The 243,793-nt window shown below is 37.2% G+C and overlaps 4 protein-coding genes across 7 annotated transcripts in view; 3 read left to right on the top strand and 1 right to left on the bottom strand.

The window, feature by feature from the left end:
* TRIM23 (tripartite motif containing 23) overlaps nucleotides 1–22,851 on the top strand; it is a 23,899-nt gene extending 1,048 nt beyond the window's left edge. The window contains exons 3-12 of the mRNA XM_029958975.1: nucleotides 1–165; nucleotides 7,467–7,588; nucleotides 8,438–8,716; nucleotides 9,372–9,554; nucleotides 10,075–10,290; nucleotides 11,340–11,474; nucleotides 17,544–17,673; nucleotides 17,791–17,901; nucleotides 19,332–19,456; nucleotides 19,794–22,851. The exon at nucleotides 1–165 is cut by the window's left edge and continues 32 nt beyond it. Of these exons, the coding sequence (XP_029814835.1) occupies nucleotides 1–165; nucleotides 7,467–7,588; nucleotides 8,438–8,716; nucleotides 9,372–9,554; nucleotides 10,075–10,290; nucleotides 11,340–11,474; nucleotides 17,544–17,673; nucleotides 17,791–17,901; nucleotides 19,332–19,456; nucleotides 19,794–19,973 (1,646 nt within the window). The 3' untranslated portion in view covers nucleotides 19,974–22,851. The remainder of the gene's footprint in view (nucleotides 166–7,466; nucleotides 7,589–8,437; nucleotides 8,717–9,371; nucleotides 9,555–10,074; nucleotides 10,291–11,339; nucleotides 11,475–17,543; nucleotides 17,674–17,790; nucleotides 17,902–19,331; nucleotides 19,457–19,793) is intronic.
* A 3,045-nt stretch (nucleotides 22,852–25,896) lies between these two features.
* Nucleotides 25,897–38,696, bottom strand: PPWD1 (peptidylprolyl isomerase domain and WD repeat containing 1). Its single transcript, XM_018070354.2, has 11 exons — nucleotides 38,531–38,696; nucleotides 37,105–37,207; nucleotides 36,399–36,499; nucleotides 35,056–35,176; nucleotides 32,813–33,260; nucleotides 32,114–32,304; nucleotides 31,429–31,618; nucleotides 30,197–30,378; nucleotides 28,013–28,094; nucleotides 27,277–27,459; nucleotides 25,897–26,265 (listed from the first exon to the last, which is right to left on the bottom strand). The coding sequence occupies exons 1-11, from the start codon at nucleotides 38,694–38,696 to the stop codon at nucleotides 26,122–26,124; spliced, it is 1,911 nt and encodes a 636-aa protein (XP_017925843.2). The 3' UTR covers nucleotides 25,897–26,121.
* Nucleotides 38,672–58,928, top strand: CENPK (centromere protein K). 4 transcript variants are annotated; one of them, XM_018070356.2, is made up of 10 exons: nucleotides 38,672–38,700; nucleotides 41,482–41,598; nucleotides 43,469–43,525; nucleotides 45,627–45,699; nucleotides 49,838–49,884; nucleotides 51,449–51,531; nucleotides 51,636–51,734; nucleotides 52,025–52,154; nucleotides 55,680–55,733; nucleotides 57,849–58,928. In XM_018070356.2, exons 1-10 carry the CDS (start codon nucleotides 38,698–38,700, stop codon nucleotides 58,005–58,007), a joined length of 822 nt encoding a protein of 273 aa, XP_017925845.1. In that variant the 5' UTR covers nucleotides 38,672–38,697; the 3' UTR covers nucleotides 58,008–58,928. The 4 variants fall into 4 exon arrangements, with proteins under 4 accessions (XP_017925845.1, XP_017925844.1, XP_017925847.1 ...); XM_018070355.2 differs by having other exon boundaries at nucleotides 38,691–38,776; XM_018070357.1 differs by lacking the exon at nucleotides 38,672–38,700 and adding an exon at nucleotides 39,003–39,769.
* A 21,455-nt stretch (nucleotides 58,929–80,383) lies between these two features.
* ADAMTS6 (ADAM metallopeptidase with thrombospondin type 1 motif 6) lies at nucleotides 80,384–228,380 on the top strand. The gene is made up of 25 exons (XM_008924697.2): nucleotides 80,384–80,718; nucleotides 85,399–85,767; nucleotides 86,481–86,845; nucleotides 93,527–93,695; nucleotides 100,558–100,772; nucleotides 101,308–101,391; nucleotides 101,880–102,025; nucleotides 139,027–139,070; nucleotides 142,646–142,751; nucleotides 158,717–158,863; nucleotides 168,041–168,182; nucleotides 178,092–178,199; nucleotides 184,830–184,975; nucleotides 187,030–187,093; nucleotides 190,275–190,377; nucleotides 191,311–191,444; nucleotides 192,896–193,019; nucleotides 194,253–194,333; nucleotides 197,322–197,485; nucleotides 199,078–199,216; nucleotides 208,531–208,660; nucleotides 212,134–212,338; nucleotides 217,506–217,682; nucleotides 218,843–218,999; nucleotides 224,962–228,380. Exons 2-25 carry the CDS (start codon nucleotides 85,671–85,673, stop codon nucleotides 225,069–225,071), a joined length of 3,357 nt encoding a protein of 1,118 aa, XP_008922945.1. The 5' UTR covers nucleotides 80,384–80,718; nucleotides 85,399–85,670; the 3' UTR covers nucleotides 225,072–228,380.
* The last annotated feature ends 15,413 nt before the right edge of the window (nucleotides 228,381–243,793 follow it).

Below are 243,793 nucleotides of genomic sequence, written 5' to 3' on the forward strand. Positions count from 1 at the left end.
AGGTTCTTGAGTGTGGAGTCTGTGAAGATGTATTTTCTTTGCAAGGTGACAAAGTTCCCCGGCTGCTTTTGTGTGGCCATACTGTCTGCCATGACTGTCTTACCCGGCTTCCCCTTCATGGCAGAGCAGTTCGTTGTCCTTTTGATCGACAAGTTACTGAGCTAGGTAAGAAAATGTAACTTTGAAGTTCCTGAAACCTGCCAACCGAGGATATCTAGAAGATAGTGCTAGATATAGGTTCTTAACGCTCCAGTTAGTGCTAATAATTTTGTGAATTATTTTCATTCAGAGAAGCTCATAGCACTATTAACCACTAGTAAAGTAGCTATCTTAGAAAGTATAGATTTTAACCTTTATTTTCTTGAATCTGGGCTTGCAAACTTTATACCTTGAAGTCTTTTTGTACACCTATATTGACAGAGAGCTATTCTTTTTTAAATTAGTGTGTAGGGGTTCCTGAACGAGTATTAGTTTCCTAAACACTAAAAATTAAGTGGGTAGCTTCTTTGACAAACTTTTGTATGGAGTTATGATGAAGTGATATAGAGGGAAGTATCAATGATAACAAACTTTTTTACAGTGTTAATTACCTCTACACATGCAATAAATGACACTGGCAGGATATCAATAGCAATTCCCCTACTGTCAGAGTGTCTGCAGTATTTGAAAGGGTAAGGTACACCTTTTTTCTAACAGTGGCAGTTTATTTGAAGGAAAAGATGACACATACTTATAATTTCTTGAGAATAAGAATTACCTGGTCAGCATAGGGTTACAGAGAAGACAAGTTATGGGAAGAACTTGTAATAAGAAGAACTCGTTAATAGAACTGGCTCCAGCAGTTTTGAATAGCACCAGGGGGAAAAAAACTGTTGGAAGGAGGAGAATCCTGAGAGGAGGACATCTCTAATCTGGTAATCCGTGAAAGAAATGTTTAAGAATCAAATTCGCTCAAATAAGACTTTACTGTGCAGTAGGAGAATCTGCTAGGTTGTAGACGAAACTGCAAAGAATATTAAGGCACTCTGCAGGATGTTTTCATGGAGATCAGAGTCAGGAGAAGTATCAGTCTCAAATGAAAGAGGGATTTGTTTTCTCGGCAGAGGGAGGTGGTAAGTATGGGCGTCATGAATGATTGCCAATCTAGTAGATGTGGCTAAAAGAGTAATAATTTGTTTAATTTCTTACGCGTGTCTGTACAGCTGCACAAGATTTCTTAACTATGCTTTTGAGAGAGAACGTTAGAGCACAGGACTCAGCTGTGCTGTTATGTAACATTTCTGACCAAGACCACTGTTTTTTATTGTAATGGGAAACTTGTCATTTCTTAGTTTTTATTGTGCAATTTTTCCCAGGAATCTGAAGGTGTCCTACCATAAATCTTTTGTGTGTTTCATGTTTGACGAAAATGAAGCTTTACAAAACCATCTACAGTTGGTTTTTTTCATCTTACTTTATACCAAGGAGTTTCTGATGAAAAACGATGAGATGTTATTAAACCTGTAAGTCCCCTACAGTTAGGAAGAGGGAAGAAAAGCTTCAGGATCTTTTTGCATCTGGGATAATAGACTTGCATCCTACTGGTTAATACTAGAAAGGATGATACACTGTGACCCACAGTTGCTCAAAAAATTATTAGGTAGAAAATCTTAGCAAAACAGCTTGAAAATAAAAATATTTTTGTGATTAAAAATGTTCTGCCTGGTGACCTGAGGCAGGAAGAGGTCATAGCCTTACCATGTCCATAAGAAGAGTCTTTCAGAAATATAACTGTGCCTCTAGGATGTAAAAATGGTTTTTTTTGTGGAGTGCAGCTCATCATGGCCCCTCTTTGAGGTGTACATGCATTTGTGACCTTGCTTGAATAATCACATAGTTACTGCTTAAACTGGTTAAATTTGCTGCACTTGTAGTTCTCTATTGCCCTGCGAGTTCAGGAGTGGAGCTGGGAGGAACAACTCTGGGACCAGGAGAACTCATCCTTCCCTCCCCTGTATTTGAGGGCATGTGAGAAAACACATGTTCACCCTGCTGCTATTCTACCATTTAATGAACTTAATGAAATAATGTTCTCTAGTCTCAGAGAGCTGTTTAGTATCTAAATTATGGGATCACTGCCAAGAGAAAGTTTTGTTGAAAGAAGAGCTGTAAAATCAGGATATAAGATTACCTGTGTTGAACACAGTTCCTTAATCAATGACTGTGGATTTTATGGGTACTTTTAGTTGGTCATTTACCTATGCTTGCTTTTTTTCCTTTACTCTTTTTACTAGAACACTTAATACTATAGTCATCCAAGTTTTCCCAAGGAATCTTGGGAACTTTTTGAAAGAAATACTCAGGGATCTGTATATGGATATATGTAGCTGTATTTTTTCTGAATTGGACTCTTGGTTTAAATTGACCTGTATATATAACTATATGGGAAGGCAAGGTTAGAAGTACTTTTTCAATCAGGATTTCTGGAAATATGTGATTTGCAGCTGAAAATTGACATGTTGTTTACATGCTTAGCAAAATACTCTAATAGTTCATAAAATCTTGTTATAAGATAAGACATTTAGTAATGTTTTCTCTCAGGTAGGACCAAAGCCTGCCTAAAGAATACTGCTTTGCAGAGTAGACTAAAGACTGAGCATTCTTTAATGAAGTTGCCTGTGATTAATCTTATAGTGGAGAATTTTAAATGAGGATGTACATGCTGAAGGTATGTGAACTGTCTAGTGGTTGTCTTCAGTTGAATTAACATTTTCTAACCAAAAAGATGCAATGGAAAAGCTTTTTCAATTTTTGAAATTTTGAAGCCATGTATTCTGGAGATTATATAGGGGAAAAATCCAATAAATGGTCTTTGTAGAGAAAGAGGCTCCTCTCAAAGCCTTTTTCTTAAAGCATGTTGATTTGGGACAGGAGGCAAATAATTTCTTGCAAGCTGCTTTTTCTCTTCCTGTGTTGGGTTAGTGGTTCTTTGGTTGGTATTTTGGGTTTTGGTTTTTTGTTGGTTTTTTGTTTGTTGGTTTGGTTTGGTTTGGTTTTTTGTGTTGGTTTTTTTTTAATTAATGCATGGACCAGGGAATTTTTAGGAAGGTTGTACTTCTATTACAGCTTTGGAGTCTTTATGCACCATTACTACAAAGCTGAAGCTATTTTCTGTCATTAAAACATGTTCAACAGAGATATGTAGATGATGACATCCTTCATGGAATCCATCTTATTGGTATTGTTTACATTTATACAGTCCTTTGCTAGTGTTTGAGTGCTAAGATAAAACTTCAACATACTGTGCAAGAAAATGCAGTTATAGCATTCTTTCAAATCTCTTCAGACATTTGGGCAAAAGTTGCTCCTTTATTCTGTGCCTTATTTGTAATCCTTTTGCAGACAGGCTTCATGCTTTTGAAATTGACATTTGTCTTGTTGGCTGAAGTCAGTGTTAATATTTTTGCTCTGTCACTGTCTCATTCCTGGCTGACACACTCCCTGCTATTCATGTCTTATTCTTCATCTGAGAAGGGACGGAGCGTGTAGTGACTTTGGTAATGGGCACAGACGTTCTTTGTAGGCACAGGGATGAGATCTCTAGACTCTTCTACGTTTCTGACCAAAGCTGAATTTGAGGTAAAGTCCAGGAGATTAAATAGATGTATTTACACTACTTTTTAGTGGGTTTATCTTTTAGTGGGTTTAAATATAAAATTAACATTTGATCAGATGTGTTGAAAATGTGTAGGTCAAGTACATAATAATTTTATAGCAGATGTGAAAGAAAATACTTCTTACGAAACTCTGTAATGACTGAACAGCTTCTTCCTCTCTTAGCCTTACCCAATGTTTGCTTAAAGCCTAAGACAATGTTTGCCTAAAGGCTAAGAGCTATAATCTATTCCTTAAGTGGATTTATTGTTTTGGTGTGTGTACATCCATTTATACAGGGCTATTAATGGCTATTTGGATTAGTGGCTAATGTGAAGATAAGAGGTCCATGTTAGCATCAGCAGTCATTATATTGATGTGTTGTTAATGTGAATATTTTATACGCAGTAGTAGCTGAAGGTTGTGCACAGTCAGTTTGCCGTGGTAAAGTGACGTTCTAAACACTCTAGAAGGGAACTCTCTAACCACTTGCAGGTGCTTTGTTTTTTGAGGGTTAGGATCCAGAAGTCTGTCTAGATACAGTGTCAGCAAATCCAGACTCTAGTTTATAACCTGGTTTGACATAATTTAGATTCTAAAACTGGATATACTGCTCTGTTTTTCTTCAACTTGTTATAGGAGGTGACTATTCCTTGCTCTGTGTTATGAGAAAAACACCATGATCTTGCAAGGAGTGCTACAGCTGAAAAATGACTAAGCTCTGAAGTCAGAAGATATCAAGGCAGATGGCTCTGCTGATGCTTAATGTAATTGTGGAGGACCAGATCATTCCTTCTGTAAACTCCTTCTAGATCTGTGGCAAACAAAAGTTGAAATATTTCTTTTTGTTTTGTTGGCAATTTATTTTGTGGAGTACACTGATCTTGGATTGGGTGTTAGTAATGCTATCTGTACCAGAGAAGGCTTCCACCGTGGAACTGATAACTGCAGAGTTGACTGACTTTGAAAGCACTGATTCTTTAGAGCATCTTGCTTTATAGCTAAGTTCAAAGCTACTAATCAGTGCTTTGATAGGCTCGTTTCTGGAAGCAACAGATTTGCTAAAATGGATGGTCTTTCCTGGTAAGCATATTTTTCTGAACAGGTAATCAGTATTGTTTTTCACCTTTTGAGGATGTTTGAGGGAGAATAGTTTATATGTGCTCCCATCTCTAGCTGTAGGAAAATGGTATCATCCATTTATCTATTCTCTGAACTTTGCCTTTAATATGTGAGGTACAAAACTTCTCAGTGGCCAAATTCAAAATAGTTTAAACTACAGACAATAACATTCTGAAAATTGACTAGAAAAGAAAGTTTCATGTAGTAAAACTGGAAGCTACATAAAGCATGAGGTGTACAGTGTGGGTGCCAATTGGATGCTGTTTCACATAACTGCTTGCAACTCATAGTTATCCATCTGTTCATTTGGAATTGGACTTTCACTCTAATGATACACCAAAATCTATGGAGTGTTTGATAAATCTCCATATTGAAGAAGGAAGACAAGACTTAATGTCTGTATAGCATCAGTGGAATGACAGTGAATTCCAGAAAGATGCAGGGGACATATTCCTGCCAGACTGCCACAGAGCAGCAGAGGAGTTAGGAAACAACATGGGACAACTGGACAATTCAAGTAGTCTGGGCTCTCTAGGAAAACGGAGAAACTGTGTGATGTAGTTTCTGTGAGTTCGTGTCAGATACCCAGTGTCTGAGAGACACTTGCATGTGAACTGAAAATGTCAAGAGTTTAGATGTTATTTGGAACCAGCCTCAGGCTCCAGCTGATATTCTATTAGTCTTTGCATCTGGATTATGAGACGCAACCAAACCTTTTTCCAGATCTGTCATTTATATTTTAAAATGTGTTTGTTTTCCAGATCATGCTTGAAGCAAAGTATGAATCTAATAAAGCAGTTACTTGCGTTTTAAAAAAGAACGGTAGTTTGTATTTTTTTTTTTGCAGTGAATGCCATAAGTTCACTAACAGTTCTTAGGTGGTTACCTGTGCATGAAGTATGAAACAAATACTTGTAATTCTGTAATTTCAGTTTTGTAATTCTACTTTATGCAGTTTTGTCCAGACAGTGGTGTCCCACACTCTAAAAAGTAATTGCAGTAACATTTTCTTGTCTTACAAACACAGTTCAAAAATTCCATCATAAAATAGAGTAGATGATTTCAGGTCCTACAGATTCTGTTTAAATATAAGGTGGCATTTTGAGGCACCTTCTTAGCTACAAAATGTTTATCTGTCAATACCCTGAGCACTACTGGTAATGTTGTCCCTTCTATGATTCTATTCAAGGCTAGCAAACCCCTGACTATTTCTTTTCCTGAATTTAGTAGGTTTTATACACTCAAGTAAACATCTGACAAAGAGTTGTGGGCAATGCTGTCTGCATGTTACCTTCCTTTCAGTGCACCAACATGCTCTGTTAGTATTCAGCAGTGATGTTGGATATAATTAAGTAACATCGTGAGCTTGTGTTTATTCTCAGATATGTTGTCCTCAGCACTGTTGAGGCCACATCTGCAGTACCATGTACAGTTTTGCACTCTCCAGTGCAAGCAGAGCTACTAAAGCAAAACATCAGTAAGATAATGAAGGGACTGGAGATCTCTGGTATGAGGAAAGGCTGAGAAATATTTTACAAATATCTGAAGAGAGGGTGTAAAGAAGAAAGTGCTAGGCTTTTTTCAGTGTGTCTGCTGACAGAACTAGAGGCAATGTGCACAAACGGCAACACAGAAGTTTGTGTGCACATAAGGAAACCCTTTTAAGTGTAAGAGTAACCAAGATCTGGCACAAGTTGGCCGGAGAGGTGGTAGAATCTCCCTTCTTGCAGATCTTCAAAAGCTACCTGTGTGTGGTCCTGGGCAACCAGCTGTGTGTGACCCTACTTGAGCATGGGGACTGGCAAGGTGGTGTCCAGAGGTCCCTTTCAACCTCAATAATTCTGTAACTCTCTTGTGGCTGAAAAGTAATGATCCAGTGCTCAAAGATGACACTTCATTTCTTGAGGGGCCTCAATCTTGCAACAGAGGAAATGTCATTAAATCTACAACAATTATGCTGAAAAAAGTCAAGGGATGATACTTCCTTGAAGAAGCAGTCACTAGGATTCATATGCTATGTGGCCTATGCAGGTAGCATTTAGGAGCAGTCATTGGGATGCAATTCTGGTTTTAGTTTTCATTGCATTGCTTCATATTACCTTCTACAAGATGAGGATGATACAGGAGTGGACATGGACTTCTGCTTTGCTGTAGGGAGTATGAGATATCTTCCTTTTTGTTAAATCAAATAGCAAAAAATGTGTTTTTTTCTTTCTGAATGTTGTTTTAACTCTTACTCAGGTTTTTACTGGATTGAGATCTGCAATAGGTGATGCATTTTGTGATTCAGGTAATATGAGGTTTGTCAGTAGGGAATTCGTCATACCTTCCATTAGTACAGTAGCAATGGACACTGTACTTATGAAAATAATAATTTTTATGGCACATGTATGTGCTTGTGTGTTCCTTGTATTCTTTAATTGTTAACTATTGTGGATTATATTAAGAGTGTTTTGACTTTTTAAAAAATTTTTAATAATCTTTTAGTTAGGGAAAATCTGTATGAATATTAAATAACTTCATGATTGAAGGAAGGAGGAGGATGGAGCGAGCTTACAGAAAAATTACTAGTTGTGTCTCACGTGGTTAATACACTGTAGTTAATATGCTCTTAATATTTGTCACAATCTCAACTAGTTTGTGCAATTTCTCAGAAAAACCTCAAGCAAATACCATTTTTTCTGCCCTTCATTTAAATCTTCCTCAAAAAGGAGATTCTGGAGTCTGGGGATTGAAAAAGAATTTTGCTTTGTTGGAACTCTTGGAACGGTTGCAGAATGGACCTGCTGGGCAGTGTGGGACAGCAGAAGAAGCCATTGGTCTATCTGGAGAGGTACTGAGTTATAAACAAAAAAGAAAAAAAAATTGTTACATTTGCTGAAGGTTATCTCTAGATAGAAAAAGATTGAAAATCAGTTCTTTGCCAAATGTAGTTTCACCAATGATATTGTTATTTTCTTCCAATATCTAGTATTAAGGCTTTAATTAATTGCCTCATAATTAAATGCAAATTTGTACTTGACCAATGCAGAAAATAAACAGGTATTAACAGGCATGCCTACTCTTTTCCCCTTTTTAATGATTTTAAGATGTTTAGATAAGTTTATTTATTTGGAAATTTTAGTTACAGTGGTATCAGTACAGTTTTTTAAAATTTCTGAGAAATTCTCCCAAAAGACTTCAACTCTTCTTCTTAGTAGTTACTTCTTATAGTCATTTGGTATCACTACATCATGTAGTAGTACTTCATTACCAAAACTAGCTGCTTTTATAATTTCAGTAATAAAAACTGGTGTGCAGGAAGTATCTTTGGTAGCATTCTAGAAATAGCTAACTTTCCTAAGTGCCTGTGAGTTCTTTGGTGTTTTGTTTGTCTGTAATTCCTTGTTCTGTAGTGATTGCTTTGGAGGAAATTACTGGAGCCAGATATATTTTCTCCTCCAAACCTTTACAATTTGCACTGAAGTTTATATTTATAAAATTGCTGAATGCTTCAGATTTTTATTTTTTAAAAGTTTATTGAAAACTTAAAGTCAAGTTTCAAAGTAGTCCAAATACCTATTAGTGTTTAACTTTTAGATAAACCCAATATTGTTGACAAGTTTTCTGATTTTTTTTTTTTCCTCCATTACTGGGGTTAAGTGCTAACAACTTTACTTTTGCTTTGTTTTGTTGTTGCCAGAGTATTATTCGTTGTGATGAAGATGAAGCCCACATTGCATCTGTGTATTGCACAGTCTGTGCCACTCACCTGTGTGCAGACTGTTCCCAGCTCACTCATTCTACTAAGACACTAGCGAAACACAGGCGTGTGCCTCTTGCTGATAAGCCTCATGAGAAGACAATGTGCTCCCAACACCAAGTGCATGCTATCGAGTTTGTTTGTTTGGAAGAGGGCTGTCAGGCGAGTCCTCTCATGTGTTGTGTCTGCAAAGAATATGGAAAGCATCAAGGTCATAAGGTACTTCTAGTAATTAATTTCTAGTCGTGCCATGGGGTGGCTTGCATGATTGCTTACCCAATTAAAGTACAAAAGGTTGTCAAGAAATGAGGGTGGACTCTTGGTATGTCTTCATACCGTTCTTTCATTTTCCCTTCATTTCAGATAGTTACCATTGTAAAATTAGAAGCAAAAAAAATTATTATTTCTAAGTCCTCAGTGAATTATTTTTTATATATATTATATATATATATATACATATATATATATATATGAAGAAGGATAGTCCCTTTATCTGCTGCTTTTCTGAACTTCTTACAACATTGAACCATCAGTTTTGAAAGCTGTTTTCATAATGTAAGCTCTACATACATATCACATCACTGGTGCAATCTAACCACCTTTATTTTTTAATAATTCATTATGATAAACAGGGAAATTTTTGTTTATTTGCATGATTGCTAGATGCCTGAATTTAGTTTGAGTGTAATCTATGACTCCTGATTGTGTTTTGAATTGCAAGATGATTTTAGATTCTTACTTGTCTTTCCTATATATATTTGTAAATATATGCCAACATACATACACATATATATTAAATATATGTGTAAAATAGGAAAGGTGATTAAGGAAGACATTTGTGATTGATTTATGATATTTTTCTTTTAATTAATAGCATTCTGTCTTGGAACCAGAAGCGAACCAGATTCGTGCATCCATTTTAGACATGGCTCACTGTATAAGAACTTTCACAGAAGAAATCTCAGATTATTCCAGAAAACTGGTTGGAATTGTTCAGCATATAGAAGGAGGAGAACAAATAGTTGAAGATGGAGTTGGAATGGCCCATACTGAACATGTATGCTTTTTTTTTGGTTTCCCTCACATGTACAGAATATTTGCTTTTTTGTTATAACCAAGATAAGGAATTTCTCTGAAAATTAAGTATAAGCTTTATAGGACAAGACAAGTTCTTATATCTTGCAAGTCAATATTGAGGCTTAAGTCAGCAGATAGAGGGGAACTTGTAGTCTCTTACAATGTTTTTACAATGTCTCTTTACAATGGGAAAAGTTGTGTGACTGCTAGTATTGACATACTGTGACAGATGTCCTCAGGTGCTGTGATACTCTTGAGGCTTTTTTCCCTGGTCATTTTTAGGAAGGTGCATATACATACAAATAAGCTACTTGATTGTAGGAGTAACTTCTTGGAGGATCTTGATATTATACAGAAAGTCTTGTCAGCCCTAACTGGGATTTGAACTGTGTGTAGCCAAGCAGATAGGAACATAAGTTAGAACCTGAAATAAAATAAAAAATATACTTCTGGAATCAACTGGTGTTAATCTTCTGGATCTCCTTACTGCAACACTGTAGGTACCAGGAACTGCAGAGAATGCTCGCTCATGTGTCCGAGCCTATTTTTCTGACCTTCATGAAACCCTGTGTCGTCAGGAGGAAATGGCTCTTAGTGTTGTTGATGCTCACGTGAGAGAGAAGTTGATTTGGCTTAGGCAACAGCAAGAAGACATGACCATCCTCTTGTCACAGGTTTCAACAGCTTGTCTTCACTGTGAAAAGACTTTACAACAGGTAGGTTGACAAGTGAGCTGTAGCATATGGCAAGATATATGGAACTACAAATTAAGTTTAAACCACAGAAAAAAAAGAGGTTAGATAGTACTCCACATTATTTCTTTACAAAGTTAAAATAATGGTGGTATAACATGAGATTTCAATATTCATTACAAGGGGCTGTTAGACAAGGGTAATCAGTATGAAAGCATAGAGTCCTCCAGTTGCTTTAAGACCTGTGGCATGACTCTTTTCTTGGATAATTTCTGGTATTTGTGAGGTTTGTAGGAATGCAAGATGAAACTGAAACAAAAAACCCTACAGGATTTATTGGAAGGATTTTACAGCTGCAGTTAGCAGTATAGGTGTTTGAAGGTAGTTGTCATACTGGCTGGTAGAAAAAAATGTTATAGGATTAAGTAACTTTTAGTAACATTTTTGACATAGGTAATTGAGCATCTTAAATGTGTGAAGAAAGTGACTGTATGAGAGTGTCTGATTGGTCTGTTATTCAGTTTAATTATAGCAAGAAGTAAATAGTATGTGTAGCAACAGTAAACCAAGTGTGAGAAACTACTTTAAGATATTATTTGTACTTTTTTTTCAGATAGGTTTAGAGGTAGTGTCTGGTTGCTTAGTCAGATTTATCTATGCAAATTTTCTGATCATTGATGGGTGGATATTAATATTTTCCTGTTAAGTGTGTTGATGTATGCTGCCAAGCAATTGCTCTATTCTAGCTGCTGGAGTGATTTATGAATTATATAAATATTCTTTATATATTAAATTATTGTCTCTTATAATTTATATTCTTATTCCTACATGGCTAAGAAAGGTTTAGGAAAAAGTACTTTTAAACTGCAGAACTATTCAGTGTCTATTAGTGTTAAGGTACTCATATTTGTATTACAATTTTAAAAAAATCTGTTTTGTAAATGTGGGTTTCTTTAACTACAGTATTTCTATTTAAAATGTTTTATTTCTTGCAAACATATCTATATTATACTTGGCTTTTTAAAGTAAATTACTAAAGAAAAGGCATGCTTTTGTTTTCTTTGTCTGTTTAGGATGACTGCAGAGTAGTGTTGGCCAAACAGGAAATTACAAGATTGCTAGAGACATTACAGAAACAGCAGCAGCAGTTTACAGAACTTGCAGATCATGTACAGTTGGACGCTAGCATACCTGTCACTTTCACAAAGGTATTCTTAATCTCATAGAAGTACAGCTATCCACTTTATAAAGTCCCAAATGTAGTTTAAAAAAAGGCAGGAGTAATATATGTTCATTATGATGCTGTATTTGTTGGAACAAATTTAGGCAGTTCAGTGTCAGTTAGAGCCATAGTGTGTTATCACACAATGAGTGTAATCTCATACTTGAGCAACATAATGACTGTGCTGCCATAATTGGAGTGAGAAATGTTCATTTGACATTGACCACATCAGTAGCTTTGTTTGAATGTTAGCTGTTTTCTTTTTAATATGTAGGATAGCATTTGTGAGTTCTAGGAACACCTTTCTTTGGAAAGAAATATCCTTGATTGTTCCCTGAAAACTGCACACCTATTTTATATACAATACTACTGGTATACCTCTCAGTTTATAATATTAAAAATAATGTGTTTCAGTTCATTAAATGATCATTTGTCTTATATTTGTGTTGTATTCACTGATAGCTTAGACAAGGTTATCTTCTAAATAGGTTTGGGTTTTATTACTTCAGTATAACTTCAGTACAATATTCTTTGAAAGGGATGAAATTATTTGGAGTTTGATAATGGTACTTTTATCTGGTGTGTGTATCTTTATTATCTATCATACTTTTCACATAGGAAAATTAATTGAATTTGAAACTCAAGGAACAAGAACTCATTTGATTTATGAGGTTTCTTGGTTCTGAATGGGTGAATGAGGAATAGGATCTATTGTTGCTGAGATGTAACTGAGGAAATGGATGCTTGCATGGGGATTCTGTGTCAGCCCTTGTTGATATCCGAAGTTAAATTTCTTCCAAATAATTTATTTTGTAACATTGGTATATTTGAATTTCCATTTAAATGCAACATTTTAGCTTTTGTCCATCCCTTAGCTATTCAGCAGAGACCAGAGTTGGTAGGGTCAGGACGATCTCCTCTGCAAACTCCCATTATGCCATGAATGGAGCAGCATTCACATTTCACAGAGGAACAGTTACTGAGTCAGAGGGTAATTTTGGGTGTCTTATTTTGCCTTTAGGAGCTGTCATCTGGCTCAGAAAATTTTCATTGTGAATCTCTGAGTATTTGGAAAAAGAATGGTAGGAGCCAGCTAAGCTGTTACAGGAGGTCTAAATAGGTCTTGGCTCAAGGGACTCGAGACTTGGTTTTCTCCTATAACAAATTGGTATTTTTACAAAGTCTTCTAAGGGTTAGTTTCTGAATTTCAAAGGTGCCAAAGCAAATGTCATTTTTCTCAGAAACAGCAGCAACCCTGAAAAAGTAAGGTGAAAATAATTACTTGCATTTCTTACTTTTTGTTTCCTCACTTCTGATAAAACTTAATGGTCTCTTTCTGCACAACATGTTTTTATAACACTGTTGTGCTGATGGCCACTGTTGTGACTTGCAGTGAGGCTTGTTGTACTTGAAAGATCTGTGCCTCACAATAGATATCAGACAGAAATAAAATCTTCAGATAAAAAACTGTAAACTGTTATTGCATCACTGGAAAGGTCTCTCTCAGGATCTGTCACTGTGCTGAAGGCTGCATCCATTATGAAATGAAAAAAGCATTTCAAACAGTACTAGATCAGAGGAACATTCCATATTCAATGAAGATAGTGAAAGTTTAAGGAGGGCAGAGAGAAGTCCTTTTCACTTTTAAAAGTGAATAGATCTCATCCTTATTCTTTTGTTTCACTGATGACACAAAAAAAGCGAGAACAGTGCCATTACCTCTTCTAAACCATCCAGGGAAATGCCACATATAAAGAGCTTTTGGTACCAAGATTTAAGAAAAGAAGTTTTACTTGAAGAGAAGTCGCAGATTACCTGGTTTTAAGTATGCTACCAAGTTATGCAGCTGCCAGAAATACAGACAGAAAGGTGTTTTACTGGTCAGGCTTTTTTGAAATAACATTTTAAGTTAAAGGTGCTGGATACTGTTGACAAGGAAAGACTTTTAGTCATGTCGGTTTCTAGCTGTGATCATGAGTAGTCAATTACTACTGACTCATATTACAGGTCCATACTGCTATACATTGTTCTCTGGATAGCAGCTTTTCTTGCAAGGTTTTTCTTGAAGTGACAGAGCCACTCCTGCAAAAAGCAGAAATTTGGTGTCTTTCACAGATTGCATTTTGATTCCTTCTGACAGAGTACAAACATGCTGAGAGCAACCTATTTTCGCTCTGAGACTTACAGAAAGCAAACTGCAACAGGATGGCTAAAGTTCACAGCATCATTCACCTCCTTCACTTCCCTGGTGATTTAAGTTGTACTCCTGCTCTCCAGCCATAGGAGCTGAAGAGGTGACTGGTGCTTCTGGTGGAGTTGTGGCAGGATTGCTGGGCTGAATCACTGTCAGCAAGCTCTGGACGTAACAGGGGGCTGCCTCCAGGAAGAAACTTGATAAACTCAACAGCTCCCTCCAGAGCTGCTGCTTTTCCTTCCTCTTTCCTTGCAGGTACAGAGAACTGGGAACATTCATTGACAAAAATTTTAGGCAAAATCAGAACAGATTTGAGTGTGAATAGCATGCTGGAGACATCACTTTTTAGACTCTTTAAAGCCTGTTGCATACTTGTTGCTTTTTCTCTTTCTCTGCACCTTTGCTGCTGATGTGCTGCTGTGCTTATCAAGAACCTGCCCGCAGGTTTTTCTTCTCCAGAAGGAGGTAATCCTTTCTGGTAACATGCTGTGTCACAGTGTTCTCACTGAATTTTACAAGTTCTGCGCTGACTCCAAATATGTAGAATTTAGAGGACATTTATTTACTTTTATTAAAAAGTAAATAAGTCTCAATGTTTTATTTTTCAAATCTTAAATATTCAGTTAGTCTTTGGGGTTTGGAGCATCTGCCATGTGTAATAGTAGCACTGAAAATGCTGAACTTTCACAGATTCATATGAAGTCACTTTTTTCACAATAAATAGGTAGCCTGTGGAGTTCTGTGTTAAGGATCATCTGGGCCTATTTAGGTTTCGAGCAACAAACAGACAAATCCATAGGTGAACAGTACACTGAGATCTGTTAGTTGCAGAAACTGCAGTACTGACTCAGTAAATCCCTGAGCTGCAAGCTGTTAAACACAGGGAAGGTATTTAGGAGAGTTATCACTATGATAACTTGTTTCTTACTTTTGTATCCATCTTCGCCCAGTTTTAGAGAGCATACTGGATGAGATGAACCTTTGATCTGACTCTTGCAGTCATGATGTTGCTGACTTTTGCATTCTGGTATTTGCATAATTTTTAGGTTTTTTTAGAAAGCAGTTTCTCAAGGTATTTTTACTCTCTTCAGAGGTTGTGAAAGTATAACATCATTGAGTTACTCTGTATTGATTATTTTGAAAGTGTGCTGCTTCATCATCTGTGACAGAAAAGAGGATGAAGTTGCTTGTCACAATGACAATATATCCAGCTGTATAATGGATCCTCTGTGTGTGTGTGTGCATATCTCAAGTCATGTGATGTAGATGCTTATACGTCCAGTCACACTGGTGACATGTTGGTCAGGAGAGGTTGTAGCATTTTTGCACTCAGCAGTATTTCTAATGTGAGAGGAAATAAAAGGCTGTCTAGAGTAGGCACAGGTTTGCCTAGCACAGTACCGTGTGGATTTTGCAAGAAAACAAATGTATTGCTGCATAGTTCTGATGATGGATAGTCTGGTGTTTCATCAGCAGTTCTTAGTCCCTCAAAATATGTTTCAGGGACACATAGTAATTTTATCCTATGTTACTTCTTTTACCATTTATGTTTTACCAGGTGATCACATTGCAAACAGCCTGTTCAATACTTACAATAGCTTGGTGTGAACTATGGAGAGGAAGTTGATTCTCATTCCTTGCATCCAAGCAAGACCCTGGGGAGTTGTTTGTTCTTCTTCACTGTTTGAGATTACTGCTTGTTGCTAATAACATTGCTGATTTAAAAGATTGGAAGAGGCTTGAGGTGAAGAGAGAGAGCTGTGGAGCCCCCAGTAGTTCTCTAGATGGAGGCATTAATACTGTGAAAAAATAGGGAGATCTCTGTTCAGAGAATTCCAACTAGTACCTACAAACAATTCCTCATGTGGTTTCAGCCAAGAATGATGAAAGACTTTAAAATTTTAAGAAGTTCAGACTTACTGTCATGAAATTGGCCGACTTTTTAAAAGACATGCAGTAACTCAGGTAGAAGTTAGAAGTTTGTTACAGAGATTATTGGATATTTTCATTTCTATTGCTGGAGGTGATTGGTCATTGTGCCATGTATTTTTGGAGTCAGTCCGTTTAATCATTTAACAAATGATTAAACAGTCTTCAACAGTAAGACAGGTTGTCCTGAGGACAGCTGGCTTCTGGAGCTTGTAGAAAGAGGTAAGAATCTGAACAGCCCCCCTGTAATCCAGAAGGAAACAGTTAGGGACCTGCTGAGCAGCTTGGACTCCTACAAGTCTATGGGACCAGATGGGATCCACCCAAGGGTGATGAGGGACCTGGCAGAAGAGCTTGTCAAGCTTCTCTCCATCATCTGCCAACAGTCCTGGCTCACTGGGGAGGTCCCAGATGATTGGAAGCTGGCGAATGTCACGCCAATCCACAAAAAGGGCCGGAAGGAGGAGCCAGGAAACTACAGACCTGTCAGCAGGCCTGACCTCAGTGCCTGGCAAGGTTATGGAGCAGATCATCCTCAGTGCAGTCACACAGCACCTACAGGATGGACAAGGGATCAGACCCAGCCAGCACGGGTTTAGGAGGGGCAGGTCCTGTCTGACCAACCTGATCTCCTTTTATGATCAGGTGATTGGCCTGGTGGATGAGGGGAAGGCTGTGTCAAAAGCCTTTTTTAAGACAGTGTCAAAAGCCTTTGACACAGTCTCCCACAGCATACTCCTAAAAAAGCTGTCAGCCCACGGCTTGGACAGGGGCACCCTGTGCTGGGTTAGGAACTGGCTGGAGGGCCAGGCCCAGAGAGTGGTGGTGAACGGTGCTGCATCCAGTTGGCAGCCGGTCACTAGTGGTGTCCCCCAGGGATCAGTGTTGGGCCTAGTTCTGTTTAATATCTTTATTGATGATTTAGATGAGGGGATTGAGTCCATCATCAGCAAATTTGCAGATGACACTAAGCTGGGGGGAGTGTCAATCAGCTGGAAGGCAGGAGGGCTCTGCAGAGGGACCTGGACAGGTTGGAGAGTTGGGCTGATTCCAACTGGGTGACGTTCAACAAGGCCAAGTGCCATGTCCTGCACTTTGGCCACAACAACCCCATGCAGCACTACAGGCTGAGGACAGAGTGGCTGGAGAGCAACCAGGCAGAGAGGGACCTGGGAATTTGGATTGACAGGAAGCTGAACATGAGCCAGCAGTGTGCCCAGGTGGCCAAGAAGGCCAGTGGCATCTTGGCCTCTATCAGGAACAGTGTGGCCAGCAGGACCAGGGAAGTTGATTCTTCCCCTGTACTCAGCACTGGTGAGGCCACACCTGGAGTACTGTGTCCAGTTCTGGGCCCCTCAGTTCAGGAAGGATATTGAGGTGCTGGAGCAGGTCCAGAGAAGAGCAACAAGGCTGGTGAAGGGACTCAAACACAAGTCCTGTGAGGAGAGGCTGAGGGAGCTGGGGTTGTTCAGCCTGGAGAAGAGGAGGCTCAGGGGAGACCTCATCACTCTCTACAACTCCCTGAAAGGAGGTGGTAGCCAGGTGGGGGTTGGTCTCTTTTCCCAGGCAACTATCAGCAAGACAAGAGGGCATGGTCTCAAGTTGTGCCAGGGGAGGTTTAGGTTAGATATTAGAAAGAAATTCTTTACAGAGAGGGTAATCAGGCATTGAAATGGGCTGCCCAGGGAAGTGGTGGATTCTCCATCCCTGGAGGTTTTTAAGAAGAGACTGGATGTGGCACTTAGTGCCATGGTCTAGCAACCTCAGTGGTAGTGGATCAAGGGTTGGACTTGATGATCTCGGAGGTCCCTTCCAACCCAACTGATTCTATGATTCTGTGAAATGGTGGGAGAATGTGTGTTTTAAACACAAGGGTTTTCTGTATTTAATTTCCTAAGTTTTCTGTCGTTTTGTGTATTCTGTTTCTTCTAGGACAACAGGGTACATATTGGACCAAAGATGGAAATTCGGGTTGTCACTTTAGGATTAGATGGAGCTGGCAAAACAACTATTTTGTTTAAGTTAAAGCAAGATGAATTCATGCAGCCAATTCCAACAATAGGTTAGTAGCTACACTTTAAATGTAATGACTTTTCCAAATGTTTGACTTGTCTGCAGGGTTTGGTTCTTTTATATTCATACAGAGCAGGACTGTAAAACTTTAATATTTTTATTCCAGGTTTTAATGTTGAAACAGTAGAATACAAGAATTTGAAGTTTACTATTTGGGATGTAGGAGGAAAACACAAATTGAGGCCCTTGTGGAAACATTATTATCTGAATACACAAGGTAATACTGCTACAAGTTTTATACTGCATTTGGTGTTCTAGCTTGTATTTCAGAGCCAAAAAGATTATTAATAGAAATAATTTATAACAGCAGAAAATTGTTCATCTAATGCAAAATACAGCTGCTGGACTCATGAGCAAAGAAATTTTAATCCAGTTGGTCATATTTTCTGCTGCATGATAAAGGTGCATTCTCCATAAATCCATCAGACAGTTCATGGAGCCAAACAAAATTAGAAGCTCTGTTAAATTGGTTTAGCTGACAACAGACAAGGTGCAGTGTTCCAGAGTTTGCATAGTGAGAAGCAGTACTTGCCAGGTGAAATTTTAATAGCACTTGAAAATACTCAGCTTTCAGGAGCTTTCATTTAGCAACTTAAAAAATTCTGTGACATTCTGTAACTTCTGACTTGGTATTGCACTGTAATATCTGGTTGTAGACTAGCTTATTGATTATGAAAACATTAATCTGTATGGTGCCAACTTAGAAATTCACGCTGTCCTTCTGTAAATCCTCCATAGGTTTTTTTCCAGTTCAGAAAGGGATTCCTCTTCATTGATTCATTCATAATTATCTGAAACACTTAAGAGTTACAAACACCAGTTTATGTGCTGCACCTTGTGTGTTGTTTCAGCCTTAAATGCAAGCTTCAACACTTCAAATTACTCATCTTTTCAAACTTCTAAAAATTATATTTTGGGGTTTCTGTTGTCCTCTTAGAACATATCATGTAAAGTAGCAGGGAATCATTCCCACCTTGAGAATTGTTTGTTGAAGAGAAAGCTAAGCAGTTAGCCTGCTACGTACCTGCAGTAGTTTTTATTTACTTTTGATGTTGGGGGTTTTTTTCGTTGCAAAACCACTGAGTTTAAATTCTGTCCTCTAGCTCTGCCTCCCTGACTCTTCAGTTTTTCTGGCATCTTAGTTACTCTCTCTAGTGAATAGTAAAATGTGCTACTATGTTGGGTCCATGGCAGTCTTCTCTGGCTTGTGTAGTCTGTAGCTGAGGGAAGCCATGCTGATTTGGCTGAACTGTGGATATTACAGGCTGCTAAGGGAAACTGAAACAGTCATGTGGGACTTGATGGCATATAAACGGTTCAAGATACGGTTTAAACTGAGGTACTTTATCCACGCAGAGTAAATCTGGTTTTAGACCTGAGTAGTTAAAATATCCCAGCCTATGTATTAGACCAGGAAAAAACTTAGGCTTTTTTTCCTTGTTTTAGGATGAATTCTAGGTTTTTGTTAAAAGTTTAGAGGTATGTAAGGAATTTCTTAGTCCTCCTGGATTTGAAATTACAGCTGTGCACCACTGAGAAACTTTACATATAGAGCTGCTAGAAAAAAAGGAATTGTGTAAGCTGAAAGGTAATTTTACAGAGTTTATTTTTTAACATGTGTAAAAGATTTCTCTCTTTCTTTCATAGCGGTGGTGTTTGTTGTTGATAGCAGTCACAGAGACAGGATCAGTGAAGCATACAGTGAACTTGCGAAATTATTAACAGAAAAGGAATTGCGGGATGCCTTGCTCTTGATCTTTGCTAATAAACAGGTACTTGTGATTTATTTTTACTCTTCTCCTCAGCTTGTGTATCAAATTCCGACCCTCTGCTGTGGGTAGGGAATGGTAACATCGAAAAAACATAAAATGTAGAAGTTTCCCTTACATGTAATGCTGGTTAAGTAAGTGTTGCTAGAGTGGTTGGTGGATTGAACAACTTTTTGTTTTATGGTAACAGGTGGTAAGTGCTTAACTGTTGCACTTGACTTTTGTGTTTGGAAAGCTTTTATATGATCTATAGCTCAATCTAAGTGATCAGTTTAAAATAAAATGCCTTCAAACATATTACGGAAGAATAATGGAGTGTTTGCATCCAATTCTATTGCAGGATGTAGCAGGTGCACTTTCGGTGGAAGAAATCACAGAACTGCTGAGTCTCCACAAACTCTGCTGTGGCCGTAGCTGGTATATTCAGGGTTGTGATGCCCGAAGCGGTACAGGACTTTATGAAGGATTGGACTGGCTTTCCAGGCAGTTGGTGGCTGCTGGTGTCCTGGATGTGGCTTAGTTTTACAGTAGCTGCAATTTAAGGTTGTACTTTATGGTCTTGTTCGCATGACCAGGATGTTGTCACCAGGTCTGCTCTCTGAAGAGGGGACTTCATTTAACTTGGTGATTACAGAAAAATAAGGCTTTATCCTAGATTGGATAACTGGTTCAGTAAACTTCTGCTGTTACAGTGTTTTTGAAATTTGATAGTAGTGGAATAGGCTTGTTACAAGGATGTTATGAAATTCTTTTTAGTGAAATTGTTACAATTTAAAATTCTTCCCTGATAAAATCTGCGTTGGAGTTCATACAATAATTGTAATGATGTTATAGTAGGTGATTAGTGTTAGAAAAATTCTGAGTGGTTTAGAAATACTTTCCCGTGAAAATATTCCAAAAATCCATCTCAAGTTATTAGAATAGCCATCTCTAATAGTCAGAAATAAATGGTGCTACTCTTTAATATCTAAAGAATCTATTAATGTAAAGGTGGCATTCAAGCTTAAATGTAAATACACCATATAAAGAGTTTCCCCTCTATTTATTAGCTTCCTTGTTTGTTATCAGAAGGCAGCATACCTGCATAAAGAAATCCCAGAATGGAGAACTGTGTTGCAGAGCGAGGAGGCTATGGCATAGTTTAGCTACTCCTTTTCTATCGGGGGGGCAGGGGTTAGTTGGGTTTTTCATGCTAAGTTATTTATGGACACACTGTAGTGATACTGAGGTGAAAGTGTTTTGTGCATACTTGAGGACATAATCGGCCTTTAAAGATTAAGTTTACTCCTCAAGAAGTCAAATTAAATTTTAAAAAAACTTCTTAAAGAAGTAGTGTGCTGTAATGTCAATCCAGCTATGTACTTTTATGTAGAAGTCATGCTTCCAGATTAAGGTAGTGGCCTTAAAATATTCAATGACATAATGGAAAACCAGTGTACACTAATTATAACTCTTATTTAGAAGAGTAGATAGTAAAATGTGATATAAACCTTCCATAATTAGATATTCAGTTCTTTCTGTATCTTCTACATGGAGTTGTTACCATTGCCTCTATTTTTGAAGATTATGCATTCACAAACTCACGAAATATGGGTGTAGTGCTGTTTAAATTTAGAGAAGGTTGCAGTGACTTACGGTGTCTGTTTTTCTGCTGGACGTGCAACTCTGCTAACAATTTTATCTGTCTGGTATGTGCACCAGAACCTTCTGCCCTTCTCTTTTAGTGCATGGCCACTGCCAGCTGAAGAAACCATGCCATCAATTCTCCTTCGTGTTAGTAGAGGAGCTACAAAGAGCATGACCAATAGATCAAAACTGTGTATCATCACTTTTCTTACTGGAGTAGAGATGAGTCAGGAGAACCGGACTGTGGAAGTGAACAGTGTTCCACAGATGTGGAGATATTTTTGCCACACTGGAAAGTGTGCTTACCTGTGAGAGCTCTGAACCTCACGGGGCAAAGAAAGTGTATCCCATTATCTGTGGCTATGGCTTTCATTGTCACTTTGGTTTCCTACTGCATACCTTAGGTAAAGCCAAGAATGTATGAACAAATAGTTTTAGTACACTTGCACTTTTCTTCAGGCGGAATTAGTTGAGGTAACTACTTCCTCATAATGTCACTTATTTGTATTTTTCTCTTGTTACTTAAATTTCAGGTAAATGGTGTTAAATGCAGCTTCAGATTCAGCAGGTATAATGACTTGAATAGTACCTGAAAGAACACTAAGCTTCAAAGTAGTATAATGTTTGCAAAATGAATTTCAATGCCTACATAGGTACTGAGACAGGGTATTTACTCTCTCTTCAGACAAGCTGATATATTTGGAAATAGCTTATAACAGAGTAAAAGGTGGGGTTTTTTGCACCTACCAAACTTTAAATTTGGCTGTCTTTCCCAGCCTGTAACTTCTTGAATGATATACAGTTGACTGCTCTGACTTGAGCATCTGCTTAGCCTGTACTGTGGAGCAACCCCTACCTAGTTAGGGCTTACTGTCCCTTCACAGCTCTTTTCACAACTCTTTTTGAAATACAGACAAGTTCTGCTAAGTATGGTCGATATCTTTTCCTGGAATATTTGTAACAGAAGACATGCATTCTTTAGAAAAATCCTGATTCTATAGTTTTATTTTAGCTGACTTAAGCTTCAGTTACACATGCTGCTCAGTTCTATTTCAAAATATTCAAGGTGACTAGTTTGGATTCGATGTGAGGGCAGAGGAAAAATTTTCACTCATGCATATTTTTGAGTACAAGTGGTTGCTTGTGACATATGGAATGCTACCGTAAGTGTTTTTAAACTGAGTTTATTTAAGATGACTTGAAGTAACTGTGAAGGTGTTACGTTTGTCTGTGAACTCTTTGGTGTAAACAGGTACACTAAGAGGTTTATTTGTATACTGCTTCAGTTATAAATTTAAGCTTGTTTCCTCAACTTTACTGAACTTTAGTTTTTGGTGTACTGACTTATGCAATATGTAATTGGAATATTTTCTCAACTAGAACTCACTCAAGCATTACTAACTGCGAGGATTGTCTGAAAAGACTGAATGACTTCTCAAATGATTTTGACTTAATTCTGAAATTGAGTAAATGCAACATCCAGTGACTGTGTTGTGGCTTTCTTTAAAGTATATCATCTCGAAAACAGTATGGTTAAGGTTAGGCTGACTGAAAAGTAATGTTTTATGACTTGGTATGATCTTTCTGTATTCTGCCTTCAAAGTTATTGTGGACTATGAGGGTTTGCTTCTGAGAATGTTGGAATAGATGTGGATGTTATGTAAATTTCTTGGAAGAAAGGGCTTTTTTTAGTGGAGCTGCTGCAATTTGAGTTGCCCAGAAAATTATTTCTTTTCAATAAAAGTATGTAAACCCTGGAGAGCTACCGTTAATAAACTTGCCTTTTTGGATTTTTTAAGGTCATCTCAAGTTAGAGGTATGCTACATTTAACTTACTGTAGAATTTTTCTTAATGATCCATGAAAATCCTTTATCTCACTAAAGGTAAACTTTCAGGTGGCAGCAGCAACTTTTGAGAGACTGAGTTTGATTATCATGCATCATATCTCAATTCATAAATTAAGTTACCAGAACTGTAAACTCTTGAGTCTTTTATGAGTGCAGTGGTATTATGTGAACATAAACAGCCAAGGTAAATATTACTGGTTTTAGAGTAGACTTAACTATGCAGCGTAGTAACAGGACTCTATCTAGACACAGATTGGCAACAGCTTGAGGAGTTGTCTGAGCTTTCACTGAGGACCTGCTGTTTGTGAGCAGAGGGCTGGTCAGAGGCTCTCTTGGGCAGAGAGATCACAAATAAGGTTTTGCTTCTTGAAGAAGGAGAGAAGGCAGCAGATCTTCCACCTTGGGCTTTCAGAGGGCAGACTATGGCCTGTTTAGCAAACTAGTTGAGAGAGTCCTTTTAGAGGTCAGTCCTGAAGACCAAAGGAGTCCAGGAAAGCAGAACATTGTTCAAGAAGGAAATCCTAAAAAGGTGCAGAAGCAGGGTGTCCCCATGTGCTGAAAGATGAGCCAATGGGTAAGAAGTCTGGCCTGCCTCAATGGAAAGCTTTAGCTGGAACTCAGGGAGAGAGAGTGTATGACGTCTGGAAGAAGGGGCAGGCAACTCACCAGGACTCCAAGGATGTTGTGAGGTTATGCAGGGAGAAAATCAGAAGGGCCAAAGCCCAGGTAGAACTTAATCTGACTACTGCTGGAAAAGACAACAAAAAATGTTTTTACAAGTACATCAGCAACAAGAGGAGGGCGAAGGAGGATCTTCATCCTTTACTGAATGCAGGGGAAAACAGTGATGACAGATGAGGAAAAGGCTGAGGTACTTAATGCCTTCTTTGTCTCAGTCTTTTAACAGTAAGACCAGTTGTCCTCAGGGTTTCCAGTCCCCTGAACTGGAAGACAGGGATGAGGAGCAAAATGAAGCCCCCGAAATCCAGGAAGAAATGGTTAGTGACCAGCTACATCAGTTAAGACACCTGCAAGTCTATGGGACCGGATGAGATCCATTAAGGGTACTGATGAAACTGGAGGAAGACATTTCACCAAGAGACTTAATCAAGACACTTTCAATCATTTACCAGCAGTCCTGGCTAACTGGGGAGGTGACTGAAATTTGGCAATTTTAACTCCCATCTGCAAGGGTCAGAAGAAGGGTCCAGGGAACTACAGATCTGTCTGTCTAACCTTAATGCCAGTGAAGGTTATGGAGCAGCTCATCCTGAGTCCATCACATGGTATGTGCAGGACAATCGAGATCAGCCAGCATAGCATGGGTTTATGAAATGCAGGCACTGCTTGACCAGGTGACCCGCCTAGTGGGTGGGGGAAAGGCTGTGGATGTTGTCTGCCTGGACTTTAGTAAAGCCTTTGACACTGTCTCCCACGTAGCTGTGGGGAAACTGACAGCTAATGGCTTGGACAGGTGCACTCTTCACTGGGTGAAAAACTAGCTGGATGGACAAACTCCGAAAGTGGTGGTGAATGGAGTTACATCCAGCTGGCAGCTGGTCACCCTGGGCTCAGCATTGGGGCCACTCCTGTTTAATATGGAGTGCACCCTCAGTAAGTTTGCACATTACTCCAAGTTGGGTGGGAGTCTTGATCTGCTGGAGGGCAGGAAGGCTCTGCAGAGGGATCTGGACAGGCTGGATCATGGGCTGAGGTCAATGGTATGAGGTAAAGGCTGGGGGCAGAATGGCTGGAAAGCTGCCCAACTAAAAGGACGTGGGGGTGATGGTGGACAGCAGCTGAACAAGAGCCAGCATGTGCCCAGGTGGCCAAGAAGGCCAATGACATCCTGGCCTGGATGAGCAAGTGTGGCCAGCAGGACCAGGGCAGTGATTGGCCCTTTTGTATGCAGCACTGGTAAGGCCACACCTTGAATCCTGTGTTCAGTTTCGGTCACTTACTACAAGAAGGACATTGAGGTGCTGGAGCATGTCCAGAGAAGAGCAACAGAGCTGGTGAAGGGTCTGGAGCACAAGTCTTACTAGGAGCGGCTGAGGAGAAAAGGAGGTTCAGGGGAGATGTTATTGCTTTCTAAACTTCCCTGAAAGGATGTGTGGACAGGTATGTGTTGGTGTCTTCTCCCAGCTAACAAGTGACATGACAAGAGGAAATGGCCTCAAAATATCATTGGATATTGGGAAAAATTTCTTCACTGACATGTGGTCAGGCATTGGAATAGAGTTCCCACAAAGTGGTGGAGACACCATCCCCAGAAGTGTTCAGAAAACATATGGCTGTGGCACCTGGAACATGGTTTAATGGTGAAGGTGGTGGTGGTGCTGGGTTAGCAGTTGGACCTATTGATCTTACAGGGTTTTTTCAACCTTAATGATTCTATGATTCTGTTCTCTAACTGCATCAGAATCACCTGACATAAAGCTTAGTTGAGATTATTACCATAATTTATTTTAAACTAAGCATTTCGGTAGAAGCAATCATGTTTGTAGGACTTCCAGTAAAAATGAAGCCAGGTAAGAGATTCCCTATGCTAAAATAATGAGAAAGAAAAAACTTAAAGAAAAAAATTCATTGGCAACACCAAACAAATTGCACAGGACTTTATACACTGGCATTCTAAGAGTTGATCATTGCTCTTGGACAGAGAAGACATGGACACAAGCAGTTTTAAAGAACGGAGGTAGATTACATTGTTTGCTTGTCATAGCAAACAGTATCATAACTTAATCTAATTTTTGATACATGGACAGAGGATTGAAGAGTTTATGCAGTTTAGGATTTCTGACCTTTTCCTCTGTCAAAGATTTCAATACTGTGAAAAGTATTAAAAAAAGAATTAATTAAAAATAAAAGATGCCATATAAACCTGACAAAGTTACAAACACCATCATGGAACACAGTGGGGGGTTTTATCTTTAGTTTTGCACGGAAGATGAAGAAAGACAGTAGAGTTCATAAGAAACATGCTTATGTTTTTACTTTAAAATACAAAGTTATCAGAAATACAGAATTAGGGCACTTTAGGTACATTAAAAATTGTAGAACTGGTGATTGCTCTGTCTTGGTACTCACTATATCTAGAAATTATTTAAAATGTTTCTGTTCTTTCTAGGTCCCTTTCTGGGTCCCATACGCTCATTTTTTTTCTGCTTAAGCAGGAACCTTCAACGCCTGCCTTACTTCACTGTGATATTAATGATGCTGATATCCTCATAGGGCTTGTCAGTTTTTGGATTGACTTTTACATTTGAGATTCTCTGAACAACTTCCATTCCTTTAGTCACCCGTCCAAACACAGTGTGCTTGTTGTCTAGCCATGGCTGTTAGAGAGCAGAGGAGAAGAAAAAGCATGTTAATACAGAAAGCATCACATAGGTTAGGTACCAAAACAGAAAGAGAGTAAGTACACATGGATACATTTTGTATGTCTAGACTATGGAATCTAATACTATGTAAATACCAGCATGCAAGTAAATACTGGGGTGCAGTTAATACACACTCATATGCATTTGAACTTACCTTTTCAATTGTTTTCTCTAAGTACTACAGAGGTCACATTCTACCAGTGCAGTAGCATTGTGTATTTTATTTTAAAGTGTATTCTCAGTTCACAGATGTGCTGTTCCAGTCTCTCTATTTTCACAGAGGAATTTGAAGTGCCAGTCCAGAATACTACTAAATTCAAAGTAATTTTCATAGAATATGCCTAATTTGAATATAGGCACTGACAGAACTTAACAAACCTTAAAACTATGGCAGATATGTGCTATTTTTTTTAAAAAAAAGACACTGGATTTTGAGTAAGTGTTTAAGAATACATGTTACCTTTAAGAAATTGTCTTGTATCTCTTAGACTCACATACCAAAATTTCTTTTTTGGGCTCTGAAATTATACACAGATCAAAGGAAACCTTCAAACCTGAACAATGGCATCTTTGTATAGCTACACTTAGCTACACTTAAGGAGACATCCTGGCACTATATCCAAACCCTAAACAACCTACACAATACCTAGATTTCTATCAAGTTTAAATCACTGTTACTGGGATACATAATTGCAAACATGCCTAAGAATGTTTTGTCACCCTTACTCCAATTAAAGGCAAAAGGCCTCTTGTTCACAACTCACAGAAATACTTTTCTATTTCTTCAGGGACGGTTTCAGTGAACCCCACACAGTATACATCATGGTGTGCAGCATTTATTTGCAAAATATTAAGGAAAGATTATTTAGAGAGTACTAGTGCGATCCTTTTTGCATCAGAAAAACTGTATTTTTTACTATCAAGTTAGCCTCTCATGCCTTAGATTCAGCTTTTAATACTACTTACAGTTGGCACTACTGTTATAAAGAACTGGGATCCATTGGTATTTGGTCCTGCATTAGCCATGCTGAGTGTATATGGTCTGTCGTGTCGTAAAGTTGAATGAAATTCATCTTCAAATTCTCCTCCCCAAATACTTTCACCTCCCATCCCTGTACCAGTTGGGTCACCAGTCTGAATCATGAAACCCTGCACAGAAATCATGTGTTATTACATCATTGCATAGAATAAATAACTAAAAGTGTTTTATGCCAGGTGACGTTTTTTCAAACCTACTTCAAACCTGACAACAAAATGTGTTAAAATGCATTTAAGGCTCTTTTGAGTGATAATCAAGTCAACTTGTGAAAAAGCAACTTCTGTTTTCTCACTCACTGTTCCTCCTAGTAAAGGACAGAAACCTGACTGTACCTTCTGCAAACACTTTGGCTGTATTTGGTGCAGCAGAAATAAGAAGCCGTACAAGAAATGCCCTCTGACATGAAACAAAGTCTTAATTCAAGCAGGATAACTGAACTTATCTTTCAGTTTTCTGCCACCTTTTAGTTGCAGTACAACTATTAAACAACTTTAGTAAGTGATTAAGCTGTTTAGAACATCAGAGTTGTTCAGACTTCATAGGGAATTCTAAAGCCACTCCAAAAATCCTCTTTGCAAAAAAGGAATGAAAGGGTTAGCAAAGAGGACTGACCACTAGGGTACATTATCTAAATCAACAAAAAATTAACTTGCTACAAGTTACCTTGATGATACGGTGAATTATGTGTCCATTGTAATAGCCATTCCTGCTGTGCACACAGAAGTTTTCCACTGTTTTGGGGCACCTAAAATCATATAATAGAAAACAAAGGCTACAATAAATATTTGTCTGGTGACAAGGCCATAAGGATTTCAGTTGAGACTAAGATCCTGCTGTGCTGAACAGTGTTTCAGCTCAGTGTAGAAAGGGCTTTCATCAAATAGGGAAAAACAGATCCTCCACCTTCTCAAACCCAGAGCTGAAAGCAAAAAGTTGAGGAGTACAAAGCTGAATGATTACACAGGAAGGCAGCAGCAGTGCTGACAACACAAGGATGTTTAAGCTGCTGCTGAGCAGCACAGTGTCGAGGCCTTTTCTGCTCCTCACCCCACCCCACCAGCAAGGAGGCTGGAGCTGCAGAAGGAGTTGGAAGGGGACAGAGCTAAGACAGCTGACCCCCAACTGACCATAGGGACACTCCATTCCATACAGCATCATGTTCAGCATATCAAAACTGAGGGAAGAAGTGGGGGACACTTGGAGTGATGGCGTTTTGCCTTCTAAAGTAATATATGATTGTTTTCTGGGAAATGGTGGAACACCTGTCCATGGGTAGTGGTGAATTAATTCCTTGTTTTGCTTGCGTGCATGGCTTTTGCTTTCCCAACTAAACTGTCTCTACCTGAGCTCATAAGTTTTCTTATTCCTACTCTCCCCATTCCATCCCTACAAGAGGGATGCAAGCAAGGAGTTGTGGGGGGGTTAGTTGCTGGCTGGGGGTTAAACAATGACAGTCAGAAAATGAATTATCTCCTCAAGGCCTAGTTCAAGGAACAATTGACTAGAGGTTCCCCAGCTTTCTACTTAGACTAATAATTTTGTAAATAAACTGTGTATGCTCCTAAGCAGAAAGCTGTTCACTCTTTTACCTCTACACTTCTTTTAAGATACACATGCAAGGTGTCCAGTGTTGCATACAAGTAAAACTGTAAAAATAAAATGTTTTAATATTATACAACTTGCAGTCAGCACAGTCAGTTTTCCTTCTCTGAAACTACTTGTTAACATTGTTTCGTGAAGAGGTGGAATCTTACTGTTCATGGAAAAAAAGGGACAACCCCTTCAACCTCTGTGACTTGATTTTTTATTTCTGAGAGATGCTACCAGAGTGAAAATTCTTTGTGGTAGCTCTTTTGCTATTTTTTTGAAATGCATTAGTAGCCAAGGTAGATTTACACTGACAAGTTTACAGTCACCCATTTTCCCAATAATGAGAAAATGGCCGAGTCCATAGCTGTAGAGTTACTCTAGCTGTGACAAGGAACATTATCTTGGGTTTTAATGACACTCCAGACTATCTTATGAAAAACAGCACCAGTGATATAACTAAAGGAACAGACAAGATTATAGCCCCAGTTCTTGCTGAGCAGCACTTAGTCATTCACAACTTCATTTCACAACAAAATGGCCAAAGACTTTAATGGCATACAAACCTATATCCTATATGCTCTTCTTTAGTTTTAATCACATTAAAGAGATTTTAAATTCAAAGCTCAGCTGGGAGAAAATACTAGAAAACAGGAAAGGACAAACTTAACCATAAGCAACTCTGGTAATATCGTATGCCTTGTTTTGGATATACAGAGCACTAATATTTTATGCTGATATAAATGTTATACTGCTCTTAAAGGACCTGAAATAACATAAAATGTAGTACTCTGGCCACATTTTGAAGTTGCAACTACTATTCCTATGGCTTGCACAGACCTCCTGCCAAATGTTCTGCTGCTGCCAACATCACTGTATTTCCAGATGGAACCAAACAGCTCTGCCTTACACTAATACGTAGCTTACACAGAAGAGTATGGTTACCTCTCCACATCTGCAGTTGGGGGAACAAACAAAAGTTAAGAAAGGAACAGTCCCCCTGAACCAATAACTAAATAAAACAAAATGGAATTTAAAAAAGTCCTGTGCCCCACACTGTTATTTAGACCTATTTTAACCCTACTTTCTGTTCATTGAGAGTCACATTCCTAGCTTGATGTATTAAGAAACCGTCAAGAAACAAGGACAGTCAAAAACGGGAAAGAAAATAACTATTCCTAACTTGAAATATAAGTCTTGGATATTGCAACCCCAGGGACAGAAGGAACAAAAACAAGAGAAAAACTACCAAATACGTACTCAACAGGAAAAAGCTTGATATGAATATCTCCCATGCTTGTGTGGATGATGGCACTGTCTGAGACTCTTTTGGGACCTTCTGCCTGAGTGGCTGCCATGACCTCTTCTTTAGAAGGTTTCTCATTAAATACATCTCTATCAGAATCTGCACTCTTTGTATCTTCTGGTTCACGTTTAGTAAACTGAAGAACAAAAGAACAGAACGTTAACTGCTTGCTTATCTCTTTTTTCCCCCTTACCTTACACAATGCTCTGTGCCCAAGAAATCAGTGTCATTATTCAACCTGCTAAACATCCAATTCAATTTGAAATGTAGGAAGACAATTCATAGACGTGTTCTTGCATTTCACTGCTGTGCGTCACCAACATTTCCACAGTCACAAATTCCAGTACAACTACATGCAAATCCCAAGTAACTTTTTATAATCTATTATCTTTAGACCTCCTCCCCTTTTGAACAGGAACTCCTCAGTAGTTCAGCACTTTTTCTTTAAAAAGGAGCAGAGAATGTCAGGTTGTTCTGTTATACTCAGACAAATTTGTCAGGTTTCATGCCAAAACTTTTAGGTGCACTAAAGAAATCAAACTAAATCCTCTTATTCCAATACTACATTAACACGAAACTGGTAGACAACCAGCAAATCTAAGTCATAACAGACAGACCAATCTCTAACCTCTATGGCTACCACCTATCAAATCAACTACTACCTTCTCTGGACTTGCTTGTCTGTTTGGCTTATTGATTGCATCTCACATAAAAATCAAATTGTGAACAGGAAAATGACTCCTATCTTTCTTGGTTGCCTGCTATGTCTGTATTGCTACCGAGTCCTGATGCTGGTCTGAATTTTTTTTCTATTACATTTTTTATACATACAGTTAATTATTGTTTCTATATAAAATCTGGTTAGTTTTTTTAAATGTTCTTAATTATTTTTCAACTAGAACAAAAGGATATCATCTTCTTGGAGAATAAAAATTTGGATAGCCGAAACGACCCCCGTTTATTTAACTGCTTGAGCAATGTGAAAAAATTAAAGTTATTTCTAGCCAATGTATAAACAGTTCAAGCTAAAAATTCCAGAATTTACTTGCAGTATAAAAGAGCTCCTCTAGGAAAGTTTTTTTAGCAAATACTCAAGACAAAAAGCACTAGAAAGGTACAAGGAGAAAAACAAAAAATAATGTAGAGAAAACACCAATACAAGAATTTAAATAGAAACTGCACACACCATGTAAAACCTATTTTTTTTAAAAGCTGTGCAGACTACTGTTGGATCTGCCTGGATATTCTGGAGAACAGGATTTTCAGAAGCTTTCATCTCTATAGTGATTGCAGCACGATGTTTCTTTGCCACTCCTTGGAATAAAGCTAGTTGCATCATTCTGATGTTCTCTTGTTTTCCCAAGATACGAATGCACCTGAAGTACAAGATGTAAAGAGGTGTAACTACTGTCAGCTGCTCACAGTCACAGAATGTCTCCTTTCTGACTGCAGGACTCAGAGCAAAATTCCCAAATCCTCTCCAAGTAATTATTTATTAATTAAGATGTTTCTCTACTCAAACTTGCTACCTAATTTACCAGTCAGCCTCTATACATAATAAAATCCCAACTAAATGATCCACATTTACTTTACATTATCCCATCCAGTTAGCCAGAGATTAATAGGTTACACATTTTTAATACACATATACCTGCCATGTTTTGTCCTTATTTTACTAAGCTTTAATCTGCAACAACTCATTATAAAGCATGGGGCTATCTTCTCTACAGTCTAATGTAAGGCTCCCAAATAACAGCACAAAAAGTCTGGAGACCTCCACAGCCATATCAAGTTTTAAATATGCTATAGATGTGACTGAATACAGACTTTGAAACAGAAATGTTATCTCAATGTGTGTCATTGGAACTTACCTGTTAGTCTCTACATTGATGACCTTAATGCCCAACATTGTTCCATAGAGAACGAAGTGTCCAGTTTCATCAAAAATTATATTAATTAATCTTACTGCATCCACTTTCTCCAGCTCACGCTCGACTGCCATTCGTCGGCCAAACTCCATGTCTGGAAGTTGCTGTCTCATCTGCTGAAGTTCGGTAAACATCTACAGAAAAAAACTCCACATCACTATTATATTAACGTATTTTAAACTTTTTATACAGCAAAACACTAATCCACATGATTAGAAAATACCAAATTCAACTGAGACTACTCCACTCAAATGAAGAATTTAAACAAATACAAGTAATGCTTTCTTTATTTTCATGATGCAATAGGCATGTTATAGGACTAGGCTTAAGCAAAGAAAGGTGTGCAATATTATTTGAAATTCTCTGTAATTGCTTTCTAGTAAAATGTAATCTAGCAGTATGAAAACAGATGAAAATCAACACCTGTTTCACTATGTAAGTAACATAAATCTGTAAGAATTCATTTGGGACAAAGCAATACAGAGGGCAACGAAGAGAACATGGAAGGCCTTTTCTGCAAGAAAAATATAGGAAGGAAGTTCGCTTTTAGAAACAAATGATAACTTAGGTGAATGTGCTGGCAAAGAAATTCAAATAAGTACAGAAAATGTCTTAAAGAAAGAGAAACAAGACAAAACTCACACTCAGAGATTCGTCAAAGACTCTCATAAGCTTCCCCGTCAGAAAACGAAAAATTCTAACTTTTCTGTCAGACCCAAGAGTGGCCATTTTCTTGCCATCAGGTGAAAAACTTATACTGGATGGGTAAGCCTTGCATTTAGCAAATTCATATAGATCAGTATCTGTTTTATACTCCCAGTTCACATTCTTGGGGAATTTATATTCGTGAGGTGTACCAGTCCAGTACTCGATCATCCCAGACTTGTCAGAAGACACAACTACTTTGTAGACAGGGTTCAGCCGTATCTGAGTAAGCGAGGATGTATGGAGCTTATCAAAAATATGAAGTGGCTGGTTATTTCCTCGGCCATCATATATGAATATTTTTCCTGTGCTCTTCTCGGATGTTGCAACAGAAGATATGGCATCTCCAGGGCAATATACCCATTCACATTGGCCAGGGTGGTAGCTGCAACAGAGAGTGGAAGGAGAAAAAAGCAAATAAAGAAATAAGGAATGGTGTTAGATAAGAGTTGAGTTATGCTGTACACTTGAAATCAAATATTCTCTTCCATCTGTTAATGCTTCATTAGAAATGAAGACAACTGCACCTCTGCCATACACTTATAGGAAAGGTCAACTACATCTTGCCAAAAAACTAACTCCCACAACAAAAAACCCGAGTGATATAAACAAAATTAAGACAATCCCCCTATATTCAATAAGAGTTGTGAATGCATCTAAGAAGGAACTCATTTGCTACTTGCAAAAACACATTCTACAAATAAAATAAGACAGAAACATGTTCAATAATATAAGTTACGTCTGTTTTACAGTCTGTAAGCAAAGATTGAGAACCAGAACTCAAACTAAATGGCAGACCTCAAAGCAATGATATGGTCTCCATAGGAAACTCATATTTAGTATCCTTTCACAAATCAAATTAACAGACACTGAAGGACAGTATTATGATAGACAGTAATAATTTGGATTTTCAATGCCTGTCTGGTAGAGAAAAACATAACCAGGACTTCGTCTCAGGTTCACCAGAAAGAACAGGATCAAATAAATAAGTATGAAGTCTCTGCAGAAATAGCCAGCCTTGTCCAGATCACTGATGGAAGCATAAAGCATGGGGATTTTGAATACCAAGGTTGGAAAAAATCTATTTAAAGATAAATCAGGGAATCTACTACAGAAAAATGTTATCAGTAGCATTCTCGCAGGATTCCTGAAGCAAAACTGATTTAAATTCTACCTCATTTTTCCCTGAAGTCTCAAGCAACAACAAAAAAGGGCATCTTCTATTGTAACAGCTTTGTGGTTTTTTTTTTTTTGCTTATGTATAATTCTACTGATTTTGTAGAGACAGTACAGGGCTGCTATGTAGAAAATACCAGCAAAATCAAAAGACAAAGGCTAACTGGAATTTTTCCACAGCAGACAGCCAAGAGAGAATCAATTCCTATAGGCTAAGTACATTATCTGGAGGATGATATTAAAACTGTAACTAGCAAAGCAGATAGCACAAGCTTTTTCCCTGAGTTTATACTTCTATTCAGTTTCACAATTAACCAGTAAGTAGTAGAGTAGGAGGAATAAGTTTTTCAATGCTAAAAGACTTGTGAAAAAAACCAGTATTTCCACCATTCTTGATGCAGCACTCACTGATCCTCCAAACCTTCAAACCCACCCTTGTAACAGTGTAGGGCTTGTTTTTCTCTGGTATTGTTAATAATTGTAGTAACATACATTCTTATTTCTACCAGATCTTTTAGCTACAAAATATGCAATTACAAAAATGCTACAAAAGCAAGAGGAAAGAAAGCAACATAGTTTCTAGCAGAAGAAGGAAATTTGTATCCCTATGACAACAAATAAGACAATATATACAGGCCAAATCCCTTCTCTAATGGAACCATTAGTGGACTGTAATTTCTAAATTCAGTGCCAAACAACAGAAAAAATTATGCCTTGTTAAACATTTGGAGAAACACCACGTCTTTGTGCATAACATTTGAGACTGAGAAAATGCCTTTCCTACTCCTCTCTTGTAGTGTTCCAGACAGTCAAAATTTTTCTATTCAGTCAGGCAGCCTCCAGCCACTGGATTCATTTCAGACAGTGAAATTTACTCAGCTTCATCTGATTTAGGGAGGGGGTGAGGGGAGAAACATCAAAAACTCCAAATTATTGACCTACCTCTTAGCAAAATGATCCCCATTTATAATCCCAAACAAACACTTCCAAACTAAGTAACTTACCCAAGTTTCAGCATGTTGATCATGTCAAAGTTGACAACATCAAACACCTTCATTGCTTTGTCATCTCCAACTGAACAGAACAATGCTCCCTCTGAACTAACAGCAATACTCTCAATAACACCTGTTAATAAGGTTAACACACTATTAAGAAACAGGAAAGGACATCCTTCATTTCAATATTATATAGGAAAAAAACCTACTGAAGTTTAAGCCTCCCAACTGTTTTGCTACCTTTTTTACTTAAAAGACTACCTGAATTCAGTAAATTACTATTAAAAAAAATGCCAAAACACCACTGGGTATCCTATCAGTGTTTTGACTTAAGTATGTGACAATGAACTACTTACCACCTACATAAGGGAAAGATTTTAATGGCAATTACTTCAATTTAAAATGTTGATTTTATAAAATTGAGAACATTATGATGTGGTAAAAATCAGGTGCTCTTCAGCTTGTATTTCTCAATAGGGAAAACGCAGCAGAACTCTGTAGACTATTACCACACAATACTCAAAATTACTCTGCAATTGAACCTTCCATAAATTTCTCATAATGCTTATTTTTGCCTGGTAGGTTTTGTTTTCACAGTTTGCTTCTGTATATAATGAGAATCTGATAGTTAAGCTCAAGAACCTCCTTTAATATTTCTTGCAACTCTAAAAGTAAACTATTTTTACTACCTATTATTAAATATTTTTCTTACTGTAACAGTCAGCATATCAAACTGAGGGGTTTTTCCCTTCAGGCATATGATAATTTCTAACACCATGGAGAGTGTCATTTTCTGTTCAGTCTATTTAACACTCAGCATAGTTTTGAAGAACTCTGTGTACTTATTAGCTTAGAAAATTGGGTTAAAATTACTCTTAATTGCAATTCAGCCAATAATCATAACAATGATGTAGAATTTACTCTACAGTTACAATAACTCCAGATGAAAAAAATGCACTTTTTTCCTTACTACAAGGGACAAAAAAATACAAATTCATTTAAAGTAACATATTTTTAAACTCCTCTGGATTTTATGAACCCTGTTATGTACCTTGTTAAGTTATGTCCCAGATATTCTCTCCACAGGCAGGGCACAAGGCAATGCAAAGGATGTAGGGGATCTGTGCAAGCAGAGCCCTACATGTTTTATTCTCACCCTATCCCTCATGCAGTCTGGGAGCAAAACATTACAGGACAGAGGAATGAAGGAAGATAGGTAAATATCAATTAATTCCTGACTGCACTAAATGAACCCCAGAATCTGTCTCTCTATTTGCACTCCCTCTTTAAACAACAAAATCAATGGGGAGGAAAAAGTGAGGCCCTTTAAAGAAGAAAAAGCAACTTCTCACCCAGGTGACTTCGGAAGTGTTTAACAAACTCAATCCCTTCTTCTATTTTTTTCCAGAATTTTACATGTCCATCATGACTGGCTGTTATGATAAAATCTGTCCTACAATTACAAAAGAAAATTAAAAACAAGAAAAGAGATAACACATTATGCACTTTCCCACTGGTCAGTAATCTGCACCATAATTAACACTCTGTAGGGGATGAACTTTTAATTACTGTGACAATCTGTCTGAATGGGTACTATCACTCCTGGAAAAGCAAACAGGTATTTTAATGCATTCTGGATTAATATATGAAAAGTCAACACCCTGAAAAATTATAACACTATCCTTTCTGAATATGTAAATGTAACTCCTATTTTAGTTCACAGTAGTTACTATTTACGTGTGCGCGCGCGAGTGTGTGTGATCTCTGCAGTCTGCTGAATGGTGCTTTTTCAGAGGCAGTCAGTCAATCTTATTCCTGTATATCCTGCACATTTTGATAAGCATTTTAAGACCCTCTAGTTTATGTAAACATTTTTTTAATCTTCCTTCTAAGTAAACCTTTCCTTTGCACTTAGTTTTCAAAAAAAAAAAACCCAAAACTTTTAAAAGTTACAGGACACTGTTAACTTTCCATTACTAAACATTTAAAATGAAAACTTCTTATCATATATAAAAATACACCCCTGACAAAGAAATAGCCTGGAAAAAAGATACTTACTTAGTACATGCTACGTGTGTAATGACATCTCTGTGCATGTAACTGCGTTCATACATTGAAGCAGATGGTAGATTTTCAAGGTAAACATGTTCAAATTCAAGAACTACACAGAATAAAAAGAAAAATCAGGAAGGTTTTTCTTCATAAAGGTACAGCTTCTGTTCTCCCTTACTTGAACTGCTTATTCATATTTCAGTCTAAAACAAGCTAGGATTTTGTGCAAACATAATAAAAGGGCTTTTAGGTCTGGCTTTGCACTCAAATTTTTAGTGGACTAAAACCACTCAAACTCTGCTTGAACTCATACTGCTTTTCCCTTTTAAAGCAACTATTACCTCAGCTGTCTCAATATATGAAAAAAATAAAAATCAACAATGTACTTCCAGAAAATGGAAGGTTCTCTGCACCTTATTGTATTCCAAAACAAAATGTATCCCTGTTGTTAAGATTCATGACCTCACCCAGGTCTTGTAGTTTAAAGTCCAAGTACTGACACCTATCTCTTTCATTGTTTAACTGGCCCACCCAAAATAACCTGATTTTGGCATTTGTCTCTTGATTTTTACACCCTGTTAACACCTGCAAATAGCATTTGTTACTGAACCTGCATGTGCTGATCATCGTTAGAGGCACATTTACTTTACAATGACACCTGGAAAGCTGAGAGTTGCTGCACTCATCAATACCATAACTCAAAATACAGCCTAGAGGCATCTCCATTTTAGGGCGATGATCCAGAAAACAGATGAACGCCACAGCCCTAAACTGAAGCAAGGCTTCAGTCTGCACAGCAGGGGCTCTGAGCCTGATAGTGTCCACGAGAGAAAGCAGAAATCATAAATCATAGAATGTTAAGGGGTTGGAAGGGACCTTCAAGATCATCTTGTCCCAACCTCCCCCACCATAGGCAGGGATACCTCCCAATAGACCAGGTTGCTCAAGGCCTTTTCCAACCTGGACCTGAACACTGTCAAGGTTGGGGCATCCACAACCTTCCTGGACAACCTGTTCCAGTATCTCACTACCCTCAGAACGAAGAATTTCTTCCTAATATCTAACCTAAACTTTCCCCTTTTCAATTTGAACCCATTACTCCCTGTCCTGTCACTACAGTTCCTGACGAAGAGTCCCTCTCGGTTTTCCCTGTAGCCCCGTTCAGACACTGAAAGGTTGCTGAGTTCTCCGCGGAACTTCCTCATCTCCAGGCTGAACAGCCCCAATTTTCTCAGCCCCTAATGCCCCTGGGCTGTTACTCGGCACCCGAAGGGTTCCCATACAGCGTGGCCATTTTGCACGGCAGACACCGCTACAGACCACACGGGCCCAGCCGCCCTCCCCCGGGGCCGCTCCCGCCGCTCCGAACGCGGCCCGGGGCAGCGCTCCCCAACGCAGAGTCCGGCCGGTGGACGTTCCGCTCCTCCGTTACCTCTCCTTTTCTTCGCCTGCGCGGCCTCCCCTGGGAGCGGCCCGACCCAGCGCTCCTCCTCCTCCTCCTCCTCCTCCTCGTACTCCGCCGGTTCCGCGGCTCCCCCGCTCCTCGCCCGCCGCCGCCTCCCGGAGCCTTTCGCTTGCGCTCGGCTCGGCGCCGCCATCATGGTACGTCACCGGCCGCGCGCCGGGCGCGCCGCCAGTGACTCAGTGGCTGAGGAACGGCGCGCGCGGAGACGCCATGGTAGTAACGGTTGGGAACGGGCGGCGGGGATTCCCGGCGGGATCCCGGGATAACGAGGGGGTCCTGCCGCTCAGGCACCGCGGGGCCGGGATGAGATCGCGGCCGCTGGGGCGTGGGGCGGCCGTGGAGGGGGCGCGCTGGCTTTTCCCGCCTGAGAAGGGGCGGTGTTCGCCCTTCGCCCGTGAGGGGAGACCGACCACCCTGTGCCTCCCCGGCGCTCGGGTGGTGCGGGGGCTCCCTGCCTCCCTTCTGCTTTTTTTTGTCATCGCTTTGGCGGTGTTATTTCTGTCCTTTATATGTTCTCCTTCCTAAAGCGAATTGCTGTCTTCCTGCCTTTGTCCAGCGGCCGCAGTTACTTTCCTCTCTGCTTCCTGAGTATCTTCCCGTAGTTGATCGCGTTGTGTTTGGGCATATGACTCATTTCGGCTCATCAGTGTCTATAAGTATCTGAAGAGAGGGTGCCAGGGGGATGGATCCGGGCTCTTTTCGGGAGTACCAAAATGAATATGAGGAACAACTGTGGGTGACCGAGCACTGGAACAGGTTGACCATAGAGGCTGTGGAGTCTCCCTCATTGGAGATAATGAGAAACCGTCTGGACGCAATCCTGTGCAACGTGTTCTACGATGACCCCGCTGGAACAGGGAGTTGGGACCAGATGACCCTCTGTGGTCCCTCCTAGTCTGACGGATTATGTGATTCTGTCGCTTTCCTAAAGCTTGCCTGTTTGCTTGGCTGGCATAGAGTCTACAATGCACACTTTTTGTCCCTGCATGTAGTTTTTACCTAATTATGTAGTCCTAAAACAAGGTCAGAAGGAATAACGTATTGAAATTGGAATGCATTAATAGTCATGACATGCCAAAAAAGCCTTCAGTTTTCAGGTATGGTGTAAAAATAGAAACCTAATTTAACCATACAGAAATAGGGAAAACTGCAAGCTACAAGGAAAAACCATCTGAATATGATACTCCAGTATATGCACTATGTGAGGTAATTAAGAGCACAGCATTAAGGATCACAAGTCAGTTTGGCTTGCCTCTCATATCTCACAATGTGTACATTCTGAAACGTTGTGTGAAATACGTCTAGAAATTTAAAGCCAAGAATAACAGAATCATTTGATCATTTTTGTATAGTGTTTTTTTTTCCTGGCTGTGTATTCAGAGTTTTATTTCATATAATACTTGTATGGTGATTAATTGTATTATTGCAGGGGACAGCAGGGGGAATATGGATTTTTTATTCCACCCCAAGATCCTTTTCAAACTTTCAAAATGTTGGGTACTTTTTCTTCCTCTCCTTTTTTCTTTTCTTTTTTTTCCCCCACTCAAACCCCCTTTGGTTGTCTCCTTGACAGTTTTTTATGTCTCAGAAAAAAGTACATTGCATCTCAAGGCTGTTTCGTTTATTTCTTAGTTTCTTCTAGGCAGTCTTTGCTTGAGGCATTTCAGAAGTCGTAATAAATTATGTGAACTACTTCTCTTTTATATGATGGAAACATTCCAAGGCTCTTAAGAAGATAATGATTTTCCTTTGCTAAAACTATGCTCTTTAGACTTTATCAGATCATGGCAAGCTAGGTATTCTAGGGTTCTGTTTTTAATTATTGGTGTAATAAATTAGCCTGGAAGATTAGTAGAAGTATTGCTACCTTTCAGTACTCTAGAATAGTTCCAGCATTCAGTGAGATGTTCTGATTTTTTTTTTTCTCATCCTTGACCTTTGGGAGTACTAGCTGAATATTTGACTCCTTTTAATTTACTTGGGATTTTGACATCATTTTCTCTGATTCTGTGTTTTTATTCTGAAAATGAACAAAAAGTTGAGTTAGGAATTTGTGCATTATTAAGAGATGTATATTAGATCTTTTTTTTATATCTCTTTAATCTGTGTGGTTTTGGTGGACTTAGTGATCCACTTAGTATTTTTAAAGGCTTTCTGCATCTGGTACATCTAGGAAGTTCCTATTGGTTGTTTTACCTTGGGGAGAAAAGTTTCCTTTGAGTGCCATTTTGGCCCTTCTTGTTAAGATGTTTCCCACCTTAGCTGCTGTTGTCATTTGGGTATCTCTTAATAGATTTAACTGGGAGTAAATTTCTGAATTTGTGTGTGTTTCTCTCTGACCCAATATTTCTCAAAGTTTTTATTTTAACTTGGATTAATTTTTCTCTTGGATGTCTTGGTGCCCTCTTTCCTTGGTTGCCTGTATGTTTTTCAGACTCTTTTGTTTGTTTTTCTAGTAATTTTGAGGATGCTTTAATTTGTTAATCAAAAATATTCTGAATTGTAGTGAAGGAGAAATAGATTAGGACATTTATTGGAAGACAGAGCAGAAGTAACTGCTTAAGAATTTTGCAGATATACGGAGGAAAAGCATAGCTTTGTAGATGTGAGATTCTCTTATTGTTTCTGTATTAAAGTTGTTGAAAAGAAAAGCCATTGCAGGCAATCAAAGCAGATTTGAAAATTTAGGATTTTGTGATTCAATTTTAAAAGTAAATTATTCGTGTCTTCTGATTTTACTATAGTCATATAGTTAGCTGATTTTACTTAATAATTGGGCGCTATCTGGAACTGCAGGGGCGTTAATTGAAAGCTTTGCATTCTGTTGCATATTTGACCTGAAGTGGCAGGTATGATTCTGTACCTGGTAACAATTATTGTAGATATACACGATAACTGTTCTGTTTGCTTGTTATTAGGCTGAACTCATCAATGCAGAACCCACCAAGGCAGAACCCACCAGTGAACTTTGTCCTGTAGATGCCAAGAAAGAACTCTTGATGGAATGTAACAATATTTGGGAGGAATTGGAAGAGGTATGGGAACCATAAGTGATAGACTAGATTTGTTGTAAACTTTTGTCAGAATTGTTTTATTCACTGCCTGCTTACCCCATCTCTTCCAAAGAAACCACCACAACAAAACAAAAAGAATAAAAAGGCCAAAGGTGGATGTACTGGCAGGGGTGAGGGATGCCTTGCATTCAAAGGTTGTTTACAATGTGCTGATTTAGTTAGCGTGGAGTATGTATTAAATTAGGGAAAATTAAACTATTTACTTATGGTAGTACCAGCACACTGAGACTTGAGATCCCTCTCTCTTTAGCCTCACACAAGATGGAATTCCAGTGCTGTTCACAAGTAGTTTGGAGCTTAAAGGAGAGAATAGGAGGAGAGGCATAAAAGGACAAAGATGTTTGCAAATGCTTATCCAAAGTGATGGTTATATCATCATGGTTAAAATTTATCTCTCTCTGATATATGGTACAATATGCTAATAATAACATTTTAGGGCAGATTAGTTTTATTTAAGGAATCCCAGGAAAGATAAATTTCTGTCAGTTCTGAGGGAATGCTGTGCATTCTATAAGATTTTGCCAAGTCTCATGAAAGGTCATCTTCTAAATTATATTTTCAGTCTTAATTGCTAGGCTCAATTTTAAATGCTATCTGCTTGAGTTCTGAGTTGTAGGTTCAAAGCAGTAAAATTTCAAAAATGGAAGTAAAGGTATTTCTGAACTTAAAGTAGAACAATGTACAGACAACTCACAGTGCAATAATTTTACGTAATTAGATTTAAAGATACTAATGTGGCAGGGAATTCTCTGTCTGGGTTTCTGAAGTTGTGTTTGGAGGACCTGAACTTTTCTTTGAAATTTTCAAATTAGAAGGGAAGTTAGAATGCTTACTATTTTGAATTTAATTGAAAGTCTTAGATATCTTGTATCCCATTCCCATCATCCCCAAAATAATACAGGAAGTAATAATGTCTGTTATTTTTGGAAGTTGATAAAAATAGTAGGATTTTCATTACTTTGATTTTTCATTCTGAATGTGCATGTTTCAGAAAGAAGTTTAAACAACTAATAGTCATTGAGTGGGATCCTGGGTATATGGTTACAATGTAATGTTCAAATGGTTGTGTGACATCATTAGCAGTTTTTGTAGGAGAAATCTTGTGTTGTGTTTTGGTTTCCAGACATTAACAACAAGGTTTCCAAAGTACTGCTTACTGTTGAGTAGAGTACATCTTACCCTGTCATGGGATAGGTTGAATTGCTGACAGCTATGAAACAAGAAAGCGTTCAGCAGATGTCTCCTGTTGAAGCCTTGGATATCTGTGGTGGCCTGAATTTCAGACTGCATATACTTCCCATTGCAATCATGGGAGCTGATGTAGTGCACTTCTGAAAGTCAGACCACTTCTGAAGGGTGTAGTATACTGCCCTAAATGACTTTAACCTAAAAATGTGTATTAAAATGGGATTAATCTCTTTGGAGAGCCAGAGGAGTAGCAGAAAGTGTGTTAACTTCTCAGCAGCTTCCCTGTTCAGCCTTGTGCATGACTCTATTCCCAGTTTCTCGTGTTCTTCACATGATCAGTGCCTTTCCCGATATGAACTTTTCCCTCATAATTTGCCTTCTTACTCAAATGATACATCTTTTTTTAGCTGCTACTTTTCTGCTCTCCAGTTAATTAAGTTCTGCTTTACTGTGGTGCGATTTCAAAATATTTCTTAATTTGCTGTTCTGGGTAAGGATCTAAGGGATGTGGTGGGATCCAAGTCACAACTCTTTTATTCCTATATTTAAAAAGTTATGTTCAACTTTCTAAGCATTGTGTTCTGTTGTTACAAAAGGGAAGAGTAAACAAACGTTGCTTGTGTTTTGTTTCTTTTCTACCCAGTGTCAAAGCAAGCTAATGCTTCTAGGAATAGAAACACTGCTACAATCAGATACCAAGGTAAGACAGTTGTTTGGGGTTTTTTATTTTCCACTGAATACTTTGTTTTATATAAAGACCTTAGAATCATAGAGTGGCTTACCTTGGAAGGGACCTTAAAGATCATCTATTTTCAGCACCCCTGGCATAGGCAGGGATACTTTCACTAGATCAGGTTGCTCAAAGCCCTGGTCTGGAACCCTTCTAGGATGAGGCATCCGCACTTTCTCTGGGCAACCTGCTCCAGTGTCTCTGCACTCTGACAGTAAAAAATTTCTTCCTAATATCTAATCTAAACCTGTCCTCTCTCGGCTTAAGGCCATTGCCCCTTGCCCTGTCACTACAGTGCTCATGTAAGTAGTCCCTCTCCAGCTTTCTTTTAGGCCTGCAAATACCATTCAGGTAGCGCAAGGCTGCCCTAAGGTCTTTCTGGAGCCTTCTCCAGGCTGAACAACATCAACTCTCCTAGCCTCTCTTCGGAGGAGGAGAGGTGTTGCAGCACTTCAGGTGGGGTCTCACCAGAGTGGAGTAGAGGGGCAGAATCCCCTGCCTCAACCTGCTGGCCACACTGCTTTTGGTGCAGCCCAGGACATGGTTGTCTTTCTGGGTTGCAAGAGCACATTGCTGGGTCATATCCAGCTTTCCATCCACCAGGATCCCCAGGTCTTTCTTGACAGGGCTACTTGCAATCCATTCATTGCCCAGCCTGTATTGATACCAGGGCTTGCCCTGACCCCAGGTACAGGACCTTGCGTGTGGTCTTGTTGAACTTCATGTTTTGCACAGGCCCAGCCATCCAGGTCCCTCTGGATGGCATCCCTTCCCTCCAGCATGTTGGCTGCATCACAGAGCTTGGTGTCAGCAAACTTGCTGAGGCAGCACTCGATCCCACTGTCCACATTGCCAACAAAGATGTTACACAGTGCTGGTCTCTAAAACAACCCCTGAGGATTGCCATTCATCACTGGTCTTTGCCTGGACATTGAACTGTTGACTGCCCCTCTGACAGTAACCATCCAGCCAGTTCTTACCCACTGAGTGACCTGTCTGTCAAATCTGCGTCTGTCCAGTTGAGTGACAAGGATGTCGTGCAGGACAGCGTCAAATGCCTTGCACAAATCCAGGTAGATTACATCAGTAGCTCTGCCCTTATCCACCAATGCTGTAATCCTGTTATAGGAGGCCACCAAATTTGTCAGGCACAATTTGCCCTTAGTGAAGTCACATTGCCTAACACCAATCACCTTCTCATCTTCCTCGTGCTTCAGCATATTTTACAGGAGGATCTGCTCCATGATCTTGCTCAGCACAGAGGTGAGACTGACAAATCTGTAGTTCCCTGGATCTTTCTTTTTCTGTTTCTAAAAATAAGGGTTGTGTGTACACTTTTACATTCAGAAACCTCAGCAGACTGCTGTGACTTTTCAAATATGATGGATGGTGGCTTTGCCACTTCATTTGCCAGTTCCCTTAGGACTCTCAGTGCATCTGTGGTGGGTTTGACCCTGTCTTGCCACCAGGTGCCCACTAAAGCTGCTTATCCCTCCTCACTTGGACATTGGAAAGGAAATATAACTGAAGCCTCATGGGTCAAGATAAGGACAGATTTACTAACTTTGAAGCACACAACTGATGAATGATTAACATAGGCAGCAAAATGGAGAGGTGTGTAACTTCAATACCTATTTGGACTATTTCCTAATTAGTGCCTATGTAATTTCTTCTTGAAAAGTGTCATTCTGATACTGTCCATCATAGTATCCTTCTGGACATGTTGTCCAACTATGGGATGAGCAAGTTCAGCCATGAAGGAGAAGTCAGGATGTGAAGTATTTGTCATTGCTTCTAGTAGCTCCTCTTTAGTTGTAGTCATTGCAAAGAAAATTAGGGGAAAAATGCCAACTCTGACTCCTCATTTCCCCATTTTGAAAAAATAATATAAATGTTTTTGATCTCTGCAAGTGATTTTAAAATATTTTGAAGGAATAAGTTTTCTGTTGTCGTAGTTGCTCTTCTGTTTTCTACTGTATGAACTTATTAATTTAACTTCTATCCTGTTCTACGTCATTTTACACCAGTGCAATTTAACACTTTAAGAGATGCTTCTTTTGTTGTTACACAGCTTGCCTTGTTAATGCTGCAATGGAAAGCTTTAACAGTAGATTATCAAGAGTGCCATGAGAGAAGTCCTGAAAGTAAGTAACTGTTTCCCTGTAAAGGATGCTGATTGTGTTTTCGTACTACTTAAAAATTAAATATTTCACACAGTAGCGTGTATGTTTCATTTCTTTATTCTTTTTGCACTTCAGCTCTAAGTTGACTTAAAAGTGATTTCCTCTATAACCTAATCTTATGATTCTGCACAAATAGATGCATGATTTATGCCACCATTCATCAGTCAGTTAAGTGGAAACATAACTGTTAGCAAATCTAACAAAATAACGAAAGTCCATTATGCTGTTACCCTCCTTCATGTTATTCTCTGTGTGATTGTTTCTTTTCCATCTTTCATTTGTGTTTCCTTTTTAGAACAGAACTACTTTGTCAAATAATATTGTCTTCATCTTGTCTTTTAAGAATCTATTACATTTTTTTAATCTTTGCAAGTATTGCTAATAAGCTAACAATAATTTTCCCAGGTATAGTTTTAACCATACCTCCTCTGATTATTTTTTTACTAATACTTCACAAAAGTATGTTGTATTATGATGTATTAGTTCAAACTTTGGAGTAGACCTTTAGTGTTAAGCCCATTACACCATAATAAAATACCTGTCTTGGATTTAACAGGGATTGGAGATTTCAGCTCAAGATAAGATGGTAAAAGACACTAGAGTTTTATTTTAACAAAACAGAAATCCAGGACACTTACTGATCCTGCGAAGCACAAACCACAAGTGATTTTTTTAAATTTGTTAAGCATTATCAGTTAAAAGGTATAAATTCTCAGTTCTTCAAAGTTTTCTTTTTACATAAGCATCAGTGCTGACTGATTTCACTCTCTCACAAGGCTGATGTGGTCAGAGACTGGAAATAAAACCATTCAAAACTGAAGTGCAAGTAAAGTAATCTGTGTTTTCAGATGTCCCATTTGGAGACTCTTAAAACAGTTCACACTACACTGTCATTAGTATACTGGTAGCACTCACTGTTACATCTCCTGTCAAGGACCTGTTAGCACCTGTCAACCCAGTAAAACTTACCAGTTAGTCTTTAAATTAATACATTGGCTCATTTGAATATTTTTAAGCCAGAAGAGGCTTGGTTTTTTAGTGTTTACAAAAGGAATGTGTTTTAGACAGCCCATGGTGAATTCCAGTGTTTTGTCATTTGGCCAAATGGAAATGCCTTTTCAGATCAACATTAGAGGCAGTTCTCCAGTCCATGTACTTGCTGCATATCATGAGAGAAACTGGGAAAAAATAGTTTTTCTTTCTTATAAAAAGATATTTTTGCCCTATTAGAATAAATTAGTAGTTCAGCTTTGTAAGCCTGTCTCCAAGAATTGTCAGCCTCAAATACTTCTGAGAGGTATGTAGACCAAAAGTGTATGGGGTTGAATGAATTTAGGATGTACTGGTTCCCTGCTGCTATTCATGAATAAGATGCTGGCTTAAAGCAGATTAATTGAAAGCACTTAGTTTTTATCTGGGTGAAATACCTGGGATTGTTAAATTTCCTTACTAAAATACGTATATTAAACTTTAAGCTATTGGCTTAAAAATATCCTTAGGGCTTGACCTATTTTTTTGGCTTGCTGGCTTGCTTTGTTGAACTATTCTTACTTGTTCCCAGACTATAATATTTATTATTAATTTTTTAATAGAGAAATTATCTATGCATATTGTAATGCAAATAATATTTTGCAGCCACAGCTTTGCCTCTTTGGCTACCTTTCCAAGGGAACTAAAAAGAAATTGGTGCTAAGAATTTGAATATATATAGTTATAATGCTTGTATGAAGATGAGTCTACTTTGCTTAGTTGTCTGTCCATCTTGGCTTTTTTCTATCTACTGTTTGTCTTGAATTACTTAATTGAAAGCATAATCTGAAATTATCTAAATGAAAATAGCAGAAATACTGATTTCATACAATTTACTAATAGAGCATGAATGTCAGGCTGTCTTGTTACTTTGGTTTCTGCTTTAAATAGTGGCCAGTTAATTTCCTGTAAATGAGGGCCTGTCAGCATTTCAATTTTAAACCTTATTTTCAGAGGTTATAACTTGGCAGTTCTACATTTTCTTGAGCACAATATTGGCAAACAGACTTGAGTTCACAATGCAAATTTTATTTTTGCGAAGCTTATACTTTAGTCTCTTGTTCTTTCTCCATTTCTGCTGCTATTTATGTAGCTCTAGATCTGCTAAATCAGCTGAATTTAAACTTTTTAAAAAGCATTTGGCTTATAAAAATAGAATTTAACTTTCACCTTTGCAAACTAAGGAAATGAAAGCAGTTCTGTTTTCAACCGTATAAAACAGTCATGGTCTCTGCATAATTTCTATTTTTCTTTGCAAAATAACAGTATTCTGCCAAATGCCTTTTTGTTTTGTTTTAATAGGAGTTTCTGTAAACATGTGCATGGTAGTGGCTTTTACTTTCCTAGCATCTGGTAGTATTTTGCTTAGTAATCACTAGACAGTTCTGTCTGACATTTGATTTTTGCAAGTGTAGTGATTCTACAACTGAAAAAGCTTTAACTGTTAGTAGATAAAACAACCAGTGACTTTACAACACAGCTGTAAATGCGTTGCCCCAGTGTCTCAGATCTACATTGTTCCTGCACTAAATTACAGTTAGTGGTTCTTTCCCAGGAAGATGTGGCCTTCTATTCTCATACTCACTCAATATGAATTGAACAGGAAGCACAAACTCAGGATTAGGTATCTAAAAATTAGGAAGTGTTAGAAGCCAGTAGTAGAGATTGATAATAATTGATAAGTGAGGGCTTATAATAATCATGTCAGCAGGAAGTTGCAGGAGGAAGAGTTGTATGGGTTTCTTCAAATACACCAGTTAATGGGAATAAAACTTTACCAATGAGTTTTATCATGGGTTGTAGGATATTCATGTAATTAAAGAAGTATTGTTCTAATAATAGCACAGACCACTACCTCCTGCAGCTCTTAAACTTAATTTGGCAGCGTACTAGTCAAATTTTGTGTCAATATTTAGAAACACTAATTACCTAAGTAAAAGGGATTTTACTGGGACATGTAATTTTGTGTATTTTTCTGATTTTCATCTCAGAACAAACACTGCTTTTAAAACTACTCATCTAAGGCTTCTCAAAATTTGTTGAGGTAAAAACTGTAACATGACAAAAAAAGTACTTTTCTAAATTTATGAAATCAAGAGTATGTATTTAGGAGATGTTTAGTGCTTTCAGGAAAGGGGTAAGGGTTTTCCTTTTTGTTAAAGGAAAAGCTTTTATATAAATAATTATTTTTAAGATTAAGAGATTTGAAGCCCAAACTTTCACCAAAAAATCCCTGTCATATTAAGATTCAAATCTGTTAGAGTAGCTTTCATGTCTCCTGTTAGTATGTTCAAATAGTTCACTTTAAAAAAAGTCATACTTGTATACAGATGGTCTAAGTTGACATGGAAGTGAGAATTGACTGGAGTGCACTGAAGGCTGTAAAATACAACAGTTCACTTTTTATTCTGAAAATCCATGATCCATAAATCACTGCATTTTGCAGAAGCATTCTGGGGAAACATTTCCATATTCTTAAATTGTACCATGCTTTCCCTTAAGTACTGTTGTTGCTCAGTGTTAGATTTAGAATATTGTTATTGCTAGGCCTTTCATCTCCCTACATGTAGCTGTTCTTGTGAACAGAAGGGATGGGGACATACTTTATAAGTTCTTAAAAATGGTAGGGTTTATAGTCCTGGTGAAGCATTTGGAGGCTGTTTAACATGGAATTGGAAGACTGGTGAAGTCTGATTGCCCACATTGGTAATGTTGATGGAATGCCTTCTGCTGAAAAAAATCAGGCTTGGTTATCTTGAAGTATACTGAAATGTGATATACAGTCATTATGTACCTATGCCTATACTACCTGGGGCTAGTTCAGAGGCATTATAACTGCACTGTATAACAGAGGCATTAACACTGGACTTTTTTCAGTCTAGTTTAAACTGCTGAATCATGATAGTAGGTTAGTTCAGCAGGACACCACAAAAAAAGGTTAAATTGGTGCTGACAGCCAAACTGGTTTTTTAGAGGCTACACAAGTTTCTCTCTAGCTGGGCTGCTTTTCAGTATAAATAAGTCTTTATCATTCAGTGAAAAAAATCCACCAATTCATTTTGTTTTTCAGCAATTTCTACCAATCCAGATGTATTGTTAGAATTAGGAAAAGAAGAGGTAAGTCTTTTTGTTTGTTAAGAGATAATAAACTTTTGCTGGGGAAAAAAAAGAAAAACCTATATAAAATTGCTGCATTTTCCTATGACTGTTCTTGGGATGGACTACTGCTAGGATACTGTGTATTTTCCTTCAGGCATTGTTGTTGTTCTAATTGTTTATTTCCCCTGTATTGTAACTACTAAAATTTTCTAGTTGTAATGAATGAGCTTTTAAACTGACTTACTGCACAAGTCAGTGAGTAAGTAACACACAATAAACGGTATTTTGCCCCTGTCCAACCATCCAAATCCACCACTAAACCCTGTCCCTAAGTGCCTCACAGGATTGTGTCCAGGTGGCTTTTGAATATCTGCAGACAAGGAGACTCCACAGCCTTTCTAGGCAACCTGTTACAGTGCTCACCCTCCATTAAAGTAATTTTTCCTCATTTTCAGATGGAACTTCCTGTGTTCCAAGTTTGTGCTTGTTGCCCCTTGTCTTATCATTGGGCACCACTCAAAAGAGCCTCACCCCATCCTCTGACACCTGCCCTTAAGATAGGTTTCCTTACTTATGCCTTCCTGAGTAAGAAATCCATACCTGAGGCTTGACCTCAGGTTTCCCACAAAAGTCTCAGACATCCAGAACCTTAACATAATTTAATAATGGTGCAATAATAACAAAATAACAGCTCAAAGGTTGCCTCTGAGGAGGGACCCAAAACTTTTATACCTTTTATACCTTTATACCCTGAGCTTTTACACCTTTTTGGTCTAAACCCTGGAAAGTCAGGGAGTCATTGGCTCCTGGGGAGACTCAGTGTCCAGGTCTCCTGGCAGGCCCACAGGTCCCGGGGGCCCTTTGTTATGCAAGGGGTCAGCAGTTCATGGCATGTTGGCTCAGGCTTTGACTCCAGCCCACCAGGCTGCTCAACCAGCAGCTCACACTGCAGCTGTACACCTGCACTGAATGTATTCCTGAACATGTATTCCTTACCTATTCTGTAATGAATGACCCAGCCCAGTGAGAGTCCACTGTTCCCTAGATTCAGCAGTGCCTATAGCTTCTGGCTGCAGTAGTTTTATTTCTCCTTCTTTCCTCTCCCAGATATGTCCATAGCATCAAGGACCATTTAAATCATGGAAGCCATTAGTCTCTTTTGCAGCATCTTTGTTTTCTATAGTTTTTATGTTAGTGCAGTTAGCATGGATTCATTCTTGCAAGCAGTTGCAGTGATTCAGACAATACAGCCCTGGTGCTGTAGACATTTTCTCCTCAGTCATTCATCATCTGAGCAGTTCATGTGTGTGCTCCATAATCTGCTTCAGGTAAAATTAACTATGTTGTTTTGCAAAGTTTCAATAAAACACTAATGAGCAACTGGTGACAGTAATGTTTTAAAGAGCCTCCTGCATTTTAAACTGGATTCTAAAATAGTGTGTCACACTATAGCCTTATTTCTTAAGAATTTGCAGATCATTTTGGCCTTCTGTATCAGATTTAGAGATGCAGCCTTACATAGAATGAATACTACAGACTGGGCTACCTGCAAACTGTAGTTTCATTTTTACTTTTTTTTTAGTTGCAGAAAGTAAAGAATGATCTTGAAAAGGTGCTATCAGCAGTTTGTTCAAAGAATAAACAACTAGAAGAAGATCTGGAAAGGTAATATAATAATTTGGAATTTAGAATACTGTTAAGCTTTTTTTTTTTTTTGACCACCCAGAAGAACTATTTTTGTGCCATTTACTGTTTTTCATGTTTCAAAGAGAACAGCAGTGGTATGAGGGACAGGAAGAGATGCTAAATACTCTTAACAGAATTGAAGAAGAGACAAAATCCCAAGTTGAACAACTTTACGAAACAAGGTATTTCTACACTGTTCAGTTTTTATATTGAAGAATTCAAATAGGATGCTCAACAAGAGCAAATGAACAAACAAACTCATAAAACATACTCTTTGTTTTGCTAAATAGTTCAAATAATTGCTCAGTAATCCAGATTTGAAACATGGAAAATATCACTACTATGTTCTGTCATTCAAGATGTTGCATTTATAAGAACTGAATATGAGGGTTTTTTTTACTTATGAGGAACTTTTAAATTATTTTATTTGATTTCATACTGTATTGCTATGTTTTTACTATTTGGAAATTAGAGGATTGGAGGAACTGCACAATAAAATGTTGCAATTAAAGACATATAAGAAAGAACTCTTGAGTGCACTGGGTGAATTCCTGGATGAACATTTTCCCCTTCCACAGGATAGTGGAAGTGCCATAAAAAGGGTAAGATTTTTCTATGACTATTAAATTTAAAATGTTCAATTTCTATTTAATTAGATGCAGTATCTGTTTAAAGTCACTAGCATAGAATCTACAGTTATATTTTGAAATAAGTATAGTTCTTGTGGATGATCCTTTAGGTTTAATTTATATATTTCAGGTTCATTTATATTATTTAAGGGTGTTTCTAGCTGGATATTTTCTTTTCTAAATGCATAATACTGTATTGTATTTCCTACTGAACTGCAAGCTGTGCCAAATTTGAAAATGGTGGGAGGTTTAATCCAAATTGACCCATTTTCTTTTTTACTCAGCTAGGCAAGTGGATTCCTGTTTTCCTTGGCAAAGTAAATTTTAATTGTCTAACAGTGGTTTTAGAACAATAAGGACAAGTGTTTATAATTACAGAGTAGTTTAGAATGTTAACCATCAGATTTTGTTCAGGCAAATTGGGCCAAAAATTATCTCAAAACTTTAGGGAAAATAGGCAGCCAGGGAGTATTTTGCATAATAAATTCAAAGTCTGCAGTAAAAATAGAACTATTACTCTAGTATTTGATAGATACAAAAAAGCTGAAAAGTAAAGGGAGGGGCTTGATTTTTATTTCAGACATACTTAAGATGACAGAAACAGAAAGGATTCTTTCATCCAGTTCCCTGTTATTTCAGACAACCACAAAATATAATTCCTTTAATATTATCATTGAGCTCCATTTTAAAACAGATAATTTTTATTACTACTGCTTCTACTGGGGGTTTTTTAGCACCTCAGTACTCTGGTTAGAAACTCTCATAGCTTCCACAGATCCATGTATTCTTACACCAGTATTTTTCTTAGAATAGTCTTTTTTTTTTCCTTGTCTTTATTCCTCCTGATGCATTTTTCGACAGCAATCTTATACCTTTTCTTTCTTTGTTTTGCTGTTTGAACTAGCAACACTTTTATGTTCTCACATAAGACTATTTTTCAATTCCCTGGCTTATCCTAATAATACCCATTTTCTATATTTGTTTTCACTTGGATTGATCTTTTTGGAACCTGGTAAAAAACAATATTATAAATAAAACTACTAGCTCACATCTATCACCAAAGCAACTAATTACACCCTTGTCTCTTTCTATCTGTTATTTGCAACTGAGGAAGCTTTTAGTTAAAAAAAATCTTGATTTTGCACATAGGTATTTTGTATCTTTTGCATATAAAAATACTAAGTGGAGATTTCAAGACACGATGATCTTTTTCAATGTATTATTCAAACATCTTATTTTGTTTAATCTTAGTTTTTCTGCATACCAATGCCTTCGTTTCCCACTATTAGTAAATATGACACATTTTGCTCTCAGTCTCTCCAGTTTGGAGACAAGGATGTCATGCTTTGGATGCAAGGATGTCAAATGCTTTGCACAAGTCCGGGTAGATGACATTAGTTGCTCTTCTGTTCTCCAGCAACACTATAACTCCGTCATAAAAGGCCACCAAATTTGTTGGGTGCAGTTGGTCTTCAGTGAAGGCATGTTGGCTGTCACCAATCACTTTTACTAAAACAAAAAATTTATTTTGAATAATTTCAGCACAAGGTTTTATCTTTCCTTAGTTTAACTTTTATTTATGCATTTCCTGAACTCTTAAACACAGTTTGCTTTCTGACATATCTTTTTCTTTCTTTTCACTCCTTGTGAATTCAGTTTCTTCTATATTGTTTGACTCCTTTGGGTCTCAGTGGCTTAACTACAGGTCCCCTGTTAACTGCACTTTGTGGAAACATCTTATGTTCGCAATAGTCCTGTATGAGAAAAATACGTGGGGCTGACATTTGTAGGACACAGTAGTGTGAACTGCTAGAAGCCTCGCTGGTCAAGTTCCACCCTTCTTTCAGCAGGCACATGCATCTGGGTTTGGGAGTGCGAGTGAAGACTGGGTCACAGCAGCCCAGGTTAGCTTCCCTTGCTATAGTCCAACACCTTTAATATAGGTAGTGACTGTGGTAAGAATTAGCTTGCATTTTAAATCTTAGATAAAAAAAGACTTTTTTTTTTTTCAAGAGAAGAATATGAAAAGTCATAAGTTGAGGAATATTCTTTATGCGAATCTATCTGACAAAAGGGAGAAGGTGCCTTTCAGGTTAAATAACTAAATGCTGCACATCTTGCTTAAATTGACTTTATAATCATTAATTAATTAAAGGTACTTATTGTATCAGTGACAAAATATATAAGTAAAATAATTTTACAAAGTATACAATGTGTATGATAAACCTAGCAAAATATGTTTGCTAGTTCTGTGAGAGTGCAAACCTCTTCACACTAATATCCTTAGGATATTATTCTTGGTATACAATAAATTTTAATAATTGCTGAAGTCATAATCTGATTTCAGCTTTGAAACATGAATATTGAACCACTACCTTAAGTTACAAAGTAGTATTTTTGACCAGGGAAATAAAACAGCCGAGGCTGTGAAGTATCCTTATGTTTGCTCTAAGGAACGTTTTTCACTTAGTGTAAGTTCTATTTCCTCAACCAAGTATCAAGATAAAGGCACAAAAATAGGCATTATTGAGCCTCCATGGTTTGCAACATTGCCATGGAGCAGGCAGTGTGTCCCCCTTCTGACTCTGAAGGTGATAATATTACAAAGTGTGACTGAAAAAAAGGTGCCAGAACTTGCTTTTTACAAGTTTTTCTTTCTTGCTCGTATTCTTCTGTTCCAGAAGTTCCTATAAGGTCCAGCACAGCTATTAATATCTTAGGACTTAATTGACATATTCAATAGCAATGCTGAGTAAGCAGGTGCCAGTGCTGCATTACCTCCTTAATTTTTTGAAAGTGAAGTGGAAGGGTAAAAAGGATAAAACTGAAAAATTAAACAATCAGGTTCACCATGCAACAGCACAAGCAGATCCAGTAGCATTGCTACCTAAGGAATCTCTATTGGTGTATAGACAAATGGCTTGATTTGCTTGCTACAAAGGAAAACAAGTAATTTTTTAATAATATTTTATCATCACCTTCCCCCCCCCCAGATTTTTGATTATTGTCAGAATTGAATTTAAAGTAAGAGTGAATAAATATTCATTGGCAAGTCATGAAAAAATATTAAGGCAGTATGAAATGAAGTTTTGTCAAATTTGTATTGTAAATATTTATCCAAAGCTCGTGAAAAACATTTTTTCCCTAACATATTCATATTCATATTCATAGAAGGTTCTGCACTATACTACATTATAAGTGTGATGTAGTTGGTTTTATTTAAACATAAACACAAACAGAAACATGATCACTTAAGATTAATCTCTTTTAATAATTAAAAAAATGTTACATTTGAAGTGTAGGATTTTGAACTGGTTTTAAAACTAGTTTTAAATACTACCTTGTATTTCTGTCATGACTAAATCTAAGTAAAAGTTTTCATCTGTTGTGCACTATGCAATCAAATAATTGTGTGATTATTTTCATTTGTCAATTAACATCTTTCCTTACTAGTTTGAGGTTTTATTAATTTGGCTGTGGGGATGTTTATCTTTCCAGAACTCTTCTTCAGAGCCAGCTGTAGAACTGCTAGCATTGCAAGACATTTTAGAGGTAAGATAGTTTTATTATGTAGAGATTTGGGGGATTTTTCAATACTCAGATCATATAATAGTAATAATAACAATAGCAATAAAGTGGTATGCATTTATTAATATTACTAAGATGAATGACAGTATCTGGCATTTGGTTAAGATAGTTAATGTAGAATATTTAAGAATTTTACATCTTTAAGAAGGCTTCAGGGAGACCTCATTGCAACCTTCCAGTACTAAAAGGGGGCCTGTAAAAAAGAGAGAGAGCAACTTTTTATACAGGTAGATAGTGATAGGACAAGGGGGAATGGTTTTAAACTGAAAGAAGAGATATTCAGATAAGTCAGTTTTCTATTTTAATTCCTATCAAAATAAAACCCCAATTTTTACAAGAGCTGTGGCAATAATCTTCAGTTTAAGCTGGAGTGTGGTTATCTCTTATTTCTTGATTTTATAATGTTTAGTTTAAAGAATTTTTTGCGCCTTAGTGGCTCATATTAGGAGAGAAAAATACAGGGCTTAACAAAAAAATTGGTCCATTTCACACTATATTTTGTACTGTTTCAATAAAAATTTTTCTGAACTTAATGCAATAACAGTTATAGAAGAATCAGTTCATGTGTAATCTCAGAAGGACCAACTAATATGTAGTCTCATGCATGATTATCTTCTCATATGAGGAAACTGGTCCAATTAATGCATTTCTAATTTATAAGTGCTTTGTGTGAGTTTTTAATTACAGTGCAATCTATGAATTTGAATTACAAAGCATAATTTTCTTTCTTGCCTTAAATGTAGCATTTGAAGTGAAGTTTCTTATTCCTCCTCTATCCTTTCTCTTCAAACAGTTCAAAGCATCTATGTATATAAAATGTCCCTGGGGGAAAAAGTTTTTTTCTCAGGCACAACGTGATGGATAAAAACTTTCTGGTACTAAGATGCTGTTATCTGATCACTATAACATTGTTGTACTTTAGTTTAAAACCCAGGCTTTGTGCTTGCATCATCAAAATAATTTTACATGCTTCAGATATCTGAGCATACCTATTAATGTCAGATTAGGCAGAGCTTGAAAACAGATGAGAATTTAGAATTGGCACAGTTTCTCGTGGAATTAGAATTTTAAAGTTCTTCTAATGCTTAAAAATTGCCCTTCATATTTGATGTTATTGTTAATCTCCTTAAAATGTGAACACATCCAAGTAATGCCTGATTTCCATTTGGAGGAACATACTACCTTGAAAAATTCAGATTTGTTTTTAATTTTAACTGTCTTGGCCTAAAGTGTCAGTGTCCCTTATCTTTGTTTTCTGGGAGGTTTTTATTTGTTGAGTGATGTGGTTCTAGCTTGAAGTCCCTGTTAAAATTGAAAAGTGTTTTCTTACGTACAGATATAAATGTTACAGCCTAAAGGCTATTTTGGAATATCAGATGACAGAAGAGACTAAGTAAAAATTCATCTCAAATAATGCATTTGGAGTAAATTCTCATAATTGGGTCAAATAAGTACAAAACTGGAACAATTCTTCTGAATGTTCTGAGGAGCAGTTGTGTATTTGGAGTTTGTTTTTTTTAAATAGCAACAAGTGAAAAAAGAATATAGTCTGGTAGCAAGGATTTTGAGTTTGTCTTTAGCAATAAGGGGCAGACAATATTTTGTACTTACTGAAATTGGGAAAGTATAACATTTAGAACCTCTGAGTGGAAAGATTAAATATCTGGGATCAATAGAGAGAGCACCATGGGATGGGTAAGATTACTTAATCTGTAATGTGTGCAATATTCCCGATGAGCAATATTATGAGGGCATAAACACTGTCTCCATGAACTGAAAATGTATGTCAAAACTGATTTTGTTTCTAACTCTATTAATGAATTCTCTATTTAGATAAGGAATTTAGTCTATATTTATTTTCAATAAAAGGAGAATTCTGGTTCTAATTTTTACATAAAAAATGATGCAATGAAGTTAATTGGAAGTTCTTTGCTTCTACTTTGAACAGGTCTTGTATTTCTCCTGTAGTCAGTATTTCTTATATTGCCTACATTACAGGAATTTGTATAGATTTGGTTAAAGGAGATAAAAATCTAGCTCTTTGTTTATTTCCTAAATCTTATCCTTTTGGTCTTCCAGATTCTGATAAATAAATTAATGGCCACACCACATGAACCTTATGTGACAATCAATGAGTCGTTTTGGCCACCTTACATTGAGCTGCTGCTGCGATTTGGAATGGCCCTGAGACATCCAGAAGATCCAAACAGAATGCGCCTAGAAGCTTTTCACAAATAGTGTGACCTACATATGTACTTAAAAACAAAACAACAGCAGTACTCTTAATCCGGAGATAGGATATACTTAGGCATCATAATAGATTTCTTTTATATCGTCAATCACTTCTTGTTGGATGATTTTTAATATGTTATTGAAGAGTGTGAAATATGGCAAAAGAAAAAAGTCTCTTGGAAAAAAAAATCTTTTTAACTGCTTAACTTCTCAATTTTACCTGCTTAAGTTGGTCTTCTGTTTTATAACAAGATTTGCATTGTGGAATTTTTATTTCAGCTGCTTTTATAAGACACAAATTCAGGTAATAGACAATGTAAAGATGTTTAACAGTCTTTTTTTACTTTAAAAATCATATTTTATATATGTTCTATATATTCTATGGTTTAGATTTTTTAGATTGCCTGAAGTCTTCTTAATTTCCTTTAGTATTTTGCTGTATGCTGAAGATGCAAAATTCAGAGTAATGCAGCTCCCCCTGTACATGGCCTTGAAGAAATTTGGAAATAACAGAGAAGTGTCTGCTCAAGAATGTGCCTTTGCAAACAAATGTATTGCCTTCGAGATAAACAGTTGGGAAAGCTGAAACATCTTTCTGTGCAAAGTGCTGCAGAGGTTGAGTGTGCAACTTTACCACTACGTGCTTCCCACATGACCCATATTTTGTTATGCTATGTTTCCTAGCAGTATCTGTCTTCGCTTTTTCAGACCTAGTTTATCAAGGCTTGTAACAGGTCTCTCTTCTGTGGATTGCTACAGCTTCTAAGTTCTGTCAGTTGAGGGCTTCCTTCTGACTCCATGCTGTCATTCTCTGTAATCCTGGTCTTCTCTGTAGCTATTGTTATTGTGGACTTTGAGTACAACAATTCTGCTTTTGCATATCTGTAGTGACTATACACTTGAAAATTAAAGTATGTCTTTTATTAACCAGACTGCCATTTATTGACATAGGAACTTTAATGATTTTTCAGTAGATAGAAAACTAAAGGGTTGTATACTATCACAGAATGGTTTTCATGTCATAGCTTTTATAGAATGGTTTTGATGTGATTTTGTGATGAGTTCTAAAGGTAATGTAAGGACACATGGGAGAGGAAGGGGGGACCAATTAATATAAGTTCCAGTGCAATTGCCTTTTTTAGCACAATTAAATGTTAAATAAAAAAATTATTACATCTTGTATGGTTTTAAGTGAAAATTGTTCATTTTACCCACACAACTGATAATAGGCATGAGTACAGAACCCATTGTGTGCTGTTATGCATGAACATTGACTACTTTTTGCTTCATACTGCTTGTATAGCTATCCTCCTGCTGTATTTTAACCTCCCTTATTAAAATACTAGCTCTGATGTCTTGACTAATCTATATACATTTACCTTACAGTATTTTTAATTAATTATACAAATACCTAAGTTTCTTGGCTTTGCTTTATAGCATTGGCTCATTAGGCTTTTTCCTTCATTTATTTTTAATTTCTTTGTAGTCTGCTATCCTTTCACCTTATTACTAATACTACAAGCTCAAATACTTCATTGCCTCCAGATGAGTGCTTCTGTGGTGACATTGATAAGTTGAAGAAAAAATGTTAAACCCTAAGTAGTTTCTCGTGTTTTAGAAAGGAGAAAAATAACAACCTACACCATCCACCTCCAAAAACCAAACCAAAACAAACCACTATGCAGGAGATAGGATAGTTACAAATGAGTGGTCTAGAGGAGATGCAATATTCATTATTTCTCATAACAAAATCAAATCTCATTCAAGTGAATCATCAAAATAGATTTAAATAAAAGTACTTCATATAAAGCTTTATATTTATTGACTTATGGAACTCACTACTACAAAATGTGTTGTGAAGATTACATACAAAAAAATGCAAGTTTATAGAATTCAGATTTTTGAGTAGTTATTAAAGAAAATTGGAGTCAGCTGTTTCAGAAATCTCTATCATACCAATGTTGGACCCTGCGAAGATACACACTCCCTGATATCCTCCTGCAGCTGCACATATCTTACTGCATTCCCTAAAGCCTTTCTACTTAGGCTCTGGACATGCTCAGAACCCAAAACTTCAATGTAGAGCTTTTTCCTTGGGCTCAACACAGTCAATTACTAAGCAGAAGAAAAGCTGTAGAAAGGGGTAATCCATTTTCTCTCAGTGCCCAAAACGCACTATCAGTTTTTAAGGGAAGCTAGTTCAGAGCGATACAGAGCCAGCTGAAAACTGTAGCTCTTTGAAAAATCCTGACAAGTACATTGAAGAAATTCAAGGCAATGATGAAGAACAGATCTTATGAGAAAAAATTGGAATAATATCTTTCATCAGTAGTATCAACCATCAGAAATCTTGGGGAGTACACTGAAAAACAGTAGGGTAACTTCTCTATTTTTTTCTCTGCGCATGCCTAAGTGTTTTGAGTTAAAGACAATGTTGTCAGGGAGGTGGGACCTCTGATGCAATAGAACCCTCCCTCCTGGACTTACTGTAAATTTGAAAATAGAGATGAGGCTTTTTGAGCAACGTGTAGAAACAAAAAAAAACAGTTTTTACTAAAAAGTAGAGAATGATACAGACAAAGCAGAAAAACACAGTAACCACAGAGGTACAGGGAGAAAATGGTCTGTTACTGTCCTTCAGCTAAAACTTTTAACAAGCTTTAACAGTCACCCTTACTTCAAAGTAAGACGTGCACTTCCAAGGGGAAGAAATACAAAAAAATGTGAGTATCAACACCATCATTTTTATAATTAGCTGCACCTTGGAGTCTGTGACTTTGACATTGATTTCATCAGCATTGGCTCTGTGACCAAGAGATTACATTCTCAGTTCCACATGCTTAATGCCATATATATCAATCAGTACAAGTGCATCCAACATATAATGAAAAGTCAAACAAAGCCAATTAATGAAAACGTTGTGGAACAATAACAAAAGGCAGGGATAATAACAAAAAAAAATTCACTGCTGAAACCCAGTAAATCAGCCCCAAAATATGCCTTTGAAAACACTGTCCATCTTGACATACCAGCTGCATCAGTAGTAATCACAAAACTAAAATCCAGAAAGCATCCTATACTGAGATCCAACATGAGTGATGGCAAACCTGTGGATTGCTGTAGCTCTTCACATCCTTGAGATTTTACTTTTTTAAGTCCTGAACTGAAGTTCTGACACATATTGGAAAAAACCCAAACAAACCAATGTGTTTCCCATCGGTGATGTTTATTCAGATAGTTTTTTATTCTGTATTAGAGGAATCTCTTGCTGGAATGAAGTGTTGCTCAGGAGACAATTCATTCCTTCCCATCTTTTTAGTCTGTCAGGAGCTGATAACTTACAGATCTTGAAAATGATTTAGAGCCTAAAATTAAGGCAGCAGTAATCCAAGAGAAGGTACACAGGTTATTCATATCTTTTTCATCAGCTCTTTAGTGTTTGTATGGAGTGGTTCACTAGAAAATCTTACTGCAAGGGAGCACTATTTGCTGTTCAGATTTGATGGGATCCAAACTGGCATTTACATAAAGAGGAAAAATATGACTCACTATATAGTAGCGATTCTTCTGAGTATGCATACAGTGCAGAGCCCCCAACAGTCTTGCTTGTCAGAATACTTCAGTACAGAAAACTTTGTTTTGCAAGGAAATTGACCTAGCAACAGGAACACCTTTTTGCAGGTAGTATTACAAGGTTACAAGGAAGAGCAGACTGCCTTCATAAACTCAATTCTGCAAAGGACTGTGATTGATACAGACTTATGTGATTTTCTAGTGAAATAACTAAATTGTTCTACAGGTAGCTTTTCAACTTTTGATGCTGTCATTACATTAAATTGTTATATTTTTCTGCATTTTGTTGCCTTAAAGAAAAATAAATTGTGATTGTGAAAGTTTGGCATAAAAGTTTGGATATAAAGTTTTGGCAGAAATACACAAGATCTGTTTATGTTTTTAAGAGAGTGCAGGTGATGCTAATGAAGACAGCTATAGCTTGTTATAGGCATATAACAGGATCTTGGAAATATAAGCCTATCTTGAAACCTTGAATGTTCTTTACTGTTTTGGTACAATACACTACATTTTCTGTATGTTATATTGTATTTGAAGCTTTTAAAAAAGCAGAAGTGCAATAAAAAGTGTATAATACAGTCTGGGAAGGTATTACCACTTTGCACCTGTTTACTTTAAGTCTTCAAATCACTCTTCCTGTTTATGTATTAACAAAAGATAGCTAGTCCATGTAGTTTCTGATACAGTTATTTTTTCAGTGTTTTGGTTTGCTTTACTGGATTTGGTTGGGGGGGTTGGCCTTTTTTTTATTTCTTGTTGCATTTTTACTTTATTTGCTTATTTATTTATTTTTCTTCAAACTGTTTTAGCATAAAAATTTTTGATCATAACACTTTTACTTATTTCTAAATGTGAAATTCTAGTGATTAAGCCAGTGAGACTCTTTGTTTTGTGCATATTCTCAGGTAATACTGACACCATGTTTTAGTAGACTTTCCAGGTTAAACAACGAGCATTCCAAAGTACCTTGACAGTGCTGAACCACTCATAATTATAATCAGCCTTGGTTACAAGAAGTTCTTTGTTCTACAAACATTTTTAATTCTCTACTTTAGAAAATTTATTGTGTCAAATGAAATATAATCTTGCCTGTTCTTATTTGGCAAAAAATGCTGCTTGCAGGTGCTTGCAAATGAGCTTTTGATGATAGTTAGCTGTCTTGGTTTGAGATAGTTCAGCGAGTTGGAGACCTTGGACAGAAGTCTTCCCCTCAGATTCAGTACCCCTGGTTTTTCCAGTACAGACAGAGTGACCAAATACTCCTGAATGTAAGTGGAAAAATAACTCTTTACCAAGAACAATGCCAATAACAATACTGATAAAACTCAGTTAAAACCAACCAGACCAAAACAAGATGGTGGCTGGCCTCCCCCACCTGCAAAACACACACACAGCAGAGATGGCTGCCCTTCCACATGGTTCGCCTCCTGAACCTGGGGCTTCCACCACCACCTTGACGGATCCAGACTGCGACCACCACTTTGACAGGACTACAGCCACCTCTTCAACCCACACTTTGACCATCGAAACTACAACAACAAAGTCTCATCACTGGATCCAACCAGAGTCTTGAGGTCCTTCCAGTCACCTGGGGGGGTCAACAGCCCTGCCCTGACTGCCTGGACTGGCACTGCAGCTGCACTTCATCACCACGCAAGCACCTGCCAGTATTGAATCCCTGCTATCCGCCGTTTCCTGCCAGCACTGGCTCTCCAACCATTCCTGCCAGGTTTTCTGGGTGTGGGGATGGCGAAACACATGGAGGGGTGGCCATCTGGTCTCTGTGCTGTGGCCACGTGTGTTTCTTCCAGGTTGAGGAGGCTGGCTGCCATCTTCATTTGGTCCAGTGGGCAGGGCTTGGGAAGTTTCTCCTCATCAGTTGGTTTAAGCCAGTTTTATCAGTATTAATATTAGCATTTCTTCTTGGTAAAGAATTGTTTTTTCACTTACATCCAGGTGTATTTGTTCTCTCTGTACCCCTGGAGAAACCAGGGGTATTGAATGTGAGGGAAGAGACTTCTGTCAGAGACTGAAATGGTTGACGATTTATGCAGGCTTTTGACTGTTGCACTATACCTCTGATGGGCAATTGAAGGTGTCAAGCCCTGAAAAGGCAGGACCTCTGATGGCCCATAAAAGCCCATCCCCCCCTCTGCTAATCTAAAAAAAGGCAGGAACCAGGCCAGACACAGAAACTCTGCGCAGGGCCCAGGGAGAGTTTGGAGGCTTGAGGCACGGCCGTGACACTAACCATGGATATAATAACTCAAAACTTCTTGGCGTGTGGGGGCTTCCCTCCTTCACCCCCAGCAGATCAAGGCCACCACTTCAACTGACAGACATGGAAGCTGCAACTACCAAGTGTCATCGCTGGACCTCGTGGGCAGTGACTATATACTTTTTTTTCCACTGTTATCTGGTCCCATAGACTTGTAGGGGTCCAAGTGGCTCAGCAGGTCCCTAACTGTTTCCTTCTGGATTACAGGGGGGCTGTTCGGATTCTTATCTCTTTCTACAAGCTCTAGAAGCCAGCTGTCCTCAGGACAACCTGTCTTACTGTTGAAAACCGAGGTAAAGTCATTGCATTGAAAGCTGTATTTTCATTAGATCCAGGAACATGTTGCTTCTAGTCCTGCAAATGTGAACTGCAACACTAGAAAACAAGATAATTAGTTTAAAGGAAGAATCCAGAGACTGAGGTCAATGTGAATGAAGCTGCTTAATAGAAAGGGAGAAGATCTGTGTTTCATAATGGAAAGGTGAAACTGTTCAACTGAGCTGAATTTAAAGTTAGTTAGTCTGCTCAGAATAGTTGTCCTACCTGTTCTGCAAGTTAAAAATTCAACCAGGCTTTATCCGGTAGTTGCCAGATGGCTCTAAATTAGCAAGACAACCCCTGATTGCAAACAAGAACTTAGTTTTAATGCTCTTTGTTTATGAAGGCTACGGCTGTGCAGTCAATACATTCTTTGACTGAGTGCAAGCTTGACAAAAATTCTGTAACTGGATCAAAGTCTTTTGTATAGGATTCTGGCAAAATTACTTGTAATCTATTATTTGGGAAGTTGAAATGTTGAAGAACGGGTGAGGGCATAAAAATAATACCATAACTACTTATGTGAGGGTGCTGAGACCAACACACAAATTCTAATGTACATTTCCCTCTGCAGCTAAGACTTATGTGGGCAGTAACAACGAAACTGAATTTGCAAGTCTCTGGACTACTAACTTAAGAGGTGATTAACTCAGAAAGAAAGCTCTCACAGACGGGTTACAGTTCAGGAACACTGAAGCTGAGAATAACAACTGTGCCTTGACTGTTAGTCAAACAGTGTCTGTTCTACATCAAGAAAAGTGTAGCTGCAACAGTGTTCAAATTTTATAATGTAACACAGATATTAGTTTTATGAAATATTACATTTCTACACCAACGGTGAGTTACTGCAAGAGAAGCAGCACTTTTCAGAAAGCCAAGTCACATAAACCAAAGTAAATTGGGAGAGGACAGAGAGAGCCCCAGTTGGATGTACGACAGGAATAGCACTTACAATGAAAAGTCTCATATACTGTGACAGAAATGTCCTAAACCAAATCAGCTAACTCTATGTAGAACTACCAGGAGTTAGACGTAAATCTTTACCTTAAATCAAGAGAGACTTATTTTACTCAGCCAAATTATTTCCTGCTGCAGTTCTTTTCCACTGGAGATAAGACTGTCCATGGGGCTTTACTGGGGATGAAACTGTCCAACTGGATTACTGCTTCATCAATGTTTACAAAGCAGCATTACCATGATTGCTGAACAAAGTTATCTTTGCATTTTTGAATAAAAGCAGCTTGAAAGCAACCTTGTTAAAATGTTGCAATCTGAGTGGCAGTCAATGTGCACATAATTCTGTGAGGGGACACAAACCCAGTGTGGGAAATAAATAAGGCAGTTTTATTACGAGCAAGGATTTCCATGGTTACCTCCTATTGAGATACCTAGAGGTCATTTTGTTTGAAGGACTGAGGAGCCAATTTGTGGTCAAGGACTGGTGGACTGTTTGTAGTTCTGCTTGAAGTTGCTTATTGCTGCTGCCTACCTGCTGCTACATACAGTTCTGCTCGAGGTTACCTATTGCTGCTCATTGTTGCCTATTGCTGCTTATAGTTCTGCCTCCTTACTGCTACTTATTGTTACTGACTGTTCTGCTTGCTTACTGCTACAGTGCGAAGGCGAGCTGGGAAGAATGTAAGGTGGGGAGACCAGCGTGCGCTCACTGCCAGGGAACCATGCGGCCAGGGGCAGGGAAACAACCTGATAGGTGGATGAGGACAACCAGCGGACTGCACCAGAAGGCAAAGATCGTCTTTTAAGGAAGAAAAGAGCGAGGGCTGGCATGGGGGGAGCAAGGGAGTGGTTATGCAAATCGAAGGGTCTTAAAGGGACTTGTCCCTCTCATTCGGGTGTGCTCGAACCGGGTGAGGACTTCGTTGCGTTCAGCGTGCTGTTAATAACGTTCTTTGTTTCACTTTATTTGGGCGTCTTCTAAATTTTAATTAGAGATATTTCTCACACCAGGGCCAATTTTAAAAAGCAGGAGTCTCTAGAAAAAGAATAGACACTAAATAATCAAATTCAAGTTGATGTGTTACCTTTTCAAACATCTGACTTGTGGTAGCAGTTCAGAACTCAATTTAAGAAGTAAAAAACACTGAAATAATATTAATATGTGGTTTTCCAATAAACATACATATGTATGGCAGGGATCAGGCTTATATGAAAACACATTATCAGATATGGGTGCTTAGCAAATTATTGGCGGACTACACAGTTGTCCATAAGATTAACATACGAAACTGACAGATCAGAAGATATTTACTATTACACAGAACATCTGCCTTGGATTTCTGTATCAAGACAGAAAAAAGGTGAGGGACAACTGACGCTGGTAATCATGTACCTGCACAGGGACAGGAATCTGGACCTTATGAGCGAAGTCTGGGAGTGTTGTTGGCGAACCTGCATGCCACGTCCAGATGGAAAATACTAAAATACTACCAAAAAATTGTTCACGTGGAAGAAAGAGGTGGACCTCTGTTATAGTTTTAAACTTTTCGGTGAATTTTCCATACTGACATACAGTCAAGGAGGTGGGGGGAATCAAGCTTTCCTGTTAGGGAGAGATAACCATCAAGATTAAAATGTGTTTCTAGCTCGGATCTTAATGGCTCTCCTATTGGAGGGCTGATGGCTTTCCCAGCAGAAGTGGAACTCTTCCGTTTTTTCTGCCTCTGCCCTACGGCAGTGGGGGAAGCCCCATTCCCTGGGTAACCGTGGCGGGGGCACAGCCCCAAAGGGAGGGCTCTGGGGAAGGAGCAGAGGCGAATAAAGGACTGGTAGTTTGGCTTGGGGGGGGTGCCTTTTTCACTGTGGGACCAGAGCTGCCTCGCTGCCTGGAGCTGTGCTGTCTCGCCTTGGACTGCTGTGCCCATCTCAGCTCTGTGGCCGAGTTCTACTCGCCCTCCCCGCTGTGCCCGCTGCTCGCGGGAGGGTCCCAGCGCCCCCCCTCCGCCGCTGACCCACACCAAGATCAGCCGCCGACAGCGTGAGTTCGCATGAACCCCCTGAAAGGGAGAGCACCCTCTGCTCCCTTCCCGCCCCACGCAGGGGAGCACCGAGCCCGGAGAGGCGCCTCGGCCGCCGCCCTCACGCCGGTTCCCCGCAGAGGCGGCGGAGCGGCCGCCACCGGAGCCCAACAGCGCCGCCCTGCCGGCTGTGGTTATTACTGCAACGAAAAGCAAAGGAGGATTTAGCTGGTTAAAGCTTGTTATGGTGTAGTTTGCTCTGGTTTGTTCTCTGTATTTTTAGTTAAGAACTGTTATTCCTTTTTCTGCATTTTTGCTTGAAAGCTTCTTAATTGCAAAGTTATAATAATTTGGAGGTAGGGGTCTTCTGTCCATTCGAGGAAGGTTTCCACCTTCCTTGACAGACATTTGTCTTTTTTTTTAAACCAAGACAATCTCTCTTGGAGGTGGCCTCAGATTCTGTTATCCTTTTTTTCCTACTAGCCTCCTCCTTGATGCCGTGCCACTGATAGTGAGAGTATTTTTTAAAAAGATTGTGCAAACAGGCCATAGAGACCCAGGTCACAGCTTTTATTGGGCCTTCCAGACCTTTGTTTCCAGAACACAAGAATTTATTTCCATCAGAAAAGGAGAGAATTTTCTCAACAACACATTTTCCTATGAGGCAAACTCTGCCACACACAAAACTGTGAAGGTGGAAAAAGAAATTGCAATTGCAAAATCAAATAACATTTTTTTGAAAGATGTTGACAAATAGCCTGTATAAGCTGGTGCTGCACACTTAACTCTGTATTTAGTCTCTAGCCTATTTTTAAGCATGTTGAATGTCTAGAGTCTCCATTGCCCTTTGTATACTAGGAAAATTATGGATTAAGGACCAAGCACATGCTAGGTACTATATTTCTATTTGATGTTTATTTATTACTGTTGTCTAGCCTTACTTTTTTAAAAAAACTCACCTATTACCAACTAGGAGTTTGAAAGATTTACAAAGACTTTGTACTTTGCTTGCTGATTACTAACATTCTTCAGTCCGACTTATCAATTTATAGGAGTTTAAATTATACTCCCTCTCTTAAACTTTATGAAATGTAAGAAAACTGTGGCAAAGAGCAACTTTTCAAAAAGTTGAATTTATAAAAAGTTTCTGTAAATGTAGCAGTGGAATATTTGAAAGTCTTTTAGTACTCCATTATAGGTGGAACCAATATCAACCTTTTTTCATTTTATTCAGTTTCATGGAAGTTGTAATCTGAGCCATAGATTATAACTCGTTGTATTCTTGTTATGAAAAGGTTTGTCAGCTCTACAAAGGCGAAAAAAAAAAGGAACCACACTCCCATAAGGGCTTTTAAATAGGAAGTGTAAAACCTTAGGGCAAAGGGGAGAACCTTGATTTGTGTGATTGAATGCTAGGACAACAAACCAATTTATCAGACAAACACAGATCTCGACCCAGTTTTATGTTATATCAATTCCAGTTACTCTAAATAATACTGACTTATTTGAAGCAGGATCATGAAACTGGGTCTTTCACATGTCAGCTAAGTGCTCTGGATGTACAGTTTAACAGAAGACTGTATTTTGCCTCACCGTTAGATAGGAAGACGTGTGATTTTTTTAATTGAATAGACCACTTCCTTTTCAACTTCACATCACTATTCCTAAACCCTTAAACCCAAAGAAAGAAGATGAAAACTGTGGGCATTGTAACAGACAGGTAGATATAAGCCTGGAGATTTGATCACAAATAGATCAGCCCAAGTCTGTGGAGTCTTTATGGCCCCAAACTCAAACAATGTATCGGAGAGGAATGAGACAGCATTAGAGGCAGTGCAACCTGAAAAGCATTCGAATTGGTTATAGACTCTTTTCTGCTTATTTTATTCAAGAAAAAATGTGAGCAATATTGACTCTGACTTATTATGGAGTAGACATTATGAATGTCACACAGAAAAAAACAATCCCAAAGTACTTGGTCTAAAAATTCAATAGAAAAATCCTGCATTAATTTCAGGGATATGCATAAGGACTCTGAACATCTGACAACAATTCTTTCTCTATCAAACTGTTATACGTTCACCTTAACATTAGTATATCTATTATGGTTGTTCATAAGATGTGTTAATGGATCCTTCCATCTTGCTTCAACATAGGAAGGGTTTGTAAGAAATGAAAACTCAAGGCAGTTACAAAGTCCTATATGTCAAAATTGGATTAGTAAAAAGAAAGAAGCCAATCGTATTTTATTGAAACCAAACAAAATTACCTTGACTTCACTGTTCACAGTATCAGAGAATTATGCTTCTGCTTCTCCTTCTATAACAGTTGTATTTTAGTATGAATATCTTAAGCCAAAGTTGTTGCTATTTATTAATCTCCTATACAGTTTCCATTAGGCTTTTCACACACATTTATAACATAATATAATTTGAGATAAAGACACTAATCCTGCAATTAAGTTTTCTCCAGAACAAATGGACATCAGAGAACTCATAAACTCATAATAACATTTAATGTTAACTCATAGATTAAATAAATGTCTGCTGAGTCACACAGCCAATATTTCTTCATTTTAGTGGCACATATTTTAAAGAGTCACAAGACAGGGATACAATGATTCTTCCATAAAATGTTGGATGAATCTTATGTAGTCTCAGGAATAGTTGAAAACCCTAATTGAAATTTGTTTTCATTTAGTGAAAGTGACTATTCAGACTAATTTTCTCTTCTATACATTTCTAGAAAATTTGCATTCAGCCCAGATTTGCTGATTAAACATGCACATTGCTACAGACAACTGTAATTCATAAGAGAAATGAAGCAGTGCAATTGGATGTGGACTGGTGCAGGTAATACAGCCAAAATTACTGTCGACGGCATGTTAAATTGGCTGTATCCGCCACTTTTTCTATCTCACTGGAACTTCCTTTTAGTACTGTGAAGGCAAGGAAAGCAAAGCATCATTTTTCAGTAAATTCACTGATGGCTAAGATCCGTTTCTGAATCAAAGTTGGCCAAATCATAGGAGTTCACTTTTGAATCAGATAGAAAGCTTAGTATATGGAGGCAGGAGGAATTTAAATTTAGTAGCTGCTGTGTGCCAAGTATATAGTCATTTTTCTTCAGGGAATTGGTTGAGTCCAGAAGCACTGGCAACGGGTAAGGGGAAACCTATTTTGCGTCCAGCTGGCCAGTCTATGACTTTATAGCTCAGAGATTTAAGTTATTATGCTGCCTGATGTGGGATGATTGCCTGATGACCAAGTGTGACGTTGGAAAATAAAAATTATCTGTTCTGATGAAGATGTAATATTTGTAGGGAGATTCTGATCTTGTTACTGGTATTATGAAAAACCAGTTAACTGTGTTTAAATTAGTAAAACACCAGGAGGAAAGATGGATAAGAAGTATATAAAACCCCCCTGGTATTTTAAAATGGCAATTCCTTTTAATTACTTTTTTTCCCCCCAAGGTGCAAAAAGCAGTGTTTGTTAATCATGCAAACTATCTTCCAACTATACAGTTAATTAGTCCAAATTATATTAGATTGCTTTTAAAAAAAATAATTTGGGTAGTCTAGACCACTTTTATTCAGCCTCAATAGCAGAACTACTTGCTGTGAAGGCCTGTGCACCTGTCAGAAAAGCTGAATCTAAACCATATGCTCAGTCAGCAAGAGGAGAGCCTTTCCCCATTGTCAGCTATAAGGACTTCTTAAATGTAAATCTGTGGTGCTTATAAGTTCACTACTATCAAACCATCTGAATGTTTCAGAAAAAGCTTGTTCAAAAACAAAGATGAGAAAAGCTAGGAATCTGAGTTTAAACACTGTACTCTAACCATAAGACAAGATCAGGTTTGTTTGGGTTTTTTTTTATATAGCAAAGCACTATTTTATAGAAAGTAAAATTAATAATTTAAATAGTAGCCCTGCCCCACCCTCCCACTACCAGCATATGCATAATTTACATTTATAATTATATATCGTTTTATGAAATGAATCTATGTTTAAATCTCTATAAATAGACCTGAATAAAATAGTTTATTTTTTTTTAATATGCATTGGAGTTACTAAGCCCATGAGATCTTGCCAACTCATCTACAGTAAACTCTGAAATATGTGAAAAGTTCTTCAATAAGCCAAAAGGTAATGACCACGGGATCGGACACACACACCACTAACAATGCAGATACTTACCAATAATATTCTTAATGTGTCTCAGAGGTCAGGGGAAGGATTCACTTTCTCTGTGAACAGGGTCAGAGAGTGAGACAGAATTACAACAGCCATGATCTATTGTTGATCTCAAGGGCAGTTCACTGTCAATGGACAAAACACAGCACTCATTATGGTTGATCCCAGTGCCAATGGCTCACGTGAAAATACTGCCAGATTCAATAAATACAATATTAAATACTTCATAGCCAAAAAAACACAAACAACAGTAATCTTTTTCTACAGCTTTTTCATATTGAGTCATACAAGATTAATTCCTGTGTTCCATGTAAAATACATGCATGAAAAAACTGAAGAAACTTCTGAGATGCTTAAAGGCTAGCGTTAGCAAGGGGCAGAAGACACTTTGGTAGCAATGCATCCATCCAGGCCCATTTACTAGGACATCTGTCATGTTTAATAGCACAAGCATAATGAGAGATTTTTTAGAGAAAAAATAAAACATTTAATCATACTTTATAGAGAGTGTGGGCATTTTGTCACCCAGGGTTTTGTTCTTAGGATGAAAAAATAATTTTCTGTACATCATAGCTCAGCAAATTCCCCAGATTCTTGAACCAAAATAAAAATAAAAATATTAAAAAACACCTAGTCTCTGTCCTTCTTAGTTAGGAAGCAGCAATTAAAGAAGCAGAAAACTACAGCTAGACTTCAGAAGAATTACATAATGCATTTTACATCTCATCTTTGGTAAGAAAGATGGTAAGAGATTTAGCTGTAAGAGATTTGTAGCTGGTAAGAGATTTGTGTGTAGGTTAACTGTAGTGTAGAGTGTGGGTAATGCCGGATTGCCTTGCTTGTTCTGAAAGTTTTGCACTGGGCATTTCAAGTTTCTGAATTTCTTTTTTACATGAGCCTCAGAGAAAACCTTTGCAAAGACGGTGCACACAGTGAATTCCCTCTATTCTTTTGCAGTTAATTTGTTTCATCCCCCAAAAGAAAGACCCCAAAAGAAGAGCATTCCTTCATTCATGTGCAAAGCTGAGATTCTGGGGCAGAACAAAAGCAAAGGTTACCCCCCCCCTCCCCCAAGCCTATTCAGAGAGAATCCCAATTCTGTTTCTCACCTCTGAAAGTTAGACATTCTATCTGGAGATAGAGAAAGAGAACTCCCCAGGGACAGCTTTCAGAAAATGAGAAATAGAAATGCCCTGTGTCTAGACTTTAAATAGAAAGGACAGGCTATACCCACAGGTGATGCATAAAAATAATACTTCTGAAGAGGTATAAGCCAAGAATGAGGGAATAAGCAGCCCTTTAGTGGTGGAAGTAGCTGTAAAATACCTCATTTTTATAAGATGTATTACATTTTTATAAATTTATTAAAATATACTCTGGCCTTAAAATTTGTACCAGCTGATTTGAAGGTGTGATGTTGCACAAATTTAAACTGAGTTAAGCAGATCCTTGAATTATGAAGTAATCAATACGTAATTACATGTCGGTCCCCTGCAGTCCCATTTGATCTGCTAGGAAACACCAATGATACCTGGTAAAGCACAAAACTAAACTTTCAACTTCTGCACTGCTCAGGATGAGCGCTAGCTGGCATTGGAAACAAGCAAACCTTTAAGATCTTTTTTTAAAGACAGCAGAAGAAATTCACCACAGATACACATCGCAGGTGGGATATCTCTGTGTTTGTCTTCCTTATGTGTTTATCTGATTGTTATTGTAAATACACTGTAAAATTAAGATGGCTGTAGGTACCTGCTGTTGGCCAAACTTTATACAGACTGGCAGCATGGGAAGAGTTGCGTGAAGTGTATAACAAAATCTATGCAGAAAATTGATTAATGAAACAATTGATATAGATGTTTGTTCTATTTATTGCCAGATAACCTAATCTATGGATGAAATTGTATAGATACAATTGTGCATACAATAATGCTCATACAATTTAGCTCAACAATTGAGCTAAAAAAAATGTCCAGAATTTTCTGTAAACTTGTAGATTTCTTTAGCTGTTACACCATTTGTTTTGAGTACTTTTATTTTGGCTATCAAATCTCTTGATATGCTAATAATTACAAGGTTTACACAAATATTACACAAAAGTTATTACCATTAAGTCAGTTTCAGGCATGGTGGAAGAGTGGTTTTTTTTCTTTTGTTTGTTTGTTTGTTTGTTTGTTTAAAAAAAGGCAAAAAAAGCTGAAGTTAAGAGAAGTTAGTCTTCCAAGAGCTCAGAAGTTTGCTCCAAGAATCAGCATGAATCTACATCAGAGTTTCCAGTGATGACCACATGGAAGACGAGGCCTCTTTTGATCTTGGCTCATCATGTAAGTACATGTAAGTACAAACACAGGATCAAGTTGCTCTTCCTTTGCCCTCAAACATCCATGAGCACTGCCACACCGTCATCTTCATATTGCTGGATGGTTTATGGTTATTTCGTGTTAGAATGGAAAACTGATAACATAGACCGTACAAGTCTGTTGAACCATAATATTAAGCATCCTGAAAGTTTTTGAGAAAAATTGAATTTTATCCTTTTGCAGTATACCTCATGTATTGATGTTAATAATCACTTAATGGCTATAGCAGGAACAGAAGTGTGCTAACTCCAGTTCATATTTCAATTCATAGATTGTGCCCAGAATATAGGCCCATAACTAAGAAAGGTAATCTTTTGACTCCTTAGAAACAAAAAGTTGTTCGTGATTTTAATGCAGAGATGAGTTTTCAGCAAATGTGAAAAAGACATTTTTTGATGCCGGAAAACTTATGTTGTGACTTTTGATCTTATATTGAAAGTCCTTTACTTTAGTTTTTGCTTTAGACTATAGCCATACCCTTTGAATAAATAATAAACAAAAATATATACAAGACTGATTGTATTTCAAGAATAATTAGTGGAATAACAAAAGATTCATAGGACTAAATACTACGAAAGTGTTATACAAATTTGAACCATCATGATATTTGCTCTTTCTCCCAGGTTTTGTATAAGTGGCAGAGGGCTTTGAGAGATTGATTTGACAAATAGCTGTAGTCATTACTAGAAGGCCAGTAACTGTTCTCTTCTTGGACTTCTTCTTATCACTGTTTTTTAATGGGAGATAACTGGCCTCACAGCAGAGCAGCTAAATACAATATATGTATGCTCCTGAGCTGCCTCAGTCTGAAAACCAACAGTGCAGTAGACTCTGGATGCCTGTGAATGCCAGTGGATTGCAGTGAAAATTAGTGGGAAGTAGTAAGTGCTTTTAAGCTATGCCACTTAAATGTACTGTAGAAGTTGAGGACTGCTTTTAACATAAAAACAACTGCTGGGTCACACGAAAAGATTCACCTGGCCCTGGATTTTGACTCCAAGAATGGCTACAAGGGTATAACTAAGGTTAACTGAGCAAAGAATGGGACAAGCATATACTGCAGTTACCCAGTCTACTCGCCAATCTGCAGTGTCTAACCAGTTCTAGGCTGGGGACATATAATGAGGGTCAGAGCCCTTACTGCTGCACAGACCAACTTCACACAAAACCAGCCAATTCTAAATAACTAATGCTGTGATAATCCTGTAAAAAAAAAAAAAAAAGAACAATGAAGTTACTTGTGAGATAAGAGGAAAGGAATACATCTATTAACCACATTAACATAACACCTTATTGTATTCACAATAAGTCTTTGCATTTTGGAGGAATACACTTAAAGTTACAAGGGGAGAGGTGAGCACTGGTCTTTTTTTCAATTCTTCCTCAAACCATTGGCTTTAACAGTATTTATTACAAATCCATTTATAAACTGTTGCAAGACACTGCAGTAGAAAGAATGCCAGAAAACCACCTAAATTAGACAAAGTTGTAATCTGTGTCCAAAGCAGTATGCACCATATGCTCCAGACTCTTTAATAAATCTTTTCTACCTACACAGTCCAGGAGTATGGAAAGTCCAATTCTTTCCATTCAAAATAAATCTGTGCTCCTTTCATGATTCAATTTTACAATCTCTGACATTGTGTATGTGTCCACATTTTTATATAAAGCATACCAAGAAAAGGGGAATTACCACATAGTCGAGCAGATGCTGAATGAGCAGTCTGTGATGCTCATCAGTATCACTACCTTATCACTAATTCTCCTTCAATTCAGAAACTAAACAAGTCACTCAGGCACCTGAGACCAAGATGCTTAATTCTGCACTAGGAGTGTCATACCTGGAACTGTGTGCCAGACTGCAAAATGCTGCAGTGTTCTGCATGGTAATAGCTAGCTTTTCCTGTGAGTTGATTCCAGATTTTTTGTTCTAAAATCAAAATAACTGAATTCTTATGCATTTGCTAAGATTTTCTGCACAGCTTTTATATGTTTCTGTGTACACTAATCCTTGAGGAATACCATTTGCCATTTTTTTAATAGAGATTTTCCATACACATTTTTCACATATTGTATAATTTGTCTCAGCTTTGTTCTCTCTAAGTCTTACAGATTGTTCAGATCTTATGAACAATTTTCTCTAGAAATAGGAAAATAATATAGTGACAATACACAGAAAAACTAGAATACATATAGCTGGGAAATGTTCCTTTTAAACAAAATGCTATGCCTACTGACCTAATCTTTCTGGTATCTATCTCTTGACTTGGAAAGCTGGAAATAGACAAAGCAGTAAAATCACTATCTTTGAAATAAAACAACTCCCTCATCTGATTTATCTCTTCTTTTCTGCTTACTATTGTTCCTCTTCTTGTGTGGAACTTTACTGGGTTTTTTCCTAAACTTTCTACTTTGATCTTAATGAGGATAGGATCAGTTTCATCTTATTTGCCCGCAAAATTTGAGGCCAACATCCATTCTGCTTTAGGGATTCCATAATGAGTTTGATTAGTCTAAGATTCTTCATCTCAGATTTAATAGAGAGATATTTAGTCTTATCCTTCTCACTGTCCATCCCCCTCATGTTCTGAGCAAGCTTTAAGTGTTACTTTCACCACATTCTTATTCTCTCCTCTCTCTGCCCTGTTTCATCTGTGTTCCACTGGTGAGGAAACTGGTCTGGACATGATGGAGGATGCCAAGCTTACATGATGTTTTCCAGTTTTATTTCCAAACCTTATACTAAAATAAGCAGGTTGGCCAGGTTCACAGGGTCTTGCAGAAACAAGGAGGCTTGGGTGAGGATTAATGCCGCATCAGCATAACACACACAGCTGCTTTCGGGGAGTGTCCTGGAAAAGGAAGGTCCACCATCCTGCCTTTGGCAAGGCTTTTCTTATTTAAATGAAGACATTCTTGGCAATATCCGCATTTCTAGGCAGAAGCAGCCTCAAAGCCATACCTGAATCCAAATGCATCGCTGTGAATTTTGTTTTAGAGGGCCATCAAGGACAGCTCAACTCAAAAGAGGTGCATTTTCCAACTAAGAGTACACCTGGATGTGCATTCTCCCTCTGAAATACGATGTGCCAGGCACAATGCAACACATGGCCCAGGGTTATTTCTAGAGATGTTTTTAGATCTCTTCCTGCAAGGGGAGATGAGATTTGTAAGCAATCTGAATTCAGGCTTTTTACAAGGAAGTGAAAGATACTGGATCTCAATAGCACCACTATCTTCAAGCACCCCTAGAGTCTTATTTCAGGGGACTAAAAATAAAGCCCTTATGCACATCCAGAGCTTTTCTCCATACAAGGACAGATAAAGCACAGAAACTATAGCACATATAAATGCAAGTTTATAATGTATTACTTTTTCAACTATATGGTCAACCAAAGTATTTTAACAAGTGTATTTATGTAATTATAACATCATTTTATATGTAATTTTTAAAAAGGGTTATTCTCTCCCCAAACACCTCTGGGATATTTCTAAATATGGTAGGTTACAGTCTTCACATCTTCACTGACCAGGCAAGAATACTACCTGGAAAAAAAATAAACACACTTTTAAGCATGTATATCCGAAAATACAGGTAACAAGAACCTTATCTTACAGAAATGCACTGTTCACCAAAGACAGTTAAAATTCCTGGAATTAACCCCAAATACCTCTCAATACACCTCACAATGCTAAATTCAAGTTGAATATGAGTATCTATTTAAATAAAAAGTGTGCTTGCTAATCTTACAAGTTGCTAACTGGCACACTAAAGGATTCAACGGCCTAAAGTCAAGACTGCTTTAGCTACCTACTTTCTTGGTCATACAGTAATATGCTCTGTGCTCAATAAATGTGTAATCCTGTCCAGAATTTCTGAGACACAGTTGCCCAAGTGGGCATTACCAGAATTCACAGGAGAATTACTATCCTTGTTAGAAAGACTTCTAATTGCAGCAAAGAAAAATTTATACAAAAAATCTGCAAAAAACTTCCTGTGCATTTTTTTCCTAAAAAGTAGCATTTCATAAAAATTACATACAAATGTATATAGATAATATTTGGGCTGAAGAAACAAAAATAATAGTCACCAAATAAGCTCACTATTTTTATCCGAATGAGGTTCACTCTGAAATATTGTTTTATGCAATAAAGCAAAACAGGTAAGTCTACTGGGAATTCTGTCAGGAATTCTAATCATAGACAGTCAGGAATTTTTTAAAGATGAGCCAAAGCTTTTCCTGGTAATAAACCAGTTTTGACTGGTATATATACACCAGTAGGCTTAGGAAAGAAAATGTAATTGTCTGGGACAGGGAATAAATAACTTGTTGGTCTGAGCAAGCAGCTAGGTTTTGCAGAGCCCATATATCTTTGCTTTGCTTTGCTGGATTTAGAGCAGGGAGTTGAATACATGGGAGGGCCCTAACCAGACAGCGATAAGCTGTCTTTCTTTTTAGCTTGATGAGTATTTATTCAGTTATACACAGCGGAGTCGGTCCAACCCAGAAGAGGCCAGCCTTTCACACCAGAATAGTCCCCAGCTCAGACAGCAACATGAACATTCCCCAGTCTGATTCAGGCAGGGTCTGATTTGAAGGCACGTCTCCCAAATCCTCAGAGGATACCATAACCATGAGGCAATTGGCTGTGATGTGTTTGGCTGTTTGAAAGGTTATTTGGTTCTGACACAGAATGTGAAAAAAGGGTCTCTTCGCGGTCTGTCCTCTCAAAAGGACAGAATGTCCCACTGTCTCTGCATGTACCACTGATTCTGCAGAAAAGGTTGAGCAGAACCTCTCTGCCTGTCCATGAAGACAGATAGTTTAACTCAGGTACACCTGGCTCCTCTGCTGCAGGGCTTGGTCGGTGAATGTGCCTTATCCGTGTAATCATCATATATAATGATTTGCTGCTCCAGCAGTAACTATGGAATATTAATAAAATATACTCTTCCCAGCATTAGAAATACCTTTTTTAATTAAGTACATGTATCCAGACTTACCACCGAAGCGGGAATTGCCCACGCACATAGAGGATGAAGAGGAAAAAGGGTGAAACTGTTTCCCCGCATGTCCCGGGACAGCCAAGCATCCCTGCACTCGAGCGCTCCCCCTGCTCGCCAACACAGGATGGCGCCCTCGGTATGAGCAATTAACCGGGGGGGGAGCAGGTTGGAGATGTATTTCCTGAATAAAGTGTTTCTCTTTCTGAATGTCCTTATTCCCAAGGAGCACTGGTTTTATACCTCCGGTTTTCAATGCAGTGATATACTCTGCTGCTCTCCGAACCATTGTTAAATTAATTTGCCCAGCAACTGTAAAAGGATCCCACAAGTGTTCACTGTGCTGTCAGAACGAATGGTGACAAATATGACCAGCTATTTAGAAGGCTGTGCTTATTTTGCTAGAACTACTGTTAAAAGAAATTTCACATACTTGTATACAGAATCTAATTCCACTATAGTAGTGCCTCATATTCGAAGGTAATTATGCAGTTTATTTGAAAGTATGAATGCCAGCCAGAGCTGATTCCTCCATGTCACAGGGCAGCCAGCCAGCCTTTGGTGACCATCAGAGTCCTGCGGGATGTTAGACTCTGCAGGCTGATACTGCTCTTTCGATACTCGGTAGCTGTGCCCTTGGACCTTTCCCTGCTATCATTCCCCAGCCCAGCCAGCTATTGTAGATTCACCAGAAGGTGATATTACACCTACTACCTCCGGCTGGGGAGGAAAACGCGTGCCCGCCCCATTTGGGAAATAGTTAGCAGAAGCTTGAAACCTTAGAACCCAGGTTCACGAATAATTCAGGGTTTTTTTTTTTTTATTTTTCTCTTTCCTCGGCTATCGCAAATTAACTTGGCGGTTAAGAGGGCAGGTCTCGGGTTCCAACCCACCGCCTCTGTGTGACCCTGTCCCCGGCACCGCTGGCCTGGTGAAGCAGAGGCGATCCTGCAGGCCGCCCCTGCCAAGCCCACCCTCCTGTCCCGCCGCACGGGGTAGCGATGCCCCGACCCCCGCTCGGTTCCCCGCCGTCGATGAAAGAGAAAGCGCGATGCGCGCACGGCGGGACCATCGGCCCCGGCTGCTGCTCGCGGCGCGGACTTCAGACACCGCCTCCGCTCCGCTGGACATGCTGTTTAGGAGTTTTCCTTCCATAATGCCCGTTGCGGCGCGCGGAACGGGCAGGGTATGGAGGGCAGCAGGGGGCCACCACATCCTGCCGCCCACCGCTAGCACCCTGGGCCGGCCGGCCGTACCGCGGCGGCGGCTGCCCTGGGAGGGCCGGTCTGTCCTCCCCACAGGCAGCCCTAGGCGGGGTCCCGCCGCCGCTCCCGCCGCTCCGCGCCCCGCCCTCGCCGGGTCCCGCTCCCCTCCCCGCCGCCACGTGACGGACGCGCATGCGCGGCACCCTGGCCCGGCACATCTGCAGGCTGACGTCAGCGGGCCCCGCGCCGTCCCCCGCGAGGCGGCCGAGGCGGCCAAGGCCCCGCCGCCGCCCGAGGCTCCCCCGCCGTCGCTTGGCCCGGCGCCGGCTGCGAAAGCGTTGCGGCTACTCCATCCAAACTCCGCTGAGTCGTTCCTGCTCTGCCTGCCTTCCCTCTTCTACCCCCTCCTCCTCTCTCTCCTCTCTCTGTCTCTCGCCCCCCCCTTCTCCCCCCAACTCAGATAATATTCACATGGTATTTTGCACAGAGGAGGCTGCTCAAGAGGAGGGCACCCACCCCCACCCCAATATAAGCCTGTTTTCCCCTCCTTCTTCCCCCCTCTTTTTGTTGGAAAGACAAAATGTGCAGAGTGATAGCTTGGGTGAATTGATGGCATCCTTGCTGCCAAGCCAGCCCGTTTTCTAAAAACCCCTTTTAGGAAGGCTAGAGAATTTTATTCTGTTGGAGAATATAACCCTGATGGTTGCTTGCACAGAGGGGAAAAGCAGAGAGGAATACGGGAATCGTCCTGTGCAATCTCTATTCTTTGAAACTTACTTTATATCAGAAATTGAAGATGAAAACGGTAAGGAAGATTTCACGCTATTCAATGAAACTTTTTGCTTTTCTTGTGTCCCGAATAATGGTTCGTCCAGGGCTTTGGGGAGCGGGGAGAGGTTTCTACTGCGTTAGGCGAAGTGCATTTGGAGTAATTTCGGAAAGGAACTTTAAGGATGGGGGAAGGGGATGCCAGGATTTTTCAACCGATAAGAGACGTGATTGATGAAGTACGATCTCGAGTAGTGCACTTTTTTTTAGATTTTTTTTAAAATACTTTTAGCTGTAAATCGTTGGTAGAGGGAGGAAAGGAAAAACTATGAAAACAAAACCAAACAACAGATGAAAACCAAAGCAGCCCCCAAACCCCAGCGACAACCCAGGGCTATTCCGGATTGCTGCGGAGCTGAGGAAGCCCCGCTCCCGGCCGTGCCGCGGTCAGACAAGTGCACACTTTGTGTCGGGGCTCGGAGGGTCGGCGCGGCCGCCGTCGCGCAGCCGATGCTGGCGGGGATGTCGGGCTTTCGCCGGTCTCATCAGGAAGATGGAAGCGTGTGGTTTTGATTTACTTCGAGCCGCCTGGGATTTGCCAGACTCTTAACCCTGCGCGCTCATGTTTGTTGGTGTGTGTCTGTCTCTGCAGTGGCCCGCGGTTCAAAGAGACTTTGTTTGGTGGGAGGAGGTAAGTGAGCTCTTGCTCCTCGGTGATGTGTGTGCGGATTTTGTCTTCGCTACTTTCTTTCATTGTTGTACAAGAGAGAAGGGAGAGGCAGAGAGAGAGAGAGAGAGTCAGACTCTTGTTTTTATTTGGGCTGCCGGTGCAACGTTTTTGGGCCAAACGCCAAGTGTCTGGGTCACACGCGTTTTATCCAAATAGATTCAGCGCTGCTGTCTGGAAGTGGACTGCTGAAAGTTAACTTTAGGATCAGCTCCACCACAGCAACCAGACTCTACCCTTCAGCCTCTCTAGGGAGGAAGGCTCTTCTTTTATTTCTTTCTGAATTTTCTTTGAGGGATGTGTGTCTGGTGATCTCCAACTTGCTTCAGTACTAGTTTTTTTAACTCTCTGTGCAGAAATGTACAGATAATGTGCGCATGTAACGGGCTGTTTGTGTAGCCATGTATTTTTCTAGCCTGTTGACTTTTTTTGGGTGGGGGGCGGGAGGTGGGTTTTTTTTGCAAGATGCATGACAGCTGCTCCTTGGCACTGGCCGGCGGGGGCCGTGGGGCAGCGGGGGCGGAGGGCTCAGAGGGCGACAGCCCCTGCGTACACCGGGGCCCGCACGGCAAGTAATTTCACCCTTCTACGCCTCGGCTTCTGGTCCATTTCCCCTGGGAGGACGAATCCGTCCTTTCCCTTTGTACAATGTCCCTCTCCCTGCCTGACACCGCCGCCCCCGTTCCTTTTCACCGAGCTTCGTCCCGGCGCAGTCTGGGCGCCGCAAGTTTTCGCCTCGGGAAACTCCCGGGGGCACGGCTAATCCCCGGCTCTTTGAAACCCTTCAACGCTGTTCACGGCCAGCCCCGATACCTGTAATTGAATTTGTGTGATTGATGCCCGTCCCCCGCCCCGTTCCCTCCCGCCGCCCTCCCCATTTCCTTAGCAACCACTCGTACAGCCGGCGCGGGCGGCCACCCCTGCCCGCGCCTCACCGCGGCGCTCCCGCCGGCCGCCTGGCCCGGCCGGGGAGGGCGGGAAGGTGGCGGGGGCCGAGCCGCCGGGAGAGGGGGCGTGAGGGACAACCCCCTGTCCTGCCCGCCTGAGCGGCGGTCTCTTTCTCTTCCACGCATTTATCGCTCTCGCCGACCCCGCCCTGAGACGTAACCCCCGTCTGGGCTCTGTGATCCGATGGTGCGGTGCCGTGTCTTTTCTGGCCGCCTCGGCGCTGCCGTCGCCAAAGCGCGCCGGAGCTTGGCGGGGGGGTGGTGGATTCACCCTGATGTGGGGTGCTCTTGGGACAGCGGTGTCGGATGCTTCCCTGCCCTAAAACTTGAGCTACCTTCAGGTTAAGAGGTGCCTTGGGCAACCAAGGCACCTTTGCTTAGATGGAAGCTCCCAAGGTGACTGTTCTGAGCAGTTTGATTAGTCACCTCCTCATAGTCTGCTTTATCACTTAATCAGTTAGGTTGCAAAATATCTCTCCGATCACGGACTGCAACCTATGACCAACACTACTATGTCCACTAGACCATGGCACCGAGTGTCACTTATATTTGTAAGCTTAGTGTTGACCAAATTTTGCATTTGACAACAATCTACAATGGAATGCTTAATATACTCTGCCAAGGAGAATGGAAAGAAAAAAGGGTATAGATATAGAGAATGGATGCTTTGAGGTTCCTACCAAATGTCATACTGAAAGTACTGTATCTTGGAGTTACCTGAGTGCTTTATCCTTCGCATCTATTACTACTCTATAGTTCAGAGCATTAATATGACTACGTGTGGTGTGCTTGTATCAATGGTTAAGTTGGCAATAAATACATTTGAAGAAGAAGTAAAAAAATTCTGCTGAAACTTCCAGAAAGCTTAATGTGTAAGGAGATTGGTCTTGCGTGAAGCTTGAAATGACGGAGACCTTTTCAGAGACCCCTGCAAGAACATTAGACATGAGTGACTATTGGACACTGTTGACCAACATGTGTTTATAGCCTATTGTATGGGCCTTTGGTGTCTAAATAATGGGCACTCTAATTTATGACCAGTATTCTGAGCTACCTTACTCCTTAGGTACTGCAGTTCCAGGAGACCTTAATGTTAGGATAACTTACTATAAGCCTAACTGATAGTAACATGAACTCTCTGAATGAGAGCTCTCTGAACATGAGCTCTCTGTTAGGATATTTTGGCTAAGTAAAAGTTGTAAGGCAACATTACCTCTATATATGGCAATACTGAGATGTTACTGGACTACAGTGTCCAGTTCTGGTGTCTATGGATGAAAAGGGATGTTGATTAATTGGAAAAGGTTCAGAGAAAAACTGCAGAAGTATTCAGACATCTGGAAACTGGATTATACAGGGTGAGATAAACCAAATAGGTTGAGTTGCTTATCAGAAAGTGTCAAGAGGTGCTTGTATCAGATTATAACTGTATATACAAGGAGAAGGAAAGCAGCTCATTAGCAGACAGGGATAAAGCAAGATTCAGTGACAGGAATTTGAAATTGTACATTCTCAGATTAGAAGTAAGGCACATTATTTACTGTACTAATGTAGCTGAAGAGTCTAGGGTTAATTATGTATCTTCAAAACTTGTAAAATCTAAAAACTAACTAAATATTAGCTAAGAAATAAATGTTCTACATGGCAATGTAAACAGAGATGTTTTTTATTAATATTCTTTGAAGTCTTGCCACATGTGAATGACATCACTAAATCCTTATGGTTCCCTAGAAAAGAAATACCAGAAAGCCCAAAGTATGTTTGCAAAGTGTATTTTATTCTCTTTATAAACCTGGTTTGAAAAGGTAGATATTGGTCAGATTAACCTCATTTATGTGTTAGTAATTAGGTGTCTTTCAAATTGGCTAAGAAGTTATCCAATATCCATTGTAATGTTGGTAAATAGGATTTGGGTGATGTTGATTTTTTTGGTGGAGTTAATATGCTACAGCTCTTTATAAAACCTTTGCAAATAATCCACTAGCTGTAGCTGTATTACCTGTCTGAATGAACGTTGTAAATCATTCCCAGAATTTTAGAAAGGCAAATTTATCTGGTGCATGTGTAAGTGGCTCTGTATGCTTTTGTAAAGTGGTTTTTAAACAGGCTTCCCTTCTTAGGTGTTCTGTTTCTCCATTGTCTGGCTCAGCAGAGTTGCTGTGTGCATAGGTGTGCTGCAAATGCTTAAGTGGACTGATGAGTACCAGCTGACACAACACATGGTTTGGTATCCTATGATACTAGACTGTTAGCTGAATGCATGGATCTTCTGTTTAATCCTTGGCCGCAGCTGGAGCTGTTTTTAACTATTGTTGCAATAGTGTTTTATATGCAAAAAAAAAAAAGGAAAAAAGAAAAAAAAGACAAAAGGCAGGTAATATGTTATTTGCTTAGTCTTGTGACTTGCAAAAGCAAGATAAAAATATATTCTACTTCATCAAACTGTACTTAAGATCTAGACAAAGCATTTTTGACAAATATTTGAAAAATTAGAATGTGTATAGTGAATACCTTCAGATACTGAAATTTTTTCTTTAGTATTCTAATATGCAGCATTCCCATTTAAGTGAATGAGAATCCTGCCTGCATAAGCAGAACCCTGGCCCAAATAATAAGAAAAGACATGCTGCAGAAAGATCAGATAACTGTATTCTGCATTCTTTCGTGGGTCTTCCTTTATCTACCAGTATATTGGGACCTGTTATTAGCCGCTGAAATCGATGAGTGCACAGCACTGATTATGGATGGAAGAAGTCTGAACAAAGTATATAAACAATAAGAAACATTAAATAGGTGTAAGAATTCATAAAAGTAACATGAAGTTGATAAGTGTATCATAGGCTATATGGATCTGCTGTTCAGTGAACTAATGGTACTTCATTTTTTTGGTAAGATTGTGGTATGGGACCATAAAATTGATACTGGATGAACATTATTTCAAAATGTTGCCTTGTGTAGTTCACTCTGGTGGTTTAGTGTCTTGCAGCATAGATCTGTTTTAGCAGAAAGAATTTGCCTTGACTCATTTTCTTTTGTTTTTCAGGAAAAGAAACGGAGCAAATTCAGTAACTATCCAGTCTAACATCTTACCCATATCTTAAGGAAACTTACAAATACTTTTTTTGACTTGAGAAAATGACTGCAGATATAGAACAAAATACCTATCAAAAGGTGGAACACCCTATAGTTAATTTGGAAGTAGTATAAAATATTTATACATGTTATGGTGCAATTCTGGAGTGGAGTTAACTCTATAGCACACAAGTAGCTCTCCAAAGAGAAAGAAAAAAGACAAGCTTTCTGTTTTTCTAAATTATGGAAATTTTTGGGAAGACGTGGACATGGATTTTGAGCCTAGTCATGGTTTCATCGGAATTTCACAGTGACAGCAGGCTTTCATACAGTTCTCAAGGTAGGGGTCCGATCTCTGTAGTCAGCAAGAAGCATCTGCTTTTGCATTGTATTTGTGTAGTATTTTCTAAACCATATTTATATAATTCATGAGATCATATGGGCTCTGCTCTCAGTATTTTCATGGTTTATTGTCATGCAGATTAAACTTCCTTCTAACTTCTTTCTATCTACTTTTCAGCATAGGAAAACCTTGCAAATTAAATCTAGTAAGATGTTGTACTTGATAACAGTTGAGAGACTTGCCATGATAACATTAACATGTTTTTAGACTAGGAAGTAAGAATCTAATTTTGTTTTTACAGTATAATACTTTTCCTTAATACTGTTTATATTCTTGCAAGTGGATTTAATAGCTTTTGTCTTCGAATGGTGTCACTGGGAAAAATATGTCCTTTTTAAGGTAGAATTTAGCCCCAAATGGTATGTATTTTTGATAAATAGAAAAAGATATGTATTGAAATAATTCCAGTGATGATCAAATTAATAGGAAATCAAACATGTTTTCTTGACTTGCAAAGAAAGAAAACAATGTTTTATTTTATTTAGTAAAATGCTACATTGTGCATTTACCTGAAAATTACTTTTGTTAATGAGAGTGATGAAGTTTACCCAAATATGGTTTATGTTTATGCTACTACTTGCTGTTTCCTGTTATATTTTTTCTTCTATGGCCACTCTCTGGACTGTCTTACCTTGTGATTGATTACAAAGAGGAATTCCTGTCTTACCTTGAACACTACCAACTAACAATCCCAATAAGGGTTGATCAAAATGGAGCCTTCCTCAGCTTTACTGTGAAAAATGCTAAACCTTCAAGAAGGAGGAGGAGCGCAGACCCTTATGTCCAAGAACTGGCAGCATCTAAATTATTTTTTAAACTTTCTGCCTATGGCAAGCACTTTCATTTAAACCTGACTCTCAACACAGATTTGGTGTCCAGACATTTTACAGTAGAGTACTGGGGGAAAGATGGACCGCAATGGAAGCATGATTTCTTAGACCACTGTCATTACACAGGATATTTGCAAGACCAGCTCAGTACAACTAAAGTGGCCCTAAGTAACTGCAATGGTCTGGTAAGTCTGTATTACTTGTTCTAGTATAATAGCGTGCTTGTCCCTTTTAAATTACAGAAGAAGAATTTAATTGGCGTATCTTTCAGTTTTTTGAGTCCCTGTAGGAAGCAATCAGACAGGAAGGTGCAGAAAACCCCTAAAACCTGATCTAAGTCCTGGGGAAAAGTAGTCATCAGTTTTTCAAGCTTAATGTAAGTACTAAGACCCAATTCTGCAGTCATTTAGAAGGCAGCCTGTTCAGTATTTACAGTATCTGCTCTAGGCTACAAGATTAGGTCTGTGCTGAGATCTTTACAGGTTATAAAAGCCTTGCAAGTTCAAGGGGTGGGGAGGAGGAAGCAGTGGATCCTCCAGGATGCTGAATCTCTACAGAGAGACATTGATGGAACTGAACACTCTCTTATCTTTGAGAATTTTGGTTTAGAAACTATGAGTATATAACAGAAGAGGAATTTAGTGATGTAGAAGTCATCATTGTTAAAAATTAAAATCGTGACGAGAAAAATTGATCTTTAGCAGACAGCAGCGTCAGAAAGTAATTATTTAAATTATTTTTTCCAGAAATATTTTGTTTACAAATTTTAAACTTTTGCATTTAACAATAGTTTTAGAAATTCTTATCTCATTTATTCTCATCTCTTCTTTTAGTGGTGACCTTTTGATCACATGACAATAGGACCTGCATGGGAAAAAAATCAGAAAACAAATGCAAAAAAAGTAAAAAAGCAGACTACTGAGTAACGATACTAAAATAGAAGAGCATGACTATGAAATACTAAATCAAGAGCCAGTGTTTTCTGTAGTAAAAATATACATATATATTATGGTTACTCATTGTGGTTTTTATTATAGTAGAATGCTGGTCAATCTTTTAGGAATAGGCAGATCTAACTAATTGCTAGGGGAAAAAAAAGATTGCACAGACTTGCTAAACTAATTCCTATTTGTCCTTGAAAGTGCTATTGAATAATGCCTCTTGGGATGTTATTTTCAAACAAAAGCTAACTGCTTCAGACCTAGATAGGTTGCATTACATGCAGGTACTTTTGGTATCACTCATGCAGTCTAGTTTAACATTTTGTAGAACTCTTGAAGAAAAATAATTTAATGGGGATTTCCAGGGCTAAGTGAACACTTTCAAAGAAATGTAGTTAAAATGATGTTCCATTGAGTGTGGTATCACAGTTTGGTTGGTGCAGACTTGTAGTGGATAGATCTGAATTTAGTACAGTTTTCACTTTGGTCGCAGTTGCCATGTAATAACTTCTTTTTCTGGTGGCAGTTATTTAAGCTCTTTGCCTAATATACTTGATCTTTGCTTTTGAGTTCTTTTCAGCTAAAAATACTATGGAGACCAAATCTCTTCTTTCAGGACTCATTTCTTTAACAGAGGCTGCATGCCTTTTTATCTCTAGAGTTTCTGCTACTTGATGCACAGACTAGTTGGCCCCCTTGGAGCCTGCAGTAAGTGTCATGGTGATCCCATTTCAGCTCCTCTTTGACCTTGGCTAAGGGAGTGAGCCAAGAATGCCTGCTCTTGGCTTAGCTGACTCTTATTCTCCTTTCATGTTAGGAAAACAGGAGTGGGATGAAGCAAAAAAAAAAAGTCCATGTTTTTCTGTCTTTGCCCATCTCTTGCTCCTCATGGCACTTCTTTTCTTCAAAGAAGCGTGGAAGATGTTATGGTGAAGAAGAATCTTTTTTTTGTTTCTTCTGTGCCCTACACCCTGAGGTGACATTTAGCATTCCCAATGCTGCGTGTTTTCCCTTTGCCCTCAGCCTAACTGTTCTGCTGGAGTGAAGCTGCCTATGGTTCTAGGTGCCAGTATGTTAACTCAGTATCTGTAAGGTAACTTTAGTGTAGAGTGTTTCCCAGTTAAATCATCGTCTTCAATGATTGTGGTTGTCATCAGCTCTTATGTGTGTCTTTTGGGCGTTAAGGCAGCCTTAATCCTATCTCTAGACACACCATTACTGGCACTCAAGTTCTCCGAGGTCATGCCTCTTTACCTGTGACTGCAAGTATCAGATGTCCATTGCATCTCCTGGGAAGGCCTGGTGGTCACAAGTGTGTGAGACTCCTGTCATAGTGCAGAAGCGGCAGCAGGGGTGGCGCATGGACCTTTCTCAGAGTGGCTGGAATCCTGCAGAGGGATGCAACAGTAGGCTCGACTTAGTATCGTCATCTACTGTACAGAAACTCATCCAGTGTTACCAGGGTCTTCCAGAGCACTGTCTATGGGAATTACCACTTCATTCAGAAAAATCCATCACAAAGTTATTTTTGAATGATGATTCCTACTGATGAATGTTTTGTTATGCAGCTGCTGGTAAGAACATGTTTCATAAAGCAATTGGCAATGAATATTGAAGACAATATTACTTGTTTTAGAATTATTGATAGTTCAGAATGTGTTGTGCTTAAGGCATTTGTCATATTTTCTAGTTTGATTTTTGTTCTCTAAGTCACTGCCAGTCATATTCTAATAGTCCTTGATTAACATCTGTATCAAAGCCAGTCATTTTAATTTTAAAGCAAGTAGTGATTTTTAACAGTGAGTGTTGCTCACAAGGAAAATTTATGCATTACGTTTACTCTAGTTCTCTTGAGCTTCACTGTTGACAAATAGGTTGTTTCTTCCCCTTATTGAATATTTCGAGTTCCTCTGTTTAGTTATGCAGAGTGGTCATGTGAGAACATGATTTAATTAACATATATTGTATGACTTTGAAGAATGCTTGCATTTGGTAAGTGTAAGGAGGGCTTTCAGTTTCATTATAATAAAAGTGACAAGCAATCAGTTCATTTTCCTCTCTTGTTTCTTGTTTCAACCTCTCTATATTTCTCATTACCAAGTGTCCAAGAATTACAGACTGCTACTTACTGAAGTTTCAGTCCAGTAGTTTCCATCTGCTGTTGCCTGATTATGCTATAAATGGTTCTGAAGTTGTGAGGAAAGCTCTGTAATCCAGTGAACAATCATATGAGAAAATTGAAGGTTTTGTCTGGCAGGCTTGCTGGCCTTCCAAACTCATATTTACTGTAGTGAATGCTACATTTGTGGATGGATTGCAGGTTTGGCCGTATCATAAAAGAGCCTGCAATGACCAGCATTTTAGGGCCTTCAAACGTTGGGTACAAGGCAAAAAGACTGAGGCATCGCCTAAGCTGAGTATGTCATACTGAAGAGAAGAAATGGTGGTAGACTGGCTAAACAGAGAAGAGCTTTACCTCAAGGGAATGAAGTTTGACTGATTCTGAGAGGAGCAAGGCTCGAAGAAGTTTTGGAGGCTATAGCAGTGGAATTAGGCAAACCCCCAACATTTTTGCACTCTGACCCACCTTTGTCATCTGCCAGATGTCAAAGCTCTTAACTGAGCGCTCAAACAAGTTTTGCACAGTAGAGAATTTTGTCATTTTGAACTGAAAGGATCAGTAGTAGGAAATATTTTGAGGCTACTGTGGTCCCAAGTAAATGTTAAATGTAAAAGGTCCAATATTTCCGTGGCATGTGAAGTTCCATGCACTGTGTAAAATTTGTGCTGTGAAGCACAGTTCTCTCCATCCAAACAGAAGTGATATGGAAAGCACAGGTAGGCGACTGTGACTTAAAAGCATGATCTTAGTAGGTTAAAGTAGGAACTGTTTTGCTGGAAGACTTAATGATTGTTTCATGTATTCTGAAATACATATATGTTTAAATTACTCATATTTTTCTTGAGTTAGCTCATTTGAAAGCTGTTTTTACTCTAAAGAAGGCATCTATTTATGTATATTATGAATTGTGTATACTATGGTATTTTTGAGTTTTATGTAAAATAATACGTAATTTATAAAATAATTTATAAATATCAAAAATTATATTAAAAAGGATTTAGTATTCTTGATCAGTGTCTCTAGGGCTATCTTTGGTACTCATATCTTTTTGCAGTATAGCCTTAGTATTCAGAAAATTAAATACAAGCTGTCCTTGTCCTGGTTTGTCTTGTTAGATTCTATGATGTGCTGTCTCAGGCCAGATCACTACTGTTTTCATCTTTGAGAAAACAGTAAGCAAATGCAATCTTTTTCCTTAGTCATAAAACCACACTGAAGTGTATAGCCAGCTGTTGACATGCTGAACAACACTGATACATTTTCAGCTGTTTCCATTACTGCTGCTTTATGTTAAAAATGGATATACTTTTAAAGTCTAGAAAGGTTCAAGGCATGGAAAAATTGTGAAACAGTAGTACTGTGTGGAGAAGGCATGTGCTTACTTGTCCTCCATAGTTTGGTTTCTTCTGCAACTGGTGGACCTCCCCCATCTGAAGGAGGTTAAGGCCCCTGCTGGACAGCCTGACAAAAAAAAGATTCTTTTTCACAAATTAAGGGAACTCCATGTGAATCCATGTGGATTCACAAATTTATCTGAGCATGTCAAACTGCTGGAACCAGACCTTATATATATTAGCAAGAGTTGGCACTCTGTAGTGGTATTGGATAACACAGGACCTCAAACAATCTGTTTTAGATAATAATCTTGGGAATGTTCCTTGTAGTAACCTACTTGATGCGTTCAACTTGTTTCTTAAATTCATGGTATTTTGTCAAAAACTCTTCTGGTCATTCTTATGTCTTAATGATATTTCCGATGCTTTGGAGCAGGAGTTTAATTTATGAACTGTTAAAATACAATAGCAAAACAAAAAAGAAAATTAAATTAATTCATTTTAATGCTTTAAAAGGGCATTATTTCAATCTCCTTTTTCAATGGAAATTTTGTTTTGCTGAAATAGTGGATTATAAGCCAAAACTGGTGTTTAGAATATTGTTTTGGATATATATGTATAATTACCACTATTTATTAATCAGGCTGGATGGTACCTCTGTCTCCTCCAGCTTGGCATGAAGTGGACAGCCTCATGGTGTTGGCCAGAACCACTCTGCAGGATTCTCTTCCTGTGGGAATATAATATCAGAGTTTATAATGGCTCAGAATTCACTTGAACTCAGATGTCTGACATCCAGACTGGATGCAGTCCAGACTGTCAAGGTTCTTTCTGCACATCTGGCAAACCCAGTTACAATTTGGTTTATATTTTCAATACTATTTAGGCAGCAGTATACCAGTAAATGATTGATTTTCTAATAAATTCTTAGACTCCAAGTAACAAGAAGACATTGTGAGAGGAATTTCATACTGGCATCTTCCAGGTGAATATAGAGCCTGATGTTACCTTTTTGAGTCAAAAATTGAGTTCATAATGAAAAATACCACTGAAGAGAACACTTATTGTTACAGTGGCAGTGTAAGGAATGTGTAATTGGAATCTGCAGTCTGTTCATACATATATTTTCACAATTTATAATACAACTCTATTTGGAAAACACTTCTTTCTGGTGTGTTACACAGGATTTTTCATTTTGTAAATTTTACGTTGTTACTTGTTTCAGGAGTGAAGAACAGCAGGCATTTGATGATGCACTCAACAGTAATAGGACGAGAGCTTTGACCAAGAGTACAAAGGCAAGCTCTGATCTTAGAAAACAGCTTTATGATGTATTTAGAGCAGATATGGAGCAAGTGGTCTTATGTCTGATCGTAGAGGTTTAAAAAAAGACTCATGAGAAGTACTTGCTTTACAGATCAAAGGTGTGGTAGAAATTTGTGATTCATCAGGTCAGGATATGAATGCAGAAGTTCCTGCTCCCTGGCTTCTATCAGAAGAATAGCTCTTTCTCCCTCTGTAGAAAGTTAATCCATTCAGAATTTTCTACATACGGGTATCAGAATTTTTTATTTAGCAGGTATGGGTGTAGAACTCTGTCAGGGCTTATTCCCCAATAATTCTATATCCAGAAGGATCCCAAACCTGGTTTTTCTGCTAAAGTTCAATTTTAATTGCTGAAGGTTCAGGAAATTGCATAGTTGGCCTGAAATCTCCCCTTTCTTTCATAAACCACTTCCTGTTTGGAAGAAGCTGAGTTCACAAATGTGAAAGTTATGGGAATAGAATATCTACTATTCTACACTACAGTATGAGGCAAAACTGTTCATTTGTTACGGGGAATGAGGTCTAGTGCACAGTCTGCAACAACTCTTATATGCTAGATTTGTGGCAAGACCTTTTAAGGAATAAATACTTTGTAGACAGTGTATAATAATATAAATAATTTGACTTTTATTAACTAGCTCAGTTTTTGGATTAAGCATCTAGATGTGAAATAGTGAATGGTTTCTTTGAATATGTGTTCTGAAATTAATCCTTCATGGCGTTTGTCTTTGATGGAATGTTTGGCTTTAAGCATCTAGCAGTGTGACATCATAGCAGGATATTGGTGTTGCCATTAGAGCAATGCAATTTTGGCTTGATGTGAATATGAATCTTGTAGTTTTGGAACATCTCTGTAAAAACATTATTTGTCATATGTTGAGAATGTTTCTTACTTTCTTACTACATCTTAAAAAAAAAGTGAAAGAACTCCAACAATATGACAGTGATAATTTTTTTTTTCTCATTGTGTTGTTTTTAGGCACCACACTAAAATAAGCGGAGAAGAGCTGGCTTATGCACTATTTTATGTGTTGGCTTCTAGCTGTGGATTTCTTAACAGAGAATGTTTTTTAAAGTTAAGCTTTTTATATGGCTTTTATATTGTCTTTTGTAAGTTTTTATTTTCTTATTTTCTTCTTTAAGCATGGAGTCATTGCTACAGAAGATGACGAGTATTTTATTGAGCCTTTAAGGAATATAACAGAAGATTCTAGTAACTACAGTTACGAGAACGGTCATCCTCATGTTATATACAAAAAATCTACTATGCACCAGCAACACTTCTATGATCACAGGCACTGTGGAGTCTCAGGTAAAGGAGTATGAGTGTCATTCCTTTTAAAATGTTATAACTTAAGATGTATTTTAGCATCTTGCATGGTTCATATTAAAGACATGGTGGAGAATGTAGCAGTGGGAGTCCTTCTTTTGGGTTATGTAATGTGTCTCATTGAAAAGTAGTTTTGGTTTGGTTTTTTTTTCAGATTCAGATTGAGAATATATTGTCTTTCAAAAACTGAGGCAGTGGGAGTAGGTCTTGTTTTATGCCTGTGTTGTGTAGTGGTAGTAATGAGCACAGGCTTTCTCAAAATGTGCTATAAATGTACTTGATTCCCCAACTGGAAAGCATTATTGAGTGACTGAGTATTACAGCTCAATGTTTAGTAAATGTTCCATCTTATTGGAAGAAACTTGGTGTGCAATAAATGTGTTAGTATTATGATTAGCAATACATTTGGAGCTGAGTCCACATCTTTCTTGTTTACAGTTGTTTATGGTGTTTTGGTACTGTTTTTTTGGTTCAGTGGGTCAATGGTCAAATATGTGATTTACATGCGCCTTATGGAAGGATTATATAGTTTTAATGGAGAGATATTTTCTTTGTAAAGTAGTTGTTACTTCTACAGATACACTTTTCAAGTACTCTGATGTGATTTTCATTTGCTTAAACTGAAGCTGAAAACTAACTTCTTGAAGACAGCATGGAGTAAATCTGACAAGTTATTTTAGAGCACAAAAGTAATGGGTTTTTAACATACTACAAAAATGTTCTAACCTTGCATTTGTTTATATTTCAGTAATAGCTTGTTCAGTCCTGAATGGTTGTATTCCATGAGAATCAATGCACAGGGCAGGCGGACAATTACTAGTCTTAAAATTATATCACTGTTCATTGATGTAACTTTTTCAGCTTCTTCTGGAGTTTAGAATGTTTACTGGCACCAGCTGACTAAGCTTGCAGTACAGATTGCCTGCAAACCCCCATTCTTGGGAGACAGTTTGTTCTGAGGGTTTCTGTTAAATGTGTTTATGGAATGTCAGACTTCATGTATGTAACTTCTGTTTTAGTTTGGAAGCATTATTCAATCTGCACGCTTCTCATACTACAAAACAAGTCTCTTAACTGTTACTGCCTGCTAACTGATTGTAAAATAAGGGCACTAATATATGTTCATTTTGTAGGGAGAACTATCACTTTAACCTCTTGAAGTAAGTGGATGGATTCCGAAATACAGGAAGATGCAATTTTTACCATTATTATATCCCCTGAAAAAGAAAGAATGTTAGCCTCTACCAGATCTTATCTTCTAGACTAATGCTTAGATGTCATTCTCCTTCAAGTCATGAAGCAGTAGCTGCTAGTTTTGTCAGGTTGTATTTAGATATTTCTGGTGTTATCTGTCACATGGATCATAGGTTGATCAGAACTCTGCGTCTTGCATGCATTTTTTATAAACCTTGGTGTAATATTCAGCCTTTATTCCTTTATATATTTGATGATGCTTTTGTTCTTGGACGCTCCTGTGCACTTCCTGATCCTTTGTGTCCCAAAGTCCTTAATTACTGGAATACTAAAGCACTGCTTTTTACAAGCCTAACATGATGCTCATTCATCTCAGTTTCTGCTGTTCCTGTTGTTCTGTATATTATTTCTGCTTCATGAAAATGTCTAAAAAAATTTGCTCTCCTCCAAGACTGCAAGGTCTTACTTTTCCAGATAACATGTTTTACCCTCATGGGTACTAAAACCTTTTAAACTTATTTTCTGAGCACTGCCAAAGCTCAGCTGAAGTTGAAGCTGACCAGAAATGTGGGGGACAATAAAAAGAGTTTTTTCAAATATATTAATGGCAGTCGGCAGTATAGAAATATCACCAGCCCTTTACAGGCTGAGGATGGTCATTTCACAAACAGGGACAGAGACAAGGCAGAGGTGTTTAATGCTTTATGTACCTATGTCTTCAACATGGATGATGGACCAAGGGGGTCTCAGTGTCCTGAGCTGGAGGACCATGACTGTGAGAATGACCAACTTGCAGTCAATCCTGAAATTGTGCGGGACCTGCTGCTCCAGCTGGATCCCTACAAATCTGTGTGGCCTCATGGGATGGTTGTTCCGATTTTCAAGAAGGACAAGAAGGGTGACCCTGGAAACTACAGGCCTGTCAGTCTCACTTTGCTGCCTGGTAAAGTTATGGAAGACATTATTCTGGGAGGTATCTAAAAACACCTGAAAGACAACACAGTTGTTGGTTACAGCCAGCACAGCTTCATGAGAGGAAAGTCCTGCTTATCAAACCTTTTTTGACAAGGTAACCCAGCTAGTTCATCAGGAGAAGCCAGTTGATACCGTCTTTTTGAATTTCAGTAAAACTTTTGATACTGTCTCTCACAGGATCCTTCTGGGCAAAATATCCAGCTCACAGCTGGATAAACACATCATATGGTAGGTGAGCAATTGGCTCATGGGTCAAGCACAGAGGGTAACAGTGAATGGGGTGACATCAGACTGGTGACCTGTCACTAGTGGGGTTCCACAGGGCTCCATCTTAGGCCCTTTGCTCTTCAACATCTTCATAAATGGCTTGGATGCAGGACTGGAAGGGATACTAAGCAAGTCTGCAGGTGGCTCAAAACTGGGAGGAGCTGTTGACTGCCTCGAATGCAGGGAGGCCCTGCAGAGAGACCACAACAAATCAGGGGACTGGCCAATCACCAACCCTATGAAGTTCAGCAAGGGAAAGTGCTGGATTTTGTACCTGGGATGGGGCAAGCCCAGATGTTCCTACACAAATTGGGGAACTAGATGCTGGAAAGCATTGCCACAGAAAGGGACCTGGGGGTCCTGGTTGACAGCAAGTTGAATATGAATTAGTAGTGCCCTGGCAGCCAGGAGGGCCAACTGTGTCCATGGGGGCATCAGGCAAAGTATCACCAGTGAGTCAAGGGAGGGGATTGTCCCACCCTGCTCTGCACTGGTGCAGTATCACCTTGAATATTGTGACAGTTTTGGGCTGCAGAAAATAGAAACATATGAAGCTGTTAGAGAGCGTCCAAAGGAGAGCAACAAAGATGGTGAAGGGCTTTGAGGGGCAACCTTATGAGGAGCAGCTGAGCTGAACTTGGTGTGTTCAGCCTGGAAAAGAGGAGACTGAGGGGAGACCTCATTGCAGTCTAGAGCTTCCTCATGAGGGGAAGAAGAGGGTCAGACGTTGATCTCTTCTCTCTGGTGACCAGTTACAAGACCCAAGGGAATGGCCTGAAGGTTTAGGTTGGATAGAAAGAGTCGTTCACCCAGAGGGTTGCTGGGCACTGGAACAGGCTCCCCAGGGAAGTGGTCACAGCACCAAGCCTGACAGAGTTCAAGAAGCGTTTGGATGATACTATGAGGCACCTGGTGTGACTCCTGAGGCCGTCCTGTGCAGGTCTTGATGATCCTTGTGGGTTCCTTCCAATTTTGTGATTCTGTTGCAGCTTTATCCTAGAGGGACATGCATCCCCAAATATCTAAAAACTAAAATAGCTAAAAACTAAAATCCAGTATTAATTTTCAGTTTTGCAGCTTTCACACCCCAGGTTTAAAACCAGTTATACAGTCATCTTCACTGAATTTGACTGGTTTTGGAACTTTTCAACAGTCCAGTTTTGTGTTTTAAAATGCAATCATAACAAAGCTTTAACTGCCTTTTTGCAGGATATCATTTATTTTGTCTGGAGACTGATTTTAACTTTACCTTTAGAACAATTTTCCCAGTACTGTATTCAGGGAGGAATCTGCTTGAGTAGCTGTGCCACTATTCACTCTGTCAAGTTTCCCCTACTGTAACCTAGACCTAAATTTATTGTGTACCTCTTCTCTTACCAGAGGAGTGATCAAGATTCTGAAATGTTGATAGAGACAAGGGGAATGTTACTTCTGACCTTCCTGAGAAAATTTACAGTAACTGATAGAAAGTGGGGTACAGAGTTTGGTGAAAGGACGTTTGGAATTGGTTGGGATGAATAAGTGATGGACTACTTCATAGTAGATGGTAGCATTACGGTAACTAATACAAGAGAAAAATTGGGGAGGCCAGGACATTCAGATAAGAACATGGAATAGATTGTATGTATTGTCACTAGATTAACTGTTTTATTTAAAACAGCTGAAATCATTAAGGCCTTGGTAAGAAGTTGTCCACTGCCAAATTCCAGTTGCTTCAATGGGTTTTGAGGCCACTGGATTATCTTGCAGAATGCTGTATTCGAATAGGATTGAAAAACAACAGGAGTTGACATATGAAAGCTGCAGAGTGGCAGATTATTTCCAGATAGCTCTGTTATATGCTGATTTATGTAGTGGTTACACTCATGCCAGACTCTACAATTAGTGTATTCTAAAATAAAGTAAAAACTTGTTAAATGCATGAAATAACAGTGCTAAAATATTTAGAAAAAAGCAGCATAATGTTTTACTTCAAAGTATTGTCATGGTTGCATGAGTAGTTCGCTATTGCATTTTGAGATCTTTTTCTGATTGTGCTTCTTTCTCTCCACCTTGAACCTCACCCGATGTCTTTAGAAGACTGACTTAGGAAAACTTGGGTTACCGTGGTTGTGAACTCCATGTGTATGTGGATTTGGATTTCTTTTAAGCTACAGTTTAAAACCTAATTCCATATTTTGCACTAATTACTTGGGGGTTAATTACAGTGGGTTTTTCTGGTTTATTTTTGCTTTGTCTGTCCTTTCTATTTTTGCTGTTTTTACTTCCCAGTAACTATGTTTGATATAAAAGAAGTTTAATTTTTTTTTCTTTTTTAACCTAAAAATATGGTGGAAAAATGATATCACTTGCCACGTAACTAGTTTTGTTAAATAAATTGTAGGCCTTTATTGTTACATTTTAAGTTTTTGAAGAATTTAGTCAGCATTATTTAGTGCTTTTAAAGTAAAGCAACATAAGCACTAATAAATCCTGAAGTGCAAGGATTGTTTCCAGCTTTCTTATTACTTTGAGACCAGCTGAAGCTTAAGCTTCTCCTCTGGATAAGCAAATGAGAATTGTTTATTTTTGTGAAGTCTTCTGAGACCTTTGTTTGAAAGATACTATCAAGATGAGTCCAGAATAATATTTTTTTTCTCTGAAAGTTTTCTGCATGAGGTCATTGGTTTTCAAGTGTTTAGAATAGATTTGCATCTTTGAGTGAGAAATTATGAAATAATGTGGAAGCAGTATTGCATTTCTAGAATACTCGCACTCCAAGGGCATCAGAAACATCAGCATGTGTTATTAAAAAATAGAGTGAATTTTTAAAAATTTTCATACAGAAGCTGTCAGAGAAAATTCCAGACATTTCTAAGTCACTGCTTAAGTGAGATGAAAATCTTTGATCAATTAAAGCAACTTTTATTTTTCTATGATAAAAGTGAAAAAACAGGAAAAATTTAGTAGTCATTCTAGAATCCACAACAAGCTTTAATACTTGGTAAAGTTTTTTTTTAGAATGGATTATACCCATTGCAGAATGAGGACAGTTTTGTTATTGACAATTTTTCAACTATCAGGTTTATTTTCATTTTTTGACTTTTCTGAAAAATGCACCTTTTAAAGCCAACACTGTGCCTTCAGAAGTTACGAAACACTTCAGCAGTGGGAACACTGAAGCTTTGTATTCCTGGTTTTGACCTGAACATACATTCTTTGCAGTGTACTTATTGCTCTTTGAAAATAGTGTGCTTAGTTGAATTGCATAATGAATTGCTTTTTTTGTGGGAGGTACTGGTTCTATCTCAACTCATCCTTAGCTGACCTTGTTTTAGTAGATATAAGGTTGCATCTCAGAATTTGCTCACTTGAGCAGTCCTGTTCAGACAATTTTTAATGTGTCTAACTGTTAATATTCTTGTGCTCCTCTGTAACTAGCAAAAAATTAGATATTTAGATATTAAGGATTTAGATATTTTGAAACCCTACTTAGATAAAACCAGCCCAATAATATGCTTTGCTATATTATTATCTCTAACTGGAGATTTGTATTGGCCCTTGTGGAAAAGTGATATTTATTACACGCCAATAAAGCCAGTTTATCAGGTAAGGATGGATTCAAGTTTGTACTGAGGACAGGAATTCAAATTCAAACAAGTTTGTAGAGTTTGTTTTGCTGTTAATTACAGCTCTTTGTATTTTTAGTAATCAATCTCTTGCATGCAAGAAATATTTTTTCTATATATTTACCTGAAGGAAAAGCATGAATCAATATATTTGAACTAAGATTAGTGTTAAAATAACTACATCAGTTATCCCATGCCAGCCCATTTAAAACTTCCCATTATAGTTAATTCACAAGGTAGATAAAACGTAATCTGATAATCCTCTGAATGGGAAGTTGATCTTTTTGGCCTGAAAACTGATAGGCGTGTAAGCATAAAGGCCTAAAAATGGCAGACTTTCACAGGAGGGAAAAAACCTGTTTTGGTACCTTATCAGCCTGTTTAATTCCTTAGTAAATTTGGTATCTTCTATGTCAATGTTTAATTTTTGGTTCGTAGTATTTTTTTTCCAAATGTTAGAGCTGTCTTGTTCTTATTTTTAAAATTCTGAAGTGTGCTTGTGGTTAATTATAACTGATCTTCAGTATTAAGGTAAATGTGCAGAATCAGACCTGTTAAGAGAAGATGGATAATTTTTCATCCTAGTTCAAGTTAAGGAGAGTCGAGAATATTGAAGCTCAAAGTTGGCTTTCTATTATATAAGTTATTTAAAAACAAAAATTAAAAAAATGTAATTTTTCTTTGCCTCAAGAAAGACTTCAGAACCCTGAGGATGGTAATCTCAACATAAAGCAGCTGCATTTGAATGAGTTTTTACTAGTGAAGCTTCTGAAGTGTTTAATTGTTTTGGTTCCTAGAAGACCTCACAAGAAGCAGCAAACCTTGGTGGATGAGTGATGCATCTGCTTTTCGAACTTCACTTCCAGTCAATGGCACACTGAGTAGTCATAGTCGACAGAAGAGATCTGTAAGCCTTGAACGGTTTGTGGAAACACTGGTAGTAGCAGACAAAATGATGGTGGGATACCATGGTCGCAAAGACATTGAACACTACATTTTGAGTGTAATGAATATTGTAAGTTTCATCCTTCTCTGTGCTCATATCAATATGCATGTACCGAAATGATAAAGGACCTGTCAAGTATTTATTTATTGCCATGAATAATACTTTAATATATGTATTAACTTGCAGGAATTAATAGTTAAAATATTGAAAAATCTTGGCATTATGGGAAAAATGCAGTACTTTTTCTGTCAAGAAGTATGTTGTGGTCACTTTTAAATTGTTGTCTTTAATTTTGAATTCAAATTACATTCAGATTATACAGTTCTATTCTTCTTATGTCAACACTCTTAATACTTATTGTGCTGGATGAATTATGGAACAGTTATAAGAAGTATAAACAGTTTTGATTGAAAAGTGCGACTCAAGAAGTTCTTTTAACTGAATGGTCATTTTTTGATAAAAAATTAACTTTTATTTGATGACGATGATAATTAGAATTATGGAATTGCATTAAGTGAGGAAATTGGGTTAACTTTTAACCCTTTAGGAAGCAAGTAGTGTTTCTTGTCTGACTTTGTGTCTTTTCTTATTTTCTGGAGGTCAGGTTGCCAAACTTTATCGTGATTCCAGTCTAGGAAACGTTGTGAATATTATAGTGACGCGTTTGATTGTCCTCACTGAAGATCAGGTAAGAGCTGTTGCACTGAGCTTTATACCTCTGAAGTACGGGTTACATTACTGTGTAATATAGTGTTCATTGAATTATTGCTTGAAGTGGCTGCCTCTGAGTACAAAACCTATCATGTAATTTTCACTGCTTTAATCAAGATGAAGCAGTTCAAAGGAATATTCCTCGTGTATCATCTCAAAGATATCTTTTTTTACTTCAGGTGAATATTATTACAACTTTGGGGATGTCAGTTTTATTTTTAGATCTGTATTTTGATTTTTTTTGTATTGACATAATGATTATTAAAGTTGGAGCGGAAAGAATGACAGTTCAGTAATACACAGCTGAACTTGGGGTCAGATTTTACAGAGATAAAATTTGGCAAGAAGAATTTATTCCTAGAAACCACTGCTTCTAATTATAGTCCCATTTTAGTTTTCAAAAGGCTTAACAACTGACCTTAGTAATTTGTTTGGAACATTTCTGGTATGCATGTTGTATTGCAGCCAAACTTGGAGATAAACCACCATGCAGACAAGTCCCTCGATAGCTTCTGTAAGTGGCAGAAATCCATTCTCTCCCACCAAAGTGATGGAAACACCATTCCAGAAAATGGGATTGCCCACCATGATAATGCGGTTCTTATTACTAGGTATGGTCATTATAAGTATTGTGTTTATTTTATTTCTGTAGTTTTCTTGTTCTTAGCATATGTATGTGTAGAGGCAAAGTAATATAATTGGTAGGTAACCTTAAAAGGAGGAAAATTAATAGATGGCTTGTCTTAAATGTGTCAGATTATTAAGTATAGATTAAGAATTTGGAAAAGTAAGATCTGCAAATCACTTGCTTCTGCTGTTATTTTCACTTCACAATTGCCAATGCAAAGTATTACAGTAGAAAAGATGGATCCTATTGACCATTTTATACTTTTATAATGGAAAATAATTCATAAGATTGCAGAGAACAAAACAGTTGGGAAAATGCTTTGTTGACCATATATAATGTGTTTGTAAGAATTTCAAGCCAGTGTAATAGTATTTCTCTGAAAACAGGTTCTTGCAGATTCTGGCAATATGAGACTCTGCTTTGTGGCTGGTTTTATTTATTATGCTTAATTAAGATGAGAACTGACAGTTTAAATAGGTAACTTCAAAGCCTGCATATGTGCCCACGTGTTTGCATCTGTTTCACTATTACTTTAATGAATTCAACAAAGCCTACACTGTCATCTTGCAATCCTGATAAACATATTCATGTCTGTCCTTTGCAGTTGGGAATAGGCAACTCTATTAGGAGATAAGTTTCACTGTTGTTCAAGGACACTATTTACTCTTTTCTGTTTTATTTAAGTAGCAGCAGGTGCAGCAGCACGAACTTGGATGAGGATCTTTTTATTATAATTTCTGCTTTCCAGGACAAGTTCTGTACTGCTTTGTATATAATCTGTTTGTGGAGTCATTGCATTCACTGCAGAGAAAACTTAAATAGTGATTTAAATAAATCACTAAAATTTGCATAAAAGTAGTAAAAGTTGCTTTTTTTTTGTAGGAAGGTGGTGATTTTTGTTGCTTTGTTTTGCTTAAGGAACAAATCTTTATTTTTGAGAGGAAATAAAAGCTAATGAATGTATGTATTAGCTTGTATGTATTTTTGTATTCATATTTTGAATATAATTTTTATGTGTGGTCTTTAATACTGCATAGTAAAAATCAGAATGGTAAAATGATAGATTCAGGTTGCTGCTAGAGTCCAAGAAGTTTAAAAAAATATTTAAGTCCAATAAAAGTAAATAGAATGAAATTAAAAATAAAATACAGTTACATCCCAAGGTCTTAATTTTTCCCCGAGGCCTTTGTTTATGCTGAGTTTTTTTGCATACAAGTAATTCCTTCGCTAGGACTGCTCACAGGTGAAATTAAATACACCTTTACAGCTGTGCTACACATCAAGCTTTTACTGGTATAATTTAAGTGAGTGAAAAACTGTAATCTGTAGGTGGTATGATTGTGTCAGTTGAAGACTCTCAATATACATGTGTAGAAGCTGCATTAGCAACACTATATTTGTACTGTTTTGGCTGAGTAACCTGACATTTCATTGGTGTTGTTCTGGCTCCGCAAATCACAGTTATTTTCTTTCACTGTCGTGCCTTAGCATGTTTTATTACTGTGTGGTCTGTACTGGCTTCCCTGTTCTGGTACAGTTTTCCCAGTGTGGTTATGAATGGTTCTGTGTTCCAGACAAAAAGCTTAAGTCAGTGCTAACTTGCAGGCCTTTATCTGCAAGAGGAGCAAGTTTTCAGAGAACATGAATAATACCTATTGAGAATTATGTTTTTTCATCAAAGAGCAGTAAATACTAAAGACCTTTTTTTTACTCTTCATTATGGAGGCTTAGTAATTGTATAAGTATGTAGCATGTGTATGATGTCTTTTAAAAAGCATGTAAGAATACTTCTGTAACTTTCCAATTTACTTCTAAGAAGTTTACACTTCTAAGTATATACCTATCTTTTAAATCAACAGAGTGCTTCAATGTTGTGTCTGCAGGCTAGTAATACCTGCCTTTATAAAGTTCAGTTATATATGCTTTCAAAATAAAATGCTTGTATTAATTCATTTATCACAAAGTCTGCACTAATCACTTTGACTGGATCAATCAGGCTTTTAGTGAAACTGACAGCTATTCTAGCTTATACTAATAAAATGAATCAGCATATTTGAGGAAAAGATACTTCTTTTTTAGATTGGAAGGAGTAAAGACAAATATATATTAATATGAAGATGTAAATCCATTAGCTTTAATATTTCTAAATGGATTACTGAAATGGTGATACACTTCTTTTCATTCTGTTTCCTATCTCTCACTTAAGGAACCACAGTTAAGGCATTGTATGTGAGAGAGAAGGATATAGCTATGGTGCTTTAAACTTGTACTGCGCCAGAAAGGTCTTCTACACAAAGGAACTTGAACCTCTACTACCAAATGTTAAGATACTTTTTAGCCACTCTAATAGTATTTTGAAAGCAATTTCCTGAATCTGTCCCACTGATGCTGCTCTGCTTTGTATGAAGTAATTACATTTTCATTGAATTTGACACTGGCACCAATTTTTGGTCACTGTGTACTTCTATTTTATGAAAAGTAGGAAAGTTTCAGTTTAACATTTTGTGTTGATTAAACCCAGATATTTCAGTAAGGAGTTTGATGTATTTGAAAGTATTACCTAGTCCTAGACAAGTATTTAAAGTTTGGAACTACACCAGTCTATCTGAAAAGTGAGGCAAAGGTTTTAAGAAAAGGAGTCACTGTCTTCAACTGTGCAAATGAAGGCAGTACCTCAGCTTTTGTTAGCAATTCCTTCACGTTGCTTTCAAAGGTGGCATGCTCTGATGTGGAAAAACAATATTAAGGGTGCTGATTCCCTAGGGCTGTCTGCCCCTAAACAAGCTGTATGCTAAAACCAGGTAGTCTCACTGTCATGGGGATATCCCAACTGATCTATTGATAAGTCCCATGGAGATGTTACCATGCCTACTAAGCCACCAGTCTTTGGACAAGAGCCTACCTGTGTTTGGTGTGCTTGGTGTATGGTCTTCTCTGTTGTGGTCCTGCAGCTACCCTGCAGTATGCAGGGTGCGTATGTTATTAAGTGGGTAGGGAATTCTGGAAAACTTCTTTGCTAATTAAACATAAGGCAGGTAAGACCTTATATTGTGTAGTGCTCAGTCTTTGAAATTTCACCTACCTTTTTTCTGTTGGAGAATATGTTTAAGTCTCAGACTTCAATGTTTTATCTTGTAACTGTCCAAATTGGGTTCTTGGGGACAAGTGAAAGTAGAATGCTAAGCAGACAGGTTTTATTATGAAGTTGATTAATGATGTAATGCTGGTAAGACACTGTTGTCTTTTTTTCTTGAAGACTTTAGGTAAATCTAGTGAATCTTTAAATTTATTTCATAGTACAAAATAATAAAAATAGGAGGAAAACTTTTATGATTCTCTAATCTCAAATTCTTTAAGAAAAAAAAGGGTCACACTGTCAGATTTTTCATATTAAGATTGCATGTAAATTTTGAGTCTTGTGCATCCCACCTCATTAGAGGTATCTCTTTGCCTTTTTGAAGTTAGTTATTATTTGGTGATTTGTTTTTTTTATCCTTCCTTGGTAGACTGCTTCCTCTTTTTCTTTCTTCAGAAACTCTAAAAAATAGAGTCTCCATAGATTACAAAAACACAAAACTTCAGAGGTACAGTGTACACTATTACTTTATTTTTACTTTTTTTTTTAAGAACACTTAAGCCGGTTTTCCTTCCGTTTCTGTAAGTTGCTTCCTTCTCTTAATCTTAAAGATTATAAAGTAGGAATTGTGGAATTCCTTACCAAGACCTTGACTAACTATATGTTATGAACAGAACTATTCCTTGTCCTGTGTACCTGCATGGAAAGGTAAGGGTCAGAGGGCTGGATTCTAGGTTACATTTTGTAATAGGGATGGAGAAGATAAAAAAAAATTTAAAATGCCTATTTTTTTTCTTTAACACATTGAGTTCTCTAGTACTACATTTCTGTATAGCTCAAGATAGTTAGTTTGATTTGTCCAGGTACTAAATGGTTGTTTTTCCAAATTATGTCTGACTGACTGAGTTAACTTTGCAGCAATAAAGTATTTTGCTGCTGAGAGGGAAGATCTAGAGTTATTATTCTGCCTCCTGGTGTGTTAGTAGATCAAATAAAAAAGGCATAACACACAGCCCAAAGAGAGGAAGGTTTCAGGGGAAAGTTGAAGTGTGTATCTGAAGGGACAGAATTTGATCTTAAAGGTACAGTTGTTTTAAACAGAGAAACATTTGAAACGTCACTTACTTAAGGAGACAGTACTTCTCAAAAATTGTTGAAATGTCATCTCTTGGTAACATCATATACCATGAGTTTGTTTTACATTTTAGAAGAAAAACAAATTCACTATGCTTGACAAAAGCATTATCTCTTTGCAGTTAGAGTGCTTTTATAGGAACATATATGAGTTCCTTGCAAAAAACTTACTAGAATTAATTTTCAGACTGTAAACCTGCATCCTTTTATGTAGATACACTTCATGAAATTAATGACCTAAAATACCTTAAAATATAAAATTCTTTTACTTGGATTGGAATCTACTTGAATTATGTTTATGAGCAGCTTACTGCTTTAGCAACAATTTATTCTACAGCTCCATTGAACTGATTCACTGTGTTGCAGGAATCTTTATTTGCTTGAATAAAGAATCAGAGCCATGTGATGATTTTATTAAATCATATACACCTTGATTTGCAGGTTAGACTGAGAGTAAAAATATTCAGTACCATAGATGTTCCAATTTTTCTATTTCTCAGGGTTTTAAATGGGCTAGTACATGTTAATATTCTGAGACGGTGAATGAGCTCTCTCATAATAGACTCTTATATTCTTTCCAGGTACAACTGTACTTGTAACTCAGTAAGTAAATGTATTGCTAAGTGGTGTGGTATGGCTTGTATTAGCATTAACATCAGTATTAGTGTGCAAAATGTCTTTAGCAACACTACTGAAGCCCATATGGGAGGCATTAGCATTGTTACACAATTGGTGGATTTTTCAAGTCTTTCAAGGAGAGAAATTTTATAGAATTAGTTTATTTTATTGTATATGTGCAAGATTAATTTCACAATTTCAGTCAAATGCCCTTACAGGCAAGATATACTCACTTTCATTTGTCTGTGAGGTATGCATTCAATGTGCAGGCTAGTGCTGCCAGTTTTTCTAAGAGGATGGAAGGAATATTTAAGATACATATAAGGTATATATGGTTGCAGTTCTAAACTGTAAATTCTGTGATTCATAATCTAAGAACTACAATGTTTCTGGCATTGCAGTAGATACTCGAGAGGGGCAAAAAGTTTCTAGTTTCATTTTGCATATCTGTGTAGAGCTGACCACAATTATGCCTTTCGTTTTTTAAATAACATTAGGAGATTTTAGGCAGCCAGGGATGATTTGGTATTTGCATTGTCCGTATAGCAGTTGTAAAAGGAAATCTGTGTAATGGACATAGTTGCCCTTTTGCATGTCAGTTTCCTATAGTTAGTAGTATACTTTTGTAATAATTAAGATTTCCCCATCAGATTCTGTACTAGTTAAGGCATTTGGTAGTGAAGTGGGGCCAGCCAGCCAGGACTTTGCACATTCCTTTCTTCCTGCAGGTCCAAAATTGTTATGCTCGTTTTCTGAGGCACTTTTTCACTTTTTTCTGGGCTTCTTAACTTGTTGCAAAGATTCCTCCTTTATAATACAAGTCATTCTCACATTGGTCAGTGAGCACAATTTCCTAGTCTTATCCAATAAATCTGTACATCCAAAGCATTTCTATTCCCATGAAGCCTTGTCTCCAATCCTTATCCTGTGGCTTCTTCCTCTGTTGGGGAGAAGAGCTCCTGTTTTAAGAAACAATTCTGTGTCTAATTTTTTTTACTTACTTGACTCTTGGTCTATTAAGCAGTTTTCACCCTTGTTTTTTATGTAGCCTTTCAGCTTGTTCTTCTAGAGTTCCTTGGTTTGAATTTAAGCTTCTACAGGAGACTGTTTCTCCTTATTTGATTTTTGTGCAAAAATTATAACAGTATTTCGTGACTTTGTTTCCTGGTGACCATGTTGGTCACCAAGATTACTTCTCTGAGGGAGAGGTTTGAAAAGCTAAGATGCATACATTGCCCTTAGTGTCTGCCTCTGCAGATATTTAAAATGCAAGGAGCCTGCTTTCCAAATAAGAGCACTAAATTATTTGTTTTCAGGGAATTGAAGGGATATATGAGAGAAAAAAAAATTTATCTGCATATTCAAAATTATATATTTGGGGGGAAAAAGCAAACAAAATTGAAACGTTCTAGGACTCTGCTCAACACATTTAGGAGAGTAAGGCATTTTATTTTGTTTCTACAGTGCTTCACAAAGTAGGAATATTTCTACCAGGTTTCTACACATGATATTATGTTCCTTATGTTCCTTGTTAGAGACGTGCTACTGACCACCTAAATTAGTATGTTGCTAGATATGGCACCAGTGTCCCAGTTCTTATATTTTTACTCTTGTGTCAAAAACATTTTGAGGGTCTTTGCTATCTTAAGGCATATTCTTTGGAATGGCTACCCCAAGACTGACAAAAAAGGAGTTGTGACTGAGACATACAGTGTAACAACTGTGAGCCTTTACAGCAGTGCATGGTCAGCTGTAGATGATTCGCTTTAGACACAAGATTGCAAGCCCTACATCCTGCCCCCTGTAGGGGGAGGAAACATACTCAGAGGTTTCAGTGGGGAATTATCCATATCCTGTATGTCTTTTGAGAAGTGAAAGGCTGTAGACTGTGAAATGATGTTAGAAAGTCAAGTTAGATGACACAGGCAATAGAGAAAAATCTGAAGTAATTGAGAATAAATAAAATCTGTTGGCATATTTTGTAATTCTCCTCTCTGTGAAGTTATAAACTTGTTGTGTGGGTTTTTTTATTTCTCTTCCCCACATTAACAGAATAAGGCCTGAAATGTTGTTCAGGTTTCTACTCTTGGCTGAGATTTTTTTTGTTTTGTTTTGTTTTTTGAGGGGGTAGATTAGGGTAAGTTATATCTTTAAAATTTATTCCTAGATTTTGTAGCTGAAAGGAACCAAGTAGGCTCTGTGGAATTTGAGGGAACTCAAGTGGAATAATAAAGTAGCTAGAATGTGAATCTGAAAAACTGCTTATTGCATGGCAAATATCAACCAGCACATTATTTGCAGCTAATTAACAAGCACAACATGTGAGTGGAATGTTTTCTAATCAATAAAAAGGCTGTTATTTTTAATTTCTGATGCCATTAATTGACTCTTAGTATACAGTTGGTTAGTTACAAGACGTGTATTCTGATTTAGTGTATAAAATTTGAGTCTGTGAGGGACGAAGGATGGAAAAGGTATAAGGTATACCCAGAGTTTGCCTAATCCATTCCAGATGGACAAAATGTGTTCAAAATGTGCTTTATTTAATATTGAATCCAGAAGAGTGACCAATGTCATGAAGTAAAGCTCAGACTTTCATGTTCTGAGTGCAGACTTAAAGTCTGAAAGCTCTTTTTTTTTGGGGGGGGGGGAGATTGATTGAAATACTTGATGCTAAATAAAAAGACAAGTAATATTCTCCTATCTCAATTGAAGACAGAAATTTTTGGTGTAGTCCCACAGACATATCTTAAGATGTGCTCTTTGAGTGGAACTGATTACATACTTGATAATTTTCTGAATTGGAAAACTTGAGAATATCTACCAGCACACAGCACGGGCAATGCAACTCATTAGTGCCCTCAGTTAAAGTCTTTCTCTAAATGAGGCAATGAAACTTTTGGTAATTAAAAATGCACTGGGATAAATCCATAAAATGCCAAACTACATACACTATTGATAGTAATGGAATGTTAGTGCCTTTATTTTACAAAAAAAACTTTTCCTTTTACACACTGGACTAGAGAAGAAAAAAACCAGTGAAAAATACTTTTATATGATCTATTTTTTCCCTTTTTTTTTTCCAGGCATTCACCTTCTGAGTTGCACAAAGGGTCATAAAACTATTCAAATTATAGTTTTTCCAGGAAATGTTTGGTGGTAATATTTCGGGATATCTGTTAGAACACTCAGTTGCTGCTTGGCCAGATATCTGAGGAAGGGCTTTCTAGCAGTTAGAAATGTCGTCTTTTGCCTTCTTTTTTTTATTAAGAACATATACTTGTTTAAAAATCTCTCATTTTTAATTTTTCTAAGTGGTCTGAGTAGAATTCTTGCATTCTTTGGTGTTTTTCCCTGCTCTTGCTTAAGTACAATATTGGGGCTCTTATTACTTTCATAACCTACAGTGACTGATAGAATAATACATACGCTAGTGAGCAGCTTTTGTTCCTCATTTTTAACAATCCAGAGAAGCATATTAGGCCAGTTTCTTCCCTGGATTTTCACCAATTTTGATATTTGTGATCTATTACATGAATTCTGTCTCTCACCACACGTGAATATATACTACCTTTTCATGTTTTCTTCTCATTTTAAACATCAGTCTGGACTATTTAGCTCAACTTTACAGCTACATTTTATTAGATTGGCTGAGTATAAGAGTACATAGGGCATGAAGGGCATGATTATTTATGCTTTGAGGTCAGTTGCAGCAGGCCCATTATTTCAGTAGGATCTGGATAAGATTTCAATTTGAGTTCATGGCTAGTTCATTTTAATTATGCAAATAGTCATGGAAAACCTAAACTGACACTGTCTGTTCAGTGCTACTTAATAACTTTTTGAAATATGTTGCAGCTTTAAGATGTGGAATAATGAAGTAAGATGCATGAGTGTCTTAACCTTTTTTAAGTAAGGATGATATTTTCTCTGAAGTTGTACCCATTTCAGAATTGAATTCATGGTTTTTAGAAATATTGATTATGTGTAGAGATGGATCATTTGCTAACTAATTTTTAAGTGTATTCAGTGTGTTAAATGTACTTTCCAAAGTGATTAACACTACTTACAGGTTATTTTTTTTGACAAGGGTTTTTTTTCACTTGATTGCTCTGTTAGTGAATTTACGGCAAAGAAGTGACACTTGAAAGGAAGTGTCTGAAAATTTTCCAGTCAAAGAGCAGATGTGAATAGGCAGGAGGAGAGGATATTGCAGAATCATCCCAGTAAAGAAATAAATTGTTGTTTATGTCTACAGTTGTATCTGTTCAGTTTCACTTTCATAATGTATAATGAAATGTAACTTAAAAGGGTATTAAAATTCTGACAGAACTGGATGACAGAAGTAAAATAAAAATTTGAAGTTAAAATTCCATACTTGAATGTTTTGTAATTGCCATAGTGGCCTGATCACTTGTACAGGGCTAATTGGTACTGATGTTGATTTCGAAATCAGATCTGCTAAACAGCATTAAACTCAAATGAAATCAAACTCTTTTGTTTTCAACTCAAATACAAGTATTTTAATTAATAAGAAATTTGATGGAGAAAATAAGAAACCAAATGTATTTATATGTGGTATATTCCAGATTCAGTTACGGCCTGTGTTGAATTCCTAGTTATTTTCTTAACTGAGACTTCTACTTTTCTAATGATACTGGTTTTACAGTCATTACTGTATGAAGTGTAAGACATATGTTTTACAGTCTTTATTATACAAAGTAAACACTGGAAAATAAGTTTTCTGGAATACAGACACTGAGATAATACTGAGAACTAACTGAAATTCTGGTGAAATTATGTATTTTGTCACAGCCTGTGATAGAGTAGTGGTCTGGCAAACTGTAAATATGAAATCATAAACACATTTAGTGACTAGCAAGTCTTGTGTAGATTTGTTCTTTCATACTCTGTATTCCAGTTCCTCTCCAGGAGGAAATGGGAGACCTGGTTGCCTGGGACATGGAGAAGGCTGAGGTACTCAGTGAGTTTTTTTCCGCAGTCTTTACCAGCAAGTACTTCATGTACTTTGCCTAAGTTGCAGAAGCTAAAGGCAGGTACTGGGAGAATGTGTGATCACCAGCTGTAGGAGAAGATCAGGTTCAAGACCATTTAAGGAATCTGAAGGTGCATAAGTCCATGGGACCTGGTGACATGTGTCCAATGGTCCTGAGGGAACTGATGGAGAAAGCAAGTAAGCCACTATTTATCATATTTGAGAAGTCGTGACAGTCTGGTGAAGTTCCCAGTGATTGGAAAAGGGGAAACACAACCCCCATTTTTAAAAAGGGTAAAGGGAAAGATTTAGAGAACTAGAGGCCAGTCAGTCTCATCTCTGGGCCCAGCAAAATCATGGAGAAAATGCTTCTGGAAACTATGTTAAGGCACATGGAAAATAAAGAGATCATTGATGACAGCCAGTATGACTTCACGAAGGGCAAATCATACCTGACCTGTATGGTGGCCTTGTATGACGGGGTTATAATTTTGATAGATAAGGAAAGAGCAACTGACGTAATTTATTGGATTTGTGCAAAGCATTTGGTACTGTCCTACATGACATCCTTGTCTCTAAATTGGAAAGACATGGATTTGATGGATGGACCAGCTGGTGGATAAGGAATTGACCAGTTAGTTGCACTCAAAGAATTGCAGTCAACAGTTAATCGTCCAGGAGGAGCACAGGGACAAGTGGCATTCCTCAGGGGTTGGTATCAGGACCGAGGCTGTTTAATATCTCTGTCAGGGAAATGGCCTGTGAGATTGAAACACCAAGCTGTATGGCGCTGGAGGGAAGGGATGCCATCCAGTGGGACTTGAGAGGTGGGCCTCTGGGAACCCCATGAAGTTCAGTAAGACCAAGTGCAAGGTCCTGCGCCTGGGTCAGGGCAATTCCAAACCTGGATACAGGCTGATTTTCCTCTATTCTTATCTATTTCTTCTCTTTTTGGGACCAGATTATCTTTGTAGGTCTCTTCAAACTGAAATATTTTATTCTCAATTGTTTATTGAAGGTTTCAGTTGAAATAATTTATTCAGGCAAGCACTGAATGTACCAAGTGTTTTAACATGGAAAGATGTAGTGATGAACTTGCATCCTTTCAGAGAGAGAAGAGGTATTTCTTTCCAGTGTGTATTTGCATGCCTTAAGATTAAGATTTCCTTTAATACCACAGTATGAAATCATGGATTTTTGTTGGTAGCACAGTGCAGTGAAATACATTGCATTCTAGTTGCAGCAAAATCATTATTTGTTACATGTAGCAGTTTTATTTTGGTAAATTAAATATATCTGTTTATGTGTAATGGAGAAATTACAATTGTTCTGACCATCAGAACAGTCAGAAACATATTAAAACATTTAGCTGTTAAGTATTAGACACATTATACACTGCAGCTGCTTTGGCTGTAAAAGAAGATTTTAATCTTCCTCTGCCGCATCCAAAAGGCTTTTCTGCCATCAGAATAATTTATAATTATAATACATAATTTTATCATCCTGTGACCTCTATACATTTAACTTCTCTTTAAGTGGTTCTGTTCAGTGAGTTATCAGGAAGAGTATTTACAATGGCTGCAGTCCTATATTTTGATCTATAAATCAAACTCTAATGCTTATGCCAAGTGCCTTAAATATTAACTTGGCTGTGCACACTTTTTTATATATATATATACACACACATATACGCAGATATATATATATACACACATATATATATAAACTAACCCTGCATGAGTATATCGTATTGAAGGATTTAGGCTATATAGAGGGCACTGTACTGTCTTTTTGCTTACAGGTGATAACAACTAGATTTAGTGTATGGGAGGGAGGGGAAGGAAGACATGAACATTTTGTGTGTGTGCATGCATGGGGAACAACACCGAAAACCTCTTTTTCCTTCCACACTTTAAAGCCAACAAAACTCTGCAGATTCCTCAGCCTGGATCACTCTTGAAACAAAATGTAGTACTTAAGACTTCTTTTACAATGTCATAATGTTACTTTTAAAATTATTTCTCCCAACTTTCCATGCTTTTTTCCCCCTGCCGTGCTCATGTTGTGACTCGAGCTCATGTTATATGATTTTTGTAGAACTAGGAAGGAAAATAAGAATGTTAGTGGTATTTTCTTTAAGCCTGTAAATTTATTTCTGCTACTTCAGTGATGTTATTTATAGCTGTGCTTTCTTCTGGTTGAGGTCACTATTACTGATCTACTTGTATCTTGCCAATAATGTATGCCATAAGCTTTTCCGTCATCCTTGAGATTCAGATGCATTCTTTGCTCACTTGCTGCTTGTTAAAGAGAGTCTTCTTCCATACAAATCTTGAATCACTTTTTCTCCGCGTGTCTGGTGCAGCTGTGTGGAAGTATTTTCTGTGAGGTAGTCTGGAGCAGTGTTTTGTGGGACTGGTGATACAGTTGTGTTTTAGTGTCCTGTTACTAAAATCACCTCATCTGTAGAAATAGAATTGCTCTATTGTTAAACAGCTTTTTGGAATCACAGACCCATAGCACTGTAAAATAAATGTGTACTTGGGAATTTTTTTTTAAGTCTAGAGACAATAGCTACATAATAAAAACAAACAAGACTGAAGGGTTCATCAAGGCCCTTTTGACTAAGAGTTTAGTTCCTGTGCTACTCTGTAGTCTTGTGGAAGATTTGGCAGTGAGAAATCATGCTCAAATGTGAAGGATTTTTCTAATTTAAAATTCTTTTAATCCCCATAGGGTATTTCATTAAGGAATTTCAGCTTTTCTGTTTGTAGACCATAGTCTTCAGCTTGGAAGTACTGGTGTCCTTGATTGCACATAGTTAGAAATTTGTAGTCTGTAAAGTATGTTCAGAGGCTCAGAGGGAAAACTTTTTTATACTTAGTAAGACAATGTACAGTCCTCATTGTATGAACCTCCTTCATGTAAGTACATGAATTTTGTATTTTACACAGTGGTAAATATATTTGATGTTTGTAAATGGCAAGGATATGTTGGAATTTATCTGTGTGTTTTCAGAGACAAGACACTTCGATAATTAGTTTGAGATAACCTGTATCTCCAGATTATCTTTTAGCATTGCTTTTTAAGTGTGTGTAGTTTCTTCTAGCTCACAATAAAATACTTTATTTCTGGAATTAACATTTCCATTGTACCAAATATGGTGATTTTTGTAGGTAAACTACTTTGTAAGATGTTAGATTAAAAACTGGATACAAATTAAAAGAGTATAATAAAAAAGATTTTGTGTCTGATAACACAGTATCAAAGGTACGAGTATACATTATGTGGCAATTTAATGTTTTTGGGAGAAGGGGATTATAAATACATAACAGAGCAAAGCGCATGACTATCTCATATAAATAAGGCAATGTCATACATTACCCCTTGTCCTATCACAATAAACCCTTGTAAAAAACCCTCTCCAGCTTTCTTCTTTCAGAGGGTTAAACCTCTCTTCTCTTAGCCTGCTAGCTATTTTCTTTTAACATCTCTTACGTAATTGGTATAAAGAGTTTCGCTTGTTTGTAACTAAACTTATTAAAAACAAACAAACTTCTTCACTGCTACTTGCCCTTATAGCTGAAAGATCTGAAAGAGCAGTAGTTTAGTCAAAATTACCAAATGGATAGCGGAATGCTAAGGAAGGCCTTGCCTTAATTTCTTGAGCCTGTTTTATCATGTGTACTGTGGTAGCTTTGCTTAAGAATATTTCCATGCCTGACACGGACCACAAGATGAGGATAGCAAAGTGCTTCCCACTGTAAGTGAAGTTCTGGTTTGTAACCACCTGAGGAATCTGAATATACATAAGTCTATGGGACCCAGATGAGAAGCATCCTAGAGTCCTGAGGAAGGTGGCCAGTCATACCAATCGGGTGAAGAACCTCGTGGGTGGAAAAAGGTCCCACCTGACCAACGTAGTATCCTTCTGTAAGGGAGTGACTACATCAGTGGATAAGGGAAGAGCTACAGCTGTTATTCACCTGGACTTCTGTAAAGCCTTTGACATGGTCCCCTACCATATCCTTCTTTCTGAATTGGAGAGTGATGGATTTGATGGGTGTACTGCTATGTGGATTAGGAATTGGTTGGATGGTTGCATCTAGAGGGTAGTGGTCAAGGGCTCATTGACAAGTGATGTCCCTCAGGAGTCCGTATTGGAATCAGTGTTATTTAATGTCTTCAACAAGGATACAGAGGAATCGAGTGTACCCTTAGCAAGTTTGCAGGTGACACTAAGCTGACTGGTGTGGTTGACACTCCTGAAGGATGGGATGCCATCCAGAGGGACCTGCACGAGCCTGAGAAGTGGACCCATTTGAACATCAGGAGATCCAACAAGGCCAACTGTGAAGTGCTGCACCTGAGTCAGGGCAACTCTGGTATCAACACAGGCTGGCAGATGAAGGGACTGAGAGCAGCTGTTGAGAAGGACTTGGGGGTGGATGAAAAGCTGGACATGACCTGTCAGTGTGCACTTGCAATGCAGAAAGCCAAACGTGTCCTGTGTTGCATCAAAAAGGTGTGGGCAGCAGGTTGAGGGAGATGGTTGTGCTGCTTTACTCCGCTCTTGTGAGATCCCACTGAGAGTACTGCATCCAGCTCTGAGCTTCTCAGCAGAGGAGGAGAGGAGCGAGTCCAGAGGAGGACCATGAAGAAAATTAGAGGAATGTAAAACCTCTCTGTAATGAAAGGCTGAGAGAGGTTGTTCATCCTGGTGAAGAGAACTGGTCAGTGAGTCTATATTGCATCCTCCAGTATCTAAAAGAAAGGCCTGTAGGCCTCTAGGGAGCTGTAGAGGAACTTTTACAAGAGCATGTAGTGACAGGACACAGGGGAATAATTTTAAACTGAAAGAGTAGATTTAAATTCGATACACAGAAGAAATTCTTTACTATGTGGTGAGCTCCCAGAACAGATTGCCTAGAGAAGTTGAAGGTGCTCCATCCATGGAGGTGTTCAAGGCCAGTTTACACTCTGAGAAAATTGATGTAGTGGTGGGCGTCCCTGCCCATGGTGGCAGAGTTGGAACTAGATGATCATTGAAGTCCCTTCCAACCCAAACAATTCTATATGGTCTTTGACCCAGGGATCAGTGTTCACTGTGAGCACTGGATGATTGCTTGGGATGCATGTGGCTCTGAGTAGAGATGGACAGTTGCTAGTGCCCTGGATCCTAGGAATAGTCTCCAGAAACAGTTGTAGTCCTCTATAGCAAAGATTGACAACACTATGAGAACAAAGCTGGTATCTACTGTGCTTCAGAACTTATACTGATGCACCGTGCTTTGCTATACTTCTTTCAGCTTCCTAAATTCTGACAGCCTTGGTTTTGAGAATGAGGGGAAAATGGTGTGTGTGAATGTTTGTGTGAAGCAGGGAAATCATGCAATGTCAGGACAGAGCAGAAGGAGAATGGTTGCTTGTCAACACTATGGCAAAAAAGAAGTCCATAATCATATTAGTAGTATTATTTTTATGCAAATGTGCATTTGGATAATGTACCTTGAAAAATTTGATCTGTTGGTAAGTAATTTATTTAATCCCCCAAAATCTCTTACTGTTTTCCAACTGCTGTTTTGCTCTTAGTATGTCACAGCATATATTGTTGTTAGGAATGATGTCAGTTTTATATGCTGAAATCAAGCTTGAGAAATTCTTGGTTTTCAGTAGTATAGACTCACTGAACACTATATGAGACATAATTTTATAGTTGCTCTCAAATCAAAATCTTGATGATCTCCTACTCCATGGATCTATTTTTCCCAAATAGTTACCAAGTAATTTCCTGTTACATGTGGTGAGGTTAAATCCCAGACTACCAGCTCACGATTGCTTCATATTTCCAACTACAGCTTTTTTGACAAAACTTTAGAAACAGACTCAGATATTTCTGAAGTTTTGCTTTCCACAGATCAATTTTTAAAATTTTTTTTAATAGCCATCACAAAACTGCAGTTGATTATACTTGAGTAGATTATCACATTTGTGTATTTGAATGTGTTTTCCCACTAAAATAATAAAACACAAGCAAGGCTGAGCTATTTGAAAAATGTAATGAGGGAGCTGAAAGACTTGAAATGGAACACTATGTAAGTACTATAATAGCCTTCACTCAGCTTTAAAGTTTTACAGGGGTCTCAGTAAGACAGTTTGCTGTTGTTTTACTATGCTATATTTCAGAATAAATTTTAAACAAAATTTAAGATATACCCATGCCTTTTAGACAGATATTGACAGTGCAGTTTTTACTCCATTTTTAGTACTTTTCACTGACAAGATTTCAGGTGTGTATTGTACATTTAGCAATATATGAAGGGCACAGCAGGAATTGGTTCACAAACATCCAGAACTAATCACTTGTGTTCTACAATTTAAGTTAAAAAATTTGCAATCTGTAGATAAATAATGTTCTCCTATATCTGACAAAGAGTGTGCTGGTTTAAGAGTTAACCAGCAAGGGGAATGAACTCAACTCAAAGGAGAGATTATAAGTCAGAATAACAGTTTATTAAAATAATACAGTAAGTACAGTAATACAAACAAACAATTGGTCTCAACCCACAAAAACCCAAATGTATAACCCAGTGCCCTGGGGCCTGAACAAAGTGGTGTTCCTTGGGCCCTGTTTGAGTCCAAAGTAAAGGGAGAGGGGAAGAACCTGCTGGTGGGAGAGCTGCTGCAGTCTGGCCAGAACTGGTGATCGCAGTCCAGTGGTGGTCTAAGTCTGGTTGAGAGCGATGAGATGCAGCCGTCCTCTGGATCCCACGAGTGGGTTGAAAAATGTTCCAAAACTCTAAGATTATATATCCTCCAGTTCAGGCAGGAATGTTCAGTGCTCCCCTCAGGGCAGGGAGTTCCACAAAGGGTGTGAGGACAAAAGCATCCTCCTATCTCTTAACACCTAGTTTATAGCCTGAGGAGTCAGGCTCTATGGGCAGAGGGTGTGAATAGTCTATTGACAACAATAGTCTAGTTTCTGGGAAATGACATGGAAGGCTATAGAATACAGTTTTGGGTTACACCCACCATGATGAACTGGTCTTCAGCTGTCCTAACTAGGACAAAGAGTAAGACACAGAACACACTTCGGGGTTACATACTTTCCTTTGACCATTGCACACATTTCTAGAAGTAGTTAATGTTGCTGCAAAAGTATGCTTTCATATGTTGCAGGTTGATTATCAACAAGTTTGTTAACCCAAGGGTCAAATAAATCAAGAGTGTCTTCTGTAACTGGTTCTTTATGTCTTTATTTTTTAATATTTTGTCCTTCAACGTAGTTATACCCAACACCAGAATCTTATCAAACAGAAAAAAAAAAAGGTATAATTTGATGTGTCATTTGAGCATCTTCATGTTTCTATGTCCAACTATGAGGGAGTTTAAAGAGGCAGAATATTCAGAAAGTGACATCCTCCCTTTGGAAACTAAAGCTTTTAAATTACTTGGAAATAGAGGCATCAGAAATATTCAGGAATATTTTAGGTCTGAGTATTAATTCAGCTAAAACACTGGCCCACTCTTGTAGGAAGATAAAATTGCCATCATATAAATTGCAGTAACATTTCAAACTAAAAGGCTTTACATTTTCAGTAGGGGATAGAAAGCTCTTAAATATTGGCTAAAGATTTCTTTTTTTTTTTTCATGATAAAAATATGATTTGCTGGTTTTATTTTAATAAAGTTATTGACTTAGTAGGTGGCACTCTTCCCTCTGAGTCACCAAGGTGTCTACAAGGTGCCTGTATCCAAGGTTCCCTTTTTTAGATACAGTATGGAATTTATCTTGACTCCCTCTGCTTATTAGAACACAAGTATCAGTTGCCATATTCTGGCATAATTCCTGCTTAACTATTACATTCTTGCTTGTCTCAATCTTTGCTGCTGCTACTGGATAATATTTGTTTCTATGTACTGGTGTGTGTGTTAGTATTAAAATTGTGGTAATACCCCATCATACATACATTCTTCCACCCTTCACTCATCACCTTGTACATAACAGGGCGTGATTGCCAAATCTTCACTCGCCTAAGTCAGACATATGACTTCAATAGAGCTATTTTCACCCCAAGATCAAAATTCCCTGTGTAAAACTTAGGAACCAGTTATCTTTCAGTAAATTTTATGTGAGACTTTGAGGCATGCAGTTATATTGATCCTCTGTGCTTGTAGTGTCGAAACAGGATCTCTTACCACGGGTTTTTACCCGCTAAAAGGTCTGAATCTGCTGCTACAGACATAAATGTAAATAACAAGTAAACAATTTAAGTATAAAATACAGTCTTTAAATACATGCTTTTCACATCTATGGTATTGAAATTTTATTGCCAGTGTGCTTGGGTCATATGAAGTTACAATCTTATAATTTTGGCTGTTAGTACCTTTGTCCATGCCATGCCACAGATGTCTGTGTCCTGAACCCACAGCAACAAGGAAAACTGGGTTTCACTATCTCTTCATTATCCTGGCTACTTATGCCAAAGACACTGAACTTTTATATCATCTACAGACTTATACACCATGGGCTTTATCTTTTAGCTTTTTATGTAGCAGATAAGGGTAGTCCTGATTTTCCTGGCTTTGTGTAGCATTTCTTCTTCTTTTTTTTCTTCTTTCTTTTTTCTTTTTTAGAGGACATAAAGTAGGAAAAACCATCATAAGCTTTATATGCTATTCATTCAAGAGCTCCCTCAAAGCAGAAATGATGCTATATGCTTATGTATTTATGCTTAGGAGGCATCTTCTGCTATTCCTCATGGATTTATTTTTACTCTTTAGGAATTAGAGTTTTTCTTTCTCTTTGAGATCTGGTAAAATGAAAAGATAAATCCTCTTCAGCCTCACAAACAGAATGTTATTTGCAACTGAGGTGTGTTTCTGTGATGTTTTGTTCTTGATAGCTGTCATATATCCTTAGCCAGCAACCCAGAGCTGGTTTAGTAAAAGCCATCAGTTATCGGTGCCCTTAAGGCTGGTAATTTGTTATATGGTGAAAAGCACTGAATCAAATTTCTTTCTTTGGTGACTTTTGAAAGCACAATCATTATTTCATGTCCTTTGCTGTTTTAATGCTCTTTTAATGCACTACCAGTCACAACTTCTGTTTTTCTCCAGACTGGATGTCAGAAAGACCTATCTTTCCCTAGATTTTAAGACTAGATTTAGATTTTAAGATTAGATTACATTTTTAGATTAGATTACTAGATTTTTATATTTCTAGATTATAAATTTCTAGATTCCCACCTGCCCACCTCCACCTTCCCCACCAAAACAGTCTTCACATGACTTAAAATAATTAATAGTTAACTACTTGTTCTTTTGCCCAAGTCTTAACTTGTGCAGATTATCCTGAAAATATGCCCACATTTTAGGTCCATAATAATTTTGAATGAGTACCTACACAAATATTTAGAGTGTTAGACTGCACTCTGAGTCTTTGTCCATGTTGTACACAGCTTGATGGGAAGATGCACTTGTGCCCTAGGTGCTGCAGGAAAAGGATGTTTCTACATGTGTGCACTTCACCAGTATAGTTTTCACTTAATGAGCAATCATTGTGATTTTTATAATTTATTTTTATAACATAGTTACCATTCAAGACATATCTCTGTTTATATCATTATTGTAATTAATGTTTCTCCAAGTAGAAGAATAGATATGTCCATATGACAAAAGTTGATAAGTGACTGACATTTTTTTAGCAATCAAACTGCATGAACATATTAATGACCTTTGATAGCTGAGTTTTATATCAGTTTTAGAGGGACGATTGGAAACACTTGCTTTGGCACTACAGGTACTGAAGCTGGTCTGTGGATAAATGGGGAAACTTTTTTCCCCTTTAAAAGCAAGTTATCATTACTTCTTAGGAATAACAGTTTCAATGAAAAATCCTTAAAAATCCATAAATTAAAAAAGCCTGAAATGTTGCATTGATTCAAGTCAAATGTTTATTTAATTTTTTTCTGAAAAAGGAATCAAAAATCAACAAGTGATTTGCGAAACACTAAGATAACTTCTGATCTGTTGTTTTTTAAAAAAAAATCAAAACATTGGCAGTAAGATTTTTCTGTTTTGCAGTTAAATGTAATTTTGGTAGTCCAGAATTTATGTAATTCTACTAGTTACTCACTCAAGAATGGTAAAACCTAGGAACTTTAAGTAATGGCTTTAGATTCAGTATAAGACTAACTGGAGTGTCAAATCATAGTCTTCGTCTATGGAGAAGGAAGAATATTTAGATTATGTAACTAAAATACTTTTTCATGTGTTTAGATTCTTTCCAAAGTTGAGATGTAGTTCTTAAATGACTTACAGTTTTATGTTTTGATTTTTTAGGAGCATGTTGACCTACATGATGTTTGTGGGAGGACTCCTACGTCTGTATAGAGTAATACTCATGTCAGAAAAATATGAGAGTGTGTGTAATAGTTTTGGCATATAAGCAACTTACTAGGAAGTACCAGCAAGATAATACAAATTAGCTTAGCCCTGTTTTGTCACACATGAAGCTGACTCTTTCATTGTCAGTAAGTTCAGAGTTGTGCAGTTATGATCTTGAAGAAGATACCTTAATGTCAGAACAAGAAGGATAGAAACTGCCAAAATTCATTATTTCTTTTCCATATGGCCACTTATAAATCTTTATTTTAAGTTAGCTTTGTACTAAGTTTCTGAAGGACTGATAATTCATGACTATCTAATAGAGCTGTTCGAGTTTAATTTATGATACTATGTTAGGGCATCAGGTGTAAATTATTGAAGTTAGTATTTTAGCTATTTCTGAACATTTTGTTCAGGTTGTGTTCTGAAAACTGTGGAACTTGTATTTTATAGAGCTGATAACATTCAGCTTCAAATGAATGTGATTTTTTTCAGACCTTTTAAAATGGCTCTTTGGATAGCACTAAGGTTGCATTTGGATTGCCTTCACACTGCTTCAGCCAGACCCATGTAAATCTCTCATTTATTACACTCAGCAGCTTGAAAAAGGGAGTGCTAAGTGATTGGATAAATAGGCAGGAAGAGGTACAGGCAGTTCCTTAGCTTGCACATTAATTTAGCTGTAATGAAAGGTATTTGCTTATATTGTTATTTTAGGACAGTTAGTCCTGCTTAAAAATTGCAAGGTCACAAGTAATGCTGACAAATGTTCATTGTCCAGATTCTTGCAGAAGAAATTATTACCCTGTGAGCTCTTTCAACAACCTGCTGAATCAGAGTGAAATGCATTATGCAATTATGAGCAGTGTGTTTGGAATCACTACAGAACAGGAAATTGTACTCCAAACTCTAGCAAAACCAAGGAATTTTTTCAGATATCTGAAATGCAATCTGTTAGGCTATGGAAGTGTTTATGGGTCTTTGACCAACATTGGTTCTGAAGCTATTCCATTTTAGTCATATTTTGGCTAAGATTGTTAATTATTTAGTGGTTAAAAAAGCAAGCATAAAACAATAGCAATAGTAGGAGATGCAATTGATCAGGAGAATTGTGATGTTTTGCAGTTCTATTTTGGTTATGTCTTGAGTCAATTAAACAGATTGTTTGTCAGTCCAAAAAACTTTGTTCCTGTATGTGACCCTTCTTGAAAATGGCATTCTAAATTCTATGGTGCTATGCTAGAGGTAGTAACTGCACTGAAACATATGGCACTTCTTTATAGTCTTTGCACTGCTGAATTTGCCATCTCTTCCTGCATTACTGGAAGGAAACTCTTCTTCTGCGCATTCTCTTAAGTAGCTCTAGAACTTTAAAAGATTTATACATCTTATTTTTTTTTTTTACATTTTTAACTAATAGAAGTAAATATTTAATTCAGATTTTTTACTTTAGGCCTTTCAGGTTAGAATCGTAGAATAATAGAATTGTTAATGTTGAAAGAGACCTTTTAAGATCATCAAGTCCAACTGTCAACCCTGCTCCATCGCCATGTTCACCATTAAACTGTGTCCTCAAGTGCTGTATCTACATGTTTTTTGAACACTTCCAGAATGGTGATTCCACCACTTTCCTGGGCAGTCTGTTTCAATGCTTTACAACCCATTCTGTGAAAAACCTTTTTCTAATATCTAATCCAAACCTCCCCCAGTGGAGCGTGAGACCATTTCCTCTCATCCTGTCGCTTGTTACATGGGAAAAATGTCTGACACCCACCTAGCTACCACATCCTTTCAGGTACTTGTAGAGAGCAGTAACATCTACCCTGAGTCTCCTTTTTCCAGGTCTCTCAACCGCTCCTCACAGGACTTGTGCTCCAGACTCTTCACCAGCTCCATTGCACTTCTCTGGACATGCTCCAGCACCTCAATATCCTTCTTTTAGTGAGTAAACAAAAACTAAACAGAGGACTTGAGGTGTGGCCTCACCAGTGCCAAGTACAAGAGGACAATCACTGCCCTGGTCCTGCTGACCACAGTATTTTTGCTCCAAGCCAGGATGCCCTTGGCCTTCTTGGTCACTTGGGCACTGCTGGCTCGTGTTCAGTCCTGTTGACCAGCACCCCCATGTCCTTTTCCACTGGGCAGCTTCCCAGCCACTCTTCCCCTAGCCTGTAGTGCTGCCTAGGTTGTTGTGACCTAAGTGCAGAACTTGGAATTTTGCCATGTTGAACCTCATACAATTGGCCTCAGCCCATGGATCCAGCCAGTCCAGATCCCTCTGCACAGCCTCCCTATCCTCCAGCAGATCGACACTCCCACCCAACTTAGTGTCATCTGTGAACTTGCTGATGGTGCATTTGCTCCCCTTATCCGGATTATCAGTAAAGATATTAAACATGACTGGCACCAACACTGAGCCCTGAGGAACACCACTTGTGTTTTTCCAGGTTCTTTCAACCAAAAGTGGGAATTTGATTTTAGTATTTACATTTGTATATGACTTGTATTTATTGAATAAAGCCATGCTTAACAATAATAGAAACACTAAAGTAACTAAAACTGAACAAATTAGAACCAGACTATTTTATACAACAGAAATTACAGTTAATACATTAAAAAAAAAAAAAGGTAAAATGCTGGTATTTCTTGCATGTTATCCAACCTCTTTCCAAGCATCCTTACTTTATTAAACTTTTATATTGACCCTTCCTTTTCTGTATAATTTGAGTAGAAGTTTAGTGTTTCAATTCAATAACTTTACATAGGTTGAAGTAATAATTAAAAAAGTAATAATTTTGTGATCTTAAAACAATGAAATTCTTCCTGTTTTTCAGCCACAATTAAGAGAAATATTTTAGTGAATGTTGATTTTTCCTGTTTGAAGTTTTATGACATTTGCTTGCAAGTATTTATAATGGTTTAACTACATTAATTGCCAAAATTTACTGAGCCAAAAAGAAAAAAGGCATACTTATTTTTCTTCCAGCTTGAACTTCCTGGATTTCTTAGAGTGAGTGTTTTAGGTTGTTGTGTTAGCATCACAGAAGAGAATGTGCTTTACAGAACAATGTCAGGCACTTAAAGTTTAACAGTCAGCTAATTGGGGAATGAAATTCAAGAGTTTTCATGTGTAGTTGTTACTAAGATGTAAGAACTGTTCGAACTGGGGGGGGAGGAAGAGACTTTCCCCCGTTTTCTATATTGGTGGAAAATTTAGTCTACGATAACTGTGTCTGTAATGACGCTTCCATTTTGAGTATGTAGTTTACTTTCCAATGAGTATTCTGGAGAGTTGTATTAAAATGTAATTTATTCCCCCATGATTATTCATTAAACAATTTGAAGATTTTTAGATAACACCTACTTAGGAGCTATAGGCTGTAGCTTGAGACCTCCGGAGGTCTTCAGTCCAATATTATCCCCTAAGCAGGGGGAATCAAACCAAATTGCACAAGGCTTTATCCAGTTAAATCTTGCAAAACCTGTTTGGGCAAACCACTTTACTGCTTGACTGGTCTCATGGGGATAAAGGTTGTCTTTATAACCCGTCAAAATTTCTGCTCAGCATTTAAAATTCTGTAAAACCTGAGGGAATAATTATTTTAATAGTCCCATGCTAATACATGGTATGTGGTGAAAAATAAAATGTAAGTTCAGATCAGTTTTAATATGAAGAAGTAGTTTGTCATTTAGAAAAAAAAAAAATTTTCTTTCACAACATTTATAGAGGTAACCAAACTAGTTTTGGAAGTATAACTGTGTTTTCAGAAAAGAAAAAAGTGGGTAAATGCTTTGTGGGCTTAATAAATATAATTAAGAGGAATTTGTTTACCCACTTCAAGATAGGTTAGTTTACAAAAGACTAGTTTACAAAGTTAAGACTTGAATAATGTATGGAGGTTTAAACTTAAGGAATCAATGAGAAATTGCTTTTGACGATCAGGTAGTTTTAATGTGGAATTAATAGCTTAGTTTGAAGAATTCGTACATGGAAAAAGGAGTCTTGTTTGCAAGACAGATCACTGTTACTGCAGCCCATTTGCTTTCCTAGCTAGTACTGGGTCTTCAGTGATTCTTTTTTTTTGACAGAAGTAATAAAATAAATTGCACCAGCTCCACTCTTAATGTTCTTTGAGGTATGGGGAAGTTTGTGTTCCTGCAGACAGTCTGGATAGATACAGTTACCTAATCCTAACTTGTATAAAATAAGAGTAATGTAGTTTATAAAGAGCCTCTGCTGTAAAATAAGCTAGTGTTCTCATGGTATTCAGCCATTCGTTCACAACAGTTAGTTGCTGTTGTCATTAAAATGATTTGTAAAAAATAAGCTAGACAGAAAATTATAATGTATGCCACTCAGACTTACTTGTCTTGAATAGAGCAAATATTTCTTCCTGGTTATTATTGCATGGAGAAGAAGATGAAACAAAGATTTATGTGCAGTTCTGAATTGTATGCATGGGTTCTACTTTTTGGTACAGACTTCAAAGATCCATGTAAGGTGCATCTATTCCATTTTCCAGGACATGTAAAATACCAGAAAACCAAAATAAGTTCCTTTTGGTCTTAACGTTTCAGGTTGATGTGCTCTCACAAACAGGCAAAATCTCAGAAATGTTTTTCCTCTAGTATATTTGATCTGTGTACTTCTTTTAAACTGATCCCTTTTGTTAGAATTCTCAGTCATTGCTTCTGCTGCCATTTCATTCTGTCACTCTATGCATTTCTTTTCCTTTTAGTTCACAAGTATTCCACTAAGTTTGTTAGCTTCAAAACTTGTTAGCTGTAGAACACAGCAGCAGCCTATGTGATGGAATTTATGCATGTCACCTGGAGAACTACCGCAGATATCCAGCACTCGATGTTGTATTGCTTCCTAAGCATTGGCACTCAAATTATTTGCTGATGTTTCTTGAACAGGAGAAATCCTTTATTGCAACTTATTGTAACACATGCTTATAGAAGAAAGCACTAAAACTTGTGAAATATATTGCTTTCGGTTTCCTGTTAAAACAAAAACCTCTTTTTATTCTTCTCAGGGTTAAAAATTATTTGGATGGAGTTACCGTTTTCATTTTTGATCTTAAAAATAAGTCAGAAAATAAATTTTCTTCCATTGACTGAAGAAGGTTTTAATTACTGCATTAAACTGCTGAAGTTTAGCTCTTTGTGTAAATACAACTTTGTGATCACCCAAATGCTTTGTGATTCTTTAATTGTGCCCAAGCACAGGGTTTACTGTTCTCATCATCTTCAAGAAAAATATGTTTTAATGGTACATGCTTAGGAGTTTCAGTCTTTTTCTCAGAAGTTTTGTAGAAGTATCAACCAGAAGTAGCATTAAAAAATCACAGTTTTTTTTTCTGTTCTGGTTCTATTATAGGATAATATTACTATTTTTCTAAAAAAGATTTAGGCTGCATGCTAAATATACATTGTTAATCCAGCAAATTAAATATTAATAATTATTGGGAAAAGAATAAAGAACCTTATTATGTCATTGAGTAAACTGGGCATGGCACACCTAAGTCTTGAATAGTTTGTATCATTCTGGTTTTAGGAGAATTGGAAAAGAGAAGCAAAGATAACCAAAAACTTGGACAAGGATAACTGGGACTTTCTTTACAAGGATTGACTGAGTTGAGGACTCTCTTGCTTGGGGACATCAACTTTTGGAAAAGTCAAATTTGGGACAATACTACAGTGATTTAAACAGTTACAAGATTGTATGGGGGCTATAAGTAAGGAACAGTCATTCATTGCGTCTTTCAGTACAAGAACTAGAGGCTACCCAGTAAACTTAGAGAAGACTCAAAACAAGGAGAAGGGAGGCAGCCCTTTTTTATGCAAGATTTAGCTAATGTTGAAAATCCTTGGCAAGTCATTTTATGGAAGCTGTATATATGTGTAGGTTGAAAGGTTGGCTAGGCAAGTTCACAGAAAAAAAATCCATTGAAAGTACTAAATACCCAGAAGCACATCTGTCTCAAAAAATCTGAGCCAAAAATAGTTGAAATTGAGAGAGTTCTGGGATAACTGCCATTTTATGCTTTCTGTGGTGTTATTCTTTCTTGGGCATTCTCTTGGATCGTGAATGCAGGATAGTGGAGTCTTTGGTCTGGCCCATGTTGCGATTCTTATGTTTTTACTTTTTTACTAGGTGTGGTCTGTCATCCTAATGAACTTATACTCTTTACAGCGTACCTCAGATACTGATGCTTTTATGCCATATACAGTGTGAACAAGGGTAAATAAAGTAGACATCTTATGTATAAAGATGTGCGTGATTTTCTCAGAGTTTGTAAATTACTTGTTTACAATATTCAGAAAGTTAGAGAAGAAACACATATCCACAGAAAAGTCATAGAAAGAAATAATAGAAAAACTTAGAAATAGATATGCAATATGTTATTGCTGTAATTTATCTCATTTATTTCTGTACAGCAGAACTAAAACTTAGTTTTAAAACTTAGCTTTAAAACTTAGCCGCTAGCTGTGTTTCCCTCCTGCCAAAGGTCTAGACTAGTTGCTTCCTATTTTCTGCTGTGTGGCAAGATGCCCCCGGCCACACCTATGTAATTAGTTTTGCTAGTTTTCCTTTTTCCCAGACTTGGTTGCGTTAGCACACTCTAAAAAGCATTGCCCTACAAACTGCTTAAGCTGCTCAGTGCCAATGTCCTTTAAAAAAAGGCTTTATGTACCTGTTGCCAGACTTATCCTGAATGTACAGATAGAAAAATTATTAGTGGTCTACTTGGAGTAGATATATAAAGATTTCTGTTCTGTTCTCTAGGCCAACTTTAACTAGTCACATCTGTGTAATTCCATCTAAATTTTGGCTCAGTACTGAGAATTCAATAAAACTATTCAGTCACTTTTGAGGTTCAGAGTACAAGTTAAGTATTTCTTACATTCTGGTGATAGTGCAAATGCTGAATCGCTAAATTGTCTCTGAATGGTGATGAAGTCACAGTTGTCACTCAGGTAGGTAGCTCTACATTTCTGATGCCCTTGTATAAAATTCTTTTGTGTGTACCAGGAACTATGCCATGGAAAGCAAATTAGATATGACACAGAAAATTTTTGAAATGTTCCTTGTAGTTCTGCTAGATTTCAATTCTCTGATTACTTTTATGAGTTCACAGTCTCCAGCTTTGGTAGCTTTGTGCCTTACTATCATAATTAATTCTCAAATTTCTGCAGTTTTGAAATCTTCCTATTGTTTGTCTGGATATAGGGATTTCTGATAATTTTGTTGAAAGATGCCTGGTTGAGGTGTCTTAGTGTTGGAGGGGATCTAAAGCCTAGCTTGCAATAAAATGAACATGTTCTGAAGAGGGGTGGACTCATTTAAGATTGGGCTACAACTGCCTGAAACTCCTTCTGTGTGATGGCTTATTCTGTCTGTACTGACATCACATTCCAATATACACCCATCTTTAGCCAACATGGGTGCTCATGTTAAATGCGCAGAAGCATAGAACTTGGTGCAGGGCATAAAAATAGAAAGAACCAAGATGGATGTTGGGGTAGCTACTCTAGGCTTAGTTTATTGATGCTGCTGTGACTGCCATGTGTATAGCCCTCAAAATTAAGTTTATAGTGGGATAGGCCTATTTGTATAAGATGTTCGATGACAACTTGAGCCACCAGTCAATCTCTGGTAAACTTAAAGCTCCGGTAAACTTAAACTTAATACTGCTGGAACATACATTCACTGAGGATCACAAAAGAAAGTTCATGGAGGAGAGAGGAATGAGTTAGAGCAGCATGCCCCTACGTGTTGTATACAGAATGGGAAAAAGGAAGAGGTAACTTCTAAAGGTGGAAAAATCAAGGTAGAGCAAGCAGTGAAGTGACGTTGCTAGTCCAAGGCCTACAGGGAGCAGGCTTTGGAATCACAAGTACCTGGCTGTTTCTTCAGTGCTAGAGTTTGCTTATAAAGCTGTATCTAGAGTAATTCTTGAGTATACATTGTCAACTAAAGTAGTCTAATGGGTTTGTGCAATGTTCATTTGCCTTCATAATACTGTGGTTGAGCTGATACTTTCTTAACTTTTTAGTCATGTATGGTCTACAGAAAAGTTTTGATTAGAAGAAGAATCTGAGGAAGTATTCTGTCTTTTCAAAAATTTCAAGTGATATTAACAATACATCGGCAGACAGCAAGGAATTATCTAGTTGTATTCTACCTTACTATAATCAACCTAATTGGTACTTTTATAGGAGCAACCAGTCAGTAGTATTGATGTTGTGTGAATCTTTTTTTTTTTTTTGTATATTGTTAAGTTTCTGTAGGTGTCTGTCATGGATACTTGTGATCTTAAGAGTTTGTAGCACTTGTTATTCTGTACTTTCCATTACTTCATTCTTGTTTTATTGCTGTAGTTGGTAAGGACATGTTTCTGTATGAGACTCATGCCTGACATTGGAAAAGGAATCTTTTAGTCTGGACGGCTGTAGAAAAAAAGCTGAAAAGTGCAAAAATATACATAAACACAGATATTCTTAAAAAGCAGAGGATGACTAAAAAGCTTGGATGTATTATTTCCTCAAAAAATAGAGATTTTAAGTCTAGTCCTCTGATTTTTGGTATGATGATTTTTTATCAGTAGTTTCAAGTGTTGGATCAATCCCTAGGGTGTGTCGCAAGGTGAGAACCGTCTGTCACGTCAAATGGGGCAGTTTACCTGGCCCATAGTGTGGGGAGATTTTCTCTATCCTTAGTGATTTATTTGTCTGTCAGTGCTCCAGGAAAGCTAAGACCCTTATGTCCAACCAGTTTGTCAGTGTCCTGTTACGGAAACCCTTCACCGAACAGATTCACCGTATTGGAGGTTGATTTGACTGCCCTTTTTGGGGAGGCGGGGCTAAGCCAACAGCATGGAGACCCTTCAGGGGGTCTTCCCAATGTGTTATCCGCTTCTGGCAACTGCCAGCACCTGTAAAGGACTCACTCTTAACAGTTTATGGAATAACATTCTTTATTAATACAAATTATGATAGGTTACTAAGGTTTGAGGGTTGTCTTTGATAGCATCTGGCTGCAAAAGCATGTGTAAGCAATTTACTATACTATAAAGCAAGTGCAAACTCTAATCCTATAGCAGCATTTAACACGCATGAAGTGTGACTTACCCAATAGTCATTCCTATGGGGGTGAAGACAGGTTCAGCCCGTTGACTGATTCCAGCAGTTTTGGTGGAGTCTTCCTCAATTTTCCCCTTATTCTCAACTTACTTTTATACTATCTCTTTAGGTTTTGGTGGATGAGTGACTTTAGTAATAAATACTTTTATCTGTGATTGATGTAAAATTGTCTTGCTTCACTTCACATGCTTAATGGTGGTGGTTGTATCTTGGCATCTGAGAGAGATTTTGATATAATTGTTGGCTCAGCTGCAGAACATCTTCATCTGTCTCCCTTGGTTGATAGCTACTGAATGGTCTTACGAACTACAAAATACCACCATGTTTCCCTCTCTGCAGGGACTTCTATGGAGGAAGGCCATGGCATCTCCACTCCACTGCACTCCACCGTCTGTTCCATCCTCCTAGCAGGTGCTTATGGTTGTATAGGTAATCTTCGTGGAACATGTTGATTGCATTCCATCCAGGGAGATGCAGCTGCATTTTACCCTCTACTTCTTAGTCTCCTCTAATTTTTAACTCTAGCCATCTTCCCACACCATCTCAGGGTCTTCAGCTTGTGTTTAGAACTATTTTTGTTTACAAACCCATCTATTGTCATGTAATTAGTATATTTTGCAATAGCTATGCTGTATGTTTGCATGACACATCAACACAATGGTAAAGAAAATCTTTGCTTATATATTTTTCATGAAGTTAGTTGAAATTTTTTTAGATACTCTAAGAGTGGAATTTGCATTAAGAATCTTTTATTGACTCATAATTTAAAAATCTTCTTTGTACATCTATCTTAAGGACATTGATAATACTACTGATTGTGATAAATTTACAACTACTGTTCTAATGTTACATTGCCAGAATTGATGAAGACAAATGACAGCTTTAAAAAAATTGTTTCAGAACTGAGTTTATTTTCACTTTTTTGACTGCATTTGCAGTTTAGAAAAAGTAGTATGGAAGTGTTTCATCCATAGGGCAAGTATTTAAAAGATTTATTTTTATATCAATCTGGAGAACTAGAACTCATGGCAGTAATAGTTTTTCTCTCTGTAACTCAGAATTTATCCACCCCAACTAAGTATCAGAATAAAGTCTAATAGAGACAGACTTTGGTTGTCTATGGCAGTATTAAAGGCATGGAAAAAGCTATTTCTGTTGAGTGATGTGTAACATGTATGTTATTTTTTCCTTCTTTGGTTTAAATAGCTCTTTTTGGTTTGAGGTTTTTGAAGAAAAAACCAAATAAGATGTGTTCTTTATTTTGAGGCAGAACACTGTTGCAGTGAACCACTTTCTGTAAGGCTGTAAGATATGCTGTAGTAAAGCTTTTAGAGAATAAAAAAATTCTCTGTAGTAAAAGTATTGCTGTTGGTAAACTGTGCAAGTCAAATAAATGAACCAGATTATCTTAAGGATGCTGCACAGTTGAAGAATTATAGCTTTTAATAAAAACTGACTAGAAGTCAGTATTTGATTTATTACTATTATTCCATGCAATTCTCTAGCATAAGAGACATTGTCTGCACTTGCAAAATAACCACTTTTTAATCATAGCCAAGTATATGTATACAAAAGAATGTGGTGAAAGTACAAGCTACTCACTGTTTTCTTGGTTTTTGTTTTCCATACTTCAGAAATAGTAGTTGGAGTTGTCCGATAGCTTGAAGTTTCTGATCCATTTAAGAGAAGTCTGATGTTGCAGTCTGATTCGGCCGTAGTTCAGTTTATAGCTCCAGGTGCTGGAACTAGGTTAACTTAATCTTTCAAAATTAGGTGCATTTTTACCTGGTCTTTTACCATTATTCAAAAATGAGACATTTATGATTGGGTGCATAGATAAATCAGGTTGCATAGCATGACGAATAAAAAGTAAAAAAGATAAAACTCTGATGAACATGTTATGGTTATCATTGAACAGGGGTGTGTGTGAAGAACAGTCCTTATTTGAATAACCCTTTCTCGAAACCTACAATAGTTAAAAAGCAAGTGTCAAAAAGTATCATTTGGTTTAAAACAAATGAAAAATAAACCGTTTCTTTCAGAGGTAACTTGTTTGGAAATGTTCCCTAAAAATGAACTCTTAATGGTTTGTATTATTTAGCTCTGTTTCCTCTTAGTCAGACCAGAACCAGTTCTTAGGCTTTATTTTGTTTTCTGACGCCCTTTTCAAGCAGATTAATTGGGAAATAGTCTAGTATTATATATATGAAGCACATGTTCACCTGTCTCAAAGTTATAAAGACCTTCATGTCCGTCATACGTATTTGTTGGTTTTGTGTAGCTGGAATTTTCTTATGTACTTTTTACATTTAAATTCCAGCCATCTTGATAGGCAATTTGCTATGATGATATTTTTGTCTCCTAAGGTCTTTTCCATTAAGAAATATTCCTTCAAAAACTTCAGTTATTTATATCAATATCTATTGCAAGTATTACTCAGATTTGTTGGTAGCTTTCAGAGTAATTTCAGAGTAGGTTGATATGTGTATAAGTAAGTAGCTTGTGTTTCATACTGATTTGGAAGTTTGCTCTTCTGATAAGAGTGTTCATGCTTTATTCACTTATTGTACTTAAGTAAAAGACATGGTGTAGGTTATTGCTGTTGAATAATTAAATTCATTAAAGTGTATCTAATGCTCGTATTCATATATGTTTCCAATCCTGTTGCAGGTATTTCTATCTCAGTGTTAATTTGATGCAAATAGTCGTTTCTGGCACACTGGACATTTCCAGTAACATATAGCTAGTATTGACAGTGCTTTATAGAGATTCTTTTCAGATAATGGGCCATTTTGCATAATGAGACTGGTGAAAAGGGCAGTGTTATCCTTTAATTTATAAATGCACATTAACATGTAACAGGAAATAATTAATTTTGCCTTTGTATCTACTACTGTTAATACCACCACTACTAGAACAACTTTTTGAATTTTAGTACACATACTGCAGAAAATTTGAAAAGCCCTTGAGTGCAAATGAAGGTGCCAAAAAGGCCACAGTGTAGTGGGATGATGCTGACAAAGTTCCATTGATTAATCTGATTTAAAAGAAAATTTAAAAAGTGATTTTAACAGGAAAGAACTCTACTGTAACAGAGGAACTCAACTTTGCTCCCACATAACAAACAACCTCCCCCAGATAAACACTGAAGTATTTTTATTAAAGATTGAAGAGGATTTAACTAAGTGCTGAAGACATTAGAAGAAAAATAAATTAAATACTGAGATGCAATCTCCGTCTCTGAAGCTTCCTAAACCACAGAGCTGGGGGCTTGTGTCAGGGAAACTACAATCTGAACTGCCCTGTTTTCTTTGCAAACACTCACAAATGACTGCTGTGGAAGGAAAGGCAGATCAACTGGATAACCTAGTAGAGTTGTTCTTAAATGATGTTGTAAACAACTCTTAATGTGAGATTGAATAGCTTCTAAGGAATAGCTTTATCTTCTGTAGCGTCTAGAATAAATTAGTGGGGACGGTGGAGGTATGATTGAATCACTGTGATTCTTTCTAGTAATCAAACCTGTCATTTTTTTATATCTTTTTATTTTTATATGTTTTTATTTTTGATATGAGAATACATTTGCTTACATAGAACTCAGTGTGAACTACATAGTTGCACCATCACATGTATTAGACTGGCAAGCTGACAGTTTACAGGGAGCAGGAAGAATCCTTTCTCCTTTCCCTGCAATGTGTCAGCAGGGAAATATCTGTCTTCCCCTAAGATGCCTGAGATTGGCTGTAGCTGCAAATAAGTTACCTGACAAGTTTGAGCAGTACTTGAATTATTCAAAGAGAATTTATCTGTCTTATCTGTTTGACTTGAATGTCCTACTCAAATGCTCGGGGTCATGCTGGTTATCAGATTTTCAAAGGAAAGGGAATTTTTCTTCAAGTTAGAGTTGCAGATAACTGAGGCTTCTTCAAGAGATAGTCTGTAGCTTATATCCACGCTAGTACATTAAATAAACATGTCAGTGACTTTTTTCTTACACTAAGGGCCACTGCCACAGATCTTGTGTCCACAATACTAAGCTAGCTTCTTCAGAAAAAACTAGTGTTTTGCTTCTTAATAATTGTTTGTCGACATGTTCACAAATTTTTATGGGAGTTCTTTGAGATTAGTTGTTGTCATGGGCCGAATCTGTGCAAGGAAATTGTTAAAAAAATTTTGGTAGACTTTTAAAACAGCTAGGTAATGCAGATAATAGAATTTCAGTGTCTAGTGTGATCCCTTTCACTTTTTGATACAGTGATGTAGATGGATACGTTAGCACAGTACCTGCTCATATCCTGCAAAAAAAGACTAGAAATTTTTCCTTTTAAAATGTTTTTGGGTGGCACACTGACTCTTCCCGTTTATCCATGGCATGACAGCAGTGTACTGCTGCTCCCATGTTGAGCATCCTATTGAGCTCATAATGGTCTATCTCTGCAGTTTCCTTCTGACTCAGTGACAGCTGTGCATTCATCATGTGTTTCCTACCTTTCTGATGCAGTTCTTCAGCAGCCTTGCAGGCAGGCCCACATATGCCTCATAAAATGCCTTCTGATTTGTTCAGGGCAGGAATGGCCATGTAATAAGAAATCTTCCTTCTACCTCTTTTCCATTCCACTTCCCCAGTGTGGTCACATTTCAGGGGCATTACACCCACTTTATTAGGAGGCATGTGATCTCTTCTGACTTGGGCAGAGGATTTTCTTGGCTGTCTCAAAGTGATCAGGCTGGCATCTCATCCTGAGCTTTTTTACAACATGCATATCTGTGTTCTTGCATTTAAATTTTGTGTGGTGTCCCTTAGACAATCTGTCAGCGACCCAAACAACACTTTTGCATAGTTCTTGTGACTGTTATAATTTTTAATGTTTGACTGAGATAATTGTTGGCCTGAGAATCTACCTTTTTATTGTCTTCAGCTTCTGAAGTATCATCACCTTTGTGGTGTTTTTTGGCAGGGGTCAGCTTTTTTTTTGTTTGTTTCTGGGTTGCTTTTTTTTTTTTTAATAGCTATTAGACCTATCCAGTCTCATGTGGAATCATGAGGATTTGTCATTTCAGGGGTTTCTTGGCTTAAAGTTACTATCTGTCAAGTATTAAATCTGTAGTCTTCTGCGTTTTGGAACTCAACATCTGTAGGCTAAATGAATTCCTTGGTCTACAACTTCCTTGTGAGGGGAGGAGTTGGGGCAGGCACTGATCTCTTCTCTGTAGTGACCAGTGACAAGATCTCAGGGAATGGCCTGAAGTTGTGTCAGGGAAGGCTTAGGTTGAATATTAGAAAAGGGTTCCTTACCCAGAGGGTGGCTGGGCACTGAAACAGCTCCCCAGGGAAGTGGTCACAGCACCAAGGCTGAGAGAGTTCAAGAAGCATTTGGATGATATTCTGAGGCACCTGGTGTGACTCTTGGGGCTGTCCTGTGCAGGGCCAGGAGTTGGACTCGATGACCCTTGTGGATCCCTTCCAACCCAGCCTAATCTGTGATTATTAAAGTTAGAGGAAATGGTGTCAAAACCAGAAAAAGAGAGGTTAGTCTGATTTGGTTAAATCATACAGAGAAGCAAATGATGGAAGCGAGCAGTTTGGTACGTAAGAATTATATGAGCTTTCAAACAAATCACAAGCAGTAACCGTTCATATGAAAGGAAAAAGAGCTAAAAATGAAGATTGAAGATGATGTAGATGAAGTAAGTCATTGGACACTGAAAATTTAGAGAGTTTTTTTGTTAAACTGGGGCCTAGGTGAGTGTATGAATGCTCCTTACAGGAAATTAATTATTGTCTATAAGATGTGAATATTTAATGAAGCCATAATTGAGAACATATTACTATCCAGGTATGTTCTTGCAAAAATAGTTTGTGATGTTTCTCTTAGTTTATTATGTAATTTAAATTTCATTATCATCATATTTTCTTTAAAATGCTAGCCTATGCATAATAAAGAACACACACTTCTTAGCAGAAATTGAAGTATACCATGGTGTGTGTTTTTCAAAAATATGACAGAAACAAGGAACTTAATTCATATCATTCTCTCCTATAAAAGTTCTTTGTGAAAATGAACTGAAGGTGAGGAGTAATTTCAGATTCATACCTCTATGAGAGTAAGCTGATCCAGGCCATAAGGGCAAGTTTTCAGCTCTGCAGAAGTCAGTGACAACATTTTACTTGAGTTCAATGGAACTGGCTTTATTATCAAACATCTGTTTTATCTAAGGATGTATGCCTTTCATTGTTTTTTCCTACTACCATTGGATACTAAAAAAAATTAGAAGACCAATAATTCCTATGTATTACAGAGACTTCTTTCTATTCAGTTCTCAGCTATGTTCTAAAGAATTTAGCTAGGGTTTTCTCACTAAATAAGACTGACCCCTCTCTGCTTTCTTTAAGGAACAAATTTTGCTTGAACTTCAATAGGATTAGGTTCAGACATTGTCCTGAATATAGAAATAAGAAATTTGCTTACTTAAATATGTAAAAGGCAGGAAACGATCAATAAAAATCTTTTGCTCCGTATCTTCATCATCTTAAAACTTTGTCATGTTTAAAACCTGATTATATTCCAAGATGTTTTTTATGAGAATGCTAATTTGATTACCTTTCTCTCCTCCAAACTGTAAAGAGGAGATCAGTGAGAGTTTGAACCACCTTGATGAGATAAGCTCATATGGATACTTAAGTTTAAAGTTATAATGTGATCCCAAAAACTGCTCCACACTCAATACCTCTTAAAACTCGTAGGAATTCCATGTGGTCACAGCAGTCTACATGCATAGAGAGTTTAATGAATTTGTTCTGAATTTTAAGTTCTGATTGCGTATTCAAAATACGAAGGTGTAATTAATGAATTGACTGCTGCATGACCAATGCTATTATTAAAAGCTATGTCACAAAAAAAATTGTAATTCTTTTGTTAGCTCCAGAGACTTATATATTAACTACACAAAAACTCATTTAGCATCTATATATGAAGGATGAAAATTATCCTTTTAAGACATTTTTTAGCTTTTTGAAAATGTTTTTTCATTTTAGTTTGTTATCAAATACTCTTAAGACATAGTATAAACATTGGAAAATGATGAGAAGGGCACTGTTATGGCAGTTCATAAGATTGTTTTCAAAAAAATGGTATAATTATTGAGAGTTAAAATTTTTAGTTAGAATCAAAGTTTTAAGTAGTAAAAGTTACAATTAGTAAGTAGTAGAAGCTACAATTAATATTGTTTAGTTCATAAGTGTGAGACTATAAGAGGCTTCGAATTATGTTCAGTAAGTAAAAGTTAAGTGTTACGAATCAGTAGCAGTCTACAGATAGGCTGCTGTAACTTCATAACAGAGTGGTAGACTGCTTTATGGAGTTGGTGATTACAAAGATCCACTTTAACCATTTTTTTCTTACTGGCAGGTGTCCCACTGGCCTGAGGCCAGCAGCTCTGAGTGTACGGCAGCTTGTGGTTTACACCAGAGCATAGAAAATGCCGACACCAGCTGGCTGCACAGTGAAACTGATTGCGGTCTGACAAGTTGGACTGTGATACAGATGTGTGATAAATATACAAACTATCTTACAAATTTGATTCACTGACATATGTTATCTACTGTTTTTCTCCTTAACAGATACGATATCTGCACTTATAAAAACAAGCCTTGTGGCACACTGGGTAAGTATATAAAGAGAAATTTCAGCTTGTATTTGCTGTTTTGTTGCTTTATACTTAGCTATTGGTTTATTGACTGATTAGATCTTCTGAAGTTTGTGCTTTTGAAGTTTTTATAAACATGAACAATAAAAGGTAACCTAGGTGGTCTTTGGCTTTGATACATTGCTAGGAGTTTGAATTGTGTGTATTTCATCTCTGGCTGCTGTCGTTCTGATAAACCTAGTAGATGACTCAATTGTACTTCTTATAGAAGACGACTTGCTCTTTATTTCCATTTAATCTGTCTCCATAATCTAGTTAAAAAATACAAGTAAAAATCCTCTGGAAAATTAAAAAATTACCAAAAAACTCCCAAACCATACAAAAGAAATGGATTTCGAGGTTTGCTCTCTTGTACACAGTGAGTACAGCTTTATATTTTTCCTTTCACAGACTTAGAAGAAAACAGCACAGTGACAGAAATTCCTTAAAACAATGCTTTGACAATGGAGAAGCATACCTTAGGTTAAGGATGGAGAGCTATTGTTCTCTCCATACCTAAATTTGTCACCAAAAGTTATTTACTGTAGTAAATAAGTGTATGTTGTTACCTGTGACCATAGGTTGTTACCTTCAGTAGTACTTTAATATATAAAAGAAACATTATTCAAAGGCCAATGTAACCTTTATTAAGATTTTTTTTCAATTTACGTCCTTTCATAAGCCTCTTTCTTGTAGGTAATTAAAGATAAAATTCCAAATCAGCTAGTTCAGATCAATAATACTTCTTTCTCAGTCACAGTTTGTGATTGTATTTGCTTTGTCTTTCCCTATATTACTGTATGCTTGATAACCTTAACTTATGTTAATTTTTCTACGAGTCTCTCAAGTCAGCACAATGCTTCTGGCAGAGGAATGTAGTTTACATCGTAGAAGGTACCAGAATTTTGCCTGCTGTAAATATGAACAAAATCCACAGCTTAGTAGAAGGCATTTGTAAAGGCCATTTGCTTTAGTAAAAGGCAAATGATGATGAATTTCTAAATGTAACTGATTTTCTTTGATGTTGAGGTGACAAAACTGAGACTGTGAACATTGATGTCTGAGAATTGGCTTTGCAAGTGTTAAAAGAAGAAAGGTTGAAAGAGCATACATTCATGCATGAACTATTTGATATTTTTAGGTGATATTTTTAACACAGATCATTAGTGTGCTAGTTCTTACTGTATCAGATTTTGGCAGAAAAGCAAAATCTGCTTCACTTGAATTCATTGTAACAGAGGATAGACTTTGGCAAATGTTTTATTAAACAAAAGGCTTTATTTGAAAAAAACCCCCAACTAAAGTATTGGCAACAAAACCATGACAATTTTTTTACATTATAGGCATTGAATTGGAGAAGAGAGGACACCCTGTGGTCCTCTTCTGCAAGGCATTTGATATGCTTAAGTCCCACTGACCTCCAGTAACTAATCATATATTTAAGGAGTCTGTGAACAAAAGTCTCAGGTCTCAAAAGGTCTCAAAAGGTCAAAAGAAACCTGGATAATTGGTATTATAGGACAAAAAAGAAATAAAGGATTTGGTGTGGCAGAGACATCTGTATCCTATTCCAGTTTCCTGAAACAGGGAATCTTGCTATCTTTCTAGAAAAGATAGACCTCAGATGTCTTGCAATATGTCTGTGACTCCAGTGAAGGCCAGTTCTTTCTAAAATCTGAGCAATAGACTGAGTTCTTAACTTGATCTCTGTTACTTTCTGCAAGCATGGTATGGAATTACATTACTCTGGTTTTGTAAGTTGCTGAAGCAAGTGCTTAGTTAGAAAATGTGAAATGGAGATGACTTTGTCTTTCAAATATGGTGGACTTTACAGGGGAACATGTCAGTTGTATATACGTATTGCCATGTTGTCTTCAGAATTTCCTCGATTAGCATAGCATAGGTGAACTATAATTACTGTATTTTCTGCAGGTTGAACACTGCAAAAAATACATATTTTTCTCCATGGACAATCTGTTTTCTTTTGATGTTTTATGGTGTCTTCAGGGAGTGTCTCTACAGCAATGATTTGTTTATAGCAGTAGTACTGTTTTGATGCAAATTCTCCAGACATACATTGTCACCTTTTTCCCATGTCAGTTTGGTTATCGGAGTAGTTCTGATGTATATAAACTAGATTTGTTTGGGAGAAAACCTAAATCAGAACAAATACCCCCAAATGCTCTGTATGTGCCTGCGGGAGACATTAGATCCCACATGGGCTGTTTCCTTGTGATACCCTTGTAATATTTTTTCCCTTTAGGAAGCTTTGAACCACATGTGTAGTGACTATGTTCAACCTATAGGATTCAACGAGTCCAAAGTAAAGTGCCCAACCTACATAAAAAGATATGTGGATAGCCTCAATGTCAGTGCTTCACTGTGTTGACCCACTCCTATGGCTCCAGATTACTTGCTGATGTGGACACAGCCAGGAAACACTTGTCTTCTTATTACTTGCTTACTGTTAGTCCAAATAGAATAATTTGAGGCTTGCTCATATAGAGTATACTTTCTCTCTGCCCCACTCCCTGCCTCTTTCTGCTTATCCCCCAATCAAAGTTACACTTTTCCTAGTTTTTTTGTCGTTGATGTTATTTGTTTTTTTTTTTTTTGTTGTTGTTTTGTTTGGGTTGGGTTGGGGTTTTTTGGTTTGGTGTGGTTTTTGGTGGTGGTAGTTTGTTTTATTTTGGTTTGGTTTTGGTTTTTGGTTTTGTTTTGTAGTGTACTGGGTTGTTTTGTAGTTAACTGAGCAGGTAATTTCCTTAAAGGAAGGTTTTTTGCTTCTTTCAGATTAGAAACGCTAGGGAGGAATACGTTAAATAAATCTGATGTTCTTTAGTGGCACTAAATTATGACTGGAGTATGTATGTAATAATGTGTTGCCGAAGAATGTGCAAGATACAGAAGAGCCATAGCCCATAAATTGCCAGTAGCTTTCTCTCTCTAAAGAAAGTTTTTAAGAGCGCTTGTAACACAATAAGGTTTAAATTCCAGAAGATGATGGGTGATAAATGGAAAAGACTTCCATGGTTAAATGAATACTTGTTATTAACATGTCTCCTCTCTTCACTGATGCATTGAGTTTTGTTTTTTTAATTTTTTTAATGTACCATGTGAGGTTTTTCATAGCTAAAAAAGTTGCTTCTATGTTTTTATGAACCCACTAAACTTAAACAGATTTCTTTAGAAAAATAGTGTGGATACATTTTGCTTTCTTCAGGCTGAAGAATGTTAAAATAGCAATGCTTTCTTGAATTCCCTCTCCTGGCTCAAGTTACTAGGTGGTCCCAAGTTACCAGAAGTAAAATTTATAAATCTAACCCCTAGTCTAGACATTTTCCAGCACTGACTGCAGTTCAAAAAATATTAATGTCTAGCCGGCAAAGTAAAATTCCCCCCAGTGATTTTGTAAATGACTAGAAAGTTAACCTTTTGCCAACTGCTCCTTCTGTGCATAGAAGTTATTAAAAAGAATCCAGGCATTTAAAACTAGGGCTTTTAAGACTGAAACACCTTGGCATGACCCTTTGTGTCTCCTTCTGTTTATTCAGGCTTGGCCTCTGTGGCTGGAATGTGTGAGCCTGAAAGGAGCTGCAGCATTAATGAAGACATTGGCCTAGGTTCAGCTTTTACCATTGCACATGAGATTGGTCACAAGTGAGTGAGTTTAAAAAAAGAATAAGTTTTAATGTATCACCTTTTTAATATTAGTTTAATAATAGATTTTTTTTTTCCTGCACTGTCTCTATTCCCATGCTCCATGTTTCTGTATATAGTATTAATGAGTGGCAATACATTTTATTTAGTATATATTACCAGAGGCCTTAAATTTATAACTGAAGACTCATTGTTTACCCTTTGATTTCAGATTCCAGCTTAATCTCTCCTTCTGAGATTTGAATCACAACCTTTCTACTCTGTTTCATATTTTAAAATTTTTGGCTTTGAAAATTTTCTTTCCCCCCTTTTGTTTACCTTTCTTTATGAAACAGAAGAGGTTAAAGGTAATTTTTTTTTTGCTTTTTGTTATTTTATCTTAAATTTAATTCAAACTTTTATTATTGAAACGCTGATTCCATTGTCAATATTTGTATACTTTTAGTCCTCTTTCACTTCAGCATGAAGAATCTGAAACAGGCATAGCGCAGTCGTAGCATCACTAGTTACATCTAAAGTGTCAGCGTATCATTTTAAAGAGCATGTTGTTATGAGACTGATAAAATCTGAGTAGTGTTTGATCTAGAAATATTTCAGGCCTTCCCTCAAAGACAACATTTTTAGTACATTGTGATGACTCTAAAAAGACTAAGCACCTTCTTTTATCAAGAGGTTTCCTTCTTTGTTTACGTGGGTTGACCAATGCTGAGTTATGCATGACATGCTTTTGCAGTCATTAGCTGATCGAACTGTTAAAAATTCCAGTGCAGACTGAAATGGAAGCTAGCAACCTGCTGATCAAAAAAAGGATTTGGAAGTAAACAGTTATTTCTAGCCCACCTATTATGTGAGATAATTACTGGACAACTATGTTCTCATTTATATTACATATGAAAAAAACAAGGTAGTGTAAATGACTTCTGGAATTCAAAAGCAATTCAGAAACATACCTAAGTCCCCTAACTTTCATTTCCTTCCTTCCTTCTTTTCCCTTACTTGTATGAGCTGAAGAAGATAGGGTAAAGGAAAATATATTTCTACTGTTGAGGAAAGAGCTCCTCCAATCACTAAATACTTATAGTTCTGAAATCCCTGTAAATAATGTCTTGTTAGATGACCTAGCTGTGAATTGTCTCATGTTTAACATAAAACCCCAATGTTCCAGTACAATATTTTCATTCTAACTCATATTCCATACAGCTACATTCACGTAGACTCTGAGAACAGTTAAGGTTGGAAAGGACTTCTGGAGATCATCCTAATTCATTTCCTCTGTCACAGGAAGATTGCCAGGTGGGGTTTGAATGTCTCCAGAGATGGAGACTCCACAAGCTCCCTGGGCAGCCTGTTCCAGTGCTCTGCCACCCTCAATGTAAAGAGGTTCTTCCTCATGTAGCTGGCATGATATGTCAAATGCTGGCTTGAAAAGAAGTAGAATTTATTTTTTATCCAATGCACAGTCATTAAAGAAAGTTACACTGCAAGCTTGGTGTTGAAAATTAACATGCTGTGTAGATACCTTCAGTAAAAGCTGGAATGTGAGTATGTGAGCAAAAAATCTTCAGGTTTTATAATGTTTTATGGTAGCCACTCATCACCTATCGTTCTACCCACACTGTGACTAAATGCCTCTAGGACTATACCAGAGTTGTTATTTCCTCTCAGCTTCCTAGTTTCCAGTACCCGTTTGAAGTCATTTGCATATGTGAGTAAAATAATTGTTTCAGAGAGCCTTGTAAACATATTTCTTTGGCTGTACCTCTTTTCAGACTTGGGAATAGGAAATTGACTTCATTTTCAAATGAAAAATAGAAGCATTTAAGGGACTTGTCTACACTGAATATGTAACATACAACAAAAAAGCACTCAATTACATAGAATCACAGAATGGGTCAGGTTGGAAGGGACCACACTGGGTCATCTGGTCCAACCTCCCTGCTCAAGCAGGGTCATCCTAGAGCACATTACACAGAGTCGTGTCCAAATGGTTCTTGAATATCTCCAGTGAGGGAGACTCCACAATCTCTCTGGGCAATCTGTTCCCATGCACAGTCACCCACACAGTAAAGAAGTTCTTCCTCTTGTTCACATGGAACCTCCTGTGCATCAGTTTCTGCCCACTGCCTCTTGTCCTATTGCTTGACAGCACCAAGAAGAGCCTGGCTCCACCCTCCCTTCAGATACCTACAGAGATTGATGAGGTTCCCTCAGTCACCTCTTCTCGAGGCTGAACAGGCCAAGTTCCCTCAGTCTTTTCTTGTAGAAGGGATGCTGCAGTCCTCTTATCATCTTCGCAGCCCTCTGCTGGACCTCCTCCAGGGGCTCCGTGTCTCTCTTATCCTGAGGAGCCCAGAACTGGACACGGCACTCCAGGTGAAGCCTCACGAAGGCTGAGTAGAGGGGCAGGATCACCTCCCACAGCCTGCTGGCAATGCTCTTCCTAATGCACCCCAGGACACCATTGGCCTTCTTGGCCACGGGGTCTCACTGCTGCCTCATGGGCAGCTTGTTTTCCACTAGGACCCCCAGGTCCTTCTCCACAGAGCTGCTTTCCAGCAGGTTGGCTCCCAGCCTGTACTGGTGCCTGGGGTAGTTTCTCCACAGGTGCAGGACCTGCACTTGTCCTCTTTGAATTTCAGGCAGTTCTTCTCTGCCCATCTCTCCAACCTGTCTAGGTCCTTCTGAAGGGCAGCACAGCCCCCTGTGGTATCAGCCACTCCTCCCATCTTTTTGTTGTTGAGGCGGCATCTGCACCTTCATTCAAGTGATTGATGAATATACACATAAAAAAACTACATGGGGCAAAGATTTGAAGAAAAAACAAAACAACCCCTCCAATAAATATTTAATAGAAAGTATGACTGACCATTGTAATCACACTCAGACTATCAGTCTCTTTAAGTTTTCAAGAAGAAATGCTGTTCTGGATAGCATTCTAATTAGATAAGAATGGGAGAACTGCACATTTGAAAGATGATTTTATTAATTGTGTAGTTGCTATGGAATACCAAGTTTTTAAAAAAATGTTGAACTGAGAATCAAAATTCTCTTGTGATTAAAAGAGAACAGGTATGATGATGCATATATTATTTTCATAATACATATATTATTATCATGATTATCCACGATTTCTCTAAAATTGGATTTGTAAACTTCCCTAATGGAAGTATGGCTCAACTTGTTGGTTTCCAGTAGTTTTTTTAATTATAGAGTGATGAGAAGTCATTAGATCTTCAATCTGACTTTCTGTTTTTCATAATGTGTTAAATTTAACTCATTTAACCTTGCGTTGATCCAAGTAAGTTCCATTTGGTTGAAGAATATTATCCAGAAAAGTACTTCTTGAAAACTTAAAAAGGCTGATAGGAAATAGGAAACGTGATCGTAAATAGCCAGTCTTTCTCTTAAATATTCATAGTTTTTAAAACTTGTAGTTTTTATATGTTTATAACCCAGTTTTGGTACTGTTAAGCTGTATGTGGTTGAGACTCATAACCAGCTGTTTTTATTGAAGATGGTGGTACACCGTGATTGTTTCTTTCTTAAAGAGCATAAACAATGGAGGTACTAACGCTTTTATGGTTGTTTCTCCCTAGGCGTGGTTCAGAGAACAGCCTTGTATTACTCTTATTACTACTGTGAATCAGATAAAAGTCATAGTTGGCACTTAGCCTTCAGAATAGTTTCTCTAGAAAACTATTTTGATTTTTGATACTTGACATGCTCAATGCCTACTTTCCTACCATTAGATATTTCACACCGAAGACACTTAAGATTCCTGGTAAGCAAAAACCACAAACAGTGATTTCTTGTAGCAGGAGTGAGAATTGAGTGTGTATTCCCTGAATTTTCGAGCAAAGTTTGACTTTTTCTTTTTGGTGAAGAAAGGAACTATTTTCAGGCCTAATCATGCTTTTATGCTCAAACAAGTCGAACAATTTAAGATCCAGTCCCATTTTCTATTTACCTAACAGCTGAGTTAGGTGGCTTTCTGCTCTATGCTTTTATATTCTAAAATATCTTACCCCACACAGGCTGTACAGGATGCTTAGTTGAACTGATAAGGAATTTCAGATTCCACTGAAAGAGGTATGTTGCTAAAAGAAAGGCATTGTGCCATTCATTGTTGCAGTCCTGTGGAGAAGTTAGCTGAGATCTGGAAAGTAAATAATAAAGTGAAATAGAACAAATGAAAGTGGGTGAACAAAGGAAATGTCAAAACATGACCATAGTGGACTAGGCATAGGACAGAGAGTTGCCCATGACACTTGGAGTAAGAAAAGAATTTACTAATGACAGAAACCTATTAAGGGCTGTATGGAGGGAACAGGTAGAGAAGACTGGTGCCTGAAGTAATTTCTGAAAAGTCAGAATTTATAGAAATTGGACTTATAGAAGATGTAATGAATTTAAATTCAGATGAGTTTGACAATTTTATCTTGATAGAGAAAGATTTAAAAAATAATAAGAACATAGATTATGGTCCAATTGACTAAATTGTCTTCAAGATGAAGAAGAGCAATAATTTCAAGCATGTATTTAGTTGTCCTTGTTTTTCTTGAAAGAGAACCCTAAGCGTTCTTCAGAGGACTACAGGATGCTGTTTTTAATATGTTGCCAAAGCACTTCGGGAGAGGGATCTATGGAATGTTCTTCGAGTCTAGTCTGAAGATTTACCTGGAAGCTGTCTCTCACTGTAGCTGTTTGAAGATTGTTAACTTGGAGTCTCCTGCTTGGAATGCCGCCCCTTTTAGGTTTGAACTTAAGGTTAAAGTTGTTTACAATGCACAAGTCAATGGTCTGTTTAGCATTCTGCACTAGGCACCACTCGGGTATGACGAATATCGCGAACATTTCTCTGTCACACCAAGACATAGCCAGTGAGGTGCCAATGCTTGGATTGAGGATGCATCCAGGTTGTCTTCAAACTATCTTTCTGCTGAAAGATAGTGTTGCTGATGGTGAGCTGCTGCTCTGCACAAAACTCTTATCAGAAGGTGTCCATTATCGTTGCAGTTGGGGCACATATACTAAAGAGAACAACATGTTGCTTGTTGTGTAGTGGGAGGTGTAAGGAGATAATATGATCAGAATGACCTGTCAGCAAATTTTCAAGTTTAGAGACAATAGAGTTTTTGATCATGAAGCCAACTCCTGAAAGATGACTTTCAGTTCTGGGTTTACCTGACCAAAAGAGGGTGTAACCGGCACCATGTTCTCTAAGGCTGCCTTCCTCATGGGGACAAACCTCACTGAGAGCAGCAACATCGATGTTAAGTCATGACAGTTCATGGGCAATTAGAGCAGAACGATGCTCAGGACGTCCACTATCTGCAGTATCAAGCATGGTTCTGATGTTCCAGCATGTGAGAGTCAATTTGAACACACCTTTAAAGGCAGCTGTATGCCTTTGTCTCTTTATCTTTGTTCGACTACATCAGAAGATGCCTGTTGGCCGTGGTTAACCAACCAGGTGGAGGGTGGAGATGAGCTTTGGTTAGGCCACTTTTTCTAGGCCCCTCTCCATATGGAGCAAGCAGTACTTCCTTGAAAAAGGCTACTTGGTCATTCAGGATGCTGCTGAAAGAGACTGTCATCTCCAGGGTCAGTCTCAAGCGACCAATGTCCTGAACCAACCTGCAAGGTTGGCTCTGCAGCTTCCAGTGCACCTTTCACCTGCCGTTTCGACCCTCGCCTGTCGCTACAGAGCTTTTCAAATGTGGGTAAAGCCTTCGAGCCTGTGCAGTGGATTTTTTAGGTGAGGCACAGCATGTGCAGAACTGGTCCCACCCTTTTCTCCTAAGGTTCATCTGCCAGGGCCTAGCAAGCTTGGACAGTGACAGCGAGGTCCTCAGGATGTAGGTTTAATTAAAGTATCCTTATCTTGGATGGATGGCCTTACAGGGCTAAGCGAGCTCCATCTGCTTGGGTTTGGAGTTAGAGTTGTCCTTCTCCTAGGATGACTGCTGGAAGGCTAGTGAGCCCATCCTGCCTGTGGACACATTTTATCTGACCCTTCAGTTTTAACCTGTTTGGCATGGGAGACCCTACCGGAGGCATATACCACCACCAGCACAGCTCACAACCTCATAGGGGCACAAAACCTTCTCCCCACTAAAATGATTTGGATGAGCCTTTCCCCTCCCCCCAGCCTCCTACACTCAAACCCAAGGACATTCCCTTGCCCTAAACACCCTTCCAAGACGCTATATATCCAAAAATTACAGTTATATTATAATTCCAAAAACCTTTCCTGGGCAGAAGCTCCAAACAAGCCAAGCCCAGCACATCCCACTCTGACTGCAACAATACTGGAACAGGGAGCGATCCCGACACACCCCCAGGCGGGGTAGGCAACACAAATAAGGGGTCCCTCGCACCCATCCGCGCGGCTCGGCACCTCCCAAGGCTCCAGCCCAGCCTGAATCCCCCCCCCAGACCCAGAAAAACCCCCCTACCCACCCTAACCTTACCCTCTCCTCCCACTGTGTCACCACAGGCCCCTCGTTGCACCGCCCACCCGTGGCCTTCCAAACGGGACTGCCCCACCTGCCCTCCCGCTGGTCCAAGGATCCCTCAGGCCCCCCCAACCCCCTCCCGGTCCCTGCCCAGGAATGATGAAAACAATGAGGAGATCCAGGAATTCTTGATAAAGAAGAGAACTACTCACCAAGCACATTGTGCTTTGCCATCTTGTTATGTAAGAAAAGCAGCCTTTCGTCTTGCATGCAGCAAGCTCCAACAGAAACTTTGAGACATCCAGAACAAGTGGTAGATCAATCTAGCAGGAAAGATTCAATTGTGCACAGATATGGGTGATCACAGAGGATTCTATGAGGCTTTGAAAGCAGTGTATGGACTTACACACCAGGTTCAAAGCCCTTTACTCAGTGCAGATGGTCAAATTCTTCTCACAGATAAAATTTCCATTCTGAATCAGTGGTCTGAACATTTTCAGACTTTTCAGTACCAACTGTGTAGTTCAAGGCTCAGCAATTCAGTACATTACACAACAACCAGTGAAAAATGAATTGAATGTTGCCCCTACTATGGGAGAAACTCTTAAGGCCATACAGCAGGTGAAAACTGGCAAGGCAGCTGGGGTTGATGGAATTCCACCTGAAGTCTGGAAGCACGGAGGCCAGGCACTCCATGCTAAATTTCACAAGTTTGTGGTGCATTGTTGGGATCTAGGTGAGCTACCATTAGACCTTCGTGATGCAGTCATCATCACCTTGTATAAGAAGAAAGGAGATAAATCAGACTGTTCAAATTACCGAGGTATTATTCTGCTCTCCATTGCTGGTAAAATTGTTGCAAAAATACTTTTGAACAGATTAACACCCGCTATAGCAGAAGAACTTCTACCTGAAAGCCAATGTGGTTTCAGAGCCAATAGGAGTACCGCAGACATGGTATTTGTTCTCAGACAACTGTAGGGAACAAGTGTAGGGAACAGAGTAAAGGACTCTATGTAACTTTTGTTGATTTCACCAAAGCTTTTCTGTGAACAGAAAAGGTCTGTGGCAGATTTTGGAACGTTTAGGATGTCCTCCCAAGTTCCTTAAAATGATCATTTTGCTTCATGAGGATCAGCGCGGCCAAGTCAGACATGGCAATGCACTTTCTGGGCCCTTTCTAATAACCAATGGTGTGAAACAAGGTTGCATTCTTGCACCAACTCTATTCACAGTCTTCTTCAGCATGATGCTCCAAAGGGCCATGGTAGACCTTGATGAAGAAAACGGTATCTACATTCAGTATCGTACCAATGGAAGCTTATTCAGCCAAAGGCGACTGAAGGCCCATCCTAAGACTTTAAATCATCTTGTCCGTGAGCTGCTTTTTACTGACGATGCCACCCTTGTGGCCCACACAGAAGCAGCCCTGCAGCGTTTAACATCCTGCTTTGCAGAGGCTGCTGAGCTTTTTGGGCTGGAAGTCAGCTTAAAGAAGACAGAAGTTTTCTACCAACTTTCACCTCAGGAAGACTGGCGAATCATCATTGCCGAATCAGAGCTCAAATCAGTCCAGCAGTTTAATTATCTGGGAAACATCATCTCCTCGGATGGTAAGACTGACGAAGAGATAGACAATAGGTTAGCAAAGGCATATAGAGCTTTTGCAAAACTCCATAAAAGAGTTTGGTGTAATAAACACCTGAAGAAAAGGACGAAGATCAGTGTTTACAGAGCCATTGTGCTGTCTGCTCTTTTGTATGGGTCTGAATCATGTGTCGTTTACTGCCACCACTTACGACTCTTAGAACGCTCCTATCAGCACTGCCTGTGTACAATCCTAAACATCCACTGGACTGATTACATGACTAATGCGTCTGTTCTTGAATAGGCAGCGGTTACGAGTATAGAGGCCATGTTGCTGAGAACACAGCTGCGCTGGGCAGGGCACGTCTCAAGGATGAAGGACCACCACCTCCCTAAGATCTTGCTCTATGGTGAACTTGCCACTGGCTGCCGCAAGAGAGGAGCCCCGAAGAGAAGATACAAGGACTCCCTGAAACAACATCTCAGCTTTTGTCATATTGATTATCATCATTGATCTACTCTGGCCTCCAGTCATGAGACATGGAGACACACTATTCATAATGCTTCTGCTTCTTTTGAGAACACACAGAGATTCATTCTTTAGGAGGAGAGACAACACAGAAAGAACCGTGTCTTGCCAATACCACCTAAGGAGACTTTCTGCTGTGCCTTTTGCAACCAGACTTGTCTATCTCGCATTGGCCTTTTTAGCCACCAGTGCGCTTGTAGCAAGTGTGGGTAGAGTCCTTCTCAGATCTTCGTTTACAAAACCTAGCCGTGATGATGATTTAGTTCATACAGCTAAAACATGCTTTTTAAAAAGCACTTTTTAAAAAGTCTCTTCTCAGCCTGTATGCAAAGAAAAATATCATAAATATCACTCCTACCATATGAGAAAGTTTGTCTTCAGTGATGGAGTAAAATACCTTTCATAAACTTTGTCTTTTCCTCATTCTTTAGCGATCAGTGAGCTTCACATTTAATCAGTGCATTGGGTTTGCATAGCCAGATTTTGGTAGCAGGGGTGCTATAGGGGTGTCTGCTGTGAGAAGCTGCAAAAAGCTTCCCCAGTGTTCAAAGAGCCAATACCAACTGGCTCAAAGATAGACCTGCTGCTGGCCAAGCCCAAGCCCATCAGCAATGGTGGTAGCACCTCTGGGATGTTTTTTATAAAGGGATTATAAAAACAGCTGCATAACAACAGCGAGAAGAGTGGAGTGAGAATATGTGAGGGAAACCACCCCATAGACACCAAAGTCAGTGAAGAAGGAAGGGGAGGACGTGCTGCAAGAATCAGAGTAGAGATTTCTCCTGCAGCTTGTGGGGAAGCCCATGGTAAGGCAGGCTGTCCCCTTGCAGCCCGTGGAGGTCCACAGAGAAGCAGATAAATTCACCTGCAGCCCACGAAGGGGACTCCATGTTGGAGCAGGTGATTGCCTGAAGGGAGGCTGTAATGCCTTGGGAAGCCCTTGCTGGATCAGGCCCCTGCCAAGACCTGTCGTCTTGTGGAGAGAGGAGCCTGCACTGGAGCTGGTTTGCTGGCAGGACTTGTGACCCCATGGGGGACCCACACTGTAGCAACCTGTGCATGAAGGACTGTACTCCATGAAAGGAACTCACGCTGGAGCAGTTAATGAAGAACTGCAGCCCATGGGAAGGACTTACATTGGAGATTTAATGGAGAACTGTCTCCTGTGGGTGGGATTCCATGCTGGAGCAGGGGAAGAGTGTAAGGTGGAAGGATCAGCAGTGATGCATGGTAAACTGACTGTAATGCCCATTCCTCATTTAGGAGTAACTTCGAGCCTGGGAAGAAGGGACAGGTGGGGGTAAAGCTGTTTTAAGGCTTAGTTTTTATTTCTCATTCTTCTACTCTGATTTGATTGGTAATAAAATTAAGCCTGTTTCATTCAAGTTGAGTCTATTTTGCACATGATGGTCACTGGTGAGTGATCTCTTCCCTGTCTCTATCTTGACCTTTCCTCGTATTTTCTGTGTCCTGTTCAGCTGAGGAAGGGAGGGATGGGCACCTGGTGTCCAGCCAGGGTCAACTCACCACAGTCATTCAAACCTCAGCTGCATTTCAGGACCTGAGTTTTAGTTTTTCTGGAAGAAGAAAACTGCAGACCCAGCAGCCCTCAGAGATGTGTCAAGGAATGTATTTCTTGTACAACTCTTGTACAACTTGTACAGTACTCCAATCTGAGGTATTAAGAACACATACGCCAAACGTCATAGTAGCTTTTTCAAAAATAGTTGAAACACAGCTAGTAGGAATTGTACTAATACCACCTCCTGTCAGCTCTCCAGCTGATGCTGTCATCGTTGTTTTGTCTATGATGATGATGTCTTCCATCTTCAACTGTAGCAGGTCTGACAGACTGTCTTAAATCTACAGTGTATGAAAACATCAATAACAACCAGAACACTGGTTAAACTTATTCCTGCTAGGTGCCTAGGATTGACTGAGAAGAATGCCTTGAATTTTTAGGAACAGTTTAACCAACTTTTTTAATTTCAAAAAACAAAACAAAACAAAAGAAAACAAACCACACCGAACCAAAAAACCCTAACCAAAATGTGTCCAGTTTTTGTCTGGACAAGCCACATAAAACTATACAAAATTATATTCTTACTTTCTTACCCCCCTCACCCTCCATCCCCTGCCCCAGTCTTTTTTGTTAAAAGAACATTGTTTTATGCCTGCCTAATATTGCAGGTATTAAAAAGTTTTCATTGGAACTTCAGTTTTAATGATGTGCATATAAAATGAAATGTCATAAACATAAAGCAAAAAACCCAATTTTGTGACCTGTTTATATTTAAAATATGAAAAAAGGTCTGTGTCTAAATAACTGGGAAATATTATTTGAAGATTAAAATTTACAGTACTAAAATATTTTTTATTACATTAAAGCATTCTAATCAAGGAAAACAAATGTTGTAAGACTTCACTGGTCTTAACTAATGTACAAAAAGAATAAATGGAGGTGAAGTGGAAGGTTATCGTAACCTTGAAGGCATCTTGAATTTCCAGAGGAAATCTGAGCTTAGAAGTTTGCTTTCTGGTTGGAGCCAATAGTTTCTGCTTTGACCTGCAGTACAAAAACCTGATGCATCTGTACTGTGGTTCTGTGTAGTACACAAGCCTTACTTGATGTTTCTCTTGTGGCATGAAGGCTGGATAGCTATGACAGTGTACTACAGGAAAAGTTTGTGCTCCACTTTTTTCTAATATTCCTGTAGAAGTCTGTCATTTCCCCCTAAGAAAGTTCAGGTTTCTGAATAGGCTGCATTTTCTTTTTAGTAAATTAGAAATTGCTGTGCTTTTTAGAGCCCCATGCGTTATTTAATCCTAAATGATGCTCATATATAAAAATTATATTTGATGGGCTGTTTGGTCATCAGACGTAACTCAGAGAAGAATGGTACCTAGAAAATAAGTGGGAAAAATATTAGGATAGAAGTATGCTGAAATTATGTTTAATTTGATGACAGGTGTGCTTGTTATAAAGCTACATTATTAAACTAGTTTGTTTCCCAAGTTTTTATGGAACTAACAAGTTTTACTAAAGCCAAAGTGTAAAATTCTGCATTACTTCAGAACAAATGATACGGGATGCTCCAAACCAAAGAATGATATCCAAATGGAGGAAATCTGCAGTTAAGGTTAAAATCCGTGTTAAGACATGAAAATGGGAAGTAAAGTAACTAATTAGCCATGATTCCTCCCTTGAGGAATATTCAATATTAGCTAGTTTCGATAAATGCTATCAATGTTTGGAATCCTAAATTAAAATAAATTGATTCTTCAATACAATATTTTAAAATTATTTTTTCTTTCATTTGTAAGAATGAAACTCATTTGAGTTGCAATTCGCACACTGTTAAGAAGCTATAACCAGTACTTTTGTAACATTGGCTAGAAATGTATGGAGAGCTACATAGAAAGAGGAAAATTCTCTGTTAAGACATGATATGGGGAAAATATTTAATAAAAGTAAGGAAAAAGTGCTGACCTTTTTTACTGAAAAAACATAAAATCTTGATTGTATATTCTCTGAAATTTACCATAACATTGTAGCAATTGTCAGATATTTCACTACTAGTAGACATGAGAGTAATTAATAAAATTAACCTGTATGTCCACACAGAAATTGTGGGTTTTTTCTATGTAGTTCATAGCTCTGATATTCTAGAGAAAAAAAATCTATTATTCTTTAATAGTATTTTGTGTTCACAATTTTGTTAAACAAAATCATGCTGAAACATGATAGTTTTCAGTATCTTCCATCCTTGTATTTGCTCTACTTTCACTAAGAAAAGGCATATTAAAGCCATGGCTATGTTTACAGATGCAGGGAAGCTGAAAGTCTTCTTAGTTTTTCAGTGTAGGCTGTAAATAGACATTCTAAGCTATATGAAATACATATAGAGATTTAAGTGACATGTTTTTAACAGTTTTGAGAGTAAGTACAACACACTACCAAAATAAATTAATAAAATGTTCATGAAAAAGTTGTATCTGTCAGTTTCTCCAAGCAAATTACGATACACTCTTTAGATCTTCTGTCAAGTACAAGAATACTTGTTCAAACATGCCTTCCATCTGTAGATTGTAATAGAGATTTACAGTTAGAAAGTTTGAAAGTATTCTTCAGTGGTTCACTTTATGATCCTTCACTGCCCTTCATTCTTCATAAATGTTAGATCAGTTTATTAACATGCTGAGACACTAGAGGAAGTTCTAGCACTGTACTACAGTCAAGATACTTGAAAATGGCTCATTTTGCTCTTACCATGTGTGTTTATCTCCTAATACAGATAATTAGTATCATAAAACCTCTTAAGGTTAAAGTTTATTTTTTCTTCTTAGAAAGAAAGGTTTCTTTTTCTTAAAGACTTATATGTAGTGTTTGGAGCTATAAAGCAGCTTCAGGTAATGGACAAGAAGATGAAATGCTCGATTTACAGTTTCTTTTGCTTCTGTTCCTGTAACTTTCTTGCCTCACTTGATTCCCAGTTCTCAGTCTCTGACACATTTCTCCTTATGCTGTTAAACAATTGGCAGAGCAAAATAAAAGACACGGCTTTAAAAAAGAAGAGGTCAAATTCATGTAACTCATGAATCTGTAAGAGACAAAAAAATTACCATACCCTGTATTATTTAGAGAAATGAAACATTAGGAAACTGTGCATTTCTGAATTCTCCAAAGCCTGAGAAAGCTAGGAAATGGTTTGATATGTAGATAATTAGTATTACAGTTGGATAGCAGACATAATTGGTTTAGAAGAAGCTTTTTACTTAAGCAGCACATTTCAGGTAACTTCAATGCTATTAAAGTACATGATATACAAAATAAACCTCAATGCAGAGTATGGAGATGCATTCAGATTGGTTTGGATCTGTCTTCTTGGAATCCTAAGCCTCTGGATAATAAATAAGAATGGAAGCATTCTGGCTGTCTCACAAAAATAACTGCTGCCATTTCATATATATCAGCAATAAATGTTTTAGCAACTGTAACCATCATAGTTTAGAACCACCAAACAAGTCAGTAACCAAATGAAATTGTAGGGACCTGCATTGTTTTTCTTTTGCAAGATAAAGGAGGGGTAGACAAGTTTACATTCACATCCTTCCCTCTCATACTCCAGGGTCTCTGGTTATCTGTTGCTGTTTTATTCAGTGCAGCTGACACTACTTATCTCCCCTGTGATTTTTGAGCTTGGGTCTTAAGCTGGATGTGTGTTACAAATAATTCTCTCAGATAATTTTTTCAGATATAAGATTGCCAAGGGAAAAAAAATTCTTCAGTTACAGATGTTAGTAAATGAAACAGGCACAGAGCACTAGTAGAATGTGCTACCTTTTCTAAGATGTATAAAAACTGCAGATAATTTGCAGATGAGTTTCGGTTATAAATTTAAAGTTCTTAGTCTTGCTGCTTTGCAATTCTGCTTTGACATTCTTAAATGTCAAGTAAGTGCTCTCTTGGGAAATGAGGAGCCATAATTCGTGCAAAAAAATCAGGAGCTGCTGAGTTAAACATCTTTCCTTGAGATGGTAGGTGGAAAGGTAACTTCACAGAGTAACTTCTGTGCCACCTGAGAAGACTTCACTCTCTCCTCATTCATCTGGCTGTTCTTTTAAAGACAAAATTATACTGGTAGTTTTAGATACGCTTTTTAAGCCAGTGAAAGAAATACAGTCTGTATATGTTTGGTGAGTTTGAAAAAGGTAGGTAAATTATAACAGTGGCTCCATAAAGAGTATTTTATGTTCCTTCATTTCTTCCCTGTCTTTCCATGCCAATCCAGTTGCAAACATGCTTTCGAAAAAGAGCCAGTTTTAATGTAATGATGGCCAAATATAACCGCATGTTCTGATGGTAATAAAACTGGAAATTTTGTTGGAAATGTGTTTCCATCTGCAGTCCTGCCCATAGGAGTGCAAATTACTGGACTGTAGTGGCATGCTACCACTATCTTTGGAAAGAGATGACAATAATTGTAAGACCCCTCTACAAATGTCAGAAAAAACTACCTGCACCTAATGATAGTTTCATCCTAAATTCAGAAGGGCCAAGTAGAAAAGCCGCCTTGGAAGGGGATAGATGATTTAGGTGAATGAATATGTATAAAAAATGAGAATACCACTGGCTCACGGAAAGGCGTTGAGTTTCTATATGCATCAGAAATTGCAGCTTCCATTCACAGACATGCTTTTTATCAAACATACAACTGCCACTGTCAGCAACACAATTTTTTGCATAAGGAGAGCTGGTAGAAGAAGGAAAGTTATTAAACTATGAAGTTTGTTCTTTTATTTATATGCCCAAAAGATAAAAATGTATTTCCCAGATAAAATTGTATTTCCCAGACTGTTGAAGTTTGTTATTTTTTTAACAAATGGAATACACTAACTAGGGATAAATGGATATGAGAAATTGTCTGCATGATCCAATAAATTTTCGTACGGAGTAATTTATGGACTTTATTAAAAATTAAGGCTTTCTATTTTCAGAAATTCTCTAGAGACAATTCAAAAGGAAATGTTTCTGTTTGAAGTACCCCAAATTCTAAGAAATTATTTCCATTGAGCACAGGTCAATAAAGCACATTTTTCATTGTAAAATACTTGTTTTGTTTGTTACGTTGGACATGTAAGCTCTTTCCTCCCATAATATATATAGATATTAAAGACTGATCATAAGAATTAACATGGGTCTGAAAATTCCATTGCATTCTATACATTGCTTAGATGAGTTAATTAAAGTTGTATTTTTTATATGTAAGGGATATTCTTTATTTGATTATGTCATTGTTTGAGGCGCCAGTCAGACCTTTCCCATGGATATGGCTTTCTGTGTTTGTGAGATATCATGAACTGAACCAGATACATAGTCATTGCTACAGACTAGATATTCCATAGGGAGACATCCCATAGGCAAGAAAGTAATGCCTTTTTGATGGTGAAGTCCTTCCTGAACCTCTAGGAAACACCCATCATTCACTGATATTCTTTTTCTTATATCCATGCAGTTAATGGGATTTGGGAGGACTGGTTACCAACCTTGCACTTGTAGGTGGTTATGATCAGCTGAAGAGGTGAAACTACTCATTGTATTGAAGCTCAGGGTAATATTAAAGTCTTGTATCTTGCCAGACTACTGTTATGTTTTCTTTAAAAGCTTTAGAAGATAAATAATGTTTTCAGAAGTCTATGGAAGAAAAGGTTATGTAGTTGTACTGTATCCTGAGATCTGAATAAACTAAACAGAACTTAACTGATCCTGATTCTCCACTTATAGTTCTCCTATACCAGGCATGATTTCAGTAAAGGTGACTTTATGTTTTAAGAGATGTCTGATGCTGTAGGAAAGTAATGGGCTGTTTTTCTCCTCCTCTTTTGAGCAGTTTTGGTATGAATCATGATGGGATTGGAAATTCCTGTGGGACCAAAGGTCATGAAGCAGCAAAGCTAATGGCAGCTCATATTACAGCAAACACCAATCCTTTCTCTTGGTCAGCCTGCAGTCGGGATTACATCACCAGTTTTTTAGAGTAAGTAATCTCTCAAGAAAAATGAGTTTTCAAAAAATTTACACTTTTTGGGATCAGTCGTAGAGATATAGTGATGTGTTGTGATTGTATACATTTTTAGAAGGAACAGACAGAATTATAGAAAGTCTTTTTTTTTGTAGATTACATTTCTGTGAAATGGCAAAAGCTTCTTTTGCTCAATTCCCCACCTTAACAGTTCTCATTTTTAATCTTCTCAAAACATTTTGAAGTGCTGATCACACCTCATTACTTCATTAATCTGAGGGTGAGAAATAGAGATGGGCAGAATTTGTCTATGAATGTTGAGAAGTATATTTTTTACATACATACATAATGTGAGGAATTCTAATGAAGGGAAGAAGGTTATGACCCTGTTCCTTGTACATTTCAGTCTTAACATGTTTTTCATACAGTATTTTGGGTTTTTATCTATCAGTGTTCTTTGATACCATTGGTGAGATTATAGGAGAGAATGGCATAGGTCTTTATACTAATACCTTAAAATTGTGCTAACCTCTATTACCACTTCTTGGTGATTTTTATCCAGAAGTAGATTGCTACCTGAAATTTTCCTGTGAAAAAATCCAAAGTCAAAATATGTTATTCACCAAAATGTGCTCATATCAATGTATACGTTGGTATAGATGGTGCATAATGAAGACTTTGTGTGTTTTAAATCGTGGAAGACAAATACATAACTATCAGTTCACTGAAAACAGTTTAATATCAGATTTTTTTAAATGCTGAAAGGTGGACTTTACTGGAGGTAAATGGCAGTTTGTTGGTAGGTTCAGTGTCATTAGCACAATCATTCCATTAAGAAATAAAGGTTGTTCAGTAATTTTGGCACTTACTGTATTTTAGGAGATGGACTTAAACCAGTCAAGTTTCTTACTATGAGACTACTAAGAGAAAAATGGGCTTCTCCTCCTCTTTCAGGGATCTAACCTCAGAATAAGGTGCTGTATTCTGAATCTTATCTGGAGGGAACCATCCAGACCAATACCTTTGGGTTGGTTCAAATGTGAAGGATCACTGAATTGGGCTGAAGAGGTGCTTCAGTTCCCCATAGAGTTAGTGAGCAGAGACAGACATTTGATGGTGGTGCTATTCAGGGGAAGAAAACTTCTCATCAGTTACTGTAATAGGTTAAGGCATTTTGTATCATGCCACTGAACAGTGCACCCACATGGTTTTATGAACTCGTGCATTTAAGATTAGTGTCTAAAATAAAGCACATTAAGTCCTCCTTATGTATATGTGTGTGTGATACAGGCTTCTCACAATGTCATTTGGTTTTCTAGGGAGATATATATATGTGTATATATGTATTTATTTAACACTACTATTATTTAAAAAATGTGTTGTAGTTTTATTTTATCATTACTTACATTACTTACAAATTAGTTATGTTAATTCAATGCTGTTTCAACTAGTAGTCTTTTTAGTATGTCATTGAAGCTTCATTTAACTATGACAAAAAATATGGTTTTCATATCTCTTGAGATTATTTCACAGCTTCGTAGTTCTGATTGTAAGCTTACAGTTCAGGTATTTTCTTGTAGCATTTGAGAGTTTGTTTCTTCATGTTTCATTTACTTCTATTTGTTTCTCTCCTCTGAAAAACTCCATTTCAATCTCGTAATTGTCCTGACCGTAAGCTATCTATTGATGAAGTTATAATTCATCAGATAGCTAAGGAGTCATTTTGTATTTATGGGTTTAGAGAAGAAATGTGGTAATATTCTGTGGATTGTATTACATTGTAAATATAATAGAGCTCGTCATTTGTTCATAGTGTTCCTGCACAGTTTCAAATTTCAGACTGATGAATGCGGTAATCTTTCAAATTTATACTGCCAGTTAAAAACATGTTTATCTTGTATCTTGTTTCAGTTGTGGTTTATTTATTTATTTATTTTATTATTTACTGTTAGCATCTCCATTGTTCTTTTCCATTCCCTAGGTTTGATTTCTGGTTAAGTTTTGTTTTTAAATCTGTGGGATGCCAGGGAAATTGCAGCTATATTAGCATAAAGCCAGAAGAGTACTCTGTTGAATCTCTTCCCATAGTTCTAATCTCTTCAGGTTTTTTGAGATACTTTTCTATCATGGCAAGTGTTTGCAATTCTACTTGAATTACTACCATCTGTGGATTTCATTAAAAAATCATTACTGAAGATACTAAGTGATATTTGAGCTAGAGTAGAACAAAAACCTACACATAGCAGATTCAATAATACATTATCTTTTATAATATTTTAGCTGTATTTTTGTAACCTGGAATGTAGATGGTATTTTTTTTTCCAAAGTCACCTTGGATAAACATTATTTTACACGTTGTAATTATTATAGATTTTCAAGTTGTGTAGGATACTGTGTTAAATAATTTAGTAAGAGTCAAAGATAACTTTTCTTTCATCTACTAATTCCACAATCTATTTTTAAATATGTCAGATTTCTCATTTATGCTTATTATTGTCTGTGGTTCTAATATCCTATAAATGAATTGGTACTTTTTTCCCCTAAAATATTTGATTTGTTGTTTCATAAGGTAGAATAGTGAAAATTCTAGGGTTTTTCTCCAGTTTCTGCTTTTCTCACCAGCATTTGTGCCATCTCAATGACAGCAGGAAGCTGGTAGAGTTACGCAAGTACTTGCAGGGACAACTGTCAGAAGCCAAGATCACTTTTTTTTACCCATTCACACCTTTCCATAAAGCAGAACAGCTCTAGGAGCTGTTCTACTGCATTTCAATTGCAGGTAGGGAACAGTTAGCAAGAAGCAAAGAAAAACAGCAAGTTTCATGTGGCAACATTTCCTTGTCTGCTTTTATAAGAGCAGAATAGTCTGCATCTTGACAGGAAAAATTATTCTTTATTTTTTCCTCATATTTCTTCATAACTTAGCAACAGGTGAGGAAAATGCTGATTTAGGGCTATAGAGCCCAACCTGATAGATGATGTCATCTGTGTCTCCAGAGAGATTAGACTCTGCACCCTTTCTTTCAATTTTCCCTCTAGAAGAGCATCTTCATCCTCAAAACAGCTGGCACAGGACCGAGTAGACTAGAACAAGTAAGACAAGTGGCGTTTTTTTCTGTTGTGAATTAGTATGGCTGGTTTAGGATTCATTTAGCTCTGTCTAACAAGAAGGATAGAACATGATGGTGTGAAATGCAGATACCCAAGCAGAAACCTGGGACTGTGAGTCTGTATGACATAACACAATGCCTGATTTGTCTCTTTGGATCGGGGTAGAAGTTTGGGCTGGGCCATCATGGCACCAGGTTAATGCAACTGGAATGAATTTTGATAGAAGCTCATTATGTGTTCACGGTATTATATGGTAAGGTAGATCAGTGTGGATTTACTAGTTTACCAGCTTGGGTCACCACCTGATAGAGCAGTTTTGCACTGAGGAGTAACCATTAAGTATCACTTGGAAGATACCAGTTCAGTGAGGCACTAGCTGGGAAATCAAATTATTTTGCAGGATTGCTGGATAGAGGATAATATGGCTCAAAGGATGACAGTAAGACAAAGCAAAGCTATGTAGTGCTAATAGATCTACCAAAACTCTTAGCAAGGACGGTCAGTCAGCACAGATGCTGAAATGGCCAAAGAAAATATTTTTTTCCTGGGGAAAACATTCTTTGAAGCATATCATAGCTGTTGTCTGTCAAGCTTATAATAGCTTGTCTGTCAAGGTTTTAGGTAGAATGAAAGATTGACTTAATTCAGTTTATCAACTGAATTGTTCATAAGGACTTTGCAATGGTTTTAAATTTCACTAACATTGTATGGAACTAATTAAAGAAATACTGACTGAGAATTGAATGCTTGGAGAGCAGTGTCAGAGAACAGAGATTCCTGTGAGAGGAGTAGAAACCCTTGATATCTCTTCATTGGAGAAATGAACCAACCCTAAAATTATTTTTTGTGACTGAATACCAATTAATATAAATTTCATTCAATGCAGCATATATATATTATATATATATAAAACCTGCAAGTTTCATTATATTCAGCATATATTTATACAGTATACCTGTGGAGCCATGCAGATACCTAGATGTAGATAAGAGAACTTTCTACTTAAAATTCTTTGTTCAGTTACTTCTGTGTTTTGTTATGACAAAAACTACGTGATTTCTGGGATCATAGTTCATTTATCTTGTCAGTATCAGATAGGAGAAGGTGTTAGAAGAAACCAAATGACCAACTCTGTCTTTCAAAGTCTTTCGAAGATGGAGGGTAACCAAGAGTCTTTAAACTATTTGAATAAGATCTATCACAGGAAATTCTTCGAGAGTCTCTACAATTGCCCTACGGCAGGATTTAGATATTGGACTACACCTTTCTCTGTCTGGAAGGGAGCCAAAACTACCTTGGTCCAAGCAAGCCCATGCAGACAATATAAAAAAAGGTATTCAGTGTTCTGGTGCAGACGTCATCTAACCAAGAATCTTAAACGTACAAGTGGATATGCAGGATACATGTAGGATACATCTATATATGCCTCATATGCTATCTATGGCAGTTCCCTGGTACTCCAGAAATGTAAAGTAACTTCTAAAAAAAAGGATAAGCCAAGACTAGTTTTGAAAGATCACATGAATCACATAAAAATTTCATATCTTTCTCTACAGATCTACAGTATTATATAGATAAACTTTGGATTATAATTTGCTTCTTTTTTCTTTAAAATATACTAGGATTTTTTTTTTCCTAGCAGGTAACTGAATAAAAAACGTGTTCCTCATTTGCTGTAAATTTCTGAAACTTGTGTTTTACTTAAAAAGCTACCTAGTTAAAAGAAGACCCAAGCATTTCTGTGATCTTGGGGTGGCAGTGTGGTTTTGCGTGTTGACTTTGCAAGTATTACTCTGTATCTAGGCCCTTGTGAAGGGCAGAATCATCAGCAGATTTTCATTAATTATTCTATTTGTAGAGTGTTTGATGAAATAAATGATTGGTCCAGTATTTTATAGCTTAGTATCTCACAAATTGTTAAGACCAGATTTTGGTAGAGGCATGGTTTTTATAGATGAACCAATAGATTTGACTTAATATGACTGCTGGGTGAATAAAATAATGCTTTAGAACACAGGAAAGTTTGGAGAAAACTATGCATTAAAGAAATAGCAAATTACTACCAGCAGCAAAAGAAAAATTGAGTGTGATGAAAAGATGGTGCGAAATTAGAGAGTCTTTGCTATGAAATAGCAATAATAAGATGTAGAGTGAGCCTTGCACAAAAGATTGGAAAGAAGTAGATTCTTATCAGGACATGATTGTTGCATCTGAATTTCCCTAATATACAAGCATGTTTTCATTTAGTAATTATATTCAAGATAATTTCAATTTTAAACATACCACTCCAAATCACATTTCTGTTATTTATGTCCTGATTCTGCAGATATTTATGTGATTATCTGTAGTCTTGAGCAATCTGCAGAGTTTTTTCGTTAATGTCAAGTAAAGCAGCTTTTGTAACCTGTAGAGAAATATATCCTGGTGCTCTCTAAAATCAGTTTTTATTCATAAATATGCAGCAAGGATTCTGTTAGGAGCCTTACATGTAAATAATTCATGGTTTTATTAATATGTATATGTAGAAATGCTCTATGTTTATTGTTAATAATTTTTACTATTGCTTTTTCATTATATGTGTAATTTGGTATCAGAGTTAGATAAAACGTATACTGTCAGTATATTTATGTATTTAATTGTTTAGCTATAACAGATATTCACAAATATTAATAATTAATTCAATTTATCATCATTGAATGTAGCTTTCTTTATAGTCCATGTCATTATTACAAATGAAGCTATTCTGTAACATTCAAAATCTATTTTCAGAGCCAGTGTTCTGGTATATTTTGTTCAACCATTGAAGGATTTGTATGGTACTGTGTAAGTTGCTGAGATATTTGGGAATAGATACTGCAATAGGAACATAGTCCCTGAGATATCTACACCCGTGGTTCTTGCTTTTTCTCTTTTTTGACCTTGGATACAGCAGTGATATTTGTGCAGAGGTTTTGCATTGTTCAACCTGTAAAGATTTAGAAACATTTAATCCCTGGTTGCTGTTAATTTAGTTGAGCACTTAGCAGTGACAGCGTGTCTGAGATCTGAAACTTCTATAGAATGTTCTAGTACCCTTGATACCCTTCCAAAGAGAAGAATAATTTGCTATTCTGTGATATTAAAATACAAAAAAATGTTTAAATTATATTGTAGAGTGTTTTAAAATGATCTCTAGAGACACTACACTGGAATACTGGGATGAAATAACATCAAGCTTAGCTATTTTATAATTAAGTTCCACTATTGTCCCATAAAATGTCATGAAATCAACCACAAATTAGGAGAATGCTAAAGTCTTTGAGTACTTAGTACTCAGTAGTACTACTAAGTACTAAGTACTAAGTACTAAGTACTAAGTACTTAGTACTTAGTAGTACCTTATAGAATAATAGACTGTAAGGATCACTTTGAGATCATCTTATTTGTATTTCAGATTCTAAAGATTTGTCTACCCCGTGTTCAGAAATGTAAATGCTCTGCAGGTATATCCTGTAGATTTTTTGACTTGGTATATGCTTCCTGTATAAGATAAAATCACAAAGCACAAAAGTAATTGTGAGTAGGAATTTTCTAAAATTGGTGATCTGAAAGTATTTGGGCATTCTTTTCCTATCTTTTTTTACGTGTACACAAACAGCTTTTTTCCACTTTTGTAGGCCTGACTAACCATTAGATCTCTGTTTATGGAGTGCTCCAAAACTGTTATTCTCCTTGGACCCTTTTGGTTCATTCCCCTAGAGTTAGCCGAAATTTTTTTCTCAACTCTCTGAGTTTCGCTTTGGTGGAGCAAAGAGAAAGAGATAAGAAGGAGGATATAGGCTCAAGAGTATTGCACCATTCTGAAGCCTTGTAGAAGTTTTCTGGAAAGGTTATATGGTCCTTGGTCCATATTCATCCTTTGCACAGCTTTGGTCAGACCTTTCATAACTAATGGAAAGTCTCTGGTTTTATTAAAGCGTTTTATAACACATGCCATTTCTTTTCCATGATACTTCAGTTCACACAATACAGTATCGGAGATCAGTTTTGTTCAACTACTTGGGATAAATAATAGAACTGAAATAGAAGGAAAGCAAGAAAGATTTTCAATCTAGTAGCTAACAAGTGAATGACTTCTCAGTATTCATTTTCTCATTTTTTTACTACTACAACAATATTTAATTATGGTGAGAATCCTGTTATTAGAGCAGAAGAGTTGTATTTTTGTATTTAGTACAAGGATTTTTGACTTGCATTTCTGCAATTACATGTCTTTTGGAGTGGGTATAGACTTCAGTCACTTTGCAGTGATCTTTTAAACTCGGTACTATTGGAAATCTATGGAAATGTTCCCATAATACGGCAATACTAGCTCAAGCTGATGCCAAATCCTAAACTTCTCACTGCTTGTTTAAGCAAAGATTCTGTCTGCAGTTTATTCCAGACATTACAGAAAAATCAGATTGTATTTGAGTTATTTTCACACTGGAATTACTAACATGTACTCCTCATACACACAAAACACAACTCTGAAATATTTCAAAAGAATGAAGGATGTTTTCCCAGCTTCTGCTATTAGAATATATATATCTACTTGCAGTAATTACCTGGAATAAAGGGGAAAATACATTATTTTTTTAATGCCAGAACCACACAGATTCAGGGAAGTTTTGAAGGTAGATTTTAGCTGACAGGATACGTGGGTGTGGTTGTGTGTGCAGGTAAATCGCACTGAATTCCTTGGAATTAGTCACCAAATACTGTATTTTTTCAGTATTTACCTAGTTCTTGCAATAGTTACTACTTGCTGCCTTCTGAAATGGTTGGCAGTTATTTGTTTCTTTGTTTTTCCAAAGGATCTTTTGTAGTATTTCAAAGACTTAAATAAAGTAGGGTTAAAATGAGAACGTAAAATGTGTAGTTACGAGAGGCTTTTTTTGCTCTGTTTTTATCTGCAGATGAAAACTATAGAAAATTGGAAATCTCAAAAAAAGCAGTGTAGAACGTTCACTTCTGAAATTATGTTCCTTTGGCAAGGTGCATGGAAAAGATTTGGGAAAAAACAGAACATAAGTGCTGGCAAAATTGGTAGGAATGTCGGAAAAATATTTTAAGTGTTGGCATAAGAATTCCTTGAAAATCCTCACTTATTCACAAGTGAAATGAAAGTAAAAAAGCATCTGTCCTCTTTTATGCACACTGACCAAATAAAACTGAATAATTATGTTTAGTAAAATACAAAGTTTTCTAAACAGAACTCCATCTGCATTTGGCTTTCTCTGTTATTTATTCCACTACAGTAAAATATTGTGGTTGAATATGGGCATATTTTGGACAAAAAAGTCGTCCGCTGAACAAAATATAAAAGAAGAAAATACTGAAGTTTTCAAAGATGATTGTCTTGGTTCTAACATGAATTTTTAAAGACTAAATATTATTAATACAGTGGAAAAGATCTTGGATTCATAGAAATTTTTTCACTCACCCTAGTATAAGCAAATTTGAAGATCCTGCAGAATATTTACCACTGTAACCATTTTCGTCACTCAAATGGAAGAAGAACTTGCATGTTGAGGTCCTAATCCTATAAATATTTTGTCATGTTGAAACTCAAATGTGTTTTAGTTTTACATAAACTAATTGAGCTGCTCATATCTATAGAATTGGGCTTAGCTGTTTGAAGGATCAGGAGGATTATTATTAATTTCTGAATTTCTTGGGTTTGCTTAATTTGTTTATTTTTCATTCTATGACCACATGTAGTTGTTCTTCAGTGAAAACAAATAGGAATCCTAAACCAAAATGAAAATCAGTCTTGTGTGGCTCAGAAATTATCACATTTTTAAAAAGTATAATTCATGAAATTATTTCATAATCTAAAATAAGCATTTTTGTTAATAATAATGATGAAAAATTAATTTCTTAATTACTTCTAAATATTTTCTCTTGTTACTATGGGTGTATCATCTTACTGTTTGTTTATTGTAATCCTACTTGTTTCACACCCAGTGCTGTTAAAAGTAAGAACTAGATACATAATATCATTACTGTGATTTACAGTCAGTAGAATTCCTAATTGATTTGGTCCTTTATGTTGAACAGTTCGGGCCGTGGTACTTGCCTTGATAATGAGCCTCCCAAGCGTGACTTTCTTTATCCAGCTGTGGCCCCAGGTCAGGTGTATGATGCTGATGAACAGTGTCGCTTCCAGTATGGAGCAACATCTCGCCAATGTAAATATGGGGTAAGAAGTCTTAATCCTTATGCTCAGTGTTTTTCTTAGTAATTTGTATATATTCCTTTATAACATAAATCTTTAGTTAGTTGTAGTAGGGGGTTACAGATTTCCAAGTAGCATGTCTGGTGCCATTATTCATGAGCAAAGGGTTCATTTTAATCCTTATGCTGCATCTTTTGCTTGAGTCATTTTTGTGTACTGTACACTAAAATGTGTGGGTAACAATGAGCTGGGAAAGGCGTTCTTTAATTATAGGGGAAAAAAAGAGCCCAGCACACACAATCCTGCTCCTTGTAAAGTGTAATAGAGAATTTTCCCTGATTTCAGTTAATTGAGATCAGATTCCTGTTGTATTAAGCTTGAAACATGAAATCTGTTGTGTTGGCTTTAACCTTTCAATATAAAGCTACATTTTGAAGTTACTTTTATACTTGTATTAATTGGTCAGATCTGATTTTATTTTCTTATTTGGTGGTTGTTTTGTTCCTTTTTTTCTGTGACACTGAGTTTATTGTTTCTCACATTATTCAGATATGTTTTTGGAAAGATGAATTATGATTATGGGAACAGAGGAACATGAAGCTAGATAGCTGACTATAATACTGAATAGCAAAGTACTAGCAAAGATTTGTCTTCAAGTACCACTGTGCAATAGTTAAGGTAAATAAATTTACAGTAGAAATAAAAACCTGCACATGTAGGTCGTATGTTATAAATACTTACTCAAAATCTTGCAGCCCAAAGTATGTAGTCAAAGGATGCATTCTGCTGTGATTGTTATCAAATAGTCAGCTGAGACTGACATCACTAAATAAACCTTGAGAATATATCTTGTGGTTTAAAATTAAATAGTTTTAATAATTTTTAATTTTTAGATTATTCAAATAAAAGAATGTAATAATACAAAGAAAGTCTGTTTGCAGTATCTTTGGGGTGATAAATACAGTATTATTCCTGGGATGCCTCTTTGGCAGATTGCATTGTGGAAAGGATTTAAAAGCTATGTAGCTGGCTGACTAGCTCACTAGGTCTTCTACTCCTGATTCCTCATCAAGCCTCTTTTGGCCTTCATTGTTCCTGTGTAAGTTTTCACTTCCCATCACTGTTTTTTAATGGCCCTATTTCCTGTCCCTTCATCTAAGTAATACCTCCTTAAAAATTTTCTTTTTTCTTACAATTTTTCACCATACTCACTCTTTTATTTACAGACTAAGGAAGTCTGCAGGTATTTAATCCATGATTTATAGCACAACCTTTGGAGATGTATTGTATTTTAAATTAAACTGGAAAGTTCATAATGTGCAAAACCTGGCTTTTCCACATACATGTGGGTTTCTTAAAACACCAGTGAACTGTGCAACCATTGTTGTGATGATCATGCTGCACAGTACACATTCTTAAACCAGTTCCTAAACCACAAATAATCGGAAGTAATGAAGATGTGTAGGTAATCTTGGCTTTCTGCCTTCTGCTTGCCTTTTTTTTTTAAAAGGCCTTTTTTTGGAATTCCCTTAGAGTTACAGAAAAGAGGACAACTCTTAACTGAGGCAGTGGTTAAATGAAGTTATGTCTTCATTACCAGTGCTCTGAATTGATACAGGGTATTGTGTTCCATCAGTGTGCTATCAATCTGAGCATAACTTCTAAGTGTCTTGGAAAGAAACCCACCCTATTTTTATAATAGTATTCAGACTGCATATATTAATGAATAAGTTGTTGTGGAAGTCTAGTAATATCCACTCTTAAGAAATAATATGCATATAAAATAGTACCTGCATTTAAAAATATTATTCACCATGGCCATAATGCTCTGAATATGTGACCATGATGATTATTATCATACAGATTTGAAGTGATAATTATGAAGGGGGGGAAAAAGGGCCTTTGGAAGATTGTAGTGTAGATGAAAAATATCTACTTAAGAAAGACTTATTCATATATGAAAGGGTTTTAGGACTGAGTAATGGAACTATATCTAAATACCAGGACAAACTACATTGAATACTCTTGTGAACTCTTTTATTATCAAAAGTAAACAATCAGTGCTTTGGATATTTCTTTTCAATGTACTACTCACATGGAGATGCCATTAATAATTCACTGATCTTTTTCAAGCAGACATGTGCAACTATGGATGGAAAAACATAGTGAAAAATTACTATTCGACATTGAACGTAGTTTGTATGCTGACTCCTTTCTAGCACTTCTTATAACTCTTTTTTTTTTTTGAAGTGTCTGGTAGAACAGGTTTTCCGACATGGAATATAGTGACCCAGAAGGAAATAAATTCTAAATCAGACTGAAATCAGAGAGAAAATCGCTTGCTTTTTCCTCTTGTTTATGACCTTTACTGATTTGTGATGGCAAGACATGACAAAAGAAACAGTTGAGCTCTCAAAGGCAAAAAATTTACAAGTCTCCTTTGGGCTGTGATGTACATGTTCATATAATCAGTGTTTTTAATGTTACTTGGAAAATTTTCACATTCTTTTTTTTTAGGAATACTGCCACAATCTTACTAACCTTCAGAAAAATTACCTCTTTCAACCATCTAGCTTTAATATTAATTTATGTTCCTTGCCTTTTCTCCCGTATTTCCTCATCCATTCCCTGTGGATGTTTAGTTTAACTGTTTGTTGCTTTTGATCATAGATCATGTCCTAGTTCTGCAATGACTTTTGCACAACTAAAGTTGAACCTGTTCTTACTTAGGAAGTTGAAGTTAATTACGTGGAGAGGCGTTTGACCAGTTAAAGCATCAGAATTCAATTACTAAACGGACTTCAAGTTTCTGCTTTTCTGTGTGTTTGTTTACTGACAAAGGGATAATTTGGCATTAAAAGGAGCTTCTTCATGGTTGGTCTGATGCTATTTTAAGCACTAGGTCTAATTAGACTGTTTAGTCACATACTGACAGAACTTTCCTAACAAAGGCATAGTGGCCATTGGTCAAATATTTCTGTGTTGTTTAGCACATTATCAGACACTAATTCAAAGCGATGCTTTGGATATTCGAGCTGAAAAAATAAAGCTACACAGTAGCAAGTAGACAATGATCTTTCTAATGGTACATGTGCATTGTTCTTTATACTATACTTTCCACCAGAGATAATTTTACAGAATTTGGGTGAAAAAATAGATACTTTGAATAAAGAAGTGAAAGGCAACGTCTCAAGCTATTTAAAATATTTCATTTTTAGGATATATTTTCAGATTCAGGAGACGGTTGAATTTACAACTTACAGTGAGCCAAATAGTAATGGTGGAAATTTCACCATATCATACTGATGCATATCTTTTTCCTAAAAACAATGTATGCTTTCAGGTATCTGTTTGGGATCACTGCAGTGGAAGTTTTGAGGTTGTTAGAAACAGTGCTAATTCCTGTTATGTAGCTATGGGATATGCTACATCTTCTAGGATGATGCAGTGTGGATTTTCTTCTGCTGATTGTCAAGTGTGTCTCATTTCTTTGCTCCGTTTGTATGTCAGTTACTCTGGTAGTTCAGAACCTTTTTCAATCCTTTTGTTTAGGTGATTGTAAGAACTTTATAATTGTCTTTTTGCCTCCTTTTCCTTTGAGTATCTGCCTAGTAACAGTTGGCTGTTGGCTGTCTCTGGGTTAACTGAGGAAAGAATTCCAGTCTTGACTTTTAGTTTGTCTGCTTTTGAGTTTGAATAATAACTGGAATATGCGTGACTGTAACTTACTGATTTTGTGGTTCAGAATAATGCTTTGCTTTAGAGCTGGTCCCTGTATTCTTAGGACTGAAGCTAAAACCTCAAACATTTTAAAAGCAGTTAATACTTTATGTATGTGGTTGATATTGCTGTGTTGCATTTTACAATCTGTGAAGCTGCTGGCTGCTAGTAACCAGTTTCAGAGATAGTAGTTTACAATTATTTGGTCTATTCTTTTGCATTTTATGCTTTTCCACCAGTGTTGGTCAGCTGACTTTCAAATCCAGGAGAGCAAACACATTACTATACACAATGGTTCTACAATATTTCTACTAGGGCAAAATAGTCTGAATTGCAATTGACCCTTGTAATCGGGTGATAAAAATTTTAATATTCATGAATCAAACTGTCACTTTTTTAATTAAATATTGGTGTGGTTTACTCCAGTTAAATAAAGAGAGGTATTAAACTTGATGCAGGGGTTTTATAGGAAGGTAGAAGCATATTCTGGAAGCTGGGCTTTTTTTCACAAGGAGAGGCAGAGAAGCCATTGGTGTATCTTTGAACCAGAGCTACCAGTTTCCTTTTGTTCCATCACCAGTTGATACTATGGCTAGAAGCTTCCATTCAGTTGAATTTGTACATAATACTTATTAACTCACCATAAAGTGCCTTTTTTTTTTACCCCAACTTCATATATCATACCATCGCTATGTTGTTTATACTTGGTCTTAGCCAAGCATAAGTAGTTTGATTGCATGGATTTATATTGCATGACTTACAAACTGGTATTAAAAGTACATGTAGACAAAGCAAAGAATTGAAGACCCTGGTATATACTCTGTCATTTTAATCACCCTTTCCTTTTTTTTTTTTATTTTTTAAAGTCTGGCTGGTCAATTGAAAAACCTCTCATCATTACTGTGCGGGCCTTTGGTGTTACAAATGATTAAAATGTTGAGTTTTTCTTACATAAGGACTCAGAGGATTGTATTGTAATTAACTGAATTTTGTTCCCTCTTTTTTCTAAGATTATAATGTGAATAACCAAGGGAAAACCCAGAAGTTTTTCTCTGTCTGAATCCTAAAGTAGTTTTACATTCTTTTTTTTTATAAATTCCTGTAGTCCTCTTTTTTCTTTCTTAGGACTATCTTGTCTACAAACTCCCTTCTTTTTCTCCTCCTCTCTGTCTTTTTTTTTTTTTCTCTTTCTCTCTCTTTCACAAGAGACACAGAGGTTAACACCTCTGTGCCTGCATCTTATGAAAGCTGTTAAAAAGATGAAAGGAGAAGCTGGTGATCAAAGCAGGAGGAGTGTATTAGATGATAGTAGAAGCAATAATGAGATTCCAGATAGTGGAGTGCTGTTTGAATAAAGATGGATAGGTTGCATGGGTTTGAAAGGGAACATGGTACTTGGAGGTGATTGACCTTGTGGGGCTCCCGTAGTTTCTGTAAGGTTCAGATAAGCACCCAATATTTAGGAAAGAATGTTGGTAACATAATATAAAGGTAAGATTTAAGATTTGGATTCTATTTCACATTCTTTCAGCATGTTGTGATTCATAACATGCTGCACCACTTAATGAGCATTTGGTAGTAGAGCACTAAAATGGTAACTTTTGGGTGCTTATCTGAACAAAACCTTGAACCTTCTGGAGTTCACCTGTAATTAGTGTCTTCTAGTTTTAGTCATGTTGTCAGCAGTACTTCAACAATGAGGCGGAAAATACTCTATGTTGATGCTCTTCAGGTCTGAACTGTAAGTTACAATTCAGGCTGATGATTTTTATGCTCTATTTTAGCAATTGCTCATCAAGAGGTGCAGCATATTATGGATTAAACATGCTGAAGTAACATACAAACCTAATTAAGATTTTAAAATTTTATGAACAAAAGGTAAACCTCCCAAATTATTGTAGTTTAATATGCATTGTGAATGTATTTCCCATCTTATTTTTTTAAATATTATGGGCCAAACTGCTAACTTTTGTTGGAGGCTTTCAAGTGTTGAAAACATTAAGAACAGCACAGCAATTTGATCTTTGCTCATATTACTGAGTTGTCATTGTGCTGTATTGTAACCAATTAGGATGATTATGATCTAGGATGCTTAGATGTTACATAATTTGAAATGCCTATATGTAACTCTGCATGACGCAACAGAAAGAGGCTCCATCATTTATAATACTTAGGCAAAAAGAAGGTAATTTGATTTGCTGTGTTTTTTTCTCTAGATGGTTTCAGCTTTGTTTAATTTACTGCAAATACAAGCATCCGAATTCCAAACTGAAGTCATGGAGCCCTAAGATACACCGTTACAGGTTGTCATCTATCTTGTCTTGATCTTGTGAAAGGCCTCAGCTTCAGTTTATGTTTCCTGGATTTTTAAAACTTTCCCTTGTTTGCTTTACAAATTAGTAGTTACTAAATCCACACATTCGGAGACTGACTTTGAGGTCATTGATTAATTTTCAGTTTATACTTCTTTCTCTTAGCCATTAAATTATTTGAACAAATATAACGTTGACAAAAGATATGTTAGCTTCATCCTGTGTACTCCAGTGAAGAAAAGGTTACCTTAGAAGGGTCACCTGATGTTGGTGGGTGGGTGAGTGTGCATGCATACGTGTGTGAGCGTGTGAAAAAAAGCAGTATACTTTCTATTGGTGATTTTGGGTCTGACCTTTCCAGGGTAGTTTGTTATATGTTTTTAAGGCTAGCTTATGAAAAACAATTGATTAGAGAGGTTACAGATAACGGTGGTAGTAAAGAAAATGCCTTAGATCAATAACTAAGAAACTAGTGTAGTACCAGGTATAGGATTTGTAGGGTTCAGCTGGAGAACAGAAACCTTTATGAACCTTAGTCAGAACTTCTTTGTTTAACTTTTGAAAGTCAGCTGAAAATAAAGAAGACATAGCCATAGCAGGACCTGGTATAATTCCATGTTCATTTAATGAAGTAACAGCACAGATGGATTTTTCACTTCTTTTTAGGTATCTTGTTTGTTTTCAAATGACTGTTAATGTTATTTTTCGTTTCGTGTATAGGGTGATGGAGAATGTATTTCAGATTCTACTTCTTTTAAATGCAGTACAGCAGGGGAAAATATCGTCATTTAAATAAGTTTGGCTATATTTAAAAGAAGTTACAAAACCCCTTTAATTTCTTGGGCTTAATATAAATTACTTTTACAAATCAATACATCGTGTTATTTTTGTAAATCTTTGATGCTTTGCATAGTTTTCCATGAGGAAGTATTCTGTTGATTTTGGGATATTGTATATCTGTCTCAAACAGAACTCCTTTGATTTAAGTAGAGGTTTTTTGCTCAAATAGTAATAGTGTTTTAAAGCCCATAGTAATTTTAGACTACCATCATTTTGTCTTCAGGGATTTATTGAGGCAAACTCCTACTGAAATTAAAGTCTGAATAAGGACTATCAGACTATGTCAGTAATAATGGCTAGTTCTGATATGCTGCTTTTCCAAGCAATTTAGAAATAAGTATTTTTCTCTTTTTATGAGACAGGGAGATGAGTTGATGTGCTTGGAATCATCCTACAAACAGATGAATGAATAAAATAGTTTTGGAGTGCTGTATCCATTAATTCACACTGTACAGATGATTATTTGTTTGGAATTAAAATGTCTGAGTGGTATTAGTTCAGTGAATTTAGAGGAGTCTAATGCCCCAGAGAAGCTTGAATATACAGAAAGAATCCTATTGAAAGGAAATTGTTAAATACTCTCATTTGTGGATATGTTCCAATTATATGATAATACATAGATGGTATACTTATGTAGGCATATCAGAAGTGGAATTTTACACATAAACTCTGGAGCAAAAAACAGAATTCTGGATTTAAATAATCTTGAAATGTAGATGTTTTAAAACTCCAGACTGTTATCCAGATCTGATTTTTTGCTTTTGTCTATATTGGAGTGGTTGAAATCTTTGTTTCTTATTTCTGAATTTTTGTTTTTTCAGAACTTTGAACCAAACTTCACAAAGTCACAACAGCTGTTAATTTAGACATTTGAACTTGATCAGAGCTGAAATAAATAGGTCACAAGTAGAATTGTCACAGTCTAACACTTCTAATTAGTGTGACAATGTAAACCGCACATGAAGCATGAACAAGTAAATTACACTAATTTTGCTCAACAAAATGAGAAAGTAAATTACAGATTAAAGTAAATAAGGTAGGATTATGACAGGAACACCTCATACTGTGTCTGAAACGAACCCATCTTAGGTTTTCACTTTGAAATCCATACTGTATTGAAGTTTGAATTCATGGTTGATTTAGATGTGAAATTGATTTAGTGTTGAATTTTAGCACCTTAGTGGCTGTGAAGTTTGTAACCTAGTTATATTTTTCAAGAGTCTTTGTGGTGTATCTTTTGTTATTTCCTGCTTGTTTTATTTTAAATAATGTGTTTATTTGTGTGTATCTTAATCCAAAAAATTTATCAGCTGAGTGACCATAAAATGGTGATTTTTTTCAGAGATTTAAGTTAAGAAATGTTAGCATTTCTTCAGTGAAAAAAACTAATTTGGAAAGTTCGGCATTGAGTGCAGGTATGCTTTTACAAGTGGCAGTATTTCTCCTAAAAAGAGGCTTAAGAATTTGGTTGTTTTTATAGAGCTATACACTAAACAGGATGAACTAACTTAAGCTTAATTGTTGAAAATTGGATGGAAATCCAGAAATCATCACTACTTATTCCTTATGATTTCAGACCATTCTTATATGTTATTTTTTTAGTGGATTTAAAAAAAAATACTTTGTTTTTGCCAATCATGTCACCAGCTGATTTTAAACTTGGGAAAGAATGTTGCATTTTCAAGAAAAGATTCTACTGTTGAACTGTTGGTGCAGCTCCTAGTGAGTAATGTATAAATAATTTAATTTGTATATGCAGTACAATGCAAGAAACATTAATTTTGGGCTAAAACATAGTAGTTATTCCTGTTGATGTGTATAAAAAAGATAGTCTAGGTACCAGATACTCATTCATTACCTCAGAGAAACAATGAACTTGGAGGGAATGGATAATAACTTTACTTTATTCACGCTGTCTTTTCCTTTTTCTCTTTGTTTCAAGGTTCAGCCATAGAATTTATGCAAGGATTTTTTGTAGGATATGATTTCAAGCAGCTGTTAAATAAAATGAAACGCTAATGACTACCATAAGGTCATTTTAATTATATGATTCTATTCCAAATTTTAAAAAATACTTAAAAATAGAAAAATGTATAAGCATGTTCTGAATTCCTGCACAGATCCCAAAGTAATACAACAAAGATTATCATGTCAGTGATTATTTGCCACAAAAGCAAACCACTCCTGATTCTATTGTGCATACACAGCCGAATTCAAGGGCAACTGAAGCAACCGTGAAGATTTCCAGTGTTCAACCAACTTTGGATCACACCCACATTATGAATTTCAACTCCCAGCTAGTTTTAACAGTGAATCTCCAATGTCAACAGAACTGACTTAATTTAAATTAATAAATAGGCAAAACCAAATGAGAAAATAAGGTAGGAAAAAAAGACAATTTGTAAACTTCTGTTTGTTTAACACTGACAATACAGGAAAATAGGATAGGCTAAAAAATGTATAAAAAAACAGCTGCAAATTTTAAAAACCTAAAGGAAGTATTTTGGTATATAGCTCAATAAGTTCTAACTACACATGCACTGCTTTAGCAAGTGTTGCAGAAGAGGTGTGCAGGTAGTCTTAGCTCAAAAACTTTGTTTTTACTAAAGGAGTAAAAATAATTGTTGCTTTTTCATTTTTCAAAATTAATAATAACCATTTTAGAAGGTAATTTTGAGTCAGACAGTGACAGTAATGGAGACACTGCAGCGCATCTGAAGACTACTTTCATAGCAACACTAAAATATACTAAGCCCAGTGTTAGGACAAATCAATAAAAATGCAATTTTAAAACATTGCTTGCATGGCAGGTGTAAGTAACACATTCTTGTCTACAATTTGATGCTTCCAGATCCTTTTTTTTTTTTGACAGAATATTCTTAGGCAAAATATAGTAGCTTCAAAATTGCAGAATATTTCATTGCCATCTATAGCTTTCTTTCTGCAACCCACTTCTAAATAGTCTCTATTAAAAAAAGATTTGTGTATACATGTGTGCATAAGGACTGATAGAAATGTTATAGTTTTATTCTGACCAACTTGCTTCTGCCTTCTTTCCTAGGAAGTGTGTAGAGAGCTCTGGTGCCTCAGCAAAAGTAACCGCTGTGTTACCAACAGCATTCCAGCAGCTGAAGGTACTCTTTGCCAAACAGGGAGCATTGAAAAGGGGGTGAGTAGAAATGATTTACTATTTGTAGAAGCAGTTTATTACTCAAAGACTACAAGAAGATAGAACTAGAAAATTAGAGTATTTCACAGCGACTGTAACAGTTCGAAAAAAAGAGTTGCTATTTCAGAATACACATTCCATCCTCATGGAAGTGTCCTACAGAATTATTTCACAATTATTTTATATGTGTATTTTAATAAAACATTTGTCCTTGCTATGAAACTCTGCAGCCTTGAACAACAACAAAAAAAACCCAACCAAAATCTGTTACATTCTCTGTGTATTTTTTTTGAGTATTTTTTTTGTAGAAACCCTTTTAGTTTATTCTTTATTATATTTTACACCACTCTTTTATAAAAGCCTGTTACAACTTTAGGTCTACCACGGATTTTGAAAATGTGTAACATAAATCTAGGGTCTGAATTCTGTCATTTTGTTAGAAGGTAAAACAATCTTTATTCCTTCAGATATAAGCTGAATCATGCAAGTGTGTAGAAAAAATGTTACCTCAATAAAAGGGTTTTCTAAAAGCCTATATTTTCCAGTGACCTTTCTGTTTTGACTTTGAACTATTCTTTTAGTCTTCAGTTATGCTTGCATAACTGTTTACCTCTGTAGGATTTTGATGTACAGTCAGATGAACTCTTCTACCTAACAGAAAAATACAGTAAGTCAAAGTTGCAGTAGATAAGTCTAGCACTATGGTATATGTCTGAAGATGAGAATTTTGATTTTAAAATGATCTCTGTGTATCAGTAGTTCCAGACAAGAATATTAGAAGACTTTCTCAGTTACAAGGCAAAATCTATGCACATCTTAAAGAGGGGAGAAAAATATCTTAATTAATTTACAAGACATGTACTTGGGAAAAAAGTAATTCTGTATGTCTTTTTCAAGGTAATGTATTTTATTCAGGTTTGTATAAAGTGAATATTGTTAATTAATGTTGTTACATCAAACAATTTCCAGTATCAGTCCAAGAATTGCTGCATCTGTTCATGAGAATTTACTGCTGCAGATTGGATTTTTTTCCTAACAATGACCAGTGATGTCTGTTCTCATTCTGACTTTTGCTGTACTCGCTGGGCTAGTTTCAACAAAGATAACAGTGCATTTTGAGTTGCAATCTGATGTTTAAACAACAAGAATGAAAGCTTTTGGGCAGCTGTCACAGTTTATTAATGCTTGTTGATGGCTTCATTCCGGGCCTGTGACCTAGTATCCTTCTGATGGCCTTTCTGTGCTGAGATTGGAAATACTGGTGAACTGTGTGAAGTAGATTTATTGAAGGGGTCATTTAAGAAAACAGAGTGATTAGAGTTAGCTGATGAAAACAGAGAGACCTTCTCATAGTACCAGAAATGTTGCCTTATATTAGAAAATGTTAGAAGCCCTGCTCTTAAATCAGCAGTCTAGGTTTATTTTGGAACCACCTCTCCTTACCAACGACAAAGAGTATTTTACCTCAGTTTATGTTTTTTAAACCATGAGACTACAAGTTGAGATGCTTTTAGGCACTGTGCCATGTTCACTTGTCAGAGGCTTTAATCAGTTGGCTCTCTACAAAACGTCTTTTTCCAGTCATCAGTGTCTTGTTCCATTGTTAGATTTTAGAGGAAAATGAGAGAATCCATGCCAATTTACAAAGATTTTACATTACAAAGATTTTACAAAAAATTTTACATTTTACCTGTTAACCACAGATGTCTGTTAACAGCAGAGAATAGGGTCTGTAAACTGAAGCCTCAGAGGTTCCAGTGAATTAATAGTTTCTGGTAGCAATAAACAATAAAACACAAACTCTTTCCAAATACGTAGTTGTCTTTACCATAGAATAAGGTGAAATTAATAGGTTAAAGTTCTGTAATACCTTGGTATTATTGTTGTTGTTATTATTATTGCTGTATTTGTATTGCAGTCATGCCTAAAGGCCACAACCAAATTAAGCCCTATTTTGCTGGACTCTGGCCAAATACATAATAAATGACATTTCCTGCTCTAAATACCTAATAAGATCTTAGAGTATTTAATCATATTTAGATATTTACTCATGTAAATTTGGTTTAACTATTAAAACATAATTTAATGCATTGTACACTAACATCTTTTTGGCGGAATGTGGAGGGATTTCTACAATGAAAACAGCCTATTATAAAAACTTCTTTTGGTTGGTTGTATAAACCTACCAGGCTTTCAACCCTTTGGATTGAAATTGTCCATGGTAGATGTCTGCCTACACCTAAAGATTTTTAGAATGTTTTCCATAAAAATTACTCATCTTTTTTCTGCATATGGGGAAAGAGAATAGAGTGGTTTATTACTGCTGATGGAACTGTTACATCAGTTCTGTTTTGAAGCTTTAATATGTTCATGCTTTGGTAAAGGGTTTTATGTATTGGCTGGGTTCAGAAAGGTACACTTTTTCCTAATTTGTGATAAGAAATTTAAATATATATCAAGTTTCTCTCTGGTATACCCAGAGATGTGTCTGTGAAGGCAAACTAGCTGATAGATATGCACTGAGGAAATTGTGCATATAAAACAATAAGACAAAATTGATAGGAATACTTATTTTGTGTTTTAATTTCACATAATAAAAAAGGTAACCCTTTTCTAAGATCATAACTTACATCTATGCTAGGGATGTAAATGAGGGGCAAACATGCAAAAAGTGAAAACACAGTGTGCTGAAAGGATAGTTTTATGTAGCTAGATTGTGGGATGATTTATCTTTGGATATTAACATAAGATAAATTTAAGTTATTGGACATTACATTTTCTTGCAAAATGATTGTAGAGTCAGTGACTGAAAAGAAGTTGTTTAAATTTAAATTTATATAAATATTTTTCTTCCTCTTAAAAAGTGTGAAATCAATTTTCCTCAATATTAGAGTACTTGCTGTGTGATTTTTCTTAAAAGCATACTATTGTAAGTGTTAATTCTGCCAAAGAGCTAATACTCATATAAAAGTGATCTCAAATGTGCCACAATATCATTTTATTTTGTTGTTAATCACCTCACCACGAAAAATTTCAGACTGCTTACATTATTCACAGAAGTTTTTACACATTTCATTTGCATTCGAATGCATCACCGTTGTCTTTCTGTTGAACTAATGGAACTTTATTTTTTCAATGTTAGAGAAGAATTAATATTTCAGTTCTAAACTTCTAATGAAGAACTGTTCTTCTAAAATAGCTGTCACCTTGTCTTCTATCTTCATGTAGAGGTTACTCAATAGTTCTTATCTCATTAGAGTAGATGAGATTTTTTTTGTGGAGGAAGTATATTTCTGCAGTCCCATTAGAAATAATGAAGACTTTATTAATTTTGAATTCCTCTGACAGAGATTCTATGTGTCACTGGCTTCTAGTGAAAGATAAATTTTCACTAGAAAATTAAGAAGCAACATCGAAGTAAGCAGAAAGTCCTCAGATTTAACTTCAGTAGAAGAAAAAAATCCACCATTTAAGGAGGTTTTCCAGGGGAGTATGGGAATGTAGAAGAACACTGGTTGCATGACAGAGGAAATTACAGACTACAGAGATTTTACACAGCTTTGTAAAAATAAAGCTGATGATTGCACCCACCTCTTGTCTATTACTCATAATTTTATAGAAGTGGGATGTTTTGCATATTAGCATTCTTATGGATTTATAACTCTTGAGTGTCCTGCATTTCTCAGCTTGGATTTTGACATGTTTGTAGTGTGCATAATGTACTTTTAATTAAATTAGTAGCATACCCATTACTTTTAATTTTTTAGCTTTTGACTTCAACATCAGATATCTGTTCATGTACTTGTGTGGCATCTCTAATAGAATGCTGCAAGAAGATTTTTGTATTTAGTCAATAAAATTTTTATCACTTAATTTATCAGTGTAAAGAGAAGAAAACCAGGTGATTTTAGTCACTGATGTAGCTCACATAAATACTTAATTCTCCATCATAGTTTTTCCCTTAGAGGCATATCAAAACACTGTGCCATTTGGATATATCTACGCTAACTAAAAATGTGAGTTCACTGTGTGGCCTGAATTGTGTTATGGAGACATTCAGTAATAGTCTGGATTTAAGGGAAGCTCCACATGAAGGGTACATTTCTCTGATGAATTCCTGCTCCAGTCTGTAAATTTAGAACTCGAAGAAGAATAAAGCATAATTTTTTCAGTACAAGTCCATGAAACCTTGTGTCTTTGGTTTTTTTTCTGAAGAATGGTGTGGTGGGTTGATCCCATCCAGCGGCTAACCACTCACCCAGTGACTCACTCACTTACCCCACCTTATTCCCAGGGATAGGGGAGAGAATCAGAAGGGTGAAAGACTGTTTAGTTAAGTGAAAGGTAAAAAAAGGGAAAAAGCAAACAAGAAATTAGAGGGAACCACTCACTACCACCAGATTGTTGCCCAACCAGACTGTGAGCAGTGGCTACTTCAGGCACACTATCCCCTACCCCAGCTTTGCTGCTAAGTATGGTGTTACAGGGTGTGACATAACCCTGTGGTCAGCAGTCCTGGCTTTGTCCCCTCCCAAGCTCCTGCCCACTCCCAACCTGCGCACTTTGGTGACAGGTTGAGAAACTGAGAAAGTTCTGATTGTATGCAAGCACTGTTCTGCAATAGCTGGAACACTAGTGTGTCATCCACACTGGTCACAAACCTGAAATGCAGCATGATACGGGCTGCTGTGAGGGAACTCTGTCCTGCCAAGACCTGGTAGAAAAAGACAATGCGTTTTGAACTTGAGATTTAAAATAACCCGCCCTGTCTTTTTTGTAAACACATTAATGCTTCGTGTTTTTTTTCCTTAACTGATGGAGTATGAGGCCTATAAACAGAAATGTTTTGGATTGTAACAACTGTGTTGTAAAACAGGTACAATACATACAGAAAAAAAAGAGGCCACGGAGGATAAAAATGTCTTGAGAGAAGAAACAAGAATGGATATGGCTAGAAGAATAATGTTACAGGTTTCAGTTTTTAATGTGGAAATAGTAAGGAATTAATACAATAAGGAAAGGTTATGTTAAATGTTACAATGTTTTTGTATGCAAAAGTATGTTGTATCTAGGTATCAGCTTTTGCTGATGTATCAGCTGATGTTTTGCTGTTGTATCAGCTTTTGCTGATGATAAGCTACAAATTTTAATATCAATATATCATTTCATTGTACATCTTTGAGAGTTACACACTTAGACTCTGACACATTTGACAATCCGGAAGTACCTTTTATTCAAAATGAAATTTCCAATTGAAAAAATAATTAATTTTATTAATTTTCTTTGACTAACTCTCTGTACTCTCCTTGTTCATATCAAACTCCTTTTAATTATGAGTGAAATTTAAATTACCTTTTCAGGTGCTTTCAGAAAAATCTAGAGCAATTCAAGTCATTGTGAGTGACATATGTCCCACATTGCCGAGACTGAGGATTTAGGTGAACCTTAGGACTTAGAAGAAGAGAAAGTTTGGCTTTGCTATACAAATTACTCTGAAGTCAACACTGAGTCATCCAGTAGTGTTTTTGGGTGAACAGGGATATGTCTGTCTGTCCATGTCTTCTGTGCATGAGTCAGTGTGTTTGTCAAATTCATATGGCTGATTTTGGACGCAGAAGTTGTCTGGATTTCTTTTTGGAAACGGTCAGTCCTATATCTGTTACAGGAATTCAGAGATGTTAAACAGCAGTATGCCGCCTTTTGGAAGTGAAATATACAGATTCAGGTCACAGCAGACCTGAGTCCATGCGCTACTCTCTCACCTAAGCCTGAAATAGTAACAAAGAGCTGCTTCAAGTTCTCAGTGATGCAGTAGACACCAGAATGTGGATCAAACTGTGGGCTCCATGATTATTTCTGAATGATTTAGAAAATATTTCTGATGCACAAAATGATAAAGTTCTTTCAGTAGTTAATAATTTCTGTGAATTGCTTATCATTTTGTATGTCTGATTTAAGTAACGGTTTTGCAAAGTTTAAGCTTTTGCATGAGTGAAGTTTGCATGTTCGTTCTGTCCCTGAACAAGTGGCCAGTCACTATTATATAATGATTTTCTGTACCATGTCTGATGCTTTGGCACTCCTTTTATTATGTCTGTAGTGTTAGTATAAATGAAATACTGTAGCAAATTCTTCTTCCATTGTAACCTTGTCCAAATTTTCTTTTTTAAAATGTATGGAAATACTTTCTTAAAAATCCTATCAGGGGAATTTTTCATTTTGTGTAATGAAGCCCCTACATGAATCCTAGGTGGGGAGGGTGTTTTACTAAACCAAGCTTGGAAATGAATCTTAGTGTTTAAAAGAATGTAAGCAACTTGCAGTTCCTTAATTGCGAAACATTAAGGAGGCTGTATGAAGAAAATGAGAAAATTTTTATTTTAAACTTGCTTTAACTTCTGGTGTGTGTTAGGGACCTATAATTCAGGACTTAGTGGAGACATTTAACAAATCACACACCCACCCACCAATGTCTAAACATGGCTGGAAAAAGTAAAATACTAGTCTTGTTATCTGTACAGGGAATGCTAATGCCTATAATTGGTCATTGTCTGACCCTTATATTTTTCTCTCCTGATAACTCTGTCAGCCTGCAAACTAATTTTATGGGTTTTTTGTGAAATCTTTCAGTGGTGTTATCAGGGAGAGTGTGTACCTTTTGGCACTTGGCCTCAGAGCATAGATGGCGGTTGGGGTCCGTGGTCAATATGGGGAGAGTGCAGCAGGACCTGCGGGGGAGGAGTCTCCTCATCTATAAGACACTGTGACAGTCCAGCGTAAGTAGCTAAAGTAAGCCGGAGCCAACGAAAAGACACATTTGGAAACTATTCAAAACTGTGGTTTCACATGTTATCTGTAAAAATGTTTTGCTAGTTTGCCAACATTTGTCTTCGAAATAGCAGACAGAAACACTTAAACAGGAGAAGTTCGCTAGACATACTTTTAACATTTTTAGTGTATCTTATATACAGTAAAGATAGCTGGATTTATATTTAGTAGTAACCAGAATAGTTTTCTTTATGCAACTTGCTGTTCATCAATATATATTTAAATTATGCCTTAGGTACATTTCTTTCTTAGGGCATATTTCTTCTGATGCTTGTCTAAGATATAAAATAGCAATTACCAGTTACTTATTAAAAAACCCCACCACAGTATTTCCAATGTTTTGCATATAACTGGTTACAGTAAACCATCAGTAGTAGTATTATATTTCATACAATACATTTACGTGCTGCCGTGTCCAACACTTAAGTTGTGACTTCCCACTGACTCTTAAAACAATTCAGCGATTTCCTTCTCTGCCACTACTCTCTATTGGTCCATTTACTCTGTTTAAAGAGGGACCAGCTTCTCCACTACAGCTTGACCTGTTGCGTGTATCTGTACTGGCCTTATGATCTGTCTATTTTCCAACATTCTGAGCATTGTTCCAGCACTTACTGTCAGGTAAGTGCTCCTCTCACTGTCACTAGTCATTCTCAGATGAGTGCTTATTTCTATTGGTGTTCTTTCCTGAATGAATCACTGCTTTTTTCTATTGCAACTTTTACCTGTTCTGGTTCCCTCATCACAGCCTAGATCTTTGCAGGATAGTTTTATTACTCCATTCTCTCTTCTTGTCATGCCCTGTAATTCCTATTTCCTTCCTATTCCACTATTGGTTTTTAAGACTACTTTTTCTAAAAACGTTCTGTGTTTCTTTCATGAAAATAAATTCTGTGTCTTTTGCCACTCCTTTCTTATCTTCTGCTCTCTGTACAGTTTTTTGTTGCTTAATATCCATGTTTTGCAAGCCAGGCTGTACATCAGCTTTCCACTGCAGTCTGCAAGACAGACACCACAGTGTCACAATACAGCTGCTTAAGGTGGTCTCTTTGCCTCCTGTCATTAGCAGTAACTATCTAATGTGGCAAATATCACTACTTACTCGTTGAATCCAAAAGCAGAAGTTATCCATATACATCAATAACATGTCAGACTATGTTACTGAGAGGATAATAAATTAAATTCATTATTTTTTTCACAGCAGTATTTAAAAATGCTAGTGAGATGTTTGTTTGGAGCATGAATAATATCCTGAGATTTTTCTTTTTTATACTTCTGTCGCCATGTATTTGGGTCGGTATGCTTTTTAAATGTTTAACGAGCAGATGCATTTGGGAAGTGTTATGTCTGCAGTAGGAAAATAAAAATTGTGTTGGTTCAAGGATGTTGTTTTCTGGTTAAATAGTGTTTCTGTAGTGTGAAAAAAGGTATTGATTTACTTTCTGGTTAATTGTAAAGTTACTTCATTATTTGACCTCTGTGGAAGATAGATAAGGTTCTTGAACAGCTTGGGAATTTAAGAGCCAAATGTCTTACTTACGCTAATAAGAATCTGGAGTTCCCTCAGATTTAATACTGATTACTTCAAATCAGAATCAAATTCTTGAACTAGAATGTGCAGCCGTTGCTGGTTCCAGGTATAAAACCAGTCTGCTGGTTTACAAGTAAGATGAGAAGATTAAAAAGAAAAAAAGTATCACTAAAATTAAACTACTGAGCTTAATTTTATAAAGCTAGCAAATAATTAAAACCAACTTTTTTTTTTACTACGTTCAAAATACGGTTAAACCGTACCGCTTAGAACTTATGCAGACTAGATTAATATATGAGTGTTGTTTTGTATCTGCAAATGAAATATTTTAAAATCTCATATTAAAACTTGCATGTACTTTTATTTTTCTTTTTATAAAATGTATCTCTTGGATCTGTATTAATAGTAATAATGCATTAGTATATCTCATGAAGTTGTGTATATGCCAACATATAATATGTGTTTCTCTAGGCCTTCAGGTGGAGGCAAATATTGTCTTGGAGAAAGAAAGCGCTATCGCTCCTGTAATACTGACGTAAGTAATTTTTGTTTCACTGTGATCAACTTGACTTTTTTATGTTTTAGCAGCAATGGATGCATTTTTTTCCCCAGTTCAGAGAAGCTGTGGATTCTCCGTTTAATTGGCAAACAGTTGTCCTGTAAGGCACATCTATATTGCAGACACCCTAGATGTTCTGCCAAATCTTAGAATCCCAGTCTCAATGTAGGGCTTAGCTGGTGCCTTTGCACTGGAGCCTGGAGTAAGTTCAGCTTGATCTTCCATGGTAAAGGTGAACAAGGAGCGCTCCACAACAGAGCAAAAATCTGTTTAGCCCACTGTCTTGTCTCCCATCAGGGGCCAATAACAGATTTTTAAGGAAAAAATTATACGCTTTTGATAGCCAAGGCTTGACTTTTCTATGGATTTACTGTATGAGTGAGTTTCCAGAAGCTGGGTGTCTAAAGATTTCTGGAGCTGCTCATCTTAACTGCACCACATTAAGTCCCACAAATTAAAGTGTCCTCCATGAATCTACTTTTAAGCCCTCTTACACTTTTTATACTTTAAAACATCCAGTGCTAATCTGTTACACAATACTTTTATACATTCTGTGAAAATGTATTCTAAACCTGCTTTTTTGCCATCTGGTTATTGTACTACCAGAATGATCATGCAGTTTAATTTTAGAGCTGAGCCCATTGAATAGTGACCTACCACTGAGGGGGTCAGACACCATATGAATGTATAAGGTCAAATTATGAACGTCAATTGACGTTCAAAGAATTGCAGAGACCAGTAGATTTTGTTTCAAGATTTATGATAGTCCTTAGTACTTGACATTTTTAATGGAATGGTATGTTGGATTAATGTAAACATTTAAAGCATGCAAATACATTATTGTTTTTATGAATAAATGTGTTGGTTTTGCGTCTTTTCTGTTGAAGTTTGTTTTTCAGTGTCAGCATTCATTGCCCATCTGTAATTTTCAACATAGCACTCCCTAAAGCTCCCACTATTCATAATGCAAAAACCTCTTCATTTTGACTTCATTTTTCTTGCAGAGATAAGTTAATTCTGGTTGCCCTTTCTTTTGACCATTTTAATCCTTTGGAAGCAGCACACACGCTCCTACTAGGCTTGTTTCTCATCAAGTGCTTCCAAAGCCATATATGACTTTTGAATTCAAAGGGCATCTGCTAATGGAAACATTGAGATCAGCAGAAAATAACATTAGCTAATGAGTTCTGGAAACAAAAGTGTGGTAGAAAGAACATGCTCACCAGAAAATTATTTTCTACCACCAACCACACTATCTCTAACAAGAAATATGTATCTTTCCACCTAAAGTATTTTAATTAAAAAAAATACAAAATGCTAATCAAGTTACAAAGCACAGTATTTCTCAGTTGAAATAGGTAATTGATTTGTAATATATATAAGGATGTAAATCTTAAATTTTATTTACTTCTAAAACTGTAAAAGCCTCCTTTTTATATATATGATGAGAAGCATGGTTTGCTTACAAATTATGGGAATATTTTGTTTATATAACTGTGTATACATACTTCTATAAATTTCTTGTCCTTCAGTCCTTTCTCTTAATTGAATGTAGGCAAATGGTTCTTGTTGGTTCCTTTCATTATGCATACGTTCACAGGAGTTATTCCTTGCTTTCATAATTTTAATATTTTCAAACAATTTTTTTCTAAAATGAATTCATATGAGAAGCTACATCTTGAAATCTGAGTTTGAACTGTCATCTTCTCATCTTCTCTGAGGTGTTTGGTAATAGGGGACAATGAGTTCAATCACTGAAGTCTGCCTGACCCCAAACTTCAAGATAAACAGATGTTTGGTGTTGTGTCAGCATTGGTTCAATAATTTGTTAATACTTTTTTAATTCAAAACGTCTTCTCCTCAGGACCTTCTTCAGACCTGATTTTAAGTTCTCATACATTTGCTAGGTCCTGCCTCATGATTGGCAGTCTCATAAAAGAGCGCCTGGAAACACAAGCAGTCTGTTGCTTGACAAGAATTATCAATGTACTGTAGCTGCATGAAAAAAGTGCACTATCTTACCCAGTAAAGAGAAGCAGTTATTGCACGTGGGCTAGCTATTATAAGATCTTGATTAATGTATAATGAGAATAATAATTATTATGTTAATATTTGCATTGCGCAGTAAATTTTTAGCATCCGTGTTCGTAGAGACCCTTTCACTTGAATGCATTTCATATTCCTGAGAAGTGCTGACTGGCTTAGGTACATAGGAAGACAAGGAGAACTGCCATAATATGGATTCTTCTGTTGCTGATAAAATAGTAATATTTATTAACACCTCTGATGTCTGTCAAACAAATTCTTTTCCAGTCTAAACATGATTTTAATCTGTATTTAAATACCGTCTGATGAAGCTTGTAATTTCAGCAGGTACTTAAACATTGATAACAATGTTTAATGTGCTGGGGGTGGATTCAAGATTACTTGTCATTATTACTTTGAATCTGCTGATGAAAAATATGAGAAATAGCAAAGAATTCTCTTTCTCTTTAATTCTTTTCAAGATTAATTTAACTTAAATCTACCCTCATTCCAAGTAAAAAAGATACCTTAGAGTTTTGTAATTGGTAATGCAAAGCAATGAAAATATAAGTGTAAGTTTTTGTTTGTTGATGCCTGGAGGCTGGTAGCAATCAGAGCTGGGCACGCTATCTGTTCTCAGTGTCAGCCTTAAAACAATACTTTTGTCAAGGCTACAAGTAAACAGGAATGATACAACTCTCTAGGAAAATACTTTATTTTTTTCTTGATGTCTTAGTAACATGTCTCAGTACAGCTGCTTAGTACAGTATAACTGAGCCTACAGTTCTTACCAAATTTTTTTCCAGCTGTTTTTAATGTGTTTGTAAGGAGGTAGCTGATGGATTGATTATGATGCATAGTTTGACAGGATTCTGATTTTCCAGTTTTATGGAAACTATTACGTAACACTTACCTGTCTTTAAATTACTTCAGCTATTTTATGCCAGCCTATGGTTGCAAAATAGACACTTCAACTGTAAACTACTAAAGCGAATTTCAGAATTGGAGCCACAAGACAAAGCAGGAAATCATCTTCTAATCTCTTGCGTGATTGTAGTTGTGGTATAAGCATTTAAGCATTTTTTTCATGTTTATATTTGGAATAAATAAACTTTTTTGTCTCATGTTTTAGCCATGTCCTTCAGGGGCCCGTGATTTTCGAGAGAAGCAATGTGCAGATTTTGACAATATGCCTTTCCGGGGCAAGTATTATAACTGGAAACCCTACACTGGAGGTAATGGTTAGCATTGCAAACATGTTATCTTAATGGGAAATCTTCAAAATTATATAAGTGTTATATAGAGAGTAATGATTGTAAATAGGATGTTTTGATTAAAATACAATGAGCTAACTTTGTTAAGCTCATACTTTTGTCAGTTGCTGATAATGTTGCAGAAGAGCAACATTTCTCTATCCTGGTAGATTTTGTTTTGCTATGGAGGGGAGCGAGCGTCATAAAGACTCCACTTAAAAAATATGGAGCCCTTTTCCACCTGCAGTTGCAATAGAAGGGCTGTAATTTCCTTTCTTTTTTGAGATAGTTTAATCAAGTTTGGTTATGTTTCTGTCATTTTTCAAAGTTCTTCAATTGCCCTTTTGTTTTTTTTTCCTGTTCTAAAGCCTGAAAGCTTTAGAAAGTTTTTGCATTTTATTAACCTGAATGGTTTTACCAATGATTTTTGGCTTACAAGCCTAAATGGTTTTACTAATGGTTTTTTAGATTAAAAGCCTAAAAAAGGTAATTATTATCATGGAGTTTGAACTGTACTATAATTCAAATAGGACTGAATTCCTAGTTGACATAGTCTTATCTTGGTTTTCAAATTTACTTCTAGCACTACAGTCTGTTCTTATTCTTCCTTTTCAAATAGTATCCTTATTGCTTTAAATTGTTCAGTAATCATTAGAATTGTGTTAACATAATGGAATTTTTATGGAGCCTGCCAACCTTGACATGTCTTTCTATGTGAAATAATCTTTTTTGCAAGAAAGAAGAGTCAAGTAAATAAATCAGGGGACGTTAAATAAAGCTTATACATTATATGTGTCAGGTATAAGACTAGAAATTTCACATCTGTTTATGCATAATATTTATACCTAAATATTAATTTTTCAAGATTTCTATTGGTTGTATTTCTTTTTTCTTTCATTTGTTTTTGTTGTCCAGGTGGGGTTAAACCATGTGCATTAAACTGCTTGGCTGAAGGTTATAATTTTTACACTGAACGTGCTCCTGCAGTAATAGATGGGACTCAGTGCAATGCTGATTCACTGGATATCTGTATCAATGGAGAATGCAAGGTTACAAATGTTTTGTAGAGTACTTACGGATTACTTTGTTGTGTCTGCTGTCACATACATTTAATTATGGCACTTGTATATCATATGAAATGGGAGTGTTGACAGGTCAAATTGTTCATAAAAGTGTAAGATTGAGACAAAAAGATAAAAAAAGGTATTGCATAAAATAAACAAATCATTTGAATTTCAGTAGCTTTTCACAGACATTCATAGAATCTGTCATTTTGTCTCTTTCCTTGCTTTATGGTTTATGTTGAAGAGTTGATGGAAAGAACAACAGATGAACAGATTCTTTGCGCTGTTCCACGGCCTGTTCCATCATTTCAGTTAGAACACCACTCTGGCTGAAAAGCAGTAAATGTGCACATACTGATTTGTTTGTCTCTAATGAGTTCATCTTATTACAAAAATCCTACTGTTAATGTAATTGAAACAGAAAGTTGTCACTATTGCTCTTTAGTTCTAGGAAAAAGATAATGATGCAAGTATTTACCATTTACTAAAAGTCTGCCATGTTTTAGTAAACTAGTGAAAAAAATCTCAAGTTGAGAATGAGCCATGAATAAAGTTGGGTGTCTGTCATCTTGATGAAACAGTAAGTAGAAATCTAAATGGTTAGAACTATAATATTTTGTCAGTTGTTTAAAGTATTTTAAATTCTCTTATGATCTATGTATTGCCTGTTTAGAAGATGGCAGATAATATTGTTAGACAGTAAAAAAATACAGGCAAACAGTTATGTAGCTATCTTCTTCTTCGTATAAATCCTGGAGAAAATTGGCAAGCTGTAATGTTTGTTCTGTTTACAACCTACTTGTTTCATCCTTCTTTCTTTTTTTCCGAAAGGCTCTGTCTTTATTTTAATTTTTTTAAATTTCTTTCATCTAATACAGCATGCAATTCAGCCTTTCACTATGTTTTATTCCGCATTTCTTCTTAGTTTGAAATCATTTACACTTTACATTCAGACTTATGAAAATTGCAAGTTTTCCCTGCAGGATATGGAAATGTAGGTCTATGAAGTTGTAATGCCTTTCGAAATAGAAATACTGCTTATGCTGTATAAATGTGTAAGGAACTAACAGCAAATGTTTACCTTAACAAAGCAATATAGAGGGCACACAGCTGTTGTAATGTTAAATAACATCACTAATCATTTATTGATAGCCATAATAATTTTATTGTTTGCAAAACACTGAAATCCCTTCCTGAAAGTCACAGTAGACATAAAAGGTTCTTATTTATTAAGATTTGATAACAACTCTAAGATGTGGATTCTTCTCCTTTTTTATTTTCTTTCACTGACAAGGAAAACCCACTAAAAGTACTGGCTATCAAAAGCAGAATAGATAAAAAGAAGAACTGAATATCTCAAACTTGAGAGAAAAACTTCAAAAATAGTGGTGCAAGACCATCACCCTGTTAAAATATTTGTTCTTATCTTTTCTCAGCATGTAGGTTGTGATAATATTTTGGGGTCTGATGCTAAGGAAGATAGGTGCCGTGTTTGTGGAGGAGATGGGAGTACATGTGAAGCCACTGAAGGTTTCTTCAATGACTCATTGCTCAGAGGAGGTATGTACATGTATGTCCATTCTGTTGCACAGTACATTTAGATGACTCTTCAGTAAATACCAGTGCTGCTTTGATTCCCAATATGGCATTGCTGCTGGTCATTCACTTGGACTCCTTTTGCCTCATTGTTTCCTTTTTTTCTGTATTAGTTTGTATTATCTTAAATACAGTGTGTTTCATTACTGAATACTTAGGTCTGTTGGTCTTTAATGCACTAAAGGAAATAAGTGGAGGGCGTTTTGTTATTATTTAGTTATGGCGGTATAGTAAGAGTAATGTTGTGTATTATTTTACTGTGTATAGTAGAATCTAGTAGCTAGTCATGCATGACATTTTAGAGTAGCAAAAATCCAGAAATGTTCATCGTATTAAGAACTCAGAAAATGTATATAGGCAATTATTTTAAAACTTAGCTCAAAAAAAAAGAAAATATTAGTCTTGTAATCTTTGTGTTACCAGTTTTAGACTCACTAATACAGGAAAAGGAGTGACACACTGGAGTTGGTTCAGTTCAGTGAGCAATCAGTAAGATTATACAGGTCTGGAGCTCTTGACCCTCTGTGAGGAGAGGTTGAGAGAACTGGGCTTGGACAGTCTCCAGTCCGGAGAATCCCCTGGTTTGTGGTGACCTCGTATCAGCCTTCCAGTACCTGTGAGGAGGTTATGGAGAAAACAGGCTCTTTGCACTGCTGGGTACCTGGTGAAAGATGAGACAATGGCTGTAAATTGATAGAAGAAAGGTGCTTACCAAATGGAGGACAGGAGGACAGTCTAGCAGTGGAGCACATTGCCCAGAAAGGTTGTACAGTTTCCATCTTTGGAGTTTTTCATGACCTAAGAGGATAAACTACTTAGTAACTTTGGTCCAATTTACCCCTGCTTGTAGCTGGAAGTTGGACTTAATGACTGACTGAGGTCCTCACCCACCTGAATTATCCTAGAATCCTAAAGTAATTTTATATGTTAATTGCTTCTGATACACTGATGAAAATACTTTATTAGTACTCAAAAAAAGGAATTCCTGAATACATAAGTTCTTCTTATCAGTTCAAAATTTTTGTGTGAAGTTTAAAGAGCTTTCTTTTATATAATATGAAAGCAAATGTTCAAGTATATTTGAATCCTGTATCTCATAGTAATTTTTTGTTGTAAGTAATTCACTAATGGTCAATTACATTATTTAATATTGATGAATGTAAACAACAACAAATAAAATTTATCTTTGTCTTATAGGATATTTGGAAGTGGTTCAAATTCCAAGAGGTTCTGTGCACATTGAAATAAGAGAAGTGGCAGTGTCAAAGAACTACATTGGTAAGAGCATGGTTTAAGTAGCAGACTGTTATTTAAGTCAGAGTTTATGTTGTGATTTGAAGATACATTTTTCTGGTTTGGCCAAACCATACACAAAGTAGAAGTAGCAGAGGGAATAGTTAGCTGCAAATACTAGGTTGTGATCAGACAATTACAGCAGTTAGTTAGGATATATTCCCTTGAATGGAGCTGTTGAAATACACCACATATACACCTCCTTGTCCATTCAGTGCAAAGTCGTGTCAAAGTCACTACAGTAGAAGTGTTAGACTTGAACTGAAGTGGATGAAGAAATAATACTCAATATGAGGAAATAAATAATCTACTGTCCCACTGTGAAGTAATGTCATCCATCTGGGAATTCTCTTAAGGGATTATAATGTTTTAAAACACAATTTTATTTCATCAGCAACCATAGTTACTTAAATGCTAACAATGCCATCTCCATACTTCAAGGCAATTTAATGTACTCCTTCCACAGTGTTGTTGTTGTAGGGACTAGATGCCATTCCTGGTTTATAGATAAGGAAAATGAGATGCAGAAAAACTGTGTGATTAAGTGAGATCACTCAGGAAACCTATTGTAAAGCACAAGATTAAATTCAGATTCCCGGATTATTATTAATTTCTTTAAAGACTATTAAATGTGCTTTCTGTTTTTGTTTAATAATGGTATTTACAAATCTGACATAGTCAGACTCAAGACAACATGCATTTCCGAAAGTTTCTGTAGCTTAGTTTGAATAACAGTCAGTTGACAGTGGTGCAAGAACACCAATTTCTTAGTCAGAAGTAGATTAGAGAGCTGATTAGTTCTACAGCAAACTAACAGATTAACACTACTTGTTTAAGATGAAAAGCAGCTGCAGGGGCTACTTATGCCAGTCTGTAGTCCGTGTAGTTGGTATATAACACTAACATTTGGGAAGGGATTTGTGATATTTGTGAGTTAGAAAGGCAATTATCCTCATAGTCACATAAATTCCTAAATGGATTATATTGACAACGATGGTACTGTTGAATACCTACCTTTCTTTCTGCCTGCAACCCCTTCTGAAATTCAGCAGATATTCAATCTCCTTCAATTCTGCAGGAATAATAACACTACTAGCAATTGAGTGCTTCTATTCTTTCAGCATCATGTTCTCCATGGCCCCTCCCCCATTTCAAAATATACTATGTGTAAGTGTGCTTCTACATCCTGTAGTGACATTTCAAACAGCGTTGGTTGGAGGGAGGTATAGTATTGTCGTCATTTTCTGGAATTTCATGGACAGGTGGAAACCAGAACAAAGATGCTCCTACAATTGTTTGTTATTCTTCTGTAGGAATAGAGCAGAGGAAAGTGATCTGGAAAAGCATTTTGAGTGGCATGATCTGAATAAAATGAATGGACGATGGAAATTTTTTGGCTTAAATAGAAAATACAACTTCATTTATATTTAATCTGGCCGCAGATCTAAAAATGTACAGTTGTACATAAATACTTTTTTTTATGTGCTTGTCACAATTTCAAGGGATTTCCTGAGTTCCAGGCTCTCTCCTCACTACTATGGTTCATGACACAATACAGTGACTACACAAATAGGGAATTCCTCTCTATTACTAGTTTCTTGTTTATCATCTCCTTCTGGTACTACAGAACTTCTATAGACAATAAGGAACTTAAATTACTTTGAGAATTCCAGGTAAGTGAATGTGTCAGAGCTAGTTTCTTTACTCTAAACACGTGACTATTTCCAAAGTAAATCCAGGCAAGTCAGTGCAATTGGATTTATGCTATGGAAAGATGTTCATTTTTAGACCCTTTGGTGCTGATGGAAATGGTTACTAATCCCTGCTGAATATTGCTGTCATCAGCTGAACATTACTGCCTCTCCCACTGTCTCTTGCTCGTATGAATGCTCTCTGATATGTTTCAGAAAATTCAAGTATCATTGAGACATTTTCTGTAACTGTTTAAGGTGAACCAACTGCCTACATGCATGCAGTTGAGAATAAAACATCACACAACCAAAGTTGTCTTAATCCTTAACATTATGATATGAATTCTTTCCCTATCCAGTAAAGTCAGTTATATGTCTCAACAAAAAATGACAAGCTTTTTGATTATGGGTTTCCAACCATCATTTTCCCTTTAAAAACATGTTTTATTTAAAGTAAATATTATAAGTGAAATATGTATATTGGTAATCTTCACCTTAAGTCAAGAAGTCAGTATCTAATTAACAGAATATTAATCTTAAGAGCCAATGTCAATTTCATATTTAGAAATTGATTGTGATATTATTGATAAAATATCAAATACAAATCCCTGAATAATATGTCCATCCTAGTGGTTCGTTAGCTATGAAATATCTGTTTTATCTACAGTTCTTTCATGGTTCAAGGCTGTAAATTAGGAACAATAAAATATCCTATCAGATCAAGTACCTAATACTTAGATTTGTGGTAGAAATATCTTGTATTTATGGTTTAATAAGGAAAAAAAATAGTGGACAAAGGAAAGAAAACAAGAGCTGATTGAAGTCGTGTGTCAGACTGTGTTCCTTCTCTATTTTCCTCTGGACATTATCTGAGATACTTATTTCATGACATGGTTTCCTATTCTAAAGTTAAGGTTGATTATACGTTTCAGACCTGCATCTATTTTATGTAGATCAGCATACATTGCTCATGGGCTCAGTTTTTAAGTTTAAGATATATTGTAAGTTGTGTGAGGCATTCTAGTTTGTTCGATATAGCATCTGCACATTGAAATCTGCAAAGTACATCTGCATATTGAAGATTATTGCAGAGGTGAAACTGTTGGTTTGCATGAGGGATCTTTTGACCAGGGCTAAAGAAAAGGTTTTATATTGCTTGAAAAAACAATGATATAGAGCTCAAGTTCACATACTTCTAACAGCTTAGTAGACTTAATTTACAATGACTTCTCCATTATAAATGCTACTTCCAATTTTTAGGTGGCTTGTATTTTTTTTTAAGCTTTAAAATCTGAAGAGGATGACTACTATATTAATGGTGCCTGGACTATTGACTGGCCAAGAAAGTTTGATGTTGCTGGAACAGCTTTCTATTACAAGAGGCCAGCAGATGAACCAGAGTCTTTGGAAGCACTAGGCCCTACTTCAGAAAATCTCATAGTCATGGTAAAGTTATAATTAATATATTTGTGAAATTTGAAATATGTATTTGTGTTTTGAGAAAAGGCAAGGCCATGAATGAAATAAAAATAGGTTGTGTTTTCAAAAACTGTACAGCTTGCTTAGCTGGGACTTTGCATGAGTGTTTTTAATACAGCTTTCCTACCTTTCAAAACTGACTGCAAACATTGTAATGAAATAGGGAAAGAGTCAGAAGAACACCAGGCCGTCTCACAGAAAATGCCTCATCTCTGTTAAATGTGGTTCACACTAATGGTAGCAGAAATTGTAAATGAGCCATACATTTTATCTCTGCATGGTGGTGATACATGATAGTCCCTGACAGTTCTGTAGATGTCAGTTTTAAGCCTGGCCTGAGTGCGACGTATATATACTCTTACCACAGAAAGAGTATCATTACTTGACTCATGTTAAAGTATATTGTTGTGACATACATTGCTCTGAACAGATTTTATAAGGTATGAGGATGTAACAGAAGATGTGACCAGGATCCTGATACCCTGTCTCTGACAACAGGCAATAGTGAGTGAGCCTGCAGTTTCACTGCTACGTTGAGAAGTATAAGAACAGAGTGTGATACTTTCCCAGTATAGTCTGTCAGGTGCCAAATTTGCAGTTCAGGAGCTGCCTGAGCCAGATGGGATATTTTTTGTGTAGAATAATTGTTGCATGGATATTCACATTTTAGGCAGCATTTTCAAACACCTGAATCATCTTTTTATCTTCTGTAGCTGTTGATAAGCTAGAGAGTCCATACAGAATGAGTATACAATTATTATAGTGCCTTTTCTCATTCAGTCAGTGTCACTGACCTTCTTTGTGCAAGTTCTCTGCTCTTTCATCCAATGAAGGTAGGCAGAAGCGCTTCTGAAAAATGTAACAGAAAGTAGAAATGGATTAGAAGTAGCGCTAAGATGAGTCAGATTGTTGCATCTAACATGATTTTATATATTACTAGCAATGAAAAAAATGTTTGTTAGAGAGTCAAAGGCTACTGTTGGACAGGGTGGAAGTGCAGTACAACAGTGAGGGTAGACAAAAACTCATGGTGATTGATGCACTTTTGTGTATATCATGTGCAGTGATGTGGCTTCGGCAAGAGTTTTGATATTCCTTTAAATGAATCACAGGTGTGATTCCACCAAGCATATGCTCTTGACTGCATTAAGGAGAAACAATTACCTCAGCAACAGTCTGTTGTTGTTACTATTACTGTGCTAACAAGGGCAGAGTTAGGTTCATAGCTGCTGTGTGGCTTGTACCCCTCACAAGATTTCAGTTAGAACTGCTACATGTTTGCACAGTAATGTCCTTGTCCAACTTTGAGCTCCCATAGTTATTCAGCTCTCAAATTAATTTCCATGAAGACATTAATTTTATGAAAACTAGCTTTTTAGAACAATTTTTTCAGGAATAAAGAACTGATGGAAATTATAAAGTTGTGTTAAGAACTACTGTGACTTCCTTTATTGCTTTGTTGCCTCTGACAGGACGTAACACATGCCTAGAATAAATGTCACTGTGTTTGCCCTCTGCTTGCCTGTTTTAATGGTATAACCAGTTGTTTTCAACTACAGATTCTGCTACAGGAACAAAATTTGGGTATAAGGTATAAATTCAATGTTCCCATCTCTCGCACTGGCAGTGGAGACAATGAAGTTGGCTTTGCATGGAATCACCTGCCTTGGTCAGAATGTTCTGCCACTTGTACTGGAGGTAAGACACCAGGCAGTCAAGCTACAGGGTAAACTGAATTGCAAGATACACTTTGCCGTATAGTTGTGTAGGTGACTAATTGAAAACATTTTTTTCAGGCATGCCTCAAATCTTAATGAACATTTATTTTAATCACAATGGATTTTATTGTTTTCAAGTACATTTAATATGTTCAGATCTTTTGATTAAATATAGTGTGTCTTGGCACAGTGTCTCTCTCTGCTGATACTTCTTCTGAGACCCTCTTGAAGTTGGTATGTTTGATTTTCACAGGAGCTTTGTTGATAAAGGACATCAGAAGTTTTGAGTAAGGAGATTAAAAACCAGAAGGCAAAACAGGCACCCGTTATTAAAGAGATGTGTCTTTGTGTGTTTGTAGGTATGTTTCACACAATCTTAGTCAGTCCTCCTGTCCTCCAGCCACCAAAGTTTAGGATGCACACTGGCAGCCCCTCTATAGCAGATGATAACAATTGGATTATACTTGCTAGCCCATAGCAATATGAGAGAATTGTTGCCCTTTGGCAGCAGTGGGGGATTTGTAGGTTGTCCCATGTGAATCATCATGGGTGGCTTTTGCCCACAATTTACTATATTCCTAATCCTCCCTCTAGTGGCCACCAATGCAATTCTTTACCTCTGGCTGGGAGAGCAGGACAGTTGGCTTCCTTCAAAGCCAACACCATTGCTGCTGCAAGGAACTGGTGAGTAGAAGTGCTGTGTGAACAGTATCTTTCTTCTCTCTGGAGACTGAATGAATCATCTCCCCAACATGCCTCTGTTTCAGAAGATATGGGAGAGTGCTTTAAATCCATCTCAGAATTTTAGTTTCTACTGCACTGTGAATAGCCCGCAGCAAGAGGAAGATACAATATTTTTTTAAAGAACCTCTGGAACAAATATTTTTCGCTTTCTTGTTTTTTGACTATTGGAAGCATTCATGTTTAGAACCACGATAACTCACCCTTCTGCTGGAAGTTGCTGTGGCCATTACTACTTGTGTGCAGTGTAAATACAGTTCAGCCATACATAATACACAAAGGATAGCACGAATTCTTTTCTCTGACACTAGAGGAGGTCTTGAAACAAAATAGACAAAGATGCCAACTTTCTCCAGTATTTTTATTGTTCATTTGTTAGATTCCTGGGCTACAGGGTGCTTTTTTTGACTTCAGTTTTAGTAATAATAACCATGGTAGGGAAAGGAACATTTTAAAGGAGAAGTATAAAGAAGGGAAGTGCCTAGCTCATAGCAAAAGACAGTTCCAAGTATCAGAACCTTAGGGGTATTGTCAAGTCCTATTTTTTATGATGGCAGTGAGTTAATGATCTGTCTGATGTCATGGGAAATTTTCCACTGATTAGGTAGAGGCAAGATTTTAGCCATGGATCTTCTGTCATGAAGGTCATTCTTATTTCACACATTTGACAATATACAATGAAAAAATAATTGACTCTGAAGGAGTAGGCACTTGTCTAGATTAAAAAAATTGGATGTAATCATTAACTTTCAAGGGAAGATTTGTGAATGCCTAAAAACTGCTTGTATTTATTATTTTTAAATTCAGAGGGAGGCAAAGGAGATATTTTTTTTTTTGGTAGCTTATGGTGGCCAAACCAGGCACTTTTCTCTCCTGTCTTTTCAGCTTAATAGAAGGACATCCTGTGGCCACTTGTTTTCGCTGAGCGCTGTGCTCATGACATAAGTATTACATTGTAGCTATAATTCATCCTAAAGTCTGTATCTGCTTTCTCTGTTTGAGTACCTGCTACTCCCTTCAGTTTATGAAACACCTTTCACTATATGCCAAAAGAAGATACAATTCTAAAGAGGAGCTGAGTCAGGGAAAAAGAAAAGGGAGACAAAGGTTGTAGAGACAAAGACTTTAACTGGCAAATTTAGTTAGTAAAAATATGAAGTGTTGAGAAAACTTAAAACTGAAACCACAGCATGACTTTGTTTATTTCTATAGTATTCATTATGAAGTCCATTACTGAAGTTCTATTTACTTAAACTCTGTCTTTAGAAGAGACATTTTGCTAGACTTCAAAGGATAACAAAGTATTGAACAGTTAAAGAATTTCTCACTGAAAGTAAAAAGGATAATAAGCATGTGTGAAGAATATTGGCATGGAAATTAATTTTTATTTAGGGGGTTAAAGAAATACATGGTGACTTAGGGACAGACTGTGAACATTTTTCAGCATTTTCCTCCTTCTTACTGTAGTTGGTGTGCCTCACCTGTAGTGCATGAACTGATCAGGTTTTGATCATATGATTCATCCTGATCCAGGAAAGCTCCAGATAATGTAGAGCCAGATATACTTCTATATCAAAGCACAGGGTTTATTTCAAAGCTTTAGGCAAATCTAAATTCTAATCAACACATTTAACTTCTATCCATCTCTGAACTTGTCTGTATTTTAAGGTTATGTCTTGTTGTCTAGGAGTATGTAACACTTAAAAAGCTGTCTTAGAAGAACATCACATTTGCAAGTATTTAGAAGCCAGGAAATGTCAGAATTAAGGATTACTATGAAATCTTTTTTTCCTGTAGTTGTGGCTGTTCTGTGAAAGAGGGACCAATTGACCAGGCACCATTTTCACAGGCTAGCTCATGTCTACTGAACACTGCATAAGTCTATTTGTTTCTAAATCAGACTAATTTTATCTGCATTGCATACCTTTTGACCAAGTCTGTGATTTTTAAATCTGATTATTACTACATGTAGTAAACAAAATGTTGTTTCTCCAGTGTGAACTTGAGGATATATGTTGAATGTCTGAAGAAGAGCCCAAAGGCATTGTGGCAGTGCAAAGTTTAAATAATTTTGGAGTATTATATGTTGCAGAAGTGTCCAATTTTTTTGTGCAGTCTCTCCTTCATAGCGTTTTGAGAGTAATCCACTGCATTCAGCTGTTCCTAGACCTGCTTTATGCCTTGCCTTGGAGAAGGGTAACTAGAGCACTCAGGAGCTAAGGAACAAGTTAAGAGCAAGCTAGAACCTGCAATCTTTGGTTAGATAGAAACATGCTGTCTTTTCCGCTGGACTTCTATATTATGTTCATCTCTGCTGTGCTGAGGAGTCAAATCTGAACATTAAAAACATTACCTTTTCCAACAGGACCTCTGTTCTAGGGCTTGTCCATTTTGCACAATAGGAAGAGCATAGTAAATGGAATGTTAGGGAAGAGAAGGGTTTCCTACTTAGAACGGCTGAATGCTGAGCTCTGGATTCCATTGCTGCCTCCCCTTTGTGGTTCTCGTGGTACTGAGCAACTCAGAGCGTAAAATTACAGTCTTACTTGCTAATTGTGAATTCATTATTGTACAGGTAGTTCTCTGGAATTTCTGACCTCTGATACATGCAAGAAATTTCATCATCGCATCTGAAAGCTCACCCAGACACCTGAAATCAATGACCTCTCTATAAATAGACATTATACCCCCTCTCCCTCTGTATTCTCCATAGTTGTGTCTGGGAAATAAGTTAAACTTCATGAAACAAACACTTCATGTTTAGATTACCTCTAAAAGCAGAGAAGAGTCTTCTCTGAGAGGCAGGCTTGGCTGTAATGACCATGAGGTTGTGGAGTTCAATATTGAATGAAGACATAGCAGGACAGTGAGCAAGATTACAGCCATGAACTTCAGGAGAGCTAACTTTAATCTCATTAGGGATCCTCTTGGAAGAATCCCATGGGAACAGGCCCTGAAGGGAAGAGGAGTTCTAGAGAGTTGGTTGATATTCAAGGATCATTTCCTTCAGGCTCAAGAACAATGCATTCCGATGAGAAGGATATTAAGCCAAGGGGGCAAAAAACCTCTGTGGATGAATAAAGAACTCCTGTTATTACTCAGGCGTAATCAGGAAACACACAGGAGATGGAAGCAGGGTTAGACCTCTTTGAGTGAGTATAGAGAGGTGGTCAGAGTAAGTAGAAATGAACCTAGAAAGGCCAAGACCCATCTAGAAGTAAATATGGCCCAGGACATCAAGGATAACAAAATGGACCTTTTTCAAATACATCAGTATCAAAAGGAAAACTAAAGGTAACGTGTACCAATTAGTAAATGTAGAGGGGACCCTGGAAACAGAGGACACAGAGAAGGCAGAGCTATTGCATGCCGCCTTGGCATCAGTCTTCACTGTCAAGACCAGCCCTCGGGAATTTTCTGACCCGGGAGACCTGAGTGAAGGAATGTTGGAAGGAAGACTTTCCCTTGGCCAAGGAGGATTGGGTCTCAGAACACCTAAACAAATTTGACATCCACAAGTCCATGGGCCCTAATGGGATGCATACACAAGTGCTGAGAGAGCTGGCAGACATCATGACCGGGCTGTTCATGATTATTTTTGAAAGGTCATGGAGATCAGGAGAGTGCCTGAGGACTGGAAGAAAGCAAATGTCATCCCAGTCTTCTAAAAGATCAAGAAGGAGGACCCAGGGAACTACTGACCATTCAGCCTCAGTCCCTGGGAAGGTGATGAAGTGCCTTGTTCTGGGGGCCATCTCTACCCACGTGGAAGACAAGGTGATCAGGAGTAGTCAGCATGGATTCACTAAAGGTAAATCATGCTTGACCAACCTGATTGCCTCCTATAATGAAACAACCACCTGGCTGAGGTAAGAGCAATGGGTATTGTCTACCTCAACTTCAGCAAGGCTTTCAACACCGTATCTCGCAACATCCTCCTAGGCAAACTCAGGAGTGTGGACTGGATGAATGGACAGTGAGGTGGATTGAGAACTGACTGAATGGCAGAATCCAGGGGATCATAATCAGTGGCACAGGGACTAGTTAAGGGCCTGTCACTAGTGGTGTCCCTCAGGTTCAATACTAGACCAGTATTGTTAAACTTGTTCATCCATGACTTTGATGAAGGGACAGATGCCTCTTCAGCAAGTTCACTGACAAAGGTTGGAGAGATGGGAAGAGAACTGTCTGATATTCAACAAGGGCAAGTGCAGGTCATGAACCTGGGGAGAAATAACCCCAGGCACAAGCACAGGCTGAGGGCCAACCTCCTGGAAAGCAGCTCTGCAGAGAAGGACCAGGGGGTCCTGGTGGACAGCGAGCTGTCTATGAGCCAGCAGTGTGTCCTTGTGACCAAGAAGGCCAATGGTGTCCTGGTGTGCATTAGGAAGAAGGTTGCCAGCAGGTCAAGGGAGGTGATCCTGCCCCAGTGGGGACTGGAATGCTGTGTCCATCTCTGGACTTCTCAGTACAAGAGAGATGTGGAGCTCCAGGAGTGGGTCTAGTGGAGGGCTACAAAGTTGATTAAGGGACTGGAGCATCTCTCTTACAGGGAAAGGCTGAGGGGGCTGGGCCCATTCAGCCTCAAGAAGAAACAACTGTCTCTCCAGTCAATAAGTATCTGAAGGGAGGTGCCAAAAAGATGGAGCCAGGCTTTTCTCAGTGGAGCCAAGCAATAGGGCAGGAGGCAATGGGCAGAAACTGATGCACAGGAAATTCCACCTGAAGATGAGGAAGGCTTCTTTACTGTGCAGGTGACTGTGCACTGGAACAGATTACCCAGAGAGGTTATGGAGTCTTTATAGCTGGTGGCAAACTTGGACAAGAAAACAATGCCAGAGAATACCAGAATGTAAAGTGCAAAGTTCTGTGTACAGAGAAGAATGGGAGAGGAGAGAACACTGGGAAATCAGAAAAAATCGATGGCACTAACAGAAAATTTTCTTTAACGACCTGAGTATCATTTAATGAGAAAGAGTGAGAAAGGGAAAAATAAAATATGTAGAAATTGGTAATGAAACAAAATGAGATCTGGAAAGAGAGAGGAAAGGGTGATATATATCACTTACAGATCACAGAATTGTAGTTTATTTACTCTCATGCATGTCTTTCCTTATATGTTATCTTGTAATTTTCCAAGGTCAAGTATATGACTGTGTCCAGATCAGTAAGTATTCTTAATAAGGAATGGCTGGTGGTATTGTTTAAAAAAAATCCAGCGAAGGAAAAGAAAAAAGGAGAAAAATCCTTTATGGTTTTTGGTTTTGGTTTTTTTTTTTTTTAATGCATGACTCAAATAAGTGCATACTCCTTTTTTTAATTTCTTCCATGTTTAATTAATTCTAGCAATAAATGGGAACAAATAGCAGCATTTCTTATCTGGAATTTGTCAGTAATCCTAAGCATTGGTTTGGATTTCATTTATTCTATTAGAGTTCATCTCCAGATGAGTTAAATGTCTTAGGTATTTATGTGAATTTTTATGAAACAGTATACTAAGTAAATTGATTGCTGTCCAGTTTTCTTTGCTGCTCCTCACTTGTGTAAAGTGGTGCCAACTATGTTTTCCTTTCATGCCCTCAGATGAATTATGAAACTATCTTTAGACAAATAAAACATATTTTTCCTCACCAAAGAAAATGTAAGTTTGGCTCTGTGATTAATATCTTGTGATCTGATGAGTGAGCTCAGAAAGTATGTCTGGGTTAACCAGCATGCACTAGTTTTGGTGATGCAAGCTTCACTATGTATTGGTACTGGAATCTTTATAATTAACTGTTGCAATCACAAACCACAATTTTTGGGATTGCTTTTAAAAATAGATACGACATTTACATGCCTGCAATTTTAATTCAAGAATAAAATGTGCTCCATGTAATTGCTGAAAGTCATGCAGACTGTTTGTGAATTGAAATCTGCAAAACATCTCAATTCTCTGGAAATTGTGGTCACGAAAACATTGGAGTTTGGGTTTTTTGTAAGGATTGCATTGACCAGTTATGAGGACATTTTATGTCTTTTATTATAAACTATGAATCTGTAGATTTGAAAGCAGAGTGTTTCTCTCTAACTGCTTGTAATTATTCCCCCCAGAGTTCAAATTAACTGGTTTAGCTGTGCTTTTTAAATTATTTTAAGAGAGACCATATACTCATGGAAGAGTTGATAATTTAAAAAGAGTTTTTCAAGGCCCACAGGGCATAACCAAGTTGTAGCTGTTGTCTGGGTAAAAACAGCACTTCTAGCTTTTCTATTTCTTTTTCTTGTCTTAAAAGTTAGAATCTGATTTTTTTTCTGAGATTTTATGTTGAATAACATTGTAACTAGACAGCAGTTATGTAAAATTTATATACTGTGTGACAAAATGTTGCAAAACTTTTTAAAAACAGGATTAATGTATCTCCTGGCATCAATTAAAGATTCTTCACTGTGTAACTGAATAGTAGTGAATACTGTCTTATAGGTGATACACTACTGAACAAAATTCAATAAGTAACACACCTGACTTAATTTTTTTTTAGAACTGAGCACAGTGATCCTTTGTGTTCATAGAATTTTCTTATTACTTAACTGCTCAGAAATGAATCTGTTGCCAATTTTTAGCCAAAGCCTAGAAGGAAATGTGTCTGATACCAGTAGGAAGTTCAGTAAAAACATTAATATATATGCTATCTGATAAATATATTTCTGAGAATGGTATGCCTCATTAAAATGATTAATTCTAAAGTATGAGTAAATTATTATTTTTAAGCAGTTATATTTGAGGGAAAAATCAATATGAAGGCCACATTCAGCCTGTTTTATCAGCCACCAAGAAAATTAAGGCAGCTTGTGATAGAAAGGTTGAACATTACTTGTATGTCAGCTAGCACTGCCATGTTTCTACCATTGCTATTCGGCTAGAGCTGTAAAATATGATTTCTCATCATGGTAAAATTTGAGTAGAAAATTGCTAGAAATATTCCTTATCAGGTTGTTCAGATCTGATTCTAATTATTCTCATCTCTTGGCAGTGTTTGCATAGATTATAGAATTCAAAGTGAATTTTGCCACAGCTTCTCAAATATTTAGATCTTCCTCTTATTTGTCAAGAACAAAAGGAAGGTATTATTTCCTCCTGTGAGGAAAGGCTAAGAGAATTGGGTTTGTTCCGCGTGGAAAAGAGATGGCTTAGGGGTGATCTAATTGCAGCTGTACAGTACCTGAAGGGGCCTAAAAGAAAGATGGAGAGGGACTTTTTATAGGACAGGACAAGAGGGAATGGCAGTAAATTAAGAGAGAGCAGGTTCAGATTAGATATTAAGAAAAAATTCTCTACTGAGGTTGGTGAGACACTGGAGCAGGTTGCCTACAGAAGCTGTGGATGCTCTAACCCTGCGAGTGTTCAAGGCCAGGTTGGATGGGGCTCTGAGCAACTCAGTCTAGTGGAAGATGACCCTGGCTATGTCAGGGGGATTGGGTGATCTTTAAGTTCCCTTCCAGCCTAAATCATTCTATGATTCCATGATTCTGTATGTGCCTTAAAATGAAGAGATGGCTGTAAAGTAAAGTTGGCAGATATTTGAAGCCAGGAGGTTTTAATCCCCATTTAGTTGTATGCATTTCACATTTTGGAAAAAGTTAAATAATTGCAACTTTTTGCAACTTTTATAATGCAAATAATCTCATTATTTCAGAATTATAACTAGTTATGTTATAATTTGCATGTGAATTGCAAATCCACAGTCTTTTTATGCTAATGAACATCATACAGTTTGTTTTAAAGAGGGAGGAGTCAGTATGTACTAGTCTTAACAACAATACACTGTTGTCATATCAGTGGTTCTTCACTGCCTTTCTTTAGGTCCTGTTTTTAAAAAAAAAACACACAACAGAAAATCTGTTTAATATGCTACCTTATAATGTTGCCTTTGCAGTGATATGTCATTATGTTTTGGGAATAATTATCAATTCTAAATTGCCCTTTTGATGGTTAGTAATGAAAAAAGAGCTGGAAATGCCAGAGAAAATGAGTATTCACAGGGACAGCCTGTACCTTTCATATTGAATTATACTTCTGTTATTTTCATGAAGAAAATTTGAAGGATAACATGTATAAAAATGCAACACTGTTTCCCAGTATTGCTGGTTTATTTTAAACCAGAGCACATAAACAATAATTCTGCACTGAAGTGTGACCACTTTCTATTTGGTGATGTTTTCTTTGGAAATTTAAGTGTCTTTCCTGGGAGAGGATGGCAGACAGAGAATGAATTTTGTGCAATATATAAATGAAAACAATCTGTTAATAAATCTATAAATATATTCGCTTTGTTTTAGAAAACAACAGCAATTTAAAATCCTCTCTCAGTGGGGTAGCCTAAAATTGAAGGAAAATAAAAGCTTTATTGTGGTCAGGGGGCATTCAGTCAGTTGAAATTCACAGTGCTGCAGCTTTCAGAGAGTTAAAGTGGGATGGTAGGATTAATAACCAGTAGGTGAAATACACTTATCCTGAGCAAGTAGAAGAGCAAGAATGGTTAGATAATCAATGGTCTTTTGTTTCATCCCAAGGTGTACAGAAACAAGAGGTGGTGTGTAAAAGGCTGGATGACAGCTCCACTGTACAGAACAATTACTGTGACCCTGACAGCAAACCTCCAGAAAACCAAAGAGCCTGCAACACTGAGCCTTGCCCACCTGAGTAAGTCATTAATCACTAAGATGGACATCTTTTTTGCATAGATAGAAAACTCTTCGTAATCTGTAATAAATTGTATTGAACAAATGTGTATAAAATTCTGATCTAGTATTCATGTCTTGTCTTATCAGAAAGGATATTTGGGTCTGGTTTTTTGATTATGGTTTCTGTTTCATCTTGTCCTTCTAAAATCATCTGTGGAAAATTCATTTAGCTAGAGGAAGTCTGATTTGACTGAGGAACAGCTCATACATTTTAAGTGAAAAGAGACTAGCGAAACAGTTCCTTAGAGTGTGAGTGTCATATGCAGTGAGTAGTGCAGAGAGTAGAACTGGGGACCATTCTAAAGGCAACAATGATAGAAGAATGTTGAGGTGAGAATAACTTTACCCTAGTTAATAATATTGCATCCTAAATGTTTGCTATATTTTAAAGTATGTTATATTAAAACTTGGGTTGAAGTGTTCATATGAGAAGTGGCAAATATAGAACCTGCTTAATAGACCAAATCATTTCGTGATAATAGTTTTGTCAAACTTTCTCTCCAGCACGCTCAGTGTTGTACAGTAATGCTGTGTGTTTTTAAGGATTAGGTACCTACATGGTTACTGCTATTTAGATTTATTTTTAAAGATAGCTGTATGCTATATATTGAAAAGATAATTAAAAACACAGCAGCTCATTTGATTGAAAATGAAGTGTGGCAAGGACCTATAGCATAGCTTACAAAAGCTGTTTAGAAACAGTTGTGGTATTTTGCCCTAGAGAATAATATTAGCATGTGCACAACAGCTTCTCTTATGTTTCCAGACAAATAAGACTCATGGAAAAGCTCAAAGACACGAACAGTTTATTGATTCCCAAACTCTGGTTAGTTTGACTTTGGTGATAATCTGTAGCTGTATTCCAACTGAGCATGAAAATCATTAATGCTGATTAAATGTAGATACTGCACAATACTGTGATCTCTTGTAAATGTCTCTTAGAAAGTGCTAAATTGTGGCATGAAGGACACTGGGAGGAATGGGACAAGATTATTGTGCATTAATAAAATCCTAACAGGTGTTCATGAAGCCACTATCTTCATAGAGTATCAGCTGCTTCCTTCATGTTGTGCCTGGTTGCAGAATGGCAAAGCAATGTCTTCTACACTTACTTCCACTGTGTCATATACCTTACTCATTTGACATAGAGCAAAATGAAGCCATTGCACTGCTGTCATCTTGAGTGTGAAAGTGAATTTGCTGTCACACAGATAGGTCTAAAGTAGGTCAAAATCATTGTCCCCACAGTCTGTATATAAATACATGTTTATCTTGCAAGGATGTGCATTTGTACTCTGTTTGGATAACACTGCTTAGCATGTAAGTGCACCAACTAGACTTTCAGACCATTTACCTGAGAGCAGGACTTGAGAAGTGGTCATGTTTGATCAGTTCCTTTTTACCAAATACATCCCTATCCCTTCCTTTGTGTGGCTTAACTATTAACAAATCAGTATTTTAAAAAGTAGCATTTACACAGTTATTCCAAACTGGTTAAATTCTCTTTTTTTTTTTTTTCCACTGACATTACTTAAAAAACAAAAACTAGGGAAAAAACAAAAAAACAGCCCACGAAGTGGAACACTTTGGATTCTCCATCCAATACAGCAGGGATATGGATGGACATGGAGAGAAGTCATCAAGATTCAGATAGTGGGTAGTGTTTATTAATCAGTATCTACTTCAGCATGTCAGGGTAGTTCACCCCACATCTGCCTTCATTCTGATATTCCCGATAGGGTGAATACAAAGTGCCAAACTCCTAAGGAAGGATTCTTGATTCCTCATGTTTTAAGTAGTCTAGAAAAAGGCTGCTCAAATAACAGATAGTTGTCCAAAGAAGTTTGACCCTTTTGGCAGAAAGTTTTATCATGCAGTCTGACTTCGTCTTTACATAGAGTGGCCAAATATTTCCCTTTTTAATTAACACAATTCCACTGCTGGTGTATACCAAAAGCAATGAAAATTTTAAGCTTTATGAATGCCAGTTGCATTATACTTGAGGTCCTCGAGCAGCAGCAGACTTATGTTTGTTCACAATATTTTGTTTATTATTACAATAAGTAACTCTTAAACTTCAGATTTCATGAAAATATTCTTATAGTTCTGTGAGTTATGAATAGTACTGTCTTGTAATACACTATAAATAGTAAATGTACATGAGAGCAAAGGCACTTGGGCAAATCATAGCACTAACTAAAAATTAACACTTCAGCCTCTTGAAAACTCTGAAGAGCTTCAAATTCTCCCTATTCTGGTAAAAGCATAAGCTACTTTGATGAAGAATTACAAACTAATTTCCTTTTGCTGGGAAAGCAATGACAAAATACAGCACATTTCTTTCCATCTCTCCATCAATCTAGTTTTATATTAGAATATATTACATATTATGTAACACAAGAGTGGATAGCAGCACTTTTTTTTTTGACAGCAGTTTGAAAAATTGACAAATCTTTTGAGGCAAGTCTAAGGAACATCCACAGTGACTGACATGCCTGGCATTTTTTGCTTGTTGTCCACATGTGATAGCATACTAGATTTCACCTTCATCCTTTGCAAGGATGACTCGGGCGAGTATCTAGTCAACATATGAAATACTGAAGACCAGTATTGGTCTTGACAATATGAAGAAAATTTTCCAATTAATTGAGCTGCATTAGCCATTCATCGGTAGGAAAAAAGAAATAATGTTACAGTCTGCTGTAATGTAACTGTAACTGCTTTAGTCTCTGCAGCAACACAGAGTAATATTTACAACTCTCGACTTTCACTACAGATGAAGAAACATTCAGAATTTCCCTCTAGCATGTATCATACAGTGCTTTAAATTTTTAAAAGATTTATTGAGGTCATTTTTTATGTGATGAATTCATGTTTTGCTGGTGTTTGCTTTACTTACTCAAATAAGAATATTTTGCTTTTCAGTGTAGACTTTTTAAAAAAAGTTTAGAAATGTTTCATAATGAGATGAGGATTAACTCTGTTTTGAGATAAAATTATTTTATTGTAATGATACTAGAGGGGCAAACAGCTTGGCTTTCAACTTGTGATGTAACTTACAGAAATGGTTCCCAAACATTTCCAGTTGCAAACCACTTTCAGAGAAATAATTTCAGGCAAGTTAAGTACAAATCTACTTAAATAACTGAAGTTTTTTCAGGCTCAACACTCCTTTGTAACTGCTATAGGCTAGGATGGAAATTGCTGTTCTAGAAAAATACTGAGTAGTGTTATTATTGGAAGATATGATTGCAGTAGGGCATAAATTAAAATGTTCAGTAAAAATACTTATAAGTTTCTACTTTATTTAATTGTGTATTTTTAATAATTATTTAGGTTTAGTAATTTAAGCTGTTTGCACTCGGGGTTTGTGCAATTATCTACTCTATTTCTGAAATGCATTAACTGAGTCTCCTAACGTTTTCTATCCAGATGGTTTATAGGAGATTGGTCAGAATGCAGTAAGACCTGTGATGGAGGAATGCGCTCACGAACGGTTCTCTGTATCAGAAAGATTGGACCTTCTGAGGAGGAGACACTGGACAATACCAACTGTTTAACACACCGGCCTGTTGAAAAAGAGCCCTGTAACAATCAGTCCTGTCCCCCACAGTGGGTTGCTTTGGACTGGTCAGAAGTAAGGAAATTTTGCTGTGTTAGCTCATTGGTAATAGTGGAGACAAGCGCTCTGATCACTGAATATTAGTACATTTTCTGTTGCTGCTTGCTAAGCAAAGGATTAATAAAAAGTTCAAGACCTCGTGGGTTTAATATTGAAGCAGTTTTTTCTTTCCTTCAGTGTTGTCAGTTCTGTTGTTTTTTTCAAATGATTGTGACCTGTTTTGATTAACCATAGTAGAAAAACAGTAAAACACAAACGAGAAGAGTAAAGTAGTAAAAAAAAATGCAGTGAAACAAAAAAACCCCTATATTAGCCATATGGTATGAAGCAATTATTTTAAAGTAAAAGGTAATTTTCATTTCCGTTGTTTATTGAATAGTAGAGGTGATGGATTTCCAGTATCAGAGGCCATAACAAACTGCTTTCTCTTTTTTTCTGAAGTAATGATGCTGATGTAAAGCATCACATTTCTTAGCAAAACGCCTCAAGAAGCAGACCTGAAAGTTGGTTTTCTATTTATAAAATATATTGTTAAATATGATGATATCTGTTATAGTATAGTGTAAGCTAAGCTTATAGTATACCTTATACTTATTCAGATATTAAATTTGAACCAGTGCAGCTGAAAGGAAAGGCAAATACATTTGAATGGAACTGCATCTCATGCAAATTAGAGTGCAAAAGTGTTTGTATACCTTTTCACATTCTTGCTATTCTAGACTCCTATCTCACCCCACTTTTTATCTCAACGTACCCTTTAGAGTACATAGAAGTCAGGATTTCCTGAGTTTCCATGTCTGTGTCTTTGCTTTCAAATGCAGCCATATAATATAGTTGGTTTCATAAATCGATCAAACTATGTTTTAAAATTAGTTAATTTGTGGGTTTGTACCTCTTAGAAAAATATTACTGAACTTCAACTTTTGAATTGCAAGAAGTGTTTTGATGTTGTATTTTCACGCCAGTTTATACCTGTTTGCTTTTGCTATCTGCAACAGTGCTTCTTCCTTTCCAGCTACTATTTATCATAAATTAATTAATCACATTCTTCTTTCATGTTTCAGTTTGAAGTTGTCTTTGTTTGAAACGGATGACTAGAGTTAAATGAATATATTATCCCAGAGGAGGTTTCACCTGTGCCTCAATGTTTTGTTTCTTTCCTCTTATGAAAATGTCAGTACCTACAGTGTGTCAGTATACCCTAAATAAGGTGCTTCTCTCCCACAGCTATAACATACCAGTTACCTAAAGTCATTTTACACTCTGTTAATATATGCAGATCCTAGTCCTCCTTTTTTAATTTTTTAAAATGCATCTTCTTGCATGTCATACTGCCAAAATTCACTACATTTCAGTTATTAATGTCTTCATGGTTGTCCAGTTCTTTCTGTAGACATACCTCTTTAGCATCAAAATCAGTTAGTTACCTGTGATACCTGCTAATTTCAGTAGTTTCAGTAGAATCACTGAATTCTGAGCATTACAGTGCTGTAAACTACCATGGTAGCTGTTGTTCATCTGCTTTCTTATCTGAATTTCACATTTGCTTGTTCTCCATCTGTTATTCTTAGCTAAAGAAACAACTTCTGTAGACTGTTTTCTTTTTATTATTACTATATACACTTACTATGTAAGTTTCTTTTTAAACAAAAGAAAAATGTGTCAATTTGCTATTCTGTTCAACTGGTTTTTTTCTGTAAGGAACTATGAGTGAATGCCATTTTAGTGAGCTTTTATATCAAAAATCTTCTAAAATATGTGAACTTCTGAATTTTTGTTTTGTTTTTAATAAGTTATCAGACAAATGCTTTTGCTTATATTCTCACTCCCCTGTTGTTTGCCATCCTTATACTTGAACAACTTTTTAAGGCCTTCATACTCAGGGCCTTAATGGCCTTTTATACAGCAGAAGTATGTTATGATTTTGAACAAAATGATTCTAATCTAAAGGTTCAAACTGTGATAACCTTCTGGTTGTGATAGCTTTTAATCAAGATTGTGAAAAAGTCCCAGCTTCTTTCTGGTATGAATTTTGTTTGTATCTTGTCAGACTGTCTTGACTGGTGATACCATTTTAATATAATGAGAAAAATAGCTTCTTTTCTCTCTTCATCGTTCCCAGAAATTTAATATATTAAAATCCATGTAATAATATAAATGTAAACATTTTTATATGTATGTTTATATGATTTTCTGACAGAAGCATGAAAACGAAGAGTGAACTCAAAAATTGAAGAGTAGAATATTCCTTCCATTGAAACCAGTGGCAAACCTTGCTAATTTTCTCTGGAGTGCAACTTGAAAATTTTTTTTTTTCTTAATACTCAAAACAACTAATACATAATATAAATAAAACAATTATAGAAGTCCTTTACTTGCTTAGGCACTTGTTGACAATCAGTATAATTACACATTTTTTAAGTTTTCAGTGAGAATATTAAAAAAGAAATTATGTATCTTTTGGGTTAGAGAAACAAAGACATTTTGTAAACCTAAAGATTAAATGAAGTCCTCAGGAAAATGTAAAAGTACTTTTATCAAATTGAGATGAAAGCTAACAGTGTCTAGCTTATTGGAATGTAGTCATTCTCAGGTAATGCCAGTTTTGCTATAAAGATTTTCAGACTTCGCAATAGTTGAGCTTTGACAAAATTAATCTACCCACTGTAAATTATTTCTCTTATATTTTAATAATAATAATAATAATAATAATCAGCAAAAATATTTCTTGAGAAAAGCCTTAATCAGACAAGGACATTTAATTTGCATTATTTATGCTCATGACTTCAAGGGAAGGAGTCAGAAATTCTAGAAACATTTAGTAGTGAAAGATACTTCTTCCTCATTTGATTTCTCTGGGTATTTTGTCTTGCATTTGCTTTGGAGACATACACTGTTTTTGTTAAATTTAACTTACGCTTTTTATTTGTAGTGATTTGGTATTACTACCTATTTCCTTATTTCATTTCTGGGGATCAGATATAGTCCGTCTTATTTAGTAGAATTTTTACTATAACTCCACAAAAAAGAGTATAGGGGTGTTGTTTTCATCTGGTACTAGTAGCTGAAAGACTTTTCTCAAATGGCATCTTAGATAAAAGAATGTGTCTTCAAGCAGTACAAAAAATGGATGCTCCTTGACTCAAATTTTGGTCCCCAAAGTCTTGCTTGTTTGCTAACGTATTCTAGGGATTATGAAATCGCTTGGGCACATTGGGTTTTGACATTTTGACAAAGTCCTTTCAAGCTTGTCACTTTTCTGTTTGTTTTTGACAGAATGACTTGATTTTTAAGTATTCAGCTAGGAAGGGGCACTTACTGCTTCTTCCTACTAAAAAGTCATGCATTTTGCATGAAATGCTTGTATGGGATAAAATAGATACAATATTCCTTGGAATTTGGACCAGAACTGATGAGTGATCATGACACTGAAGACCTCACATATTCATTGTCATTCTTTTTTCCCTCTGTTTATCATTATGTTTGTAGTTCTGACAGAGAACTTCTCTTACTTCCCTCCTTCTTAGTTTTCTAGTAGGCAGGCACTTAGTGTACACAAGATTTGGGATTAAAGTCCCTTCAGAGTGAGGATGTTTGAACCTGGCTGCTCTGTATCAGAATTCTGAACACTGAACTACTGTAGATAAGGAGGCCTTACCTTGACAGAAAAAAATAGAATAGGATAGGAAAGAAAAGGTTACATTTTAGTAGTTATATGTCCATTTTGCAGTTCTGGATTATAAACTCCAATTGCAGGACCCATCTTTTCACAACCCAGTTTAAGATCCGAAGTACAAATGGAGATAAGATTTGGCATAAACCCAAATTGACTAGTATTGACTTAGTTTAGTTGCCTGCCTCAGAGAGATTTCCTTAAGGTCTTGTTTTGAGTTATATGTAGATATATAGATATAAATCTTTACATATTCATAGGGTATATCCTTACATAATACTGTGTAACTGTTTAAAAATTTCTGTAGGTTAGTCAAAGGTGCTTCAGGATTAGGCATACAACAGTGAAGTTTGCATCACTCAAGTAATTTTTTTTGAAAATTAATTTTGGGGGTGTTTCTTTTTTCCCCATGAATATACTGACTTGTTTTGGATGTGTGGTATGCGACCTCTTGAACATTGCTCCAGTGCCACATAGTATTATTTCCCACCTAATGTTTTGTCTCTACATATTAAAGGCATATTGAAAGGCTTAGCATAATCTGTATGTAAAATTTATTCTATCAGAAATTGGTTCCGGTCCAAATATTGCAGATGTCCTTATGGGATAAAGCTTAACATGCCAGTAGGGAATTCTAAAACTGTGCTTGCAATATCCCCTATTAAAGAGGGACTGATTTGGGGAAGGTCTTGAGTTTTAATTTTGTTAGCACTTGTCTCTACCCCATTCTGCAGCTGTGCTACTGTACATGACACTTAATGGTCAATAGCAAAAAGGAAGATGAATGGCAGGAACACCAATATGAAGGAAGATGAGGGAAAACGGAGGTCATCAGGCCTGCTTATGATTTATTTTCTGCTTACTGTTAGAACAGCACAAGATAAAATGAGGAAAAACAAAAACTGTGTGAAAACAGAATTAAAATTTAAATGGGAAAGGACAGGAAAGCATGCATGGTGGGAGAGGGTACAATATTTCTGTATATCTGAATAATCTGGTTTCTGTGGAGTCAAGTAAAACATTTATCTTCCCTTATGTATATTTAGGAAAAATGTGTTCATTGTGAGTGAGGTGGATAAAGGCTGTACTAAGATCATATTGAGAACAGAGAGTATTACTTTTAATTTCTGAAATGCACACTCACGTTTGTTTCATAATAGTGTTACATGTGGTAGACCTTTCTACTTGGCTGCAGTGTTTTTCTTAAGCCTAACATAAAGGCTCATGTATATAAAAGTAAATAGTAATACCATAGCCTAAATATAAATGGAGAAGGAAATCTACTTAGAAAATTAAAACTTAGAAAAGCTTGTACTTAATAAAGGAATCATCTGTCAACTTGTTTGTCTTTCCAAATATTTAAAAATTATTATTATTATCATATGATGATTATAGTTTAGTTATAAAATCATAAATATATTTCACTGTTTTACATAATACCATTTCTGACAGTTTTATTGGCTTTTTACTGAGACTTTAATTATTTATTTGTATCAATTTTTTTTTCAGTGCACACCAAAGTGTGGCCCGGGATTCAAACACCGAATTGTTCTGTGCAAAAGTAGTGATCTTTTAAAAACCTTTCCAGCCGCGCAGTGCCAGGATGAAAACAAACCTCCAGTGCGCATCCGCTGTAGTTTAGGCCGATGTCCTCCTCCTCGCTGGGTCACTGGAGACTGGGGACAGGTGAGATAGTCCATGCCAGTCTTCGCTGCTGTTAGTCTCCTACTTTAGCACCTTTTAGAATATGATATTGCTGGAAATAGATAAATGACGGTTCCCATGACTGAAACAAAAAACTTATCCCCTGTTTGTGTCAGATTGAAATGTGATTCTTTATGATGGTTGTCTGCCAAACTATAAAGGATTTGCTGAGAACAATCTAGTTTGTACTGGGTGGGTTTCTTTAAAAAAATTTAATAGTCCTTCCTATGTTTTTTGGAATACAACAATGTATTTGTAATTTGGGATACAACAATGTAGCATTTTTTAGTATTTTTAAATTACTCTTAACTTCCGCGGGAAACATGATGGAAATACAAAGCCAATTTCTATTTTAGTAACATATCTATGTCTGTCTCTGAAAAAAAAACCACTTTGAAATCAATAGAATTTTACATAAGATACATTGAATTACCATACAGGAAGCTAAACAGTTACAGGACAGGCTGAATAGTGCTGCCATTGGGCAGTGTTTCTAAATATGATTTACTAAGTTTCCTTCTTTCTTTATGTTTTTGCATCTCAATTGTGATCACTGGCCTGTTTCTAGAATAATAAGTCAGTGATTCAGTTTCTGTTTGCTGGGTAATTTGGTACTTATGAAAATAAAACACTTCAGCTTAACTAACCAGGGAACAATCATTTGTGATATTACAGTCTAGTCGACTTTCCTTTTATGGTACTTGTTCAGATGCACATTTATGTTAAGGTGATATTGTACTAAAATTGTAGCCGTTTAGTTATGGAAATTAAAAATGTTTTGGAACAGCAAAGTATTTTTGTTTGAAAGTCACTTTACTTTTTCCTTATGAAAAGGTTCTCTAACAGATTTGAATTCTTGTTCTTTTTGGTTTTTCTTCTTTATTCTAGAGTGATTATGTCTCTCTTAAAAAAATTCATTTAAACTCAGAATTATATACAAAATAGTGTGAATTATATTCTTATACCTCAAATCTGAACTTTTCAGGGAGTCAACATGGCATTGCATTTTCTTTTCCTTGAAAGAAAAATGCTCTCATGTGCTATCAAAAATAAAAATTCTAAACCATTTTATGAAAATTATATTCTCTATATTTAAAAATTGGATCCAAGTTTCTGAATTTTTTGTCTTTCTTGCTTTTTAGTGTTCTGCACAGTGTGGTCTTGGCCAACAGATGAGAACAGTACAGTGCCTCTCATACACTGGACAAGCATCCAGTGAGTGTCCAGATACTCTTAGACCTCCATCAATGCAGCAGTGTGAAAGTAAATGTGATAGTACTCCCATTTCCAACACAGAAGGTAAGTTTGCCATCTTAATATAATTTATTCTGAAAAGAATAAAGCGACATGGTCAGAATGACCGCATTTAATTATTAGTAAAAATCTATATGATATCATCTCTCAGCAAATTACTTTTTTTACAATTATTTTCTGATTAGTCATTGTAGTTCAGTGGTAAAGTCAATGGAAACCTAAATACATGTTCTTTGTTTAAAAAAACACCCTTAAAATATATAGCCTAAGTCATGAACAAAATACTATTGTTTGTGCCACTGGTTTTCTAGTCTATTGTTTCAGTGGAAATGTTCATAATAGCAGTGGGAGTGTGATATACCTTTTATCCACTGACCTTCTACCTGATATATCAGTGTTAAACACAACAATGTGGTGGAAAAAATAGTAAATACTGTATTCATTTGAAGACTGGAACCATAGATTTAATTTGTATTTTAAAGGCAGGTTTGTCCTACAGTCTACCTGGGTTTGGTGGTCATTCAATGCCTACTGTATTCATCTCTGTCCATGCCATAGATTCAGAATTGTCATAAAAGTCTGTCAGCTAGACATGTCTGTGGTGAAATGGTAGCACACTAAAATCTTCCCAGAAATACACTGATGGTTCAATGTATGAGCACCGTAATTTACTGCTTAGAAGTTTTAATTTAAAGTAGAGGCTTATCATCCCATGTTGTCATTTGAAAACATTTTCATAATACAATTTTTGTGGGCTGTTTTAATTCCCATTACTTATATTATTTCTATAATTTCTGTTATTATTAATTTTAATATTAATGTTTCTATTAATAGTCCTATTATTTCTATTAATTCCTATTACTCCTTTTATTTCATTGTTTAGTGTTCTCAAGTGTCATGGTTTGAGAGCCCCAAAATCCAATTCCCTAGTCCAAGCCCCCTCCCACATCTCAATCCAATGTGAAATGGATTTTCCAGACACCACACGAGACTCAAAATGGGGGAAAGGGATTATATATTACAATGACTGTACAAATAAATACTACAATACATTATATACAATCTTAGCTATCTCTACCATGACATAAAAGTATTTACAATGGATCAAATCTCTTCTCCCTTCCAAATAAAAGTCCAGGAAAGGAAAGATCCTTTCCACTCTCAGAGCAGCAATGTCTCTAAGGCAGCACGTTCTCCGTCTCTCTCTTCCATGCAGCAGCTGTAGCTGGATCTCTGCCAGTACACACGAGGGGGTATCCAAGCCCCTCGGCCCATCGTCTCCAAGCAAGGGTCTTCTCTTCCATGGGCTGCGTAGCAGGGACAAAACTCGCTTCACCACGTCATATCATGGAGTGTAAGACATCCCATGAAGGTCCCTTCCTCAGGGGATTCACCCCTGAGTCAGAACATCTTGGGCAGCTTCCAGTTGAAGGCCTTTGCCTCAAGAGTTCTGTCAGAGCTTCTGTGCTCTGATCTCAGGCTGCCAGCTTAGCTTGGCAGCAGCGGCGAGGGGAGCCAAGGTCACCCCCTCCACATTCCTTCTCAGAGCTTTTCAGCTCCTTTCTGCAATGCTGTAGCACTCTAAGACTCTTTCAAGTAAGAGTTCATCATCATCCTCCTTTCTAGGAGGGGTCTCCAAGGAGTTTGGGGTCTTTGGTTCAGTTCTCACCCAAAACTCTGTGTCTGTAGGGCTTATGCTCTCTCTGCTGCTGGCTCTCTTTTCTCTCAAACAACTCTGTGTCTTCCTTGGCTGCATGCTGTTTACTGCTTCTTCAGTTCTTATCTGTTGGCTCTCTGCCACTGTCCTCTGTCGCTGCTGCCTCTGCCGCTGCTCCCTCTGCCCACTCACGGTGGAGAAAACTCCTTCAGCTTTCTAGCTACAGGCACTTAGCCCGGTTTAACACCGTTCCAAGTCCCTGCAGCCCCCAGCTGGGGCTGGGAGGGCCAGAGCCCCCCAGAGGGGCTCCTGCCCCTTCTCCTCGTGGCCTCAGAACATGGCCACCTCTCCTACAACTACAACGACCTTCTCTTCTGTTCTGCTTGTGATATGTTTATATTTTGCAAAAGCGCTCATTGGGCAAAAACCTCAAGGGTCACCACCCCCTGGGGTTTTATCATTTTATAACTTCAGGGGGGGAAACTGTTTCCCCCCACCACATCAAGTAATCTTTAAGTGGTAATTATCAGTCTAGGAAACATTGTACCCTTTAAAGCTCAAAGGCTACATGATATTTACTTTACAAACACAGATGTTGACTTTCGTCCAAAGTAAGGAAGGTAGTAAATTACTTATTAAGTGGGCATGAATCAGTCCCAGTCTCCTCTTAATTTCAAGATGACAAGGTCATATTTTTATTTGTGGTAATTATGCTAGTAATTCTTCAGCATTTTCAGGAAAATATGCTAATCTCTTATAGAATGCAATCAGGGGGTTTCTGTGTGTGATCTCTGTACACTGGGTGGCCGTGAACTTCTTTACAGTAGAACTGTACAGGCTAACTATGAACAGTAAGTCTGTTGGCAGTAGTGGTTTTTAGGGATCTGTACCTTCACTGGAAAATTCTTGGGATCTTCAAATAGAAAATGTTGAAAATCACTTACACAGTATTTCAGATGGATGTCAGCTCTCTGGCCTGTACTCTGAGAGAGCCAGGAACAAGCCAGGTCCTTACTGACAGCCATCCAGGCTCGTTAGCATGGTTAGGAAGAATCTGAGGGAAAAAGATTGTGACCTGGCTATCAGTATTTGGGTTTGAAGGAAGGAGTCAGGTCTCCCAAAGAGAGGCTTTGTCTGCTCAGGAGTGCATGTGTGTACAAAGCATACCTGCCCACACATGGGGACTTTGTCTACATGCCACCTCATAACGCTGCCTTGTGCTTTGGGCTCCATTGTGGGGCAAAGGCAACTTCAGCTAAAGCTCGTTGGTTTGCAGCAGGGTCAGGTTAGCTGAGTGGGTTTGCTTCCTGTTTCAAACCCCAGCAAACCTGATTCCCTTTGCTTCCAAACTCTGGTGCTTGCAGCCTATGGAACCCATTCAGCAATTTCTGAACAATTTAGTTTTGCTAACCAGAGTTCAAAACGTGAGGGTTTTTGGGAAGCTTGAGCCACTCTGCAGTATAATGATCATGTTGGTAAAGTTTGGACAAATTTTCTTGGGGGAAGTAATGGATTGTTTGCATAAAAAAAGATTAAAAATTTTAGGGGTGCTGGAATACTAAAAGAAAGTTACAATGTATCTTGTCATGTTTTATATGTACTTTAGCTCTTTGCTTTTCCAAAACTTTTCATTGGTGATTTAGGATATTGTAGATATGGTTTTGATGGGCTGCCACTGATGAGGGTAACATTGCATTTGCTGATGAAATTGAACTACAAGCAGCACCTACAACACCATTTGATATGTATTCAGAATTATTTTATTCTCTTAAGTACATATATATCTGCTGAATCTAAACTGCTAAGGCCCATCTAAAAGTTCACCTGAAGAACTATCTTGTCTTTTTTTGTGTCATTTCAGTTTTCCTTATACACCTTTGCAGTTTCTTTCACTGGAGGCAAAGTGACATTCTGTGGTTTTCTTACTGTAAAATGATAGATAACATCATAATATTGTCTGATCTAACCACAAACTTCAGGAAGGGAGAGTTTAATACATGTAGCTTACTGAAATTTATTAACAGTAGTTACTGGGAGCAAAAAGGGCTCTGCTAAACCTCTTCCATTCAACCACAGTCCTATGAAGAACAGGCTACTTCTTCAGCCACCATATCTATTTCAAAACTGATTTTTAAAACAGAAGTTGTGGGCAACATACAGAATGTTGTCTCATTGCTGTCCAAACAGCATTAGCTGAACCAGTTCAGTTTTACTCAAGAGGAAGGATAACTTAAAGGAACATGAAAAAGCATAATTTCAAATCCTACTTTTAGCAAAAGTGGAGTTAGTGGCTTTACTTGTGTTTGACTAAATACAATGTGTAGGAGGGTTATTTTTTGGGAGTGAACTTCTTAAGTCTTGTCAAGATCAAGTGCACCTTTTTACTCTTCATTTGTAGTTTACCATCTGTCTCTCCTATATTCATAGTCTTCACAAACATGAGGAACTGAAATATTTCTGGAACAGACTTGACCTCTTTTGTGAAGACTTTTCGAAACTCAGTCAAACACAGAGACCATGTGTGGTAGAGAAATATGTCTGTTTCAACCAACTACCCCCAGTATCTTTTCTTCTGGCATTCAATTATGTTTCCAAATTAAGAATTAAAAAAATAGAAAAGCAGTATGTAAAATGTTGAGTAGGTGGAGTAAAAAAATTGCAAGTGCTGTATCTGTGTTAATGAAATGAAAGTTTAAATAATTTCCTGACCTCTACTTGCTTAGCTAAAAACATGCATATTGGAATTATCAGAAATGCCATTCAGAATAGACGCATAAGTTCAACCTCATGAATACTTTCCTAGGTTCAAATACTAAATATTCTCATTTGCACTCGACTTGCTACCTACAGTATGCTTGCAAATGTCAACACACTGTCCATAACTACCTGTCCCAGAGTAAAAATAATGTGATAGGAGATTAGGATTGTACATGCCAATTGTGTTTGTTTCAGTATTGCTTTTTTCCTTTTTTTACTTGTTTGGTGTGTCTGTTGTCTCTTTAATATTTGGTTTACAGAAAGAGTCATGCCTTGAACAACAGTATTGTATCTTCCTCAAGTCATCACTTCTAGTTATCACATCAATACAAAATGTAATAATGGTCGAAGTACTAAATATTTGTTCATTACCTTCTGATTCACTTTTTCTTTGTAACTGTTGTAATTTGAGAAAGATTATGGAAAGGATCCAGTATCAAATGCAACCTTAAAAGAGTAAAAATTTACAGCATTCTCTTCAGACAAATAATTTTCTGATAAATGAATCTAATTTCATTCTTCCCATCACTTAATTTATTTAATTCAACCTTAGAGGTTTTACTTTTTCTCCATATACATCTCTTCCAAATTCCTATGTTTGAAGCAAAGCTCCTTGACAAAGTCCCATTTTTAATGTGTTTGGAAGGCACTGTGCAAATGCTTTAAACTAAAAATCTGTCACAATATTCACTTTAGTGAAGAGGATATTTGCAGCAGTAGCATTTGAGCTGTAGAACCTGTGTACCCCTGAACTCTCATATGTAGACCCATATCCATTGCATCAGGATGAGAACTGAGCAAGGAATAAACTTTTCTGTTCCCTGCAGTGCTCCTGTAATGTACCCCCAAAGTCACTTTAGATACATTCCACAGAAGGGGATGCAAAGGAAGGAAGCCTTCCTCTGTGACTTGATCTCTGTTCTCCCTTCCTAGGAGAGTTACCTGCTGGTATGATACAGGCTGTTGAGGCAGTAAGCCCAGCATATAGGGAAAACACAACTTTGCAAAAAGCTTTTACGTGTCTGTTATAGGCATAAAAATGCCTTTCCCTCAGACATAAAAGAAATCGTAGATGTGTGGAACCAAGTGTAAAGTATAATCCACCATTCAGTTTGGTCACTGAACACGCACTGTTGGTGCCATTATTCATAATGCTTCTCGTTTTCTCCATCCCTATTATCTGCAGTGCACATTCTGTTTCAAGGATTCTTACAAATGCAGAGCCATGGTACCAGATAGTGTGAATCATTTTGGACTTTGGATAAGCTCTCATGGATGGATAGAATAACTCCTGAGAATGAAGCTATAAAAGTATTGTAAAAAAATTATGTTTCCTAGCTGTCTGAAGTGTTCAATTATCTGAATAAATGATAATTCTTCCAAGGCAAAGAGGGCACACTCCTAAATGTCTGAAGGCCCTGCGAATATTTTTATGGCTTTTTAAAATATATTGTATGCACTAGACCGGACTAGAAAGTGTAATTATAAAGAAAGCAAGAAGGATGGATAAAGTAGCATGTTAAATGTCAAATTTTCTTGGTACTTTAGTTTTTATTTCTGATTTTTTCTCTCTTTAATGTTCTTAATTATTAGAGTGCAAAGATGTGAACAAAGTGGCATATTGCCCATTGGTGCTGAAGTTCAAGTTCTGCAGTCGAGCATACTTCAGACAGATGTGCTGCAAGACCTGCCAAGGACACTGACCCACTGAAAGCACGAGAATGTGCCTTATTATTACCATTGTGGAAATGTTCATCGAAGAGAGCCACACAGCGGAATGAGATTGATGTCCTTGCAAATGCATTACCCTGTGGAAAACATAACCACTGGTCAGCCCCAGCTGACAGGATTTCAATATTATTTTAACTTCTGTGAAGTGGGATTTATTAATCCAAAGTGCTGGACACAGTATAATGAGGGGATGCCAAATTAGAAAAATGCACACAACACATATAGAATAGCTTACTGTGGAACATTTGTGTTCCTTTGACTAAATCCAATAGTCTGTTTACCTCCTTGGACCATTAAAATAATTTTTATTATGGACTTAGCAATGACACTGAAACCATTTCTATTTAAAACTGTTTAGGATGTAGTTCTTATGACTTGGTCTACTATGGAAGTAAAGAAGAATCAAAAAAATGTTAAATCATAGCTTAAAAATGTTAACTACTTTATCTCTCGACATGACACCACAATTTAAATTATAAAAGGAGCTTGGAAATGTTATTTAAGGAGAAGAAATTTTTTAGAAAAAGAATTATTTTTCCTTCATTCCACCTAATTCCCTATGGAGTAATCTGTATTTCCTGAACACTGCTGTGAGCCTTATATAAAGCTACACTAAATAGAACAACCATGAGGGACTTAGTTTTAAGAGATGCAATAGTTATTGCAGTGGTGCACAAAATACAAGTGTGCTATGAAACAAAATGAAATCTGCATTGTAGGATTATAGCCATTTTACCATTGTCCAAGTGAAACTGAGATTTCCAGTGAAAGGGAACATATTTCAATGTCATGGAGGAGGCAGACTCCAACAGAGGTGAAGACTTTATTGCCAGCTCCTTCACTACTACCATACAGGTTGCTTAGAACTTACACTTCCGACTCCAGCTCACTTTTGTTTAGACCACCAGCCACAAAGAAGAGACAACTTTGTGGGTATCTAGATCTGGTTACTTTTGATTCTCCAAAACTAAGGAATTTGAATGCAAAAGATAAGCCTACTGTGTAATAGCAACAATCCTTTGCACAACTGAATGTATTCCAGATGTTCCCTTTTTTGATACCGTAGCAGAGGTATTGTATATGAAAAAAAAAAAGGGAGTGTTCTGTTCAGGAGACCACATCTGAGTGGGCAAGGATTACAACCAAAGAATAAATGACTCATGGAGGAATCGAGATTCTGTTCAAGTGAGAAGTCAGAAGTGTGCTTGAGCCAAGAGGCCTGTTGAACTATCAGGAGTAAGGCACACTGGAAAAGGGGTGGATGGAATGAATCCTGGCCACCTTTACCTAAATGGCCAGGTGCATATTTAAAGTTGGACCATATTTAAAGCAGGGGGCAGCTTTCAGCATGAAATTGGAACAAACTCATGCCTCTGGATTAGAGGCTAGATGCCTTAACTATTCACTACCATACTCCACTCATTTCATATTACCATATTGTTAATATTCACCAAATACTTGCATTTTTAAAAGTTAAACCAAACTACTTAGGCAAGTCACAATCAGGAATCTGGCATAAAGAAGTTAATTGTCATGCTCCTCTTCCCTTTCACTTTTCAGTAACAGACTCAACAAGGAGATAAGGAAAGTAGATACTTGTTTATATTAATATATTGTACTTGAACACTTGCATTTTACAGCAGGTACTTGATGAATGTGCTTTTGTGTCCAACTATGCCTCCTTTGTTGTAATGCAATTAAAATTATGTGAACAATAATGTGTTACAAATTCTAACTCAAATAGCACTTTTTTAAAGAAAAGTAATCTTTTCAGTGAAAAATAATTTCAAAATATGAGATTGAAGTGTACCAATGTATTTTACCAATAACAAGCCAAATATATTGCACACTATTTACTAATGTGAATTAACATGGAACAATAGGTATTTTTAACAGGATTCATACTATGAAATCCCCCCAGCATATTGACAATCTGTCCGTGGGGTTTTGTGTAGCCCATGTACTCATGACCATCAAATTCCTGTCATCTGCTACCTCTTGCCAGTATTTCCACTTTCATACACTTGTGACCAGTGGAATTAATTTACAGTTGGCTTATGTGTATTTACATGTGCTTATTATCTGTTGCTCTCATCAGCATGTAAACAACTTCTGTTAAAACTGACACCGGTAGATAAAAAAATCCCAGTCTTTGGGAGTTGCACATAGGGAGTAGGGGCAGTATGCAGTCCTTCTCTGTTAAGTGAAGTGACTTTCTATATCCTTTTGACAAAACACCTTGGTGCTAGCATGCCCTGGCTAGATCAGAAATATGATGAAAGGATAAGGGGTTGTTATGGCATTCCCTGAGCAAGAGGCCTCTTTGTATCAGGGCCTAGTTTTCTCTAGGGCATCATTTTGTTTATCAGCTAACGTGTCTTTTCAGCTAACAAGAAAAGGGTGTTCTGTGTATTTAAAGAAACCTTTTCCTCTTTTACCTCACTTAGGACATTAAAGTTATAAGGAGTATTTCCAAAGACACATTTTGCTCTCTTACTGGTGCTAGAACACCAGGGATTCCGATGTTTACTCTGCAATGTAACAGCACTGATATTGGAATTTAAAGAACTCCCTGGAGCAACATTGAATTGTATTGTTAAAGGGAACAAAATACAGAATGTATGTGGATTTACAAACTAAGCAACACTTTAGACTCAGACTAAAATATCAAACCTAATTCAAAGAAAAGTAATTGGTTTCCACAGCACAGTTCATTGCTGCTGCTACACTGTAGCCATCTATGTAATCTAAGCTAAATATTCCTTAATAGTGAGAAAAGGACTATTTGTGCAGGCTATAAATATGACAGGCCTATAATCAAATAGTAGAATACAAAATGCAGAAACGAATCTGGTGCCAGTACTTCCACTGAGCAATACTATCAGCTGAAGAAGATCAAAACAGAAAGAAAAATCAAGAGATTAATCCCTCAAGGTGTATACATGCAAAAATAATCCACTTCGTTAGGAACTTTATAATGGGGTGAATGTCACATAGATATCCTTAATAATACTGACTGAAATTACCTTTGTATTATTGTGATTAGTTGCTTATTATTTTATACTCAGTATTAATGTGGTACACTGTTACAATATTATTATTATTTTTGCTTTTGTAAATTATATTCTAATTTATTGTCATGTTTCTTAACCCTTGTTCTACATGCATTCTCCTGCTTGTAATGAAAACAAAAATACTGTAACACTTGATGCAGTGAAATTCCACACCAGGCACAGATTTGTTTTTAACATAGATAATTTAGTAAAATAAAACTGCAGCTTTTAAGATTGATACCCATGGTACCGTTGTCTCTTCCCTGATTCACAGTTGCTAGAATTCTGTATGCTTAACGTTTACTTTGTCAATTGCATCAAAATATATATAAGGTGTTTTCTTTCAAGTAACATCTATGTTGTGCTAGAATCCTGTCCTTGGCAGCAGCAATGTTTGTCATATATAAGGAAATAAGGAAAATGAAAATTCAGGAACATGGTCATGTACATTATTAGATAATATTTTAGCCTAAGCAGTAATATAGATCAAGAATGAAATTAATGGCAACAAAAATATTCTGTACTACATGGAATTATTTCATTAACAGCCAGTCAATAATAACAATAAATGTCCTTCTTGCATTGAGTGTTTAAGGTTTTATCTGAAGTTTATCTGAAGTCATGATGTTCTTAAATGTAAAGAAGAAAGTGATTTCAGAAAACTTGGTGCATAGGTCACTGTTGCTGAAAGGTATTTCCTTTCTTACTTGGTAGAGTAAAAATAATTTGTTATGGAAATCTCTGATCAAATCCCATGAAATATTTCTTGTTTCTGAGTTAAAATCTAGTTTCTGTTTTAACAAAAATAAACACTACTGTTATGAGTAAGATGTGAAAGAAAGTACAGAGAACCTTAAATATTTTCATAAGGTGTTTACTAATTCTGGATATTCTTTTTTATTCTATTTACAAATGAGGATTCACAAAACAATTACTTGTTTTAAAAGTATAGGTATTTCTATCTGTATTTGATCACAAAGTTTTACTGCCCTTCAGATCAGAAGTCAAAGATGGAATAATTTTCCCTGTCATTGCAAGGCTGTTGACTTTCCTCCCATACATTTACACCACAAGTTATAACCCGATAGGTTTCCCATTACTGTTCAGTTTTTAGTATTATTTTTTTCTCCCCAGAGCATTTGTGTTTTGGATTATAATGACAAACTGAGTACACTGAAACAGATGCTATTGTGCTTCTCTCTCCTTTTCTCTTCCTTCTGCATTAAAGCTAACATCACCCATGATGACTGTAGAATTCCTGGCACACAACATCCCCTTCAGTCTTCTTAAAATGCAGTTTTCCTGCACCCAAACTTCCTTCTGCACCTGAACTTCCTTCTGAAGCCAACCCTGCTATTATAATTCTGTATTACACTTCTTCAGTTTATTTCTTGAGGAAATGAACACCATTTTTACCTGAGATACTGGTTTTTCCTTTCTCTGATTTCCCTTGCTATACTGCAGAACTGTTCCTTCTTGAGTAAACTCCCTGTTCTATCTAAAGATGCCTGATCTACAAGAAGCACTTTTAAGTATCCTCTGTAGAATGCTGAATGGGCCTTGTTTATTTTCATTACTTCTTTATTATTTTTTTACTGTTATAGGAACCAAGATCCAAGATTCTTCTGGCTTCTCTTCTAGGGAGGTTTGCTGCAATAGCTTTAGGATGAATCTTGTAAGCCTCATCTTGAGTCAGTCAGACATCAACCTAAGAGTCTTGTAGAAGGCCATTACTAAGTTGAGGCTGTCATTCTCCAAGAAGTGACACCCTTCTGGCCATCTTCTCTTCACCACAAAAAACAATTAGGTCAAGGGGTGGGTGATTGCTTCTGTGTAGTCCCTCCAGAATTTGTCCTAGACGGAATGGTGTAAGAGCATTTGCATGCACTAATCAGGATGGAATCCCAAACAGATTTGTAAGGGCTCAGTCAGCCACAGTGAACAAGGTTCACTACAGCACTAGTGAGTTGGTTGTTTCCCAATATATTTGGCCTGGATAAAGTGAGAGTTCATGTCCAGTTTAGGAAACTGAGCCACTCAGAATGTGGTATGGTGTACATTTAAGGATGCTATATCCCTTAAACTGACATACAATCTAAGCACCACACATCGTTTATTTTCTTCTTTTTCTGCACAAGACTGACATTTTCATTAGGCTGGACAGGCTGCAGGACACAGTTTATGTTCAGAGGTCATATAGCTGCCAGTCAGACAATTACTGAAATCTGTCCTGGAAAGGTTATGAGTATGTATTTCTGCATTAAGAGCGGGAAGATGCAATTTCTACAAAAAAGAAGGCCTTTTCAGAGAAGACCCAGCAAGATCTGTAAATAAATAATCTCACTTCTTTAGTAATCTTGTTCAGAATAAATTTATCAGATCACAATTTGAGATAGAAAAGGAAGTGTTTTGGAAACTAGAAGCGAAGGCTCAGCCACCGTGCCAGGCTTCAGTTGCTATGACCACACAGAGCAATCAGATCTGGCCTGGATGATAAGGCATAAGCCATGAATTTTGGAAACTTGATTTCTTAATCTACATCAAAATCAGTATATTTGTTTATTCTCCATTTATTCTTCTCCCCACCTTGACGTCAAAGTCTACAAATGTACACTCTCTTGCAGTGTTTATAATATAACAAAATTATCCCTCATATTGTTTGAAAACCCATCTTGCAGTATGATTATCTTTTGCAATGAAGGTCAGTCCCCTGTGTAGAATCTACCTCCGCCAGTGCTGACTAATGCTTCTGAGTAATGCTCTATCTGCAAGTTTAGTGTGAGGTAATAGTTCTGGACATATGGAATGTCTTCTGGTTATATCTCTGTGAAAAAACCACAGACCTAAAGTTAACTGGAATTTCAGGAGGCAAACTTCAGTTGAGAATGCATTTTAAGTTATTATTGCTACATTTGTTTTGAGGTCAGCTATGCTTTATAAAACAAATAATTTTACAGAAGTGCAGTGCACTTGGTAGGGTCACTGCCTCCTAACATCTCTGAATACTGATCAGAAATAGGAGCGGGACAACATGCACACCTGACAATGTGTGGTTGAAAAGTTTGCAGTCCATTTCCAGGACATTCTTTCATCCCTCAGAATCTGCTCCTCAGAATCTACACATTGGGACAGGATTTCTCTTTCTTCCATCTTCTCCTCCCCCGTGGGTGGCTGCTTCTCTTCTTTCTCACTGCTTTCACATGTCTGGGGATCTCATATTTGGTGTACGCTACTGCTGTCTTTGATCAGATACTTTAATGTGAATCTTTAATGAGAATTTTACATCTGTAACTTAATGTTGTATTTTAAAAGTGTTAACTTTAGGCTAGTTTTATGAATTATTTATTGAAGTGTAAAAACAAATATAAAATCTAAATAAGAATTAAAACAAATGCTAGAAATGCTTTTTTTTTCAAATAATATACTAAGTAAAGATAATTTTTAACATTTTTTCTACTACCATAATTACAGACCTGCTCAGATATTTTTTCCTATTGTGAAAAATACTGAGATAGGAAAGCATATAAACAGAAGGGACTGAGCCTCTCTTTTGGCTCAGAATCTCTCTTAGACTTTCACATTTAGCCTTTGCTGTTGAAATGCACTATCAAAACAAGACCCTCTGCAGCAAAAAGGAATCTCAAGTCATCTCATTTGGCATTTCTGGCTCGGTTTCATTTGAAGTTTATTTACCTAAGATAAGGTTACATTGTTGAAACCGTCCTGTCAATTAGCAGATAACATTTGACTTCAGATGTATTATTCTTCGCGAGCATTTTGTCAAGGATACGGCTGGTAAGTGATTTTCTAGAGAGGAGGGGAAGTATGATGGCTGTAATTACATGTATCCCTATGTTGCTCAGAGGCCTAGTGAAATAGAGTGCTGAACAGTGTATTTAATTAAAAGGGGAAAGGATGTTAAGCTGCATTTTGTACCAGCTGCAAAAAGACAGTAAAAGGGGAGACTATTCCATTTCAGTTTTCAGTGAGGTTTAAGAAGCTGGCTCAGTACTAGTTGCTCACTGCAATCCATGGTAAGATGTTGTAAAGCTAAGGATGGATGTCCTGAATTCTGTTTCCATGGGGTTGGGTTTGGGAGTTTTTTTAACTTTCTTGTCCTGATCAGCCCAAGAAAGGTCTCAGGAATAAAGACAAATGTCTTTCTGTAAAGCATCTCCCCCAGATTTGTGAAGTTGCAACGCAGTTTTTACCACTTCTTGCAGTTGTGATGATCACAAATTTTAATGAAATAAAAACTAAGAATGGCGTGTTTCGGGCTTCTGGATGTGTCCCCTCACTCCCTTTCTACTCTAGCTGAAAAACTGCCATGTGGCCTTTCTGCCCTCAGTATGAGCAAAACAGGTTTCTAGTGCCATTGGGCTTGCTGGCTGCTCATCTGCACTCCCAGGCTGAGTGCAGACACTTAGTAAAATGTGTGGATGTGCCTTCAGACATTGCAGGTCCCTTGGACCGGCACCATGTAAAGTTGGTTTTGGTGGGACGTGGGCTTTCTGTCGTCTGTCTTGCATGCTGGAGACAGGGTGCACTCCACGGACATGCCCTTCCCAGAACATCTTCCAGATTTAGCCTTCCTACAGCAGCAGGTGTCCTTCAGCCCTTTGTGGGGGCTCAGCTGTGGCCCGTGGCAGCTCAGGGCTGCAGCCAGGATGGTGTTGGAATGGGCAGGCCTGCCATGGGGTCTGGCTGAGGCTGGACAAGCCCTGGTCACTTGTCTGTGGTGGGGAGAGCTGCTGAGCTCCAAGCTGTGATGGGTCTCCTCTGCAAGCAGCTGGAACCCAAGAGGAGGCTGAGGGCTGGGCACGGGTCAGCCTTGCTCCAGGAAACCCTGGGTCTGAGGAGTGCTCCGGTAAGGAGCGCCTGCTGCCCTTCCTGGCTGCTTGGGCTGGGCTGAGCAGCAGCCACTGCCCAGCCTCCAGCTCATTAAAGCTGGAGAAGTGAAGAGGCTGCTGCAGCTCCAAAGGAAGAAGACCCTGAATGAGAGCAAGAGAGCTTAAGCTAAGGTGGAAGACCAACAACAGTGGGTCTGGGGGAGCTATGCTGGGGCCACCAGGCTGGGAAAGCTGTGGAGGTGCCAGAGAGTAGGGAGGGAGAGTGAGGCCATGAGATGGAGTAGTGGAGCTGGAGTGTGCCTGAGGCACTGAGGAAATCTCGAGTAGGGAGGGGATCTTGAGGCAAGGGTTGGATAAATTGGTGCAGACCATAGCTTCCAGCCAGAAGTGCCCCTACAGTGGAGAGAAGATGGCTCCTGTGGATAATGGAGTGCAAGAAACTTGTAGAAAATCCTTGACTCAGAAATATCAAAGGGACTTCTTATGCAGAAGCTCAAGTCCTCAGGGTGGAGAGCCCTTGCAGGGACTGCAGAGATAGAGAGACCCTTGGCCAGTTTGATCCCTTCATGGAACACCTGAAGCTAATATATACTATTAAAAAGGGAAGCCGCAACTCTCTCAGTGACTTGCAGCAGTGAGCAGAAATTTGGATAACCTGTTTAATGGCCATGCTCTATTTAGCAGATGAGTTAACTGCAAATGATCACAAAAAGTAGCAGTTGCAAAACTTATGTCCATAAATCTGCCTGCGACAAAGACAGCTGCATTCCTGAATACCAGATGCTCACTGGGTCCTGTGTAATTCTGCTGAACTGATGAACAAATGCTTACAGTGTGTGTTGACTCTTAGCTGGTCATCAGGCTAGTGAAGAGCTCCCAAGAGGTATGTTGCTTGTCAACAGTGTGAGACTTTAAGCCTTCAAAACAATAAGTCTTGAATCTCCTTTTATAAATAAAAGAGAGTGGTAACATGTTTTGGTAAACTTTGTACTGAAATTTTGATCATTCCTCTGTGGCTTAAGCAACCTGGTTACAAAAGCAGTCACCTTGCATAGGGTGTCCAGTGTTGTGCAATGGAGTCTGGTGGTTACATGTTAAGTGTCAGCTTGGTTTTCCTTGTGTTTTCCTTTGTATGTCATTCAATCATATATGTTTGTCTCTGTTTTGGTTCAGTTCATTCTGGTTTTGGAAGTATGGTCTATTCTTACCTGGATATAGTCTATGGAAGTTTGGAAAGGGATGCACATATGAAGAGTCAGCCCTGCTTCTCAAAAATCTTGAACCAAGATTTGGAAAAAAAATCATACAATTGTCTGTGAAAAATAACCCACCAAACCAAAATCAAACTTCTGAGTTACTATTCTCTTATTAGCCTTTTTTTAGCCTTATGGTTTACCTGTTTCACATTTCCCCCACTCTGTACATTGAGGAAAGTCAGAAAATTGTTCTCTAAGGGTAAGAGGAAAGGTAGGAACAACTGTATTTATGGCATTGAATAGTCTTTTGGTAGAAAACACAAACACTTTCACACATTATAAAATTACAGGGGGTGGCAGAATAAATAGCCCAGTTTGATTAAGAATAAAATAGTCACTACACTTTTAAGGAAGTGATAGGTATCTTTCTCAGTGAAGGCAACTTTTGTAAAACTTTAGGCTTTCACCCTCATTTTATAAAAATAATGATTTGACTTCATTGGTAATGATGGTATAGAAAAATAAGACCTTCCTCCCCAGAATTGCTGTCGCTTTTCTGGTTTTGAAATTTAATCACGACTAACAAGGGTGACTGTGCTAACAGCTAAACTGTTTGGAATTCTGGATTTTGTTGTTAATAGAACTCAACATTCTCAAAATGGTCCTTAATAAAATATATAGTAGTTTTGCACATAGGGCCAAATACATTATGCTACCTTTATTTCCTGTGCTACTTCTGTGTACCATAACTGATGATGAAATAACAAGCAAATTAATGTCTAAATCTGACCATATTTACTGTGTTTTTTAAAAAATTAGCTAAGTAAATAGTTTTATTAACTTTCTGATAATTTCTTATGTGGAAGGTGCCACAATGGTATCTAAGCAGTCTCACATATTAGTCAAGTATCAATAATATTTTCAGAACATTTTTAGCAGGTTAATAGGTCCCATATTTAATAGATCAGAATTAAGCCTTGCAAATTCAGTGCTATAATGCACTTTGGATGTTCAGCTGCCCAAGCCTTTTTTCTTTGTTTGGTTTCCCCCCCCCCCCATATACTTGGCATTGTATTGCATTTGCTAAAATTAAAAGTAAAGTGTTATACAGAGGCAGGTCCAGAGAAAAATGCTCCAGATTACCACTTAACGGCCTTGACTATGAAACCAGACTCTTCTTTCTCCAATTCTGGCTTTGCTCAAATTTTTCTTCCAGCTTTTTGGCCAAGCTGAGTACTTTCAGAAGACAGCCTTTTGTACTGCATATGCAGCCTTGATTCACTCTCCAAGTCTGCAACATACAGAATGGGGCAGAGGTCATTAATGAAAAATTGTTCTGTGATCATTAAAGTATGCAACATAACATCATGGACAGATGAGGGGAGGGAGGGAGTGTTGCAGACTCACAGGGAGTGTCCTGAGGTCCAGGCTTTCCCTGCTGAAATGCTGTTACTTCCCTCAGTTTTAGGAATTGCCACATTCACAGGAAAAGAATGCAGTGGTGTTTAGTCTCTTAGACTGGAATCAACATTTACACAAGGAAATGTTAGACAAGTAAGTAAACAGCTATTTACCCAACATCAGATTAACTCCATAGTTACAACATTAACTTAGATGAACTCCTGAAGGATTTTTTTTCTTTCATCTGGTGAAGACTTTTTTACTTCACATCAAGATTAAGACTTGCAAAATCTGTCTTGGATATAAAATGGTACATGTAATACTGAACTCCTGAGGTTTTGTTCAGATTCAGCCCCCTCACTTACTAAAACAAGCACATTCAGAACTGAATGTGAGGCTTTGCACTTGTGCTTGTGGCTTGTTTACAGCCTCTACCTGACTGAAACTGGAGAACCCTTGGGCAAGGCTCAGACCCCCAACAGTTAGCAGAAATTTTCAATGACAACCCTGCTGCTGACATATGTACAAAATGTTACACAAAATGATGCAAGGGGAATATTGGACTGGTGATTTGGGATTTGGTTCTAAGTGCACTTATCACTGCTTTGTGTACTGAAACTTATTTTTCATATAGGCAAACTGAAAATTCCACAAGCATGCACAAACTATTGCTACTTCTTAAGTGAAACTAGACAGAATGGTTGTAAGTAACTTTCTGCATGGTTTGCAGGGAATATTACTAGCCCTTGCTTTGAGAAGTATCTTTGTGAAAGGCTGAGCTCCCTTCCCTGTTGGATCTGACCTGTGCATACATAAACAGGCAGCTGAATTAATGTTGCATAAGCAGGTCTTAGTTTCATTTCTTTGTTACTCTTGAATGATTGATTTTGAAAATCATACTACTTTCTCCAAGGTGCTTTTTTGGTTCTAAATAGACTGAAATCTTCAGTCTATCAAAGCAAATCCTTTGAAGTTAACAAGTGATTGGCAGCAATAATCAGTTGCTGTTCTCTTTGTGAATCTTGGACATTTTGACAGTGGTTTTCATAGATCTTGTTGTTCATGAGGGAACAGGGAAGTCAAAGATAAGTATTTTCATTAAGATCACTATTTTTTCTTTTAAGTTTTCATTTTTCTAACCATTTTCTCCAAAGCAGCTGGATCATTTTCAGTGGCATATTAAGTACAACCTGCTTGTCAGCAGAGCCACTCCTCCCAGATCTCAGATTGCATTACTGTCTTACAAAAAGCTGAAAAACAAATTGTCAAGGTGTGTATCTTTTCCTCCTACAGACAGGGACACAAAGTGAAAGCAAGTCTTACCATTAGCTCAAATTCTAGGGAAGGGCGACAGAGGAAAATTCCTAATCTTGTTACTTAATATATTGCAAGCAGGCATTTTGGGGTTTTATGTAGTTAAAAGTTAAGAAAAGTTAAGAAATGCCAGGATTTAAAGTTGCTTACTGCTGAGTGGAGTTTATCATTTGAGGCTCGATGATGTGCTAAATGCAACAGTATGGCTTTTCATTCAGAGCTGGCACATGTCCTGCTGGCTCAGTTTGGGTGGAATTTTCATGTGCCTGCCTGCAAAATGCCATGTAAACAAATGTTATGGGGGGAATTTCCAAGAAAGTGTAATGCTAGATGCACAAGAGGATGTTGTGTCAGTGTAATGAGATATGTCCCTTTAGTGGCATATGTCTTCACCCTTGCCCAAGGTATCCAATAGCTTGGTGTTTGGGGAAAAAAATGAAAAAAAACAGGTGAGGTATGGATTCTAAACCTCAAGGCAGATATAGAGGCACTGCACTCTGGTCTCCCACATCCTGAATGACAGTCTTAATCACAGGGTAGGAGATAATGATACTATTTCCTTTGTGTCTTGTTTGCGAATACATGTGGACTGAGTGCATATACCCACAAGTGAGAAAAATCAACATCTCTATTCTGCAAATAAGCAATAACTTAGTCCCCCTCTGCTTAATGCATCTGAAGTGGTACACCTAGGTTTAGGTATGTACCTAAACTAGTTTCTTTAGTAACTAGTTGTTTACAGAGATAGATGGGAAAGCTTCAGGAACTAGGTTTTGATGGGTATCTAAATGGATGCAAGCTTCCTTATGAGCTTGATATATTGACTTCCCTTATCCTGATAGTAACCATAAAATACTTCAGGGTTTTTGCCTGAAGATCAGCCTTACAGAATTTTCCTGTGCTTATGTTAATCAAATGAGAAAAAAAAATCTGTTTTAATGGTTTGCAAGCTGAATGTTCTTGGGAAACTTATGCTTCATTTAAATAATGTCAGAAACTGTTTTAACAGGGATAAACCTGAGGATAAGCATTGTTTTGTATGGTTTTTTACTAAATAGAATATATACAATATAGTAGCTGGTTGGGGTTTTTTTTGTTTATTGTTTGGTTCTTTTTGTGGGGGAGGTTTATGATCTTTCAAGTCTCTCTCAGCTTCTCTCCCCTCTGGTGTAAGCTGCACACTTTGGAAGCTTGGAAGGGAACAATAAGATTTGATGCATGTTTATGCAAAACAATTCATTTAATAGGTGAAGGGGATAATTCTGTAAAAGTGGCATGATTTATAAAGCACAGGATCAGCTTTGGAGTTTCTGAAGCCTTAAGAAATGGATGATGAGAGTGCACCATATGGGATCAGAGTGTAGGACAGTTTGCACCTGCCATTGCTTTTTCAACCTTTGTACTCTGTGCAATCAATTGCTCAGAAGCCCCTGAGGCTGTCCAAGACGATACTGTCTGACCTGGTAAAATGAAGACTGAAAATTTCAGGTGAAAACAAAAAAAAGAAAAAAAATTATCTGTGCAGAGAAAGTGTACCGGAACTTCAATTAGTAACTAACTATACTGCTTTGAGTCAAAAAATATCGCAGCTCTTGTTTCAGATCTTATTGTATATAATCAGCAAGTGTGCTCCTGATGATTGTGTAGCGCTTATAATGCCAGCTGTGTTAATTTTTTTGTCCAATCAGTGCTTTCAAAGGCCATGAGAAAATGCTATGAATAAAAAGTGGAGAGCCAGTCCTTAGGTTCTTAGATTCCAGCAAGGTTGACTGTGTAGTTCTGAATGCACAGTTATTAAATGGCAGATGATGACTATTCTGAATGGAGCTACAAAGATCTGTCCCTATAAAATACTGGAGATGCTAATGTGGCTATTTTTTGTTTCTCTTCTCACAGCTTTTACATTCAAAGATGAGTTGTATTGAACTTTGAGCACTGTCCTGACTTTCCTAATTCAGTGCACTTAATCGTTTTTCCAAGGCTGCTTTTGCTTTTCTGTGGTAAGTGTAGTTCTGCTGATTTTGTGTGTTAATTGGTGTACAACTTCATATGAAAACTCTTGCTGTGATCTTGGTACGTGGATTTAGTACACAAATACTTTAGGCACTTACAGAATACAAGAAAAATGTGGTACCAGCTTTCAATTTGTTGGTGCTTATGTGAGCATTTTTTTTGTTTGGCAAATCTCTCTTTGCTTTTGGATTTCCTTTCCTCAGTGGATCCAGCTCTTTTTCATTACTGCTATTGGTCAGGCTGGATGGGGCTTTGATTAACTTTGTCTAGTGGGTGGCATCCCTGTCACAGAATCATAGAACCCTCCTGTCCACAGCAGGAGGGTAAGAACTAGATGACCTCTAAGGTCCTTTCCAACCCAAACCACTTATGGTTCCATGATGTATGTTTCAAGGTTATTTTAATTTTCTGATGATCAGAAATGTTGTCCATGTGGCAGTTTGAGCTTGGCTCCCTGCCAAGTGCCCAACACCACAACAAAAGCTCTCCTCCCCCCCCTTTCTTAAGAACACAGGGGAAGGAAATCGGAAGGAAAAAAGCTACCAAAAACTCAAATAACACAACCAAAGCAGTATATATATATTTACATGTATTACATTTATATACAGTTACAATACTATATATATATATAGAAAGAGAATCCCAAACACCCTAAAAAAAAGAAGAAAGAAAAAAAAACAAAAAAACCCACCCAAAAACAAAACCAAAACCAACAGATTTTACACAGTAAAATAAAGAACTAGCAAATGAAATCTCAGTACTTTCCTTGAGAAAACAGAAATGTCTCAGTCCACAAATCACTGCATCTCCCTCTTGAACTCAGGAAGAAGCAGCGGCCTCTCAACAAATCACAGGCCCCACACCCCCAAGCTGGAGGAGACACAGAGAGGCTGTTTTCTTCAAGTCCACCAGAGGAGAAAGAGAACTCAACCCCTTCTCCCATTGTATTTATATGTTTGCTTACGTAAGGAATAGGATGCAATAATGGGACATAGGTACTTAGTTTCGACCTGGTTGCCAGGAAGAGGCTTAGACCAAACCATTACAGTCTATAATCAGAGGCTGACGTGGTGATTAGAACAGCTCGAAGTGCCACTTAATGAACTAAACATCTCACTGAAACTAAAAATAGTAGTATTTGTTTAATTGTTTCAATGATGAAGTCTGTTGGTCTTTTAACAGCACTTCCCACAGAAACTCTTTCCCCCTTTAGAAGAGATAAATCATGTGACAAACTCTGGACGAGTGTGCACAGGTTTGCTGATAAGAAAATTGAAGGCCTTTGAAGACTGTACATTATTTAAGTATAAAGGCTGTCTTGCAGCTCTTCTTCTTCCCATGACTTTGGCTGTGTATTTCTAAGCTTCATTTTGCTGAAAATGTTCATATTTCTGTTTTGACAAAATATCCTCCATGTACAGTCCTCCAGTTGTATAGTACTTTTCTCTACCTGTAATGTGAAATGGTAGGAAAGAAGACTCCATGTGCCAAATCACATTATGGCAAGAAAATTAGTGTTTTGAGGGGTTTTTTTTGGCAGCTCAAATTTTACACTCAGGACTCTAAGTGCACAAATAGAAAAGTGTAAGTAAGCATTTCTGACCTTCTGATCCTAGAGATTTTTCAGTTTCTGAAGCTATCAAATCTTTATAAACAGGAAGTACAGATTAAAAATAGAAACTAATGTCCAGAGTAAATTAACAGCATAATTTAGAGGAATTAATTTGGTATAGTGTTTTGAGGGAGAAAGGGAAGGGGTTATACACATCCACTTATTGCTTTTTGGTTTTTGACCTTAAACAAATTAATCTCTTTAATGTTTTCCCCTTTTATCTCCCCTTAACCATGCAAATAACTTCAAATTATGGTGTCTGCATTTAAAAAAAGTGCTTATTAAAGGTGCTTCTGAAAGCATCCCTTCAACACTGAGTTGTGAATCATATATCTTTCAGTGGTGGTGTGCTGTTGCTCTGTAATCTCTGAGGATTATTTATATGTCTTCAAACTTTGTGGCACTTTTGAAATTTCTCTTAAGTGGCTAGATGTGTCCGCCGGGTTATTCAATTAACTTCTGCTTCTGCGAGGTTGCAGCCTGCCACAGCAAACACAGTCATGCTCCACTGACTGATGTAGCTCTCTGCGCTTCGTTCTTCATTGGGAAGAACTGCTCTCCTTGAGTAACAATCACACAAATATACATGTGGGGGAGACTATCTTCTTGCCTCAAACACAGATAAGTGGCCTTTACTACATGTGCCCTTTTCTAGTATTGGATGATCAATACTAAAGGTAAACATGAGTTTTGCAAATGTGAGTTCCCTGTCTTCCCTTTCTCTGAATTATTTCCATATCTCAGGTCAGTGTCAGACAAATTTTTTGTCTTTCCTAGTGAACCTTTCCTATGTCCGTGTCTACAAGTCAATGCATTTGTTCCCTGGCTCCTTCCTTCTTCTACTGAATGTGATAAGTGCATCAATTCTTTGTCCAGCCCTTTTCTGTTCTCAGGAAGCTGTCATAAATCTTTTCTATAAGGTTTACAGTTCCCCTTTCTTCCACTGGGGATGTAAGTCATCTGGCTCTAGTGCTTTGTTGGCTTTCAGGATTCTAATTGCCTTCTTATCGGTTTTATGATGAGGATAAATATTTTCAACAATTCACTTCCCCAAGCCTAAGAAAACATGCCTCAGTCTGTAGGATATTATCTTCTTTCCTTTTGTGTGGACTGTCTAGAAAAAAATGAATTCGACCTGCAGCATATTGACCATCTATCACTAGTTTCCTTCTTTGATCATCTAGTGTTACACATGTAAAATTTCTTTTTGTTTTGAAGGCATGCTTTTCTTTTTCTTTTTTCTTACTTTTTTGCTACCCTTTCTCAGTTGTTTTTTCATTTAGACACTGTCTTATTTAGATGTTATAATTGCTTTGGTTCCATACCATACATCTTATTAATTTCCTCTCTGAGAGACATGAATTTCTGACAACTTGCTCCTCTTCTCCTTTGCTAATTCTGCTTTTTTGCCAGAATTTTATGTTTCACTGATGCGTGGTTTTTGCAAAATAGCACACATAAAGGCAAATCCTACTCATGCAACTAAGTAGGGATCTATACTATTTTACCTGTAGCTATTTCAGTAATTCTAAATATGTATTTCTTTGCAAGTGAACTATATTCTTAAGTTTTAAAATCTCTCTTTATTGATTGCCTAGAACAGTAGGGCTTAACCAAAAAGGCTATGTTCCTATCACTAGCAAACAAAAAGACAATCTGCTTGTGTGCTTGTTTAAAGGTAAACCAGCAAGGGAAAATGAACTCAACCCAAAAGAGAGATTATAAATCAGAATAACAATTTAATAAAATAATAAATAAGTACGATTATACAGACAAACAATTGGTTTTAACACACAAAACCCAAATGTATAACCCAGCACCCTGGGGCATGAACAGAGTGGTGTTCTTTGGGCTCCCTGAATCCAAAGTAAAGGGAGAGGGGGAAAACCTGTTGGTGAGAGTGCTGTTGCAGTCTGGTCAAGAGTGGTGATTGCAGTCTGGTTGAAAAGTGGTGGTTGCAGTCCAGTCGAGAGTGGTGATCTGCAGTCTGGTTGAGAGCAGTGATCTGCAGTCTTCCTCTGGATCCCAGGAGTGGTTAAAAAAGTCCCAAGACTCCAAGATTATATATCCTCCAGTTCAGGCAGGAATGCTCAGTACCTCCCTCAGGGCGAGGAGTTCCTCAATGGGCATGAGGACAAGAGTACCCTCCTATCTCACAGGCCTCTTAACACCCAGTTTATAGCCTGAGGAGTCAGGCTCTATGTGCAGATGGTGTAAATGGTTCATTGATAACAGTTTCTGGGAAATGGCATGGAAGGCTATAGAATACACAGTTTTGGGTTACACCCATCCAGTGATGAACTGGTCCCAGCTGTTCTAGCTAGGACAGCTTGCAATTTTAAAAGCTCTCACTGCATGTTCTGAAGTTGGTGTACGGTATGTTTTGTTTGAAGTTGTTTTTTTGTGTGTGGTAACACCTTAGTGGGGGAGGGGGTATTGAATGAATATTTTCTGAATGCAAATGTCTGATTGCAAATGAATCCCACAGGAGGCTGAGAAACATGAAATCAATCTAAACAATCAGATTCTTTTTTGGCATATGAAAACAAAAAAATAAAAGTAATGTAATGAAAAAGTATGTAAAGTAATGTAAAATTATTGATTGTAAAGATTTAGTTATACTTGCCCTTTCCCTCTAATCTATCCAATCATGAATAGTAATCTGTTATTTGCAGATGCAACAACATTATTTGATTTTCAGACACTTTCAATATCTACATGTATTTATTGCTTTTCCAGCCTCTATTGCACTTTTTTTTGATAATCATATGTTAGTCCAGAAGAAACTAGGTGAAGTCACTGAACTGGTACCTGCATACGGTGGCGATTGGTCCCAGCTGGATGTAATTCCATTCCCTACCACCCTCTGGGCCCAGCCATCCAACTAGTTTTTTACCCACTGAATAGTGCACCCATCCAAGCCATGAGCAGCCAGTTTTCCCAGGACACTGTTCTTGGAAACAATGTGAGAGACTTCACTAAAGTCCAGACAGACAATGTCCACGCCCTTTCCCTAGTGTGCCTTGCTGTCATAGAAGATCAGGTTGGTCAAGCAGGGCCTGCCTTTCACAAACCCCTGCTGGCTGGGCCTGATCCCTTGGTTGTCCCACGTGTACCATGTGATGGCACTAAGGGTGATCTGCTCCACAACCTTCTCTGGCACCAAGGTCAGGCTCACAGGCCTGTAGTTGCCCAGATCTGCCTTCCAGCCCTTCTTGTAGGTTGGCATCACACTTGCTAATCTCCAGTCAACTG

The sequence above is a fragment of the Manacus vitellinus genome, unplaced genomic scaffold (assembly GCF_001715985.3).
Source record: "Manacus vitellinus isolate BGI_N305 unplaced genomic scaffold, ASM171598v3 scaffold_18_pilon, whole genome shotgun sequence".
NCBI classification, from domain to species: Eukaryota; Metazoa; Chordata; class Aves; order Passeriformes; family Pipridae; genus Manacus; species Manacus vitellinus.

What these genes read in the sequence shown, in the direction of transcription:
- CENPK (XM_018070356.2), top strand. An exon ending in TGCTACAATCAGATACCAAG is followed by an intron (nt 43,526 to 45,626) that starts GTAAGACAGTTG and finishes GTTGTTACACAG; the next exon opens with CTTGCCTTGTTAATGCTGCA. An exon ending in CCATGAGAGAAGTCCTGAAA is followed by an intron (nt 45,700 to 49,837) that starts GTAAGTAACTGT and finishes TTTGTTTTTCAG; the next exon opens with CAATTTCTACCAATCCAGAT.
- PPWD1 (XM_018070354.2), bottom strand. Translation starts at nt 38,696, where the DNA reads ATGGCGGCGCCGAGCCGAGCGCAAGCGAAAGGCTCCGGGAGGCGGCGG. An exon ending in ATCAACATGCTGAAACTTGG is followed by an intron (nt 33,261 to 35,055) that starts GTAAGTTACTTA and finishes TCTCTGTTGCAG; the next exon opens with CTACCACCCTGGCCAATGTG. An exon ending in TAATTCACCGTATCATCAAG is followed by an intron (nt 27,460 to 28,012) that starts GTAACTTGTAGC and finishes ATTTCTGTGCAG; the next exon opens with GGTTTCATGATTCAGACTGG.
- ADAMTS6 (XM_008924697.2), top strand. Translation starts at nt 85,671, where the DNA reads ATGGAAATTTTTGGGAAGACGTGGACATGGATTTTGAGCCTAGTCATG. An exon ending in GTATCAATGGAGAATGCAAG is followed by an intron (nt 191,445 to 192,895) that starts GTTACAAATGTT and finishes ATCTTTTCTCAG; the next exon opens with CATGTAGGTTGTGATAATAT. An exon ending in TTGCTTTGGACTGGTCAGAA is followed by an intron (nt 212,339 to 217,505) that starts GTAAGGAAATTT and finishes TTTTTTTTTCAG; the next exon opens with TGCACACCAAAGTGTGGCCC.